The 270,020-nt window shown below is 50.6% G+C and overlaps 1 protein-coding gene and 1 long non-coding RNA gene across 8 annotated transcripts; both read right to left on the reverse strand.

The window, feature by feature from the left end:
* Positions 1-23,460: 23,460 nt before the first annotated feature.
* On the reverse strand, positions 23,461-29,344 carry LOC148183034 (uncharacterized). Its single transcript, XR_015773982.1, has 3 exons — positions 29,275-29,344; positions 25,205-25,373; positions 23,461-24,764 (listed from the first exon to the last, which is right to left on the reverse strand). It is a non-coding gene; the product is annotated as an uncharacterized LOC148183034 (long non-coding RNA).
* A 60,870-nt stretch (positions 29,345-90,214) lies between these two features.
* On the reverse strand, positions 90,215-243,291 carry LINGO1 (leucine rich repeat and Ig domain containing 1). 7 transcript variants are annotated; one of them, XM_088063347.1, is made up of 6 exons: positions 243,148-243,291; positions 228,095-228,257; positions 191,800-191,842; positions 153,764-153,906; positions 149,321-149,406; positions 90,215-92,350 (listed from the first exon to the last, which is right to left on the reverse strand). In XM_088063347.1, exon 6 carries the CDS (start codon positions 92,336-92,338, stop codon positions 90,497-90,499), a length of 1,842 nt encoding a protein of 613 aa, XP_087919473.1. In that variant the 5' UTR covers positions 92,339-92,350; positions 149,321-149,406; positions 153,764-153,906; positions 191,800-191,842; positions 228,095-228,257; positions 243,148-243,291; the 3' UTR covers positions 90,215-90,496. The 7 variants fall into 7 exon arrangements, with proteins under 7 accessions (XP_087919473.1, XP_087919475.1, XP_087919474.1 ...); XM_088063349.1 differs by lacking the exon at positions 153,764-153,906; XM_088063348.1 differs by lacking the exons at positions 228,095-228,257; positions 243,148-243,291 and adding an exon at positions 215,673-215,688.
* Positions 243,292-270,020: the final 26,729 nt, after the last annotated feature.

Raw genomic sequence — 270,020 nt, forward strand, 5'->3', positions numbered from 1 at the left:
TAGTGAAGTAAGCTGTGTGAAACAAGAAAATCTCCTTCAAATTCCCCTGGAAGTTGCTAGGAATAAACTTCAGCTATCTGCAGCAAGAGTTGGTCACTGTAACAGAGCATCTGCTCAGCATCCTTGTGGGATCTGGGTCATCTCTCTAAATGACCAGCAGCAAAATTTCTTCCTAGGATTCTCAGCAGAGGAGATGTTGCCTCTGTGGTCCCAAGGTAGATGCTCCCACTATGCTGCCTGCTGCAAGTTGTCCCTTCTCTTTATCCCAGTACTGAAGGAGGATCAGTGGGTCACAGAGGTGCTGTGTGTCACAGTTCCCTGCCTGTCCTGTCTGCACTGGAGAGGAAAGCTGCTTTTGTGGCATGGCAGTGCTGGCTGGGGATCTCAGTGGGGCCTGGAGGAAGGGACATGTGTGACTGTGTTCCCTGTGAGCAGCAAGGATTTCCTGCTTCTGTCGAATGATTATAACTTGTCCTCTGCCTTCTCTGTCTCTTAGTTTTCCCTTTTCTTCCCTTCTCTCATCTTCCTTTCCTCCTTCAGAGTCTGCTATCTCTTGCAGCTTCCTCATCATCTTCAGCTCAATATTCTTTGACAGCAGCTCAGGAAGGAAGGAACAAGTTCAAGCAGCCCTGTTCCCTTCAGAAAACTCTTCCTGAGGAACAGGGCAGCAGAGCTGTGCCCTAGAACAGCCCTACAACAGTGTTTCCCTGTCAGGGCAGTGTGCTCTAACAGGCTTTAATTGCCCTGATCACCCTCCCCTGGGCCCTCCATCCACCTCTCCATCCATCAGCCCTGGAGCACCATTTGAGGCCTGGGCCTCAGCCCTTTCCTGAGTTGCAGTGTATCTGCTTCCAGCCCTTTCCTGAACTGAGGGTTGTTTGGATTTCCTGGACTGACCTCAGACTTAGTTTGTTATCTTACTTTTGCCTGATGTTTTATTAATAGACCTGTTTTTAACTGTCTGATTCAAGTGCTCTGGGACTATATCCTGTTGGGGAGGTTGTTGTCCACACTTCTGCTTCCAGGTTTGTCTGCATTTATGGAAGAGCAGGACCTTGCTGTTTCCTGACACTCCTTTGAGAGCTAAACTTGGGGTAGTTCTGTCACTCGAGTTAGATATGGATAAAAAAAGCTGTAAAGCTTAGTCTTGCTCATGGTCCTGGGGCCTGTTTTTTACTTTTCTGTTGGTGTCTTGATGTCTGTGCTGTGTGTTCTGCCCCTGAGCAAGCAACTGTGAACTGGCATTCACTGCCTGTACTCGCAGGCTGCAGTGCTGGGGGTGATCCCAAGCAGGACTAAATTCCATTTTGCTTATATCTACAAAAGCTGATGCAATCAAACAAACCTGTTCTGACAGCAGCATTTAATAGCCTTGCTGTCTGCAAAACCCTGGGTTCCTGTGCTCACTGGCAATGAACGTGTGTTTTCAGCAAGCTGAATTTATTGTCTTGGAACTGGATTTACGCTCAGCGTCTGCTGAGTACCTGTACACACAGAGTGCTATAAAAGACAGGGAAGGGGAGACAGGAGGGGGAGGTATTCCATGCTCAAACAGACCCACAGGAAAGAAGGCAGCAGCTTTTGTGCAACTTTGTCACCTGAAGTCAACATACAGGTGACTCCTCCATGCTGAGCTGAGGAGGGAGGCAATGAAAGGAGTGCAAGCCAAGCCAGTAGCAGGCAGACATCTCTCCTCCCACAGTGCTCTTGTTTTCTGGAGTGTGGGAGGGATGTGTGTGGGGAGGGATGCTACAAGTTGCAGTGTGTGGAGCAATGGCTCGTGCCAAGTCCAAGAGGCTCTTCGTCTTCCTGGTGCTTTGCTCTGTCCTTACAACATCCTCAACCCCTGCCACACTTAGACCAGAGAGGAAGATGCGAATGGTTGGTAATGAGGATGTCTTCAAGATGGAATGTGAGCTTCTGAGGTGCCTTTAGCCCTTAGAGTTACTAACGAGGGTCACTGTGCATCAAGGCCAGAGGCAGGGCTAATAACAAGAGTTTATGGTTTCTCTCTTGGTTTCTCTCCTCTGATCTTAGGAAAGTTGTGGCAGAAGAAATTTTGGTGCTCTCTGATTTGTTTCACTTCTGTCTCCTGTTGTGGCTGGTACAGTCATGCTTGTTTGTGCCTTTATGGATTAGGTGCTGTCACTGCACACAGTTGCATCCCACCCTGGGGGTGGCTGCATTTTGGTGATTCATACTAGCCCAGAGGACTGCCTTCTTATTCCATCAATTTGATGGAAAGAGGCAGTTGAACTTGTTGTTTACATGATTACTAGAATGCCTGCATTCTAGAAAGCTGTATTTGTAATTAATATCTGTACCAATGGCCTAACAGTTAGTCATCTTTCATTACTGTATGGGCATTCTTTCTTTCCTTGATGTTGTGGCTAACAGCCAGTGAGGGCAGTCAGCTGTTCAGAGCTTTTGGGCTCAAGCAGAAGTGTGCTGCATGACAAAGAAGGCATTGCAGCACTCCTTGCTTTGTATCTAAATGGAACTTTCAATGAATGCCTCGGGGAATATTAGAGATCTGCTCTGGCTAGCCAGCTAAGGCAGAGGGTTTGTTCTGGTGCTTTTCCTAGGAGTATCTCCTATCCCCTTGGTGGGCAGTTGGTATGGTGGAGACACAAACACCTCTCCAGGCCACAATGTTCTCTCAGGACCAGGGTTTCCTGGCCCATTCCAGGAGGCAAAGTTAGTGGGTGGTAACTCATTCTTATTTTAATATCAAGGAAAAGGGACTGATTTAGGGATCATTTCCCCAAGGACTTCACCAGGCTCTTGCTTTTCTCCTGCTGGATCCTTTGCCCTGCACTGAGGTGCACTGCTTGACTCCTCTGTTCCTCCTGCAAGTCCATGTTGTCTCTTTCTCCTGCCTCTGCTCTCCCTTCTGTTCTACTTTCTGTTTTTTTCCTCAGAGCTGTTTGTATTCAGGGCTCTCCTGCTGTGCCAGGCTGCTGGCTTATCCCTACACGAGTTTCCTACAGCTCTCCTAAGTGTTTGTGTGCCAGCACATCCACAAATCATATGGCTGTGTGGGTGAGAGCTAGGGATGGAGCAGCCACTGGCTCCCATGGCATCACAGGCTCTCAGAGCTAGCAGAGGGAAGGCAGGGCCTTTCTCCAGGGGCTTCACAGCCTAGGAAAGGGGAAAAGCTCCCTGGGTGCTGGAAGCAGCCTGTCAGCTAGGCAGGGAAAAGGGAGGGCAGAAGCATGTTGGGAAGGACAGCCAGGGTGGGGCTGGGGAACAGACTGGCAGCGTCAGGGGCAATGAGGGATAGGGTATGAATGAGAAAATGCCTCCCTTTGAGGGTGGGAGTCTTGTCGCATGGAGCCCTCAGCCATTTTCCATCTCAGACATGCTTCTCCTATGTGTGACTAACTGCTGCCCACGCCTTGGCAGTGTTCTTCTCTCAAGGAATCCTCTCCACAAGGTCAGAAATGTGATGCTCTCCTCGCTTGACTTCAGACCCAGTGAGCTTTGTGTCACCCCTTCCCCCTTCAGCACTCGCTTCTGCCTTCTCAGCTGGCTCTTCCTTTGCATCCCTTTTCCCAACCACTCCTGTGGCTGCCACAGAAATCATGTTCACCCCTTACCCTGGGCTTTGACTTAAGGAAGCACTTTCTGTGGGCCCCCAAAAACATTTTGGTCCTGGATGTTGTTCTGCTGGAATTTCAGGGGTGCTGAATGGTGAGATGTTGAGTGAAGGAGCTAGAGGGGACATGGGAAATACTTTACATGGGGGAGCAGTGGAGGGGATCCTGGTCTTATATGGATTTCTGGGGCAAATTCATCATTGCAACAGCCTTGGGTGAAACAAAGCAAGCACAGCTGGGTAGGGCCGGGTTTGTAACAGGTCTGCCAGAAGCTTCACTTGCTGGTCTCAGATGTGCTGCCATTCTCACCTATCCCCTTGTATGTGTTTTCCCATCTCTCCCTCTTCTCCAGAGTGAGTGCTTTGAAACAGCAGCCTCATCTGCCAGTGTGTTTTGTAAACACTTGGTACACACTTGGTGCTGAGTAAATTGCTGCCATTGTTGCTATTATTGCATCAATAGCTCAGGGCTTCTTAGCACAAATGAAACCAGATCACCACAGCATTTGTTTATAGCACATGGTGTAACCATTGAGGGCTCTCCAGCAAAGCCCTGGGCTTGCTGTGCCAGGGGCTGGGCCAGGCAGGAGGGGTCTGGGCCAAGGTGGGTTGGGTTGCAGTGTGTCCTCCTGCCTCTTTGACTGCTGTGTGGCAGCTCACATGCCAACCAGTGTCATCAAGTCCTTTGATACTTGGACCTTGATTTCCCCCTCTTCTCCCTGCTGGCTCACCTGACAAGTGAATGCATTGTTTGGCCTAGGGGTCGGTGTGACTCCTCCAAGACAACACCGTAGTCGGGAGTAAACCCAGGGACGTTTGCTATCCAGTTGTGTGTTTTAACTGCTCCTCTTGCTCCCCAGGACACTTGGATCCTGTTGGAAGCACAGCAGATGGAGCCAGGCAGCAGGTCCAGCTCCAGCTGCCTGGCAGGGAAAGGGCAAAGCAGGAGCACCAGTGACCTTGTTGATTTATTCATTAGACAGTGCTTAGAAGAGGGGGAGGATTGATTTGTCTGTCAAATACAACATGAAACCATGTGGCCTGCAAGGGGAGGACTAATTGTGCTGCTGACACACAGGCCAGAACTGACTCACACAGCCAAGCACCTTTTTATTATCTTTTCCTGCTAGTCAGCTCTTCTTTTCATCTATCCTATTATCTCAGGCAATTTATTGATGCAAAGTCAAATTTAAGTGGTTGTTTTGCCTGTGAAAGTGAGGGGGAAAAAGTCTGAACTAAATACTGTGAGGTGTTGGATCAATCTCTGTGTTATGGAACCAGTTTGAAGCCATCCAGCTGTAGGATCTATGGTAACAAAATGCCTTTAAGGGTCCAAGTCCCTTGTTCAAAAGAGCTTTGTGGGCTCTTAGTAAGTGTCCTATAACAGTCAGGTTCTTGATTCTTGAATCCAAGGGATTCTTGAAAGCACCACCCTACTTGCATGTCTTTGAAATCAGTGCCAGAGCTGCTTTAAAGATTAAAAAAAAAGAAAAAGAACTTTTTGTATGTACGGTGTGATTGCTCTGAGGCTGCTGTTCTTGAAAACAGGTAAGGGCCAAATTTAAATTGGCTGTTTCACATGCAAGTAGTGGCACTGCTGCAGGAGCTCTCCTAGGCAGCACAAGTGGGCTCTGCCTGTTGTGTGGGCAGCTCAGGCATTGCTGAGCCTACATTAGCACCATGCTGGGATGATGTGTGCCTGGCTGGGTGGGAGCATGGGACACACGTGAGCTGTGCCTTGTGTCGTGCCGTGCCAGCCTCCGCTGCCACTCCCTGACCTGTCGAGGAAGCTGCTTTCCATCTTTGCACAAAAGATGTGGCACTGTCCTTCCTAATGACCAGTCATGCTGTCACAGAGGTCAGCCTGCTTTTTCCTGTTTCCTGTCTTGATCAGCAACTTTGCCTGCACTCCAGCAGAAGGCTTTGGCCCGTTCCCCACAGAGCTGAAGAGATTCCTGTCCGTGTGGGATACCTTCAGAGACTCCAGGTTTGGTTGGGCCCTGGACAGCTCCTGCTAATGATTCCTAGCCCAGGCCTTGCTGGCAGGCTTTGAGGGTCAGTGCAGTCATTTGGAAGATTTCCAATAGCTGCAGTGGGTGCTGAGTTGAGCCTGCACCGAGCACACAGGGAAGAATTCATTGTCTTTACTAATTTGGTTTTGATTCTCCCCCACTGCTCTGCTAAATGGACCTCAACCCTGATCTTGAAGCAAGTACTTTGCCAAAATTTGCACCCCTACAGGACTTGAATAGCCCCTCCTCTCACTTCCAGCCTCTCCTTTCCTTAAAATTTCTGTTTCTCCTTCACAATTTTTTGAAGGCTGTTTATCCTCTAGTTGCAAAATGTGCCTTTCTCCTCTGCTTTAGCTTCTTGCTGCCCACAGGATGTGAAACAGGATTCTATCCTGTGTTGCAAAACTAATCACTTTTTAATTATGTAGAGGAAAGGACATTGTAAAAGCCCTTCCAAAGCCCAGAGTCCTCCTGCAAAGCAGAGGCAATGGGAGCCTGGCACTTGTTGGTATTGATAATGAGTTGTTCCTTTAAGCCACATATTATACCTTCCACCAGTATTTAGTTATGGACAAAAATGCCAACTGAGAGATTCCTGGGCTTTTTTGAAAGTAAAGGGGGATTCATTTGAACAAGAACTGGATTCCTTTCTCTTGGCTCCTCTCATCCCCATGGAGCTAAATTAGGGATACTCTCAGCATGAAGGCAACACAGCTGGAAAGCCAACTGTTCTGCAGAGGGATTTCAGGAAATCTTGTGGATTTGGCAGGGAGGACATCAGAAAAAATGGCCAACTACCTCCCAAAGGGTAAAACTCCTCTGGATCAGGGAAAAGCTGCTTGCAGTTTGTATTGGTGCTTTCTGTCTCGCTATGGGGCTTTTAGGACTTTAGAGGGAGTAATGAATCCAGGGACTGAACTTACTCTTAAGACTTCCTTCTTGCTGTGATGCTCATGTGAAAAAGTAATAGCAAAGGCCTGTAAGAGCTCCATTAATGTCTCTTATTCATAGTGCCTTGTTTATGGGTAGTCACTAAATTGTATGCTTGCTAATAGATGCCATCTTGTGCTTATCTTATAGCTGTGTCCTGCAGCTTCTCCCTTTTTAGTTCCTGTCCAAATCATCTATAAGAGAGCAATATTCTGCATTCATGTAGCACCTGGCAGTCAGTCGCAGATAGGCTTAGGCAGCAGCAGTGGAGTCTGCCATGGGACCCTGACCCTTTTCTGCATCCCAGATCAGTGTTCCACTGGGCTGAATTATTGAGTCATTACATTTTTTTCCTCACCCTCCTAAAGAAAAAAAAAAAAGGGGGAGTTTACAGAGCAGTTGCAAGCATTTCTTACAGGTAAATACACCTTTTTACCTGAGCCATTCAGATAATTCAAGGGCAGATAGAGAAACAGGTCTGGGATCTCCAGTTGCTGGGTCATGTGTGTCATAGTAGATCACTCTCTGTGGTGAGGTTGAGAAGAAGCAGCTCCAGGCTTGGATACTTACCTGGATTTCTGTGAGTGGCTGTTCAGAGGGAAAATCCTGTGTGACCACATGTGCTGTTTATTCTCGGCACATGAGCTGTGACAAAGGTGAAAAAGCTACGGAAGTACAACTTTCCTACCAGCATCCTGGGGAGGCTGGGGTGAAAGCCCAGGAATGGGTAAGCCTGAAGGACAGACAGGCTTGGGAAAAAACAACAAGCTGACTTCAGCTACTGGCATGAAGGTTTGGGGGAAAGGTGAAAGGGGAGCTAAGATGGTGAGGGACAAGAAGGAGGAATCTGAAGATTTCTGTCCCAGCTCTGTACCTACCTAGAAAGACAAATTGGGATTGGCGTGTTCAGCCTGCCTTACCTCTTGTTTCCTGTTTTGACACATGGTGAGTGATTCTCAGCTGTCATATGGGTGCAGCTCTGCCTGGGGGGACTGGTATCTGCTGAGTGTTGTGATCCTTGCTGTGAAAGAAGGGCAAAGTCCCCTTTTTTGACACTATATTTGTACCACCAGTCAGCAAACAGCTGTGTTCAATTTCAGAAGTCTTTCTGCCCCAAGAGGCCCACAATTAAATCCTCATGCACTATCCTGAGGACAAGAGGGCTCTGGAGCTGAGGCAGTATCTTTCTCTGGCCAGGCTGTGTGCTGCAGGCCTGTGTTAGCAGTTCATTTACGTGTTAGCCAGGGCTGCAGGCCTCGCTGCAAGCCTGGGAGTCAGCCAGAGCAGTGATGCATTCAGCCGGCAGGCTGGGCTTCAAATCCTCTACAAGGCAGTTCATCTCTTGATCTCAAAAAGACAAAAGTAATGAACCTCTTGAAAGAAGGTTGATGTTTTTCCTGTTGTACTACCACAATGTTTGGACACCGGTTAGAGGAGGCTGGAGTCAAAGCAAGAAACTGTTGAATGAATAAATCGGCTTAGAGGGCTTTGTAGCGATTTATTCCGCTCTTTGGTCCTTTGGGCTTGTGTGCAGCTCATAAACGAGCTTATTATTCTATCATGATTCATAGCTCTGTGGCAGAAGCAGAGGGTGGATGTGCTGCCAGGGAAGACAGAGGGGGTAGGGATGGAGCATTTGAAGTGGAGATCAGGCAGAGGTCACCTGGAACATGGGGGGAGAGGGAGAGGCTGTGGCTGCAGCCAGCCCGTGAACGACAGGGCTGATGGATCACTGTGTATGCAATGCAGGTGGTGGGGGGAGACAACCATCCCTGATCAAGATTTAATTTTGTGGCTGCTCTTTGGCATTCATTTTAGAGATAGCCAAGATCTCCCAGTGACAGGAAAGTACTTTGTACATCTACTGGTAGGAAGCTTAGCGATGGGTTACATACAGTCTGTCTTCAGGGGAACTTCAACCTTCCCATCTGTATCCTGGGACTTCTCTCTTCTATTCACTGCTCACAACACCCATTTCAGCCTTTCCTCATTTCAGTGGCAGAGTTTCTTATTGGGATGTTCTGCTCTAGCATGCAACAAGGCACCTCAGAAGTCCCTCGTGCTCCCCTTAGCATGTATGACATGATGTCCTACTTACAGTGGTGCACAGCTGCTTTCTGCATGTTGGGGGCCCCTCTGTCACTGGAGATTAATGCTGCAAACAGGAATTAGCTTGAGATGGGGCTTCAAGATGTCCCAGCCCATTATCTGTGTGTCTGATCTAATCTGTCAGTCAGTCTCCCTGGCAAGGGAGCGACAGCATGTGCCAGGCTGCTTAGCCAGATGCTGTAGTATATTTGGTGTTTCAGAGCTGTCAAGGAAAAAAGGAAAAGCCCTGGCCTTTAGGACCTCCCTTTGTTTTTCCAGCATGAGGCTGAATTGCATCTGAAGGGCTGATGTACAGCTCTGCATTTAGAGAATGAGCAGGTGGGCTTTATTGTCTGTGCCCAGGTCACAGGAACCTGAAACATGCTGTCTACACCTAGTCCCTGTGCTCAGTGATGTCCTTTGTGTCCCAGAAACCTCCTGAGCAAAGGCATCTTGGCAGAGCCTGACAGCTGCTGGTGTGACTGTGCATGTGGTTTCTCAGCCATGACCTTGGGAGGTGTTCTTTGCACATCCTTCTCCCTAGAATCACAGTGGGACTCTGATGTTGTTTGCTTTTCCTTTGGCCAAATGCAGGGGTTATTCTGATCAGGAACTTGCCTGTTGTGGCCCAAGACACAGGAGTTTGAGAACAGCCCTTCTCAGGGTGTTCACAGAGATGCTGTCCTGTAATTCTTCAAAAACAATTTTGATGGAAGACTGAGCCTCCAGCAGTGCATTACTTCATCATACAGGGCAATGAGGTGCATGTTCTGTTCTCTGTGTATATTGTTGAAGTTGGGATTCATCCCATCAAAGCTGAGGAATGCAGATAAACTGAGTGCAGCCCTGTGTGGCTGCTGGTATCACAGTCACTGCTCTCAGGGAGAGAGAGAAATCAGCCCATCTGAGGCCACTTGCCTTCTGGCCATGCTCTCCAACTTGCTGGTTGTAAAATGAGCTTGGGATGACTATTCTCTGGTACTCCTTGGGTGTTGAAGGCAATATGTCTCTGACCCTAGACAGGAGCTCTCTCTGAAGTGTGTTGAGAATCAAACACTCATCATGACACTGTGATTCTTTGTTGTAGCTCTTGGTGCAATGTGGTGATGGTGGGCAGACTTGTGAAAGTTTGTGCAGGTAGTTCAGGTGTATTTGAGGGTGCTTTGCTTGCCTTAGCCTAAATAAGAGCATCCATCAGTCAAGTGTCCCTTCTCCTGCAGCAGTAAATAGTGGATGCCTGAGGATGAATGTAGGAACAGGATAAGCATGTAGTGATACCTCTTAATGTATTCTAGCCATCTCCAGACATTTGACATTCTTAGCCAAATGTCATTTCCTACAATCAGTAGCTCTAGATGGGGTTTTCTCCCTTGAATTTGTTCTGTTCCTCTTTCAGCTTACAAGAATTTATAGCATCCAGCCCCCTGAAACAAGGAGTTCCACTGCTCAAATCCTGTTGGTGTCCAAAACATAAGATTTTGTGTTGGCTTCTCTAGTAAAGCAAACCTAATAACTCAAAGAGCTGGAGGTCCCTGGGCAGATATCATTGATGCTTCTGGAAACTGAATGGCTTTGTGTGGAAGTGTGAGTCAGCAGAGTGTTGCTTGTAGCTTAGAAATACTTTCAAGGCTTCTGGCACAAATATATCTTCTGAAAACCAGGCTCTGGTTTGGATCTGTGTGGGCTTGGGAACGCTGGGAGTTCCCAGAAGATGAATCTGCAGACAGGCGTTTCTTCAGGCAGCTGGGAACCAGGCTAGAAAGGAGAGTCAGTTCATTTCCTCTTCCCATCGGCTCACGGTTACTGCAGCAGTGCAGTCCCAGGTGCCCTCTGCCAGGTGCTGCTGTAGGTGTGAGGAACGCTGCCTGTTTAGCGCTGCAGCAATGCTGCTGCAGAGAAGTCAGATATTCATTGTATTGACAGATATTCATTGTGTGGGTGACACCTCTGCCGAAGCTGAAGGGAGCACCGAAGCCTTTTGGATGGGAAGGGACTCAAATAGGAGCGCCTGGTAATGGGACAACACGGGAGATCAGAGAGTGAGTGACTTGGTTGTGAGAAATGTAAATGAAGGCTCTGCTGATACTACAGGAGCTCTCAGCAGGCTCATCAATCCCTCTGACCCAACACCCAAGCTGAAAGGAGTGCATTTACATTTCAAAGAGAGGAAGAAGGTGTGCAGAATGAAGCAGATTCTTCATTTGGTGATCCTTGGGTAGGTTAAAGAGGCTCCTTTCCTATGCTTCAATCACATGTGCAAACCATGCGGCTGTGCTTTCAGAAATGCTTGGGATCAAGAGGTCTCCATCAGGAAGACAACTCCAATTCAGGGTGCACACAGATTGATGTCACTTTGTCAGAGCTGCACCTGCTTGTGCCAGCTCTGAGGGTGGCTGAGGGCCAGGCAGCACTTGGGTAATCAGATGGGAAATAAGGAAGTGACTTTGATTAAAGCTGAGAGACAACATGTGGGGGAACAGTGGGAGGACCCACTCTGAGCCACTGGAAGGGAAATCTACTGGAAAAAAAATGATGGGGAAGGATTTCTGGTGTTTGAATGGGTGAAATAATAAGAAAAGAAAGGCTCAGAGAAGGCTGCAAGTGTTTTGGAGATATGATTGTTTGGGACAGTAGCAGGAAAACAGCCAAATTCTCCTGTCATCATGTTTCAGACCCACTGTGGGTGAGTTGCATGGCAGTTTTGGGAAGAAATGACTGAAAACTAAACCCCAAAGATTTTTCCTAGTGGAAGGCCCCTCTCCCTGGGAATAAATGAGGGGTCTGATCCTGGGAAGTGCCAACCATTGTTGGATGTCTGAGGTCCTCCTCAGCCCAGAGCTCAGGGTTTGGCCCTGTGCTGTGGAAAGCTTATGCTGGGTTATTGGTGGAGCCTCTGCTCCCTCTGGGGAGCTGGGGACTCAGGGGGACACTGGCATGGCTGGAGTGGTGGAGGCAGAGCTACCTGGGAATGCTTCTGTGACATTGGTAAGCAGGTCAGGCTCTGGGGCCATGAAAGCTCCAAACCTGCAAATTTGTTCTTCAGAATAACTTCTTAGCTATAAAGTTGGCTTGCCCCAAGCTGTTTGTTGTTTTAGTGAACCTCTGGTAGCCAAAATGTGTATAAGATGGCAGGTGGGTGCAGTGGGTGCAGGAGGAAGCTCTGGCTGAGCAGACAGAACAGTCACCAAACCTTCCTCTAACCACACCTAACAAAACTTGTTAGAGCCATTTGGTTTAGATGGGAGGAGAGATGGGGGGTGTGGGGCTCTTGGGGGGGACACAATCTGCATTAAAGCCTTGAACAAACCATTTGAGACCCTGTTTGATTGAGTCACTCTGAAGGGAGGTAGTCTGTCACACATACCCACTGTAATGAGCATGAACAAACCCAGAACAGCTGGCTGGAGCATATGGAGCATCCAGAAGGGAAAAAAGCTGAAATAATTCCCTTTTCTCTGCTCTTTGCTTACCCTGGCCCAGATTCAGGAGCACACTGGGGACTGTGCTCATCTTTAGTCCTGCACTTTAGATCCCAATGATTTCCCTTTCAGTTTTACTATCAACTTAATGAGTTCTCTGGGCAGATAAGCACCTGCCTGAGTGCAGTTGGGGTACAGCACCTTTAATCCCAGATTCCACGAGGAATCTGGCTCCCCCATAACCAACTGGCTCCTCTGTGGAGTCAGGTGGGAGTCCAGCCTACACCCTTGCTTCTGGATAGGAATTGAGTCTGTAGATGGGCCTTGGTAAAGAACTCAAGGAAGAAACACAGGAGTGAAGTCATCTTGTCACTCCCAGTTAGCTAATGGTCCATTTTCTGGGCTCTGATCTTTTCACTTCTCCTTAGAGTTTATCAGGTTTTTTGACTTTGGAAACAAATAGTTTCCTTCATCTGTACAGTGCACATGTGGGAACAACTGCTCCAGGAAGCTCAGAGGTTGCAGATTTTCTTGAGAGAGTTTGGTAAGTCTTTTTCACTCTTTTCAATGGTTTTTCCATCTCCATCAGGAGGGACAGAAGGGCACAAGCAGGTAATTTTTCCCCATTGCCAGTATTTCTGTAGCAGAGCATTGACAGAAGGACTCAATTGTGCCATAACCCACATATATGTGTGTATGAAAAATGAGAATGTGGCATAAATGATCTCACCCGTCATTTCTGGCTTTGATGCAAATTATAGGATAATTATCAGCTGCTCTTGCACAGAATGCACTGGTGAAATCAGGGAGAGTCTGTCAGAAACCAGTAAGAGGAGCAGAGGAATTCACAGGAAAGTTGCTTTCTCCCTGTTGAAACTCCCTGTGTGTATGTGCACATAAGCACGTGTGTATCGGTTTTGCACTTGCCTCAGCATCTTTGGGTGGGCTATGAAGCAAATTTCCTAAGCAGTCTGCACCTCCTGCTAAGCAAAAGCTGGCCTGAACATTTGTTATGTTAGTAAAATGCATCTTTGTGGTACCCTTTAAGCAACTGCCTCATTTTAGATAAAATCTGTTTGTGATTTTTTTAGGGCTCTTGCAATTTATTGGTTCCTCTGATATCTTAAACCTATTAGCTCTCTACCCATCCACAAAATCTTCCAGAGAAACAGAATTGACAAGACCTGAATGTCTAATAAAAAAAAAAACAGAGCAGGAAGGAAAACAACTAAATAAAGTTAAAAAATCAACAAAGTAAAAGCTGGCCTAAGGGTTTCAGGCTCTACTTTGTACAGCATAAGAAGGGGGTATAAAAATAGAGCTGTTTTTACCTCTGCACCTCCCTTTTATTTGGAGCATCTCTGAGCACTCAAGCTCCCAGTGGATGGACTGGGATTGTAACGTGGAAGCAGCTTGTGAGTGCTTGGGGCAGCATTCACAGCCTGAAGTGAGTCAGAGCAGCTGCATCTTTGGTCATTCTTACCACAAACTGCTGCAGTTTGGCATCCCATAGCCCCCAGCTCTCCTTTGGCTGCTGTTGAGCAAAGGCCAAAGGAGACAAGACAACCCAGAGAACCTGGAACAGAAAAGATTCTTTTCAACAACAACCAGCATTGACATTACAACACATTTCTCAGCTCACAGGCAGAAGCAAAGCCTTGCTATTACCTGCTATTCTCAAAGGTGCATTTCATCTCTATTCAAATAGTCATTCAACACTAGATTTTTAAATACAGTCTACAGAAGGCTTTAATGTTAACATTAAAAAGATAATGAAAACAGGCAAACAGACAAATCATGATGCCCAGTGCTCTGCTTCTTCATTGATAAAACATGAGAGCAGCTCCCCCCCCGCAAAGATTTTGCCTTTCCAGACTGCTACTCATTTATGGTTTTATTTATGAAAAGAAGAAAAAATGAGTTTCCATCATAGCCCCTAAGCATAATAGAAAGGAAAAGCTTTCATGCATTCTGCATGGGGCTGTGCTGTCAGGCTGTGCAAGTGCATAATAACATGATTTCTTTCGTTACAGCCCAAAACCTGCCTTCCAGTTCGATCATAGAGCTCAAAAATATGTTTGCATTTGATGATATCCCTGTTCTGCTCATGCACAACTTCCTGCTTTGTACTTGTTTCCCTTTGCAGCGTTTCTGGGGTACTGCATCCCTGTCCAAGGCACTGCTGCATGCATTGTTGCTGTTAACTACTGTAAGGCAGATAATTATCCTGAGGCCCCAACTGTTCCAGGCTCAGTGCATGTAAGAGACAGTCTCTGTCTGAGGAGCTTAAGGCCTAAATAATCAAGGCAGATAGAAGTGTTATCAGTCTTTTTTTTACTGAGAGCTTAAATGACCTGCCAGAGGTCACACAGGGAGCCTGTGGTGGAATCACACCTGGCATACCAATTTCCCATGGTTTATTTAAGCACCTAACCCAGGCCCTTCGTTAAGGAAGGCAGCTGTGAGAATGCTGCCTGTGTGTGTGAGCTGGGGTGCAGTTCTGGGCTGGATTTCCATATGACCTCCTGGTCCAAGCACGTCTGCGAGGAGCTCTGGGTGCTGGAATAAAGGTACAGCGAGCAAACAGCAGCTCCACGGTGCAGCTCACCTGGATTGCAGAGCTCTGAGCAGCTCAAGGACAGAGCCTTCAACAAGGTGGCAGAGGTTGGTAGTGCTCATACTTCAGCTTTCACTGGTCTTGACTGTTACACAAACCTGAACAGTGCTTGCGAAATAGAAAGGACGGTGATTGCTCTGATTTTAGGTTGATGAAGGGCACAGTCTGGTGGGTAGTGTGCTTTGTTGTGTGGGCCTTGATGTTCAGAAGCAGCTAAGAGCCTCCAATTTTTCATCAAAGCTAATGTTTAAAGTGTTGTTGCTACACATTGAAATGTTATGACAAAATACATGTTTTAAAAACACTCTGAGGTGAACAGCTCCATGTGCAATGGGAACCAGCCATGATGAGTGCTGGAAGTAGAGTCCACCTAGAAAAGTAACTGTCCTGCAGAGGGAATTTTGTCCTGGCAAAAGAGAATCAAATGTCATTGTGAGGCGCTACAGTAATTAAAAATCTATTTTCAGCAATCCCATACATTGGTCAAACACTAGTAGAACAGGCATGAGGCAGCTTCTCAGTAGACAACCCAACACTAACCCGATTCTTTGCCCTCCACTTCCTCCTACCCTTCGTCATTGCAGGACTTACGTTAGTCCATCTCACCTTCCTCCACGAAACAGGATCTAATAACCCCCTAGGAATCCCTTCAGACTGTGACAAAATCCCATTCCACCCATACTACTCTACAAAAGACATCCTAGGGTTCACACTAATACTTATTCTCCTCGTTATCCTAGCCCTATTCTCCCCCAACCTCCTAGGAGACCCAGAAAACTTCACTCCAGCAAGCCCCCTATCCACCCCCGCACACATCACTTCCAATTTGCCTACACCATCCTCTGATCCATCATGAACACACCAGGAGGAGTCCTAGCCCTAGCCGCCTCCATCCTAATCCTATTCCTAATCCCACTACTTCATACATCCAAACAACCTTCAATAACCTTCTGCCCCTATCCCAAATCTTCTTCTGGACCCTGGTCGCCAACCTCCTCATCCTAACCTGAGCAGGGAGCCAACCAGTTGAACACCCACTTATTATCATTGGCCAACTAGCCTCCCTATCCTACTTCACAATCATTCTAATTCTATTCCCCCTTGCAGCCGTCCTAGAAAACAGATAGAAAACCTAGATACTTTAACTAACTCTAATAGTTTATAAAAATATTGGTCCTGTAAGCCAAATTCCCTTTTGCCAGGTCAGGAAAGTTCCCTGGGCTGTGTCTCTGCTGTGTCTGAGGGTGTGGAAATGGCTTCTCTGGAGCTGAAAGCCTGTGAGGTGTAGAGAACCTCTGCTCTGTTTGGCTGTGGAAATGCTGGAAAATAGTTTTGTCTGTCATTGATTGGAAACCAGACACGGTTGGGGCCCTAATATTACAGAATTAGCACAACTACCTTGCTTAGCTAATTGTTTTAAATGACATTTTAAAGAACAATTTTCCTTAACGTTTCTAGTCTGCTTTTCCGTTGTCTGCAAGTACAAAATTCAATTTTCCTAAGTGTCAATTTTTATCTAAAATAAAATACTTATTAGCATTCCCAATGCATTTCAATGTAACTTTGTTTTTTGAAATGATTTCACAAAACTCTTTACATGTATAATTGAAATTGACTTTAATTTGAAGTTCTGCCTTAACAGAGTCACTATTTCTGCAATCTGCCCTAGCTAATTTCTCAAGGAAAATGTTATTTCTGTTGCTGCAAAGGGAGGGACATGAGGTGCATTGCTAGAGCTGGAGACCCAGAGTTTCAGGAGCTTGGGCCAGCTGTGACTGTAGGATTTCTGAAGCCTGTGCTCGTGTTTTCAGCTTGCTCTCAGCATGTGCTGAGGTCAGGGTACAGCTCCACAGAGCTTTTTGTGAAATTTTGGCCTTGGAGGAGTAATGCTCATGGCTTCCTGAGAAGTAAGCAGTTTTTAACAGTGGCTGAATTGGATTAAGGCACTAGAATTAATTGAAATGTGAAGGCAGATATTTGAGAGCTAATGCATAATGCTGAATGCAATTCCTTTCCTTTCTTTTGGATACAATGTGTTCTGAGATTAAAGTTGCTGTTATGGTCAAATAATTTCTCTTCCACTCCCTTTTGTAACTTAGCTTTAACGTGTTTTGCCATTGTTTTAATTTTAAAAACTCTGTCATTAAAAAGCTTTTAGCGTGCTGTGAAAGGACCCTTAGTGTGGAATACTGGAAGTGCTTTCTGGTGTTGGACAGCCTGAAAGAACTTAAAAATTGCTGCTGAACAATCTGATCCTCTTCCCCTACCAAAGTTGCTTCCAGCAGCTTCAGAACATTTTAAAAAACCCCTTTTCAAATGTAGTATACACAAGGGCCCTGTAGGAAAGCTGAATCACTTTGGGAGATGAGTTTAAAAAGATTTAAAACTTTGCAATGCAGCCTCCTTGATCAAAGGACGATATATCCATGGGATACTTGCTATATGATATATTCCTCTGTTCCATTGGCCTTGGGAATTAGAACTCCAGGTACAAATGAACATTACCAGTTACAAGTGGCGACACTTTGCCAATATTGAAATAATTGCATTACAGTAAACCTTTAACTTTTAAAAATATTCCAGATGAAGTTTCAGTGCTGTTTTCAAAGTCATCATGAAGACAATGGGTTACTTCCTATTCAGCTTTGGAGTTATAAATGATTATTGAAAATATTTTTGTATTTCCAAAGGTTGTAGTGCAAAGACAGCAAATAAAATTGTCCTTTTCTAGAATGTCTTTATTTCCTGTACTGAAAAAGAAGTTAATATGTTTTTGTCAATAAACAAAGATTTTGCCTTATGAAGATGCAGCATTTTAGCTTTGAGTTAATCTTGTAGAAACAACGTTATTTAATTTGCTACTGATTCAAGAGATCTCTGCAAACAACTAAATAGTGGTGTTGTGTGCCTTTGTGGTTTCACAGAAACCGTTTTGTTACTCTGTATTTGCAGGCAATAATCCATTTCAGGAATGTTCTGTACTAACCTTTACAGGGTTTTGTTTGTGGACTGTCTCTCATCTTAGCCCACAAGCAACAGACAAACTTCTGCAAGGCCTATCATGAGTCTTGTGACAATTATAGGTACCTTCAATGATTCATGCAAAATAATTTCTCTATTCAGTTTAGAAAACACCAAATCTTCAGGAGACCTGTCTTGAGTGATTGCTGTAATGCTGCTGGCAGTGCCATTGAGGTTGTTACCCGAGCAAGATAAGGTGAAGTAAATAATTCTCAGATTAATTTTTTATTATAGATCTCTAATTTTTTGTTCAGAGTCATTCCAGATAGTGGGACTTTGGATTCAGGTCATGGTACATATACTAGGAAAAATACTACTTAGAGATCAACAGGCTCAGAAAATGTGATAATATGGGTGAATTTAACTTTTAAAAATTTTGCTGTGATAGTTGAGGAGATTTCTGTATGAAATCTCAAGACTGTTAGGGTCCATTGGTCTTGAGGATATTGTACAAATATGAACTACTGTTGGAGATCACTTACCCAACCCTTGATGTCAAACAACAAGGAAGTCTGGGGAAATGAAGCAGGCTTTGCCAGGCAGCCTGAGTCACTGCACACAGTCTCTGGAGGAGTGAGCATTTGAAGTACCTTTCTCAGTCAGTTCCACTCCTTCAACTTGTACTCATTGATTCTCTCCATTCACCAGCTCTAACCTCTCTGCAGGATTGGAGGGAGGGCCTGTGCTGGCTTTTGAGGAAATCTTCCTCCCTTTTGTCCCCAAAAACTCCTGTCCGTTTCTCATCCTGAGCTATGAGAGAGTTCATTATTTCTGCTGTGCTGTCAGCAGCTCTCCTGCTGTGTCAGGAACAAGCAGGAATTCTGGGAACAGGCAGGAATTCCCAGCACAGGGATGGAGCTTCCCTCCACACAGAGACAGCTGAGACTGGGCAAATATTGTCACAGGGCTCTGAAGCAGCCTTCATTTAAAAAGTCTGAGGGCCCTCAAACCCATTTTGCACATGACAGCATTAAATCCGTGCAAGAAAATGAAATAACACTTGCTGTGGCAGTTGTTTGCTTTTCATATTTTCTTAGTAAACTCCTGCAGAATTGTTCTTCCTCGCCCTTAGCGGGGTTACAAAGCCAAGGGCACAGCTCTTGGGTAGCATTGAGCAAAACAGCCTTCATGGTTCTCATCTCTGGTCTCTGGTGCAGGCTTCATACAATGATTAAAAAGCTTTGTTTTTCTCTCCATGGAAATGCGTAGATTAACTTTGCTAAAATTTTAGATCTGTTCAGGTTGAACTCTCGACTGAGACAAGGTTTAATCAGCAGTTACACTGCTTAGTGGGGGTTTTTTTTGCAGTTTTTTACTTTGTTTCAATATTCTCCTTTCTATACTGATAAATGAATTAAAAATGGATATTTTCTAAAAGAAGTGATGCTGGGCTACTCTTTGCATTGAGATTAGCTGGAGGGAGTGAAAATGTACCCTGTGGTTTCTGTCCATTTCTACTGTATTGGGAAAATTGATCAAATGTGCACCTGATTTCAAAGTGTTCTGTAATCCAGGCAAAATATCTATATATCCAAATGTGTAATTTTAAAAAAAATACAAACAAAACCCCCAAGCAAAAAAACAACCCACAAAATAATGGGAGATGTAGGCTGAGAGCTTAGACTTTGGATTTCTCCTAAAGAAAACGATCTAATCCCCCCAGGTTTGGGGAAGTCTAGAGTGAACTAAGTATACTGGTAAAATTCAGAATTTGTTATCATTGAATCACTTAAAGCTAAAACAATATTCTGAGAAAGAATTGCTCACTCAAACATGCCCGAGTATGAAATATTGTCTCTGTGTGCACCAGTCCTTCAGCTGGCCATGTCATAAGCTGGATTCCTTGAGGGGTTTTGTTCATTTGTTTTGTGGAGGTGCTGGAAACCTGTAGCTTCTACTGAATTTGGCAGGTCTCCAGTGAGGTCCCTGGTGAGCTGACAAAAGAGGACAAGGATAGTTGAAACGTTTTTCCGTCTCAGGCTTGCCTAAGGCACTGGATCTGGAGTGTGGAGGTGCCAGTCAGATTTTCTGTCTTAGTGGTGGTGTTAAAATGGGGACCCAGGCTTGGACTAGCAAGTCAGGAGTCGGAAGAGGAGAGATTCATTGCCAAAGCTGCCTTTTGCCTGGCTCTGGTCCTCACAAGTATTAAAAGTTAACCAAAAATTTTTGACAAGAGAAAGATGGAAACCGGCTGAGCCCTTCCCTGAATTGCGGGTGGCTGCAATGGAAGGAGACGTGCAAACCCCTCCCAGAGCCAGGGACTGCCGGTGGTACCCACTGGAACATTAAGAGGGAGAGAAAGGACAATTTTCCTGCTGATGAAATGCTGCTTTGCTCAAGGGACCACATTATTACTGTTATTTATGCGCTGCCAAAGGTGTGCACACTGCTTTATGGTGCAATAAAGCAATGACTGGTGTCCAGTCCCTCGGGGTGCTGCGCCACTGCTGAAGGATGGCAGAGGGGCAAGACGAAGGCTTGACTGTCCCTCTGCGATGATGCAGAGCTTTGTTATTGTCATGGTGTGTCCTCTTTGGCCTGGCTGGGGACGTTCCTGTGCCTGTGTCACTGTTTTGCACAGTTGCCTGTGATGATGATTCAAAGGGCACGTACCCTGTTTGATATGCACTCGGAGTCTGGTGGCACTGGGAATGAGTGAACAATACCTGGGGCTGTGACAGCGGCACTTTTAAATATATTTTTTTTTTTTTAAGTTTTACAGATTCCCAGCCATCTGCTGCCTTGCCAGCTGCTCACAGTGCAATGCAAAACTTATCTCCATTCAGGAACTCATCCCCTTGAGGAGACCATCAAGGGCAGTGGGTGCACAGCGGACCTCCTGTGTTCTGTCTGCAGGACAGGCCCAGACCCAGTGCCAAACTCCGGATGGGAATAAATGCAAGGAAAAGGTAGAAGAGCAAACATATGGCTGCATGAACTCTTGTTCATCCCTTCCCAAATCCTGGCCATAAGATACATTGGCCTGGAGAACTGTGGGAGTGAGTCTGGGGAGTGAGAAGACCATAGGAGGTGGCCCAGTCCCAGATTTTACACCCCTTTAGCCATTATTAGGTAGCCAGGAAAGAGGAAAAGATGTTCCCTGAGGGCATGGAGAGGTTCTGATTCTGATTCTGATTCTGGTTCTGGCTGTTGTGCTGCAGTTGCCGTGGGGTTTCTTTTGCTTGGGAAGGGAGCTGAGGCCTGTGGCAGTGTAACTGGAGGCGGTGGGGAGAAAGCAGCAAGTTCTGCCCCAGAGAAGCTCAGCAGCCACCAGCACGTGTAGGGGACTAGAGAAAGCTACTGGAGATTTGTGGGGCCAGAGGGTTCAAGGAATCCTCCTGCCAAGCAAGTGGCATGCATTATTACTCCTTGTCTTTGAGGCACCTAGGTGAGAATTTCCTAATTTCATTAAATCTTATTTTTATAATCCCCTTGGGATCAAGGTGGCCAACCTGGATGCTCTTTAATCCTACTCCCCAGTCTCTCCTGTGCCTGCTCCCCAGAAATGGGGTTGATGCTGGAATAGGTGAAGGAAGAAAAGGCAGGTTGGCCACAGGAGCCGGGAGGGAGTGACCAGGTTTCCATTTCTAGAGGGCTCCTGTGCTTTGCGTGTGCCACTTCAGACCACTCAGAGCACCCTCCTCCCTCCTCATGCTTTTATGCATTTTCCAATTAAATTTCCTCCACGAGGAGAGAGGCACTCTGAATCCATTAGCATTAGTAATTATGCAAATGCTTCAGGGAGTTGACTGCCCATCATTACATATAATTAATGTTTCTGGTTATGAATGAAGGGTTTGTTACTTTTCTTCACACACCCCCCCTTTTTTTTTTTTTATGCTGGAATGGGGTGGGGTAGAAGCGCGGGGGGAAGATGGTGGTGTGTGTATTGGTGGTGATGATGTTGCTGTATTTAATTTGCATAATCAGGAGGCCTGATTGGGTATGCATGAGGGTAGGGGCGGGAGGACCTTCTCCAACGTGCACTCAATTAAGCTGGTGGCAAATCTCAGGAGGGACAAGCGGCATGTGAAAGGCGGGTGAGTGCAGCACAGTAGCTGCAGCCAGCTTGGATTTAGAGAGCAGCACCAAGCAGGAAAAGAGGTGCCCTTGAACTGGCAGGGTTCTCTGCACAGGTGTTCTGTGCCTGGAAATGCTCCTCCTGCCCTTTTGCTTTGCTTGCCTGCAAAGGATTCTGCAGAGGATTCTGCAGAAAGGTGCTATTCTGGCTCTTTTCTTGCGCAGCACGTGTGCACTGTGTATTGCAGAGCTGCATCATCCATACTTGAGCCAGCGCCGGGGGAATGGGCTTGGCGCTGGCAGCAAGATTTGGCACAGCCTCATCTTGTGTCCCATCTCCCAAAGCTGTGTGCAGAGATCTGAGTGTGTGACTGGGCATTCTCAGGGGGCTGTGGATGCTCTGTACCTCTGGAAGGTGGGGGCTTAGAGGTGAAGTGTATTGGGATAGACTGAGCTGTCTATGTAATAGTGGTCAGGACAGACAGGGAAGTGGTAAAATTCTAGCTCAGAGCTGTGCCTCTGTCAGATTTTACCTCCCACATCAAACATTACAAAAGTTGGGGGTGGAAATTTCCTCTGTTCTAGTTGCAACAAATGCCCAGGAAACCTCCCTGGAGATCTCCCTGCTTCCCAGTCCGCATGAAACAAATGCTTTCTGTCCATGTAAAACATCTTCCTCATGTTCTTCTTATTCCCTATCACATTCTTCCTATTCACTGCCTTTTCACTTTTTGTCTCTTCTATTCCTCTTCTATGTTTCCTTCCCCAAGCAGCCTGACCTTGGTCTCCAGCTCAAGACTATCTTGTGTCCATTTACCACAATCCCTGGATGCAGGCAGCCCATCGCTGACCTCTCCAGACTCCCTTGGTTATTGTCAACTGCTGCACTCCCTCACTCCTCCATGGAAAGAATATAAAAAAAATATAAAAAAAAACCCCTTGGTTTTGGCTGATCAAATATGTATAAAAATAGATATTCAGTGAAGGGGATCTGGAGTGGGGGAACAAAAAATTCTGGAAGCAATATATACTCAATGGGATATAATGTCCTTGGGAGGGCACTGAAAGGATCCAAGCCAAGGAGAACACAGATCCTCGAAACAGAGGGAGATCAACCTAAGAGTACCATGGAGATGAGAAAAGCAGGCCTGCAGCAGAGACTAGATTGGCCAGAGAGTCTCAGTGAAAAACCAAAAAGGGCCAGCAATTGCTTAGATGGAGTCTGGGGAATTGTGAACTCCTACTCTGTAACTATCATTATTTTCTGTCTTGATTATAATCTATTGTTTTCAGTACTGACACTGGAAATTGGATAGATCTCTTCTGGCATCTCCCTCTTTGGTCACTGTGGGCAAGGTGTGAGCTTTTCCCAGCCATGCAGGAATTTGCAGTGTCTCAGCAAAGGTTCCCAGAGCAGGCAAGCAGGGAGAAGATCAGTTTTATTTCCTGCCATGCTATCCCCAGCTTATAGAAATGTGAGATAGAATTCCAACAAGAATGCCACTATTACTTAGAAGAGGTGAGGAATGGGACACACATTAAAGAAAGAAAAGATGCTGAAAAAATTAATGTGTTCCTGTGTATGTGTTTTTAGGTGTGTTTGTTCTAAAAGCAGAAGGAAATTCTGTGTGTGTGTGTTTGTGTATAAGCTTTTAAAGGAGGAGAAAAGTGGGGAAAACGTGAAACATTAAACTTCCAAAAATCCCTCAGACTCTTGATAGATGGCATTATGAACTGATACCAGTTTTCCTCTAAAGATTGGCTTTTGATACAAGAAACTTGAGGCAGTGGTGGATTCTGTTGTTGTCAAGGTTTTATTTTCTCTGACTTGAAGCTGCTTTGGAGATTTGTAGTTCTGAGGTTTGTGTTGCTCAGTATTTTGTAAAGCATTTGTGCACTTGGCCTGTTGCTACAGAAAACCACTGGGGATGACAGGTAGAAGCACCTGTAAAATCTTCAGTGTACGCAAAACCAAGAGCTCTGAATGACTCAGACAAAGAACTTCTCTTAAGGATGACAAAGGAACCAGCACTGATGGGAAAGGTGATCCCTGAAGGATTGGGTGAAATCCCAGAAGGCACTTGCCAGGAGTAGAGTGGAGGTCTTTGGGAATTATGTGATGAATAGCTGCTCGTAGCAGCTGCTCATAGCAGCAAGTGATGGTGCTTCCTTATGTGATAGAGCGGGAGATTTTCTCCTGTGGAATGGGAAGATGTCAGCAGTTCTGCTCTGGTCTTGCTTTTTGTGACATTCATCCCACAACAGAATGTGTGACCAAGGCATGAGGACAGTAGTGACCCATGGAAACAAGGTGGGCCCAGGCTCTTGAGGTGGCCCATTGGCCCAAGCCTGGGTTTGTGTTTCCTGAGGTCAAAACTGCTGATTGTACTGTGTCCTCAAAGAAGACACAAGGTGAAGACCTCACTGTCCCCCAGAGCCAGACTGAGGTCAGCTGGACCTAGAGAAAGGATGAGGGAAACGATTTCCAAAGCAGAAGAGAGACCGTGATGAGAACAGAGGTGACCTGGAGCACAGCCAAGGGAAGGAAGGGAAAGGACAGCAAGTAGCATGATAGCACCACAGCCCCAGATGGTGTCCCATCACCCAGAGGGGAGTGTAGCCATGGCCCAAGGACTGTGACCTGCAGGAACAGGGCTCCCAGGACACACCTGACCTTGTGCAGGATGTCAGCCCTGTCACAGGCTGTTCTGTATGCACTGACGTTAACAGATGAAGTGCTTGATGATGTCACTGTGGGGGAAGGCAAAGAACAAGGTCCCCTCCGAGCTGTGCTCAGCAGTGACTCCACGTGGGTCACATCACTCTTCTGTGTGCTCGTGGCATTTGCTGTTTCCCCTTGACATTTTATTTATTTTTGTTGCCCACACGGGTGGGTCAGGCTGTGTCTGGGCACAAGGGCACACGAAAACACACCATGGGCACACACTGGCACAGAGAATGATGCACAGACTCTGGAGATTGCTAAAGGCAGAAGTTAAATCCCACATCAAAGCACAGAGCTCTCGGAGCAGCACTGTTCAAAGGCACCAGCTTCCTTCCTGGGAAAGACAGATTGTCACTTTGATTAAGAGATTTTAACAAGAGAGAAAAAAGAAGGACTGAAAGAATGGAGGAGAGAAAAGAGGGAATTTTCATTTATACCTTTTTTCCCCTTTGGCTATCCAAATAAGGTTTTAGTTTGATCAAAAAAGGACCCCAATTTAAAATAAGTTTAATGTAACAATGAATTATTTAAAGGAGAAAAAAATATAAGCTGCTGCTTAAAAAAAAAATAGCAAAAGCTATTATTGAAATGTCAGAACAAATACCCAGCTTGATCTGCATTAATATGATAAATACTAATATATTCATTTCCCCTGGTACTTCTGGGCTTGCAGAGGTACATCTGCAGCACGTTGCTTATGGTAATCAGGTCACAACTTCAAAGGGAGACACGAAAGGTATTCTGGGGGATGTTGTGCAGGCAGCAGTTAGAGACCTTGTGGATCATTGTGTAGACTTGAGGTGTTCTCATCAAGGCTCTTCTGGAAGTTCTCTGATTGCTGAAGGAAATTGAAAATCTCATCACGTTCTCGTGGCCCACCAGTTGTGGGACAGCGCTGGTGTCTGGCTGTCAACTTCAAAGTTGCCATTTTCCTGCAGACAGCCTATCAAGAGAGAAAAACATACTGAGATGGAGAAAGCAAATGAGCTTCCCACCTTCTATCCCCACAACCTAATTCCCAGCCCCTCTGTGACTGGGAAAGCTGTTGAACATAGCTGTGAATAAACCATCTCAGTCTGTGCATCCAGAGTTGAAGTTTTTTTGGAACAATTCAGTGGAGCTGACAGCTTCAGCCTTGACGAAGCTTTATAGAAGCATCTTTGTGTTTTTAGAATCTAACGAGCTGGGAAGGATGTTTTGGATAGGGATATGTACTATCTTTTACTAGGCAGCATCTCTGCCTACCCTCCCCTTCTGATCTGCTGGGCAAGAGGTTCTGTAGTAAGGTGCATTAGGCTTACTGCTATCAGCACCACCTATAACCCTGAAAGAGTAACCTGGAGATCAGAGCCCTTTAGGGAGGTCTTTTCTATAGCCAAAGACTAGATTTTAGACCAGAGTGATGCAACCACGTACCAACAGAAGCCAATAGTTCAGACTTAGGAGAGCTTATTTAGGAGCGATGTGGTGTGAAAGGTGTTGAAGTGTTGTTTCCTAACATTACTGCTGACAGTTGAGTGACAGATTGAGAGTGTGGCTAAATTGGGATGCAAATGAGTTAAACTGGTCTTCTGGTTGGTAGAATAACGACAAAATGTTGGAGAGAAACAAGGAAGGCACAATTTTACATGAGAAGATTGAAACAGAGAGAAGCTCAGAGGCAGGGAGTAGAGGAGAGGTGTGTTTAGAAAATCATATTGATACCTAATGTGAACCTATCATAGAATGGTTTGGATGGGAGGGACTTTAGAGATCGTCCAGTCCAACCCCCATTCCTCTAGACCAGGTTGCTCCAAGCCCTGTCCAGCTTGACCTTGGACACTTCCAGGAATGGAGCACACAGCCTCTCTGGGCAGCCTGTCAACGTGGCAAGGCGAGTTAGGGTAAAACCATGAGACATTCAGTTAGGTTTTGACCTTCTTCGTCAGGATGACTCGTTAAGCATCGTTTCAATTGAGATAGTTCAAACATAATTGATATATTGCTAATCCACTGCCACACTGAAGCTGTTATCTCACGAGACATTGAGCCCTTCCTCGCAGTGGACACGTAGGCCCAAGGCTGCAGCACGGTGCTGTGAGCTGGCCATGTGCCCACCTCGAGGAAGGAGTGGTTGCATCCAGGGGAATTTGGCTGGTGCTGGAGCCTGGAGTTCTCAGGTAGACAGAAGTGTGCCCAGAGCCCAGACAGGGCTGGTTAGAGATCTGCAGGAACCGTGCCTGAGAGTGTGTTGTGATAATCTGGGCTCACTTGAGAAGCCCCTCTTCTGCGTGTGTGTGTTTCTTCATGAAATGCTCTGGTTTCCAAGGAGCTCTAATGTGCTTTTCCGGTAGATTTTATTCACAAATGCAGAGAGTCTTAGTCCGTCTGCTTCTGTCCCTCTTTCCCTCCATTGCCTGCATTTGAATGTATAATACTGGCTTTTGGGCATGAGTGTGCTGTGCCCAATCTACGACCAGTTCCTCAATTAAAAAATGCATAAGCTTTATTATTTATGCCATTATTTTTCTAATTATTTTATTTTCCTGGAGATGCCCCACAGGGTCTACAGTTTGCTGGAAACTCCAGCAAGAGTTCCTGGCTTTTGACTTCAGAAGGTTAACTCTCCCAGTGGCCATTTTTGATCCATTCCCTGGGAAAATGTGATTACTTCTTATTTACTGATGTTAAGTATTCCTGCTTGTAGCGACTGTGGTATTAAAGTAAAACGTTCAGCATTTAACACGATGAATGCGGAGACATGAGGCTAAATGCACCGCATAAAATCTTTATGGGGCTGTAAACAGACGCCCAGAATATTTCCAGCTGTTTTGTTGTGAGTCAGGCTGGGGTCTCCTCTCTGCCAGGCAGCCTGCCCCAGGTCCCCTGGGAATCAGCCAAAATGTGTCAACACAGCCTTGGCTTCCAGAGGAGAAGGGGCCTGGGGGACAGAAAATGAACAGGATTGCTTCTGGCGGGTGTTCTGGGGTCTTGCCAAGACTGGCCTTGGCCACACTTGGTGGCTGTCGCTGCATCAGTGCAGATCTAGGGGGTAAATATAGGCTGTGATTGCTTCAGAGCTGCTTTCTTCAGTCTTGGTCTTGGAAAAATAGAGCTCAAGAGAAAATCAGTTCAGAGTGAGTTTTGTCAGCTTCAAAAAGAGATTCATTCCTGGTGTTGTCAGTCACGGGAGACTGATGGCTGAGATTACTGAGGAAAGCAAAGCCTGTGGGCATTAAAGTAGATACTGTTACTGGAACTCGGGGCTTAAAGATGAGATTTAATCTGGCCCGTGGATTTGTACAACATCCCTTCCAGCTTCTCACTCAGAAGGTCTGGTTTCCATGAGCACACTCAGCTTCCAGTGCTCCTTTTGCACTCATCAGCTATCTGGCCAGCACCAAAATCTGCTCCTGTCCTCCTGTGTGCACTGAACACCAAGAGCAAGGGTAAACTGAGAGCTGGGCTCTTGCCTGACCTTGTTCTCTGTTGGAGTGTGGTGTTTGGGCTGTGTTCTCACCCAGGGATAGAAGCTGGGAACTTCTCAGCAAAATAGGCACCTCATGTTCTTGGGGAGAGCAGCTGGGCTCCCAGGGAGCTTGTGCTGGACTTCCCACAGCTCAGCATCTCTTCTATGCTGAAACCCCTCCAAATCCTCATGGTATTGCAGCACAAGGAAAACCACCCAAAGCACTGCCTGCCAACTTTTACTTGGGCTAATCTGTGCCACTCTTGAGCATCTCGGCAAATTCCAGGTATGGTTCATGTTAAGTGAGGAGGCAGAGCAGAGTCACAAGCTCTGAGTAATTTTATTGCTTTAATAAAAGGCTGTGGAAGGTATTTTAAATAGCCTCCTGAGAAGCATTGAAAGAGCAAAGTCAAAGGCCGCAATTCCATATTTAATGATACGGAATAAAATTGGTTGTGTTTGTGCTGCAGGGAGGTTCACACAGCACTGACCTTCCAGAATTCCTTTCTGCCATGTGTGAGGCTCAGTGACAAACCTGAGATTTTCTCCCAGGGGCTGATTTATTTTTGATTGTTTCAAAACTGCATCCTGAAATTTGGAGTGGCATCTCCCTGGAAAGTTAACATTTTGCAAGCTTTACTCTTGGTTAAAAGTCTAATGTGCCTATTGGGAATGGCTCTGCCTATCTGCAGTGGAGAGATTTGGACAATTTTACACCTTTGCCCTCCCCAATTGCTTTGGATGCTTCACACTGGGGTTCCCAGCACAGGAAGGACATCAATTTGTTGGAGTGACTCCAGAGGAGGCCTTTACATGATCAGAGGGATGAAGCACCTCTTCTATGTGAAAAAGCTGACAGAATTGGGATTGTTCAGCCTGGAGAAGAGAAGGCTTAGTGGTGACCTAATTGTGGCCTTCCAGTACCTGAAGGAGCTCCAAGAAACTCAGACAGGGACTTTGTTACAAGAGCCTGCAGTGACAGGACAAGGGGGAATGGATTAAAACTAGAAGAGAGAGTAGGTTTAGATTAGATATTAGGAAAAAATTCTTCCCTGTGAGGATGGTGAGGAACAGGCTCCCCAGAGAAGTTGTGGATGCCCCATCCCTTGAAGCATCCAAGGCTAGGCTGGATGAAGCTCTATGCAAACTGATCTAGTGGAAAGTGTCCCTGACCATGGCAGGGGGGTGGAATTGGATGATCTTTAAGATCCCTTCCAACCCAAACTATTCTGCGATTCTACAATTCCTTGCTACAAAGGTTTGTGTCCCACATCCATCCTGCCTCCCTCTTCCCCACTGCCTCCCCCTTCACACAGTGTGTCTTGCCTCTAACCTACGGTCAGAGCATATTCTCAGCCATGCTGACACTTCTGCTTCACTCCAGCAGCCACAGTACCTGTCGGTGTCGTTTAACTCCACCGTTTGCAGTCAGTCACAGACGAGAAGTAATTACGGTGGCCCTAATTGGCCGACTGCAGACCTAAATACTGCGTGCTTAGGGCCAGGGGAGGGATCACTGCCAGGGTCTCTCCTGCTCTTCTTCCAGCAGGCCGAACGCCGCTCATTTAGGAAGCTAACAAGGATGTCAGCCTCGAGGATCTGACCCTTTTACAAAAGCAGTGCTGGTCAGCTGAAGTCCGGGAGGTCTCTCCTGAAATTCTTTCAAGGGATCCTGGCAGGGCAGGCTCTTGGCAGCCCTAGTGCTGCCTGCCTCTGCCAGGGTTCCCCACTTCCCCCTTATCCCGCCAGGCTTGAGCATGTTTTTTTCATTAGCAGTGATGCAGGCAGAGTGGGGCCAATTACTCACTGCTTTATGCTTGCTGGAAAACCCACCCAGGACTGGTAATAGCCATTAAGTGAGGGTGCAGCTTTAACTATGTGCCATTACATTAAGTTTCAAGTTGATATATGGCCAGAGCAAATTGAATTCCTGCTGCTATCCCGTCTGACATTTGTTACATTACAATGCCTGCTCTTTTGTTTTTGAGTCAATAGCTGCTGCTTTCGAGAAATATGGATTATTAGAATTTATAGCCCGTCCAAAGCGTCCTTTCAAACACTCATATCCTTTTATCATTTCGTTTTGTTGTTATTCTGCCCAGCACAGTTTGTATTTCTTCAGGTTTTAGCACCTGGGACTCTTGATACTTGTGCTAAATCAATACCCTTTGTCCTCATTGCTTTAATATATACAACCATTTGTGTGATGCATGAATTGCAGTGGGTTTTCTGCCTGCGACAGTCATTCACTCCTCCTGCTCAAGCATTCCTTCCCCTGTCTGCGTACAGGTTGTGTTTTGCAGTAAATATCACACATCTACATTTAAATTCCTTTATATGACAATTTCTAGGTACCTGGCTGCACACGGGAAAGTGAATTTTCTGGCTCCTTATCAGTAGGGGAACACAGGTTTGACAGTATTCCAGGGCCTCCTGGAAGGTGCTGGTGTGCTGAGTTCATAAAAATCCACCTTTTTCTCTTATAGTGGATTCACACCTTCAAAATCTTTGATTTAATGCAGTTACATCTTTCCATAAAGCAGATGTGAATACTCTCAAGATCAATAAGAGGGTAAAAAAGGGCTTTTGGACTTTTGTTCAGATGTCCTCAGGCCAGTAGCAATTGAAGCTTCACTCAGCAGTTGGCAGTTCTGGAGACTTGTGGGAGAGGAATCGCTCTGATTACTGTCCCACAGCCAGGTGAACTGGAATGGAGAACCTCAGCCTTGTGACTTGGAGCCACCCCTGCAGCTCAAAGCGGATTTACAACAAGAGCAGTACACAGCCAGTGGGGTCACTGCATCTGCTCTGCCCTTCTGTGCTGATGGAGACATTCCCAAGGCTGTTCATCTCACCCTTTTTATGTGTGTGGGACACTGGAGCAGGCCACTAAGGTACATTTGTGTCTTTGGGTATCACTCATCTGCTGATCCTTATGGTCTGTTCTGCTTTTCCTCTGCTGGCTGTGGGAATCCAGGATGCGCAAGAGCAGCAAAGCTGCATATTCCCTCTGAATTTTGAATTTGCTCCTTCTGTCTATTAGGAAAGGCAGGAAAGAAACAGGAAAGGTGGAGGCATACAAGATGAGATCAGAGAGAGAGATGGCTTAGCTTGACCAGTCTGCATTTCCCACACAAGAAGGAAAACCTTGCCCTCTGGCCATTACCCGTTTCCAGATGTTTCTCGTTTCCTCTGCTCAATATACTGGCGGCCACACACCCACCCCTTCATCCCCCAGCTCCCTGCCAGCCCCATGAGCTGCCTGTACTTCAAGTCCTTGACTCAAGCTGCTCAACTTTGTGTTTCAAGGCCTTGGGCTGCTGCTCCCAACTGCTGCCAGCCCAGCCCTGCCATGTCCCTGCAGCCCCATTCTCTTACCAGGCTGAGCAGCTCCCAGCTGTGCCTTCCTGCTTGAGAGGTGACAATTTAACTAAGAGTCATTTCTGAGAGTGATGAGTGTGATTTTGAATGTCTCATTGAAACGCAGGGCAAATCCTTCATCCCCAAAGGGAGATGTGTTAAACACTGCTTCAGAATTAATCTGTGGAGTGTGAATCTCCCTTGCAGCAGCAGGGAGAGGCACCACGGTGTCCTCCTTTGTCTCCGTGTTCATGGCAGTCTCCTGGTTTATCTCTGCCACTTCTGCTCTTCGGGGCTCTCCCTCCCCGTCCTGCCCATGAAAAATGAGATGCCAGCTCCCTTCAGGGTATGGGTATTCCTGATAACATGTTTTCCATGTAAATAAATGGCAGCAATTTGCCTATCACATTAATTGTAGTAGAAACCAGGAGAAGCAGAAGGGGTGACCGGATCCTCTGATGGACTGACCTCCCCCACTGCTGCACCCTGCTCCCAGGAGACTGCAATTTGGGCAGAGCTGTGATCTTCTGCACAGAGCATCAGAGCTGCTGTCCTGCGGATTTGTAGCAACATCACTTGAAGTGGAACCTAACTCCCCTGGCTCTGAGATGAGGTGAACCAGCCCAGCATATGACCTTGATGGATGGGTTTTCCATGATCTTCAAGTCCTCCCCCAAGTCCCTTGATATTTCCAGCTCAGTCTTTTCCTTCATATGTGGTTTCAGACCTTCAGATGAAGCATCCATGTCACAGACCCAGGAGGCAGAGCCCAGCAGGGCTGTCAGAAGGTCCTTCAAAAATCTGTTGGCACAGGTGGCACGTGCCTGCATGTTCCATGAAACATAAATGCTCCTGACTATAAAGATTATTTACATTCCCAAACAAAGCTGCCAAACACTTTTAAAATGCACTAACAGTGCCTCTCTCTTTCCACTGCACTTGCTGATAAAGGGCCATAAACAAGCTTGACACATTTATAATAACCTTTCTCCTCTCCCTCTACCTTGTCCTCTCCTCTTCCTCTCTTGCCTCTCTCGCAGCCTGCATTGGGTAAATTTTTATTCTACAGCCATTAGCTGGGATATATTGTTTGATGGGGGAAATAAAATATCGAATCTCATTTTATTTTTATTTTTATTTTCTTGTTCTAGTAGCAGATGCTTCAAATGCCAACAGCGGATGTTTGGTTTTAAAATTTTGTTTCCCCCAGCATTTTTTCCTTTTCTCTGTTCATTTTCTTCCTCTTCCCTGTATCTCCCTTCTAAAAGGTCATCTCAAATGATGCAAGGATACATGCTTTTGCAGGTTGTTTTTATCACTTATCAGCCTGTTCCAAAGGCCATTTAGTCTTCTAGGCAAAGGTTGTAGCTTTCAGCCTCCACTTCCCATTTACAAAGGAAAAATGGATGCTCCATTTCTAGGTATATAAATTAGGTATAGATATAGATATAAACCAAAATGCTAACCCATCGAAAAGATCCTTGTAATTTCTTTGTCTCCAGTCTGAAGAGGTCTCAGGTTCACCTTTTTTCATGTCACCTGTTCCTCTCAGAGATATTGATGGAACTGCTGCATCTAACGATTCCTCCTCCATCCTGTATTGATGGTGCTGTAGAAAGGCCTGTGCGCTGGAGATGAAAGGCAGGGTACAAACTGTTCCTTTGGGGCTGCTCAGGAGGCTTTTTTGCTCAGTAACTCGTGGCTGTGAGGGAGGGTTTGTGGGCAGGGGGACACAGGGGACTGTGCTGGGGGCCCGTGGAGTTGAAAGTCTGTGTTTCTGGAGCCATCCTGGCTTTTCAGTTTTGTACCCATAACAATAAAGCACTTATTTGTTTCATCTTCCCTTGAAGCCCTGGCCAGAGGGAGAGAAATGGATGTGGTAGACCTGGCCTGGAATTGCTCATCCTCTGGCAGCAAATGAAGCCGTGGTGAGCTGCACTCAGCTGCTGACATTGGGAAAGCCTGGCTTGGGGGAGGTGTTGATTCCAGGAAATCTGGCAAAGATGCAGCAACTAAGCTATTGTGCAAGAAAACATTACCCAAGATTTGGTTAGATAAGGTGAAAATGTCCCTCACCTCTCTCCACTTTGTCTTGCTTATATAATATGTATATAGTATGTATGTATATGGTACTGGCAGGGCAATTAGTCATGGTATGCTGACCTTAGCTGGAATCCCTTTCAGGGCTGGAGACTTTCAGATGAGAGTTGAGGAAATAATTTTTTATGTTTAATACATTAAAACTGCTGCTTTTCCTCTTCACTTGGTATATTTTGTTGTACGTGATCAATAAATTTGCAGAGATATGTCTGTGGTTATGGAAATCACACAATGGAATAATTAAATGGCCTAATTGTAAAGTATATTATCTTCAGCATTGCACTCACCAGCTATTCTGCCACACCTCATAGAGGAGGGCAGTAATTATGAAAATGTGACACAGACTTGCACTCAGCAGGTGAATCCAGCTGAATCCAAATTTGATTAAGTGATCTCACCACCTGTGGGGATGGATCCCACTCCTCCCTCATGGTGGTTTTAGACATGGTCAGTGATTGAAGACATTGAGGAAGGGGATGATAATATAGAAGGGATAAATCATGAAGCATCTGCAGCACAGAGAAGGCGGGGACCATTTTAATTTTGGTATCACTTTGGACTTCTAAACCTGTTCTGTGGGTCTCAGGTCTGTGTTGTGTCCAAGCATTTCATCCTCTGTGGTCCTGGCTGGATTTCTGTGAAAACATGCCTGTGGTAGATATCCTGGGGCTCCTGTCAGCACTAAGGGCTGATGCTGTCTAAAAAATGAGGAAGGGATGAAGTGTCCTCTCTAATATGACACAAAACCCTCATCACCCAAGCCATTTTCTAGCGTATTAATATTAATTTTGCACTAATGCAGGATGAATACATTTCAGTGTTTGGCCAGAGCATATTTGTCATTTTTATGTCATACTCACAGAATGCATCAGTATGATATATTGTGTATTTTACCATAATAGTAGACAATATACCTCAGTATTTCATTTGAACAAGTAGCAAGTATGAGACAAGGAGACAGTCACTGCTGGACCAGGGCTGAGCGCAGGAAAACAGAAATAAATTAAAACATATTAATCTGGAATAAAAGGTAATTTCTCCAGTAAATTAAAAGCAGAAGCCTTCACCTCTTGTTGAGCTGCCCTATTAGGCTGCCTTAGCAAGGTTTGGCCAAGGAGCTTCTTCTGGATGTGACTTCCAGCAGTGTGAGTTTGGAGACAGGTGGCAAAAGGCAAAACCTGAGAGTGACAGTGCCTGGGGAAAGTGCAGAACTGGAGAATCTGAGCTGGAGCCAGGTGGGCTCAGCACCTACTGCCAGGTGTGCCATAGGAGGCACCACCCTGCCTGCCCCCAGAGCACAGCAGGAGCAGGGTGAGGTGCCTCTGGCTGCTGGGAGAGAAGGAGGATCCCTAGGGTGCCCACACAGAGGAGGCTGAGGGGCAGCAAAGGAGGGAGAATGCCAAAAGCACCAAGGAAGTCACAGTTACTGAATAGACTTTTCCCTGCTGCTTTATTTGTTCCCATGTTTTGCCCTGGGCACTGATGTTTAGTAATTTAGACCAAAGGGATCTAAAGCGTTGCCGTAAAGGGTAGTTCAAAAATCAATGGATGTTAGAAAGGGTCAAATGATGCCATAAAGAGATTAACAGCAGCATGGAGAGATAATATTCCCCTGACTGCAGAGCTGGCCCTGAGAGCTTTATGACAGGGAAAGAGCAGAGGCAGCCCCAGCACCTCTTTCCCTGCTTGACTTCTCTCTCTCCTCACAGCTCAGGGCTGTTTGGGGAGAAAGAGGGTGGGACTGCTGGGGGCATCGAGCAGGGAATGGCCATGGAGATGGGAATGAGAGCAGACAGGCAGGTGGGCCATGCTGCTGCCTGATGAATTCTTCTTCTAATCCAGACAAACTGCAGCTCTGTGGACAGTCCCTGCTAAATCACCCAGGAGGAATAACTTACTCAGCAATCAGTCACAGGTTTATAGCACGAAGGTCAGATTTTATGAGGGTCCCCTGGAAATGCATGGGGGAAGCACAGCATGGCTGTGTGTCACTCCCCTGGCATGGGACCTAAAGCCAGGGCAGGCAGTGTGCTGGGCAGGGGACAGAGCCAGCCAGAGCAGCCTTCCCCTGTCACCTCCTCCCCACACCCCCCTGTACAGCCTCCTCACCAAGCTAGGGAATAAAATCAGGAGCCCAAGGGACCTGAGGGCTGAGGCAGAGGTGACATTTGGTGATCAACGAAACATCCTTGTCAAGAGAAGGAAAGCTGCTCTCTTGGGATTTGTTTTTTGCTTTGTTTTTAGCTGTTCTTTGGTTCCATAGGATGTTCTCAGCACTGACAATGCTCCCATGTAGGAGTACATTGGAATAAGCAGCTCCGTTTTCCCCTGTCACTCTTCTGGGGCACTGCCTCTCTGTGGGGACAGGCAGAAGGAAACACTGGCATTTTTTGCTTAGAAAACAGTCTCAGTGCACAAAGATCTGTTCAGGACATGTGGAGGGGCCGCTGCTCCTCACGCTTACAGTTGACTGGGCTCATGGAAGAGCCCTGAAGGAAGTGAAGAGGCTGAAACCCATGTTTGCCTGGGAAGTCTCAGCTGACCCTTCCAGGAAGGTTTTCCCCTTGGAGAGAAGCCAGAGGCAGCATCCCCACAGTCCACCTGATGCTTGGGAAGCCTGGGAAGAAGCCAGCGATCTGCATACAGGAATCTTCCTTCAAAGTATGAGCAGTCTTTGTACACACACCTCCCTAAGCCTTCCCATGGTGACAGTTTATGGCAGGATAAAGCCAAGGCAGATAGTAACTTGTTTTCCTGGTATTGCACTGCAGATCTCAGTATTGTAGGAAATTAAAAATCATACCCAGAGGTACCTGATGTTTCCTGGATAGAGGGTCCTTTCTCCTGGGTGCTGCAGGTTGCAGGCCTGGCTGGTGCCCAGAGGGTGGGGGCTCTTCATGAGGACAGGCACCTTTGGGGTCTGCTAGGGACTCCCCAAGGTGGGAAGAACACATGAAGAATGGGATTGCTTTTGGTGTTGCACTTAAACAAATCAATGTGTGAATCAATGTGACTGGAAGAGATGCGTTGAAGAGCCAGCTGACTGAGGTACCATATTAGCAAATCTGAAGGGAAGGGAAAGAGATGGCTAAACCTCGGGAGAAGATGACCTTGATCCACTGCCCTTTAAAGCCACAAAGGCATCTGTTTACTGGAAGAGACAGCTGCCATTTTATGTGGGAGCACTTGAGTCACCCTGTGCTAAGAGGTGACATTCTGAGCTCTTCCTGCTGATATGATCGGGTGGCTTTAGGCCAGCTCAAAGCCCATTTTCCCCAGGAGGAACCTGCTGTGATTCTCTCGCCCTTGCCCAGAGGGACATTCTTCTCTCCCACTTCCTTGCTGAATGCAGTGGATCCTGGTGGCCATCAGGATGCCTGGTCCATCTCCAGGGAGTGTTGGTCCTGCTGGGGGCATAGCAGGGCATCCATTCCTATACCCTGGGACAGAGCAGGCAGGAGCCATGGGCAGGGCTTCCAGACTCTGGCATGGAGCAGTGGTTTCACCTATGGTCCACCTCCAAGGAAAGCAGCATTTTACTGATAGGCTTTAAAGTGATATCTGCTCTATCATCTCTCCCCTCTCTCACTCTGTTCCTTGATGCCAGTGTGCTGTTTCAGCTTGCTCCGTCTCTTTGCATTTCCCCTCCTTCTATAGCTTTGTTTCTGATTCTCTTCTGCTTCCCATTTTTTTCCCTTTTCCACTGTTGACCTCAATCCTGCTCACCTGCCAGCCAGCCCCACTGGGACTAACTCTTGGGCCCCCCTCTGTAAAGATTTGTTTTCTTGCCTCAATGCCCAAGTAACAGCAGATGAGAGAGCAGGGTGCTACCACGAGATTTCCATGCTTGCTTCCATCAGTGCTTCCTGCAGAGTCTGGGTGATTATTATCTCTGTAAATGACTGAAAGAAGTATAGTGATAAAGGGATTAAGTGAGATGTATTTTATTTTGTTTCATTTATTTATATCTTGCTGCTCCTCCTCCCATCCCCCTTGACAAGCTGTGGAGCATATTGTGCTGCAGCTGTTCCAGGGAGGAACAGTGACATGGAGACCAGGGCATGGTGCACAGTGGTCTGGGAGCAGGCAGAGAGCACAGATGGGGGTTTGGCCAGGAGGTGCCAGGTGCTGGAGCAGGAGGGCAACAGACCCCACTGTGAAGGGGCTGGGGATGCAGTGAGACAGCTTGTCTGCTTTTTTGTCTCCTAGTCCTTCTTTTCAAGACAGGAGTAAAGACCCCATGAGAATGCAATTGGAGCTGGACCTGGAGCTGCTCAAAGTGAGAGTTTCAGTGAGTTATGAACCAGGAGGGCTGACAAAGTGTCTCTGGACAGGAATTGTTGTGCAGAAATCCCACAAATTGCTGCTTTCCTGGGGCCTCCGAGTGCACAACGCAGTGGCACAGCACTGGTCCCATGAGCAGCGCTTGCCAAGCTGTTCCTGCAGCAGATCCCTGCAGATGATACTGGAAGCAGCCTATTCCCAGCTGAAGTTTATTTCAGGTCTCCATGTGTGTCTGCTAAATAGCTGCCAACCTACAGACTCATAGGGACAACTCAGTCTTGTCTGGCAACAGAGCCCTGCCTGTGTCTGTGGCCTCTAATGGCCTTTATAAGGGTTCCCATGGTGGGAAGTCCAGGTGACTTCCAGCCGTGCCAGTGACATTAGAGTTGGATGGGGCTTAAACCAAGACAGAGACTCAGAATAAAGCAGTTTAGCTCAAATGTTCAGGTTTTGGTATTGCACCCTCCCTCCCAGCTCCTTGGCACAGAGGGAACAGTACATGATTGCAAACTCTCCTTGGATTGAGCCCTAGAGGAACAAAACTGGAGATCATATTCCTGGCAAAGAATCCTCTCTAAAACTCATTTGTAACAAGGCTGTATCTATTCTAGTAAACGTAACGAGCCAGGATCCAGTCTGGTCCTGAGGGGGTGTGATGTGGTTTGTGCTGATACAACGAAACTCTGGCCTCTCCTATGCTGTTCGCTGGTGACAGTCCCTGGCTCATGCCATCCTCTGAACTGTGTCCAGGATCCTCTGGGATGGTGCTGGCTGGAATGGGATAGGGAAGCATGGCTAGATGGCTGTGATAGTGTCTGAAGCCTGGGCTCTGGCCCTGGCTTAGTTACCAATATAGATCTCTCCTGACACAGTTTCACAGGGTAGAAGGAGTTTCATGGACCTACTGGTTGGAGCCAGGAATGAGGGCTTTGTCTGGAGTGCTGCTCACTGGCCACACAGGGTTGCCACATGTGGAGCAGGAGCAAGGGTGGGGTTGGAAGGGAGCGGGGGAATTTGGATGGGAAGAGCGATTTGTGGCACGCTGAGAAGCCTCAGCAAACAGCAGTGGAGGCAAGAGGACCCTCTCAGTCTTTTCCCTGTAGTCTCAGTGCTGGCATGATCACACTGCCTGTATCAGCAGGAAGAACTTGGCAGCTGCCATCTCACTGAGTGCTGCGTGGAGACAAATCAGCTGCTGTGTTGGTGTGACTAAAGAGACCCAGGAGCACCATCAGTCAGGAAGTGAAACAAAAGGATGGCAGCATTCAGGCCAGTACCTTCAGCAGTCCTCAGGATATGGGAGCTCTGCAGGCAGGTGAAGGAGCAGCTAGAACTATGTGTAATGAGTGAATGTTCCCCTGAACCCCTGGGATCACGAAATGGCCCTAAAGGGGCAACAGCTGCACCATGATATTCCCTTGAGAAGTCCACTCCCTGAGGTGGCATTGCAGATATTTGCCTGGTAGGCGTGTGGAGGCAGCAGCACCCCTCAATTAGCTCCTGCCATTTGTTCTGTCTTGTGCTGCAGCTGCAAAGCAGCTGATGTTCATTGGGCTCTTGGTGCCTCTGGGTCTTGGTCTCCATCTCTGTGCCCAGAGTTAAAGGCCCTCTCTGGGATTCTGGTCAGAAACAGAGGCTGTAGGTGGGACATGTCCCACCAGCTGTCACTCTGAGACGCAGCCCAGGGGCTCATGGGCAGGGTCAGTTTGCTGCCTCTGCTGCCTACGGCCCCACCCACAGGTCTAAGCAGGAGAAACGATTTTGCATCTTCAAGCAAGGCCTGTGGGAGATGAAGCCACATCAGAAGGGTCTTCTATGGATTCCTGTCCACTCTTAGAGAATACAAGGCAGGTGAGATGGGCAGCCATCAGTGGAAGGTCACCTGAGGAATGGACATCTCACAGCCTTACACAACTCTGCCCAAAGTCAGTGATTCCTCTGGGCTGACTCTTGCTATGGTGGCTTCTCCTCACAAATCCCTTCTGGCATTTGCTTTTCCCTACTTTCTCTGCTCTGCCATCTCTACCTTCCCTTCCACCACTGCCCACAATGAGCAGAGCGAGCAATCCAGCATGGCCCAGTTTAATATTCCACAGATCCTCACACACTGATAAATGAGAACAAGAGAGGGAAGGGGGGGGATGAGAGCCTGGTGCATGGGGGGGATATAAAGCCCTGAGCCAGTATTCAGAGCAGCAGAGATAACAATAAGCGAGAATAATAGTCTAACAAGTCGGAAATGTCACACGCGATCGGGTGCCATTAACACAACATGGATCTGAAATATCACATAATTAGTTTTGTGCCTGTTGTTCTGATTTGGAGAGAAAAAAATATTAAAGGGAAGAGATTTTGGGGGGGCAGAGAGGAAAGTGCCAGCAAAGTGAACTCATAAAAGGGTGAAGCCTACAGCATCTAATGTTTTTGGAATGGTATAATAAAGCTCTATCTCCTTACCCATGTTTGAGGCAGAGATTTTTATCTGGCAGTATGGGATAAAAAGAAATGAGAACTTGAAAAGGGTAGATAAAATTGCGATTGATCTCTCTAGGGCTGCCTTGCCTCCTTTCAGGGAAGCTTGTGGGCCTCGTGAATTGCTCCGCCACTGAGACACATGATCCCCACCCCTTCCCATGCCACCTCACTAAAAGATGAAAAAAACCAATGTTTTCAAGACTTCTTTCCCCATCATTTTATAAGCCAGCGCACAAAGACCGTGTTTGAAGGCTGTGCAGTGACTCAGGAGCTGTTTGTCCCCTGAGAGCAGGCTAATGCATGGGTGTTTGGGGGACCCCCACTGCTCTGAGGCGTGTGAGTGCCTGTGCCTGCAGACAGGCTTGGAATCTCAGGGGCTGGTGTCTGCCACCAGCTGCTGGGAGCAAAGCTCCTGCCTCTGCTGCAGAGCCCACTTTGTGCTGGGGGCATTTTGTCTTTCTGAGGGATACAGGCACTATCAAAAGAGACAGAAACGCTCAGGTCTCCGTAGGCACTGCTTGGGGATGGTTGTATAAGGATTGGAACGTGACTCTTCTCTGAGATGTTAGGAAAAGGGAAAATTGCAAATATCACTGGAGACAAACACTGTCAGTCCTTTCCTGCCCTGCAGCCTGTTGGGGTGTGAGGAAAGTGGTGTACATGCCAAGCTCTTGTGAATCAACTGTGGTTGTTATTAGGTGTCTATATTAGGTGATCAATTAGACTATGAGGTGACTGTACACCCCTCTTTTTCTGGAAGGAGCTGTCCCTTTCTGCAGGGCCCACACTTCAAACACACTTCTTTGAGGCAGGAGCCCTTGAAAGAGGGGGTGAGGATTGCACACTAACCCACCCCTGTATCCTGGAACAACTTCAAGGTCAAGTTGGAGTGAGCTTGGAGCAACCTGGTCAAGTAGAAGGTGTCCCTGCCCATGGCAGGGGAGTGGAACTGGATGATCTTTAAGGTCCCTTCCAACCCAAACAATTTGATGATTCTATTAACTTAGCATTTTCATCATCAACAAGATCATCATAGGCATGGGGATGGATTTCATATCCATGCTTCATTTTAAGCATTCTACATGCCTTTTCCAAAAAGCCCTTTAACTCTGGTGCTCACTGGGACATGAACAGCACACTCGTTACCTCTTCTCTGGTGAGAAAGCTGGAGCTGCTTGTACAGAATCAGGCATAGATTTTGTTATCTCCTCTGGCAGAGGCATCCCCTTCTCCTTCCCCTGCCTGTGGGAGGTTGGTGGGTGCCTCCTGCTTCGGTAGGCAGGGACTAACCCACTGGTTCTTTTCCAGGCTGAAGAACCTTGTGGTACACAGCAGCCAGAGCTGGTTTTGCCAGTGTATTCCAGGGACTGTATTTTGGAGGGGAGATAGGAAGGACACGTGCTCCTGCTGCTTGCTCTTGCCCTGTCACTGCAGAGCAGCTTCAAACCCATCCAGGCCTTTGTGTCCCCATTCCCTGGTCTGTGTGAAAAGAGAGATGTGCTAACCCCAGATTTGAATTACAATGCATAACCAAGCTGTCAGTTACTTGTTTACCTGCCAGTTGCTAATCACTTTTAAACATATTCTGGGAAAGAGGTGCTTTCAAACAAAAGCAGCGCTCCTGTGCCCAAGGCATGGGTAGTTGTGTCCAGCTCCTGTCTCTGGAGGATGCCTGTAGGATTGGGATTCAATTAATTCAGCCCCAGCAGATCCATCGCTTTGCCAAGGGCCAGGCACTGACAGCAGTGTGACAGCAATGCTGATCTATTGCTGCTGCTCTGGCCAGTCGTGACAGGGGGCTGCTGTCACCTCCAGAGCCACAGCCTTTCTATGGAATGAGCGATTCACGGAGGGCTGAAGTGCAGCCGCCTCTGGCTGAACATGGCAGCTCTGTAACAGAGCTCCCCTCATTCACACAATGAAAAGTATTTCTGCATTTTGTTAGCACTGAGCAGAAATGATAAATATTAGGACTAGCGAAAAAGTGAGTTTTCCTTTTGACAGGAAAGTCTGTGGCATCAGTTTTTCTCTTGACTCCGAAATGAATGTTAAAAATTCTGATGAAGCATATGTTCTTCCAAAATTAAACATTTCATTTCTATTTCAGCCTTTCCAGCTTGCCAGTATTTTTAAAATACAAACCAAATGATTTTGTTTGGAAAAATAATTTTGAACAAGGCATTTTAGACTTTTCAAAATGCTTTGTTTCATTTTTTAAATGGAAAAGCAATTGAGCAGACTGTGTGATATTAGTATTTTCTGACATGTGTTGATTTAAATTAATACAATTGATTATTTTATTTTGGTCGTAAGCAATTGTTGACAAAAAATTTCTGATCTGCTCTTGAAAGATGGACAAGGCCTGTATTATATATTGGTCTCTATCTAGAGAATGAGACAGCTATTGCAAGAAGCCAGAGGAAGCTTTTGTGGCCATTACTATCAAAAATTCCCTAAACACCCTCCTCTGCATCGTATGTCAATGTAAAATACTACATTTCTTCTAGCAGTTTACAGGGAATTTTATCAGAACGATGCAAGAAGGAAATAGGCTGCAAGGTGAGCTTGGCAGTGCTAGTTCTCCCATCTATTTCAGTCTGCTTGAGTTCTCAGCAGATCAGCCTGGACTTGTATAGACCCCTAACACTGTCTTGGTTTGAAAGACAGGTGTCTGCCAAGGGAAGCGGGAGCCTCCCTTGGAATGGAGAATATCACCTCTTCCCTCCCAATGATTATAACTTGGAAATTAAGGGGTTTTCGGGCAAAGCTGTGGGGAAAGGAAGGGCAGTTGTTTCGCGGTGTGTGCACGTAGCGGACAGACGGGCAGGCACAGCGGTGCCGGCCCCGCACAAGGACACAAAGCCCAGCGAGTCCGGCCCGCCCTGCCCGCGCCCCCCCCTCGCTGCAGCCCCCGCCCCAGCCGCCAGGGGGCGCCGTCGCCGCGGGCCCGCCCGCCAGGGGGCGCCGTCGCCGCGGGCCCGGCCGCGTCTCCCTCACGCGGTGATGGCGCGGGAAGCTCGGAGCGGCGGCTGGAACGGCAGGGCGGGCTCGGCCGGGCGGCCGGCAAGAGGCAGCACAAACTGGCCAGTTGTGCCAGGAGCCGCGGGCTGTCCCGGCAGGCAGGCAGCGTGCGGCTACAGTGTAGCAAAAACCCGGAGCAGTGGCAGCGAGACGGCGGGCCCGGGCAGCGGCGGCCTGGCTCCCGAACACGGCCGGGAGAGACTCCCCTGGAGGAGGAAAGGGCCCGGGATCCAGGGCTTTCCCTTGAGACAGCCGAGCGGACGGTGAAGGGTCCTTTTTAGCTGAGGTCGGGTGTTGGTAAGGCTCCAGTGCAACAGCCGCTCCCTCAAGCACAGCTTCGCTCCGGGGAGGAGAAGGCAGCAGGAGACGGAGCCTCGCAGCGCTGGCGAACTCTCCCCACAGTGACCGCAGCCGGCTTCCCCTCCGACACCGAGAGAGCGAGAGCGGGGAGCTGCACCCAATCCACTTCCCCCAGCCAAATCTCGGCTATGTCTGCCCCTCAGATAAGATAAGTGCAGCCAGGTACACTCCTCCTCCTTGATAGGTGCACCTTTTCTCTCTCCTAAGTACTGGTCGTTACGGTTTCTTAGCAACAAATGGGACAAAATTCCGTGAGAGAAAGAAACAAAGGAAAATTCCTAACCCCTAACAAATACTGTCTCAATCCGCTCCCGGGGGACCCCTCTGTGCTACCCCCCGTGGTGAGAGTCCTGCTCTTCACGGGCGGGGGAGAGGTCCTGGAGTGGATATAACACGGACTAAATGTATCTAGACACAGGAGGCCCAAACTTGCTTGGAATAAGCCCGGGTTTATTGCATGTCGTCCATCCGGGGCAAGAAAGAGACCGAAATGCCCTGGGTCTTATCTCTTATACTAAGGGGCGGGGGTGATCGGGGGATACAGGGAAGTTACGGCCAATGGGACAGGGGAAAAGGAAAATGTTCTCAGGTAGGAACTAACATTACACAGACCGAAGGTGACTTTTACCCTTGGGATATACCATGATTTTTTGATGCGCTACAACAAAACCAAGGCAAATGTCTGGGTAAAGTACAGGCCCCAGGAAACTGGGCTACAAGGTTGAAATCCAGTCAGTATTTCAAGAGACTTGGAAAGGAGTGGGCAGCTGAGATGTGTTAGGGCCCAAGTTTGAGGTGGTAGCAAGGCCATGGTGCGGGAAGCCCCCCTGTAATGTCCCTGACTCATCCCTGGTAATTGCAAACAGGTGACACCAATAGGGACTTTCAGCAGGTGAGCATTGCAGCACCTGGAACTCGTAAGGAGGTAAGGACGAGGCTGACTAGAAGCAAGGAGGAAGTGGGGAAACGGTTCTGATGTGTTGCTTCAGAGGAGAGAAACCTCTGCAAAAGCCTCAGAAGAAGTATGGATGTTTGATCATTTGAACAAGAACGGCTCAGGAACTGAAGGTACACTTTGCTGGGTGTGTTTTGGTGGTGGTTGTGGTTGGAGAAGGGGCTCTCCTAGCTCTCCTTGTTCCTCCCCTCTCTCTTGAGTTGGATTGTGGTGATGGATGGAGCAATAGCAACCCTGTGTGGGCTGGGGGCTGCAGGTTCTGGCTGGTGCCTGGGGACAGAGGTTCCCTGGCCTTGGGGGGCTCTGCCTATGCTGTGGGTTCAGAGGACAAAGAGAGCTTCACTGCCCAGGGCAGTGGGCTCTGGGGCTGGCTACTTCCTCGGCTCAGAGCAAACATGCAGTTTTTTTCCATGTTTATGGAAGTTATATTACCACTTCTTCCCTGGGAAATAGCCTGCAAATTCAAAGAATAAAGAGAAAAAAACAAACTTGTTCGATCTGGTTTGCAGTCCTTTAAGGGCCACTCTTTCCCCCTGCAGCCATGAGGGTTAGAAGCATCCTGTCCCCCCCCTTAAAGTGAGGTTAAGTGCAGTGCCGAAGACTCCAGGACCCAAGGATATGCAATTCCCTGAACTCATAAAATCATGACTTAGCAAAACTGTGCTGCTGCAGAGCTGTTCATGCTCTTAACCTGTACGTTCCCTAAGCCAATTAGGCTGAGTTTCTGGAGAGGGCAATAATGGCTGGGCACACTCCTTTGAACCAATAATGAAGGTGGCTGGAAAGGATGAGTGGCCTGCTAATGAGGGAGTGCTGCCTGTTTGCCGTGCATAGCTAATGACCCTGGCTCCAGCAGTCCACGGCCAAGCAGAACAAAAAATCTATTTCCACCAAGTCCTTTATTACTATCCAGCCGCACTCAAGTGAATAGCTCGGTCTGGTGGGGAGAGGGGACAACAGCATGGCTCTTTTGGGGAGAGGTACTGTGGTTTTTCCTGTGCCACCCTGGGTCAACCTCAATTCCTTTTTAGGCGTTGCTGTTCTTTCCCCTCCCTGCTCTTGCAGTGATGTTGCTTCAGGGATGGTGTTGGGAGCGAAGTGAATTGTGATACATGCTGCAGGGTTTGGTGGAGAGGACGAATGCCAAAGATGGGATGCAGGCAAGCCTCCCCAAAAAAAAGCTTTTTAGTACTTGTGAAACACAGATTTCTCCAGGATTGGTCCTTGTCTGTTGAAATCAGCTCCAAGGCTACAGGCAGGCCTGGGCTCTGTCCACTGCATCTCTGCACCGGGAGAAGCACCCACCTCAGGAGTTGGGATGATTTGGTGTGGTGCAGGGGCAGGCACTGGTACCTGTGTGCCAAAGCCCAGGTGTGCAGGAGGCTGTGTCAGCCTCCTTGGAAGGACTGGACTTGCTATGTGTGAGTTTCCTGATGTGTGGTGGCAGGGAGGGTGGTAGGTGGGCAGGGTACAAAATCTGCTGAAAAAAATTCTTCCTTTCACCAGATTAAACTCTTCTTGCAGAGCTCCTGCGTGTCTTCCCTCCTACTTGAAATTATAAATATGTTTTTTCAGTGAGTTAGTGAAAAATTCAAGCTTTCTACTGTAAAGACCCCATCTTCAAACCAAACCCTGAGAGATGTACATGTGGCAGTTGACTAAGCTTCATTGGGCTCCTGTGGTTGGTAAAAATGTATTGAGATGCTTACAAGATGCTAAAGAAATATAAATTATTTCTGTTGGGCTAATTTATTACTATTTAGCAGAGAACAAATACATTTTTAAAGGGGTAATGGCAAATTAAAGTTCCTATTGAGCAAATTTGCTTACCTAGTACTTAGTAAAAAGTTGGGCTTAGATTCTACAGTCTCTTAAATGCACGCACAACCTTACGCAAGTGTGTAGGCCAAAGAAATCTTAAATCTCTGTAGGATCAAGACCATGGATATTAAAAGTGAAATAATTAAACATAGAAAGCCCCCACCAAATTAGTCTTTTGCTCTTAGCACTGCTAGTCTGCTCCTTACTCACTGCCTTTGCTTGGAAAATGACAAACGATGAGGTCAGTTTTACTTCTGTTTCTAGTCCGTGTCAAAGTGTTGCCCTCAACACTGGTTTTGGCAGGAGTGTGGTATTGATCCCAGCTCTGATCTGCAAAGCATCAGATCACCTCTGATCTTTGGGCATCAGCAGGCAGAAGGACACAGGCAGTGCCTGTATGCTGGGTGAGGTGGGCTGTGTTCTCCCTTGGAGGTGCTCTGGGGATCCGCAGGATGTGATGCTGTGCTCTCAGTTACAAGAGGAAGGATTTGGGGAGCTGGCTGCTGCCATCCAGCACAGGTGAGCTGTGCAGCCCAAAGCAGGACTTACTAATGAAAGGTTATCCTGAAAACTCTTTTCTTGGGATGCTGGATGAACACAGTAAGCTGCTTCATATGCTTCTTGACTTACCTGTCGCAACTGTGCAGCAGCTACAGCTCCTGCACTTTGTAATTCCCACATCCCTGCTGAATGAACTAAAAGGGAGAGAATTTTGGTGAGGCCATGGCACAGGTGCCCAGAGAAGATGTGGCTGCCCCATCCCTGGAAGTGCTTAAGGCTGGGTTATATGGGGCTTGGAGCAACCTGAGGAGGGTGTCCATGCCTGTGGTAGGATGCGTGGAATGATAGGATCTTGAAGGTCTCTTCTAACCCAAACCAGTCTGGGATTCTATGATTCTAATTAGTAGAAATTGGTCTTGCTTTCCTTCAAGTTCTAGTTTGTACTGAAAATCAAACCAATTATCTTACTGTACTCCTGAATTGGAGACTGGCATTTATTTATTTTGTTAGCTACAGTTTTTCATGTGTTCTGGTGCAGATAATGGAACTGATATGGTTTTCAGTTCAGCTGTGAGCAGGCTGCTTCTTGGGATGGGATGTCACAAAGGTGGCCCTGCAAGGTTACCTGGCTGAGGTGTGTTGTGGCAGAGACCCCAGAAGTCAGTAGAGGTCTGTGCAGATATGAGCAGTGCAAAGCTGGAATACTGCTGGGATTGGTAATCCTGAACCAGGGGGCACATACAGAAATGTTTGAGCAGGGATGTGTGCCTGTGGTGGCTTGTTGTGAAGGCAGCTCAGGAAGGTCCTACATGATTCCCTTGGGTCCACTGAAAGCCAGTAGCTGCACCAGCACAGATAGCTGCACATGAGGGCAGGAATGAGCTTCTGGAGGGGTGGGATTGAACAGGGACGTTGTGGGGGGAATTTCAGCGGGCTTTGCATGGCCAAAAGTGGCATGGTCTGGACCTTTGCCCTGGGATTTGTAGCCTGTGGCTGACAAGAGCGGACATCTGCTGAGACCTTTTAGGTTGATATCTGGCCTAAAACCCAAATGTGTATAGCAGTCCTTATTTCCGTTGATTGGAATATGAAATTGTAGGGGCAGTGTGAATAAATACCTAAGCCATTTATCTGTGCTCTTGTTATGGTCACTAGCAGATTGCTGCTCTCCACATGAGCCTCATCCCTTGGTGCTTGCTGGAGTCTTCCCTCTCCTGTCCCATTGTGCCTGTCACGTCAGGTGACAGTCTGAGGCAAGGTCTGCCCTGCCCACGCTGCCTGTGGGGGCTGCTCCCCTAAGATGGGTGCTTACAAGCTCTTCATTAGCAGTTTACTTGATGAGGAAGGCCTGGGGGGAGCTGGAGGCGATTCTCGCCCCAGGCACCCACGTTTTTGTGCCTGCTCTGACCATATCTCAGATTTGAGATGGGTAGTGCATGTTCTGGTTGGAAATGACATGTGCTATAATTCCTGTAGCAAAAAATATACTTGTGAATGTGTTCCTCAGAAAAAGTGGTGAGTTCAGATGACGACAGCTTTCAAAAATCCTTCCTTGCTATTTGTACAATAACTTCTATTTATGTGAAGGTACAGCTTCTGTGAAGACCCTAAATTCAAGAGGAGTTTGGTAAAAGGTTTTTTTCAGCCAAGAGATGAATTTCTGTTAGTCAAAACACTTTGTTTCAGATCAGTGAAGAAGTTCTAAATTACTTTTTTGTCCAGGTTTCCCTGGAACTACTTCTTTCTCTTGGATATGACATAGTTTGGGAAAATACTTGGATGCTTTGATACACAAGTGTTTTTTGGTTGGGAACAGCCTGAGGTGTTTTTGGGAAGGGAAGCATACTCATTCAGCAGTCAAAGATTAATATAGCTCTGCCTGCATCCCTCTTCTGTGCCAACCAGTCATTGCCTTCCAATTCCACAGCAGTGGTCATCCAGGCAAGGGAAAAAAAACCAAACATGTGAAGTGACCCGCTGCAGAGAGTACGTACTGAAAGCCAAGGCCCCATCCTCCCCAGTGTGATTTTTATCTGGCTGCAGAGATGCTGGGTGGCCCCTCATGGTCCTAGTTGGTCCAAGTGTGCCTTAAATTTCAATGCACTGTAATTGAATGTGATAAAAGTCAAACCAAGAGATTTTTTGATGCACAAGTAACACCTTCCTATGAAAAGGAGTCCCTCTTTCTATTTTTAGCATGCAACACTTGGTTTGCAGGACAGCAGAGAGGAGTCTTGCGGGGAGAGCAGAGAGCACTCTGTGTCCTTGCCAGGCTGGTGGGGTGGGTTGTTTTCCGGGATGTGGGAGTGGGGTAGGTGTGAGTCATGCTTTGCCCTTGTCATTCCCTTGTTTCCTGAGCCATGCTCGCTCATCTTTCTGAGCACAGGATGTGGTTGGCTTTATTTGGAATGTTACAAGCATCTCCATCTGAGTTAATTGACCAAGACAAATTTTGTTAAAAAAACCTTGCCAATAATAATGAGAAATAAGAGCTGGGAGGTAAAACGCACACTCTCTAGACAAGCATTAGCTGTAACCCCACCCTTCCAGACTCCTCCTGAGGTACTATGGCAGAGAGCTTAGGTCAGTTAGTTTTAAAATTAACTTCTAGTCCTCAAGGCAGCCTTTAAATAGAGTATTTGAGCTGTGACTATTGCTAGTCTTTTTAGGCTATATAAGGGAGAGGTGGAAGAGTGTAAACCCAGAGAAATCCATAACTGCTGGCGACTGGTCTAATGACTGATCCTGGGCAGACCCTTCATCTCAAACCCCCAGGCCCTGCAAACTGAGCTGAGATGTGGTGCACTAGTTAGCAGCAGGAGTGGGAATACTCCTCTCTTCCAAGGGAGAGTGTCTGGATGCTGTTAGGCTGCCCTTTGCAGCAGATCCATCAAGGCCTTGCTGTGATAATGCAATCCAAGTGGATGTTGTTTCTGCTTCTCTCACCCTAGGCAGGGGTGTGCTGATGTAGTTGTGTAGAAGGCTTGGCCATGCATGTGTGTGGAGGGACCAACTGATACTTCTTTGGGTGCTGAACATGCACTGAGAAGCTGCATCAGTCCATCTGAGAGGTGCAGAGTTGTTCCCTTCTCTTGGAACAGTGAGCTAAGCCCAGGAGATACAAAGGTTCCTTGCTGAGATAATTTTAAGGTGTAAAAATTCCTCAGGTATAAAGGGAAAATAACAAAGTACCAGATACTCTGAATGTCAGGGAAACAAGGTGAGGCTCTTAAAAAAACACCTGTTTCTTGGCTGGGCCAGTGATGGGGCAGTCTGTGCTGCAGGGACTCAATGTGTACTGTATCAAAGCATGGCAGCATTCATCTGCCTCTTCACCTTCCCTTCCCTGTCCATGGGGAGGAGTCTCCAACAGGACTGCTGATCATTCATCTCTCCAAGGAAGCAAAGCTATCCCTGTTCCAGCTTCCAGACCCAGATAGGAATTTGTTCTGAAAAGATACTCTGAGGCTATCAGGACAGCAGCATAAGGAAGATATTAATTTGCTTCTGAAAGCAGGCAGAAGCTCAGTGCTTGGGATGGCTCCAGCCCGTAGTCCCGGCGCTGTCCTGGCTCCTCTTGGGACGCTGTGCTCCCTTGCCCTCCCCCGGTGGAGTGGCCTTGCAGGCGATCCATCAGCCGGCGTCTGTGCCGGCGTGGCAGGGCTGCAGCCGCACATCTGATCGATACCGCCCAACCTTGACACGGAATCAGTCACTCGTGGCCAGCTCATTACTGCTGCCGAGCCGCTCGCCTGCAGCAGCCCCTTAATAGCCCTGCTCGGCTGTTGCCGAGGCACAGCAAAAGTGTTTGGCTGTCTTATTTACATGCAGCATTTCACCAGTCCCTCCTTCCCTTGCTCGCAGCTTGCCATCTGCTCCAGAGCCTCGGAGGAGACGGAGGTTGCTGAGTGGGGACAAGAGCAATCGTGCCTGTGCTTTGTCTCTATGGTGACTGAGTGCTCTCCCTTGCGGAGGCTGGGGGGGCCGGTCCCAGGCCTGCCCATTTTAGGCCTTCTCTGCTAAAAACCTTACTTCGTCTGGAAGATTTTGGTGGTGTGCTTGGCTTTTATTCTGGCTTTGAAGCTGATTTTAGTTACAGCTGTTTTAATCTGCCGTGTGTTTCTTGTCACTGTGTTTGCAGTCTCCAAGGGGTGGCAAAAGCTTAGGATACTCTTCCTCGACAGCAGCTTTAAAATGGCAATTTATTATTTATAAATTAGGGAATGGATGAGGTCTGGGAGTCAAGTTCCTGGGAGTCTATTAGCTGGGCAGGTTGTGCCCTGTGTCACTGCAAAGATGCTTTTCTCTATATCAGCCACAAAGTCTTAGACTTGACTCCTGACCTTGGTCATGAGCCATTAATGATCTGTGAAGGAAGAAATGCACTGACACATGCACTTTGGGGGATATTTGGTACATCTGCTAGCATGCCACCATTGATTTCCATGAGCAAACTCTCGAGGACAGGTTTCTTTTTAAATAGCTTTTACTTAAACTGGAGTCTGATTCTTGAACAGGAGGTCCTCTGATTTCCATAAGAAACTATTTTCTGCCCTGGGGAACAAGGATGTGGAAGGTGACAAGAAATGATGTGTGTGTGCAGCAGCAGGGCAGGAGAAGCAGCTGGACCTGTTGGTTGTGGGGCACTGTCAGGGACCTCTTCTTTTCCTTCTCACACAGTCTCTTACAAGGCAATGTCACAGGCCAAGGCAGCTGCAGCAGAAAACCCAGACAGAGCAGTATGGGTGTGTTTGCTGCTTTGCTGGCTGTTGTGGTAGTTGTGATGCTCGTTTGTGGTGTAGAAACCCCAATCTCCAGCCCTGCAGTGGCATAGAACTGAGGTGCAGCCCTGCCCTCAAACTCCCACCATGAGCATTGTGGGTTAGACCAATGTATGTGCCATGGCTGCCAGATAAAGTTGAGGTTTTCATGACTCTTAACTAGTTCACTAAACAACTTCAAGTGATTATCCTTTTTCTTTCCTGATTAGGGAAAAATCTTTAAATACACAGAGCATAAGACTATTCTTAGATGTTTGGGGAAGAACCAACAGTGCTGTAGAGTGAGTTGTGTTAAAGGTATCTTCTGGAATGAAGACAGAGAAGCTTATGGGCAAGGAATGTTTTCTAATCTTGTGTTTAGAACCACTGTCTTAGGGCCTCTGTTTATTTTCTGCTTGTCTTGTACAAAGACCAGTCTTGTGCAGCTGTGGAGGCCAAGCTTGCCCAGCTCTTGCCACAGACCCTTGGAGCTGTGAGTGCTTCTGCCAAGGGAGAGGCTGCAGTGGGAAGCTGTACTGTGTTAGCTTACAGGGTTACAGAGAAGATTATGGAGAGGAGACTGTGAATGCTGAAATCACAGGAGCACTTCAGTCAGCATTTGTGCTTCCTGCCAGGGCAGTCATTGAGGAATGAGGTGGTCTCAGGAGAAGCGTCTAAACATGGTGCCCTGAACCTGCCTTGATGCTCTTCTCTTACCTGTCTGCCCTGCCCTGAAGGACTCTCTCCCACATCACAGTTGCTAATGAAGGAGAGTTTTGTGTTTCAGAGTAAGATTTGTAGGCCTCTGTTTCCCCTCTTGATTTTTAGAGCAGGATATATGGTTTCACAGGCAAGGACTTTGTGCTGGCTTCTTTTGTACAAATGTAGCTCCAGAGACTTGGAGGACAAAGGCAGCCTGCAGTGGCTTTGCAGACCAACTTCTGTGCAAGCAGAGACTGTCTGCAGTGCAACCAACGCTATTTATTATGTTTCTTTCCAAAATGTTTCTCCTATCCAAGTTTGAATTAGACAGCAGCTTACTTTCCTTTTACATGAGAAAAGCTGGAGCTTTTCTGTGGGGTGAAGTAGAAATACATCATTTTGGCTTGTTGCATCTTGCATAATTTCCTGAAATTTGTTCCCCTTGGAAGGGTTGTTGAGAAAATAAAACACCCCTCCTTGGCTGGCTGAAAGGCATGAAGATGGCATGAAGGGCTGGGCTGTGTGGAGAGAAGGCCAAGCTAACAAATCCCCTTGCTTCTCTGGAGACCAGCTGAAGGTTGGCATGTTCTGGGAATGCCAGCAACCTCGTCAGTTACTAAAATATATATATTTTACATTTTTATTCCAAAGTCAGAAATTAAACAACCAGGTTATTAGGCTTCTAATCTTCATGGTGCCAACAGCTGGATTGGTACATTCTTACCTGCAGGCTGGGCACTCTGGATCAAGTGGGGCTGCACCAGCACAGGTAACACAGCATTGGGATATAGTGCTCTGTTGTAGTCAGCAACCTCAGGATCTCGTCCAGAGAAGCCGCAGGGTTCTGGGGACCAGCATGGAACACCAACGAGACGGGCTCCCGTTCATGAAACCATTTATTCAGCAAGGGAACAAACTCAGATCCAGAACAGAGAGCCCCGAACAGAGGCCGAGCAGGGGTTTTTGAGGGACAGAACTCTTGAGGGTCTCCACCCTTAAGGGTGGAGTTCAGGGTCAGGGACCACTAGAAACACAACAAGGGAGAAACTCCCCAGGGACTCAAACCCAATCAGAACTCCTGGGCCACCCTTCACAAGGGGTTTGGGGTGGGACAATGCTTATCTGAAAAGTAACTCTTTGCCTCCCTGAGGCACTTCACAACAGTGCTCTTCCTCTGACTGAGGCTGGGGAGGTGTGTGCAGTCCAGGGAGTGCAGGGTGATCCATGACATCAAGGTCTGAGCAGCTGCCTTGTCCATCTCCTCCTCAGCCAGACCTCAGCTCCCTCCACTGCAGTAATCCAGATGCAATCAATCTGGCACTTTCAAATATTTATGAATCATTGATGGATTTTTTTGAAGTTTGAAGTTGTAGCTTTCATGGAATTTGGTTTGATTAGCTGGAAAGTCAATATTTTCACTGTGTTGAGCAGCATTAATTCCAGCCCAGGCAGCAGCAATAACAGCACCGCAGTGCTAATGGCTCTCTGCCTGCCCTGGCTGGTGTTTAGGTAGTCTGGGATGAGCTTGGAGCATGTGGAGGAGCCTTAGAGAGGTGATAATAAAGCAGTACAGCTCATGGTGAAAATTGGCAGAGGCAGGTAAAGAAAAGGTCTATAGCAATGTTTGGGAGTCTGCAGGGTGAGGTATTGAGGCTGCCTTTCTTCATAAGTCATCTGTTCCAACACATCCAAACAAGGTGGATTGCTTTCTACCATAGCTCCCATTAACTTGTCGTAAAAGGATAAGGCACCTTCAGCAGAGTGAATCAGAACCTCGTGGGACCAGACCTTTCTTCTTTTTAGCTGATGCAAATAGGAGTTTGATAGGTGAGCCAAGTTTTCCTTGTCTTTACAGATGAGGGAGTGAAGCCATAAGGGAATTGTTTGAGCTCAGCAGAGGCACAAACACCATATCTTTCTGTCACTTCATGCCATGACAGTCATTGCTGGCACTGGAGAGCCCACCTCTCCCTTCCATGTCTCTGATGCCTGTCCTGTTCCAAACAACCTGTCCCAGTCCTGTTCCAAAGGAGCCCAACAACTCCCATGCTAATTTGATATGGCTGACAGAGAATTTATAAGCTCTTCCCTATTAGTGTGGGCTGCAGGCAGAGCTTCCTCTGCTCTGAGGATGTCTAAGATATTTGAGTTGTGTATGACAGTGAACGTGTCTGCATCTGTCAGGGTCTGGATATTTCAGTGTCATCCAAAGGGTTAAGTGCCTGCAGTGGAAAGTCATGTTCTAGGATATTTCCCTTAAATCCATGTCATGGTGCATTTCTGTCACACCAGGTAGCACAAAGAAACCCAGTGGTTTGCAGCAGGAAATGTCTGATAACCTGTGCTCCCTGGGCAGCAACAGCTCAGCAGGAGCTGAGGAGGTTCTGCTGCATATGGATAGGATAAGCCCTTGGGATCCTGTGGCACTCTGTGGTGTTCCATGCTGACTCCATCCTGGGAAGCAGCCTTGCCTCTGCTGCTAAGGCCACAGGGACATGAGGGCCAAGGCCTTGGGTCAGATTTCTCCTGGATCTCTGGATCACGACCTGGGAGGGAGCTGACCAGCCCGCTGTGGAAATGGGATTACATAACACTCAGAGTGCAGAGCATATTTCGGATAGAGCTCCTTACACACTGCAGGGCTGTCACATTGCTGTGGTCTTACTGAGAGGTGGCAAAAGGCATGAATAGCTGTGGCTGCGCCGCTGTTCTCAGGCAGGAATGAGCTGACAGGCTGGTGTTAATAGTGTGGATCACAGGTGCTCTGACGTGGAGCTTAATGGCAGCAAGGGATGTGAGGAAGCCAAGAACTGGACTGACTGTGCCAGTGGCATGCTAACCCTGCCTTCCAGTGCTCAGGGCCGTTTTTGAGGTGAATTTCCACAGCCTGTACCTTCCATTCTGTTCCCAGCTGATCGTGTGTGAATTCTGGGGCACCCTTGTGGTGTTGGCATCTGTAAGAATGACAGAAGCGATGACAGAATCCTACTTTAAACTTCACAGGCTTTTTGGCAACTCTAATGATGCCCAGTCTCTTCTGAAGGAGAAAATGCAATGGCAGGCTGTGGAGCCTCACAAGCCTGTGCCAAAGTTGTCAGTGCTGTGAGTCTTCAGTTTGAAGGAGAGTGTACAGGTGTGTACATGCATAGCTCATCCTTCATGGACTACATCCATAAGTAACAGTGGGAGAGATGGCAGATCCTCACAGATTGATGCTTATCATAGAGGTGCTAATGTCTTGCTTTTACAGCTTGATCTTGTTGCTGTCTTTTGTGGTGGGCAATAAATATAAGCCACTTCATCCACTTTGTCTCTTCTCTAGACCTTTCTTTAAATTTGGTCAAGTTGCTGATGCATGGATTGTCTTGACCCTCACCATGAAAAGACCTGCCCTGGGATGACCCTGAATCTCACTATAATTTCTGCTGCAATGCTTTATTTCAGACTTCATTTTGGAGGGATAAGACTGCATTCAGTCATGCTCCACAGGGTGCTAAAAGCCCATGATCTGGGTGATGCTCCAGTGGAGAGGGTTTTGCCAGCTGACTGGGTACTTCTGAACCTGAAGTACCTTCCTTGACCTGGTTCTCCTGCTTTCATTTCAAGTGTTTGCTTCCCATTCTGGGTTCTTAGAGTGCATGGCAAAATGTATCCCTGGGTGATGTACGTTTGGGGAGCATGGTACAAGGATTCCCTTTGTTACATGTGAGGGAAGTGTCTCTGTACCAAGGCAGCTGTGGGGGGCAATGCCATTGAGTCTTCTGCCATAGCTGTGGGATTGTGTTCCCATTAGTCACCTCCACAGGGGCCAGATCAATTCCCTGCTACTCTGCATTCTTCCCTGCAATTGCTGCCAAAGGAAAAGAAATGTCACTTATTTGGAAACTCTGCTTTCTTATTCTGGCAGTGAATGAATGTACCTGGAATATCAGAGTTCCCAGGGCTGCGAGGCCCACTTCCCCACCAGCTCACACTGAGATAAACCAAATGTGCAGTCAAAGGGAAAGCCCAAGGATCATGTGGAGAACGGCTGCAAGTGTCTCTCCCCTTCAGACTAAAAATGTAGCTCATTGCAGTGGCTTGGCCATGGTTTTCCATAAAAAGACCACATCTGGAAATGCTGGCTCATTATCCTTGTGGGGCAGTTGTGCTTTGCTTGTTTCCAGTGGCAACCCCAACTGGAGATGGTAAGTTCTTGACTTGCAGAGTCTGTGGGTTAAAATGGTGTGAATTGTCACAAGGAAAGTGGAAGGACAATTGCCAGCAGAATTGGGTGCAGCTGGTTATGGGGAGGGCTCGAGCAGGCAGTTGGGACAACTTTATGAAGCATGTATGGCGTGAGCAGCGATTGGATGCAGCGTGTGCTTGGCTGTCGTGATTAGCATGATGTGTTGCTGGCACATCAATGCCTTCCTTGCTGAAAGCAGCTCTTGCAAGAGGCACTCAGTGTGCCAGTTGCAACGAGGTGACAGTGATGCAGGAGATAAAGAGCAGTATGGGAGTGGGAACTCATGTTTTCTGGTCCTGTTCTGGGCCTTTGAGCTTGATACCGATTCTGTTTTGCAAGCTGCTAGGGAACGGGAATCCCTGATGCCTGTGTAGTGCAACATGCCTTGAACCCTACCTGGTACTGTCATAGGGTTAAGAGCAAGAGGCCTCAGTTTCTTACAGTATCAGTAACCCTTGATATGCAAGAGTAGTGAAGCAAGACCCTGAAAACTTGTTCTTTCTGTTTAGACACTTGTTTTTGGACAGCTGGTTATTCCTGCTGGAGAGTAAAAGTTGGCCCTTGTATCTGTCCTGGGAAAAAGAGGATGATTTCTTGAGATACCAACATTTCCTAATCCTGTCTTCTAAAAGAGCCTGCATTTCTTCCTGCCTCCATGCTACCTGTGAATTTAATGAGTTTCCTTTTTGCTCCTTAATCCAGCTCAGTAGTAAAAGCTCTGAAGAAGGCAGGTGTGTGACAGGTTTCTACAAAATCCTGTTTGTCAATGTGCTCTGCCTTTGTAGCAGAGGAGAGGGCTGATATCTGCTCTTTACACATGGCTTTCTGAGCAGTTTTGTGCCTGCCCTGTCACTGTTTCTCTTAAGACCACATTCCCCTGGCTGATGGGAGTGGCAGCCTGGGCACTGTCAGAAGCCTTACTGTAGTGGAGGTGTTTGACAGGGAGTCCCCAAAGCCTGTTAGGCTCTTGGAGGAGGGAGAGTGATGGGAGTGATGTGATTTGCTCTTGACAAATCCATATTGGCTGCAACTCATCTCCTTGTTACTGCATTGATTTTTGGAGGGCTTGGAATTGGGTCCTTGAGGAAACAGTGCAGTGTGTATTAAGGTACAAGAGCTTCCTATCGGTTGTGGTTGTGTTGTGGTTGTGTTGTTGGCCACTGCTCTTGAAGTGTCTCTCCTGTACCCCAGATGACTTTTTGCTCCTTTTACCCCTGAGTACCTGTCTGTGTCTCCCCTGGTGGTGTTTTGTCACACCTCAGTGGCTTGATGACACAGTGGCCATGGATGTGGCCCTGCAACAGGCTTCAGGGGACTTGCTTTTCTTTCTTCCTTTGGAAGAGTGGTCTGGGATTCAGTCCCATCTTGCTCACAGCATACCAAGCAGGTTGTCTGCTTGGGAGCACCAACAATGCTCAACCCCCAGATCATCCCACCTATGACATCTCTTGGGGTGCTGACAGCTGTGCCAAGTGGAAGGTGAGATTGTTTGTGCTGCTGTAGCAGCAGTTGCTTTCTCCTGTGTTAAAGATACTGCTTTTCCCCCTCCCTCATGAAGAGGCTTGGCTATGGAAAGGCAAGGTGAGGCCCGAGATCATTTCCTTCATCCCTTTTGTCTGAGTTGCCATCAAAGCCATTACAGTGCCAGAAAGTGACTTCTGACAATGTCAGCAAAAATGGCAGCACAAATTCCTGTCTATTTGGAGGAAAGTCTAGCTAAGGCAGGTTATTTACTTACTCCTCTGTGGTTGCTATGATATCATATGCGTGGTGCTGGGTGAGATTCCCATGGAAGAAATCTGCTGAAGGCTTGAGGGGCTGAACCTAAAGCCTGTTGCTGTCTCAGGACTGTTGTAGGGAGGGGATGAGGCCACTTGTAGATGATACAGCGGATGGGTGGGACCTGGTGGTGGCTGTGCTTTACCAATCCTGGCCTTTCCAGGTCACAAAGCAGCAGAGGGATGTACAAAGCTAGCTTTGTTATGAGGGTGTTGATAGCATGAGAGGTGCTGGCAGGCAGTGGGGCCCATCTCTGAGAGCTGGAAGTGACTAGATCCAGGGGCATGTGGGCAGCAGGGCAGAGGAGAAGGTAATTTCTGTTCTTTAGAGTCTCAGAAATGTAGTTGTATCTGGGCCAAAACATCTGGGCTGTGCTTTTCTACCTATATCTTCCTTACCTATATCTCTGATCAGAAGCAAATTGTGCATTTGAGTAGATAATGTCTTCATATATCTTCTTCATATAGTCTTCATATAGGCCCAAGATATGTCTTCACACAGTGAAGTGGCTCAGATTCCTCCAGAGATGGCTGAGGTGACCCGGTGGACTTGCCCTGCAGTGGTGCTCAAAAGAAATGTCAGCTGTCTCAGGGTCACTGAAGCTTCCTGCTGTCCCTTGTGGGGTCAGTTTGTGGGCTTGGTCACTGGGTTTGCTTGGCTGACACACTCTTGGTTTCCCTCTCCTCCTTAGCCAGTGGAGAACAAGCAGAAGTTCTGCAGCTACCAGCCACCAGGGAAGGAAAGCACTGGAATACTTAAAAAGCAATTAATGTTTGCCACCACAAATCTAGCAGTGCATTGCTCTTTCCAGTCGCATTCCCTGCCTCTGGCCCCCTCACCACCTGCTGCTTTTTGTGGGTTTTGTTTTATCAGTTGCTTTTCATTTTCACTTGAGCTGTCAGTGAGAGCTGAAGTTCAGATTAAGTTGCAGCTGAGATGTGCTTTGCTGGGGATTATGGAACTGGCTGTGTCTGTAGCTGCCAGGTAGGGCATGAAAAACAAAGCTTTTTAGCAGGCTCTGAGCAGACAGAAGCCTCTGCTTTCCAAGGCTGAAAATGGTGCTCCCAGGCTCCAATCTGCACTATCTGCACTGGTGAAACCAGTACCACTTCCTTTATGGAACTGGTTGATTGTCTGAATAGGGCAACTGGTCTGACCTCCTTGGTGAACTGGAGCCTCTGGGCCAGGCCAGAGAGCTGCAAACACTGGTGGAGGCTCAGGCAGCACCTGGAGAAGAGCAAAGTCTGCCCCCACTGATGCATTTTGGTCTGATGCAGGTTCTTGGTGTAGTAGAGAGAAAAATTGAGGCTTTGATATATATCTCAGGCTTTTGGGGTTTTTTATTTGTTTGTTTTGTGGAGTTTTTTTATTTTGTTTGGTGAGTTCAATTTCTGTAATTGCTTCCTCCAGGAAGCTCCCTGGCTGTGTCTGTTGAGAAGATGAGGCATCACCTGAGGCATAAAATGCGACTTGCCGTAATCTGGGTGGGCCAGAACGGGCCAGAGAAATCCATGGAGAGAGGGATGGCTTGGACACCAGCAAATGGACCTGTAGGGCTGGTCTGAATTCATGGACTGTACTGAGTTAAAATAACCAACACTGAGTGGCTGTGTTTTTCAAAATGTTAAAAATATCCCAGATTCTTCGTAAATCCAAGGAATGCAACCACAGTTGCCTAGCACAAGTGTGGATGACTGTCCTCCCTCAGAACTGTGGTGGGAGCTGCAATACTTGTGCTGAGCTGATATTTTAAGGACCCTTAGAGAGAAAATTGCTTTGAGTCTTTAGTTTGGCAGCTGGGCTGACCTAGGGGTGAGATGCAGAGCACTGGTTCAGGGTGCCCTGCTCCTGCTGGTGACGGGGGTGAAGTGACCTCATTCATTGCTCTCTTAGGGCAGAAAGTCCACTCCATGAACTTGCATGTGGCTGGTACTACATATTTGGAGACGACTGCCATGTTTCCCAAAGAGTCCTACATTGCTGTGAGAGTTTTGCCATCCCAGAGTGGCAGGCCCAGCTCTCAGGTTGCTGAAGGCATCCCACTTTGCCCATCTCTGAGGCTCACTGGGCTGTAGTGTTGTCATGCCACAGCCCTGGGGTTTATGTTGCTGTTGTATGACAGGAGCACAGTGATGTATTTAGCCTTAGGTCTGCCCCTCATTTCTGTTGTGTCATTGCAGCCTGTTGCCAGGTGCCACTGGCATCCCCTCCCTCTGAGTCCTGAATGATGGAAGCCTGATTTCCATCCTGCTACCTCCAGGCCTTTCTTTCCTTGTCACTCTCATTTCCCCGAGTCTTTCCAGGAGAAATTCACCAAGGAAGCCTGCTGGAAGGACTGCCATTTTCAGATCTGTAATCACCCACCTGCCCTGTTGAGCTCCCAGTGTCACAGACATAGCCTTGCTTGCTGGGATGCACTTGGCAGGAATGCTGCACATCTTAGCAGTGGCCAAGGTGATCTCTCAAAGCATCTGTGTGTTGTTAAGATAGCACTTATCTGTTGGGAGAGAGAGAAAGAGTCAGCAGGCCTGACCTCCGAAGCACAAATGAGACTAAAACGTCATACCTGAATCTCTCAGATGATATCTCAGATCTCCTTCCACCTACAGAAACATGCAAAAAATCAGTAAATATGATAGCCAGCTGCTAAAAGATGCTTGGTAGAAAGATGATTGTGCTAATGGGGAGCAGAGTGAGGTAGTGTGGTGCTTGCAGCCACAAAGGATGCTATAAATTGGGTCCTGTGTGATGATGAGCCACTGTCACAACATATGGCAGCCAGTGTGGGCTGTAAATTCTAAGCCCCTCGGCGGGTGCCTGCTACCACCCAAAATGGCTCACAGCCATCTGCTGGGACTGCTCCCACCTCCTGCTGGAGGCATGGCCTGAGCCTGTGTTTCCTGCTTGAAGCCTTTGCAGAGCAGCTGCATCCTTTCCTTGGAAGGGTTTGGAAAGCTGGAGGCCCAAATGTTTCATGTAAACCTTCATGTCAACAGCATGTCCACATATCCATGTGCTGGAGATGTAGCAGATGCTTCCTGCCTTCCTCAGCTGTGTGCTCCCTCCTGGAAGCGGCTGGGATGCTGCAAGTCCTGAGGGTTTATGTCCAGTCTGAAATTCCTCAAACAAGGCACAACAGTGGAAGTTTGTTTAAAATTCCCTACCATCTAATCTCCCCAGATGCTGGTGAGATAACAACATTTTTTTGCGGTGTTACTCAGCAACGAAAAAATATTTGGGTCAAGTTGAGCTGTTTACATTCGTCTTGGTTTATCCATCTTGTAGGGAATGAAACAAGTTTCTTGTTAAGTTTTTCCCTCTTCATTTTATTTTTATCTTGGTGCTTTGTATAAAAAGTAATCCATATGAATCATGGATATTATGATTCCAGTCATGATGAAGGCCTTGTGACATCTCTGTGCTGTGATGGTGGTACACGAGGGATGAGTAAGCTGTGCTCTGTGCAGTGAGACCCAGCCTGGTGTGCATCTCCTGCATTTCCTTGGCCTTCTGGAGAAGCCTTAGATCATGAAGCTGTGTTGGAAATAGGAGTACATTTATCTCCTGTCTTCTAATGAGGTGCCCAGCACCCCAGGGTTTCACACGTGGCTCTCCAGTCTGTCTGTGGAAATGCTCTTGAGGGACCAGACCAGTTCTTTACACACATACTAAATTTTCATGCGTTCTTTACTTTCTGATTCAAAGTGAAGGTTCAAATAACAAAATGTCTTCCAGAAGTCAGTTTCTGATTTTTGTGTGATCACAAAGCGCTGAAAAAGAGACTTACCAAAGGATTGCTTGTGCTGGGCCTGATCTTATGGAAGGCTTAGTTATCTCTGGGGATCCTAAAAACCATAATTTGACTGAAGATTGTCCCATAGCTTTAGAAGAAATATCCTATGCCTGTTCCAATGTATTGGCCTCTCTGATTTGTGGTCTGTGTCCTGGGGCTCTGTTGGTCTCATTGAATTAAATCATTAAAGTGATGTAGGCTGTAAAACTAGAAATGAAACCATCACTGAAGGAGCTTATCCTGTCTGTGAGCCCTCTGAACTTACCAGCCCAAGAAGCTGTCCCTCCCTTTGGACCTCTTTGGAAGTGTTGCCATTGAAAAGGATGGAGAAAAAGCCCCCAAGAACCAGGCTGGAGACAGATGATGCTGCACCAACTCCAAGGAAGTGCCAGACCTAGCTGAATAATCTGAGACCATTATGTGTCATTTAGGTCAAGGGTGTTATCCTGACACCCTTGCCACATGCACAGAGCTCTAGGTGTCACCACAGGGTTCTGGGTAAGGGGTGGATTGGATGGCTGCTTCCAGGAATACCTGGGACTGCCATGGGAGGTGTCACATGCACATAAATAGGGAGTAGGTCTTTGTGTGGGCATTAATATGTTTGTGTGACTGAGGGAATGAAAAAAAATAATAAACCCTACCAAAACTGTGTTTTATCCTTTTCTTCCCAATGTGTGCTGTGAAGGGAAGAAGGGGTCTTCAGGGACAGCAGGACTGATCCTTCTCTGAATCAATTCTTTGTAGCTCTGTTGATTTAGTTGGCATTTCACTGATTAATACCAGTTGAGAATCCAGGCTGGAGTGTTTTGTATGCTTGTAAATAATTGAACGCCGTGTGAGTACAATGATGTAAAGGAGGATGGAAATAAAGCAGAGACACTGAGAAATTTCAGATTTTTTGCAACAAGGCTTTTATGTGGAAACACATTGGCATCTTGGCTGTGAGGCACTATGGTCGAGTGTGAGGGTTTTTCCATCATAATTATAAGGACTAGAGCTGGAGAGCTGTTGAAAATGTGAAAAATGGCAAGCACATGTCAGATGGGGAGAGGGAGGCTGCTGCCAGCTGTTTCCCCCTCCCTCTGCCTGACTAGGTTTGATAAATATGCATTTTTTTTTAATACTAAAAATGAGTCCTAGTTCTGGAAAGGTGCTAAGTTGAGAAACCTGGAGATTAAAGTCCTCATTATCTGGGGTGAAACAGCAACAGCACAAGCCTCCCATGTGTGCTGAGGGACCGAGTTAATGCACATCTGCTTTGGAGGAGGCCAAGAGATGCTACTTGTGGTGATGGTGTTTTGTGGTGCAGGCTACAGGCTCCTTTTACACACTGGCTGCCAAATCCCTACCCATAAAAAATGTCTTTTAACAGCTGTGGTTGGTGGGAGCTGATGTTGACCTGTCCCTCCTCACTGGTCTGGGAGCAGTTCCCAAATTCATGCCTCTCCTGTTTGCCCTGCATAACATGGCTTTGACAGCTCCAGCCCCTGCTCCCAGGGAGATGTGAGGTTAGGAAATCAATTGATGTGTTTATATCCATCTGCATGTGTGATTTAGGGACAAGACACGAGCCAAGGCAGTGGCCTGGGAGCCGGTGGCTGCCCTTGGCTGTGATGCAGGCACTCCAGGGAGCCTGGATGGAGGCTGCTGATATGCGGATGTGTGCTTCAAAACCTGGAGGTTTCCCAGGAGCTCCCACGGGAGGAGGTGAAGCTGTGAGGACTGGAAGAGGGCCTGCGGCTCATGTATGAGATTCCTAAAGCTGTGGCTTCTGCATGATCTGGTCACCCAGCAAAGAGGGGCAGTGTCTGCCCTATATCTCCTCACAAACCAGGAAGAAGAAAATATGAGTGTTTGGAGAGAGTTATTCTTCTTTCTAAAGATTAATGACTGAATTCCAGAAAGACTCAGGTTTGGTGAGAGCCTGTGTGCTTGTCTTTTTGCAGAGTAGAAATTAATGTCCCCGATTTCCCCTTCCCTCCTGGGTACAGGAGGGGCAGCTGGGGCAGCTGTGCAGCAGTACGAGGCAGGAGCTGCAGGACCTGCTGTTATCATTTCATGTCTTGCCCTGCCAGGGCTGTTGGTGAATTTCTGTGCTTACTCTTTTGAGGAGCCATTATATTCTTTTGTCACTGTCTGGAACTTGAAATACAAGTCAGTTGGGAGCAGGTGAGGGGTTTGTGCTGGGAGTGAGGCAACATAAGAGTGGTGATACATGCCCTCCATTTCTTGGATGATGGGCACAGTTCAATGCCATAAGCTATTTTTATCCAGAGCTTGGAATTTTCTTGATGTAGTATTTATCAGTTAGCTATTCACTATATTGCAAATCCCTTTCTGCTGCAAGATGTTTGCTCTGCTGGTCTTTGGGTTGGGACAGCCTGCACAGACTGGGTGGCCCCCCGTGCTACCTCCAGCCCTTGCTCAGGAGGCACTCAGTCCCACTCCGCTGGGACTGGAGTAGCATAGAGTGGTGAAGTCAGGATTAAGATGTGCAGATAGACACTGAAATCCCACAGATGGTTGCCCTTGGGATAGTGATGCAGAAGGGCTGGTGCTCTGAGGGCAGACTGCAGAGCCCAGGTGAAATCCCAACTGAGAAATCACAGGTATGATGCACAGTAGTGCTGGGGTTAGGAGCTTTGCCTGTGTTCTGAGAGAAGGTGACAATTTGTAGTGTCTACAGCTCTACACTGTGTAGAACCAGCAGTGCTGTCCCAAGCAGACAGGTAGCAGGAGGGCAGGATTTAGGGGCTGCAGAGGTAGTCAGACCTGGAGCCTGTCAGAACATTCACTGCAGGGGTAAAACCAGAGCCTGTGGAGAAATGTCAAGCAGCAATTATTAGAGAATATGGTGCTAGGAAAGAATTCAGGCCTAGCCCCGCAGACTCATTCCAAAACATTGGAATTAAGTATTAAGCATTAAGAGTTATCCAGACAACCTTAATACCTTCAGCAGTGGGACCCTGAGAATCACTTGGAGAGCAGGGGACTTGCATACAGTCTCAGCTGCTGGCCACTAGCAGTACCCACAGAGTAACATGCTGTATCTCTCACCTTGACTTCACTCTGTTGCTGTCATCTGAGACTAAACTGGCACCAGGTTCAGCTCAGAGAATTCCTGCTGCTCGGGGGGTTCTGGTGAGCCATTTATGCAATATTGAAATATTTATTTCATAAGAATCCACCAGGAAAACTAAATTTCCAAACAAGCCAGCCCTGTGGGAGAACTCTTGAAAGGACACCGAAGAAAATGTTAAGCTCCCTGAAAAGCAATTTTTATTTTTATTTTTTTAAAATGGTATGGGGACCTAGGGTGCAAAGATACCTTTGGCAGGAGTGCCTACCTTTCTCTGAAAGACAACAGTGAGTACATGGGCCAAGGGGTTCCTACCTAATTTAAATACATGAAAATGAAACTGGGTAACTAAACCATCCTCATGACATTCCTCATACAGCAAATACCTGATTTCTTTCTAGATTTCACTTTTTAGAGTGAAACACCAGTGCTAGGGCATTGCCTTGGCAAGGAAGGAAAACAGCAGTAAAATGCTAAAATGGCAATACAAGCACTGCTTTCAAACCCTCCTTTGTAACTGGTGTTTCATTTGTCTCAGGCTTCCCAGGGTCTGCTCTGCTCTGTGAGCTCCCTGGGGTACATCAGGATCATTCACTGGCCAAGGCTGGGGCCAAGAGCCTGATGTGTGTTGTGTCTGTGAATTCATCAATGAGAATCTCTTATGAGTCCCTGGGACCGACCCCACACCATTGTCCCCATAGGGGAGGGCCAGTGGGGTGCCTCCACATAGCTTGCTTACATTAAAGCATCAAGTCAAAGCAGCAGTCAAACTAGAGGGGATGCTCTGGGCTGATTGATGGAAGGGCTGTGAATATCCAGGAGGGTCTGTCTTTGTGGTCCTGCCCGTTTCCCAGGTACTGGCAACCACTTAACCACAGCTTGCTTACTGCTGAGAGGTGGTGGAAAGGGTTAGAAGCTGGAGGAAGGCAAAGCTTTTTTACTGAAATAGGTCAAAAATGCTTAAGTGGTGACGTTTTCGTGCCTGCATGTTGCAGGGGCACTTGTAAGAGCACTATTTAAAAAAAAAAGAAAAGTGAGATTTTTAATCTATTATTCATTTAGGAAACATCATTTCAGTGTAAAATAAAATATTTTCCTTTTCTGCCTCATTCTTAATATACTCTCTTCTCTCTTTCTCTCTGGCCTGCTTCCCTCCACCCTGCAGTGCTCCAGGGAACAGTGTGTATAAAATTATTTTGTAAAATCCAATAAAAATTTTAATCAGGTCAACATCATTACAGGAAAGGAAATTGATGGAGCTTTCCTGATCCATAAAGAAAAGCAACGTAAACATGCAGTTGTAGAAAAAGGAGCACAGAGCTTTACACCTGGACACCACACAGTGTCTTTTCCTCCTCCTGTCTCCATGGAGCACAGTCTCACGTTCAGCCAAATGCATGCACATATCTCTCATCCCCTTGCACATACACTAAATATACTCCAAAATATGGAATCAAGGAATATTGAGTTGGAAAATCCAGCTCCTGCCCCTGCACAGACAACCCAGCAATTGCACCCTGTGCCTCAGAGCATTGTCCAAATTCTCCTGGAGCTCTGGCAGCCTTGGGGCTATGCCCATTCCCTGGGGAGCCTGGTCAGTGTGTCACCACCCTCTGGGGGAAGAACCTTTTCCTGAACCTTTTCCAGCCTAACCCACCCCTGACACATCTTCAGCCTCTCCCTGAGGTTCTGTCAGTGGTCACAGAGAGCAGAGATCAATGCGTGCCCTGTGTGAGAATGCTGCAGACCCCAGTGAGGTCTCCCCTCACTTTTCTCTAGGCTGAGCAAACCAAGTGACCTCAGTCACTCCATTCATGGACAGATGACCCTAGACCCTTCTCCACCTTTGTAGCTCTCCTTCAGACACTTTCTAATTGCCTTATGCAGGCAAAAGTCTTTGGCCAGTGCCCTTTAGGAGAACACCCACCTCAACCTGCTGGTCTTTACAGACCCTGTGGCCTGTATGTCCCAATATTATCTATAAACCATGGTAAAGCAGAGGGACCAGCCAGTTCTGTGGCAACTCCTCTTTTTAATCCCTGTCTCTCCAATTACCATGGAGGGGAATAAAAGCCCTGGTAGCTCTGAGGATTTGCATAGTGTATTAAGGCTTGCTAAGATCTCCTTATCCTGACATTTACAGAAACTGCAGCTGCTGAGGCTCCTTTCCATCTTCCCTCTTTTTCAGATTAAATCTGAATTTCTAAATCTGCCAGGAGGGAGCAGAGGGAGGGATTGGGAATATAACTGCCTCGCCCCAACCTGGGTTTGTTACCACCATCCGAAATGTGGAGCTGGGCCAAGCGATAGGAGTGATGGATATCTGTGCAGGTCAGAAGCCCTGAGGGAGAGGAGAGACATACCAAGCCCTAAAAGTAATACACTGTTGACTTCAAGGGATTTGCAAAAGCCTCCAGGAATGAGTGCTTGGAATAATGTATTTTTGCGATAGGATTTCTTGAGAGAGTGCAGGAGATGCTGACTACCTCTGACACCCTTCCCACTGAGGTCAAAGTGGTGGTTGTGGATGAGAATGGAGCTCTGGAGATGAGCACCATCCTCTGAGGATCCCACCTATGAAGGGGAAAATGTGATTCCTAAGATCAACACAGCTCATGGTAGAGGTACCCATCTCTGCACTGCTGGGATTTCTCCCATGGAGTGTGGCTTTCCTCAGGGACAATGAAATAACCATGGACCCTTGTGCTTTTCTGATTCTGCTGGGACATAGGATTGTCCTGGAGGACAAGGGCTGATTTTTGCAGTTCAGAGAAGCAGAGATGGGAGTTTTAGCTCTTGGGAATGAGGGTGCCTGGTGTTTTCAAGCTGGAGACAGTTGAGGTTGAGTGGTGGTTGAGTTTCCTGGGCAGGTGACATCAGCAGGAGCAGTGCAGAGACTGGTGGGACCATGAGATGCCCTACAGAAGGTGGATGAATTCCACCATGGGGTAGGAGGTGTCTGTGGGGGATATTCCCAGTAAGAGTAAATCACTGAGGTTTGTCTGGTGCCACCACTGACTGGCATCAGGCTTGGAGCATGGAAGTGTCCAGGGCTAGGCTGGACAGGTCTTGGAGCCACCTGCACTACTGGAAGGTGTCCCTGCCCATGGCAGGGGCTTAGAATGAGATGGTGCTTTAAGGTCCTTTCCAACCCAAACTGGTCTGTGATTTTGTATTATTTCATCACTTCAGCTGTCCCCTCTGTGCAATGGTGTCCCCCTGCATGGTGGTGTCCCACGTGCCTTGTGGGGACATGTGGTTGAGCCCACAGGCTGGAGCTCCGCTCTCTGCTGGCAGATGGGCTAAAATAGGAGTCAAAACATTCAGCGCTTTGGAAAGAAAAATAAACTCCCAGGCAAGTGCCAACTGCAGCAGCCATTTTGGCAGAGCCACCGTGGTGCAGGGGGATGGGGTGACAGCCTCAGGGTTCTTGGGAACATCCCTAAGGGGAAACAGCCCAGCTCAGGCTGTGTGCCCAAAGCCCACCCGGCAGCGCCCGGCTGTGCGGGCGGAGGCAGGAGAAGGCACCCTGCCCACGGCACATGGGCTGGCACCTTGCCTCCTCCCCAGGAGGGTTCTTTGCCACCCTCTGAGTACACACACACACACATCATACAGCTCTGACGTTATTCTCCTTGGGTTCTTGCGAAGGACTCAAAAATGTCCATTTTAGGTTTTTTATATTTTGGGAGCCAGACTGAAAAATTTTTTCATGGTCAGTAACAAGCAGCTTATGGGAAACAGATGAACAATACTCCCAGGAATTTCTCTTATTGCTGCCTGTGTTTAAAATATGAAGTTAGAGAGGGAAGGGAGGGAAAAAATAAAATTTTTTAGGCTGAATTCCAGTCAAGTGCTACAAGATGTTCCCTGCAGTTCTCCCTGTAAGGATGTGGATCTCAGATGATGGAAGCGGGCATGGAAATCTTGCCTGGGTACACATCTGATTTGGAGTGAGGCCCTGCTTGGCTGCTGGGAAATTTGCTGGTCTTCTCAAAGTGTTTGGTCTTTCCTGGAGCCCAGAAACAAAAGGCAGGTGCACCCTGAGGCCACTGGCCATGACAGTCTCTTCATGGTAACAGCAGCCAGGCCTGGTGGCTCTTTCCAGAGGAGACCACACCCCTCTGATCTTCTCACTGTGGAGAACAGATTCACTTCCAGGGGGGCTGGTGGTGATGGAGGACTTGGTGAGCACCCTCAGCCACCACTGGTACCTGCAGCAGGGATGGACTACTTGGGTTTTGTGACAGCTATAGCTGCACAGATAATTTGGCCTTAACAGACACTTAACCAGCTAGCTTGTTAGCTCGTTAGAGAAACAGAAGTAAACAAGCCCCTGGACATGACAGTGATAGGTTCAGACCCAAGCAGGGGACCCCAGCCAATCCCTTTGAAGCTCAGATGCACCCATATCGTTGGCCAGTGAGCTGGGCAGAGTTGATTGAGACCCTTGGCCAATCCTGTCTGTAAGTGCAAGAAATTTGAAAGCCCTATAAAAGGGGCTGCCCAACAATAAACTTCAGCTGTTGCTACTTGAGCTTTGGCATGTTTATGTCACATCTCTGTCTCCGACATCAGAGACAGGTTTTCACCTTTCCCGGTGTTGTAGATGTGGCTCTGTAGGTTCTACAGGATCAGTGCCTATACCTGTCTGGTCCTGGCAGCTGGATCTGATTTCTAAGCCCTGTGCTGCTGCCTGCAGGGCTGTGCTGGCTGTGTCCATAGTCTGCAGCTCCCTGTAATAGATGGCCAAAGGGACGGATAGCCCAAGGGGTACATAAATCTTGTGGGCTGGGTGATATAACAAAGCACTTGACCTTTGCCCTGGTGGTTTATTTTGTAATCGGTGCCTGGCGATTGATTTATGGGATAATCAATCTTTGCCTCTCTCCCTTCTTCTGGCCTTGGCGTTGCCTGCACCATGGTCCTTGCTTTTGAGTGATGACTCCAGGCTACAAAGAGCGCCGAGGGACGAGGCTGCCCACCCCTGCCTCCTTTCCCCCGTGCCCAGATGTGCTGTTTGCAGCCCCACCTGCCCAGAGAGCGTTCATTAGGTAGTTCGCATCCCTTTGGCAGGGGCAATCCTCTCCGCCTTGCCAGTCTGCAGCACTCCTGGCCTGACAACTGGCTTCCTGGGATCTCTGTTTATAACTCCTGCAACAAATTGTCCTCAGTGAAAGGCTTTCATGCCTTGTGATGGATTTCCCTCACATAAATTGAGGCTGTGAGCATCCTTGCTCTTCCTAGGGCTGCATTCCACTGGGAAGCTACAGTTGCAGCAGTGAGGCCTGTGCAGGGGTAGAATTCATGCCCAGGAGATGCTCGTCCCTGGTGTGTGTTCAAAACATGGCTTCAGTCACAGTGCAAAACCAAAACCTGCTCAGTGGCAGGTAAGTAACTTCCTCCCTGGCTATAATACCAAATTTTTTATCTTTGTACTGTTATTCTCCTTTATTTTGTACTGACTTCTGTTTTTTCCGCTCAGCACCATGCTGCCTGGTAGCTGCATGAAGCTGTCCTGGGGAGAAGAATGACTGTGGTGTCCTGTGGGGATGGGGCTTGCAAAGGTGTGTACATCCTTCACTGCTACCCAGTAAATCTGTCCTTCCTGGGCCCTGGCTCCCCTTTGCTCCCTGCCTGGGAGGCTGACTCGCTGCTCTGATAGCTGCTGTGTGCCCAGGGCTGCCCAAGCGATTGATAGGGACCATGGTGTGATCTCATAAATATGGGGTTGGGAGGAAAGAACAAGTGAGGGAGCTCAGCTTGTAGCAGCTGTGTGACGGGGAGCAGGTTCACCCAGTCAGCAATAGCCTGAGGAAGGTGTCCAAGTGTCAATTCCAGCAGCAGGGCAGCTGTGATAAGCCACGGAGATCTGAGCAGAGGAGGAAAGCTCTGAATCTCAGCAGGCATTACTGGAACAGAGGTAACAGGGCCAAGGCCCTAAGTTCATGAAAAGCTCTGGGAAATGCTTCCCAATTTGCATAGCTTTAAATTTAGGCTCCCATTTCTATCAGAGGCCCATCCTGGCAATGTGTGCTGACTGAGACCTGCCCATGTCCCACCTGTCCTGAGGACAGGATGTCAAGTACCCTGCTTTGAGCAGCCATGGTGACATGGTGGCACCAGGAGAGCTGCTGATGCTGCTAGGCTCCTGTGGGACAGACTAAGGGGAGTATAGGTAGATATAAAGTGCTTCAAGCAGGAGGTTGCTGGAAAAAGAGAGCCTCAGCCCCTTGGCATGTAGGGCCAGCTTTGTATGTATTACTACCTCCATAATCCTGAGGTGATGCAATGTGGGATGTGGGGCTGGGCTGGCTATGATCGTTCTAGTGATGGCATCTTTCCTCTAAGGTGTTTTTTTAAACATCTCCTTCTTCCTTATAGAAAGTCTTTCCTTATAATCTATTCTTGTCCTTCTCTTATTTAAGTTCATTCCTTCTTATAATGCATCATCCTTGGTCAGCCTTAAAGGTTGGAAAAGCCTGAGGGAAGAGAGGAAAGAGTTATAATGTCTGAGGGACTAAAGGTTTGATTTGGATGCAACCACATTTATTCAGCAGCAAATTACATCTTCAATCAAACCAATGCAAATCAGGCTCCCAGTTCAGTCTATTTGTTTGGACTGAGTGAGTGCAGGGGGATTCATTATTTCTTGTGCTTCCCCCCATCCCTTTAAGTTCCTATGCGCGTATCCAGACCTGTGCATGCTTGCCTGTAAAACCCTCTTCCCCCAGGGTGATGTGCTGTTGGGAGTAGGTATATGATGATCTCTGGGTTTGGATAGAGCCTGTATCCCTTGGGAAAGCAGTAGAAAAACAGCAGTTTGCGCCCAGTGTGGTGCTGTACCAGGGAAGAGAAGGGTACCTCGGAGCTGCAATTAGAGCTCTCTGAATAATTCAGTTTTTCAGTGTGGTGTCTGAAGTAGAACAGTTAAAAGAATGTCTCTGGGAGACTGACAGTGATCTCTTTCTCCTCACACACACCCTGAGGAAGAAACAAACCATGAAAATCCATTTCATTTGTTTGGGGTCATTTCATTTTCCTTCTTGTTTGTGCATGCCAGCTCACTTCCTCAGTGAAAAGTGCTCTATTTTAGAAACATCCAGGAAAAATAAGTCAGGGCTGAAATTTTCATTTTCACTTATTTTTTCTGAAGTTTGTCTCCAAATTTGACCTGTATGTCTTTGGATTTGAAACCTGCATTTTAAGGTGAAGAGGTGAGAAAAGGTAAATCCATCATTTTTATGAACAATTTCCCTTGCCTTCATCCCAATCTGCCCTGGACATCTGTGTGTCTGTCTCTGCCCGAGCCTGCTGTGAAAACCCTGTAAGTCCTTCTTGTGTACCTCTTGCCCTACAAGAGGCTGGGGATTTGTCCAAGCCCTGAGTGGGACTATGGGCAAGCCATCCATCCCATCCTGGGGCCATGCTGACTGGGGAGACACCAGCTCCCAGCACGTGGGTAGGACACAGCCCAAACATGAAAGCAGTGATCTGATTTCTCCTGGCTTCCCTTGTAATTGTCCTTTGTTTCTGGAATAGCCATGACAGTGTTTTCAGAGAAGAACCCATTTGTGGGTTTGTGTTAGATCTGCCCCAGCACACCAGGGGGAGGTGAGTTGTGTGCCTGCTGTGTCCTGCAGTGCTCCCCAGCTCCTGGGTGTACGTTTTCCTCCCCAAGGTCCTGATCCTGCACTGGCCCACACTGCCAGATTCAATAAAACTTGACCCGGAAAGCTCAGGTGAAGGTTGCAAGGTCTGGACTGAAAGTGGTAAATCCTTTGAGGCTGGAGGCGTCTCTATGCTGTATGTGTGTCGTGAGGGATTTTTGTTCCTGCTTGCAGCCTCCTGTTATCCTTGCCTACCAAGTCCAATCTGGATTCACTGCACAGAACGTTTTGAGCTGAAAACAGCTCAAAGCACCTCCTGGAAAAGCTAGGGAAAATTTCCATACTGAGGATAATGAGCGGTGAGTGCAGAGGAGGGACACAGCGGGAATTCCTTACTCCTAGAAAGCTGCTCTGAGCCTGAATTTCAGTGCCACAGAAACCTTGGAGGATTTAATACATGGGTCTGGGTTTGTTGTTTTTGTTCACTCCTGAAATGGGTCAAAAAGCTTTGCATTTTTTCATGGATCCAAAATCATGCACTATATTGTCTCAGAAACACTTGCAGCTGCTGTGTGGCTGGTGCTTTCCCAGCTGCCAGGGCTGCTCGCGCTTTGAGACCGGTTCCTTGGGTTGGTGTCGTCTGGCAACAATGTGTTTCTCAAAGATATGTTCAGATAGTGCCAGGGTGGCTGGAGGCAGGGACACTCCTAACAAGTACAGCACACATGAGGCTGAGATGTTTCCCCTCTCTTTCAGCTGAAACCTGAAGGAGATCATGTAGTACAGACAGGGTGGTGGGTTGACCAAGCCTGGCTTTCATGGGTGAGCACAGACCTCCAGCTGCTGGAGCCTGGTTACTCCATCATCCCCACGTTGTCTCCTGGCAGAAGTAGAGCTGAGCTGACCCCTTGACTGTCAGCAAAGCCCACTGTGAACATCAGGTCCTGTATGCAACCAGCTCTGAGCTGGCCTGTGGCAGCAGAAAAAACATCTCAAAAGCACCAAATGAGCGCCTGTGCTTTCAGAGGGGCACGTGGTTCCCAGTGTCAGCTGGTTGCCCAAGTCCCTGGATCCATCCCTCTTTTCCAGGGACCTTGCTTATGTTGGACAAGAGAGGCTTTCCAAACTCCTTGTCTCTGTCCCAAGCAGCCTAGAAGTTTATCTTTTGTAGATTCTCTGCCCTGTAAATATTTGTATGTAAAGTCAGAGTTATAGACCATGTTATTTATTAGGAGGAAATGGATATTTAAGGCTGTTCCTCTGTTACTGCCCACATTATTTGTAGGATGCCAGACCCCTTTTTATAGGGGAGCTTCTGCTGTGCTTAGCAGTTCAGAGCTGGCTGGTTTAGGGCTTTAGTTCCTGATGCCTCTCACCTGGTGCCTGTGGGAGGCCTGGCTGAGCTTGAAGAGGGGGTACAGTGACTTTTTCTGTTCATTGGAATTCCCTACTTCTTTTCCCATTGATCTTCCCTTCCCAGACAGGCTTGGGGTTTTTTCCCTTTTACCTTACACCCTATCAGCTCTCACACACCCCTTTCTTCCCCTCAGTTCCTGTAGGTTTTTGGATGTGCTGTCAGTGACTGCTGGCCATTTTTAGTCCTCTGGCTCCAGCACAGGGCTGGCCCTGTGCCCTGTTTTCCCTGGTACTGATAAGCTCTCCTTGGCAACAGCTCCACACTGGCAAAACGTTTCCCTCATCCTGCAGACCTCTTGAAGACCTGCCCTCCCTTGGCAACCCAGATCATCTTTCCTGGTTTTCTGTGTTACCTCTTCATTTGCCTTGCCTATCTGAAGACCTTTATAATGCCAGTAAGATGATTTAGTTCAGGGATGGCTCCCCAGAGCCCATCTTCTGCCTGGACTGAGATCTCAGCATGCATGTGCAAGCACCCCATGGGTACCTGAGGGTTACCCCTCTCCCAAGGGCCGCACAGTGTTGCCTGTGGAGGGGGCTGTGCAGGCCTGCCTCATTCCCTCACCTCAGGTTGCCAGGGTACAGGTAAAACTCTCATCCAGAGTGTCATCATCTCACGGCTCAATTCCTTCAACATCCTTTTCTCTGGCCTTGACAAATGCAATCTTCTCCCTCTCCTGCCTGTTCAGAGCTCTGCTGCAAGGATCATTTTCTGCACCTGTCATTTTGCTCGTGTCACCCATGCTTTACTTGCTTTTGCTGATTCCTGCTGGCAAACAGCAGTTACCTGTCTCTGCTCTCCAGCCCTTTCACAGCCTACTTTGCTGTTAACCTTGTAGTCCCTTTCCACACGTGGTTTCTCACTGTCACTCACCCTCAGGTGACAGCCTCTGCCAGCACTCACCATTGTCTCCCAGCTCTCTGCTTTCTGCTCTGGTGCTCTGGTGCCTCTGGGAGCTCCTCTTCGAGCAAGGAGAGCCCCTCATTTGCCAGCTCCTGTCCCAAATTGGTGACAATGGCTCGGGCACAAGTGTGGGAACCACCTGTCTATCAGGCAGTGACCCTGTTTTCTTTTGCTGTTCTTCCATCACCTGCTTAGGCTAAAGACCTTTGGAGCAGGACCTTTTTTTAGCAGTGTTTGCCTGAAGAAATGCAAGCTCGCAAGACCATCCTGGCTTTGTGCCTGTGTGATCTGTCCTGCTGCTGTGCTTTGTGGAAGCAGTGGTGAATTCAAGCTGAATTTGGCAGGCTGGGTGGAGATGCTATGTCCTTCCAGGTTTAGTGAGAAGCAGTGTCCAGATATTGGAGAGGGACCCTCTCTGGCAGCCAGGGTGTGGAAGCTGGGTCTGTGCTGGCTTTGTACAGCTTGGTGCTGACGAAGAGCAGGCTGAGCTCCTGCTCTATTTTGCTTGATGCCTGCTCCACTGTGCTTGGTGGTGGCCCAGGGGAGCTTTCCTGGTCCTGAACCTTGCTGGTGAACCTCCCTGAAAACCTCAGGGCAGCATTTGCTGTTGCAGACCAAGTCTGGCCCCAGACACAACCTACCTGGACTAATCTGGAGCAGGGGTGATCCTGAGCACCACATAGAGCCTCGCTCTGTACCGCAAGTGCAGGAGGGAGATAAAAATGCATCAACGCCTTCATCTGCCCTTATGGATTTTTCCACCATATTTTATAAGCGTTCATTTTTATTTATGTGAGGTTAAAGTCAGTCCAATTTGGAAATCAACTTGTCTAAGGAGCTCCCCTCAGATCCTATTAGCTTCATGTTGTATTCCTATTCATTTTTGCTAATGCCATTCACCAGGCTGGCTGCGGCGGCGGCTGCAGGAGCTAATAACTCTCTCTTTGCCAGGCTGCTGGGGCCATGAGCTGGTGGCTGTGGGGACAGCAGGATCTGGCCACGCAGTGAAGGGCTGGAGCTCCCAGTTTTCCAGCTTATAATAGCATGGGGGGATCAGTTTCTGACCTCTGCTCCCACATATCCCCCTTGCTGCACCCAGCATCACCAGGATTCTACCCATCACTGCAGGCATGGAGGGCACTTCTACCTGGAAATCAGTGGCTGGTTTGGACAGAGAACAGTTAAGAAGTGCTCGGGGTTATCCTTGTACTTAGAGAAATTCCTGGATAAAAATAAAAATAAATCCATTGAGGGCTTTTAAAAGGAGAGCTAGGATGCCTAACTCAGGAAGTCCGTCAGCCGCAGATTGCCGGCGGCTGGAGGAGCGTCCTGGGGAGGTATCAGTGCATGCTTGGCCAGCTTTCACACCCATCCCCTGGCATTCACTGCTGGCCCCTGCCTGGGAGGGATTGGCAGGATGGATCTCTGCACTGGAGCTGGATAAACACCATGTCCTTTCCAGAGGCAATGTTTTGATAACCCCAAATCAGCTGCCAGGATTGCAGCATTGAGGTGGGGGGTCAGCACAAAGGAGGAGCAAGGGTGGCTGCCAAGATGGGATGCATCCTTTCTTTCCATTCCTACCTCTCCATGCAGGTAGCACAGCCCACCTCTCCTGAAGCATCTTGGCTGCCCTGTCTCCCCCTGCCTTTAATTAATTATTGAAGTGGTCTGATACCGGGTGACTGTAATTAAAAGAAGAATACACACAATAAAATGATTTCTAAAATGGCAACACACTGGATGCAGTGAAGCAAGCAATGTATTAAATATTTATAGCCACTGGTCTGCTGGGGGGGAAAATTAAAATTATTTAGCCTGAGAAAAACATTTTAATTATTTAATTTGAGGGGAAACCTCCCCCACAGCCCTCCTTAGTAGTAAGCCCCAGACAAATGACAGCATAATGTAAGGTTTGATTAAAATCTGAGTGGTATGAGGGCCTGGAGATTGGAACAAGGAGATAGGGAGCCACGTGGTTGTCACACGAGGCAGAGGTCCCCTTGCTGTGCTGTGGCAGGTCTGTATGTGTGATCCTGCACACATTCTTCCTCTCCAGGTATGGTTCATGCTTGGCTGCAGTTAGCCAGGGGTTTACTCTGTATGTGGGAGCCTGGGAGCTGGACAGGAGGGCAGTGACAGGGTGAACCCCTCATGAGGACACGGAAGTGAACTACCATGACCCACCCCCTGCAGGGGGAACTCTGTGCCCCTGGGTTGCTCTGAAATGCTTTGCTGGGACAGTAGCTCTGGTGTGTCTGTCCCAGCAGTCCAGCTGCACTAGGCAGGTTCTGCTGGGCTCACCCCATACCAGGCATGTGACACAGGGCTGCCTGAACCCCCAGGTCTCGTGGCATTTATGCACTGTGTGTGTGCAGCTCTTCCTGGGAGCCTCCATGCCCCTCTGCAGCAATGGTGCTGGGGCAGATGTCCCATTGGCCCCTCCACTCGAGGCTGGAGCGAAGGATCTCCCAGCTGCATATCAAAGATTGAGAAGAGCAAAGCGTGGGGTCTGGCAGAGGCTGATTGTTTGCTGAGAGAGGAGGGGCTGCAATCTTTTCCCTTGTGCCTCCAGACTGACAGTCTCTCATTATTAGCCCCCTGGAAACAGGCACTTTGACTGAAAGAGCCATCCCAGCCTTCACTGTAACAATCAAAGCGGCTCAAGAATAAACATGGCTTGGCAAGAATAAACACAAATTGCAGTGCTTGCTGTGAACAGCGATATCCAAGGGAGCAAACATCAAATGAAGGATTATCCCTGTTTGCAAGGAAGCTCTTTGAGAAAGAGATTGAATAAGGACCATCTGCAGCCCAGAGCAAGGGGCTACCAGGAGAACCTGCTTGTGCCATCAGGAGCTCTCCCCTTTGAAGCCCACATGGTCTCCTTTAGGCGCTGTCTGCTTTAACTTCATATGCTCTGTCAGCTGCAGGAGCCCTGAGCTCTTGCAGCTACCTCCAGCTTGCAGACAGTATGGGCAAGCCCAGAAAGCACAAGGAGGGGAGTTAAGACGGTCAGAGAAGACAAAGAGAACTTCCCTGATGTGGGCTGATACTGGACCTGATGGAGGCAGCCTGTGGGAAAAATGCAGAGCACCTGTAGGAGCTGCAGGAAGATCACATCAACCAAATCCTGCGGGAAGCTCTGCTCTCTGCCCCTGACATTAATGCTGCCAGTCTTAGAGTAGGAGCCCTAAAGACAGCTTTTAAGCAGTGACTGTCCCCTCACTGCCCATGGGAAGTGAGCACGAGCAAGCCCTGCTCCCCAAACCCTTGCCAACAGGCAGCCTGCATGGCATAAATCAAATTTGGAGGCACAGAGGTTCCATAAACAAGCTTATTTTCTGAAGCCGGGTCCCATTATGTTATCTGTCACTTTATTGGGGTTTCTGAGCCGTTTATTTTTATGTGTATACATCAGAGCTGGTGAGCTGGTGTTGGCCTCAGAGTATAAAGCTGACAAGACACAGTAGCAGCGTGTGAAACCTGTCAGCGGAGCAGCCGCCTGTGAAATGAACACGGGAGCCGATGCCGATGATTTTATTTATGGGGAATCTTGGGTAGCGTGTGCCGGAGCAGTGGTGCTGTCCCTGGCCCTCTGAGAGGGACCAGTACCAGACCCATTGCAGGCAGTGATAATGGCTCCAGGCAGCTGGAAATTAGATTTTCTTCTTAAGGACTGTCTTAAGCTGCTGAAATACTTTGGTAGCCCAGAATCTGTATAAAAGGACAAATTTTCTTGGGATGGAAGGTTGTGATGGAAGTTTCTACAACACTTTGCTTTCTGGTGTTGTTCATCTTGGTAATTGTTCTCGTAATGTTTCGTTTGTTTCTTTGTATTTAAGATAAACTCTGATTCAGGGTAAAGATTGTTCTGAAATAGAAAAACTGGAGTTTCTTTATTTAAAAAAAAAAAAGAAAAAGTAGAGTTTTGAAATGCTTTTGAAACTTTTTTTTTCCCTTTTTTTTTGCACCTGGAGCAACATTTTGCCAAACTCAATAGTCTTTACAAAAGCCTAAATGAGTAATTGTTTCTGTCATGTTCCAGGAAAAAAGTATTTAGGTCAGCAATTTTTCCTCTCAGTTGGAGCAAACATTTTGGGTGTGAGATAGTTTTATGGGTCATCGAGAACCCTAGAGAATTCTCTGGATTGTTATCAGGGTGAGGTCCCTGATAAAAACACAGACCCTGCTCTTAGGCTGTTGTGACCTTGCTCTGAGTCCTCTGGTTTAGCACAAAGAAGGTGTTGCTGTCATGTTCTGGTCCTTCCACAGGCAAGAAGGGCTCAGTGCACTTGGAAAAGCAGCCAGAGGTTGTCAGCGCTGTGTTGCAGATGGAAATTGGTGCTCCCTGCCTACTCTTGCCAAATTTTCAGCCTGGATGAATAACTTGGGCTTGCACTGTGCCACATGCCAGCCCCGCTGCCCAGGGAGAGCAGGGACCCTGCAGGGTTGGTCCTGCCTGAGCGTGTCTCAAGAGTATAAAACCTGAATACATTCCATTTGGCAGGAATAATAGTTAAAATCTTAATCTAGACTCCAGTCTGTCTTCATGGTTCACAAGCAGTAGCAATGCTACTAGAGCAACTCCTAGAGCTGTCCAGGGAAACACCTCTGGATTGGCTGTGTCCCAGGGCTGCCTTTGGAGAAGGCATGGGTTGGATGGTGGCACGTTTCATCCCCAAAGCTGCAAGCCCTGACTCAGCAGTAGGAAATTTCTGGTACTGCTATATTGCCTACTGAAAAACAGGTGGTGTTATTTTAATCCTCAGCTCTCTGGTTTGTGTGAGGAGCACATTTTCTTCCCTGATTCCACTCACAGCCTGTTCCACCAGCACATCTTGTTCTGGTCAGATGCAGGAAAGGCCTCTTCACCCTTTTCCATGAGTGAGACGGGCAGCTCTGCCTGATTGATCTGCTGCCTTCCAGCCCGGATCATTCCTCTGCAGGTCTGTCTCTTACCTGCCTGGGCACTGCTAAATCTTCCCTGGAAGGAAGAACTATTTGTCAAGTGAAATAGGAAGGTTTGAGTCTCACGTTCCCCAAGGCCACTTAACAGGGCTCTGGCTGTTCTCTGGACACTCTTTTTGCCGTGCTGGTGTGGTGTGAGCAGGAATGAAGGCCACGAGGTTTTTCTGCCTGCTGTCTGCACTGCTTCTGTGAGCCCTCCTGGCAAGCACTGTGTGTGTGTCTTGTCTTCGCCAGGCTGCGAAGGTGCAGCATGCCTCGGCTTTGCCCACTGTGGAGCAACGTCTGTGGTCTGCACGTCATCCTTTGTGCTTCTCTGCACCAGCTCACTTATTGACTAGGAGTGTAATTGTGCTGCATCATGTCTAATTGGTTTGCTCTGTCGGTCTCCATTTGCTTTCCCTGTGTGCCCCCCCGCTCCCCTCCATCAGCACAGCGAGCTGTAAGCGTGAGCAGGGCACAAGGCCACGCTCCTGATTGCTGCAGGAAAACAAGGCGCCCAACTTCCTCCTTTCTTCTCCTAAATTCAAATGACAAGAAACAGAGGCAAACAATTTTGCCAACCCTTGGCAGAGGGCCAGCGCTGATAAAGAGCCGTAATTAATCTGCCCAGCTTTATTAGAATATCATTACAATTAACTCGGCAATCTTCTGTTGATCAAAGCCATTGTTCCCTGCAGAGCAGAAGAAGCCAGCGTGAGCCTGGATTGTGCTGTGCTTAAAAGCACCTAGAGCTGGATCATTCCTGCCAGCCCAACAGCAGCTCCATGCCTCTGGCTGGCAGCACAAGGGCCAGCAGTGCTGTGGGCACAGACCTCTGTCCTCAGCTGGCCTCTTGAGCCTCTTGCAGCTTTGATTTATTTTTTTTAGCTTCTCTTCTTTGTTGAGCTATTATAGCCCAGATCCTTTACAGGCACCTGTGAGTCCCTCATTCCCTGTGTAGATGCTTTTGGGTCCAGCCTTCTAAGCACCAGGTTGATTCCTTTGTCTGTGTTCATACAGCTCTTAGTGTGCCTGCTTCTTAGGCTCAGCTGGAGATACAGTGACTGCTGCAATGATTCGCCTAACAGAGGCAGAGCGGGCAAAGAAACCAGGGGAAACATTTGTAGAAGCCACATCTGAAAGAAAGGAGAGCTGTCAGAATGAAGCTCCATAAGCTCTACAGTTAAATAGCCCAAGATGTGTGCTGTAGAAAAGCAGGGAAAATGAGCACCATTAAACTACCCCTTTCCTCCCTTTCAAACTCTTCTTTTAATATCGGGTATTTATCTGTAATTTAAGCCTGTGATTAGTTTTATCAAAAAGATAGTTCTGAGGCAGAGATCTTAAAAATGATTAGGTGTGTGTTTGAAAGACAAGAACAGCTCCGCTTGCACTGCAGGATAAAGATGTCTGTCTGTTTGCTGCCTTGAGCATCCATCTGTGAGGGCCCTGTGCCAGAAGAAACCTCCGGTTCCACACAGATCCCAACCTATCTCAGACTTTTAGGGCACTTCTCATCCTCCTTAAAAGATGCCAGAGCAGGATCCTTCTGTCACTGGGCAAGATTGTGTGAGGTGATTTTATGTCTCTTCTTCCTCATCACACTTCTGCTTTTGAAGAATGCTTTCAGCTTTGGTGCTGTTCCTGGGGTCCTTTCAGCACAACTTTGCTGAATGCTCTGTCACCTGTACCTGGAGCCACCAGGAATGTGGAGACACTGACTGGCATTTTGGCTTCAAGAGCATCCTGTCAGAGGATTACTAGAGAGGGGGCTGGAGGGCCTGCAGCCCATTCCCCATCTACTCCTGCACCTTTCTGCCTAGTGGCAGCCCTCTGCCAGGCTGGAGCAATGCCCAGGGACTCCTCTAACGCAGAACCAAGGGGATTTCCTCCAGGGCAAAGAGCATGGCCTTCCTCTGTTCTCAGCTTGATTTAAGATGGCAGAGGTGGAAGTTTTATCACAAAATTGACTCTGCCACAGAGGATTTACCTGATGTGAGCAGACTCAGTGGGTGTGAAAACATGCTATTCAGGTACACAGAGAGAGAAGCAGGGGAATTAGAAAAGCTCTGGCTGTCTTTCCCTGTGGTTTGTGGAGCAGGTTGCAGTGGGCCAGTGAGCTGTTGTGGAGCAGGCAATGCTGAGCTGCCTTGCCAGCCAGCCTGGGAAGGGTTCTTAGATGAAGGTGTTTGAATCTCTCTTGCTTTTTGCCCTGAATTCTCATCCATTTGAATAGTCAACCCTTGTGAGCCCTGGGAAAAAGAAAAGAGAAAGAAAAGGCAGGTCCAGGGTGGGGTCTAATTGACCCTTTGAGCAGCCACCCAGGAGAAGGGAGCAGCTGATCCAGTCCATTTCAGGGTGCAGATACAGCATGTCCAACCCTGCCTGCACTGCCTGGCCTCATCTGCTCTCTGCAAATCCTTAACCCTTCAGGGCTGGATCAGAGGGAGCTGTATTTGCAGTGTAATTTTATATGAATAGTGCTGGGTGTGCTGAGTAAATGCACCTCGCTGGTGACAGCAAGCAGGATCTGGTGGTGGCACCCAGTGCCACAATTCATGCTGCAGGCAAGGGCATGAGTACATTAGAGAATGCAATCAGATGAGGGTTGGTTTGATGTAGGCTGCTGTTAGGACCCTCTCCCCTGCCCCTTCTGTGGCTGGGGATCTGAGGCACTAGAAAACCCTAAGAAGAACAAACTAAACCCACAAGGCCATAAGGCCTCTGATGGAAGGGGTTGTGGCTCTGTGTGAAGTGCCAGAGTATCCTTTGGTGGTTGGACCCTAAGGAGAAAACTTATCCTTTTGGCCACCAGCATTCCTCATCAACAGGTGAGGGCAGGAGGGGCTGCTCAGCCTGCATTGAGCAGGTTCAAAGGGAGCAGGAGCTGGAGAGACTCTTCCAAAGGGCTTAAAGCAAGGCTTGTCTCCCCATGCCCTGCTGCACCTTCCCATGCACCTCCACAAATAGCTGAGGACATTACTGTCTGCCTCAGGTCTCTGGGTGAGGTGCAGGGGCTGAGTGTCAGGTTGTTATTAAATATCATTAGTAAGTGCCAAAACTGCTCCTCAGGCACAAACAATGACTGGAGGAGGGATGGTTCACGGTACCGTGAGATGAGTGAACGCTGAAGGTCAGGGACACCTCAGTCTGGGCTGCCTCCAGCTCTCATTACCTGCTCATTACCAGGTGGAGGCAGGAGGGAGGGGGTTTCCTTGGAGGGTGTGTGCCACCAGGTACTTCCGTGTGCTCACATGGGGAGTCCCCAGCATGGTCTGTGTGTGAGGAAGAAGGACCTGTGCACCCCCCAATCCTTCTCTTGTATCGCCCTGGTCCGTAGGGGCTCCAGCGTGGGGCTGGGAAGGCTCCTGCCCATCACAGTGGAGCAACCCAGGGGAATGATTGTTTTAGCCTCTCTTCTACCCAGCAGAGGCAACTAAAAAAGAAATTTTGCAAATGTTTTTCTTGCTATTTTCCATGCTTGGCTCTAGCCTTCCCCCAGAGAGAGATGGAGCACTGTTGAGGAGGCAGCACCAGCATCTCCAGGAATGCTGCCTGCTTACTTTAGTGCCTGGCTAGCTGTGGAGATTTGGGGAGGAGCTGGCTTTAGGTGCAGGGACATGGGCCAAAAAACCCAGGAAGCACCTGCCTAAAGGGTGAGATGGAGGCAGAGGCACCTCTGGTGAACACGCCTGGAGTGGGAGCCAGGGGACGGTGAGTCGAGTAATCATTTGCCTGAAGCAATTGCGGCCGTCAGCAGAGCACAGAGACGCTCGCTCGCGTTTATTTAAGGCGAGATGCCCTAGTTTTGTGCTTTCAGTGGAGTCCCTAATTATTCCTCAGTCTTTGTAGTGAGCTAATTAGTATCGCAGCACTCAAGGCTGGGGAACACTGATAGGCTTGGGAAGCACAAGCTGAAGGGATGATGAGGAGAAGAGAGCTGGTGGGAAATGGCTGACTGGTAGATGGGAATGGCTGAGAGCAGGGCAGGGTTTGCGGAGCTGATGGATGATGGTCTGGGAGGATGATGGAGGAGGGAAGAGCCATAATCTCTTCAGGCAGGGTGCTGGGGTGTGACAATATGGGAAACAGTGATGAAGCAGCAGGCGGTAATTGAAGTTGGGGCTGGAGGTGGGGAAGGGAGCTAGAGGGATGGCCCTGGGCAGAGCAGCCACAAAGCCCAGGGCAGGGTGCAGGGGTGGGATCCTGCATGGAGGGAAGCACAGCACTGGGCAGGGCAGCAGTTGCCCCCTTATGTGGGTGCTTCCATGGGCAGCTGCCTTTCCCAGGGTGCTGCCTGCAGGACCAGCAGCCCTTCCTGACTGTCCCATCATTTTGCTAACTTGGTGACACCAAAGAGTTTTCCTGGGAGAGGCCATCCTGGTCTCCAAACTGGATGCTCACTGTCCTGCCTGGTCAGAGCCACTTCTTTCAGAGAGAGCCACCACAGATAAGGTAGCCTGCACTGATACCACAATGTTCCTATGTAGGTGTTCTCCTCTGGCTGGTCTGTGTGCATGGGTGCCTCATTGCACTGACACAGGGCTGTGCTCCAGAGCCCACGCTCTCTACATCTGCACTGTGAGCCCCAGGAGCACAAAGGTCTCATTCCAGTTCTCACTGTCATTGGGAAGTTCCAGTGGCCACCGAGTGCAGTGTGTGACAACTCTGAAGTGCCCAGGTGGCCATGGATTTATTAGGGTATTATTTTATTAGTGCTGCAAATGGTGTCATCTGTCTTCTAAACTTTGCACTTTATTTCAGGGAGAGAATTTAGTATATCCAGGCAATATGCTGTAGCTATAGCATATGATAAAGCCCTGCTGGGAAGTGTAGTTTAATTGATTTTGTTATTAAAGTGCCACTGGAATAAATTTGCTCATTTGAATGAAATGTCTTATTACCTGGATCATAACAGGCACATGGTGAAATCTCTAGAGGGGCTGGAGCTACCCACTGCCTGGCGATAGAAGCTGACATGGAGCAGCTGACAGGGACCCACAGCTGCCACCCTGTTCACTGCAGGCTGATCACCCTGAGACCCTCAGCACCCACCCAAATCTGTAGGGAAACTCTGCTTGGAAACCTCAGGATGGGAACAAACCACAGTGGCAGGGCACACTGTGTTTTAGTCACAGTTTATGTTGTTCCTCTAATCCTTTTCTCAGGTACGGACATTGTTTTAAAGGGAATTGAGGAAAAATCTCTTTCACAGGACAGTATTTCTTTAGTACCAGTAGTAATGGGGGTGGATTGGGAAATTAATCGTTCCCATTACACTGGGACTAACAGCACAACCCATGCTTTCCAGTTAAAATTTGATTGCCTTGAATCTTGAGGATCATGGAAAATAAGAAAAAGGCCTAGTAAAATTTATGAGTTTTAATTATAAACTGATAGAATCACAGCAAATCTATCATTAAGCATGCAGATACAGATCCAGAAAAAGGAGAGCAATAGGCTTTTTCTTGGAGGAGCTATGTGTACCTCATCAGGGCCAGGGAGAGGGGAAGCAGGGCTGCTCCCCCAGCCATCTCCTCTGGGGCGTCGAGCCCCTGCACCTCAAATACCTTTTCTGCTGTGTCCTGCAAAAGCCTGGAAGCAGGGATTGCACTGCAAAATCCCTGCTCCGTCTCATGGCAAACCAGCTGGGCAGGGCCGGAGAGCCCATGTGGAGATAGAAAAAGAGGGACAAGGCAGGAGATGGGGTCGGAGAGCTCTCTGTGTGCTGCTTGCTGTGGTGGAAGCAGGATGAGACCCTGCCAGGGGAGGAGGGAGGTGGAAATGTGGGGGAGAAACTCGTGTTCGGAGGGGACTGCAAGAAGCACAGCCGTAGTGGAGAGAGGAGAGCTCTTGACAGAGAGAAATGGCAGGAGAGGGAGGGAGCAGCATAGAAGGCAGAAAGTATTTAAAAAAAAAAAAAAAAAAAGCGCGATAAGGAAGAAAAAAGGGAGAGAGTAAAATATTGGCTCTGAAGCTGAGATAAGAGAGGGAGGGCAGTTAGTGAGAGAAGGAGTAAAATTAAGTGTGATAAGGGCTGATAGAAGCAGGGGAAGGCAGCAAGCCCAGGCACAGAGCCGGGGGCCTGCGGGCAGAGAGCAGAGGGGCTGAGGAGAGAGATCAGAGGGGCTGAGGGGAGAGAGCAGAGGGGCTGAGGGGAGAGATCAGAGGGGCTGAGGGGAGAGAGCAGAGGGGCTGAGGGGAGAGAGCAGAGGGGCTGAGGAGAGAGCAGAGGGGCTGAGGGCAGAGCAGAGGGGCTGAGGGGAGAGAGCAGAGGGGCTGAGGGGAGAGAGCAGAGGGGCTGAGGAGAGAGAGCAGAGGGGCTGAGGAGAGAGAGAAGAGGGGGGGAGGGGAGAACAGAGGGGCTGAGGAGAGAGCAGAGGGGCTGAGGGCAGAGCAGAGGGGCTGAGGGGAGAGAGCAGAGGGGCTGAGGGCAGAGCAGAGAGGCTGAGGGGAGAGCAGAGAGGCTGAGGGGAGAGCAGAGAGAGGCTGAGGGGAGAGCAGAGGGGCTGAGGGAGAGAGCAGAGGGGCTGAGGGGAGAGCAGAGAGAGGCTGAGGGGAGAGAGCAGAGGGGCTGAGGGGAGAGAGCAGAGGGGCTGAGGGGAGATCAGAGGGGCTGAGGAGAGAGCAGAGGGGCTGAGGGCAGAGCAGAGGGGCTGAGGGGAGAGCAGAGGGACTGAGGGGAGAGCAGAGGGGCTGAGGAGAGAGCAGAGGGGCGGAGGGGAGAGATCAGAGGGACTGAGGGGAGAGCAGAGAGAGGCTGAGGGGAGAGCAGAGGGGCTGAGGGGAGAGCAGAGGGGCTGAGGGGAGAGCAGAGAGAGGCTGAGGGGAGAGCAGAGGGGCTGAGGGGAGAGCAGAGGGGCTGAGGGGAGAGCAGAGAGAGGCTGAGGGGAGAGCAGAGGGGCTGAGGGGAGAGCAGAGGGGCTGAGGGGAGAGCAGAGGGGCTGAGGGGAGAGATCAGAGGGACTGAGGGGAGAGCAGAGGGGCTGAGGGGAGAGAGCAGAGGGGCTGAGGGGAGAGATCAGAGGGGCTGAGGGGAGAGATCAGAGGGACTGAGGAGAGAGCAGAGGGACTGAGGGGAGAGCAGAGGGGCTGAGGGGAGAGCAGAGGGGCTGAGGGGAGAGCAGAGGGGCTGCAGGGAGAACAGAGGGGCTGCAGGCAGAGCTGGGGGACTACGGTACAGGAAGGTGAAGGGCCAGCCTGACCCCCTCTTCTCTGGTCACCCTCACCCCTCTACATGCTCTGCGTTCCTCTGGTGATCCATGGAGAGGAGCTGAGTGGGAACAGGGATTGATGGGGAGGGTCAGCCATGGGCCCTGGCAGTAGGGGAATACATGGAGCTGGTGGGGAGGGAAGGGCCTGGGGCAGGTGATATTCCCGGGCTGGAAGTGCTGTTTAACCACTCATCCTCCTCTCTGCTGTGTCCCTTCACGCTGCCTGTCATGGAGATCCCCATGGGACTCCCAGTCTAGGAAGCAGAGGAGGTAAGGCACATTTGTGCTCTCAGCACAACTCCCTGGTTTTTTTGCTACCTCTTTTAAACTGTTTTATAAAGTGCTTTGTATTTATTGTGATTCAAAAGAAACAAGTGGAAACTGCTGTCTGGCTCTGACACATGGGCCACGGTTCCCTGAAGAGAAGTGCTGGAACCCAGCCTCTGCTTTCTCACCCCTGATTAAACTGCAATAGAAACAGACTGTAAATCTCAGCAAAGGAGAGAAAGAGTCTATTCTTTGGATTTGGTTTTTTTCCTCATTTTTACCAGCTATGAAAATGGCTGAGCTTAGTTGCTGGCCACTCTGAGATGCTTTTCTTCTGCTCCATCCATCTGCTTCACTCACACTGTGACTGAAAAAAAAATAAATTATCCAGTTCACAAAGCATTGAAGATTAAAAAATCAGTGTGGGTAACAAAGTGTGTGGAAGGCAGCAGTGCCAGAGAGCATTGGGCATGTTCACTAATGAGAGATTTGAGCTGCAGCTTGGGATTTAGGGCAGCAGTGTGGCCTTCCCTAAGAGGGTTTTGGGCAGCAGAGGCTGTGGGGCTGGGGATAGGTGTGACGCTACGTGACAGGGCCGGGCTGGGAAAATTCCTGAGATGTTCTATGGAAAAGAAATAATTTGCACTCTTATTTTTTTTATTTTTAACCTTTTTTTGACAGTGAAAGACTTGGTTCCCCCACTTTGATTGCTGGGGCTCTGTAATGTGTTGCAAATTCCTCACTGGACTTGGTTCTTAGTATTTTAAAATCTCTGTGTGTTGAATTAACTCTTCTTTACAGCATTAAAAGGGATAACTGGAGCCAATTAAGCAGCTCTTTTGGATGGCCAGTGCCTGTAGCTGTCCAAGGTCATGGAGCCCCCCCCATCACCTCTCTGCTGAGCCACAGGTTGAGTTTGTGTCAGTCCTGGCAACCAGCCTCAGCCTCCTGTGCCTAAAGTTCTTTCTTGCTTGACTCCACTTGGCTTAGCATCATCCTCCGAGGGCTGAGGCCCCTGTGCATCCGTGCCTGTCTCAGGGGAGTGGTGCTCTGAGCCCCTGGAGCAGGATCTGCAGTCTCTGGAGCCTGCCTCCAGCTTCACCCCTAGGTTTGTGTGTTGCTGTTGGCAGTATTGTGTTTAGCTCACTGGAAATATTGGTTAAACACTGGTGGGAGGGGAAGCTCAAGAGCATTTTGCTTTGACTCTTTCAAAAAGCAAAACAAAAGCCAAAGGCTTTTAAAAAATGCATTGGTTTCAAAGTTAAAAAGGAAAGATGTGCTAGAGATGAGGAAAGAACAAATCAAAGCTTCTGAAACTTGCTGTGGAGAAAGAAACATAAGATGTTTTGTTTGAAGATGAACAGAAAGCTGCAATCAGCAAAAACTCCCCCTCCCTACAGCACAGATGCTTCAGGTTGGTTCTTCTAGGTTGGCACACTGCTGAAAGAAAAGCAAATCCATTCTTTCCCCTCTTGGGGCTCCAGGTTCCTGGCACTTACATTTTACCATCTTGTAGTGATTTTGATCCCTAGAGACTCTTTAGGTGTCTTACAAATCAAGAATGCAAATCTGGGCTCATCTGCCTCAGAGGTGTCACTGAGGCTGGGTGGGCCAGGGGGAGGGTCAGTGTGGTGCCACCCTCTTGGTGGCAGCTGGGTGGGTTGGGAAGCACCTGCTGATTCAGTAAGGATTATAAAACCTGTAGTGCCCATATTGACACCATTTGCAGGGATGTTTTGTGCTTCCAACCCTGGAAGCCTTATGGCCAATTTAACCCCCATTTCTCTCCTCTTCTTGCAGAGATGAGATGGTCCTTAAGGTCTCTTTCAACCCAACCTATTCCATGGTTCTGTAAGGGAAAACAGACCTTCTGGACCTGATCCAAGTCCCAGAGCACTGAGCAAAGGCAGGATGTTGCTGTGACCAGACCCCATGGTGATGGGCAAACTGGTGCTAGGCAAGAGCAGACAGTGTGTCACAGCCTGTGCCTGTATTTATAGACCTATGGAATTTTCAGACAAGATCTCCTGTGAGGCTGGAAGCTGAATTCCCTTGGATGTGCCTGAGAGTGCTTGAGACTCTAGCTGCCAGTGATCAGAGGTCCTGGCAGGTGGGGAGCAGTGCTGGAGCTGCTCTAGCACCCCAAGAGGGTGCTGCCAATGGATGTGTCACATCCCTGCCCATGGGGACAGCTGTGCAGAGCACAGGGGCCAGCTTGTCCCCTATAGGAGAGGAGACACCCTGGTACTGCTGCAAAGGCTGGCAGAGATCATCTCCCAGCCCTGCCTAGGGGCTCTGCATCCTCCTCCCACACAGAGGGCAGGAAAGCACAGCCCTGCTCCACAGGCTTATGGACATCAGTGTCACAGCCCTGCTCCACAGGCTTTGGGGATCGGCAGGGGAGCTGACTATAAAACCAGGAAAAATAGTCAGACTCCTCCACTGCAGGAGGTACCTTTGGTGTCAGCTGGAGACTTGCCCTGGCCTGGGGCTGCTCTTGGCAAGGCATCTGGGAAGTGCCTCTGAGGCAAGAAAGCAAGCACTTGCCAGGTATAGAACTGGATAGATCAAGAAGTCAAGATTTTGCATTCCAACTATCTATAGGAAATAGGGTTTTTTTATTATTTCAAGTTTTCATAAAAATCCATAATTATTGAAATCAAAGTTACAGAAGAAAGTTTGTAACTTTTTTATTGATTTTATTTCTTTTTTCTTTCTTTTTCCCACCCCCGCCCCCCCATTGTTTTTCCCCTCTCAGAGTTATATCTGACACCAGAGTCCATCAGACAAAGTCCTTACAAACACAGGAGTCCTGAAGACATCGGCTGAATGTTTTCCTGGTATAAAGAAGAAGAGGAGGAGGAGGTGGTGACAGTGCAGGCGCAGTGGGTTTGGACAGGGGCAGAGGGCACGGTGGAAGGAGAGAGGTCGGTATGTTTGTAGCAATGTTTGTTAATTATTTTTTATTTGTTCATTTGTTCTTTTTTTTTTAAAAAAACAAAACACCACCATTATTATTTGCAAATTGTTGCCTGGTTAAATCATTTTCATATTGAACTTGCGCGGCGCGTCAGCAGAGCTGATGCCCGCGTCAGACTTCCGTGGCACGTACTCGATTTCAATATTGTGCTTGGTGTTGCCTTTCCCACGGCTCCACAGGAAGAGGAGCACCAGACAGAAGAGCACGACGCCCAGGAAGGAGATGAAGCCCATGGTGGTGGCGATGATGAGAGTCTTGATGTCAAAGGGGAAAGGCACGGTGGCGCGCGTGCTGTTGGCATCGCTCTCGTTGGGCTGGTTGGAGATGAACGCGAAGGTCTTGTTGGGCTGGTGGGGCCAGTCTGGGGAGTAGCTGCGCACGTGCAGGTGGGCCAGCATGGTGTCGTTGCCACCCGCGTTGCTGGCGATGCATAGGTAGGTGCCATTGTCCTGGATCTGGGCGTAGCGCACCTCCAGCGTGCCGTCAGGGAAGACAGTGAGCCGCCCGTTGGTTTTGGTAGAGATGAGGTGCTTCCGGGGAGACAGCCACATGATGGTGGGTGGCGGGTCCCCATCTGCCCGGCAGACAAAATGCACCGTGTGGCCTTCGTCCACAAAGATCTGCTGAGGTTTGCGGTCCCGTATTCGTGCTCGGCGGCAGGTGAAGTAGTTGGGCAGGAGGACATCAGGGAAGTCCTTGAACTCCTTGCCCTGGACAAACTCGGGAGTGGAGCAGGTGGGCTGCTGCTTGTTGAAGTTCAACCTCCATCGCCGCCGGAAAACCCAGAGCAGCCGACAGTCGCAGGCTAAGGGGTTGTTGTCGAGGATGAGCGTCTCCAGGTTGCCCACCGAGTGGAAAGCTGACTCCTCCAGGGTGGTCAGCAGGTTCCCTGACACGTTCAGGATGCGCAGGTAATTGAGGCCGCGGAAGGCAAAGGGCTCGACCGTGGTGAGCTGCCCTCCCACCAGCTGGATCTCCTGGAGCCTGAGCAGGTCATGAAGCATTGAGCCCTCGATGGTGACAATGGGGTTGTAGGACAGGTTCAGGAACCGGAGGTAAACCAAGTGCCTCACTGACACATACGGGATGGATGTCAGATTGCAGTGGGTGATGGACAAAGAGGTCAGGTTCAACCCATAGAGGCAGTTGGATGTCATAGTATCCAGGTAGGGCCAGTGTGAGATCTCAAGGACCTTGAGCCGGTACAGCCTCTTGAATGAGTAATCCCGGATGGTGTTGATGTTCAGGTGGCGCAGCCGCAGCACGATCAAGCCGTGAAGGTGAGACAGGGCCTCCGTGGGGATGGAGGTCAGGTTGCATTTCTCCAGGGTCAGCTGCTCCAGGCTGTTGAGGCCACTGAAGGCCCGGTGGGAGATGTAGACAAGGTCATTGTCCCCCACCTCCAAAGACTTCAGGTTGTACAGGTCCTGGAACATGTAGTCTAAGAGGATCACAATTTTGTTCTCACTAATGTCTAGCTTGGTAAGGTTGCTGAGTCCAGTAAACACCCCCAAAGGGATCAGCTTGAGTCTGTTACTCCTGAGCCCCAGCGTCCTGAGGTTGAAGAGGTTGTTGAAAGCCCCAGGTTCAATGGCACTGATAATGTTCTCATTTAGCTCCAGCTCCTCCAGGTGAGGGTAGTTGGCAAATTCATCCTGGTTGAGCGTCTTGATGCGGTTCTTGCCCAAGTCCAGCAGCCTGGTCTCGGTAGGGATCCCTTCTGGCACGATCATGAAACGCTTGCGGTGGCACAGCACGGCGCGCTCCTGGGCTGAGCACTCACAGCGTGGCGGGCAGCCTGTGGCAGAGCCGGACAGGATGGATCCCAGCATCAGGAGGAGAATCGGCTGCCAGCAGGCCAGGATTGGGCTGCGCATACTCGCCTCCCCAGCTACCATCCTATCTCTCACCTGCAGGTAACAGCGGGAGAAAGAGAGCAAAGGGCACGTGAGCAAACAACAGGCATGGCCAAGGCAAAAGGTTTGGTGTCCTGGCAGAGGTGATGGTAAGGCAAAAGGCACCACTGATGCACAGCAGGTCTCATTTTCCAGCTGAAATCCAGCCCTTTGGCTTCAAGACCCTCTCTCCTCCCCACTCCCTGACTTTCCACTTGATGATTGAACGTGCACAGACTTTTGAGTGGAAGACCTTGAGGAATCTGTGTCAGACAGCTTCCTCTGCTTCTTAAAAAAATAATTTAATACGAAACACATCTATCTACATCCTATTTTAAGCTCTTGAAATTATTCTGTTCCTTGTAGATGGAGCCTGAATATAAAGGCTGCTTTGCAAACAGAGGAGCTTAGCACAGGATGGAGCATCTGGGGGAACCCCACTTGGAGTGAGCAATACTGACAGCTCAGTGGGAGCCAGCTCCCTCCCTCTGTGCACCTCCATGCCCCAGATGCTCGCAGTCTGTCCCCAGGGCCAGTTCCTTGCCTCCCACCATGCCAGCCTGCAAGGGCAGACCCAAACCATTCCCCCCCGAGAAAAAGCAACTGGGCAGACACTGCCTACAGAACAAGCTGTAGTCTCAAGTCAGGTCCAGGGGGACTCTGGGATAATGAGGGGGCTGCTTGGAGTCTGCTGGGAAAGACCCTGCCTCCTGCTGATGTCCCTGGGGAGGGCTGGGAGGCCTCCCTGGGGGCTCATGGTCTGGCTTGTGCCCCAGCCCAGAGCCGTCCCAGCCCAGCAGAAGCGGATGCTCCCTGTCACACTGCCTTTGTTGCATTTATTTCCTTGTTCAGGCTGTTATGAGGAATCAAATCATATCAATATTGCAAATTAGATCTCCGGCTACTCTAGCCCGTGTTTATATCTATTGTTATGTTACTCTCTGCACTGCTCCCACTAATGCTATTTATGGCTATTGCTGAACACACCCAATCCATTACTTCCATTGGCTCTGTTTGTATCCATCATTGTATATCCTGTCCATTACTTTCCCTGCTCTAGCACTATTTATGGGGCTGGTACACGTTCTGCACATTCCTACCCATTGCTTCTGCTCATATTCATCATTTCATACAGATATACGACCCAAGGATCACTTTTGTTCCCAAAAAAATTATTCAAAATTTCTTTGTAAGATACAAGGATGGGAGATGATGGACTGGCCATAAAAATGTCCACCAGCACCATCTTGGAAACTACCAGCCTTGGCACAGCCATTGACGGGCTGTGAGAGCCTGGAATGTCCCCACAGGAACCCTCTGTGGTTTCCTCCCATTTCACTGTCCTCTTCCACCCCCCCTTTCCCTGCTCCCTCTGCAGTGGGGCTGCTCAGTGGGGATCACACTGAACACATCACTCAAAGTGAAGGGGTGCAGGGATGGAGCTCCTCTCGCAGTGATGCTGAGCTCCCTCCTGCTGGTCCTGGGCCAGCATGTCCCAGTCCAGTGGAAACATTTCCAGTGGGAGTGCCTGGGCCCCGGCCAGACTGCCAAGAGCCATTTGCTGGGTATTTACAATCCATCATCTCCCATGTCATCACCTCCCTGGTGCTGGGCAGCAGTACAGATACAAGCGATGCTGCTGCTGCCGCCACTGCCATGCTGCTGGAGTGGGGTTGGGACTGGGGCCTGTGCTCTAGAGCCAGGATGGCCCCGGGGTTGGCATGGCTCAGGTTGCATACAGATTTGTTCCCCAGGCTCATGCTGCAGCCCTGACTGGGGCTGGGCTGCCAGTGGGTGCCCATGCCACCCCTCCCCATGGCCAGGAGCCCCTTGGGCACTGCTCTCCCACCACATGCTTGTTACTGAGTGCTGGCTCGCCTACAGCCTTTTTTCTCAGAAACCAATTCCTGTGCTCCTCACAGCCGTGCTGAGAAAGCCATCAAAGACAGCAAAACACTGCATGCAAAACAAAATACAGTCTGAGGAGCTTAATTATAGCAGGACTGAAAACACTCAGCTCATTAAGAGTGCCAGGCACCAGCCGTGTTTGTGTGCTGGGCCAAAAGCTCCACTCTGCCTGCATGTGCTGCTCTGTTCTGGTCCCTGCTGGGCACGGGGAGGGGGCAGAGCTGAATCCTGCAGACCGACTTCCCCCAGGCTCAATCCTGCCTCTCCACCAGCAGGATTGCACCTCCAACACCTTTGGTCCAGTGCTGTCATCCCCACTGCAGCCTCAGTGGAGCCACAACTGTGTGGAATCAATGAGTAAAATATCGGCAAAGAGGCAATAGACGAATGGAGCAGAATCTGTGTGGCGTTGCTGATGAGCACAACCTAGAATTGAAGTCTAGACACACCTCACATGTTATTAGTTCTCAGATAAATTTAAATCCATGATAAATACAATCCCTGACAAAAACATCCGTAATCTTAATAGCCAGAGTCACAGAAGAGCTTTGGGAGAAAGACAATAAATAAGCTGGAAAATTCTGAGCTAAGATGAGCTTTAAATCACTTCTAGCTCCCATTTACCTCTGCCTGATTCGGAGAGAAATAGTTGTGCCTCAAGGTGATATGGATATTAAGAGATGCCCTTCTAAAAACGACTCAAACTGTGATTTCTTTGTGAGCTGTGGGCCAGCAATGCATGCATAGCCTTACAGCCCCTGCACGACTGTTACCTGCAGGAAGGGCTTTCTACAAAGCCATCCCGGATCTACTCTGAGGAAGACCCTGAAACGCGCCCAAGCCCCCCTCCAGAGTGCTGGCCATGGCCCAGCAGGAGCTGCCAGGCAGGAGCAGGGGATTGGGCCATGGCCGTGATGCATAGCCCAGCCCGTGAGAGCCGCAGCCCTTGGCATGAGCGTGGTTCTCCTTCCTCAATCACAAAAAAAAAGAATTGACAAAAAAAGCAGCAGCTGCCAGACTCGCTGCCTTTAGGCGACAAGCAAACCCAGTGCAAGCCAAAGCAAAACTCATGCTCAGAGCCATGGCAGCCACTGACCCCTGTCCTCACCACCTGCTGCCCAGGGCTGAGGGCTCCGAAGTACAGTCCCTTCCCGCGGGAAGGTCCCGGCCTTGGCCCAAGAGGCGCAGATGGATGCACCGGAGCGCTGCTTTGCTGCTAAATACAGCAGGACCTGCCCAGTGTCTCTGCCTGGGCTCAGTGCTGGGAGGAAAGATGCCATTCTGGGCCTGTGCCTGGAAATGCAGCCTGGGGCCAGACTGAAGTGCTGATGTGCGTGGGGTTTGCTCCAGTGTGACAGGCACAGGCTGCCCTGGTGTGGGAGGAACAGCCCCAGGAAAGCCAAACTTGGGTAATGATCCAAAAGGGAGCCCAGGCTCTGCCCCTAAGTGTGCTCCTGAGGATGCCCCAAGGGGTGGGCAGCTGCCTGGCAATGCCCACTACTGTCACTGCTGTCCCTGGGCTGTCCCCTGCTCCCCACCCCACAGAGCAGGGAGCGATCTGATGTGCCGATGAGCAAGCGAGCGAGCGAGCAAGAGGCAAAAACCCCTGAGTCAGCTCTAAGCCCACCTGGCAGCCATAAATTACAGGGCAGGAGATGTTCACCCTTGAACCAGATGCTTCTGAGAGCACTGAGCAACAACAGGCAATTTAGGACAAAGCAAGCCATATCCCAGCAAGGACGGGGGGGCACAGTGCTCTGGGGGCTCAGTATCCCCACCCTGTCCCTGCAGGAGCCAACCTGGTGCTCCCAGCTGGGCACAGGAGTGAGTTGGACTCAGCAGTGCTGGACGTCCTCACTGAGTTGCCTTGTAGGGGTGAGTTCAGCCATGGGCTCACCCCATCTCTGCCCTGCTGGCTTCATATGAAGCCAACAAGACACAGCTCCCCGTGTCCATGCTCCTGTCTCCTCTAAGCTGCTCCAGCTAAATCAAATTTTATTGAACTTGACTACGTTTTAGAGACAAAGACTCCAGGTTTACAAAGAAATATTTAACAACCTTTCCTGCTCCTGGAGGAGTTTTTTACCCAGACCCCAGGCTCTTCGCTGTTTCTATAGCCATCTGCAAAGCAGCAAAAACAAAGGGAGCAGCTTTAATTTGCCAAACACGTTTGTGTCCATTTCCTCCTCTCATCATTTCCCCTGTGTCCAGTGTGCATTTGTGGGCCCTTTTGCTTTGTCTCTCCCTCCTCTCTACCCTTATCTGCTTCCTCCTCCTCCTCTTTTTCCACCCAGTCCCAGAGTGGAGGCGTTGGCACTAACTGCCCTTCTCCCTCCTGCTCAAGGATGGGCAGCAATGTGTGGGAGCATCAGGCAGAGGAAGTGCTTTCCCTTCTGGAATCACTGTTCTTCACATGGGAAAGAAGAAATCAAAGAGGGAGAGCATAAAGTGATCCTGAGTGCTGCCAAAGCTTGCTGGTGGGCACAGCCAGGGTGGCACAGCACTGGCCTGGGCAATGGAGACCTGCCACCACACTCCTCTGGGCCTTCATTAATGGATGGGCTGCTAACAAAGGGTTAGAGGGCTGTCCTGTGTCCTGGCCTGGCCCCAAATCGTCCAGAAGCAGCACAGGAGGGTGAAAGAACTGGGGAGAAACTGGCAGAAGATGAGAAGGACCCGTCAGAATGGTGGAGACACACGAGCAAGTTACACAAGGCAGTGAGCCAGGGCAGGTCAGCCAGCGGAGTGCCCACCCCCAGCCCTACCATCCAGCAGCTGCCGGGGTCACTGCTCCCCTTCCCACAGGAAGGAACAGCTCCAGCTGGGAGCTCTTGCTCAGCCTCCTGGAGTATCTGCTTTCAGCAGCTCCGAGGTGGGAGCCTGGAATAGGTGTGATGCAACCTGATCTGCTCTGGCAGCTGCTCTGAAGCTGTAAAAGAGCATGAAGAAGCATTGAGGATGCAAATCCCCTTCCGGCACTGACACCGCCCAGCTGGCACCACATTTCGGCCGTGGCTGGCCCATGGGAGTGCCCTGCAAAGGCATTTCCTCATGGAAACAGGCTCTGCCACCCAAAATGTGGTGTCACCAGCACCACAGTCAATGAGGAAAGCACCAAGCCAGCGTGCAAGAAGAGCAGAAAAACCAGGGAGATGCCCAGGGGAGAAGAGCTCCAACATGGGCTGAGGGGCTAGAATGCTGTTAAGGGGAGGCTTTGGCCCAGCTGTCTACTAGTTTAAATCTGGGCTGTGGATCTACCTGACCCCATGCAGGGACAGCTATGTACAGTGGAGGGACAGCCAGCAGTGGCTCCGAGCCAGCCCAGAGAGTGGTTTTCAGGCAGGTTATTGGAGTAGGACAATGGGAAGGAGATCCTGGTTGTCACTGCAGGATGCTGAAGCTCAGAGCAGTTTTTGCTGAAGCTGTTTCTTGCTGCGATCACATCTGTGCAAGAGCTCCTCACGCTCCTCATACCTTTGCTCCTTCGTTTTGAGCATCTTTTCTCTCTTTGGCTGCACATGCCTCAGTGCCCCATCAGCAGAGAAAACATCCTGACAAGGGATCAATAAGTAATTGCAAAGGCAGCTGAGGATGTCAGGGGGTGTAAAGCCCTGAGCCAGCACAAGATAAACAAGGGGGGTGAGGGTGTAGTGCAGAGTGGAGCTGGGGCTTAGGGCCAGCCATTGTCCCCCACTCATGGGCAGAGGTGGCCAGGACATGGACCAGTCACTGCTGCCACAGCCACTGCCTGAACTGGTGGTTCAGTGCTTCCCAGGTCAGGTGAGCCAGGAGAATGCTCATTTTTTTATTACCTGTTACAGCCAAAAAGCAGGGGAGTTGTGCTTGCCAAGGGAATAGCTCCTGAAGGTTTTGGTTGGAGGACTTCGAGGGCTGGATCAGGAAGAGATGGCTGGAGGCTTGTGGGCGCTGGGAAGGACATGCACCATTTTAATGGGGATTCTCCTTCTTCCTTTATTTTGGCAAAAATTTCCTTGGGATTGCTGTCTCTGTGGATATGGGCTGGCTCACCAGGATGTTTTAAGTGCTCACTGAAGGCACCCAGCTCACCTACTCTGATAAGTGAGCACTGGGTACAGGAGGCTCCAGTGTAGCATGAGGGTCTCCCTAGATGGTTCTTCCTCCCTGTCTGTAGCTTGGAAAGGGGGATGGAAAAACCCCAGGCTCCTCTCAGGGCAATGGAAAGGCACTTGCCCTGAAGAGGTGAAAGAAAGTCCAAGGAGTGTGTCTGCTGGGAGAGCCGCCAGGGTCACAGTGACATTGTGAAGGCATCCCCTGCAGTGCGCCCGTGGTCCAAATGCCTTCTGAGCTCCCTTGAACTGCTCCAGGAGCCCTGCCTAGGGTGACAGTGCTGGGGCTGGAGGATGGGCACAGCCCAGACAGGCTCCGGTGCTGCCGGGGTGGCCCTGCATGGCTCAGCACATGGCCCCAGTGCTGCTGAATCAGCCAGAGCCCAGCTGCACGGAGCCTGAGCTGGACCCTGTGTGCAGGGCAGGACAGCACCTGACGTGGCATAAAAGCGGCTGGAACAAAGTCACCCCACTGCCAGAGCGCCTCCCCTCCCAGCCAGGAGCAGATGGCATTGCTGTTTGAGCTTGCCTTGAGGGCTGGGCTGGTGACAGGGGCTTTCTGCTCCCCCAAAGCCGGGCTCCAGCCTGTGCTGTGGCCAGTGTCCCAGCAGTGAGGAGGACACAGCTCTGCCAGGCTGAGACACTGCTCCTGGCCACCCACAAACCACACCTGGGGGCACAGGGAAAGATGAGCTGCTCCCTCCTATTGCTCTCTGCCTTGGGAACACTCAATCCCCTCCAGCTACCAAAAGGCACCCATGGCTCTACAGCTCCCCAGAGCTCTGCTCAGTGCCCAGAGAAGGGCTGGGGCACCAGCAGCTCCAGCAGCAGAAACCCAGGGCTAACAGGCAGAGCTGGGGGAGTCCCAGTGCCTCCTGCCCTCATTTACCCAAGGCTGCCTCAGCAGGACAGCGCTGAGGCTTTGGGATGTGACGCCCTCTAAATGCCACAACTCCAAACCACTGCGTCCTGTCCTGGGTTGATTATGATGTTAAATTGTATCCCCATTTGTCCACCTAGCCCAGACACAGGTTTTGTATTCTCAAAACTTCATCTAAGAGTAAAAGTGAGTGGAAAAGAAGCACCGAGTCTGTTATCAGAGACTGTACTTGCTCCCCCCTGATCCTGGATGAGGTTTTGACTACAGCACAGACAGACAACAAGACACAGATCGCCTTGGCTTTCCGACTAGCCGGAGCAGAGAGGTCTTCCTGGACTGTTTTCTTTCCTTTTTCCTTGGAACGAATCGAACCTGCTCTGGACTGGGGACTCGGGGGAGCACCGGGAGCTTGCACCCGTGGACTACCGGGAGCCCAGCCTGGGCAGCGGCATTTTCCAACGCCAGAGGGACTGATAACAGAGCGAACACCCACAGGAAAGAGACCCTCTGAAGTTTGTCATCTCTTCAAAGCGGTGAGAGGTTTTGTAATTTGATATTGTTCATTCTTGTGCTGGGTAGTGCTGTGCCTGTGAAATAAACAGGTTTTTTCCACTTTTCTCAGAGAAATCTCTTGTGGGTTTGCTTCCTGGGCTGGGGGGGGGGGGGGGGGCGGGGAGGGCATTGGAGGTTTTCTCCCAAATTTGCCCTAAACCAGGACAGTCCCTACTGCATCCCTGCCACTGCTCAAAGGTTGAAACCCCAGATCAAAGTCCCAAAGGCTGGGGAACAGCAGGCCCAGGGATCAGTCACGTTCCTTACATTTAATTTAAGCTTAGACTGTACTTACAGCATCACTTCTGTTCCCAGGGCACATCCCTTGAATCCCCCTACAACCAGCACAGGATACCAAGAAAAGTACAAGGGCTGCTCTGGAGCACTGCGTTTTCCCCTGGAAACCTTTGGGATAGCGGCGAGAGAACTTCAAAGGACACAGGACATAAAGCTGTCAGCTTTGCTGACCTCAGGGAAACCTGCTGATTTACCCCGCTTTAGGACTAGCCCTGATATTTTTATACTGCTGCCTAAAATAAGTGGCCTCAGAAGCCTTTGGGAGAAGCCAAGTGCAGCCCAGCCTGGCAGAGCTGGCTCTGGGATCACCCACTGGTAGGACAAGTGGCAAGGGTCGAGGGACTGTGTGTGCCATGCTGCCAGGGCTCCCACGAGCACCGGTGGCATCAGGAGATCTGTCCTTGCTCCACACCCCACAGGGACATGGGGCAGAGCACAGCTCTGCTTCAAGACACTGAGAGAGATGGAAGCCCCAGTTCGCTCCATCCACCTCATTTCCCGACTCCTTCCCGCAACACAGATCTCTCTCTCTCTCTCTCCCCCTCCCAGTTATTATTAAGTTTTGTTCACATAATCACAAATTTGGTGCCGCAGGAATTTTCAGAGAGAGAAATGGAGAAAAGGGAGGCACACAAAGCATGAGCAATAGCAAGTGCAGAGGGAAGATTCTTCTTCCCAGCCTGGTTTTCTCTGGGCTGGTTTTACATGTATAATTCCTTTTTCTTTCCCCCTTTCTCACTTGTTTGATTTTTGCATTATTTATGGCTTGTCTTCAGGGCCTGTATTTGCTGTTATTGTTTCATTCAACAATAAAATGGATTAGATAAAAACAAACTGCGCCGAGGCACGGCTGAACCCGCCTGTCCTGCATCCAGCTGAACCCACACAGCCGGGCAGAGCGGGTGAGGGGCTGCCAGCCCTTCCCAGCCCAAATCCTGCAGGCAGGGAGGTGCTGCAGGATGTGTCCTGGACAGGGTTTGGGCTGATAGAAATCCTTGGCAGGTATGAGGCTGTGCAAGGCAGTCGTTTTAATGCCCACGACAAGGGGTGTCAGCATCAGCACAGGGGCAGACTCAGCCGTGCCATTCCTCAGCCTTTCCAGGACATGCTGAGCCCGTGGGCATGGTAAAAAGAGAGAGATCCACCATGGGGATGGAGTGGCTCCCCACTGCCCTCAAAAGAAGGCACCTATGGGGTGGGTTTGCTGCGTTTTGCTTGAGCCGAAAGCAACGCTTTCTGCCCTTTCCTCCTCTCCCAGCACTGTGGATAATGACACGGAGCCTGCGCTCTGGACTGTACGTGAGGACAAAAGTAATCACGGGGAAATACAGTGCATCGGAAATGCAAGGCCAGGGTTTCCATTTCGCTGCCGCTTCGGTGCCGTTTCCCATTGAAACGGATAAACAGGCTGAGCACAAATCAGTTTAATGGCAGCACCTAATGGCAGCGCAATTCTGCGCTTCCCAGAGCAAGCCGTAGCTCAGGCCCAACGTGGCAGGGAGATGCCGGCTCGGTGGGATGGCCACCCCACGGCACAGCCCCAGACAAGCAGTGGGGGCCCTGGGCAGCAGCACTGAGATAGCCCAGACCACCATGGCACAAAGAGACTGGTGTCTCTCTCCAGCCCTGGGGATGTCCATGGACTGTCGTGTGCCCAATTCCCAGCAGAAAAGAGGTGTCCCTGTGGGTCTGTCTCACATCCCTGAAGTCTTTGGACTCTCAGGGAGCCTGTGGAGTGCCGTGCCTTGCTCTGTGCTACAGCACGCAAAGCACTGGCCAGCAGAACAAGCCACCAGGCCAGAGCTTACGGTGATGCCTCCCTGGCTCCTCAGACTCGCACTTTGGGTAGACCAGATGGATCTGGCTCCCTGTGACTATTCCCAATCCAAAGGAGGGGTGGGGAATGGCTGGGTTTGGGTATGGGAGGGAGAGGTTTGGCTGCTGGAGGGTGAGAAGTGCCTCTGGAATACTCAGGCTTTGCTCACCACCCCCAGGTTGCCTCTGAGGTCTAAATCAGTTGTTTCCCATTTCACACTCGACATCTCAAATCCAAACAAAGAGCTGAAAGAATAGATCATGTCAAAATATTTCTGCTTCTCCCTCCTACGAGAATTCCCCATCAGAGACCAATCCAATTAAGGTGCAGGTTATGAAATTAACCATAATTACCAGAGTGATATTTAATGTTTTGCATTCTGATGAAGAAACTGAATGGAATTAACAAAAAAAAAATAAAAATAGTGTGCCCTACTGATATAACTAAGAGCAGTATAGGGTGGGGAGGGGAAGGGCTGCCAGGGAAATGAGGGCTGTGTGGGGTGGCAGGGTGCATCAGGAACCTTACAGCCCCAAGGGCAGGGCTGGGTGCTCAGGGGCACATTCCCCAGAGAACCACGGCCAGCCTGTCCCCCAGAGCACAGCTCTGCCCAGTCTGATGGCAACCACAGGCATTTTGCCATTTGAGCATCCCTTGGACAATGCTGGCCACAGGAATCATGTCCTGGGAGGCACAGGCCAATTCTGCACCTCCTCACTCTGTCCCTGCTCCCTGTGGGGACCCTCCAGCTCACCCAAGGACTGTCCCCACCTCCAGACAATGACCCCAGCCCTGAGACAAAGGACACAAGTGCTTCAGTGGGGAAAGCTTTTGGTCTCTGCGAGGATACTCCTGTGGAGCCCAGGAGAGGAATGCTTCTTGTACACATGTCCATTGCAGGATGCCAAGGCACTGACCAGCTTGCAGAGATGTGAATAAAATGATGGAAAAAACCATGCAGGATGGTTAAAGAGAACCACTTCTGTGCTTAACCATGGGAATGAGCAAAACGAAGCCAAGTTCCCCAGCCACTGTGACAGGGACACTGAGCTGCTGCCCTGCCTGATCCTTACTCAGGTAGGAGATGCTGTCTGGATGGGGTACAGGCCTGGGGAGGGCAAGAGATGGTGGCCAAGATGTTGGTGAGGCCAGAGGGAGGACAGAGCCACTGGTGGGGCTCATGGCAGGGCTCCCCCAACACAGCCATGCTGCACCAATATTCTCCATGCATCCCGCGCAGGCCCAGACAGGTCCCATTGGCCATTCCTGATTGCGGTTCCTGAAAGGTGGGAATCACCCAGCAATCACCCCAGAACAATGGCTGGGGTCTCTACTCAAGGCTGGGCACTCCCCCTGCTGTCCCCTCTTCTTGAGCCAGACTGGTGTGGCCTCCTGCCCTGCCTGGGCTGAAGGGGAGATGATGATGTCACTCTCGGTGACATTTATCAGCATTTATTCAATTTCCTGGGTCAAACTGACAACGCTGCTCAGACACAGCCACCTCTGTACGACCCAGCTTTCTCCTGGTGACAAGGGGACAGAGGCTACACCATGCTGCTGACAGTGCCTGGGGGCTGGGGAAGCACTGGGAAGGGGGGACTCTGGCTGGTGTTTGTCCCCCAAGTAAGCCCCATCTCCAGACACCCCTCTCCCCCTCAGTATCACACATGCCCTGGCACTGCCCAACAGGCAGCAGGTTCAAACAGCCACCAGCAATGGATGTGAGTAAGGCACATCCCCAGGCACGGTCACAGGGTGCTGGGACACAGCAGAGGCAGAGAGATCTCCAGCCATTCCCTGCCAAAAGCTCCCATTTTTACTCTCCTGGATAGAAAGAAAGTGGAAAAAATTGACAAAAAAGAAAATTGAGGTCATGGCCTTCCACTTCTTTCTCCCTTTGTTTTTCTTGGATTGTTTGATTTAAGCATTTAGAGCCCTATTCTCTCTCATCCCAGACTTCCCTGCTACCTGAAAAGCTCTTCTGGCTTTTTTCCCACCAAAAGCCATGGTAGGATGAGCCCTGCCTGAGGTTCAGCAGAGAACAGAGGAGAGCTGCTGACTCAGTGCACTGGCTGTGTTGGAGAGACCAAACACCCACCCTGACCAAGCTGTGAGTTGTGTTTTCCACCTGAATGTTCACAGAGATGTGCCCATTGCCAGCTCTGCCTCCAAGGACAGGGTCCCGCCAAATAGCAGCAACCAGTGGTCATCCAACTTACCTCATCAAGCTCCAACAGGTTGTGTTGTGTTATATAATTCAGCAACTGTAATTACACTATAATTGTGGTGTTATTATAAAGTCATTTATCAACCCCTGAATTAAAGCCTCAAGTTAGAGGATTTTATACTTGTCACTTACATGGAGCAGTACTAACTTCAGCAGTGCTACTGTGGCTACGTGAAGCAGGATACTAAAGAAAACAGAAGTCCTTCAGTGATGCTGTTAACCTTCCAGGAAACAGTGGTAATTAGAGGTATCACACAGTAATTACATTACAGGTGTAGAATAACTGCAGCACAGTACGCTGTTACAGTGGTACAGCCATTTGTTTAGTAATTAATCCGTCCACAAGAAGGCCTGGAAAACCTGACTCTTCCCCAGGAGCTGTAAAAGCAGCGTCACTGTCTCCTCCAGTCACCTCCCGCCCATCCCACGAGACCCAGCGAGAGCTGGGGCTGCGTGAACACAGGAGCAGGCAGGTGCTATGGGGAAAACTCTCTGTGGGAAGACATGGAAGCTTTAGCTGAGGGCGCATTTCCTTCTTGGCCCTGCTCATCATCTGAGAGCTCCAGAGGCCCCCTCTCCTCCATGGCATTCAGCAGCCGTGCCAACGGGATCCAGGAAAGAGCCAGGAGCAGCATGTGAGAAGGCACAGCCAACCTAGACATGTCCTCCTACCGCACCCCAGCCACTCTGCTGGATGGGCAGAGGGCTGAGTGGGGCTTTGGCACCGGGAGAGGGAGCTGCCCCTCTGCTCCTGGCACCGGCACAGCTGTTCTGGCCATCTGTCTCTGCAAGAGGTCCAGGACAGAGACAAAGCGTGCTCTTGGAACCAGGGGAACGGACAGGGAAGAAGCAGGGGAAGAAAGGTTTGGGCAATGATGCTGGCTGGGATAGCTGGTGTTGAGGTGGGGAAGGGCTGTGAGAGGTGCTGATAGCAGCTGTAAGGTGGGAACGGGCTAGGGCAGCTGTCATTGGGGATAGGCTGGGATAGCTGCTGTGAGATAGGGATGGGCTGGGATAGCTGCCTTTGGGTGAGGATGGGCTGGGATAGCTGCCTTTGGGTGGGGATGGGCTGGGATAGCTGTCTTTGGGTGGGGATGGGCTGGGATAGGGGCTGGGATAGCTGCCTTTGGGTGAGGATGGGCTGGGATAGCTGTCTTTGGGTGGGGATGGGCTGGGATAGCTGTCTTTGGGTGGGGATGGGCTGGGATAGCTGTCTTTGGGTGAGGATGGGCTGGGATAGCTGCCTTTGGGTGAGGATGGGCTGGGATAGCTGCCTTTGGGTGAGGATGGGCTGGGATAGAGGCTGGGATAGCTGTCTTTGGGTGGGGATGGGCTGGGATAGAGGCTGGGATAGCTGTCTTTGGGTGGGGATGGGCTGGGATAGAGGCTGGGATAGCTGTCTTTGGGTGGGGATGGGCTGGGCAGTCCTGTACGGTCTGTGCAGGCCCTGTGCTGGAAGACATGGCCAGAGGCACGGCCACACTGCTGCTCCACAGCCATCTCCAGCGTGAAGGTCAGGTCAGGGCTGCTACAAGGTGCAGAGCAGTGAGGAGATGGTTGAGGCTGGCAGGAGGGCTGGGATGGGGCTGTGGAAGGGATATCACTGCAGAGCCACAGCCGGGCTCTGGGAGGTGGTGCGGAGAAAGGGGAGATGGAGGGAGACCCACGGAGTGGGGCTCTTCCTGGGAATGCATGAACTTCCCTCCGTGAGTTGAGACCCCAGAGAGCGGCAGGGCAGTCACAGCGATCCCCTGCTGCCGGCCAGCGGCGACAGCCGTTTGCTGGAAAGGGCGTTCGCCGGGAAGAATCGCGGATGGCGATTGCTGGGGCGGCAGCTGGGGCAGGGACAGGCAGGGAGAGGCAGCGGAGCCTCGGCGACGCCAACCAGCCCGAGCAAACCCGATCCCACCAGTGCCCACGCTCACCCGCTGTCCCTCCCTCCTCGTGCAAATCACTTTCGCGGCACCAACACTCCCGTTCCTCCTCGGAGGTGGCATCTCCAGCACCCGGATCGAGTCGTGCCTCTACCCGTCACACGGGGCTATTTATACATCCAAGGCGCAAGGTGAAAAACCCAATAACCTACACACAATAACGGAGAGCAACAAGCGCCGGCACCTCCCGGGAGGGCTCCCAGAGCCCTTCTCCCAAACAGGCTCCTGGACATCCTCGCAATCCCCCGCTGCCCTGTGGAGCTCCTTTAACATGAACCACTTCTTTTTTCTGCCAGACACAAACCGAGGGCAGAGCCCGCGCCGGCAGCCTGACCCTGGCCCAGCATCTCTGGGTTTGCTCCTGGCTCCAGAGTGTGGGGCTCAGCCCAGACAGGGCTTCAGAGCCCCCAGAGCCCTCTCGGAGTCTGAGGAATCGCCCCACTCGGCATTAACTCCCCACGTCCCCGACTCACCTATCTCCAGGCTGGGGGGGCTGGTGATAGAGAGGTGAACCCCTACCCTGGAAAATACCCCCTCCCCATGACTCCTGCCTCCAGTCTGGTCGCTCAGGGCTGGAGAGCTCTCCCTGCCCGTCTTTAACCCTTAATGCCTCTGCTTTGGGGATGGGCAGAGGAACAATTCCTCCTCTTGAGTTAACCCTTGCTGGGCAGGATATGGGCACAGCCAGCTTAAGGCTGATCCCTGCTCTCCTGCCAGTCCCGGAGGGTAGCGCTGTCCAGACTATCCGTTCCCTACCTGAACAAGGCATCTGCTCCAGGCCGGCCAATTCACCCGGGAACTACCGGGAGAAGAGGATACTCCCTATCAGGATACAGCCTCAGTCCCGCCGAGCCCCAGCTCTCTCGCTGGGGCCCCGGCTCCGCCCGGTCCGTAGCTCCCGCAGGGGCTGCGCCGAGGCTGCGGGAACGGTGCGGGGGTGCGGCGAGGAGATGGCCAGAGGGGAGCGCCCGGGCAGAGCGGGGCGGGAAGGCGGCAGCATCCGCACCGGCAGGGCTGGAGGGCGGCAGCTCCCGGAGCACACGGCTCCCCCGCACCCTGGGGCACGCACCGAGTTCCCAGCCCCGCTCCCTCCGCGCAGGGTCCGGCCCCGGGGGGGCGCGGCGGCGCCGTCCCGGGGCCACGGAGCCCCGCTCCCCGCCTCGCCGGTCCCGCCATCCCCGTGGCTCGCTCCGGTTCCCCGTCCCGCTTACCCGCATCTCATCCTCGCCCGCGATCTCCTTCGGTCAGAAATGGCATCTCCCCCGGCCCCCCCGCCAAACCCCCACCTGCAGAAGCGCAGCCCCCCCTCCCCGCAGCGACAGCACGACCGGCGGCGGCGGCGCCCCCGGGGCCGGCCCGCCCCCCAGTCCCGCGCCCGGGGGAGGGAGGGCCGGGCCGGGCCGGGCACGGGGCCCCGCCGGGGCCACCCTAGGGCCGTACGGCCGGCGGCTCCCTGCCCTCCGCGCCCGGGCGGCCGGCGGCGCTTCGGGGCGGCGGCATCGCCCCCGCGGGCGGGCGGGCGGCTGGCTCGGCCCGGGCTCCGCACGCCCGCTCGGCCGGCCGGGTCTGCCGCGGCGGGGCCGGGCTGGGTGCCGCCGGCCCCCGCCTCCCCTCCGGGAGGAGCCGGCGGCGGGCGCGGGGCGGTGCGCGGAGCGGCGGGCACGGCAGCGGCGGCCGCGGCCGGTCCCTCCTCCCGCCTCCGCCCCCGCTCCGCGCGGGGGGTGCGGGTCCCCGGGGCTGCGGGGCGGGGGGAGCGGGGATGATCCCCCCGCGACCCGGGGCCGCCCGATGGGGGGGGGACCCCGCAGCCCCCGCCCCGCCGCCGCCGGTGCAGCCTCGCTGCCCGCAGAGGACGGACCGACGGAGCTCTGTCCGTCACCGTCGTGTCGGTGCCCAGCCCTGCCCCTGTCCGCCGAGGGACGGTGCCGGTCTACCCCGGGGATTCCAGACGGTCTATCCTACAGCAGCTACCTCAGCACAGCGTTTTGCTCCTCTTTACAGTGCCACCCCCCCACCCCAGCACGTAAGAGGGAAAGGGCTGCAAGCGGAGAGGGGATGCCTTCGAGGACAGGTCTGGGACCTGGTGATCCCGAAGGCCCCGTCGAAGGATCCGGCACAAGCCAAGCTGGTGGCCTTTCATTCAGGACTAAGTGCACGACTTCCCGAACACTGCCTACCGCTTCCCCCCTTCCATAATGGACACTCTTTATCGAGCAGCATTAGATTTGCCCAGCGCTGGCTCTCACAGCTGAGGCTGATTTCTCCAGCAGTAATGGACACAAACTTTCCTTGTGATGTGCACTTTCCCCTCCTGCTTCCTCTCGGCTGGGCTCTCCTGGGGTGTTTCCTGCTCTGTCCTGCTTCTACCCAGCTGTCCCTGGCTGCCGGCCAAGGCGGACCGAAGGCAGGGGCACCAGGGCCCTCTGCAGTAGCACGGGCTGGGGCCACGAGTCTTTTCACTGGGTCCCATGAGCCTTCCCTTGAACGGCTCCTTGAGCAAGTGGGAGCTTTTGAGCTGGCCCCAGGCCTCTCCTGTGCGATGGCCTACCACCAGCCTGCCATGGAGCGCAGGAGAGGCCATCCCAAGCTCGTGTCCCTGCAGTAGGCTACGAGCAAGCCCCGGGAAGCTCGATCCCCTCCTGGCACTCAGGCAGAGGCTGCTGCCTTCCCGGAGCCCCGTTATCCTCCTGCTTGGCACAGGTGAGCTTCTGAGCAGGGGAGGAATAAACAAAGGGTGGGCACGGTGAATTCGCCAGCTGAGGGCTGAATCACTCCGGCTCTCTGTTCCCACTCCTGCCTACTCCTCGGCTCCCCCAGATCCCGGCTCGGCTGGAAGGGTGGGTACCCATCAGGTGTGTGCCCTGCATGCGCTTGGGCACCCTCATGGCAAGAAACACAGTGGGGTGACAACGCGTGTGTGGCTGCACGAGCTCTCCTGCCATCAAGGAAACTCAGCCTGGCCCCTCTCAGTGGTCCTCAGACCTTTACTCAGTGCGGATCGATGCCTCTTATTGTTATGGCTATGGCAGCGATGCCATCGATGTTAATAGCACTTCACAAACACAGACAAAGCCGGCAATCTGAATGCGGCCAGGAAAAAAACCAAAAACAAACAGAGGACAAAAGACAGGCTAAGAGCTCTGAATGCCGTTTCTAATGCTTCCGCTCCCCTTCCCCCCCTCCCACCCCCCCCCTGTTAAAGCCCCACTAAAGTGCAGGGCACCGCGTATTCAACGGTAAAACTCTGGAAAATTCCTGGAATTGTTGGTGTGTGAGGGAGGAAATTTCACCTCAGCCCTTCCACAAAGACACGGCAAGTACGCCATGCACGCAGCGCTGGTGGCGTGTGAGAGTGATGCTATGCACTGCCTGGAAGCAGGGGGCCTTCCAAGACCGTCTTTCCCACCTCGGCTCCGACGGCCATCCCCACCCTGGGAGCGAGGCAGAGGATGGGGGACTGCCCGTGCAGGAGCAGGGATGAGCTTTTGGGCTAAGATGGCATCCGTGCAATCACTGCTATAGAACAGTTCTCTGCAAACCCTGCCTTTTGTGTACTCTCAGCGTGTGATTCCCTTCCCTGGAAGTGTCCAAGGCCAGCTTATATGGGGTCCTGAGCAACCTGGTCTAAGTGTTTGGAATTAGAGGATCTTTGAGACCTCTTCCAAAGCAAACCATTCTATGGCTCTATGATTTTAGAGCTGGGTGGAGGGACCAGGGGCAGCAGGAAAGGTGAGGGTAGCACGGGTGCCCCAAGAATGGCAGTGGGGCACAGCCCTGGTTTGCTCTGACAGCTACACTGTGCATTTTGGCCAGCAGTGGGGAGAGGCAACTGGAAGGATGGAGAGTACAGGAAGAAAAAAACATCACTGAAAAGCTGCTCTCTCAGCTGGAGCCCCAAGGCCCTTGCCCACAGTGCCAGAGTGTAAGAGGAGCCAGTACAAGCAATTTGCCATTTGGGTTTTTCTCTCTTTAACTCTCAGCCCACCTCATGGGCAACACCTCCTCACCCCAATAGCCTCAAGGACACTTTGGACAAAGGCAGATCCTGGCAGCAACGAACCCTGCTGATCTCTGCCGCAGGAACTGCATTGGCCCCTGCTTGGAAGCCCCAAAGGCTCCCATGTTTCTGCATTTATTGACCCATCATGACTGGTGAGTTTATTGTTCATGTCCCTGAGGTGTTGTAGCATGGGTGACAGTGTGCTGGGGGACCACACAGCCAAGCCTCACTGGAAGCACCATCCCCTTCTGTCCCCACTATGTAGCCATGTGCAGCTGACAGCCTTGCAGATAACACGCCTCTTTTCCCTCTCCCATCACCTTTACTGGCTTCTCCCCCATGTTGTAGAGACCAACTCCAGCTGTTGTGGATCAGCCCCTCAACTGGGTCAACCTCCTTTTCGCAGCATGGAGTGACCCAAAGTGCCCCAGCTTTCCAGGTGCCACTATCCTGTGCTGACCTGTGTGCAGCCCCTGGACGCTGCCAAGCAGCTCGGCTCACACACCCTCACTGAACATGTTCATCTTTAAAACCTGCAGGGAACAGCAAGAACATTTGGGTGTCCATCTGCGGGGGCTCGTCCCTCAGACAGATGCTCCAGCTCTTTGCCACTGCCATCCTCAGATGATAACAGGCTGTGGCAGATGGTTCCCTTCTGTTGGCAGGAGGCAGGAGTTTATCCCCGCTCTCAGCTCCCTCCTGGAGAGGTGGCACCTGCACACTGCATGAGGGACCTGGGCAGTGGGGAACAGACCTGCCCCTCGGGGGAGACACTTGGGACACGCTCATCTCCCTTGCTTTCAGTGCATGTGTCCAGGAACGCCGCAATAAGTCTGGAAAGGGCCAAGCTGGCAGGAGGGAGGTGGATTTTAATTACTCCCATTATTATTATCATTCCTTTTCTTTCAGATTTTCACACTTTTGTCGTAACAAGCTGAGCTGAGAAAATACATGCAAATGCCAGGCAGAGATAAGATGTACCACACCTTGAAGTACTGCCAGCGCTGGCTCTGGGAACGCCAGATCGGCTGTCTGCCCCTCCAGCCTCCTCCCTTTGGCAGCAGGAACGGGGGAGCTTCTGTCCCTGCTCTGCCCCTGCACATCCAGAGAGGAGGGTACCTCATGTGTCCCCTGGGCTCGACCAGGAACCAGCTCCTTGATCCTGCCCAGTCCTAACCAGTCCCTTGAGAAGGCACCAAAAACTCCTAGCTGCTTGGGACAGGGAGGAAAGGTCACCCTGATGTCTCGTGTGTAATACAGACCTCCCCTGCCCTCCTCAGCACTGTGGGCAGCAGGACCTGTTCCTGAGGAACTCTTGTTCCTGAGGAACCCTTGTTCCTGAGGATGGCTGTTCCACTGGGCCCCTGCAGATGCAGTCAGGGAGAAACATGGTCCCAGATCACGTTCTCCCTTGGAGGTGGTGACATTTCAGGGTGTGTGGGGGGAGTGGGACGAAGAGGCAAGGCAGGATATTCCTGCTCCCCCAGCTCCACGGCCATCTGGATGTGTGCTGATGCCTCCTCACAGCAGGCTGAGTCAGTTCAGGGGCTTCTCATTATCAGCTGGAGGGAGTCCAAATTCCGCACTGTATGGCTGCTCCTCAGTGAAACTGAGGATCCTTATCAAGTATTATCATAATGCTTTCTCTCTGTACTGTCTTGTACTGCTCCCTGCTCTGGTCAGCTTATTGATTTGGAGAAGAATGATCCAAAAATTCTTTGACCACCAGCCATTCACTTGGGACAGCTGTGGCAGGAGCCACAAAATGCCCCCCTGGACATGGGTTGGGGCTGGGAGGCCTTGGAGGGGATCCCTCCACTGTCCCCAGGACAGCCTCGCTTGCTGGAGGCTGCAGGCGCATGGCTGGACCCATCTCCAGCTCCCCGTCCAAATGAAAGCAAGGTGAGAGGTAGGAGATGCCGTGCTCATGCCTTGCACATCTCAAACCATGACATGATCTCCATGAAGCTCTGGAGAACAGGGATAAAGAGAAGAAAAAAGCCTTTCTGTAGGCCCCCACAAGCGAGTGCTACTCAAGATCGGGATAAGCTGCTGATACACAGGGTCTGCCCCAGCTCAGCTCATCCACATCTCTGCCAGGGCACTGTCACCACCCCAACACATTGGAATTCTGGGTGTGGAAATTAGGCCTTTCTATGCAATGTTCTGGAATGGAGAGAGGCCACGTGTCCTCATGTCAGCCTGAGTCAAACACTGATAGCTTGACTGCTCTGTCAAGCAGCCCAAACACGCGATGTGAAGGGCTGAGGGAAAAGGCTCCATTAAGTTCTTAAGCCCATTGACACATATATAGAAGGCATTAATAATATCAAGCACCTCAGTGCCTATTGTAGCCCACGTTCAGGAGATGAAAGATAATTTCTGGGACAAGGAATTTATGATAGTGACAGCTTTTTAACAGCTTGGTGTAAGAATAGGAGCTGCACAACAGGACAAAGAGCAATGATTAAAGAATTTGGCACGAAGGAGAGAGGGCTTGGAGAGCTGTGGGTAAGGAGAACAGGAGTCAATTGCCCACACTGGAAAAAAAAAAGGCTGTGCTGGGCATGGAGGATGGGGAGGTGATGTGGGAGCCATCCTGCTGGGGCTGACTCACAAATACTTGACAGCTAAGAGAAAGGGGTCAGGATGCCTGGAGGGGATGAAATGTGCTCCTCACCTTAATGTTTAAAAGGTTTGGCCTCTGCCTGATGTGGCAGGCCATGATGGGCATGGCTCAGCTGGGGCTGCAGCCACACCAGCAAGCGACATGGGGAGAGGCTCAGCTGGGGAGCAGCGAGGGAGCTGAGCTGCACAGCTGGGCACAGGCCAGGGAGCAAACACATCAGTCAGGGAAGCAGGGGTCTGCCATGGGGCAGGCTAAGGAGGGAGCTCTGCTCCCTGAAGGCCAGAGCTGGAGAAGCAGAAGTAGCAGACCCAACAGCAGGACACACTTAGGGTGTAATTATTACTAATATCCTCAGTGTTCCTTTACACACATACGTGCTCCCCTAATGTACACTGCACATGTAAACAGCCTCCTAGTGACATTTGCATGCCCAATTACATCTGCATATAATTGATTTGCATGCACAGTTGGAGGGTGTTTAAAACACTGAAGTGCTTTGCACTTTCCCACAGCCACCTCCCCAAATCCACAAACCCATGCCAAAGGAAAAGCACCTCATGCTGGAGCCAAACCCCACCCCAGCCCCACAGGGCTGTTTGGTGTCTCTCCCTGCGGGGGTGTGCCACGTGCCGAGCAGGATGGGCTCACAGCCATGCCCTTTCCTGCATCTTCATCATCTGCAGCGACCCCAAACCCAACCCCAAACCCAGCCGTAATGTTTGCTGTTTGCTTAGCTCCTGTTAAAAGTGACTGGCACCATTCCAAAAAGGATTAAAAGCAGGGAGTGAGAAACATAAAAGCTCATGTAATTACGTGCAAAAAAGCCCTTTAATAATTTATAGAGGGAGAGGGTAAATATCTTCGTGTGTTATTCAAGTGTAGCTCATTGTCCCGTCTGGCTAATACCCAGCGTACACGCATCACAGGCTTTATCCGGGAGGCTGTTTTGCTTTTAATACCTTCCATAAATTATTGAATTTATAAAGAGGAAAGCAGGTGTCATGTCACTCCTATAAACAGCTCGTTAGTTAAAGCTAACGAACTTGGGGAGCAACGGTTTCCTCGTGGCTTGTCTACCTCCCACCTCGCTGTCTTGTGCTGTCACCTGTGATGCTGCACAGACACTGAGCTGGGGCAGGAGAGTAGTATTTGCCTAAAAAAAAATCTGGCAGCAGGTAGATGGCCTGTGGCACCCCTACCCTCTGGCTTTCTGAGCTCTGCTTGTGCCCTCATGGAGGTGTGAGGATGAAAAGGATCCTTTTTTCCATTCCCAGCTTGCCTGCTGCAGCATCACCACTTCCACGTCACCCGTGGTCTTCTGGGTGCAGCAATGGCCCATCAGCTCCTGGGGGTACCTGAGGATGCTCTGGGCACTGCTCCTGGCAGGAGCTCCGCATGAGGGTGAACTCTGAGGGCCAGGACAGGCCAGGAGGCAGAGATCTCTGTTGCAGGAGGGCTGAGCACAGACCCATGTCACCCTAAAACCCACGCCTGTCCCATTTCCAGCAGCCGAGGGCCAGGTGGAGCAGCCCGAGAGCTGCTCCTGAGCACAGGGGATGTGTTTTCAGGCTGGCTGGGGGAAGCACAGCATCTCCCTGGTTTCTGCTGAACGAGGCAGGGTGTTAGAAGGCCACCTCTAAAAACAGCAGAGGTGTGACTGAGTCAGCAGCACGTGTCTGGGCGAGGGAGTCAGTCCAAGCTCAGGAAAAGCAGCGTGCGAGCGTGGCCACGCAGCCCCCGCCGGGCAGCCGAGCCCCCCTGGGCTGTGCCCCCCACCCCTGCGCTGCAGGACGGAGCTGCTCAGGGAGCAGCTGCTTCGGAGGCTCTGCTTTTGCTTTCACACCCAGGAGAGAGTCACCAAACCCCCACACGCAGCCTCTCCAAATAGAATACATATGCACTGAAGAACAGCCATGGAAAGGGGAGCCATCAGAAGTATTTCAGACAGTTTCAAGTGAGTGCCAAATCTGGGTGAATAAGCTGAACGCAAAGGACCCACGCGGAAAACGCTGCCGGCAGTGCCAGCATCACGACGGGCACAGCACGGAGATGGGGACGCGTGGAGCAACCCAAACTGCGACTGCCAGCAGTGAGGCACGTCCCAGCCTCGTGATGAATGCTGGCCCCTGAAGAACACCCAGTAGGGCCTTGTGGGCATGAGGAGAGGGAACTCAAACTATTGATAATCAATTAACTCCTTCAATTACAGCAGCCTAATGAGGTAGCGCCAAGTCAGCTCTAATGAACATCAGTTTAATAGAGGCAGTTCCTCAGGCGCTGGTTTTTGACTCAATCTTTACAAGGTAGGGAACACCGCAAAAGTATCGAGCAATTAATGTCACTAAATGAACATCCGCTCCCAGCTCTCTGCAGAGCCCGCAGCTCGTGGGGGGCTGTTGTAGCACGGGGTGTCCCTGACCCCTGGGGAGGTCCTGCCTGTGCCCAGCTGGTCCCCAGCAGGGGGATGGGGTGGGAGGTCGCTCTGCTGGCAGCACGGAGCTCTTTTATCCTGGCAGAGAGCGCACGGTTCCTGGGGATGCTGCCGGATGGGTTAGCTGCTGTGAGATGAAGCGAATGTCACTGGGCCCAGCTCTCCCCTAGAGGCAGCTATCTTTTAGGGTTTTTTGGTGACGACAGCGTAAGTGACAAAACAAATGTCACCGCCCGCTGGCCCCAGTGCCTCCCTGGAAACCTGCCGGGCCCCATGTAGCGCAGGGGGAGAAGGGGGGAGTGGAGGAGGGAGGCAAAGCACCATCCCTAACACGTGCCTGTCACGGGGGCTGTGCCAGCACCCCACTGCATCACAGCTTGCAAGCAGGGCCTGGGGAAGCCCCTGCCCAGCAGGACATTGCTGAGCAGGAGCTGGGGTGGGGATCCCCAGGAAAGCCAGGATCCTGAAGGTGCCATCCCTTCGGAAGCATGTGCTGCACCGACCGTGCTGGGGAGGGATTTACATACTAAGGAGCCTTCAGCAGAGTAAAGACAACCTGACATCTATTTTGGGTCTCAAAGCCAAAGGCTGTATTTCAAATCCACCGATCAGGTGAGAATACAGCAAACCCATGCAGAGCAGAGCTGGGAAGGAGGGGGAGCCTCTGGCTCCTGGCAGCATTGCCCACTCTACAGCAAGGGCCCCATGGCAGTGGTCCCCAGCACCCCATCGGCACCCACCAAACTGGGCTTCCAGGGGAAGGGACCCCTCGTTCCCATGGGGGATGATCCCCAAACTCCTGCTGCACTGGGTCTGTACAGAGGGGCCCTTTCAGCATCTAAACCTCCATGGACAGAGACTGCCAGGACCCTGCCTTCACCCAAGGCTGTCCAAAGCTGAACTGAGCTGCTGGAGGGGCACTGGTGGCGCAGCCCCAGTCCCCAGAGACGGAGCAGATGGAGGGCACAGGCCGGCTCCCCGAGCCCAGGTGTGTGGTGCAGGGGCTGCCTGTGCCTCCGGATGCTGTGGCAGATGGAGGTGGATGTAAACTGCCTGTGCTGCCTGCTGGGACCACACAGGGGCTTGGCCACAGCCTCCCTTCCCTGCTGATGGGCTTGGGAGCAGGCTGGGGGAACGGTGGATGGCTGGAAGGGCTCAAATGATAGCAGAGGCACATGTCAGGTAATTCACCCATGTGGATGTGTTTGTGAAAGCTTCTGGGTCTGAGCACTGCTCCCAGGGGTGCAATGTATGGGTAGATAACCTCTGGTCCAGCTTGGGGAGGGTAAAGGGAGAAGAAGACATTCCTGCTCTCTCTGCTACTCCTGGGCAGAGCTGGGCCACACTTGCATGGGAAGGACACGGGAGACCCAGGATCACTGGTTCACGCCACGATAAGCCAGAAAGGCAAGTGCAAGGCAGAGGATCGGAGGGAGATGGAGAGACATGAAGAGATACACAGGGAAGGTAAGAGCCCTGCATGCCTGGTAGACCCACACAAAAAACTGAATTTGGCCATCTCCAGTTCCCATGAACAACTTATCTGAGACCAGTGTAACCAGCAACAGCCCCCAGCTCTTACCAGTCCGACAGTACTGACTACAAATGCCAACCTTGGGGGTATTGGACCCTGTTCCCAAAAGGATCTGCACAGATTCCCCTGGTTCTGTCCAGCCTCTGGATGAGCAGGGAGTGCTTCCAGTCCTCCCAGCGCCCATTCACCCTGCAGTGTGGAGGGGACACAGGGTGCTGGCTGTGTCTGGTCTCCCCCAGACCACTTTGTCACCATTCATAAGGGCCAGAAAAGCTGCTGAGAGTGTCTTTGGAGTGTGAAACACCAGGGGTGATGGGTGCAGGCTGCTGCACTGAGGATGCTCACAGAGCTGCTTTAATGAAACAGCCATGCAGCTCCAGGCACCAGAGATTATTCTCATCTCTTTTCTTGTTTGGTCGACTTATTCAAAGACTGTTAGTGGATTAACTAAAATTCTTACGATGCTGGAGCAGCATCTTTGCAGGAGTTTATGGAGGTGGAAGGGACAGTTTTCACAGGCAGCTTTCATCTTACCCCGCAGCAAGTCTGCAGCTGGGTGGGCTTGCCAGGGGAACAAGATGAAGCTCAGAGTCCTGGCAGCAGCCGCTCTCTTCTCCAAGCTGGCAGTGCTGTAGAGGAATTGTCTGGAGGGCAGCAGTGGCTGGCAAGCCCTGTGGTCCCTCCTGTTCTCTCATGTTTCTCTTGCAGCTTCTGGGCTCCATTTCACAGGGAGGGCTTGGGGACATGGGGGACTGAACCCAGGGATGGGGGAAATCTCTCCACACCTTCTGTTGCTACATCCTCCTTCCCACAGGTAACACCTCCACTGGGGCTGATGCTCTTACAAGCTCTGTTTCCTTGAACAGAAGGTCCCAGGGCTGTGCCCTGGTATCCCCACAGCCGACAGACAAACAACCTCACAGCATCCCTTGTTTTCCCAGGCTGCATTGGTGCGTGTGGCAGAGTCTTCCCCCTTCCCACCCCCTCCTCATCAACTGGCACAGCCCCAGCGGTTTCCCCCAGAGAGCACGCGGTGAGACACAGCATGAAACAACTGCACATAATTAGAGGATTGAATGGGGTATGGGAGCAGAGCAGGGAGCTTGCAACATCCATAAATAGCTCGTCTTGCCGAGCTGCTTAACTCCTTGCTTGTTCTTGCCAAAGTGCAGACCCCAAAGGGATGGTGCCTATGCATGAATAGGGGTGGAAAGTTCAGAAGTGTATTTTTAAACCATTCAAGCCGTACTCGAGCTGAGTGATACGTTATTGTCTCTGTGTGTCACTTGAAATGTCTTATGAATGCAAGAAATAAAAAAAAGCCACCATTTTGCCTCTCTACACTCCCACCCCTCTGCTTCTACCCAAATAATGTCAGGCTAGAGCTGACAGGCGAAAGGAAAGCACCACAGGCTAAGGCTGCCTAAAAGCAGCATGAAAAGCTCTTCTCTGCAAGGAAGAGCCCTGGATTGTGGGGCCAGAGGGCAGCGGAATCAGCAGCAGGAGCAGGCATCCACAGACAGCAGTGCCAGAGCCTGCCAGGAAAATACTGGGGTCCCCAAAGAGTCCCCAGCAAGGACAGCAGGGCTGTGTGCCTAGCAGCAGGGGGTCAGGTGGATATTAGGAAGAAGTCCCTCACCCAGAGGGTGGCTGGGCGCTGGTACAGGCTCCCCAGGGAGGTGGTCACAGCACCAAGCCTGAAAGAGCTCAGGAAGTGTTTGGACAATGCTCTCAGGCATCTGGTGTCACTCTGGGGGATGGTCCTGTGCAGGGCCAGGCGTTGGATTAGATTCTTGTGGGTCCCTCCCAACTCAGCATATTTTGTGATTCTGTGACTGCATCAACTAATTTTGTCTTTTGTCCCATGAGAACAAGGGACTTACCCCTGCTACCCCACCTGGGGTCAGTGTAGGACAGCATCACCTCGGTTCTGCCCATCCCGAGCTCTGGGGCCCCTCTGGGTGGCTGGCACTTGGTGACAGTGAGAGTCCTCAGCTCCTGGGGCTGGCAGCCAGCCTCAAGCTGTGGTTGGAGATAGAGATCCCAAAGAGTTTGACAAACAGCTGGAGCCATGGTGAGATACAGTGGGACAGAGGGAAAACAAACCAGAAACTCACTGGGAAATCATTTTTCTCCTAAATGGGGCAGATATAATTAAGCAGCACGGGCTTTATGAATGATAGCAGCTCTGCCTTGAAACACATCATTACCTCTCTCTGTTAGAGCAGTGTTTTTAAATACATATTTCCTCTTCCAGTGCTAGAGGAGAAGGCTCTGTGGCTGGGATGCTGGAATATTTTGCTAATTACCTCTTACTTCACCTAGTGGCACTAGTGCTGATCTCTGGCTTTCCTGTGCACACACCTCTGCTCCAAACCACTGCTGGCCACTCTCCCCTTCCTCTCCCTCTCTGCCACCCCGGATACCAGAGGGGAAGACGGCATTGAACCTGGATCCTCCAGCCCCAGAGGGTTTGAGTCTCTCTGTGCCAAAGCTGCCTGAGATCCCAGTGCCAGAGGTCACCCCAAACCCCTCTACCCAAGCTATGTGAGCCCCTCACCATATTGTTTTCCTTGTTTTACAGAACCTGGGGCTGAAGGGGAGGAGATATTTCACTGAGTTGACCCAAGCTGGTCTCCCCCATTTGGCACCCTTTACACCCAGCAGGGTCTGGGTGCTCCTCTCAGTTTGGTACAATTTAGGCCCTTCTGTTCCCGGACAAGTCCCCCAGCCTATGCCATGTCTGCCATGAATACTCACTGCAATGGATTAGAGAGACCCGAGCAAGAACGAAGGGCTTTTGTACTAGAAATTGAAAGTTGATGGAGTGTGTCATAGGAAAATGACAACAACCTACTGTACCTCGAAAGACAATTATTTTTCCCTCATTGGAAGTGATTGAATTTCTCCATCAGTGACACTACCAACATCGTTGACACCAACAGGTCTAATGGAAAGGCTTTTCCCCAGCTGCACACCTGAATTTTCTTACACCTGCTCTCTCCTCCCTTACCTGCTCTGCTTCCTACACTTTGGCAGGACATGCTCAGGACATGCCCATACAGAGACCACCCTCAGCTGGGTGTGCTCTCCCTCCCCATCCCCACACTCCTGCAGACCCTTGCTTCCCTCAGTTCTGCTCCTCTGGACTAATTCTGAATATTCTGTGACTCTGTGAATATGCCAGGGCTGGAAATCACACTATTAAATCATGTTGCTTCACTGTGACCAGCTGTGCTAGCAGGACCTGCACCACAGTACTGGGGCCATGCTCAGTGTCTGATGTAGGTACTCACACTGGCAATAAAAAAGAGCTGGGAGACATGGTGACCTTTCTAGAGATGGGGAAAAGGGTCAGGCAGCACCTCAATCTGCTGTGGGACTGGAGGGTTGGATAGCACCCTGGAGAGCTGGCTCTCCCTGCAGACCTGGAGCACCATGTCCTGGGCATTTGTGTGGATGCTGGCCTGGGGACACCCAGGGTGAAAGGCACAGCCAAAAGCCCCTTCTTGGAGTGGTTTTGGCCCAGAATCTGGAGTAGCACAAGCCCCAAGAGCTTTGGGATAGGTTCCTGTGTGTCCCTGGGGCACAGCTGTGCTTTCCATGGGCTCCTTCCCATTCCCAAGGTGCTTCCTCTGCAACCCAGCCTGAGTTACTCCCTGCTGGCAGAGGGCCAACCTGGTTTATTAAGACACACGAACTAATGAAGGAGCCACAGTGAAGCACAGGAGCCTGCTACATCCACCTGCACTGGGAGCTGTGCAAGGCTCCCCACAAGCCTCATCCTTCTCCCAGCAAAGACCAAACCCTGAAAGCCTGGGGAGCACAGGAGGGTGCCACCACCCCACATGCCTCTTGGGGGGACAGTGGTGACAGCAGGACCACGTCCACACTGTGCAGGGTGAAAATCCCAGCGGGAAGGATCGGGAGGGCAATGGCAGGCTGGGATGAGTGGTGAGGCTGGCACAGGCAGGACGTCACCTCGCCCGCTCCGTGGGTGCCACGCGAGTCGGGACCGAGGAACACGCACGCTCCGGTGGCATTCAGAGCCCCATATGTTGTGTGGGCTGGGAGCACATATGTTAGATACACACACATCTACGTGTGCCTGCGTATATATATACACAGACATACATGAGAGAGACTATTATAGATACAGATTTACATATACAGTCAACACCAGCAATTACTGCAGGATTTTGAAGACAGCAGAATCAGCCCCAGATACCAGAAAATGCCTATCTTTATCCCTGCCCTCTGAGCCTGTGCCTTTGGTTGGGCTGGCGAATGCCACGTGCCACAGCCCCAGCTGGGGAGGGTGCTGGGGGGAAGCAGGGCTGCCCATCTCCCACACCTGCACTCTGCACAGTGCCCCAGGAAGGAGCAAAACACCTTCCCTGGCCATGGACAAATCCTCTGCCCAGCACCCAGCAGGGATCCAGGAGGATACATCTGCCCAAACACAGCCTGCATCCATGGACAAGCTGGATGAACTGCTGTATCGCTAACGGAGAGAAAAGACCTCTCAGGGGCAGGATTAATCTCATTCTAAGGTGGCTGCCTGAGAAAGGTCAGATGAATTTTGCCTGGACATGCCTTTTTTCTCCCCACTGACTATAAATGTCATCCACCCAGTGGGCTCCAAGGCAGGTACCTACAGAGAGGCCACATGCAGACACGTAACGGGGATTCAAGTCCATAGTTGCTGCCCTGGATCAACCCTGGTGCTGCATACATCCACAGGCAGGACAGGGAGACAAACCCAGCTTGGGATTTGAGACCCTGAGATTTCTTCCAGACACACAGCTCAGCTGGTAAAAAGTTCATCTTGGTAACTGAAACTTCCATTCATTGTCTGCTGTAGCCCCAAGCAGCATCACCCAGCTGTAAAGTACTTCAGAGTTGACTCAATGTCACATTTAAGTGCTGGATGCATCAGAATTCAGGATGCTTCAGAAAGGTTATGTAAACCATTACATCAAATCCTGGGAGAGTTATTAAGGTGAGCGGCAGAGCATGGGAGAATGGGTGATTATCTCACAGCAGTGCTGTGTAACCACACCAGCAATGGGGCCAACAGAAGGATGTAATTCATTCTTCTTACAAGCCCAGTTTTGTTTCCCCCTAATGTGTCTTAAAAAAAAATAAAAAAATCTGTCCACCAAAGAATTCTCAACTCTGGAATATAATCATTCAACAGTCTCCAATTAAGCAACTAAGGCACTGGGGAGATAAGAAGGTATGAAAGAGGGAAAGTTTCCAACTATTGGGCAAGTCTTCTATTCCCCCTCCCCCTTTTAGAAACGCCATATTTCAAATTCAGTGTGGTCTATTAACTCCAAATTTATTTTATTCATCTGAACTTGTGCCTTTGAGGACTTGGGGGAGGCCTGCATGGTTAATTTTGGAGTTATTTTCTACGGACTCTTGAACCTCTCAGAAGCGTGTGGGTTCTCCAGGGAGGCTCTCCAATTGGCAGAACTTGTCCTCAAGGACATGAAAACATCTGCAGGGGCCTGCAATTTTTCAGAGTTTGGAACAGATCCAGGTAGATTGAAAGACATTTAGAAATCTTCAGGATCAGCAAATGTATTTTGTAAAGCACAGAGCTGACCTGTTTGGGTTAAATAATGGTAAGAATTTTGTGGGGGCAACACATCTGGGAATTGCAGGCCCAAAGCAGCCAGCTGAAGGACTAACATTAAGTCAGGAGTTATCACGCTGAAAACCTTTGGTGCTGGTGGGGTAGAGTAGCCAAGAAATGCTAATTATAACAATATCCCTGATGGACATCCTGCAGCATCCTGCCCAGAGTGCTCTCTCACACGGCAGTGCTGCCTCCTCCTCAGAAAAGCCACAGAAACCACAGGGAGACAGCCAGAAGAGTCTTGTAGAACCCCTAATCCCATGGGATTTATCACACAGGATTTACACACCTCATCTCCATGCCAGCAGCCTGCATCCACCTCCAGGTGAGCCACTGGGATGTTGCTGATGTGTGCCCTGCCATCAGGATGAAACGAGGAGCAGATCCCATAGCAGAACGATCCATCCCCAGCACACAGCCCCAGTCCATAAGCTTTCATATTGGAGTCTGGGAATGCAGGGAAGTCCATACTGGAGGCTGCACACACGAATGGGGATGGGGTGTGTGCTGGCAGTCACAGCAGTCCTGGCAGCATCTCCTGCACAGGACACGTGGGCTCTGCCTTCCCAGCCCCTCAGGCAGAGGAAAATGAGGCATTGCTGAGTAACTGGGTGAATTCCTGGGATAAACAGGCAGCAGAGGACACTGGGGGTGCCATATTAAGGTTCAGCCCTACGGCTGTGCTGCTGTCACCCCCTCTGGTGGGTCACAACTGCAGCACATGCCACTGGCTTCCCCTCTCAGTGTGCTCAGCCGTGCGTAGCCGGTGTCAGACAAGGGGGCAGTGACTCGCAGTGGCTCTGGCAGCACATGGGCAGCGTCCTAGCGAGCTGTGCCTTTCAATGCCACTGCAATACCCCTCAAATCCTGAAAATGCTGCTACTGAAGAACCCCTGGACATGAGCTTGGCCCAGTCATGCCCATCGTGAGCTCTTTGGAGGGTGTGAGGGATTCCCAGTCACGTTGTGACTTTCTCAAGTGCTGTTGCAAGCAGGTCACCCACACCCTTGAAGAGGGACATCTTGTGCCCAGAGGTGGCAGGGGACCTGTGCCCATGGGACACATGAAGGAGCATCTAGGCTGGCCTTAACCTGCTCTATGCACAAAAGGAACCCTGACTCTTGGGCTACCAGCCAGCACCTTTCACTGATGCTAACATTCATTTAAGAAAAATTACAAATACCCGCAACATAGGCTAATTAGCTAACGACATTTTTTTGGCCTGATGTGCCATATAATTAAACAACTAATAAACGGCAAGAGTCCTGTGTTGCTGAGGCTCCTGAGTCAATACCATGCTATTACCACGGTGTAATTGAGTTTACAGAGAACCTCAGCACAGACATCCCAGAGCCCATGCAGGAATGGTATTGAAACAGCCACCAGAGACCCACCTGCTGGATAAAAGAGAAAGACAAATCTTTTAATCTACAATACAGCCTGGAGTCACACACAGAGAAGACAAGTCTGTGCTTCACACTGTGGTAAATGCATTTGCTAGAGGAGGGTACATGCCTCCCAAGAGGGGCTACCTGTGCAAGAGCTGCTCTGGCAGCACAGGAGGCTTCCAGAGCTCCAGGGAGGGTGAGATGAAATGTGGCTTGTCCTTACTTCCACAGAAGTGAGGACTTCCAGAAGCCTATTCCCATTTCTCCATTAAAAAAGTGCCTTTTGGGATGCATTTCTGATGACAGAACCAAAGGGTGCTCTGGGGCTACTGAGAGGTCTCAGAAATGGCTCAAAGCTTCCTTCTGCAGCCCTGACCTTTGTAGACCAAATGCCCCAACCTAATACTCTGCTGGCAGGCTGCAAATGGGCCAGGAGCTGGATTTAGGGCTGCAAAACCCTCTTTGGGATTTTTTAGCACTAGTAGGAAAGAAGGAGAAGAGTAGGTTGGCAACCAAGCTCTCATTTGAGTCATGAAGCATCTACGGATATGTCTCAGTATTATTTGCCATCCCTGGGGTGGGGAGGGTGATTTTGAGGTGCTCAGAGGTGACTTTGCTATATGGACAATGATTCAGGCAGTGAACACCTGACCTTTGTGCACACACATCCTCCCCTGAGTCCAGGCTCCTCTCCCACATGCTCCCTGCAGCCCTGCTGTCAAGCTCGTATCCCCAGATGCACCCATGCTCCAGCTCGTCCTCCTCCTTCTCCTCACCTCCCTTCCCTGGCAATTCCAGGCAAGAGCTCTTTCTGCTCCTGACCACTCTCAGGCAGAAAGAGCCTGGAAGCTCTGCTGGGGCACAGCAGCATCTGTCATCCACAGGCAGAGGCACAAGGCTCTCGCCCCGTGCCACTGTCAGGTCCCTGCATGGCAGCAGTGGGCAGAGCCGAGTCCTGCTGGCAGGCTGAGGGCTCGCTGGCCCCGTGCTGAGATCTCCTAGAGCAACAGGAGGACAGGGCACTACAGGGGATGGATAGGAGCCACGACAGGGCTGGGGACCTGCACTCGTCACGTGGGGTGGGACGGTGGCTGCAGCCCAGTAGGTCCAGCTCACATCTAGCACCTGCATCCCACACTGGATGAACTAAATGCAGCCCAAAGGAACAGGAGCCTGGGCAGGCAGCCCCGTCCCAGGGGATGCAGCCACAGTCAGTGCAGCCTCAGTGTTCCTGGAGAGTTTCTGGGAGTGTGAGCAGGACTGACAGGCCACAGTTGGTGGCTCTGAGCAGGGCTCTGGCTCTGCTGTCACCTACATCCCACCATGGACCTGCTCCAGTAGCTCATCCCTATCCCACAGAGCTCCTCAAGAAAAGAAGGCTGGAGACAGAGAGATGAGAGCCCAGAGGGACCACTCTCAGCCAATACTCCCAGCTCTTGCTTAGCGCAAACTACACCATCCCCAAGGAGTTCTGCAGCAAATCCATAAGGGTTCCTCACTTCACCTGCTGTCAGTATATGAAGCAGACTAAGCTTTGATCCTGGTGCATGAGGTTACGAGGATATCTGCCCAGGACAGTGGGAGAGGGATGATGGCACGGGATGGTGAGCAACAGGGCTACAACTAAAGAGGGGCAAAACCTAAGCTTGCAGGAGGGCAGGGAGTGGGTGCCTGGCAGTACCATAGCTGCAGGCAGCCACGCGAGAGGTGCCAGGAGCAGAGGCTGGTGGAGCCGCCGGCAACTCTGGGGAAGAGGTGGGTGTGCAAAGGCACAGCGACGGCAGAGCTGCTGCTGACAGTGAGAGGCAGCTCCTGTCATGAGTGTGAGCCAGGCTCTGCCAACACAAATACCCAGGTTGCTGAAAACAAGATGTGTGGCCATGCATCTCGGCTGTCAATCAGCAGCACGCAGGGAGCGCACTGCGGCCCGATCCGGGAAGGATCGTGCTTTTCCTGAAATGCCTCCGTGGAGGTCACGGGCGGCCCCACCAGGCTCTGGCCAGGAGATGACGACTATGGCCGGGTGGCAGGAATGGTCTCCATCCTCCTCACTGGTCAGGGAAATCCTCCCAGCTCCCTGGCTGCAGCTCAGCTGCTTTCCTCCTGTGTCCACAGCTCAGGGAGGGACCGAGGAGGAACAGCGAACACCTGCTGCTGCTTTGGAGAAGTGCTTGTGTGGAGAGGGATTCTTGCAATCAAGAATTACTCACAGAGCACTCAAGAGCCACGCCAAGGGCAGGCAGAGCTCACCTGCACAGACATGAGCCCACCACTGTGGGGCCACTGCCTGCCTGCCACTCCCAGTGGCTGCAGCCACAGCCTTGTCCTGACAGAGCAAAGAGGCTCAGAGCACCAGGGCTGCTTCCTCTCGTGCTAGAGCAACACCAGGTGAATGGAGACCTCCCCCAGTGCTGGGGTGGACACCTGGTGTGACCCCAGGGACCCATTTGTGCCAAACACCAGGAGCTCAGCTCACAGTGGGAGAAGACACCCAGACTCCAACCTGCTGGGATAGATCCTGCAAAAAACAGCTGGAGAACAGCAGGCGGTTTGCACACCAGTGCTGGCTGGAAGTCACCACTGGAAGTGCACCCATCACAGACAGCATCCAGACCCCTAAGGCACCACCAACCCCCCCAAAATGGCCTGCCCATGGCTGAGCTCCAGTTCCTTCCTTCTGAGCCACGCCGCTCTGCTTTGCCATGAATGCAAAGTTTAAACATCCCTTGTGTCTTCCCTTTTGTCTTTCATTTCTATGCTGACATTTTGAAGGAAATTTGTTCTCCTCCTTGAAGTACGGAAATCCGTGTCCAAGAGTGCCTGGGCCCAAAAAGCTGGGAAGATAAACATATTTGGACGTGTGATTTCACAGTGGCTACATTGATAGCTTTTAGAGGTCGGGTCCTGTCCATCAATTACCCACAATGTGCATCCAGACGTGATATGGGAGAACAAAAACTGACTCATTAGAGGGGAAGAGAGGTAAGTGAACACCAACGCTGGTTAAAGAGAGCAGCTCATATTTCAAGGAGGAAAGGGAGAGACTTTTCTCCTGCTCTTTTCCCCCACTCCAACAGAAAGCTACAACAAGTGGGAGACACAGCACAGCCTTGCCCCACAAACCATTGCCATGTGGCACCAGCATGACACAGAAGGCATGGGGAGAGCTGACTTTTGGGCATGAGATGTGGCATGGAACAGAATTTGCAGAAGAGACTTTGAAGTGGAAACATTTAGAATGGGATTTTTAAAGATATTCAAAAGATGCCCCTCTTCTCTCTTCCCTCTGGCCTGCAGGTACTTAGGAACGCTTTGCACATAAAGAATTATTTGTCTAATATATCACGTTAGAATGCAAGATGACATATCCAGGACAGACTTTTGTACTAAGCAGAGTTTTAAAAGCTGAATTTTAGCAGTCCCAGGTGGGCCCAGGGCATATACAGCATGCAGTGGGACGAGCAATGATTTCTCTTTAGCCCAGGCAAGGATTTTTGCTATAATTCTCTGTCCCTAGGAAAGACAATTATCACTGGCACCTCTGAGCCCAGTGCAGCCCCAGAAGGAGGTTGCAGAGAGCTGTGGCAGGTGATGGGATGGTCCCAGGGGGTCGCAGCAAGGTGGGGGGAACTGGATGTTCATTTCAACACTTTACAGACGGGAGCAATGGGCAGGGAGTGATGGAAGCTGGCTCTGGTCCTCCAAGCCACTTGCCTCCCCTTTGGCTTCCAAGTTTCAAACACTAACTTGACAGTAGGATTAAACAAAAAGAATAATCACGGTCTCAAGCACATCACTTTTCCCTGGGGATGTGACAGGTGATGCAGGACAGACCACCCTGTGCAAAAGGGTCCCACAGAGTGTGGGTGGGGCTGCCTGGTTTGGGGACTTCCCAGGCAGGGATGGACTCCAACACCATCCCCCTCTGCCATGGGGGATGGAACCTTCCCCTCCCCTCTGTGCCTTGGCATCCCAAACCTGGGGCCAGCACGGCCTCAGTAGACCCCCTTTGCAGGTGTCTCCTCCTGCCTTGCTACCTCCTTCTCCTCTCCCACAAGTATTTCTCAGGGTGTTATTTCCTTTCTAGTATGCTAATCCCTCTCCTGAGTACAAACTGCTGCAGCCTTTAGAGGAACAGGGAAATATTTCTGTTCTGCATACTCCAGAGATCCTCCTCTGCATGGAAATGGACACTATCATTATCGGGATTTCTCTTTTCAACATCTCAGCTAAGGAAACTCTTTCTCCTACTGAGCCTTTGCTAAGCAGAAATGAGGGAGAAGAGGTGTAAACCAGCCAGGCTCCTGCAGTGAATCTCTCTTTCCTGCCACTCCGTAGGGAGTCTCCACTGCTTTCAAGGTGGAATTCCATATTAGAGGTGGCATGTGACATGCCCAAAGGCCCTGTGAGAGTGGACAGTGTGGACAGAGGACATGAATGTGTCAGGGCAGGTGGTCTCCAGGGCCCTACCATGCTCCCACCTCCTCAGGGAGAGAATTGGAGGCTGGGATCTTGCTTGAGGACCCTCAGCACAATGGGGTCCTGACTGAATGGCACCTGGGGTTAAGATATTTCAAAGGCCAGTCCTGGTGGAGATAATGCTACATGAAGGAATACAGCACTACCCTTCCAGGTAAATGGGAAGACAATCCACATAAATATATATATATATGTATGTATATATGTAGAACTGAGCATTCAGACCAACACAAGCCCACAGGAGCCCTCCCCTCATGCCAATAGCCCCCCAGAGTGAGGGCAAAGGCTGCCCTGCTTTAACAACCAAGGCACCAACCTAGATTAAAACTAATTCATCAGAAAATGGATTAATTGGTTGAGGAGGAATTTAAATGAAACAATCACAAACACCCAGGCTCAAGTGCCCCAGGGTCAGGCAGTGCTGAATGGTTCTGCCCATTCTGGACCTGCATGGATTACCCTGGCCAGTGTGGGGATGGAAGAACACTCAGATCCCCACCTGGCAGGGAGCGTTTTGCAGGGATGGCAGTGCCTGCAGGTAGGCAGGTGGCTGGTTTGAAGTTTTGAGCTTCTCAGGTAGAGGATCATATTACTCTGGAAACGGAGGATCAAATTATTCCATTATTCCCCAGAGAGGGGATTAAATTACCCTGGAATTAGAGGATTAAATTACTCACCAAGGGAGAGGATTGAATTACTTTGTGAGTTGTGGGATTAAAACACTCCGCAGGTGGCAAGCTCAAAATAGACCTTCACACAGAAGGCAGGATTAAATTATTCTATGGCTGGTCAGGGAAAAAAACCCTAAACCACCATACTCTGGAGGAAGCCATATTAAATTATTTGTGGAGATTAAATTGCTCCACAGGCTTGCTGGATCCCGGTGCTGTGGAGCAGACCATCTGCTTGGGAAGGTGTGTGGATACCCAAGCATGAACAGCCATATGATGGGGTCCCGCTGGTGGTACCCAAGTGCCTCCTGGCACCGCAGCACCCGGCGCCTGACAGTTTTGACTATATTTATTTGCACGTCAAGGTTGGGAGCCTGGCAGGGCTGGGCTCTGCTCCCCCGCACCATCCGGGAAATCCGGGGGGATCCCAGGTCACCTGGGAGCACGAGGCAGACCCGGGGAATTGAGCCAAATCTTAATTCGGTTTCTTAAGGGAGGTTTTATCTTCTTTTCCTTTTTGCATTGATGACTGTCTCGAGCAATGGCACCACTGTGTATGTAGGGCAGCGGATCAAAGACCTCCTTGCTACCAACCAGGACCAGCTCTCCTCATTTCCACCCATCACCTCTTCTCCCCTTTCATCCGTGGGCTCAGCTCTCCACCTGGCATCTCCCACGGGTCAGCAGTGGCTGGAGCGTGCTGGCGCTGTCAGCCCTGACTCACTCTGCTGTGTCTCCTTCCCTGGTGCCTGTCACTGCCTGTTCCTAGTGATGGTGACAAACTGGCATTTGAAACTTGTATTGGTATTTTTTATGCTGATTTCTTTCTGAGGCTCCACTGCTGAGATTTCGAGAGAGAGAAAGAGAATGAGCATTTTAGGATAATCTTAAAAGCAGAAAAATTATTACATGTCAAACACCGAATGGGGAGTTTAAAAGGCTCCCAGGTGGGCTGCAGAATTAAATGTTTGGAGGCTTTTTTTTCCCCCAGTGAGGTAAGAAATGGCAATGTCACCATAGCAACTGCAGGGCACATTCTGGGCAGCAGCTCTGGCGTTTCCAGGAGCTGGGGCTGCCCCAGCCCCTCTGCACAGCCTGTGGGGTGCAAGGGGTTGGGATGGCTCCAACCCTCACACGTCTGAGCCCTGTAGCCAAGGCAGGGAGCAGCCTTGGGAGCCAGCAGATTGACTGGAATGAGATACACCATGGTCACAGGCTCCCAGAGACCCAGGGGATGGGGTCTGTGTTCCTGCTGAAGGACCTTCCTGATCACCTCAACCTCTCCTGGCTTCTCCATCCCACCTGCTCCACTCCCTTGCACCAGGACTGGATGCTCCCTGCATCTATCTGCCTGAGTTCTTCCAGGGATGGAGAGGTGGCTGGGACCTGACACTCCTGACTCAAAGAGGGGCTCCAAGGTGCCCCAAACCACCAGGGAAAAGTAGCTGAAGAGCTCAGTTGTGTGGCCTGGGATCCCTTGGTTCTGTGGCTCCTGAGCCACACAGGAAAGTTGTCACCTCCCCAGCTGCACAAGAGGCTCATCTGCCTCCTGCCTGCCACTGTTTCCTTGTTGACTTCTGAGACTGCTGTGAACAGGGGAAATCATCACGAGCAACCAGGGGTTAATTGAGTGTTAGTTAACTCCTGGTGCTCTCACCGGCCTACCACGTTGCGGTAATTAGCACAACATAAGCTGGCTCATTAATGAGCTTTGCAGGAGAGTCACAGGTAGCAGGGGGGTTAAATCGGCTTGATTACTTCTCCTCTCCATTAGTACCAGCCACTGAGACAGGATTTGTGGGAGGGAAACTGGTTTCTCTCCGGATGAAGCAGGATATACCCTGGGAACAGGGCTGATCCCATGAGAAGGGACAGGGACAGCAAAGCTTTGCCCATGGAAGGTGAGGAGGGCTCAAAAGCAGCTCAGCTCAGGGCTGAAAATTGCTGTGATCCCTGACAGAGCTGCAGTTTAGCTGCAAATGATGATGATAAAGGGAAACAGTTACGAAGGGCCGTCATTTTCCAGGGGCTCCAATTCAATTTCTGATCTACACGCAGGAGCTCGCATGCCAACAGCAGCCTTGGATGGCTCTGACCACAGCAGTCCATCAGACAGAGGAATCACAGCCAGAGACCATCCTGACATCCAGCTGGTGGCCACCACCTGAGGAGGGTGGCCCAGCGCTCCACAGCTCCTCCATCATCACCTTCCTTCTTCCTCCATAACACATGGCTTCACTGGCTCCCTGGGAAGCTGGATTCCAGCTCCTCCTCTGCCTGCCTTGGAGCCACATCTCCTCGGAGATTACCCTGAACATCGGGTCCTGTGGGGCACTCAGAGCCCTGCTGGATATCCCAAACTCACTAGATCCATCTCAGCTCCTCTATTCTCCTGCCTTGCTGCTGCAGTTCAGTGACCCCAGAAGGAACCTCAACAAGTAGCACAGGGCGTGTGGCAGAGCTGGGAGCCAGCAAGGCCAGCTGCAAACCCAAATAGTGCCCGGCAGCGGCAGGGAGTGATTAAAGACCCGTCCCTTGAGGGTGGCTGGGCTGGCCAAGGCGAGCAGGATGGATGCTGCTGTCTAGAGGCAGCAGGGAAGGTTTCCCTCAGCACCAGATTTATGGTGAGGCTGTGTATCAATTATCAGCAGCCTCTGACCTTGAAAGCAGAAGCACAGAGGGCTGTAGAGCGTCTCCCTCCTTTTCCTGGGCAGGAAGCGCCCATTTGGGAGGAGATAATCTGTGGGAGGCCTGCAATCGGGAGCACCACAATTCCTGGAGAGGATGCACACACAGAAGAGGTTTCCTCACATACCACACACACACTTCTCCTTCTGGCACCACTGTACCCTTGTTTTCCTCCTCACTCATGTACCCAAGTACACAGACTGGCCCCACATCCCAGGCAGGGGAAGGAACCCAGCTCCTGAGACTGTTGCAAAGCAACTGACTGACTGATGTGGCACACGAGGAGATGAGGGAGCAGGCAGAGAGAACCCAGCTTGGTTCTACCTTCCCTGAACCTGCCGTAGATGCCAAAGAAACCTGATTTTTGGAAGGGGGTAGAGTTCCAGGAAGTCCAGGGATACCCCTGATGAAAAGGGGACAATCCGATTTTGCAAAGACTCATCCTAGGCTGAAACAGTATAATTTGTTTCAGAAAGCAAGCACTAGCCTTCATGCCAGCAATGGGCAGCTCCTGCTTCCAAGAGCATGGTGGAATCATAGAGGTGGTCTTGTATGGATGGTGGGAATGCCATCCATTCTCCGAGCTGCAGCAAGGAATATGGCACCCAGCTCTCCCCTACTCCACCTTCTCAAACACTGAGGCCTCAGCTCAGAGGGCTTTTTTTTCTTTTCCTCATGGGCAAACAAAGTGGAAAATGAATTCCTTCAGATAGCAAATGAGTTTAATAGAAATGGTGATGGAGTTACGCTGTGCCAGGAATGTTAATCCCATACTTGATGTGGCCGGACTCTCAAGCAAGGCAGTGTGGGAGGAGGAAGGTTGCAATTAAGAGCAGAAACATCAGGTCTGTGTCCAGAGAGTATCCCCAGCTGCTGGCCACACCTTGGCAAGTTTGGGGGACACCAAACAGGATGACACCCAGCTCTCCAGCCACTCCTCCTCCACCAAGACTCAATACACTGAGACAAGGGGCGACAGCTCGTTGGTCCTTGCCTGTAATCAGTCACTTTTGTATGGAAGGGTCCAGAAGAGAAGTGAGACCCAGTGCAGCAGAAGGGACATGGAGCAGGCTAGGAACTGGTCCTGGCAAAGCCTTTGCTTCCAAAGCCTGAAGCTCTTGGGTCAGCAGGGAGAGGACTTGTTTGCAAAGTGGGAAAACCCACTGTGTGGAGCACAGCAGCTCTGCCAGCACACAGACAGCTCTGGAGAGCATCCAGATCCACCCCAGGGCAGCGGAGATTTCAACTGAGGTCTCCGTAAATAGAGTTACACAAAAACAGGATGTGAATGTCCCTACTTCTACTCTCATTGAGAGGTGACCCGAGGCCAAGCACAGCCCCAGGGCTGTGGAGCTGGCCACAGAACTCCAGATCCCCTGGATTTCCCTTTGGGAGCAGCAGGTTAAACGGAGCATGGGACACACAAGCTGCTGGGGACACTTGCTGGGCCTGCAGCTGCCCTTCCCTCTTAGGCAGACACTGCCACCTCTGCAAACTTCACCTGAGAGCAGCCTCTAGCCTAACCTCTGTCCTGGCACCAGCAGATTACCTGAACCCTCTGCTCCTCCTGCAACAGCCCTGTCCTGCTCCAGCCCCAGCCCAGGAGTGGGGACACAAATGAGGACACCAGGGAGTGCTTCCCTTTCCCCTGCAGCTTCTGCTGCCAAGGTGCCACGTGTCTGAGTTCAATAAAGCCTTTCAAAGGTGGGCTGCCATTTCTCTGCACATGTTTTTTTTTTCACTCATCCTTTTCATCTGGATAATTTCTTCCCCCTTTCCCCAACACAGTTTTAATTGAGTTCACAGCAGGATCTCAGCTCTGGAGCAAAGAACCAAACACCACCAGCTTCCCCAGGCAGGGACCCCACAGAGAGCTACCGAGCAAGTGCTGTGCCTGGCCACATCCTGGCTCCTTGTGTGCTACTGGGCATCTCCTGCCTCTCTTGGCAGCCCCCCAGGCAGGGCAGGAGCTACTCGAGCCTCCAGGGCAGCAAAGTTTGGCACAACCTGTGGCTGGTGACACACAGACCTGGTGAGCCCCAGCTCCCCCCATGTCCTGCTGCACTGCTCAGGATCAGGCCAAGCACAGCCACGCACATCACCCCTTTTCCAAACAGCCCTCCAGGGAGCAGGAGCCTAGGGCAGGACACCCCCATGCACCAGAGCATGGAAGAGAAGGAGCTGCTGCTGCGTTCCTCTCTGCTCAGAGTCACCAGGAAAAGCCCACGCTTCGCTGCCAGAGCATATTTGATTCTTCTGCTAACCTGACCTTATTTAGTTCATTATAAGCCCCCAGGACATTGCAACTGTAACTTAAAAAGAAAAAGGAAAAAAATAGCCTAACAAAAACACAAACCTTTTCTCTGATCAATAGTGCAGGCAACTGGAAAAGGTATAATTCAATTTGTCAGCACACAGTTATTAGTTACTGTGATGGAGCCCTTCCTCCCAGCCCCGCTTCCCTTGACGCTCCCAACACCGCTGTCTCCAGGGCAGGGGAGCAGCCCATGACGTGACATGGAACCCGAGGAGGGCTGAGACCCAGCACAGTCACACAGGAGCTAATGGAGCTGTGACCTGTGAGTTGAGGCTTCACTGTGTCTGGGAAAAGGCAAGGAGACAGAGGCTCCTGTGTTAAAGACAGTGCTGACTGTTCTTGTTCTTCCGGCAGCTTAGCAAACTCCCCTCCTGGAGCACACACAGTGTTACGAGGTTCCCACACATCCACCATACCCTTTAAATGCTACTGCTCTTCTCAAGTCCTCCCTTGCTTCATTCCCCTTTGTGCTGCTAATAAAGCCACATCATCCTCAGCAAGAACCAGGCAGGAGTCTGGTCCTGTGCAAGTGCTCTAAAGCTCCCCCCTTCCTTTTTCCAAGGGGTGGCAGGAGCCAAAAGAGGGGACAGAGCCAGTATCCCCACACAGCTCTGCTGTGGACCAGCTTGTGACCAGTGAGAGACCAGCAGGAAGGGAAACAGGCCAGGGCATGCATGGCCTCCGAGGAAATCAATTACCATAGGAAACAAGGGGCCAGAGGCCTTGGGGAGCCTTATCACACACTTTCCACAGCTCTCCATCAGCAGCCTAGCCTGAAATTACCTCCCCTTGCTCTCAAGAGCAGTGAAAGGGGAGGGCAAAGACGCAGAGCCATAGGTAGCTGTGAATACCAATGGCTTCTGTGAGTGCTGACCCTCCTTGTCCATCCCTTGGCCTCCTGAGCCACCGGTCCCGAGAGCCCACCATGGAGCTGAGCGTGGCCACCGGTCCTCACTGAACCCCTGAGAAAGCGGCACTTCCAGCAACACTCAGCTCAGCTCCCTCCCTGCTCTCCTCCCCCAACTCCTTCACCAGGGAAACCTCCAGATATGCATCCAGAGATGTCTCTTTCCATTTGTTGATGTCGACAGGCATATCACACACACATTCATTATTTAATCTACCTTTGAATTGGGCTAAATAGTTCTAACGATAATTACAGAGCATTTGTATTTATAGAAAACCATCGTGCACGATCCGCATCCACACGAATAATGCCGCTGTGATCTATAAATACGTAAGGGATGGTGTGGGAAGGCAGACGACGCTTCCAGTCGCCATGAAATGCAAAATGCACGGATGGCCCCTCTACACAGGGAGCTATTATGGTTCCTCTCCTTCGGATCATGCTGCAAACAGAGCCGAGGTGCAGCTGAGCAGCAACACAGCATGGAAGGGACAAGGAAGGGGGCAGGAGCACACTGCCATGGGGCATAGTGAGGCCAGAGCAGCAGATCAGCCACAGGGATGCAGGATAGGGAGGGGATCAAAGGCAGCAGAAACAGAGGGAAATGGGATGCACTCAATGCTCCCTGGCACAAAGGCTCAGAGCCCTGGAGGGTGAGCAGAGCCAGAGTTGGGGAGCAGCATGGAAAGAGAGAAGGGAGAGAGGGAGGGTTTGCTGTTCCTCTTCCCACAGCAATAAAAGTTTTACAGCAGCGTAGCCAGCACTTACGATTTTATTGCCAGCATTACAGAGGTAGAGCTTCTTCAAGCCCCAGCCCCTGGAGTCAAGTTAAGAGACAGGAAGCTTGGCTTTCATAAGAAACCGACAGAAAAGGAGAGAGGCCAGCGCTCCCACCTGCATAGGAACACTGGGGAATGTGTGAACACCCAGCTCCAACTCCAGGCAGCAAATAAAAGGAAGCCATTATTTTTAAACTTACTTGTTTTTAAACAAATGTTATACCTCTGGAGGGAAGGCATGCAGGGAGCAGTGGGCTGGACAGTCCTGTGATTTGGGAGGACAGGCAGCATTAGCACTACCTTGGTGAGAGTCTCTGCACATTCCTGTGGTCCCTGTCCACTCACCCACCCTCAAAATCTTTGGGCATTTCTCAGGCTTTAATTCTCCACTAGCACAGAGCCCCAGCTCAGGTATGATGCAGAAACACCCCAAATGAGCCATGAAGACATTTCACAGGTGAGCTCCAGAAGGGCAGGACCATAGGGAATGCTGCTCAGCACCAGATCAGGTACACTGCCTGTGCCCACACAGGCACACACACAAATTACGAGTACTTCTATTGCATTAGTGCCTGGAAATTTCATTCCAGTCATATCCCATTCAGTGAGATCCTGCACAGATACAAGACCAAGCAGCATTTTTTTTACCTAGAGAGAAAAGCTGTTTTTCTCTGCATATTGGTTTAAAGCAAACACAGCCAGAGGCTGCACATGCCTGAGTAATAGCCCGTGACTTCGCCAGTGAGGAGGGGAGAGATGACAGTGCCGTGCCTGGGATTGTTGGCTTTGAGATCTCCTCGTGCTGCCCCCCACAATGGATCCACCCAGCCCTGCTCTGCAGAGACCATCCTGCACAGGAGGAAGAGTCCAATCCAAGCCCTGGGTTTCTTCAATTTAGGGCTTTGCATCGCCTGTTTCCCATTGCTAATTCATAAGCAAATATTTGGCCATCTGGCAGCCCTGTCCAGCAGGCAGCAGAGCGAACCGCTCGGCTTTGCTGCGGGAAGGGTGAAGCTGACATTAAACTTCTTTCCCCGAATGCCGGGCACCCCCTTCCGACACGGCTTCCACCATTTGGCAAACCGCTCCTCTGCCATCTGCCTGGAGAGCTCTCCAAAGGGCATGGAGCCTGCTAAATATAGCCAAGAAGCTCAGCAAACATTTGCAGCCAGTCTGAGAAGACTTCTCTCAAAGTTACATCTCCCCCGGCCCATCTCCCTTGCCTGTGACGTCTCAGATATCCTTAAACCACCTCTGCGTTTTTTAGTCCCATTTCCTCTTTGGAGCCTTTCCCTTCCCTTCTCACTACCACTCTTCACCTCTACTTTTACAGTTGATTTCTCCTAACACTTTCCTTCACACTTGGAGGAGGGCTCTAGATGATGCCAATGCTCCTTTCCCAGCCCACGGATCCTTAGATGCAGTGGGAGATTGCAAAGCCCGTGGGCTGACTCTGCATTTACTTTTCCAGGACCATCTTCTTGCACACAACACCCCAACTTTCCCTGACAGCCCCATACGACTGACATAGGGTGCACACCGTGTCAGGATGAGCACTCCTCTCTCTGGTGGCCCAGCTAGCAGCAGGCTAATTTTCCCACCTTCTGTCTGACATGAAGTGCCACAAGCCTTGACCTTCACGTCCATCCACAGCTTAGCAGGCCCTTACTCCTTTTTTTCCAGGAAAGCACAAACCCAGCTGTCTTTTCTCTGGCCCAGTTTTCCCTTTCCCACCAAGAACAGGGACCAGGAGCAGTATTGTTCATGGCACCTCACTGACCTGCTGAGAATGAGGATAACTATTGTAGTGTTGGGCTGAATCACACTTACAGACTTCAGACAGCTTGAGCCCATCGTATCTGTTCCCTGGAAAAGCAAGAGCTGCCTACTTGTGTTTTATCATGGCAAACAAACTAAGCACAGAGGAAAAAAACAAGCACCCATCATCACAGGCATGGACAAACTCAGCATGAAGACAGCCTTTGCTGTTGTATGGAGCTGTTAACAGTGAAGCACCTGGAGTTTCCTCCTTGGGGAAGCAGAGAAAGGGAAAAAACCCACAAGAAAACAAACCCCCTTTAACAATGAACTCTCATGTTCAGTCATACGTGAAAGACAGGAGAAGCGGGGCAGGAGAGAGAGCGAAAGGGAAGGAGGAGAGACAACAGAAGACTGAGTACTATTTCTTCTTCAAATATTTATTTTCAGGTCTGTCTTGGAGTGCTGCTTATTGAGATACACAGCCTTGCTGTGCTGCAGCTTGTAAGCTCCTGCTGCACATGTTCATGGCACTGCTTTAACTGGGGCTGGAACCACTGGGAATTCCCATCACCCTGTGCCAGAGCCCACAGCCGGCAGCTCTCCTTTGGGTCCTAATCACCCCCAGGCATCCGACCGTGCTCTTCAGCTCTCCATCCTGAGCCCAGCACCTCCGTGCATCTTCACCTCTCCTAGCACTGTGCTTGACTCTAATCTGGGACCCCAGAACACAAAGCTCTGCTCCAATCCTCAGTTTCTGGCCAAGGCACAAGGCTTGGAGCTGGGGCCTTGAACTGGCACTCCTCAGTCTCTTGAACTCCTTCAATACTCACCACTGCCCTCAGGGGCAGCAGAGGTGGCCTGCACAGAGATGAGAGACTCTCCAGCCAGTTATTCAGGTGAGCTGAAAATAGTGACCAAAGCAAGGTGGCACTGAGCACCAGCCTGCTGGAAGCGACAGATCTTGGAGGAGAGCCAGAGCTGACATCCTGATCACAGACAGCAATTAAGAAATTAAGCTATCAGAGAGGCTTTTTGGGAGGGGTGAGTGTCTGTGGTTTGGTCAGATGCCAGAGCAGGTCAATAACATTTGTCCTTCCCACTGTAGATGGAGATCCTACTCTAGCCCTGATCCCAACACCTCGGCACAGCTCCCTCCTCCCACCACACACCATGGAGGAGCAGAGAGGAAGAACACCAGAACTCTGCAAAGCAGTGACTGAGGGGAGAGAGGCTGGACAGAAACCACCTGGAGAACTCAGACCTGGCAAAACCAGTTTCACCTGCCCCTGAACTACAACCCCAGCTGTAGGTGCCTTCAGCAGGGAAGGATGGGAATCTTCAGCAGTGCTCCCAGAGCAGACACCAGGGGCCATGCCCCACACAGCCTATGTCCTCTGGGCAAGAGAAACACCATGGACAAGGACAGCCATGCCCAGGATATGCTACCATAGGTCACAGAGTGCTGCATGCATCCAGATCAGTCCTTGGGCTGGACAGCAAAAGCACCCCATCCATTCACTATCTCGACCACTTCCATGCTCCAAATGATGGGGCCTGTGGGTCATTGGGAAAGTCCTTCACTCTGTTAGAATCCCTGGTTATTCCTATCTCCTGCACAGCTCAGCTCCATGCACCAGGTACCAGAAACCAGGATGTGCAGAATGCACCTGCTCTGCAATAAGCTCACAGCCTCTCTCTCACTGGCCACTAAATTACTCCTCTTGAAACAGGAAAAAAACTGTGTTTCCTTGTCTAAAAGACTGTGCTGGGAACGCCGTGGAGGGAACCCCAGCTGTGTCACACACCTGAATAAGAGGGATTCACCCCCACACCTCTCCTGGAACAGCACACACAGCACTGGCACTGCAAACATCATGTCCTTCTCCCCATCCTGAGTCTCAGCTCTGCCACCCTCCCAACCCCAGCCTCATGTGTGTGCACATCTGCATTTGCACGCCTGCAGCCACACACAGACAGTTTCCTCTCTGTGCTGGGCACAAGAAATATTGATTTCTTTCCCCCTGCAATATTTCGCTTGGCTGAGCAGATTTAGAATTGAAGAGTCAGACTCTGCCTAGAGACTAGAACCATATTTAATTCCACGGTTTAAGAAGCCCTGGAGCAGGTTATTCTTATTTTAAACTACTAGTGCATTTTAAAGCAAGTGACATTTCAGAGGGATGGGGTGGGAGATGGCTGGTGGCCTCTGCCTCAGTCCAGCCAGTGCTGGGAAGAGTTTTGCAGCTCCGCTGCATCCCCGCAGCCCCATCAGCTGCTCTGGCTGTGCCAATGACAGGCAAGGGGTGGTGGTGAGCCACCCAGCAAAGCCTGGGAGACCTAACTGAGGAGAAATGAGGGGGAAAAGAGAGAAGAGAAAGGCAAGGTGTAAAAACCTCTGATGAAAATTGCTCAGTGCATTGAGGTTTCAGGATTCATATTGCCTGCTCCTGTACCAGGCTCTGCTCATGGAGCCCTCAGTAAGGAGAATTTTGCAGACAGAGAACAAAGACATGGTGCCTTGGCCAGAGGATGATCCCTCATGGGTCCTGATCACCGAGCAGGGCTGCTGGAGGGCAGAGCCATCCCCATCCACCTCCTAGACAAACACAGCCTCCCAGCTGCTGCAGTCAGCACAGCCACTACTCTCCACAAGCACACAGCACAGACCTCCAGAGGAGGGACTTTTTAAGGGAGAACAGGGAAGAATACAATAGCCAAGGCTTGCCCAAAGCATCTGTGGGCCTCTGCCAAGTCCAGGCAGGGGGGCACATACATTACTCCCTCTGAGCCATACAGAGCATGTCTGCTACCCAACATAGTGGCAGAAAAAAGCCAAGTGCCCAGGATGAAGGGTCCAGCTCAACAGGAAGGGTCCAGGTGAGACAAACCCTGCCAAGGAATATATGAGAGTATACCGGAAAAGAGGAAGGGAAGCAGAGATCCCTACACACTGCTCATCTCCCCACATCACATCTCCAAGGACTCGTAGCACAGGTTCAGCTACACAGTTATCACCCTGCCCTGGCTACGGTAGTCTGAGCACACAAGCATTCACTGTGCCCTCTGCCTAAGGCACCATTTCCTAGTCCCTGCCAGTTCCAGCCAGCCAGCCATCCCCCAGTGGTCCCACAACGTGCCCACGTAGCAACAGGTTGAGATTGAGATGCTCTTCACAGCCTCTAAATAATGGAGATGAAGACACCAGGTGCCAGACACCTCAAGGGCGCTCTGGTACGCGTGTGCCCATGTGCACACACGTGGCACTGAGCAGAAAGAGATCCCTGATGTGACAGCGCTGCTCCAAGGGCCCCTGCAGCAGAGGCTCAGCTGTGAGCTCCCAGGGTGGCTCCTGCTCATGCTGCGAAGGCAGAGCACCAGAGAGCCGCTCCCCAGGCTGGGAGCGGAGCCCGGCAGGGCTGTGGTTGGCAGCCTGGGAGCTCCAGTTCCGTGGGAACTGTGATTCACAGCAGGGTGAGCTGTGGGCTCCGGGGGTTGTGGCGGGGCCGGGACAGCTGCGGTCGGGGAGATGGAGCGCCCGCCGCAGCAGCCATGCATTAGCTCGCTGCGGTCAGCCCTGACACTGCACCCTCTTAGCTGGAGCACTATTTTGACTGAAGCAGACAAGCAGGGGAATGAAAATGGATCCTTTTATATAAGCTCCCCACACACACTGTAACAGCTCTTGACATCTTTGCCCAGCTGTGTTCCTTGCTGGTGCTCACGTACTGGCCGAGCTAGGATTGTACAGGGATTGCAAAGTGCTCCTAGCACTGAAAGCATCTATTTGGGTACTGGGCTAACAACCCACAGGGACACAGGTAGAGTGTGCCTCGCTCAGGAATGGGACAAGAAGCCTGGTTTGGATCTGGTGCTCAGCTGGCCGGTGCCAAAGGCTGCAGGTATTGATGCCATGGGGCTCCCAGCACAAAAGTGTGTCCTATGGCACCTCCTGGAAGCAGGTCCAGCTTAAACTCAAGCTCATCTGCCTGGATAATACCAGGCACAGGCAGCTCCAGCAAAACTTGGTGAGTTCATACACAACAGGGCCAGGCCTGCTGCAAGTTTGGATGCAAGGAGGTCACATACGGGGGGCTGTGTAGGGATTCTCTGTGCCTGGGGAAACGTCCGAGTGAGAAGGAGACAGGAGGAATGGATGAGCACAATTAGCTGTGGTAAAAGCCAAGGCTGTGAAAGCCCATTACCATTAGTGTAATTATTGCAATTATTATCTTTTCATATTTTTGACAATTCAGTAAGAATTAACCAAAGAAAACATTTTCTGCTAGGTGCTGGTGAGTCTAAAACAGAGAAGTAAAATGACATCTCACTTTACAGCTGGATATTTCTAAGGATTTACCCAGTTCTCTAAAATAAAAGTCAAGGAACTTCCCAATGATATTTTTCTTACTAAAGGAAAGTAGTAATTAATTCATAGAGAAAACAGCACAAGGAAACCCTAGGACATTATCCACTTTCTGCCCCAAAACAAAGGCAGGTCTCTGAGGATATGGTTTAGCAGTGGGCTTGGAAGTGGTGGGTTAGTGGTTGGACTCAATGATCTTAAGAGGTATTTTCCAGCCTAAACAATTCTGTCATTAACATAAACAATTTTGTCCTGATCTGCTGAGACAGGCTGGTGTCACTAGAGCTAATGACGGCTTTGGCACGTGGGTGCAGCTGGGGCACCCCTCCTCCTTCCCCCATCCACCCAGAGAACCAGCACAGGCAATAAACACCCATAATGAAATAGCTTTAAAGAACAAAGTTTGTATAAGGACAAAGCGGGAATGAATGAAAAATAAGTATATAAAATACAAAAAGAAAAAAAAAGAAAAAAGCACTGCAATTAGCTAAACTGTTAAATGAATAAAAAGGTATTAAACAAAATTTCCTGAATGTCAAGTTGACACAGTTTTTACGTTCAAGCCAGGAAATTAGTCCCTTGAGCAAATCTCCCTGCTCCAGGGCTGGGCACTAAAGGCCTTCTGGTGGATGTCACTGGCTGAGGTGTCTTTGATCTGGGCTGTTGGATGCAGTTCACATCTCCCAGCCAAGGTATCCCTGAACAGAACCCCTTCTCCCACATCCACAGCCCAGGGACACCAGGGCTCCATGGGAACAGGGGAGCTGAGCCTCTCCAATGCAATCCAAATGCCTCCAGAGGGTCTTTTCATCAGGGTGCCTTTACATCCAGCTTTGCCATCTCTCCTCCAAGCAGGACAGAGCAGCAGGGCTGCTCTGTGTCACACCTCCACTTTCACCTCTCCTGCAGGCACCAGCAGCAATTTTCCCTCCCTGGGCAAAGCAGCTTTCTTTAGTAGCACGTTACCTGTCAAAGGCTCTTCCCTCAGTGCCTCCTGAAGCACGCAAAACCTTTCTTTTTGGGAACGAGGGGAATGCTCCCTCCTGTGGCAAACACAGCGCCAGCCCCGCTCCCTAGCGTGAGGAGCCCCAAAAGGGGCCTGGCTCCCTCACTCCCTGGACCTACAGAACAAACATCCAGCTGCACCACGCAGGCTGGTGACATTATTTCCTGCCTGCAAGGTCATTCATGGGAGATAACTATGGATTCAGAGATGCGTATACATATGTATGTATTTCTGTAATTCTCCTGTGCTTTGTATATAATAATAAATATATAACCCAGGAACTTAACCAGTGAGGTACCAACAAAGCCATCAAACGAAGCAATTTGTCTCAGACAATTGCCTGAGCTGCCTCTGATGTCGCTGTCTCGCCACTGACAATAAGAGGCTCTTAAGTGTCCTGAAATTGTACTTTGAGCTCCCCAATGCTCTCACCGCCGCCTTCCTTCCTCTCCCTCGAGCTCCTTCCGTGTTTCTCCAGCAAAACACTTTCTTACGCAAATAAACATGCAGGGAGGCACAAAAGGCATTTTGTCTAGGATTTCAACACAACCACGTTTCTCATTCAAATATTCAGCTGTATCCTTCAGAGATCAAAAGCACAGCACTGAAACGAGGCAAAGCACAACTATCCCAAGCCAATAGCTCAAGCTTCCCTTTCATTCCTGTTCTGGCTGAGGAAGCAAATGAGAATTCCATCACTGTGGTGGCTCCCAGGTGTCAGAGGCCAAGGACTCCTGGGCACACAGGTACAGCTCTCTCACACCACCCATCTCTGCAGAGCCCTGTGCTGCCAGTGGTTATTTTAATGGCCATTAAAGCCCTTATGAGCACTGCCTGTACAACCAGCAGTGACCCATGTGCTGGGAGATCTCCAGGGAGGTGCAAGGTGGGTCCAGCACAGCCTGCACCAACTGGAGAAAGCTCACTGCTCCCAGATACCTGGAGTGGGGTCTGCTCCAGGGAAGGGCTGCCCTGTGCTGCACCAGCACCCAGGGAAGCCACAACTCCCTGCACAGCATCCTCCAGCACAACCAGTACTGAGCCATCCCTGCCACCTTCACACAGGGTAGCTATACCAGGAGGAATGGATAAAGTAGTGTAACCCTGACCCAAACCTCAAGCCCCTCCTGCACCCCTGCCTTTCAGCCAGAGATCACACCTGTACTGCACCACAGGCTCAGGTTTATTAACAGGGACCAGCTTCCCTGCACAACCACCTCTGTGACCGCAGCCCATCTCCCATCCCTAACAGCCTTTCCCCATGGGAACATGTTGGGACGACAGGGCTGAGCCCCAGCAGCTGCCCACTGCTCTCCCCACCTTGGTGAGGATGGTGCTCAGCAGGAGCCATGGGCTTGGGCATGTTTACTGTGTAATATATGAACTCATACCAGTTTTATAAGCCCCTCCTGGCTCAAATCACATTGTAATTCTGAACAGTCTTAAACTCATTTAAATCCTAATAAAAACACCGCCCTGCATTTGCATTCGCTGCTTGCAGGTCCCTGCGGCTGCTGTGACAGCGGTTCCTGTGCAATTGGTAATGTTTGGAGGCTGCACACCAGAAACCATCCCTCCCAGGAGGGGTCAGGATGCACACTTAACAGGACAATTAAAAACACAGATGCAATAAATGGACCTCCAGACTGACCCAGATGATTGACAGAGCAGTTGTGTGTTAAAGCTTTCACAGTAACACAGGAAAGCAGCAGCACCAACATGGAAAAATCAGTGTCCCACCTCCTCTGGAATCCCAGAGGAGATTCAGGACACCTATGTGGACACACAGGCACAAGGCACCTGCAGACAGCACCGTAAGTGGCTTTAAAAGAGAACTGGTAATGACTAATGAAGGACCAGCAAACAAACAAGGCTGCAGGTGCTGCAGGAAGTGTGTGCGTGAACCACACAGGTGCCCTGGGCACGTGGGGACAGACCCACCAGGAATATGCCCTGCACAGGATATTCCTCACATATCCCAGTGTGCTGGAGACATGGGGGGTTGCTGCCATAGTTTGGGGGCACATCACACCCTGGGCAGTGGCACTGGGGCTGCATCTCAGCAGATCCTCCACCTGGAGCACATCCTCCACCCCAGCACCACTGGCACAAAGTGCCAGTCTTGCCTTTCCCTCCCAAACAGAGAACAGCTGTGCTCCAGCTGGCCAGAGGATGCAGCGAGGGGCTGGCTGATGCCCCATGAGGCCCAGCTCCCCTCACCAAGCCCACACAGCTATCCCACCCCACCACAGGCACAGCAGTGCTGACTCAGGCCCTCCCTATTTTGTCCTTCCCCAGCGCTGCTGCCCCACTGTTCCCTGCTGCACAGCCTCTCACCTCTCCTCCAGGTTCAGCCCTGCTCCCTTCCCATCCCTCCTTGGCACTTGTCCAGTGCTTTATGCCTGCCTGGTTTTGGCAGTGACATTAATAGGCTCCCCTGAAACAGTGAGATTATGAGCTATACCCATCCAGCTACAGAAATACTAATTATTAGTAACTGTATGAGATAAATGGAAATATCAATGATGAAAGTCAATATTATTGCCTTCTTTGTTCCTGTTTGTTTTATTTGTAGATGAAAGGACCACTCAGGCCGTCTCCCCAGGATGTGGCCGGGAGCTGGAACAGCTCCTCTTGGCAAGCTCATCCAGAGCTGTGCTCCGATAAGAAATCATACTGCACACATGCTTGCAAAGGGCTCTCTAAATCAGCAGCCCTCAAAAGCAGGCATTGTCTTTGATTGATTCATAAAACTGGAGCTGCTTCCATTGCCTGCTCCAGAACCAGGCAAGGGAGGATTTAAGGAAGGGAGAAGGTGTAGTGTGGGTGGAAGTGATTAATTGCAGAACATGGCACGGCACTGGGAATGCTCCGTGCTTTGGCTGGGTTTGATGCTCACACCTTCATCCTCCTCCCATGGTGGTTTAGGCACCAAGATGGGAACCAAGGACCCCTTCCAGGCTTTGACAGAGATTCTCAGGCAAGTCCCAGGGCCCTGCTGTGGCCGGGTGAGCACTTAAAACATCAACATGGCCTTACTCAGCAAGTCTGCTCCCTCTGCATGTTCTGAGTCAGAGCTGCTGATTTGGTGACAAGGGACTTTTTTATTTTTTTTAAGCCCTATTAGCCTTGCAGAGCTAACACAGCTAAGAGCAAGTGAATGGGATACTAATTTTGGATCACACCTCACAGCACTGGGAGAGCACTTCCTAGAGCAGCCTGTCTCCACAGGCAAGCCACGTGCTCCCCACAGCCACGGGAGGCAGGACACAGCCAGGAGGGAGCCATGGGGTGCACCAGGGGCTTTATTCTTGTTTCTAGAACACCCTCATACGTCACTAAACTGCCTCCATTCCCTTCCAAGCCCTCAGTCCATCACCAGCAAATATTCACAGGAACAAACAAGCTCTCTGACTCCCAACTCGCCCATCTCCAAGGGTCAATGCAGTGATCACCTCCTGCAAACTATTATTAAAAAATTATTCCTGTGAATAGAAACCATCCCAGTCCGTCAGTGCCAACCAGGACAAACACTCCTGCTGCCTCTCTCCATGTGCAATGAGATCAGGAGAAGTGAAAGCCTTGCAGGAGTAATTAGAACACTCTTTAAAAAGCAGTCAAGCCTATACTAAATATTTCATGGAAGGTAATTTTATTTTCAAAAAGCTGCTTTAAAACCCCTCCTTGCCCCTTGGTGCATGTCAGGGTGCAATTAAGCAGAAAGTATCAACGCATAAACCCAAAGAAACAAACTGCCACGCACCCCCACCTCCGCTCTCGCTTCTTCCCTGTAGTTAACATTGATGTGACATCCCAAAGCTGTGTGTGCACACGATATAATCTCCCACCCCAAGACAAGAGAGAGCTGCCTCAACTGCTAGAAAACCTCAGAAGCCTCCCAGTCTCACCAACACAGTGCCCAGATTCCTGCCACAAAATGCTCCTGGTGGTCCCCACCAAAGCTCACAGGTACTGGAAAGCCCCTGAGCATCAGGCACTCTGCATAAAATCCCACCAGCAGGCTCTGCAGAGCTGCTGGACCATGATGGTGGCATCCACCAAATGCACTCATGGTGCCACCCTTGGGCAGGGCAGCCTGGCTCCCTGCCTGGCTTGGTAGATTTTGTCAGTATTAATAATTATTTTTATCAACAGAAAAATATCTTAATAGCTTTGTCTGCCCTTGGAGAGGTTTGAGAAGAAAACTGTTTTAAGCCAGAGAGCCAGGTGGGAACCAGATAAGGCACAGAAAGGAATTCAGGGCTTCCCTTGGCCCTACTGTACCGCCTACTTGGTGAAGTAGCCAACCTTCCAAAAGAGACCACAGACACCTCTCCCCCTGTGACATTCCTTCCTCCAGCCCAGTTCTCTCTCTCAGCTCTCCCAGTCACAATGTTCAACCACAGCATTTGGGCCAGCTGAAGACAAGAATGGCCCTGGTGTCCCCACTGTTCCTGGAGAAAGCCCCAACACTGCTGCCACTCCTGCATGTCCTCTCCATCGTGAGGACACCAGGCTTTTGATGTAACCTTGGTGCCAAAAACTTGCTTTTCAATAGTGAAAATCCAAGACATTCCACAGGGGCTTAGTGGAAGCCCTGCTGCAAGTCTGTGGCCACATCACCAGAGCTAGAAACACCACAGAGGACATGGAGAATTTTTTGGGAGCATTTATGGCACATGCAGTCAGAGAGGAAGAGAAACATCCCTCAGAAACCACAGCAGTTCAAAGATCTACTCAGTTTAAACACTAAAAATTAATGCATTAAAAATCTACTCAGGCTCAGAACTAAATAAAGCCTCTGACCACATCATCCAGCCCAAGGTTTGCAGACTCCTTGGGGAGAGGTCTTATGTGCCTACTGGATGCTCAGGCTGGGATCCCTGCTCCCAGCACCACCATCCTGCTTCCCTCCAAGCTTTTGGGCAGGGTGAGAGTCTGTGGGGTGTTTGGGACCCCTGAAAACTGACCACACCCCCCCCCCCGCCTCCATTAGCCCAAATTCCCTAGGAAATAACTTCTTTTCTCAAAGGAAGAAGCAGAAGAAAAACCAAAACCACCTAATTTTCTAAATACTGTTCTTAGAAAAAACCTTCAGTTTTTGCCAAGAGCACTGAAAGAAAATACCCAAATCCAAACACAGAGCAAATGGTTCTTGGTGCTTACATTTTCAGGAGGACTTTAACCAGCAGGATCATTTCCCAGCAGAATTTTGTTTTAAGAGACAATCACTAAAAATAAATGCACTTCAGAGCTTGCTGTTGAAAAGGTTTTTTCACAGAAAACTGCTATTTCCATGGTCCCTGTACTTGCTTTGTCAGCCCTGACACGGTGGGAGCTCCTTCTCGGAGCATCCTTCACACACAGCTTCTCCCAAGGTCCAATCCACCCAGAGCACTTGTGGGAGCAGGGAAGGACGTCTGGGCTCATTCCTGATTACCATAAAACAGGAAACAGCAACAAGAAGCTACAAATACATCTCTGCAAAGCTGGAAATGCCTCTCCACAGGCTCCTGTCACACAGGAATGCGAGGCAAGGTAAAGACAGGTCCCTTTTTTGCATGCACTGGGTTTAGCCTATGCAGCCTGCTCTTTGCTTTGAGCAAAGAACAACATAAGGGAGAAATTACATATCTGAGTGTGAAAGAGTTCTGCCTCACTGTTTTGGTTCTCTTTTCCCTGAACCAGGCATGGAACACTGCCCCTGGGCAATCCCAAGTGAGCCCCTGTGCTCTACCCCAGGTAGAAGTGCCCCTCCCAGTGCCATCACTCCTGTTGAACAGAAATCCCAGCACAATTCTCCATCTCCTACTACCTTGGACAACATCCAGTTTCAACAAACCCTCCCCACAGCTGTGACAGATGAAAGATGCTTGAATCATCCTAATTTTTTTTTTTTTTCATTAAGAAACCAAACCCTGCTCTTCACAGAGAGATCCTTTTTATTCTCTCTCGAGGACTGACATCCTGGGAAATTGCCTCAACCCAGTCAGCTCTGATGTTTGCTGTCTCACGCATCTCCTGCATCAGGCTGACAGCTCACAGACTTCAGCTGAGGATGGGGATGAGCAGAACAAGCCAAAACCTGCTCCTGCCTCTTTTAACTGTCCCAGCCAGAGCACAGGGAGGAGGCTGAGCCGGGGAGAGCGTGCAGAAGCTGTGCAACGAGAATAGAGACATCACGAAAACCATTGCTTGTGAGGACCCTCTCGCCCGCCCTCTCCTGGAAGATGAAACCACTCCTGCCCAGCATTCCCAGGCTGCAGTGTCTGGCTGTCCACGCTGAATCCCCCCATGTGGGCAGCGTTTGTCCCTTCCTGATGGTAACATGAGCTGGAGCAAACCCTCCAAAGCAGAGCTACACAGTCCCATCACAAAGGCGTTTCTCCAAAGTACCACCATCCAAATATTCACCTTAGAGCCCCCCCCCACCCCATAAAATGCTCCCCCTGTGCAGGCACGATGGACTGACTGAACACTTCCTACCTGGCCCCAGATCCTAGCTGGAAGTCACATTGCCTCAGTCACACCAAGAGGGCTGGGAAGCCACCCGAGACTAAGGGGGAAGGAAAAGGCATTTTTACCATGCTTTTGGCAATGGAAACCAGTCCAGCCCTGGACTCAACACAACAAACACATGTGATCATCACATACACCAATGCTCCGAGCTCGGATGTGCCTACCTGGGTCAGATGAAGGCAGGGTGCTGGGGGATCAGATGCCAGGTGTGCACTGGGCTTTGGCCTCTCCTCTGCTTTCCACTCATGCACTGTGAGCAAAAGGAAACCAAAATTAGGGCTGTAAACCTGGCATTTGAGAGGCGAGCAGGAGAGAAATTAAAAAGCTGTGAATGCTTTTCCCTCTCTTCCTCCCAAAACTGAGCTCAGGCAAGCTCAATCTTCATCCAAGCTGATATTTAAAAGTTATAAATCAGGCTGTTACAGACAGAAAAACACAACTACCAAAATTTAGTGGCCCTGCTGCTGGAAGGCCCAAAATGAACTGCTTAAGAGAACCATTTTCCCACGGAAATAGAGCAGGTCTGTACTTAGTAAAGCATTGATCTGCTGACAGCTACCAGGACAGATCTGGGCCAGAGCACTTGGGAATCATTTGCAGTGATCTCTGAAGAAGCACATGCATGCAAAACCCCTTGGAAAAACACTGTTGTAAGGCACTGCTGCAGCTGATTACGAGCCTAGATTTCACTCACTGGTCAGCACAGGCTTACACCTTCTCTGTAAGCCTCCCCAGGCAGCTCAGTCCCTGGCTGCATTCGTGTATCCCAGCCAAATGCTTCACAGAGGACAGGAATCACAAAACACCACCAAAGCACTGAGCTGCAAAAGCCTCTCATGGCTCAGGACCCCAGCAATGAGGCACGAGGCTCAAACTGGGGACATTGCACTCCATGGACCCAGGGGGCTCGAGGGCTCTCCCATAGATGTACTGGGCTTTGGAGATGCTGTGTTACAGCCAGGGTCAGCCCAGAACACTGCCACAAGTCCTGGGCATAGGACTGCCCCGGGCTGAGCCCTTAGAGATGCCAGGAGCTCAGTACAGCTGAGGGATGCACAGGCTCCCCCACCAATTTACCCAACCTGAGGTTCCCTCCCTCTGCCACCACAGCCCAGGCATGTGCTAGAGATAGAAGCACTCAGCTGCAACCCTCCTGCAGGTGTGGAAAGAAGTGCCCCACATTCACCATTTCCCATCAAAAATTTTGCTGTTTCTGGAGGCAAGGTCAAAGCAGGGGGATGTATTCCTCCTTTGTTGCCATAAAAAGCCATTCCTCTGAATCCTGAGCCACGCCACAAACAAGGGGCAGAGAGGAGCCTCAAGGAGGTATAAACACTGCTGGAGGGGCTCCAGTCCCACAGTGGACTCCATCTGTCTTCCCAGCACATGGACACAGTGTTGGGCTGGCCAGGAGCCTCTCCCTTTCCCACCAGCCTTCCTGAAGCAGTTATCACCCAAGGTAACCCAAGAAAACCTAAAGCATCTGATTTCCAGAGGTGTTGAGTGCTCTTGGCTCTCACTGGCTTCAAACCCAGGTGTTGCTGCCCCAGCCCTTGGGTAATTCTCACCATCACAGGGCCCCCCAGCAGCAGATGACTTGGCAGACAGGTGGGCAGGGAGGGCACAGATGAGGGGGATGTGGTGCTTGCTCACCTGCCCAGCCCCCTTATGCACACAGCTCCTGCACATACAGGATCTGTACCACCAATTAATGGTTCCTTGATATTTTGGGGAGTTATTCCTGTTACTGTCTACTCTTCCTTAGGAACTCATACATGAGCAGATCTCACAACAATCCCCAAAGCTACCAAAAAAAGTCTGTGTCAAAACTGGGAGCACAAATGCCTCTACTTTAGGGGAACAGAACCTGCCCAATCATGCTTCAGAGGACATCTGAGGTCCTAATATTGCTCAAGATCCTGCAGAAGGCATTAGAAAAATGGGAAATTACTTATTTGGTTTATTTTTTGCTTTCACACATCACTTATTTTAAAAGACTAAAAACATGTTTTTGAGTTTAACATATTTAAATGGCTCAAAATCTGTTCAGCAAGGATGGAAAACAACTCTCCCACCCCAAACTTCTTGTGGGCTGGGACCTGCTTTTCAATCTTCCACCCACAGCAAATATTTCAAATCCATTTTTAAACTGAAAGGCTGGGGACACATCGGGGAGAGGACCTGTGTGGGGGGACACTGCCACTGCTCTCCTCATCATCACCCCAAGCACCCCTTACCTAGAGTCACTCAGGGACACCTGGCCAAGGGATCAGCTGGGAACAGGGGACAATACAGGCATCCATGTGTGGGGAAGACCATCCAGAGAAGATAAAATGAAAAGCTTTCCTTCCTCCTCCTCCTCCATCAGCAGCTTTCCACAAGGAGGATCAATGCAGCCCACTGTAACTGCACCGTTGTTCCATTTTTAATTAATGAAAGAAAAAACTAATCATTGAATTAAACTTCTCATTACTCCAGCTGAATACCCTCTAAGTAAATTTAATTACTGTACGAATCGGGTTTCTCCCTGCCTGTTTCATTAGCTACTGATAAAGATGGAGGGAGGGGGGAAAAGAGGGAGAAATGAAAACAGAAAGAGAACAGAAGGTAGGAACACTAAATGCAAACCCAGAACCACATGATTCAGGAGGTTTCGGGAACTTCCAGTAAGGGCCTGGGGAAAGACTCTCCCAAAGCAGGGTGGAAGGATTCCCTGTGGGGGGGGGGTAAACCCACAGGGACAAGGTTCTACCACCCTCTCTGCAGCATTGCCACTCACACCCTGGGCTCATGGTCACCTGTAAAACAGCCAACAGAGCTGTGGGCACAACCAGCTCCCCTCCAAACAAGGGCAGACACAGATTTCAGACCTGCAGCAACCCTGATCCCTTCTGATCTCACGTACCTCTGAACAGCCAGTTTTTTTCCTCTGCAACAAAGGCAGCAACCCTACAACATTCAGCAGGGAGCCAGTGCTGACAGAAGCATGGGAGCACATGTGAACAGATCTCAAACACCTGATGTCCCACCACGCTCCCAGACACCTGCCTAGAATGCTGTGTTTGAAGCCTTCCTGCTGGAGTGGGAGTCCTGCACACCCAGGCTGTGGGGAGCCAGGATGTGCCAGCAGCACACTCCTCCCAGGAAATCAACCCAGGATGCCTTCCCCCACTCCCTCCGTGTTGCTGCACAGATTTTGTTTATGGCATGATTTTGGAGCTCTCCTATTCTCCTTCTATAATTCAGCCCTCCATTCCTCCTTCCTAACAAAGGGCATGAGCCAGCACAGCCCTATTCCAAGGAGTCCAGCAGCCCCCACCAAGCACAGCCCCCTTCCAACACTTGCCTCCACATCAGCAGTTCTATGTGACTGGATAGGGTCACATTTGGAATAGACTGGGGGTGGAGAGGGTGTGGTAAATGAAAATCACAGCTGTTTTCTCCGACTGGGTAATTTCAGTTGAGCTGGGTGGTGGAAGTGCTACCCAGGTGCCAGCCACAACGGGATTTGGGACATATGAGTCAGATCACCTCCTCCTTGCCATTAGGAGGCCAAGAGGAGCCTATGCAGCTTCTCCTGCAGCCCCACAGGGAAGGTCTTTTTCTCCCCCCCCAGTCCCTTCCTTCTCTCCTCCATCCCCAGAGTGGTTTCTCCTGTTCAAAGAGAGCTACAGAAAAGGTTCTGGGCAGACCAGAAGGTCCCTTCTGCACCACATTTATCTGCCCAAACTGGGCTTTCCCAAACACCAGATGGGGAAAACAGATAACAGGCACAGATGCTGCTCTGCAGAGAGGGAATGGCACTGGGCGAGACCCAGCACACACCTCTGGCACCCAGCACAGGTCTGGGCACTGGGGCCACCCCCACAGCCTGGGAGGATGCTGACTCCAGGTGGGCTCAGCACAGCACGCTCTCCTCTCGAGCACAAGCTTTCTGCCGTAGCTAAAACTGGCTCCCACAGGCTCCTGCCATCACCAAAGTCATTGGTACAACATGTTCTGCCACCACAGGCTCTTCCCAAACTCCCACTCAAAAACCCCCAACGCTGCGTGCTATGGGCCCCACAGCTCCCACTCCTTCACACACTCGTCTTTTGTCCTGGTGATTAAACAGAGAAAAGAAAGTAATTCAGGATGACCAAAGTAATTTTTTTTATTTGCCAAATTTTAAAGCTCCAGTAATAATCTGGGGCTGAATGAAACATTTTGTTTGGGCTGAAGTGAAGCTTTCATTTTGTTTGTAGGTGGCTTCCCCCCACACTGGAAAGAAAAAAAAACCTAGAAAAAATTCAAAATGAAATGTCATCTTGAAACAGATGGCTGAAAGGTTTCATTTTGAAAATGTCAAAATCAAACTTTTCAGTGTTTCACTTTTTTTTTTTCCCCCAGCCAAAGCCTCTTGCTAAATACAACCTGAATTCGTGAGCTGAGTTTGTTGACTGAAACCTGAATTTTTTTGGTGCATAAGCTGTTCCCTCAGAGCATGTTTTTGCAGGCTGGCACACGCACTCCACACTGTGACCCTGCTGCAGCCGGGGGACACACATGGAGCACATCCCTCCACAGGAAAGCGTCCTGGGAAAGGAAAGCGCAAGGCCAGGACTTACCGTGGCAGCAGCTCTGTGCAGCTCCGCTCTGGGGGCAGAGCCGGCTGCTGCGGCCCCGGGCGCGAGGGACAGGGTGGTCCTGCCTGTCTCATGGGACCCAGCGTGGAGCAGGGGGCACCTGGCTCAGCCCCAGACACACAGCCCTGCAAGACAGGAGGCAGGGGACAATGTGAGGAGGTGCCGAGGGATCTGCCCTCTCCACAAGGGACCGCTCGCCCGCACCACCGGCCCGCGCTCCCTGCAGGAGCCCACCCCACAGCAGAATGGGCTTTGCTCACCTTGCTCCAGGAGGGACAATGTCCACCCCAAAACTGGTCAAAACCAGATCCCAGGGATGAGATCAAACAAGCAGGCTGGTGCTGATCAGATCTTACCAACAGCAAATCTCCCAGCCTCCCATGCCCTGGGTGCCAGTCCCCACAACTGCCTTGTGCCAGCAGCACTGCCGGGTGACTCCATCCCCTCACGCAGATGTCTGGGTGACAATGTGATAATGGAGGGCAACCACACACAAGGCTCCCACTCTCAGCAAGCAGGAATCAGGTTTTGATTGCCAAGTTCAACAGTCCAAGAGTTTTCAAGCACATTGCAGCACCTCTAAATTCTGCCTTGAATTTTGGGCCTCAACACACAGAAGGAAAATGGAAATACTTTAAATCTGCTTTACATTCTCTACCGATTCCCAAAGAGTGACAAGATTCCCATGGTACACTGGCACGAGCACAACAGGCAGATTCACGAGGGTGCTCTCAAAAAAACCACCCCAAAGCTTTAATAAGATACATAATCAGTTATAAAAATCTGATTCATGCTCCACAAGAAGCTGGATAAGGAAATCACATGCCACAAAAGGCTATGAAAGTGGGAATAGACACCTAAACCCAAAATCCACCAGTGTTTGGGATAGAAACTTGTAGGTTTTTGGTTTTTTTTCCCTTTCACCTCTGGTTCAGCTCAGGAGCAGCAGCAGAAATGCAGCAGGACCATCACCCTTCCAGCATGATCACAAACCACAAAATGCTGAGGCTGGTGTCGGAAAACCTGCTTGTAGGAGATCACCAGCCCGATAGCTCCCTGAAAGAGGATTAGATGGAGCTTAGACTAAGCATCTCAACAGTATCAACCCATAAGAAGATGCTCAGCCGTTGCCACTGCTAAGGTAACATGGAGGCGGATTTATCCTCTGAGAGAGAAAATCTTGCTTCTGAGAGCCTCTCTCATCACAGAGAGGGGAATTTGCTGGGTCCTTGGCTCCGTGTTGACAGGGGCAGGGCAGGCAGGAGCCTGCTGGATGGACTCATGTAGAACAAGAGGCAGACTGGCTCCAAACTCAAGCCTCCTCCCAAGTTCAGGGGGCGGCAGTCGGAAATTAAGCCCATCTGTTCCTAAAACATTGCACTAGTGGAGAGGTAAGGAGACTGAGAATCTGAGCTCCAAATTAAAAGCACAGAGAGACAGAGCTGCCTGTGAGGGGAGGAATGCTGTTTTGGGCTCACCACTGCAATGAGCTTGAAGATCTCAGCTAAATCTCTGTGGAGCAAGGAAGGTGCTGCCAGCACCATGTGGGTCCCCTGCATCAGCCCACCCTGGTAAAGAGAGAGATGAGGCAGCTGAAGTGCCCCAAACATCATGGGAAAACTACAAACAAGGGAAGAAGAGATTACGTATTAGGAAGGAATCCTTCCCTCCTGCCTCCTGCCAGAAGGCTCTGGCACAGGTTGCCCAGAGAAGCTGTGGCTGCCCCATCCCTGGAAGTGTCCAAGGCCAGGCTGCACAGGGCTTGGAGTGACCTGGGATAGTGGAAGGTGTCCCTGCCCATGACAGGGGGTTGAGACAAGGTGTCCTTGGAGGTCCCTTCCAACCCAAAACATTCTGTGATTCTATGAAGGGAAACTGAGGCAGGCACCAGGGGTACAAGGAGCTACCACAGCCAAACCAACAACAATTCTGGCCTAGAAAACTGACTTTGTCATATGAAATGGTTTCATAAAGAGTATCAAGGAACCCTTCAGCCAGGTTTCAGGTGCTTGAAAGGAGACACTGCCTTTTTTCCCCCTCCCTCTGAGCCCACTTTCAAGTCTCCTCATTTCTTTTCTACCCCAATCTAAACCAACTCTGCTGTCAAGTCCTTGCATTTCTGCCACATGCACTCAATTTCAAACCAAACCTCCACATTTTCCTCTTCTCCCTTGAAATAATGATGCTAAACCAGGAAATATTTTTTTGCCCTGCTAAAAGCCAGGACAGCAGGGTGTTGGCTGGGAGCAGAGGCATGGGAAGTAGCAGCCAGGTGGGATTCGGAAGTGTTGTCTCCAACGCATCTCTTGGTTCCAGGATGTTCAAAAAGTAATTTTTTTTGCAGATCCTTTTATCCTTGAGAGATGGAAATAACAAAGGAACAGAACTGGATCAGGCATAGGAAGACAGAGGGATATTTAATATCCGATCCTGAGCATCACTCAGGTTACCCAGGGTCAGGGCAGTGCAGGAGACTGATTCCTCCAAGCATCAGAACAGGGCAGGAGTACCTGGTCTCTTCATGCTTCAAGTAGTAAAAACTCAGATTTAGCAAAGAGTATTTATGAGTATTGAGGGGCGGGGGGTGGGGGGGAAATCCATGCCACAGGGAATAACAAGGCTTTCTTGTGGCTGGCAGCTGAACAGAATAAATCTACCCACTGGGTATAAATTGTTTAAGCAAAAAATCCTGCTCAACTGGAATATTTTGCAAGAAAAATAGCAACAAAAAAAGAAAGAGAACTCTGAACCCTCATCATTTCCCTCCTCAAGGTCAGAGCTGTTATCCTCTTTTGTGAAGGAGAAAAAAACACCTTCCACCAGGAAGTTTAGCCAAAATAATTGAAACATTTAGGATGTGAGTGCATTACTGCCTGGACTGACCTGCCCAGCTGGACTAGACTAAACCTCTCTATTTTACAGGGAGTTATCTTTCAAAAGAAAGTGGTGGGGAGGCTGAGGCACCCAGGGTAAAGGAGACATCAGCCCCTGGGACTACAGCAGTCAAGGAAAGCGCTGTGTGTCAGAGCTCAGGATCTAGAGCCTCTCTGGTTATTATGCAGAGGCTGTGCTAAGGTTGCTGCTTTAGTGCACTGCAGGCACTAAATTAAGGGGACATTTACAACCCACAATGCAGAGAAGCAGCTGCTGAAGGTGGCCATGGTGAGTGACTTCACCTCTGGGTGAAAGGCTGTTCAAAAGAAGTCTCAGCCACAAGGAATCGAGATGGGAAAACAAGTCCTTCCATCTGCTCACCGCCCTGCCCAGCAATGCCAGGACATCTCTGGGCACCTGCGGCAAGTGGGGCCCAGGAGCAGCCTGCTCTGCTCAGTGCCAGCCAGGGTCTGAGCATCCCTGTTTGGAGGGGATGCAAAGCACACAAAATACTGAAACTTGACCCAATTAGCAAAGTTCTCGTGCGACAAACTGCACCATCACCACCTGGGCAGCACTCCAAGGGATCTGCTCCCCAAATAAACTCCCAGATCAATCCCTGCCCAGACTCTGCATAACACAGACCAAGAAGGCAGCTGCCTACAGCGTCAAGCAGTTTCTGGTGGTAAAACAAGTCCTGGTGCCTGCTCAGCCCTTTAACTGCACTTGATGGCCAAGCAGGCTGGGGCTGCCAAAAGGGGGGTGACACACGGTGACAAGCTCCTGTGGCTGCTCCTCGAGGTAGTCAGCACTGCTCCTTCCCTCCTCCCACACCCATGCCAAGCCCAGCTCACCAGGGCTTTCCACCCAGCACCGCTCCTTCCTCCTCCTCCATGCTTGGAACAGCCAATTTCAGCACAGGCCAAACCCCAGTGTGCTGGCAGAGATGAGCCAGCCCTGCCCTGTGCTTTCCCTCTTCCACGGTCCTGTGGATGAAGCCAGCTTGTTTCCTGATGGAAGTCACCGGGAGCTTTTCCTTGCAGGTCCAGGGATGTACTGTACTGAGCTCATGCAGGGAAGGGGATGGCTCTTGGTGGGAGCTGGCACAGGCCTGTTCCTGCCTAAGGCACAGGGCCCAGAGGCAGCCACCTTCTGCAAGTGGCCAAGGAAAGGGGGAGCAGAGATGGTCTGACAGACATGCAAGCAAGATGAGGAGAAAAGGATTCACTGGGAGTGGATCTTAAGGTCACAGCACACACCTTGGCTTCTGTTGAGAATTCCAAGTGCTGCATTGAGAGCTCAGCTTAGAGGGGCTGCAACAGGGAGCACTTGTGACCAAGCAGAGGGACAAGCAGCAAAGGGTGGGAGCCCACCCCTGAACACAAGCAGGGTGCTGGGCCCCAGGGAGACTGGCCCACTGGAAAGCACAACTGGCATCATGCTGACAACCCTGCAGCTCACAGATGCTTTTGAGAAAGTTAACTGAATGAATTTACACCTAAATCCCTCCAAACGTTGGGTGTTTCCTGCCTGTAGGGATTTACAGGCACTATAACCACCTCCTGTTTGCTTGGAGGTACCATGTGTCAGAGAGATTTGAACTTTCAGTCCCCAGGACCAGCCCAGGCAGTGACACCCAATGCAGGCCCAGGCACTCAAGGAGCACCTCTTACTCAAAGGGATAACTCCTAACACCCCAGCTAGGAACAGATGGGAGCTCGTGGAGACCTCTGCTGCCTGCCAGCAGAGCCAAGACCCTGCAGCTCCCGTGTCTTTGGGAACCACATGCCTGAGTGCACCCAGAGTTGCTACACTTGACAAAGGAATCAGCCAGGGACAAGTTCTGGCTTCCGTTCCAGAGCAGGTCAGACCACAGTCATAAATCTACTCCTCTGGCCTTTAAATGTGCAACAGGTAGAATTCAGAGGTCTTGAACTACGCTGATAGATGAGCCCTGAGCCTGGAGGGCTGCCCAGAGCAAGGGATCCTGCCATCTCAACCCAAAGCCTCCAGGTGAGCACGTTGCAGGGTGCGCATCCGATGAGCCACGGGGAAGCCAAAGTCACAGCCAAGGCCAGTTAGAGGAATAGAATTGGCTCAGACTGAGCAAATGTAGCTTTCCATCACTTTGCAATCAGCCATCCATCCTGGAGGCCAGCTGGCTGCCATGTCAGAGCACCTCCCATCCATTTCAACTGCCCTGAGAATGCCGATGCTTCACAAGACTAGCTCAAGAAGACTTGGGAGAGTTATTATCCAAAGCCAGGTGGCTGGACTTGACCCAAATCTTGGCAAGTGATTAGAATGATTGGCATTTTTTTGGAAAGCAAACTGCTGTGCTGTACCTGCCATCCATCTTCAGAAAACTATTAACTGCACAATCACCAAACCAAGCACACCTGTAAGGCTATAAAAGTGCCTGCAGACTGATGAGGCTTATCCTCACATGCAGCTCTGGGACCAGCCACCCCTGTATGCTCCAAAAACGGGGTGCTTTGGCCAAGATGCTCTCCTTGAGCATCACGGTACCACGCCCAGACAGGATGGGATACTGAGTCATGGGGATGAGTGTTGAATTGCTGGACTGGGATGACTTTCACCCTGTGGGTGATGTGATGAGTCTATTCTAGCTGGGAACAGATTGTCACAAAATTGCCTTTGCTGAAGATCTGGAATCAGGTCTTATCCGGGCCCCTCTGCTGCAATGGGACACTGCAACACCAGCAGTCAGCAAGCTATTGTTCTCCCCTTTGACTACATATGTCAAAAATAGTGTATTTTCTTTCAGAGCAAAGGACACTAAAAGCAGCAACATTTCCAGATGAGTAGAGCACAAGAGCAGCTACTGAATGACACCAGCCAGCTCCCAGCCTCTATCCAGGGCAGCCCCCAACCCCACCAGCTCTCACATCACCTGCTGTCTCCACTCTAGGGCAAGGTCAGGAGCAGGGAATGCTGCTCCCAGGCACACTGGGATCTCAGCCCAGCTTTCCTGAATGCCAGGGCAGCGGAACTACCCACTAGCTTCTGGTTCAACACCAGAACCCCAAACTCAGCTATTTCAGGTTTGAAACCTGAACCCAATTCCAAAATTACAGATTAAGGGAATAAAGAGAACAACAAGCCCTATTCAATGAATCAGCACAAATCCAGCACCCCACATCTATTTGTTTCAGTTTGAACCACATCACCCAAAGGATGAGCAACCCAGGATTTACAGACTGGGGACATTGTGTGGACTCAGGATTATTTTGCATGTCCTTGTCCCTGGAGAGTCCATTAACCAGGAACCCTTGAGAAACTAAGGGAGGTCATACAGTTTTATGTTCTGTGCATCACCAACCCATGCCAAATGCTCAGCTGGGGCACCAGCACAGGAGCTGCCAAACTTGCTGCACCAAGAAGTTGAACTGTGCTTAGATGGGGAACCCAAACAGGGTAAAATCAGCATTTAATACCTATTATCCTAACATCTCCCCATCTGTCCACATCCCTCACATGCCTGTAACTGCAGCGTGCCACGGCTGCCTCATGTCAATGGCACTTTAATTTCATCATTCCCAACTTATTTAGAGCAATTAGGAGGCAATGAGCACACGCCAGGGGCCAGGATGCACTTGAATAGCATCCAAGGGTTACCACAGTATCACAGGAGACTTTCAGATGGAATTATCACCCTGAAAAAAAAAAAACTTGAAGAGGAAAGCAGTCCCCAGAGGGAGGATAAGGTTCTTCTTGCTCCAATAGGTCCCTTTTTAATTTGAAATCAACTGACAATTATAAAGAGGTGATATTCCTCATTTAATTAGTGAAGAGACAGCATCTCAGGTTGGAAGACAGAGATAGATGCTTTGCCTGGGCAACTGGCTGAAGAACGGATCAGGGGAGCAAGGCAGGGATTCCTGCAAGGGCAATTGCCTAATCCCACTTCAGGCAAGCAGGTTTTGCTGTTTGACTTTTCTGGGAGAAAAGGTAAAAACCTGAGCCATTTTGGAAACTCTGGTGAGAAAGGCGAGGCCCAAAGTGAGCTGTTTCTCCCTAGTGATTTCTGCTGGATGCTGGGAGCAATGCACAAAGCCAATGCCACCAAGCAAGCTACCAGAAAAAGCTAGGCAGTCTGCAGCCCAGCTTTCCAGTGGCCCCATTTCATGGAAGGCAGGTGAGGTGCCAAAGGAGGGGACAGCTCCTCACTTCTGATTTAGCCACATGCCCACACTCCTCCCGCACAGGCTCTTTAAATGCCTGCCTGCGTGAGGAAAGCAATGGCCTATTTTTTTCTGAGCAGCTCAGTGCAGCCTCCACCTCTGAGCACAGTGCGCACAGGTCTTATTTAGGATGCTTCAGACACATCCAGAGGGACTCTGGGAACAGTCTGTGGAAAGACAAGACTGAGTGGGCAACCTGAGTCACTTCATTGCTTACAGAAGTGTACACAAGCATCTTCCATTTGAGCAAAGCCCAGCACAGCTCCGTTGGCTCTGGGGACCAGAGGGAAGTGCATCTTCTCCAGCACACTCCACCGATGCAGAATGGCTGCTCACCACCTTTCTCATCCAGGCTTACAGAAAGAGGAATCATCCCCCACAGCTACAATCCAGACCTCTGATCCTGGCAATTCCTCTGCAGCACTGGAGAAGCTGCTCTAATCTGCTCTGATAGTGAGGTCTGCAGAGGAGATTAGCTTCCTCCCAAGGAGGAGGAAGCAGCACAAGGCATGTGAGGGGAGAGGAGCAGTGCACATGCCCTGGAAAGTTATTTTTACAGCTGGCTGCAAAACTCAGCTCTGAGTCCCTTGCCAAAGAGCCTGACTTATGCAGACAAATCAACTCAGCACCATCTACTGCACATGGGGAGAAGATAAGCACAGGAGTAACTGGAGACCCCAGTCCACAGACAAAACACACACAGCCTTTACCCCGAGTCCTGTCCTCAAGGAAGTCACTAAGCTGTCAAACAAGGGCCTCTGGAGACGCCCCATAAGCTGAAGCTGAGAAGGATTGTGCTGAGGCAAAGCCATGCCCTACTATGGGGGGGCCCTCACATTACTTCTCATCAGTGCAGTAAATGGTGTTGTTTGGGCCCTGAATGCTCAAAGCCTCTGCTCATCCACGCAGAGGCACAGCCCAGCTCACACAGATGTGCTCAGCATCATTCCAGTGAGCCTCTACCTTTATCCAGGAGAGCCACCATGGGCTCCCCTCCCTACCTCACTTTTCTCTACAGGCTGGTTCACAACAGCACCACACAATGTCAGCCTGCTTGGACACCCTGAGCCAGCTCAGAAGAAATCCCTTCTCATCACTGCTGCAAGATGCCAGAGGCTCCTGCTTCTGCCCTGCAGTGACCAACAGCACTCCAACCTCTCTTCATTCATTTCCCATGGGACAAAAGCCACAAAGTGACATCCAGCAGAGGCAATATTATCTCACAGGACTACTGATGCTGTCAGCAACCACATGCACAGCAGCTTCCTGGGGCAGCAGGGGAAGGAGCTCGTGGGAATCCATGGTAAGTGCCAAAATATGAACTGCTAATAAGATGTATTTTCAAATATCACCACATTATGATCTATTGATCTCACATGAGAAACTTGACTTTTTCTATGTAACATTAATTTATGTCACTTGCACATTCACATTCTGGGAACAGCAGATTAAACTAGTGCCATTACACTAAAATTAGATATTGCAGTTATTAAGTGCCAGGGGCCCAAACTGTTGAGGTGCCAATCCAAAATACCAGCACCTCTACAACCTGCAGGGAGCATCCATCCACATGGGAGTCCCAGCCCCCATGTGCTGTGCTGTGGGACAGGGGCACAAGGCTCACCACAGGACAGGCTTTGCTCTAGGGTAGCAGCCTTCCCAGGAACAGCCTACAAGACAGGTAGGAACAAGAGCCAATTCCTGCCCTGAAGCAGGGGAATGCCAGGCAAGGCAGTGTTTCCAACCCCATCCAACACACAGCTAAAGCCTGATGACACCTCCTAGGCTGGCTCAAGCCCTATAGAGCACGTGCAGCTCCTCACAGAAGTGATCTGAAACCCAAGAGCCCAGTTCTGGTAGGAACTCTAGAAACAAGTTGTCTAGCAGAAGGTTTTCACAAAAGCTGAAAATGCTCCAATGGGACTTTGGCCAAATATTTTGCTCCCTTTTAAAACAGGGCCAATCCACAGTCATTTTTAATGAGCCCACTGCCTGCTTTTCAGAGTGCTCACAGAGACAAGTTGTCACCTTTAGACCACTATATCATGGCTGAGAGCATCAAGTGGGGAAGATGATGGGCTTGGAGAGGAAGAACATCCTTCCTTTGCTCCACTTGAGCTGCTGATGGGTGTGCCAGAGCTCTCTAAATAGCATTACATTAGTGCTGCATAAAAGCAATAAAGCCCTAAAACACCCCATTACATATTTACTGAACTACACATCACACAGACTGTCCCCAGGACACCACACGAACACTCAGAATAACAAAGCCAAGGACTGTAAAAAGCACCAGGCTGGGCAGACATCCACAGTGCCCACAGCTGGGGTCAGGGCACATATAGGAGCTGGGCACACAGCAACACAGCTGTGGGGAACCCACAGGATAATCCAACCATCACATCTAACCAAAGAAAGCAGCACAAAGCACTGTCTCCTCTGCTAGGAACTTGCCCAAGTCACAACTTCTGAGCACAGAGTCTGCAGAAGAATCAGCATCCAGGGTGAGACCTGCTGCTGTGCCAGTGCACAGTCCTGGCTGCTGCCTGCCTGGCACCAACATGCACTTTTCCCCCTGCTGCTCTGGTTTCACTCCCAGAACTTAAATTTTTACTGCTAAGCTCAATGAATTGTCATCTCCAAATGCCTCCTGCTTACAGGAAAGGGGGCTGTGCTGTGCTGTTTGGTATTTCCCAATAATCAACACTGGGGTACAGGGCTGTCACAAAGCCTTCAGCGTTGCATTGTCATGACAATTTTGGTAAGGTAAAATGATGTGAAGGGTTTTAGAAGACCTTTTTCACCCTCCACTCCCAACACCTGGCATATGGCAAGATCACTGGCCCTGCTCTGCTACCACAAAGGCCATCAGATGCACCTTGGCTGGAGAGGTGAGGTCTCCAGCAGCCTGTGGCAGAGGACAAGCTGACAGATGTGCTGGGACAGAGCTGAGGACTAGAAGGGGTCAGAGACAAGAAAGGGGACACTCCTCTTTGTGCTAACACTGGAGAAATGGAGTCAGTTTGGGAACTTTTGGATGCATGTTCCCCACGCCCCCCCCCCCCCCCAAAGGCACAGATTTGCTAAATCAGCACAGCTTTGCATGAGAGCTTTGCCCTTGTTAGCAAGTAGGAGGGGCACAGGAAAGCCACAGCTGACTCGGAATGCACTCTCAGCTGCTGGCAATTAGGGATGCACCCTCAGCACGAGCAAGTACTCTCCAGAAGGTCTGTGCTCCCTACCTGTGACACCTGGGGTACAGATCCAGAGTGCAACACTGAAACAACCTCAAACAGACCCCTGTCCACCCGGCTCCCTGCTGTTGGAAACATGGCAGGAACCTGCCAGCAATGACAGAGAACATCCTGACCACAGGCTCACCTTTTCCCTCCAGAGATGCAAGCAAAGCCCAAGTTCTAAGGGCTCCTTCTGAGCAAGGGTTTCTCCAAGCCTTCTTGCAGAGGTGTGGCCAACGTGCCAACCCACAGAGGTCTTGGCACACCTGGAAAGCTCAGCCCTGCCCCAAGAGCATATCCAGCCACCCCCCAGCTGCAAGCCCACAGTCCCTGCACTCAGTCACACACCCAGGGGCTGGCAGCCACAGATGCAATGCCCGAGAAGTTTTGTGAGTTATTGTGTCCCCCACCAAATAGCTCTGACCTTTTCAATATTCCATATTTTTATTGGCTGCCCATTTCCCCCCAATCCCCACAGGCTCATTAGACAGCGAACAGCTCCGAAAGCAGTTCCACAGCCAATGCTATTGCACGACACTGAAAAGGTCAGAGACATCGAGGCTGAACAGGGCCCTCTCCAGAGGGTGGTTAGGGCAGGACAAGAACACTCCTCAGCCAGCACAAGCTGCAGACCAGGACCTGCTGCCCAGGGACCCTCCGGAGGCAGAGCTCCTGCTGCGGGCTACCAGGGGCAGCAGGGTCCTGCACCACACCCATCCTTGCTCCCAAACACACCAGGCTGGTGCTGCCCACCCTGATACAGACCCTCCAATAAAAACCTCGTAGCGCAGGAAAGCACAATCCAGGGCTGTGCTCCTACAGCACAGAGGCCAGAGCAGCAGGAAGGCTGAAGAACTGGCGCTGGCTGCTGCCACAGAAAGCCCTGAGGCTGCTGCTTAGGTAGGGGGAAGCACGGAGATGATTTCCCAGAGCCTCTGGCACACACACACACAGGGGATAGAAAAGGCAACCATCCAAGGTGATTATCAGCCATCTTTAGTAGATGGAAGAGGAGACTGTGAGTCCAGGCCTCCCTCAAGGCATTCAGGGGAATGAAAGGAAAAACCAGCCCTGGAAGCAGGCAGCAGAGCAAGCACAGCATGCAGCAGCAGGGACAGCATAGCTGCTTCCCTCACAACCTTTTCTTCAACTCCTGTCCAGCAAAGCCGTCTTACACAAAATAAAGTATGACTTCCCCTCTGTATAACACTGACACTCCCTCTACCAGCTCCACAGGCAATGGGGAGCCCCAGGAATTAACCTTTCTCATAGACAGAGGCTTCGATAGCAGGAGCTCCCCTACTGTGGGGTCAAAACTCACCGGCTGGATTCAGGAACGTGTTCCCAGAGCACAAGGATGGCTGGCCGGCCTTTCAGAGAAGGCAGCCCAGGAGCAGAGGGTGCCCTCCACGGTGGGGAACATACCCCTGGTTCCAAAAACAGCAGCAGGAGGTGGGAGCTGCAGCCTGGTCCCCCAACAGCAACAAATGAGGCTCCAAAATCCACAGGCTGGAGCCCAAGAAAACACATCCTCCAATGCTGAAGCTGTGGAAAAGCGTGAGGGGACCGTTCCTGAGGGAGTGGGGGGGGCAGCCCCAGGTGCAGGTGATTGGGGCAATTAGGGCAATAAGGCTGTGAATAATTAGCTTAACTCGTGCCAGCTGAGCTTTCAGGGTCCTGAGCTGCTTTGTCAATAGCAAAACACGCCCACAAAAAAGACGCCGTCCCAGGGGTACAAATAATAAAAGACAGAAATAAAGAAGCAACAGCCAGAAACACCCCAGGAGGGAACAGGAGAAGGAGGCAGAGCTGCCCAGTGGGGCAAACCCTGGGGATGAACACCAGGGGTTAACACTGCAACAGCTCCTTCTAGAAAAAGGGAACATATCACTGCTCTGGCAACATGGACTCAAGATTTTTCTAAAAGTATGTTAGATTTTTATTTTTTCTTTATAAAAAATGGATCTGGGCAAAGGAGTGCCTTGACATTAGTGACAGATGGGATGAAAAAAATTTTGTTTGGAAAAAAAAATATCTTCATTTGAGTCACACATAAGCAAAAAAGAAAAAAAATATTAACCCCTCCAGGCCATCCTCTGGGATGAGCTGTATCATGTCAGCAAAAAACCAAATCCTGAGTCTTCAGGGACACACCCCTGCCCTTCAGATCACTAGAGACCACAGCTGGAAGGAGCAGAGATGGGTCTGCCCTACAAAAAAGGTGTTTTTCTTCCTCGCTGGAAGATGGTGAAGACAAAGAGGCATTCAGCCCTCCCTGTCACACCAGATGGCTTTGCTTGGGAAAGTTGTCATCCCTCAGCTGTGACAGTGGCATGTCCCAGGAGCCACATCATCACCTTCTTGGCTCCACTTGCCCTCAGTGGCCACAGTGGCCCTCTGAGAGCATCCACCACGAGTCAGGGCTGAGAGCTTTGCTCACGCTGCAGACACCAGGAGCTTCAGAGCCAAGTCCTGGGGAAGATGGGCTTTACCTGGGGAGGCAGAGCAGAATGAACAGCAGCTGTGTTTGCCCAGGGAAGGTGTTGAGAAAGGAGGAGTGAGGGGCAGGGGTGGGCCGGGATAAGGAGCTCGCAGGGGAGGGAATTACAAAGCGTTTGCCCTTGTGGTGAAACCGGCTGGAGATGATCTCCCACTGCTCCTGTTTTGACAGCCCAAACGCACTTGCTCGCACAATATCTCAGTCTCGTTAAAGGTAATTACAGTTCTTCCTGTGTAATGAGATGGTTTTTAAAGGCCATTCAAAAGAAATTTTCTATAATGAGGTTAAGGGTTTTATGGTGTTATACATCAAGGGAGCTGGTAATTGGTCGGATCCAGGCAGCATCCTGAAGCAGGGAGATAGGAGGTTCTGTTAATAATAGGCTAGCACGGAGTGCAGAATCTCCAAAATGTTTTGATTCTGCAGAGGAGGGAGAATAAAAATGAAAGAAGGAGGAAAGAAAAGAGAGAAAGGAAAAGGCAGAGAGTTGGATGCATCTGGCTCCTTTTGGACTACAATGGCTTCTTCCATCTTGCTCTGGGTGTGTTTGGATGAGCTCCGTGAGTGAAGAAGTGCAGCGTGTGTGTGTCCTGGCTGGGAAATACTGCTCTGCTGGTCGGTACAGGGTGGCAGCCGGCTCGGTGCTGGGCAGGCAGTGGGACAGGGCAGGCAGGGCCTGCCTGCACCACACGGCACAGCTGTGAGATCTGGCGGATGCAAATGTGCAGCCACCTCCACCCACTCCATCTGGAGGGAGGGAGAGCAGAAGGCTGTGACCAGGTAGGGATGTCCCTGCTGCACACAGAACATGGCTGAGTTGGGCACAATACCATGTGGGTGGGGTGTAGCTCCCGCTTCTCTCTTCCCCCCAACAAATCCCTGGTCCCTCCCTCAACCTGTGCAGGAAAAATCCCCTGCAGACAGCAGACCTGTCTCCCAGCACTCAGATCAAAGCCTTTCCCTGCTGGATTGCTCCTCGGTTATTATTGCTGTTGCTGCTGCTTCCGCTGCCTCCTGTCTCCTCTGTTCTTCCAGGGCCTCCCAGCAGCAGGATCATTATTCCAGGGCGTTTAGCAGCATCTCCCCAGTGTAGCTGCTGAAGGCCTGCAGCATTTCTCCATATTTAGAAGCAGCTGATGGTGGCTCAGACACTGCTGTGGGTGAACAACAGGGAGCTGAGCTGGAAGAGTAGCTATTTTGGTGCCACCCCCAGCCCAAGAGCCCCAGGCAATAGCAACTCCATAGCAAAGCTTCTTTCCCTTGGGATCTTCAGCCCACTTGATCACACTGGAGTGGCATCAGAGAGACAAGGACCTGAACTCTGGGCAGCTTGAGTGCTCCTCTGATTGAAAAATCGGCCTGTAGACATGTAGAGGTTCACCCACCACTTGTGCTGGTGACATTGGAGTGGTCGTACAAGTGTGCTGGAGATGGCAGGGCAGGATGCTCTTTGCATCGCTACCTTTGCTGGGAGGACTGCTGGTTAGGGGATCGTGACAACCCCAGCTTCCCCTAAAACCTAAATGTGCTGTTTCTGCACAGCTGAGCCTCCACTGAACATCAAAAGGTCTTTGAGTAGGGCTTTGTTTGTTTTAGTTTTCCCAAAGGTTACTTGCCCATGCACTACTGCAGAGTTCATAACTTGTCCATAGCCAGGCCAAAGCTCTTGACTGTGATCTCGTGTCACAGCGGGGCAGTGGAATCGATTTCCCAAGGCATGGACTGACTCCAGGACATGTGGTGCTAGAGCTGAAGTCCTCTGAAAACCTGGAACAGCTGGAGGTGGGAATTTGCACGCAAATCCTGCAACATTCTGAGCAGATGCAACTTTGCAGTGCTGCACTGCACCTTGGGACTCAGACACCTAATCTGGCTCTGTGGCTTTATTCCAGGCTGAACTTCCCGGTGCTTTTTGCCCCTATCTACTACTGTAAATGGCACAAAAACTGCTGGTCCTTAGAAAACAGTTTTTAATGGCTGAAACTCCCACCTCCTGCTTGGCTGAGGCCAGCAGCAGAGGTTGGAGCAGGAGAACCTCTGGTGACCTCGCCAGCAGACATGGTGGAGGGTGTGTAAGCAATCCCACATCCCATTTGCAAAGTGAAAGTCCCATGTTTGAGCACCTCCAAACTCCATCTGGGAAACAAGAGCAGGAAACATCTCCCAAGCCCTTGGTTTCAAGCCACACTAAAAGTGCATTTTGCAGATGCCACCAGTCATGGCTAACATTCATTACTTGCCTTACTCTGCCTGAGGAGTTGCATTTAATATCCTGCCTATTTATCTTTTTTAAAGACCAATTAAATATTAAAGGCATTTATCAAGGTTTAACGCTGCAGTGAGTCCAGCAGCACAGATGCTAGTGATGCCAGTGCTTGTGGTTTCTGTGGGGAGCTGCAAGCAGAGTCATGTAGCTGTTCTGCTCCATGGCAGGGACACGGGTGGCCCAGGGGGACTCGGGAGGGGACACTGACACCCTTCTCAGCTCGAGGTCTCTGCATAAAGAGCTGCAATAATCCAAGAAGTGCCCATTCTCAGAATGCATCCCCACCCAGGGTCTGAAGTTCCTTGTCATGTACCTAAACATTCCTCCACTCTGCTCTGGAAACCTGAAATAACGGTAGCTGGTTTGGGAATTTGTCAACTCACTGTGTTTTCAGCAGTAAATACCAGTTTGTTGAAATTCAAAGCCTCTCAAAAAAAGATCAATTGTGACAAATTACCCACTTCATAAAAATCCTGGAAAAAGGCTCAAAAAGTCAAAATGTCCCATTTTTGACACATTTGAAATAAGAGAGAATCCATTTTTAGGTTAATAAATCTAAGGTAATTTATAGTTTGCAAAAAAGAACTAGAAACGAAAAGCAACTATCAAAATGTTTTGAAAGCATATAAAAAACCCTTATTCAGTGGAATCAAAAGGGGAGTTTTCAAGATTTTTTTTTTTTTTTTTTTTACTGGTATTAGAATTTTTCACCTGTGCTGCTGGTGGGAACTCACTTCTTTTCTATCTCAGGAATTGCAGGGATGGAGAGATGCTTCCTGAGCTAGTTCTGGCCTCGCTCACATGGCCTTAGTTGGATTTATGGCTATTACTGCCTTTACCAGATGCCAGAGGGCTCTGGGGACTCCGGGTGAGCTTGTGTGCAGACATCCAGCCCTCTCCCACTCAGAGTGCTAGCCCTGGCACAGCAGGGGAGGGAGGGAGAGCCACCAGATCAGCTGTCACTGTCACAACCTGCTGAAGGCAGGGCAGAGTGCTGGGTACAGCCCACGTGCAGCTCCCACGGAGCCCTGGCTGTCCCCATGCTCCCCTCAGTAGGCAGAGGGACAGGCAGAGAGCCCCTGGAAGCAGAGCAGATGATGATGCTGAGTAGGGAGCAGATAAGGGGAATGCTTTTATTGCCCTCCCCATCCCCCTCAGCCTGGTTGTCCCCCTGGATCTGCAGCATCAGACCCCATGTTGGAAAGCAAGACCAAACTCCTAGGCAGCAGAAAACCTGCAGGCCTAGAGAAAGGGTATGCTGGTCACCACCTCTCTGTCACATTTGGCTCCCTCATGGCTGTCCCACCAAGGGCCCTGTGCCACCACTGGTGTCACCATGCTTTGGGGTGAGCTGTGCCAGGGCTGTTTGGGGCTGGGGGGGCAGACTGCAGGTGGGCTTTGCAATAGGTATCTATGCAGAGATAAAGGCAGCAGAAAGGGAAAAGAAGCTGATAGAAATAAAGGAGGCTGAGATTATGAAGCAATAGCCCATATTTCCTGTGATGAGTAAGAGGAACCCTGTTAGGGGCGCAGTGAGAGAGGGAGACAGCCAGTCCATCCCTCTCCCTGCACACTTCTTCCCCCTCTGCCCCCCTCCTCTCTTGCCCTGTTCCCCCTGAATTTATCTTTTATCCAGAATAACGTTTCTCTTCATAAGGAGAGAAAGAATTAAATATTTCACAAGACTGCAGTCAATCTTGCAGGGCCCTTCTGTTGACATTTCAAACATATATTTGACATTGCTTCCTCATTCCCTCCTGGTGGAGCAGTGAGCTCTGCAGAAAACCCTCTGCAGGGAGGGATACTGTGGGCTGTTCCAGCCACCCTCATGGGAAATGAGATGGAGGAAGCAACCCTTTGCCCTTTTATCTCCCTTCCCTTTCCTTCTCTCTCCATCTTCCTCCCCAGCTCCCCCAGACCACAGCCAGCCCCTGTCCTCTGCTTTGTCCCTTCCTTCCAGCAGAAGCTGAGTTTGTCCTAGCTATGGCTAAAACAGGACCTAAAAGCCACCAGTTCAACTGAGGCTTTGATAAAGCTCCATCCTGTGAGAATCTCAGCCCCTCTGCTGTATGGTACCTGTAAGAGCCCTTCCCTGTGAGCACAAGGCAGAAGCTACATGAGGAAGAGGATATGGGCTGGGGTTCCACTCTGCTGCCACCCACTACATGTCAGGTGGACACTGCAATCTGTAGAGAGGTTGATAAGAAACCTTCTCCCCCAAATCTATGTCCTCTGCCATCAGAGAGAAGGAGGCTTGGGAAGCATGAAGCCAGTGTTAAGCAGCAGCAGCAGCTACAGAGTCTGCTCCATGAGACAAGTCAAGGTCGCCTTGCCAGCCTGCTGGGGAAGGCTGGGAAACTGCCAGGAAAACCCTGGAGCTGTGCCATTCCCCAGACTCCTTGTGCAGAGAGGCTCCCTCACAGCTGGAGCACCAAAGGGTGGGGAACCCTCACCTCCAGGCAAGAAATAAGGGAGAGGAATGGTGAAGGGACATCCCTGTTCCAGCAGCAGCACATCCAAGTGCTTCTCAAGCATGTAAACCATCTTCAAGAGCTTCCCAGGTGCCAGAAACCCCAGCTGCTCTCTGGGCTGCTTCCAAAACCTCCAGTGTTCCTGTCACATCCCAGGAGGCATAGGGCTGGACAGGATGGGAGCACGTTCCCACTCACAGGGTGCCACGTCCACCCTGTCAGTGCTTCTCTGGAAACAACCCCCAACCCCTGCAGCACCTCACTGTCCTTTCCCAGCCTGCTATTGAGAGAAGGGGAAATGGCAAAACCATCCCAGTGGCCCTTCAAAACAAGGAGGTGAGGAAAAGAAGCCACTTTGCAGCAGAGACACAAAGTGATGTTTCCAGAGAAGAAGGAAGATCACCCTCAAAGTCAAACTGACCTGAGGCACTGCTCTCTCCATTCCTTCCACTAACTTGAGCCTCATGGTGCATCTCAGGAAACTGGGAGAAACAGAACTGCTTATGAGGAGGGACCCTGACTGCTTTTATATCCCACATCACATCTCCAGGGTGTCAGGATGCAGCTGCAGGCTGGTTACTGCTCTGTGCACACAGCAGTAAATCGCTGCAGGCAAGAGGGAGAAGGAAAGTTCAAAGTTCTTCAGGAAAACTGGACGGATTTGCAGAACATTCTCCTATTTAATGAGGTTTTACAAATTGTTTCTAAGGTTCCTACAACTCCTCTGATGTGTCAATTGAACAAATTCCTTTCTTCTTTTTAAGTTCTGTATTTTAAGATACATTTAATCTTCCTGTTAAAATATTTCCCATTTCCTAGTAAAATTACAGAACTAAGATTTTTCATCTAGCTCTGCCGCTCTAACTCAAACTCTTGCTGTAATCTTCTTCAGATCACCAGAGGTTGATGCCTGCAGATCAAAAGGAAATATTTATGATCACTGGTGTTTCCTTTAGAAACACCCACGACCTTCACAAGCTCACAGAACGAGATCCAATGACTCCAAGTCAAAGCCTGGCAATTCCAGGTGGGAAGAAGATACCAGTGCTTAAGAGTAAAGGAAACAGAGTATCAGAGCTGTTGACTGAAGAGCACGATCTTCTGCCCTGCAGGACCTCTCGGTCCAAGGCAGCATTTCCAGAAGTGAAGCTGTCCTTGAGGATGCCACGGGGACCCTCGGAAGGGCAGCAGCAGTGTGACCTCCCCACCCCCAGCACATGTTCCACAGACCCACACGGGTCCAGCACAGCCACCACGGGGAGCTCAAAGCCTGGCTGAAGCCCTGCAGTGAGCATCAGGCAGGAGGGTGAGCTGAAATCTCACATTGATTTCTGCTGGCATTAAAGCTCCAGGAAGAAAAAAATACCTTACGCTGCAAGGAAGCATTCTGCAGTGAGGCGGTTATGTGCCAGTTCCCTTCCCTGCTAATTTTTGCTTTGTCAAAGCCACTGGAAAGTATTTCTTATGACTGACAAAGCAGTGGGATTTATGAATAGGCAAATTAAGAATAAAGAGGGAAGAAATAAGTCTGTTGGTAAAAAAGCTGAATAATTCAGTTGAGGATCAGTTACTTGAGTCGATTCCCCCAGAATTTGAATGAAATAATTTTTACTTAAAGTAAGTTTGTCTTTTGGTTTGAAACCCTGTGAGCCGGAAAGCAACATATTTGCATTTTGCTTTCCAATACATAAACGGAGACTTCATTTTGTAGGCTTTCTTGCTGAATAATCTGCTCTAATTTAATTGGAATTTGAATCCTATAAAAAGCATTTTCTACTTAGTTTTCTACTGATCTTGGGTATTGAGATTTTGTGATCTGAAAAAGCAATACTTCTACGTGTGCTGATTACCATCGTCAGAGGAGCTTCATTGTTTTCATGTTTTCTGCTGAATAATCTGTTGAATCTAAAATGCAGTTTTGACTTAGCTCCTTATTGATATTTTTATTTTAAAATGCTATGATATGAAGAGCAATTTGTTTGTATTTTCTGCTGGGAAGTGTTTTCTCTTGAGGAATAGGAGAGCTGATTCTGTCAATGTTTACAGGAATAACTAAGTCAACAGAATTACTCACATAATTAGCTTTACTTGGTCCTAATGGCCAGATATTGAGACATTTAAAATGCAGGTCAGTGTCTATGGGGCAAGTGAGGTGGGCATAGCCACCTCATCTTCCTCAGCTTTTCTCTCCATCTTTAACTGAGTAACTAAGTACCTAAAATCACTGGACTCAATACCCGGAGGTCCTTTCCAACTCAGGATACTCTGTGATGTTATATGATACCTTTATAATTCCAGCCCAAAGTTCCTCATTCCATGAAAAATGGGAGAAATAAGCAACAGTAAAGTTTGGTTTTGTTTCTGGATGCCCAGGAAAAGACAATTGCTCTTGTCTGGCTTGGAGCAGACAATCCCAGGGCATGGGGACATCCCTGTGTTGAGCTCAACACCAGCACTCAGACACACCAGAACTGAAACCGAGGAACTGTAGGCATTGAAATCCCTCTGCAGGTCTGGGACAAAGCCCTGTGTGGGAAAACCAGTCCTGTCTCATCTATCAGCCTCACTGAGCCAGGCCCTGAACATTATCTGTGCCATGGCTTGTAGTGCCTAATCGCTGTCAGGCTACGAACAACCTGGCACATCCTTTAATCACAGCAGCAATCATAAGAAATTAAAATAAATTTATATATGTAATAATCACTCAGCCCTGGGTTATCAATAATACACGAGCAGCTTGTGAGAGAGCAGGCGGGATGAATGAATCCCCCAGCCCTGCTCTGCCACAGCCCATCAGAATTCCCAGCAGCAGGCAAGCACCACGGCCCGAGCTGCTGCTTGGAAACAAAACGGACAGCAGGAGGGCTGGGGGGAATATAGCATTTCATTCCGTGCATCAACTGAAATGGATTAATATAAGACAGAGATCCTCTGAGCAATGGCTGGGTAAAATATCACCATGAGGACAGGAAAGCTACATTGACCGTGAAATAATTCCAAAGGGCAGTATCATAATTTTGGTATCCCTTCTATCCCCTGGGTGTTATTTCACCACTCCTGTCATCAAAACAATGCTACAGACCAAATTCACAGCATTGGAGACTTGCAGAGTCTCCCAGCCAGGCTGTGGCGCTCACAAGCGTGTGGGGGTCCCTGCTGCTGCCCTGTGTGAGCTGGGGTACCAGGGAGGAGCCAGTGTGGCCTCGGTGGGCACTGGAGATGGGCAGGTGTGCATGTGGGTGAAGGGCACCAGCTGGATTAGCCAGATGCTGAGGGCATCGTGGCACAACCTTCAGTAGGGGAAGAAAATACAGATTTGGCTCTTTTACAGGCAGCCACAAATCCCCCTGAGCTCGGCGGCGGCAGGGCAGCCGTTCTGCAGGGCACAGTTTGATTTCCAGAGTTTAGGAGTTCAATGCCAGCTATTCAGACATGCATAATCCCCCACTTAACTACAGGCGGCCACGTGCTGGTGTGGCCCAGAGGCCTTGGTGGGAGGAGGCTGGGATGCACCCGGCTCTCATCGGATACAGATCTATGGCAGGACTGTGCTGAGCCCTCTGATGTGCCCCTTGGTGCTGTGGCAGCGAAATCCCCCTCCAAAGCCATCCCGAGAGCCCCTGAGATCATGGGGCTGCTTGTTTGCCCCACGTTTGCTTTCCTATGTGCTCTGAGAACCAGATCCTCCTGCTGCACCCCCAGAGCCTGCCATCTCCAGCCACCATTCATCCTGGTGTAACCCAACAACACCCCAAGGTCTCTCCAAGCCTGAACAACCAGCCCCTGGGCATAAGGACACACGCTGGCAGCACACATTCATTGTGCATCCCTGGCACACGTGTGCACACCCAGCCCTGCAAGACATGGTAGCAGAAAGCCCGTGCTCCAGACTTCAGTCAATAAGCAGATGGCTCCCCAGCACTCTCATTTTACAACATTACAGTTTCTGCTCTGCTCATGCAGTAAACATTTTCTGGCTTACTGCATGAAAAAACTCGGCTACCATGGCTTTGCAAAATTCTACATTTTATACATTATCTTTTTATCAAATGTTTTCAGGGTGGAGGGAGGGAAGAGCATTTTTATTTTCAATTTACATCCTGCAGGACACAGCGTTTTCCCTGGATCCCAGTGGGTTTTTGCTTCTTGTTTGCCTCCTTCCTGATTGTCATAGCTCTGTCACTGTTTGTGGGGAACCAGGAGATGGAAAGCTGTTATGCAGACATCAAGGGGTTGCAATTGCATGCTGGTAAACATGAGATCAAGGAGTATTTCTTATGGTATTAGAAACCACAAGGTACCTGCAGATGTAAGTGGTCCTGGAGGCAGCGGGTCTAGCTGTTAGCAGAGCAATTAGACCCGGTGTTATTCCCAGCCCTGTGAGTCACTGCAGAGGAGGGGACAGTGCCTTCATCCCCACCCACCTGGTGGCAGCTCCATGGCACATGTGGGTCCCTGTATCCCCCCTTCCAGCCAAGTCACTGCTCACTTCCACCTAGGCCTTACAAGCTGGGGGAAGGGGGAAGGAAATGATCTGGAGGTATCGGTGGTGCCTTGCTTTACATGTACAGCAATTACCATTCTGGCATTTTCCCTGTGTTCAGAATAAAAATGTCAATAAGGAACAAGTTATTACACCAGAAAGAGGGTGGAAATGGCAAGAGCTCATGCAGGCTTGAGGGTCTGGGCATTATTGCAAACGCTACCCATTCCTGCTGTGTTCCCTGAGCTCTGGGATCAGGCCTATCCCTCCCTTCAGCACCATGAGACCGACCCAGTTGGTGCTCCCCAGTTGAGCAATGCACTGGAATAAACTGGGATGGTCGGGGACTGGAGTACACAGTGTACAAGAAGTTGGGTTGTCAGCCTCTAAGCAGACCTTACTGCCTTCCTCCGCAATCCTGAGGCTGCCCCGTTAAATAAAAACGTATTTTTCTCTTTTAATGAGACTTTTCTGTCCTTTTCCTTTCCTTTCTTTGGTGCCCTGCTGAGCCTTCTGCCTCCACCAGCCCCTCCAGAGCCCTCATCAAGGAATGATGTTTCCAAAGGAATCAATGCAATTCCATACTGAACTTCAGGGTCCCTGCATCCAACACGGCTCTTGGCAAAGGGCACCCCCAGAACTGTGAATACCAGAGGAGACCCAACCATGACACAGGATGAAGGAGGAGGGTGACAAGGGGAGAGGGATGCTCACAGCCAAAGGAGGGTATGTTTGCTCACACAGAGCCTGGCAGGCTCTTTGAGAGCTGAAGCTGAAGGGCAGGAATCTGGGTGCCCATAGCTCCAGCAGCAACTACAGCCCAGCCCAAGGAGCAAGGGCAGGGCACCCACAGCACCCTCCTGACCATGAATGATGAATTGATTGTGACTGCAGCTCTGCTATCCTGCACCTACACTGCCTTCCTCTCCCCCGTTTTCAATTATGAAAGCAAAACAACACACACCAAAAAAACAAAACCAAAAACACTCAAAACAAACAACATTAAAAAGAAAAAAGAAAAAAAAAAAGAAAAAAAGAGCCCTCCAGGAATTAATTAATGATTCATGTTGGAGCCTTGGCAAACCTCATTCTGCAGAAGTTCAAAGCAGGAACAATAAGTATTTGGCAAAGAAGGGGCATTGGGCTCGTGCTTGGTGGCGTGTGGTGTGGCGTGCTGGCAGCATGGCTCCCTCACAGAACCGACACCTCAGGGACCACAGGGAAGCTCTGCCAGGCTGCTCCGAGCCAAGTGTCACATCCAGCCCCAGGGATCAGCCACAACCCAGCTGTGAATAACTGGGAACAGAAACTTGAGAGGAACGTGCCAGTGCTGCCAGCGGTGGCTGTGCCTGCCCTGCCTGCCTTGAATGAGATACATCCTACATCCCATGTGCCCACACATGTGTGCCCCCCAGAAAACCTGGGCATGAGCCACTCCAGCCCAGCATCCTGGAGATTTAGGATAATGAGAGATCTTTAATGCAATTAATAGATGTCATGGGACATGGTCTTGTGAGTTTAGAGCAAATGAGGCTTGGATAATTGGTGCTGAAACACATATATCAGGGAGATATCAGTTTTTCCCCCCTGCCAGAGCTGGAGGCTGGAACACGCTGTCGACTGATCCTGTACAAATGTGTTTGGCTATTCGCTGGCGGCAGCTTCCAAAGTTCTAGTGTGGAGCCTCTGCCAGGCAGGCCTGCAATCCTAGCAGCAAACAAGCTGTCATTTGGTTGTTAAAAGAACTGCCTGGAAAGTTGTTTTATCCCCACATGCATTCACAAACACCTGCACACGTGCTCATGTGCACGGAAACAGCCAACAGGCATTGGCGGCAGCAGCTTTTCTGGTCTCCTTGAGCTCTGCCTACAGCTCCACTTCCCTCAGGGGGGTCACTGGGGGTGCAAAGGAGGCTTTAATCTGTGGCATTCCCATGCTGTTCTGGTCTCAGCAAGAGCAGAGTGGTCCATCTGCCACACAGCAGGGGAGAGGGATGTACCCACCACAGGGATGTGCCACCTCCCAGCACCATCCCCAGCAACGGTCCCACAACAGCACAGGGCACGGTGCTCCCCAGACATCACCATCCCCTGGTGGTCTGGTCAAAGCCATAAATAAATCTACCTCTGCATTGCCTCAGCAGCACCTCCAAATGCCAGACAAGGACACGTGCTGCTTCCCCAGATCTTCAAACCTGCTCCAGGGTATTTCCAAGGCACAAGTAAACAAATAGCCATGAATTTTCAGAAACTGCCTAAAAGAAACCAATATCTGGTTTGTGCAAAGTTCCTGAATGAGTTTTGTTTTGCACTGAACTCAGGGAATCAAAATCACCTGCAGGACAGGACTCAGGAAAAACCCAAGCTCTGGCATTTCACTGGGAAATATTCAGGAATTTTGCTGCAGTAAGGGAAAAAGTATTTAATTTCTCAAGCACGAACCATAATAAAATGTTAAATACAACCTGGATATTAAATTAAAACATAAAAGTCAAAACACATCAAATCAAAGAGACACATTTGAATTTCCTGGACACTGTCAACAGACAGAAGCCAGAATGATTTGCTTCAATATTCTCCCACCTGAATGTTGGCTCCATGGCTACATGCAGATTCTGATTATGTAGTTTGATAAAAAAATACATTTTCCAATGGAAAATTTTACCCCTGATACCCTCTGCCTCCATTTCCAGAGTGTCTGATGGATGATGCAGGGGACATAGGTGGTATCACTCCAGGGCAGGTCCCCAGCAGAGAGGGGACCAGCCTTGCAATGCTGTCCCATGCTTGGCTTGCACAGGATCAGGGGAAATGGACCCAGCCTGTGCCCCTTAACGAATGGGAAAGCATTCCCATGGGTTATTAAGCATTTGTGTATGGGTTTGGAAACCATAGCTGTGTCACCACAATGTAATTATGGATAAACACAAGGTAGGCCATCAGAGAGCAACCGAGCACAAGGCTGGAAGAAGGGCTCTGTTCCCTTCCCCACCCTTTCCCAGCACTCACTGTGAACAAAGGAGATGGCACTGGGCAGCCTGAGCCATCAGCTGTGTACCAGAGCAGGTCTGCCAACCAGCCCTGGGCACTTTGGCTTGCCAAAACCATGTCCTGGCTTGGGGAGAAGTCCAAACCTCCTGGCTGGGGACCAGGCTGTGCCAAGGCAAGGATTGTGAGAGCTCCCTAGGGACAAATCACTTCTGACCACAAAAGAGGGAGTCAAACCGTGGCTGAGCCCACTCCTGGTTGTTGCTGGGCACCTGGAGTGCAGCCCCAGCCCCCAGAAGCAAACCCACAGCATCACAGGGACAAAAAACAAAGATGGGAATAGCATGGCCTTGGTTTCCTGCTATGCAGCCTTGTGATTCTGTGGTAGAGGAAACGTACCAGGAGATGTGCCTGGCTCACAGAGCATTTAAGGAAGGTCCAGCACTACATTAGACAGCCATGGAGCCCTGTGAAGCCTACTTCCACTCTGGATCAGCAGTGCCAAGGGCACCCAGCTGGTGCCAGGGCGTGGAGAGACCAGAGGGCCTCCAGCACCTCTGGTCAGGGACCAGGACATGGGGATGCCAAGCCCTCCTGCCTGTCAGGGCTCACCACAGGACACTGGTGTGTCCAGCCCCATGTGCTGCTGGCCCAGGGGACCCTCCTGCCTGTTCTGCCTGCACCCCTGCCCACTGTACAGCAGTACTGTACCACAGCCCCCTGAGGGGAGCAGAGCCTAGGGATGGCTGCTTTCTGCAAGGCCAGGGCTTCCCCAGGGCCCTGGGCACCCCACATTAGCACAGCCCCTGGGCACAGCTGGCTCCAGATGCAGAGCAGATGAGGCTAATGCATGCAACACCTTGAAGTCAGAAGTTAAAGAGCAGCTGAGGCAGCTCTGTGGCCATCTGCCAGGTGATACAAGCAGCGCTTTCATAATTCAACAGGCAGTGAAGTATTAGAGCAAGGTAAGGCCAGCAGCCTGTCCCAGGGAAGGTATCTTGAGAGCAGGGCTAGCACCTGAATCCTCAAGTCTGCAGGTGTAGACATGCAAGGGGAAACACAGGTGCCCTGCAAGCGTCCTGCAGACCTCGCTGCAGGATCAGGTAAAAGCAGGTGCTTCTTTAAACAGTTAGATGTTATTGAGATGAATGAGAACAGGAAATAGAGTCGGATTAATGAGGGCAGCAGTGTGGAAAGTCCTCAGCCCTTGGGGGCTAGGCTGAATAGCTGGAAAGAAGATTTACCTAAGATCTGCCACTTTCTGTTAGACTCATAGTGCAGAGCACGTTCTCCTGCGCTGGGGATTCATCAGCTCCAGCTGCCAGTGAAAGGGAGATGGGATGCCTTCCTGAGGTGTTCCTCCAGTTCTGCCACAAGTTGTCAGCAGAGCGAGAGTTCCCTGTGCAAGCAGCAAGGAAGTGGCTTTCTCTGGATGTCATCCCTGCAGAGCACAGTTAGAGGTCCTGGATTTTGTGGCCTCACAAAGCCACAAAGATGGCACTGGGCTGTCCCATCATGAAGAGCTTTGGAACAGCCTGGGTCTCACTGCGTGACTTGCCAGACCCACCCACCATGCTACCCACTTTCTACCAGCTGCCTTCCTCATCTCCAGCTCTGCTGACCCAGTGAGGTGTTGGGACCAGTGGTGACAGAAAGGGGAAAGAAGGTGGCAGCTACAAACCATGACTTAAGATAAAGCCAGAAACCACCACTTAAGATACAGCCCAGCGCGGGAATCCCAAAGGCCTGACAGTGCCCAGCAAGAGGATGTTCATAGCTGGCATAGGCAACTCTCCTGCCCAGGGAGATGGAAAACACCAGGAGAGCCTTGGAGGCACAAGGAGGGTTAACTCACAGTCATGGGAGCAGAAAATGAGGTTCCAGTTATTAGTTGATTTATTGGTCTGTCCTCAGTTGGCACTCAGGACTCAGAAGAAAATGTTCCACTCCAAAGCATTAAGCATCTTCAAAGAGCAGAAGCATTAAAAATTGAAATCATAAAATAGACATGTAAATATAGCAGAGGTAAACGGGGCAGCGAGGAGAGGAGTGGAGCAGAGCCAGCCCCAGCCGAGCCTGCAGGGCAAGGAAAGGGCTGTGCCAGGGGGCTGGAGCCATGCTGGGGTGGCTGCAGCCCCCCAAGTTGGGGGGATAACCTGCAGGGAAGCTCTGGATAGCTTCCCTGAATGACTGCACTGCTCACCAAGAACTGTGGGTTGCAAACACACCAAAGGGCAAAACTGCCTCCCTGGATGTGTGCAGAAACCTCACCCCACAGCCCCTCACCACCCTCCCCTGGCCTACACTCAATACGCTAAAGCCTATCGGGGTTTTTACTCCCCTTCTCCCACACCAAGCCTTCCCAAAATACTTCAAACATGGCAAGAGCGGGGAACTGGGGCTGCCTGCCAACTGTTCACCAGGTCAAGCAAACCCAATGAAGTCAACCAGCTCTACATCAGGAGTCACAGCTCAATGGCAAACTAATGCTTCAGGCAAGGGCTGTTGGTCACATGCAGCATTACACAGAGTCAGGGACAAGCACTCACTTTCCTCCTCTCCTGGAGGAGCAGAGCAGACCCAAACTCCTCTGGCCAGCTACCTGCAGGGCAGAAGGATGGTGTCACCCTTCCCAAAACACCTGCCAAAGCATAGGGCTCAGCAGCACACCATGAACCTGAGGAGGGGCTGCTGGAGGTGCTGGTCCCTTCCTGGGCATAGAGGAAGGGAAGGGACCAATGTAAGTCACTGCCCTGTGTAAGAGTCCCTTGCTGGGCCTGGGAAATGGGAGCTAAGAACGGTTTCACGTGTTGCTCCAGCTTCTGGCCCAGCAGGGGTAGCAAGCCAGGGGAAAGGTGTGATGAAAGGAAAAGGAAGGGTGGGGAGGACACAAAGCCTCCTTGCCACAGTGGAATCATTCATCTGGCTGGGGACTGGCATTTGCAGACAAGTGTGTGTGGCAAACCCATCCTCCTTATCAACACCAAGTGGTGCCTCCTTATGAACACCAGGCTGCCTGTTGATTATATTTTCAGAGCTATCTGCATACCTGTATTCTATACCAAGCCCCCCCCAATTTTTGCCACTGCTTCTCAGGAGAGTGGTGGATGCTCAGCCCCTCTCCAAACCCACACCAGACTGTGCTCGGAGGCCTTGAACCTCCACTCACAGGAAGTAAACCCCTTCAAGGATCAGCAAACCAGCAAAGGATGAAACACGAGGCAGCCACACCAGTGGTCACATGAGTTCCTAAGCTTTCAAACCTCCAGAAGCACAACTGTCATCTTGGGAAAGGTCTCTGGTGAGGAACTGGAAAATCACCACATCCTGCAGAGTGCTGGAGTCCCCAAAGGACCCCATCCCGTGTGGTCAGCAAGAGGGACCACCACCAGTGCCCCTCACCACGCTCTGGCACAAACCCAGCTCTCTTGGCACCCATACCTGCTCTTCCTCTACACACAATTTTTTCTTAATTGGGAGCTTGTTAATTATCGCAACACTTTGCAGAGGAAATAAACAGCAATTAGAGAAATAAGTGGTATTTTTATTCTCTGGCACTCTCGCAGAGCTCTCTGACGCCTCCCATCCCTAGCTCCCACACGGGCACATGTTGCTGCCTGCTCCAGCATCGCTGCCCGAGTGCTCTGCTCCGTCTGTTCCCTGTGAGCAGGGCACTGTGCTGGTGGGCTGCCTTGCTCTCCCCCCGGGGAGGAAGCGTTACTGTGTGAAAGCAGCAGGCTGTCCCACTCTAATCTGTTTTAAAAGTCATAAATTGCTGAGAAAAGCCAGTTTTCCTGCACAACAGAAGGTTAGCGTGTTTAAAGAGAGCACTGGAACTGTTTTTATTAATCAGAACTGCCATAAAGAAAGCATTTTAATTAACATAATTATCCTGTTTGAGAGAAGCAACCCATACCTCACAGATACTTTTCAAACTAAAGATGCGGGCTGTCACAGTCAGTCATAATTAAGCAAAATGAGCTGGTTTTCCTTGCCCTGTATCTGCCTCCTTCCAGCCACATGCTTCCCCTTTCCTGTTACACTCAGTACAAGGCGAGCAGAGACGACATCATGGGGGTGGCAGGGCAGGTCTCCATCCCTGCATCTCAGTCTCCAGCATGGAGCAGCTGGGGTTAATCTCCATCCAAGGCAGTGGTGTCAACTCCAGGCACTGACCAAGCTGCAAACCATCAACCTGGAAGATGGAGGTGGCTATAAAAAAACCCACAAGATCTGTATGACTCTGTTTGCAGCACAGTCTCACAGTCAACAGATAAAAGATTTATTCTCATTGAAAAAGACAAAAAGAAAACCATAAAAAGCCTGGCACTGGGCTGCCCGCCAGCACCGAGAGAGAGGAGCGGGTAAAGAGAATAAAAGCTGGCACGGGCAGGAAACTGTGTGGGTCTGGGTTTCTCTGAGCGTCCCAGACACAAAGCTGGACCCTGGAGGGCAGTGATTTCACCAGGAACTGCAGCCTTCAGCAGCAGCCTTTGTCCTTCTCCTCCTGCCTGCTTCTGCCTGCAGCATGAGGCTCCACTACAAGCCTTAGGCAGCATCTTCCATTCCTCCCAACACAGTAAGAGGCTCAGGAGCTCCCTCGGCACAACCCTGCCTGCCCTTTGCTCCTGATGCTGATGTCCCCCTTCCAAAGGGCAAGATGGGGCATACAAAGCAATCAGGCATCACATCCAAACCCAATGTTGGCTGCTTCAGCTGAGACCTCCTGCGCCACCAAGGTGGCCTGGAGCAGGACACAGAGGTTGGGCTGAAGGTAGCACCCTCAGCAACCAGCCAAAATCCCTTAATGGCTTCACCATTCAGTATTTTAACAGGTACTTTAAAGAATGCTCTGCTATTCAGCAGAATGTGCAATGTAATAGACTTAACAATTTGTGGTTTTAATTAAAATCGCCTTTATTTATAAAAGACTATTCTGAGTTGATGGGTTTGCCCTGAAATAGCACAGCACTGCAGGAGATGCTCGTGTCACATCCTTCGTTCACACCCGGTGTCATCTCAAAGGGACCAAAGTCACCATGCTGGGTTCTCAGCCCCGTGTCCCCCAAGGACTGCAGGGACAAGAACACCCATCCTGCCCACACAGCACCCAGTGCTGGACACCACCCTAAGGCAGCCAACATTCCCTTACTTCCAGTCAAGAGCTGTCTGCAGGTAGAACAAGGCAAAAAAATTTGAAAAGCAGTATTTTTAGATATTTTTTCTTTTTTCTTTTGTTGGCGTGGTTTCCTTAAGAAAACAAGCCTTGTGCCATCACGTGCTCCACGTGTTGTCTGTCTACCCTAATTACTCTCAGACTCAGCAGTCAAACTCAACAGCTTGTGAGTGACAGCTGAAAATCTCAAAGTTATTAATTTCCTGGAGGTTTCATGGAAATAGCCAGGCAGGCAGAGTGGAGAGGTCTTCCTCGGCTCAGCTGAGCCAGGCTGCAGCAGGAGCCTGGGTCTTGCAAGGCAACAGAGGATCCACATCGGAGAAAAGAAAAGCACAAAAGCCCCAATGATGCAGGAAAAAGGCTGAATCAGAGGATGTAGTGTGCTAGATATTGAAATCAGTCAATCTTAAAGTATTAGCCCCTGGAAAAGCAGCCTTCTGTAGTGCTGAGTGGCGTGTTAACAACCTGTTTTCAAACAGGAAACACAATTTCCATGGGAGAATCAGGTTTTCTGGATGGAAGAATTAAAATATTCAGGAAAAAAAATCATCAAACACACTTTTCTTCTTTGGTTCAACACAGACTGACACATTACAGGTGACTAAAAAGACATCCGGGACCCACCACATAAAGTCTAGAAGCATCTTCTGCATCAAATTTTGCTGGGCAGGGATCAGAACTCCTGTCAGCGTGCTCTAGGTGCCCCCAGGAGAGCTGGCCAGGGACATGGAGCAAAAGGAGAGCACAGGGTGGCAGCAGCAGGGCAGAGCCACGGGCTGGCTGCTGTGAAGGGTTTTGTGTGGTGCATGGGAGGCTTTTATTTCTACACAGACTATGAAGCACCCACTTAGAAATGTCTCAAGACCTACTTGTAAGACCAAATAAAAATATCTCTCCTGGTTCTCGATTGTGAGATCTGGGAAGGAGGCTTCCAAAATTGGGCTCTCTCCCTGCCTGCGCAGAGAATGAGGTTGTGACACCACAGAGAAGCTGTTTGTAGGTCTCCATTCGCAGGCAACCAGGCAAGCGGCCTCACCCTCCCTCAACCAGGGCATCTGCCTTCCGCAGCTCCCAGTCCCGGGCAGAAATAGCGCTCCTTGCTGGGATCATTGCAGGGCATTGCAGCGGTGCATTGTTGCAGGGCATTGCAGCGGTGCATTGTTGCAGGGCATTGCAGCGGCTCTCCGAGCCACCGGCCCCGTCCGGACAGAGCCCCCCCTGCACCGCCCGCCCGCTCCCCTCAGCACAAACCAAAGCTGCGGCGAGATGAGGCGACGCTTCTAAACTCCTTAGCAGGGAAATGTTAATGAGCACAGAGCGGAGGGCCAGAAAAGCCCTTAATCGCATTAGCTCCGCTGCCAGAGCTGATGAACGTCCCCCAAGCGGAGCTCCCCGTCCAGACACGCGGCACGGGAGCGGCCGCGGGGAGCCGGACCTCGAACTGCCGCCCCCCGCTCGGGGCAGGGAGGGAAAGCAGTCCTTAAAGCCACACCGATCCCCTGCTTATCCTTAAAAAAACACCTCCTGCAAGCTGATGGTGCCTACGCCGTGGAGCTCCGGGATCCCACCCTGCCGGGATGGGATGCTGTACATGAGCCGGAGGCCGTGCCTTGTGTGCCCGCACCCGCTTCCGCTGCATAAAGAAGTCACGCTCCAGGTTTTATACTGGGAACTCGGTTTTGAGCTTGTGTAACTAACTCTCCGGTGTTTTTCTTTTTTTTCCTTTTTTTTTTTTTCCTTTTTTTTTTCTTCCGCGGCCAGGAAATTGCCATATAAAGTGTAAGTATAAAAATAACGATTTTCCTCAGCTAACCAGCCACGTGAGTGGCTCCACTTGCCTCTCCGTGTCTGCACACACATGTGTGCTGCTCCGTGACACACCGGGACATTTGTTACGGTGACAGCCTGCCGCTCCCCTTGGGGGAAGATGTGCTTTAATTTTTAGTATAACCTTAAAAAAGGAGACTAGCAAAGCAGCTCTCCCATAAATTTTGTAAGTGACATTTATTTCTTGGTGCATTATCGCTAGTGATGGACAAATCTGGAATTTAGGGGAGCAGCCATCTTCTCCTGCCAGCTCCAGTGTGACGAGGCAGTTATCCTTACTCTCAGCTCAGGCATTGCCTGGAAAATCTCCGGATGCTGAGCCCTCTTCTCCCTTCAAGACCTCAGCACAAAATGTAGCCCCTGTGTGCTTTAGGGGGCTCTGAGTACTTCTTTTGGTGTCTGGAGACCCCAGTCTCTAAGGAAGCTCCTATGGGCTGGACACCAGCAGTAACACAGCAAAGTTTCCCACCCAGTCTCAGCAGCTCAGCCCATGAAAGCATCCCTGGCATGCTCAGATCCCTGTACGTCCTCTCTGAGGTATGATGGAGTTTGCATTAAGAGCTCAACAGATCTTTCTGGTCACTGAGGTGAGCTTCTCTGCTACCTAAGCCTGCCAAGTCTCAATTTGAATACATATAAAAGATCTCAACAGCTGGGTGTTTAATGACAGGGACTAGAAACCAGGCTCTGCAAAGTCACACGAGGTTATTTCAGCTCCCTGGAGCTGGCCTTGGAGTGTGCCAGGGAGGCTGGTGCTTCCAGCTCTGTCCAAAAGCATGGTGGTTCAAGGAAACCCAAACCATGCCAAACCCCCCCACAAACCATGCTCAACCCCTCTCAAACCATGCCCAACCCCCAAAGGCTGAGCTCAGAGGAGCACAGGCGGGGATTCACAGCACAGCTCTCTCCAAAATGTGGTTGCAGGGGTTTTGCACCGCTGGATGCCGGGGTGAAATACCATTATTTGTGCCTCGACACAGGAAAATGCAAGATGCCACTAAATCCACTACATCCATATGGATTCTACAAGAGACAGAGGGACAAGAGATGTCCAATTTACTACCCTGGGGCTGGGCTAGACCCAAAGAAACATTTCCAGTTCCTTCACACTGACAAAAGATCAAAGGAGTAGATTGTTAATGGATAGCAAAGTCTGATGTAATTTGTGGCACAGTTATTTGCACCTAGGAAAAAGCAGGCTGGTGTCAGCCCTGCCATGACAAATCCTTGAGTGTTGTCCTGCCTTCTGGTACACAGGGATCTGCAGAGCCAGTTAATTCGAATTTCTAGGGAATAGGTCCTTTTGGAAACTGTACTCTGAGTCCTAAAAGACTTGGGCATCTCCAACCACAAATTGCTTCAAAATAGCCACAACAGTCTCTCTCCCCATGCTCTAACAGAGTCTGGAAAAGCCTTTTCTTTGGGCAGACAAGCATTTCCCTCTGCTGAGGTGGCTCAGCCTCCCTGGAGCATCCTGGGGATGCCTCTCTCTGCAGTTCCTGGAGTAGTGTTTGGGTTCCCTCCCAGCCCAGGGGATGGTAAATGCTGAGCAGAGCCAGCAGTGGCTGCCCAGGCCTGACTCTGGCAGGAGGCCCTGCCCTGTCCCAGCACCAGCAGCAGCCCAGCCACCTCTGTGAGACCTGGGACTGACCCTCAGCACTTCTCCTCACACAGCCCAAGCAAAGGTTTCTCTTGGAGTCTCCCAGCATCTACATCCTCTGCTGCCAGGCTCCTTCCACCCTCTCAACACACTCTCTTGAAACCTGAGCTGTTATTTCCTAGGCAGTGTGACCAATTCTTTTTCTGGTGTGACCACACATCTCCAGTTCCCCACATCACATCTCAGCTGCTTCCTGGCTCCTACCTGGCCTCTCCACTCAACAGCAGGCACAAGCCAGTCATGTTTTGGCAAAGGGGTGACTACAAAACCTCAGCTGTAGCCCTGAGTTAAAAACATAAGAGCATAGGAAAAAAATAAGGCAGCCTCAACAAGGCTGAGCAATGCTGACCACCAGGACCCATCACCATGCCACCAGGGTTAGGGGTGGCACCCATGGGAGCCCTTGTCTTGGCAGCAGCTCATTCTGAACATGCAGCTGAGCCAAGAGAACTGTAATTCTTCCTCTGTGCTGACTGAAGGCTGCATCATCATCCCCCAAAGGCCCTGAGGGAGTTGAAATAAGGATGAGCATCAGGTCAGATATGTCTCCTGCTCACAGCCAGGCACACATCTGCCACTCCAAAGAGCTTGGAAACAGAGTCACAAGCACAGCCCAGCCCCAAAATCCACTCTGGAGCATTCAGAGTGAGGAGAGAGGAGAGCTCCTGGGTCAGCCCAGCAGGCTGCAGGGTCTGAGGAGGAGGATCAGAGATGCTCAGACTGAACTTTCCACTGTCTCTTGCTCAGCTGCCCGTGACTGCTGGTGCCCAGTGGCCCTCAGATGCACAGGAGACCAAAACACTCCTTTTTCCTCCTCAAAAGACTGTGTTTATCTGAACACCAGCTTATGGCTGATCTAAGGGAGTCCATGCCCTTCTAAGTTAAGATTTAAAGTTTAAAAAAAAAAACATTTGCTGTTTAGTCTGGGCAAGCTGCTGGGAGCACCAGCAGCTCAATTTTATTGCTAAAAGCCTCTTTTCTCGAGAAACATGGGACCAGTTCTCCCCATGACAGCAAAGTGTGAACAACACAGAGCTTCAGACTGCACAGGACAACAGTTTTCCAGCATTTATGCCAGGCTATGAAGAAAAAACCCACATCTGACAGCATCTGCAAAGAGAGTTGGTGTGAAACCCTGAGAGACCAGTGGGCAGAGCAGGTTTCCAGCCTCTTCCAGCCTCTTCCAGCAGCTGGGAGCACAGTGAAGGATGCCACCAGTCACTGTACAGGGCATCTGTGTGTTGCTTTGCTTTGCTGTCCATTATTATGCATCCCCAAGGAAGCACCTGCTGTGTTGTCAGCAGCCCCCTGCTAGTTGCAGGAGAGCAGCCCCAGTGGATCTCTTCCAAGGTGCTCCCATCGACTATGGGGGGACAAAGCAATCAGGAAGCAGAAAAGGAACACCTGACTTTCCCATCGTGGAGGGACTGCTGGGATTTGCTGGAAGGCATCCAATTAGTTAACGAGCACTCCAGAGCTGAGTCTGGTCTGGAATTACTAATTAATTACCACAAGACAAGCAAGAGTGAATGTATTGGAGAAATCCGCATCTGTCCTAGGGATGGACTTAGGAGAAGAGAGTTTGCCCAGCAAATCCACACTGAAACGGAGAGGAGCAGCTGGCAGCCAACAAGCAAGCAGGATGATGTGGATCCCAGAAAGATGCACAATACCAGGAGTGAACATCACAACTGGCTCCCATCCTTGTTGTCCTGTACCAGGAACTGGCCCAGCTGGAAGCTCTTGGCCCTGGAGCTGGTTCTCCATACTGATCCCAGCCCATCACAGGCAGCACGGGCACAGCTGGTGAGCACTTTGCTTCCGATGAGCAAAACTGGAGCAATGAAGTAAACACATCAGCCTGGCTGGGTGCCTCCTGCTTCCACCATCCACAGAAACCATGGCTTTGGAAATCCTGGAATAATTCCCTGATATTATTTTCCCTCATTAGTCTTCTGTTCTAGGTTCTTGAGCATGCTCCAGTGCAGGAGGACACATCAGCTTCCAGGTCTGAGGTGGCTCGGAGGAGCCGGGCTGTAACCAGCAGCATCAGCCCTCCTGGGCACAGGCAATCCCCCAATAGGTTCTCCTGGTTGAAAATCAGTGGCTGAGCTCTGGGGAGGAGGAGAATGTGTCCTCTCAAGCATTTGCTCCCAGGCCTCACAGCTCTTCGTCACCATCTGCCTCTCCGGAGCATGTCCCCATGCGGCAGGAGCTGTGGAGCAGCTCTGCATCCAGCCCCCGTGATAAATTAGCCAGGGATTCAGGCATTTCGACACAGCTGCCTCATCCTCTGCCAGCATGACAATGTGATTAATTTTGGGTGCAGATGAAGCTCATTTATCAGAGGCACGTGATGGCTGTGCAGGCTGCAGGGGTGTGCGGGCAGCCCCAGGGTGCAGGGCAGAGAGGGAGCGGAGGCAAAAGGCAGGAGGCAGGGAGGGAGAGCGAAGAGCCAAGCCCGGGGTTTTTCTCAGGAAGGCTGTTTGCCACGTTGGCTCATGATTAAGCATGGTGGGGGAGAAGAGCCCGTGTGGGAAGAGAGCTTTTATCTCTGCTAACACACATGGCCACGTCTGGGGAGAGATGTGCAATGGGAGGGGTGTAAGAGGATTGGGGAGAAGAAGCCATGAGCTGATTATATTGTGTCAGGAGAGGCAATTCTACCACCATGGCCACATCTCCCCCACTGAGCCCTGCTCCAGGCTATTTTCCACTTTCTCCCCTTCTCAGGGGGACCAATGGGTCCTGTCTTGCCTGTCCCCACTCTGCAGCTACAGACACTTGCTTTTTGCTGCTGGAGGGAGTGTGGCCAGAGCTGCTCCTGCAGAAATTGTCTGGGAAGACAGAGCTGTGTGTTCACTTTCCAATGTAACACAGCCCTGACACTGAAAAATCTCTTGATTGGTTCATCCACCTATTGGCTGGAGTTTCTCCATGTGCTGGAGTATGGACTGCTGCTTCCTCAAGACAGCACAGCTCTCCCAAGGAGTTCCCCCAGCTGAGGCTGCCAAGGTCATGAGCAAAGCATCACAGATCACAAGTCTCTGCAGTTTTGGAGTGAGTAATAGCTTTTGGGGTAAGCTCACACCATGCCCAATGCCCTTTTGGTGAGATGGATGCACAAGGAGAGGACATCAGGGCAGTTCCCTAAGCACCAGGACCCACAGCCCTCATTTTCCCCCTGCCATGGTTAGAGACTCCCCAGACAGTGGTGTCCCTGTCACAGAACAGCTCTGTCTCAGAGCAAGGTCATGCCAGAAGCACCCCAAAATCCCGAGATCACCATAACAATCCTCCCTTCAATAATTTTAGGCCCCAGGCAGTGAACCATTTGCAGCTGAAGAAAAGAAAACCCCTCAAGTTCAACAGGGCCATGCAACCTGGGACATCGGTGGCAAATCCTTGAGCACATGGCTGATGTCAGTCCCTTCCACGGGACTTAATTATCAAACCAACAGATAGCATCAAACAAAGAGGCTGCTTTTTTTGATAAATGTGTACTTTTTAAAGAGAACACGTCAAGAGGGCAAAGGTGAAGATGACATGATACATGGTAGCCATGCTGATTGCCAGACACTCCTGCTAATTTACCTCAGCACAGAACCAGGACCCTTTCTAATTGGGTTAAGGGTAAGGTTAGAAAACTCATAGGGACTTTAGAAGTGTGAAAACATCACACACTGAATGGCACAGGGACCTGAGCCTGAGAAAGCCCAGAAATGTTATCCCTCTGCCCCCTGGTCCCCCAGAGAGTCAGCTGGGTGGCTTGTGGCAGAGAGGGTGGCCTGAGAGTAGCACATTCTTGCAAAGGTTACAGGTGACAACACTAGCTTGCAGCCAGGGCTGCAGCTTCTGCCATTCACATTTCTTCCAGGTCCTAAATGCTCCTCTAAGACTGGCTTCTAGGCAAAAATCCCCAGGCAGGTTGTGCTCTCCTTCCCCCCATCAGTTCACCTTCTTATTATTCCAAAGGTCCCCTGAATCCCACCCAGTGGAAACACCTCCCAGCTTTCATTACAGTCATCATGACAATCACCAAAGTTTTCAGTTCCCATCCAACAAAGTTTAACCAAGAAGGATTAATGATGCCCACACTGTTTCCCTTCATGGATTATAGGAGGGCACTGATAGACATATCTCAGCATATTTTCACACACAGAGGAAATAATTCTGGGATGAAGTGCAGGATCTGGCTCCTTAACAGGAGCACAGTCAGGCTCTTCCACCTGCCTGGGGAGCAGTGGTGGTGCCCAGCCCCAGTGCCCCTCCAACTCCACACAACACTTTTGCAGCAGATGTGGTCACAGTGAGGAGAAAAAACAGATGCACTTACCAGAGCTGAAATCCTACAAGGACCTGCTGGTGAGGCAAGGAACCTGGAAAGGAGGAGAAAAAGAGATCTGATTCAATGGGTTGGCTGTGGACAACAGCAGGGGAGTGTTGGTGTGGCCCAGCCCCGCAGGGGTGGATGGGGCAGCACGTTCAGACAGGGCTGTGGCAGGTGACCTACCCTTGCATTGCATCAGGACAATCTAAATTGATCAGGGCCACCTAAATCCACCCAGCCTCACTTGTCAGCCTCTCCAGGTGTTCAGCTGGTGCTGGCAGAGCTGGCACACACAAGAGGAATTCACCAAGGGATTAAGAAACCATTTCCATCATTACCATCCTGGTATGAACACTGGGCTGCCCCATCAATGTTCCCCTCTCATCAGCTCCTGGAGCATGCCATGCAAATCTGCACTAAGGAGTCAAAACAGCGCACCTGGGAAACCATAAATATCTGTGAAAAAACTCCCCATAAATCCACAGGAAGGGGAATTTACGGCGCTTTCTTTGGAGATTTCTCCGGGTGTTCCCTATTAAGCCATTGTGCTCGTTTGCATAAGTATTCCTCAGACAGTAAAGTCTTCTCTGCCATCAGTTACCGGCTCTGCAAACAGGAGCAGCACCAGACGTGGGACGTACAAACACCCAGCTGTAAAGATGAGGGACTGTCTCCTCACCTTGTGAAGAAATAAAGGGTATTAATTGCTTAGTGCAACTACAGCACACTCCCAGCAAGAACAGGGTGAACTGGCAGCCCTGACATGTACAGAACAACAGAGAAAAGGGAAACAAGCCAAAAAACTCTCAGTATGCTTTCAGGGTATGCCACACAATGGCAAAGCTATGGAAAGAACGAGGATTTTTCACATCATTGGGGAAAAAAGTACCAAGTGGAAAAGAAATATACAAGTGCTGGAATGAGCCCCAGGTTCCCAGAGAAATTGCTGTAATACATTGTCCAGCCACATACCAAGGCCACTACAGAAATTAGGGAAGGAAGTGCCTTGGCTGATGTAGCAGCAATGAATACACTTGTTAGTGATAATACATCAGTTACCAGGCTGGGTAGAAGCCTTTCCAACAAGAAGAGTTGACACAGGGCTTTAGAAGAACTAAAGAATTAAAGAAGGTAATACCCAGATAAGACACATACTGGTCTCATCTGATGAATGATTGACACAATACATCATATATATGCAGGAGGGGCTTGAAAATAACAGAATATGCTCAATGGTATCAGTCCACACCTCTGGAAATACAGGTCCTTGATATAAAACCTGGAGATGACATTTTAATTAGCATGTTCTCATGAAAATACAAACTGGAACCCAAGTGGGAAGCACCATACACCATCTCTCTATGTTTGTGTGTTAAAAGTTTAGGAAAGGAAAAATGGATACACCATTCTCCCATCAGGCAGGTGGGAACTAGCCAGCCAGCTGACAAATGACTGACTCCTGGAAAACCTCTCACATCAGCTAAGAATGAATGGGACATCTCACCACTCTTGGTATTATTGACTCTGTTACTGCTACAGCATAGCTAAGGATAAATACGATGGGTGATCCGGATTAGTGGAAAGTTAACAAATCCAAAGGGAAGATAGTTTTCCTAGATTATATAGGAACAAGGTTCCTAATTCCTGAAACACCTGACAGGAAGGCTTTTGCTATCTGGTGTTCATCAGATAAGGTTTATAATTTACCCTGGGTAGAGGTAAGCAGCAGGACAGGTCTCATTGCCTTGATAATACCAGCTGCTCTTCAAGACTTAATACCAGTTGTTGTGTGATGACAGATAATAGTTTAAGAAGTAATAGTATACAATTAACATCACTTGTGAAGTGTTGACCCAGGAGTTACCCTTTCCCTGCTCATCCCCCTTCAGAGCAAACAAAGAGGGATGCAACTGGTATTACAGGGACAGGATTGGGAGTTCCTAAATAGTATAGATGTTGAAGTGCTCCTAAATAAACTAAGTGCAACAACAAGTGATTTAAGCAAATTAGAACACGCACTGCAATCCTCTCTATTAACACTGGGAACTAATCAATGGCTCTTATCTGATATATTGCCTCTGTGGGAGAAAATTAGTGAGAGAGACCACTGGCTGATTGCAGAGGCACTTGGAATGGTCCAGGGCAATCTTTCACCGCCTCTTAGATGTATCCACACTCAACTGTGGATGAACTCCACAGTGGCAGCAATTACAAGCTTGCAGAGCACACAGCACCTTACCCACAGAGGTTTGAAAAGTAGCTTGGGGCAGTAAAACTGGAAGAGAATTTCACTCCTGGTGGTATTTGGCCAATTATAACCCCATTAACAATAAGGTCACAGTTTGTGTCTTGATAATACAATGCTTCAGTGTACAGCACGTAACCAATTGTTGCACTAAGTCACAATACAGTCATCCTCTTTCCCATAGACATAAAGTATGGATACCACAAAGTGGATACAGGTGGCAAAGAGTATATGGGAACAACAAGGATTCAACTGTAAACATAACACCATTAAACCCCAAGACATGTCTTGACAGTGAGCAAAATGTTTGTCATTTTGAAGCACATGCTGATGAAATCCCTGCACCTGCACTTATGTATATTAGAAAAGGATATGTTTTCTTAAGGACCCTTTGTGGGTTTCTATTAGTAGGTGATATTATTGTAGATACAAGTAATCCTTTTAATATTTGCATTCGTAACTTTAGTGGAATTATAGGGTATGATTTTAATTATAGAGCTCCTGTTATGTCCTGCCAGTTGTCATAGTCTAATTATACACTAGTTAAAGACTTGTTACCTACTTCAAGTGGAATTAATGCTGGTAAGGAAATTATCACAACATGATGACTTACATCAAGTATTAAAACATATATGAATTGATAGGAAAAAAACTATAATCACTGTCCACCATAATGGGGATGAAATGCAATGTGTGTTCAAAAGAGGAAAAAGAGATGGAGAACACCACTGATGGGAAACTCTCCTGGGGTGGTCACCTACAGCCACAGGAATTTATAACCTCCTGCTCCACCCAGTGGTAATCATACTAGCTCTGAGTCTATTAGGTCTGGTGCTTGTGATCATTCTGTATATAAGATTATGGAAGCTGATCATGCTTTTTGAAAGGCTTTGCAAGCTTTGCTAAATGTATTAGCAGGGATGCTTAATAAAAACAAAGGGAGGGTTGTAAAGAAGTAAAGGATATTAATTGCTTAGTATAACTTGCTTAGCATTAGTAGCTAAGATGTGCTGAAGCTTTAGGCCCCACTTTGAGCAGATTTCACCCTGCACAGCTTCTTCAAAGCTGCCTGGGTTAATTGCCAGGAGAACAGGTTGTATTTCAGCTATGACATTTCTCTGCATGTTTAACATATTCCTATCATGGCTCCAACGTACTTCTGCATAGATGGGTGGGAGACAGGGGAAAATGAATAATAAGTTTTCTTCCAGCATGAAATTGTGAGAGTGTCCTCCACAGAGTGCCATTACTGTGTATATGACTTCTGTAGTCTGGCTAATACTGCTAAGTATACTGGAGATTAAGGGATTTGGGGCTGTAAAATCCATTTCATCCATGCAGGCCTGAGCAAGGCACGGAGAGCAGGAAAAAAGTCTTGCACAAACTGCTGGATCAAGCAGGGCCTGGCCTGCAGGTGACCATCCCACCACATCCCCTCGCTGCCCTCAGACCTCTCCCAGGCAGCTCTGAGCTCTGTGGGGGACATGAAGGAAGGCAAATGCAGATGCTGGGGCCAAAACAACTGCAGACACATCCCCAGGGCTGACCCCTCTCCAGTGGCTCCCAAGCCTGGTGCACCCCATCAAGGATGCACCTGAGCCTATGCCAAGCACTGCTGCAACTCCTGGACTGCTGAGCCCTTCCCAGAGTGGCCCTCCCCAGGGTGGCGTGTCAAGGACATGGGACGGAGGGAAGGACTTAAGCAGTTAGTGTGCTGCTTCTGAGAGTGCTCTGGAGGCACAGGAGAAGAGCTGTTATCCCTGAACCAGAGACCTGATAACATCACAGGAGCATTTCTGCTTTGGCCGAGGCGATGGCCTCTCTCTGCCCCATGGGAAGCTGCAGTGCTTCCCACAGGGCTGGACTGTACTGCCAGTTCCCAGCCCTGCTGCACCTTGACTCCTCATTCAGAGACTTACCCTGGGGGTGCAGGCTGAGCTAAGTGGGGGGAAATTACCCTGCCCCAGTGCTAGAAAAAAGGAAGCCTCAAAAATAACTCTCCTATGGAGCCAGCATCCTGCCCAGTTCAGAGCAGGTAGAGGCCGAGCCCCGCTGCCACCCCTGCCCGGTGGGGAAGCCATGGCAATCCCCCTCCAGCTCTTCCAAGCCAATGGAATATGAAGCAGAGCAAATACTGGGTTGTTGTGAGGGCATTGAAGAGTGAAGCAGAGCAAGGAGATAGTTCTGAGTAGTAAAAGCTGCCCTTATGTTATGAGCTCAGACACGGCCTTATGCATCCCCAAGCAGCAGGGGAGCCATCTCCACTTTGATCTGAGTTTGATTTAAAATGGAGCATCTCCCTCAGCATCACCCATGGGGCAGCAGTGAAGCAACCTCATTTTCCTTTGCTTTATCCCTTTTGCCACCTGCTGTGTGCCCAAGGTCCCAGGGCCACAAACTCCGGCTCCCTGCACTCCCTGGCCATGATGTTCTGGGGCATAGCCCTCAGCTGTGGGTGCATCCTACTCCCTCCCTGCTCTGGGCTGGGGAAGAGCCAGCACAGAGCCAGGGAAATGAGAACTTGCTGGGGCATAATGCCAATTCAACGCCCATTAACTTCCCACAAATCTTCCGCTCCATGGCCTTATCTTCCTCTGCCACATTCCCTTGCTCCCCCCTTCACCTCCTCCTCCCAGGCTAATGGTCTTTTTGGACGTGCAGACAAGCTGTGTAGGTACCCTTGGCTGTGCTTGGGAGCCCTTCAATGGCAGTATCTGCAGGATGGTCTGACAGGAGACATCCCACACACCCCTTGGTGACACCCCTGACACCCCAGGCACCCACAGGCCATGGGATTGCCCCACACAGCACAGCTCACGTTAACTTTTATAGCATAATATATCCCACACCAACCCACATTGCCAGGAGATACCCCAAAGCCATCACCACATGTGGATGCAAATGATTGTTTAAACACCCCACATAGCCCTGTGCATACTGAATAGATTAACTGTCACTTCTTGTAAAAATAGGAAGGGATGAAACCAAACAGCTGAGCAGCAATGTCTGCTGGGCAGGGGGGGAGCAGCACCAGCAGAGCTCAAGGGCTTTGGATAGAAAGGGAACTCCAGAATTAACACCAGCACAGCTCACCATGAGGCATCTTTGCTTTTAGCTCCTGCCCAGAGTGGATTTGTCCTGGGAGCCCCCCTGACCCATAGCAGCCTGGCAGAGCTGGTTTGAATCAGCACTTTCTGCAAGCAGCCACGTTTCAGTGGTCCTTCACTGCAGGGCAGGAGAGACAGAAGGGGCAGGCAGCTTTCCTGGGAGGTCCAGTGAAATTCCTCGGATCAACAACAGATGAAAAGCACCGACAGTGGAGCTCAGCCTGGCTGCCCTCGCTGCCAAGGCTCTCACTGCACTGCTGGCCGTGCAGGAATTCAGTGCCAACACAGAGCCAACAGCAACCCTGCCACTGCCCAGGAAGAGCTTCAGATCCCTCTGTGCCCCTTCATTCCCCTTGACCCGAGCTGTCTGCTCCCCACATTGCTCCCCTGGGAGCTACATCCATGGGCTAACAGCACTGGCTTTGCAGAGGAGAAAATTCACCTTTTCAGCAAAGAGCCCATATTTTACACAAGAAATTGAATTCAAGCCTTAATATTCCACCAGAAACTGCACAGGAAGTTTGTGTCCAGTCAGTTCCATCAAGAGGCACAGCTTCCAACACGAGGAAGGGCTTTGGAAAACAGACCGTTTCTCAAGGCAGCAGATAAATGCTGGACCAGAGTTCATGGCTGGAGGCTGGAATCTAGGCAAACTTGCACTGAAACAAGGCCCAGCTGCTGGACAGTCACAAGGAATATTGCAGCAGCCAAGTTAAGAGCAAGAGGAATACTCAGCCTTCAGCTACGTCAAGGGAAAGTGAGGCTGTTTCTCCAAAGGAAGTGCTACAAGCAAAATCCAAGAGTTACAAGTGGAATACAACTGTGGAGGGGCTGGTTTCCACCAGGGCTACAGAGCTGTGACACGGTGCTTGGGGATGGCACAGCCACCATGGTCTCAGGTTTGGCACCAGCCTTTGCTCCAGCCAGCAGGTCACATCCCTCTCCAGCCATGCTGAGGCTGTGGGACAGGATGGGAGAGGAAATGCATTCCCAAGCCCATCTAACCTGCCTGAGAGCTCGTAGCATCCTTACATCAGTAATCACAACTCCTGCAGGATCTCCCAGCCCTTCCAATGAAGGGGAAGGAAAATTCTCCTTCATTGCGGCTCCCATCTTTTATCTTTAAAAGCCACAACAGGAAAGGTTAAAAAAAAAAAGACAAATAATCCAAGGAAAAGAATACAACAGCCTTTGAAACTCCATCCTAGTTGAAAGGGAGGGATGTAGGCAAGGCAAGAAAGCCAGTGTAAAACCTCATTACCATCAGAAATCCTCTCTCCCTGCCCTTACCTCCTCGCTCATTTCCATATCACAGGGGACACAATACCTTTCTTCTCTTGAAAAACATCCCATTTTTGCAGAGACCGGCTGTCCCCACCCCCAGCACTGGCTTATGGAGCTGGGGAACAAAAGCTGGGCTCACACCTACCCTGGCAGGCGATGCTGGTGTGTGAATATCCAGGCCCTTATCGGCCTCTCAGGCGCAGTTTTTACCATTATTATTATTAGTCTACTTTATCTTTTTTTTACCTTAACTTCAAGATCCTTTAGTCAGTCAAATTACACTCAGAGTAGCAGAAGTGGCAGAAAATAAAGCAGTGTAAGGGGTTCAGGAAGTTATTTTCATCTCAAGGAGCACGTAAGAAAGGTTGACAAGTCTTTATTCTGCTCTTATGGGATAATCTGTAGGTTCCCAGCTGATATGGGGGAAAAAATTAAAAGCATCAGAAGAAATTGCAGGAAGAAGTAAAATTGAGGCCTCTGCATAAATTGAAGTAATGTGCAGCTTGGCTGACAGCTGAAAGCACTGGAGGGTGAAATGTCAGCACCAGGAAGGAAAGGGGCGGTCACAGGGTCTGGGCAGGGCTGGACAGAGGGTGCTGGGTGCAGGGCAGGAGGGTCACTCAGCCCCCTCCAGATGGTCTTCCCTCCTGCTAAGTGGACCTGTCACATCTTTCCAGTCCAGAGCATCACTAACAGAGCAGACAGAGAAGGGAGGGGAAGCAAAGCAGCTCAGACATCAGTCGGCATCCCTCAGACTGCCCCGGATCGCTGGATTTGTCCTGCTCCTGTCTGGCTGCTCCGATAAAAGCTACAAGCATCAAGTCAGGCACGGCAAAATTTTTTTGCCCAGATTTCAGGCTCTCACATTTATGCACAGTGCAGGGCCCTGCAAGCTCCCAGCATCCATCCAGCAAGCACTGAATGCCAAGCTGGGAGCGAAGCCTTCATTGCCAAGGAAGGGGCCAGGGTGACAGGGAGATGCACAGAGGGGAGAGAAGAGTTGAGACCATCAACTCCTCTCTAAGCCATTGGCCCGTGGGGATTAGAGATGGATGCAGGCAGTCCTGGATGGCCAAGAGAAGCAGGGACAGGCTGCAGGCCGACACAAGGTAGTGGGTTTCTGAAGAGCACAGAAAAGGTGCACAAATGTATTTGTGGTGTGAGACAGCCTTTCCTCCCGTGAAATGGAATAGAATAGAATCCCTCTCCTCACAGGCAGGGCGTGGGGTCTGAGGCAGCCCCCTCCCAGGGTGGCAGGGCAGCCAGCACGATGCCTCTCCGGCTGTTCCGCGGCTGAGCCACGCGGTGCCGAGGCGGTGCTGTCACCAGTGATTGATGGCACGGTTCAGGAGGAAATAAATTCCCAGGCTTTTGCAGGAGGTGAACTGGGGGGTGTATCCATCTTAAAGATGCTTAATGAATGTGCCACAGCCCGCGGAGTGGCAGCAGATACATCTCTGCAGCCAGCATTCCCCACGCTGTTCCTTGAGAGGTTCAGGCACAATTTAACAGCTTCTTATTGATTTTATTTATGTTTTCCAGGCCCTGGCAGTGTCTAGATTGCCCCAGTCCAGCAAGAACCTCATAGTCACAGCAGGGACTTCCACCTGATTTTCCCATCCCACTCCTCAATCCTGGGGACAAAACCTGGTGTTTGGCCAGAAAAGATGGAATTTTAGGTTCCCATGGGCTTCAGCTCCAAGAAAGAGGATGATGCAGGACAACTGGGGCGATGGTGACCATAGACACAGCACTGGGGCAAACGCTGCTGCCACCTACCCATATCGCCCCACCACCAGGCTCTGGGTTGCACCTTTGGAACTCAAAGCAAAATAAGGACCTTTGCACCTTTGTACCTTTGTGAGATGGACTTTGGAAAATCCTAGCCTTTATGTAGCTTAGCTCACCTTAATTTTCAAGGCAAGAAAAATGGCAGTCAGCAGTTCTGGCATGTGACTTGGCTTTGTTTTTCCCTCTTCCCCTTAGGGGAAAAAAATAGGAAGAAGAAAGAAAAGCAGCAAAGAACAGCAGAGACCCAGCTGACCTTTCCAGCTAAGAGACCTTGTCTGAATCACTGGATGGTAACAATGAATGAAATGCCAGTGCTCTGCCTTATAAATACCAGCTTCCTCTTGGGGTGAAATGCCATCTTCCGAACATGGAACAACTGCAAAGAAAATGTCACCCTCACCAAGGTGTGAAATGCCAGCCTGCTCCAAGATCGCCAGGCTCAGCCACAGGGAGATGGGCAGCCTAATGCCTGCTGCTGGATCTCCCAAATTCCTCCTGTCCAGGGCCTTCTCCAAAGCTCCATAGCATGAAGGGGACAGAAGTTCCATGTGGGACAGCCAGAGCATCAGTCCTCTAGCATCTCAGCAGTGAACTGCTCAGAAAAGCTTCCTTGAGGATTTGGGTTATTTCCCCTTTTTCTAGTGGCTGTGAGTCAGAGGGCCACTAAGACAAACAAATCACGTTTCGAGAATGGTTGGACAAGCCAAAATAGTTATTTCTAGTTTTACCAGTGAGACAAAAAACCAATTGAGCATAAGGAGATTTTGCCATCTAAAAAGTTTATCACAACCCAAACTCCTAGTTCCCAGCAAAAACTGTTGTTGCTGGGTTTAACCCTATTTATTAAACACAGGAAATCATCCAACACACTGTCCTTGTGTGAAAAAATGCTTCCTGTGAAGCTGGTGATATTTGCAACATCTCCCCTACTCTTCCCAGGGCCAGGTTTGGCTTAATCAAAGCCACACTTTCCAGAAGCTCATCCTCCCTTTTCCCCTCATTTGGCATCCTCCTACCCCAGTTTCCCAGTACCAAAACCCCAGTACCAATCCTGTGCCAGGTCAGGTCAACACAGCACGAGGGACAACTTGGACCATCTCTGGGAACTGCAGGGCTGCAGAAATGTAACCAAACCTTCCTACCTGATAAAACTACACGGGGAAATGAATGAAGTTGCTTTTTGTCTTCAGGGAACTGGAGCTGTTCTCTTTCCCCACACCCACACTTTCTTTTTTTTTTTTTTTTCCCATAAATGTGTGAAATAATTTTACCACCCTTTTTTTTTTTCTTTCAGTTACTCCTCCTCCCCTCAGATCTCGCCCTTCCTGGCATTTGAAAATAGCTCATGAAAAGGAGGAGGAAGGACGGGAATGAAAGGAAGTGTGTGGGGATGCAAGATGGAAGGGAAGAGAAGGGAAAAATACATGAAGACTGAAAATATGTTTTTCAAAGCAAATCAGAATGGCTGATTGCTTCAACTCCAGAACCCATTCTGGAAAAGGGCTGATAATCTGGCAAGTTTTCTAAGGCTCTCTGCATCCTCTCAGTTGTTAGGCAACACCTAGGAAGAAAGTGGCACGGCACACCTGCCTGCACCTGCCTGTACCTCATGTGCAGGCAGCCGTCCCAGCTGCGCGTCGGAGCGCAGCAAAGGAACACGACCTTCCAGGGACCCAGATACCATCTGTGGTCAGAGCTGTCCGGGATCGCTCTAAATGGATTTGTTTTTGACTTGTGTGACACTTGAGGCTGGAACAGAAATGGCTGGAAAAACCTCCTCAGGTTTGCTAACCTGCCGGTGGAGCGGCAGCTTGGCCCCACAGGACCCAGGGGCACGGTGAGAGGGAGGGTCTCAGCCACCTCTGGCCTCAGAGGGGCTGCAGGCTGAGGACTGGAGGGTTTTTTTCTCCTGTCAGCACCAGGCTAATGACCAGGATGCCCCTGACCTGCTGGGGAAGCCATTAGTGCTGGAGCAGTTCCGGGGACAGTTTTGTGCCCGACCCCTCCCCACCTGCCTTGTGGAAGATCTCCACGGGAAGTGGTTTTAATGCATCAGCATCCATGTGCATCGTATCCGAAGCTTTTCCCCCAAGTGCTTCTCTGTAATGGATTTAATCCTTGACCTGGAGTGATACTGCTTTCACAGGTCCCCAGGGAATCAGAACTCCGGTTGCTCCACAGCTTTTCTGCCAGGGAGAGGTATTGGGGCAGCAGCATCACACCCCTAATGCAAATCTCCTCTCTTTGGCAGTGGTGGGGCTGCCGGCACAGGGGGAGGGATGCTCACTGCTACAGGAGGCAGCCAGGGCAGTCTTTCCCTCCCACACCCCTCGCCTCCATTTGATATCTCTTCTCTCCCTGCACAGCACCTTCCCCCTTCTTCCTGCTCCTGTTCTTTGGGCAGCAGTTCTGGGGCCAAAGGCATGCTTTCCAGCTTTTTTTCTTTAAAAAGCCTCTAAAACCTAATTCATTGCAAAGCAACCACTGCATGTCTGTGTCTGACACAGAAGGGACTCGGGGATTTATGTTAGTGGTGGCACCAAGGGGAATCTGCAGCTGGATCAGCAGCAGCAGCAGGAAGGCTGGCAGCCAGCACGGCTGCTGTTGGAGCCCTGGGGAGCCACCCCATGAGCAGCACAGCTCTGCAGGGATGCACGGATACAGTGCCAAGTCCAAAGGATGCTTCCCATCCCAATCAGGAGCATGACAAGCACTTCTCGCCTTGACAGCATCAGAAGCCAAGAAGGGAACTACACCTCATTCTATGCCACACCAGCACCAGGAGAGCCAAGTTGGGCTGAGCCTGGGGGAAGTAGCAGCACACTGAGGAGAGCCTGGCTGCTCTGGACAGCTTCAGGCCAAGGAAGAGCACCCCCACAACCCCCAGGAGTGAAGATGGGGGGCTCTGCCATTGTGTGCAGCATTCCTCCCTTGGAGGGAATGAGTTGACCAAACCAAACAGGCCGTGCTGCCCCAACCCAACAGTCTGCAGGAGCCCAACAGGATCACCTTGAGATGGCAGTGGGACACTGATCATTGCTCCAGCTCAACTCCCAAACCCAGCAATCCACTTCTTTCCTCAGGAGATGCCACCCTGCAATGCTCTCTCTTCCCACCCTCCTACAAGGACACTAATTTTTTCCAGCTGAGTTGAGGAACAAATCATCACCCACTCCAAGTAGGTGGGTTGGCCCCGGCCAAGGAGAAGATGCTTTGTGTTTGGCAATGGTCCACAGAGCTAAGTCAGCAAAGCCAGATGATAGGCAGTGAAGCCACCCTTTCCAATAATAGCTGTGACATGCAGACCACTCCTGCTCCAGAGGTCTCCAAGGGTTTAGTGTGAACTTTACAACACCCCTGTTTCCAGCACACAGGAATGCTGCTTGCAAAGCTAATCATCTTCTAGGGTGTCTTCATTAGCTGGAAAGCACTCTGCTTCAGGTCTTCTGAAGCACTCATCTCCTCATCCCCACTGGAGGCCCTGGGCCACATTCTGCTCTCAAGTACCACCATGTAAATGTGTGTATCCACACCTGGAATCACATTACAGATGTTTCACTGATGTCCAAACATGCTCTTGGAGGCTCAGAAGAGCACCTCTCCTTTCACTTCTAAGGTGACAAGCCCATAAAACCCCCAGCCCACCCTGTGGATGTAACCAGGGCCTGACACAGTTCCTCCTCCACAACCCCACCTTTTACCTCCAACAATCTGCAGAAATCCTTCCTCTCCTGAGCTCAACATGAGGCATTTCGACTACTGAGCTTCAAAATCAGACAGCACCTTTTACCCACACATCCCTGCATGCCACAGACCAAGAGGCAAACACTGAAATACACCTTAATCCTCACTCACAGAAGTGCCTCTTTCCAGAGCAGCAAATTATTTTATTATAGGAAAAGTCCAACCAGGGACCACAATGAAAGCCCTCACAAGCCATGTGCAAATAACCACACATTAACAGCCAGGCACGCACTGGAGCAGGGCAGAGCAATGTGGGCTTCATGTGAAAACAACAGCTCTGCCCAAGGTATGGCTGCCACTGGGTTTTCCATGTGTAATCCTGAGTCCCCCGCCCTCCTTCCTGCACCCCAGCACCTTCCAGTGGGGTCCCTCTATATTTTACTCTGCTCTGGGGCCGCTCACAGGGATGTTCATGGGGGCAGCTCTCTCTAGCCCTGAGAGTCCACACTCCTCTGCACCAATATGGGAGCATCAAAAGCCTCCACAGGTTTCAACACAGAGTCCCACAAGTGTTTTGGCTTGGCCAAACCAGATTCTTCCCAGGAAATAAAGTTTATTGATGGACATTTTCCAGCTAGCTAGAAAGGCACAGAGTGCCTGCCAGCACTTGCACTGCTTGGGTGCTCCCCAAGGGTCTGGACCAGACCTGGAATGAGCATAACGCAGCATCTACCCTGGCTGGGAGGAGACTGGCTGCAAACCTGGCAGCTCAGCCTTACAAAGCTAGGCCAGACATGGGGTTTCTGTACTGCATAGCTCCCAGCCCTGCCACATTCCTCACTCAGGATTTAAGATGGCAGGGAGGCACAACAGACCTGGATGAACCCAGATCTCCCACCACCACTGGGCTTGGATGTGGGGCTGATTAGAAGGATTAAAAACCAGTTCAGCAGTGGGCAGCAGGAGACTTGTGCTGGCAAGGCCCAGGCTCGCCAGCCTGTGGGATGCCATGGGAGATTTTGAGAGGAAAGAAAGATCTGAGTGGGCATCGCTGCCCTGCTCCCTCTTTAACAAGGGACAGAACAACCTGCAGTTCACAAAGAGCTCTCAGATGAAAGCAGCTCCATCCCCAGGATCTTGTTATTATTTCACAGATGTTTCTCACATACCTTTTCTTTATTGTTATTTTTCTAAAGTCGCTCATTGCTCTAGATAAATGGGGCCTCTGTGGCCACAAGCAGTGGGTGGCAGGAAAGGCAAAGCAGCTCCCAGGGGTTGTCCATGGCACTGGCAGAGCCAGACACAGCCGAAACACACCAACGCCACCGCCAGGGATGTTAAGATGTACCATCAGCAGGTATTTGGCAGCAAATACCCTGCACAGGACCTCAGCCCACCTCCCCAGCCCCTTCTGCTCCTCGCTGGCAGAATGGGCTTTGCAATGGCTGTTTTTTTGGGAATCACTAAGAAATCCCAGCATGAAAAGCATTAGCAAAGAGCAAACTGTTGTGACCCAGCCTTTACCTCTGCCTCTGGGCAGGATTGCCATAAGACAATCTGAAATCTAGGCTGAGGAGATCCTGTCTGGTCTGCCCCAAAACTGGCAGTAAAAACAAAATCCCCCCCTCTCCCTGAAAAGCTAGAGCTACTAAATGACAGCCAGGCAAAGCTCTGTCTGTCTTTGCAAAGCAGCCCTGACCAGGACAGCCTCATCCAGGGTTACTGGGCAGAGGGACCATGCAGGGATGGGCTGTCCTCCTGCTCTAAGCTGGCCATGTAACCTGGCCCTTGGCCTCTCCCAAACCCTTACTGAGTTTTTGCAGGGTTAGCATGATGGCTGACAAGAGAACACTGAAAAGGGGAAAGGGAAAGGATTAAAAATAGATTCCAGTTTTGTTTCAAATATTGTAAAATAAAAGGTCCTGCAGCAACTATTGCAGAACCAAAAAGCACGCCTGCATTTTGGGCTGCGAGGCAGCTCAACAGCAGATGTATTTTTCATTAAAAGACTATTTAATATTGCAGGTTTCTGCTGAAGACCTGCTTTCTTGGTTCTGGCTGATCTTCTTCCCCCTCCCTTGCCAGGAGGAGCAGGGATTTGCTCCCACAGCCCCGAGCAGCCCCTTTTGCATGTCTCCCTGCCTTGACATCCCCAAGGATGAGATAGGAGCATTTCTATCCCCTGTCAGCATCCCCAAGCACACACCCAGCACTAGCAAGAGAGCCCCATATCCAGCATACAACCCATGTATCTTACCATCAACCTGGCAAGCAAAGGTAAATAAGAAAAAAATTATCAGGCATTTCAAAAAAAGCAAAATGAAGGGCAGGGGTGATCCCAACTGCACAAGCCCAAGGACTGGTGGTAAAAGGAACCCCTTTCCTCCTAATGAGAGATAACTACACTTTATTTACTCAGACTTTCTCATTTATCACCTTTGCACTGCCTCTGTCTGCCTCATGGCTGTCAGGCCATGATAATCTATGAAAAACAGTCATTTATCCCTCAACACTTCACTCAGTACAGACACACTGTGCTGTAGGAATGGATTTACCCCACGCCCAGTTCAGCTCCCAGCACAATAAGGCTAATTTAGATGTTTCGCCAAATCCTCCTTTCTCCCCTGTCCTCCTTTTATTTTATTTTAAAGCCAGCAGGTGCTGGGCTCAGCAATTGGAAGCGACAAGCAACTGCAGGCAGAACATTGAGTGAAAGCTTCTCCTCTCCTGCCTGCTTGTCTGCCTGTGATGTTCCCCTTGGGTACCCACCCTGGGTGCTGGCACCCTGGGGGGCTGCACTGGAGCACCTGGTCCTGCTTGTGGAATTTTCTGGGCTCTGAAAAGCAGCACAGGAGCCACCAACACACGGGGGCTTCTTAGCAGTGGAGGCTGAACCCAGGCAGTGACCTCTCTCGGTCCTCCTCGAGTTGGCTTTGGTGTCCCCATGTTTCCCAAACACGCTGTATTTGGTTGGAATTGTATGCAGAGTGCTGGCTCTGCCTCCCACGCAGCTGTTGATTGTGCAGCAGGGCTCTGTTTGTTCGAGATTTGCAAGAGGGGAGGAAGGAGCAGCAGGCAGTTCTGCAAAGTGGGTACGTGGCTAGATCCAGCCATTTTTAAAAATTAAAGAAATTGCCATTAATTAATTCTTAATTAATTAACAGAGGCTTCAACACTGAGAGATGCAGAATGCAGAGGAGAAGAAAAAAGGCAAAACTCCCTGGCTGCTGGACACATTTCTTCTGGTAGAAAAGCTTTTTAGGAGATTAAAAAATTCATGTTCAGAGATTTTGGAGGAGGCATACAGAGCTGGTTGGAGCCCCGATGGTGCCATCCCCATGGGTGCTGCCATGGGTGCAGCCCCTATCCTGTCAGCTCCTGGTCCTCCAGCCCAGCCCTCTCACGGGGACACTGCCTGCCATCAAAGGAGCCGCCCACAAAAATCCCCAGGGCTTGCTGACTTGCGGGGAGAGGAAATATCAAACCTGTCTGGAAATCAAACAGCACAGTCAGAACAGAGGGAAGAAAAGAAAAAGAGAAAAAAAACCATAGGAAACGAAACCTAAACTGACACCCTTTGTAACTGAAAACACCCAATGTGGAGAATCATCGCTTGGGGGACAACACGCTTTCTGCAGAGGAAATCCAAAGTGACTCCGAGCCCGGAGCAGCTTCCGAGGACACCGCGGGCCATCAGAGAGGGCCTGGGATGAGGACTGGCACTGCTCTCCGCTGCAGGATTCTGGTGACAAGCTCTGTGCATGCAGATGCCGCTGTGTGTGTGATTAAAATCCTGTGAGGCTCATGCCAGGAGGAGTGGAGCAGGCAGCCCATGGGCTCTCCCACCACCAGCAGTGGCAAGGCGAACACCTCCCTGGGGATAAAGAGCCTGGCCACTGGAAGAAATCTTCCGCAGGGCTACCAAAAAAGCTCTGATGGAGCCCAAACCTCGGGTTTCAGCCTTAAGATGCTGTCCTCTCTGCCACCCAGCTAGCAGTAATGAACAAGACAGAGAACCCTGTGGCTAGCCCAGAGGTTCCAGCAAACCAGAGAGGAAAACCAGCCAAAAACCACTGAGGATGCAGATTCCATGGCTCACTAATACCTCATTTGAAGGTGTTATATTATCCTGAACTTTAATAAAAGCCATGTAAAATATAATAGTAATAATAATAATAATAATAGTAGTAGTAGTAGTAGTAACAGGTGTTCAAATTGGAAATGGGATGGCATTTCCAATTTGGGGCTGATTAGAAGGATTAAAAACCAGTTTTTAAAAACACAGCTCATTGCTGCTGTGATCTCTTGCTGCTCTCCAAGTGGAAGCCATACTTTGAAAATATTAATGCGTGCCAGGGACGCTGGAAGAAAGACCTCTGGCAATTTGCCATAAAAACCCATACAGGAACTAGAAATCACAGGCAACAGAATGCATTTGCAGTCCTACTGGGAAGACCAAGGCAGGTAGAAACAGAAAGTGAGGAAGGAGCGGACAAGACAGATGCTGGATGCACACGTTCCCTACCCCAGTCTGAGCAGTCAGGGGCAGGCACCTCCAGAGCAGAGCCGTGTGGCATCCCTGGAGTGCACGGGGCACCAACACTTCAGAAAGGCTTCTCATGCTCACAGAGGGAAAGCATGGGAGCTTTCACACGTGACAGGAGACTTTCCACCCTGGCCTGCTCACAGCAGGCAACTGGAGGGTTTGCTGCCAGGCTGGACCCAAGCACAAGGAGATGGCTGCAAACGGAGGATTCACAGCCACTGTCCCCAAACCACCCTTGCTGCCCCCATGGCTCCATCCCAATCTCCCAGAGCCACCACCAGGGCATAGGCAAGGATGGGAGATGCTCTGCAGGCGGGCAGCCATGGGAGCTGGCACTCATCCTCCCTACCCAGCTCCGTCCCAAGCAAGACAGTGGAATTAAGCGCAAGTTATAATTAAGACTGGATGTTTGAAGAGAAACATAATCTCCGTTCCGTGGGATTCGCCGGCACAACAGTAATTAACGTCTCATTAACATTCGCCTAATTAAGCAGTTTATGAAAGTGGATAGATTTGCATACTGCTCCACTTCAGCTTCACTGCATCCAGTTATATCCAGGCACCAGAATTAACCCTTCCAGGGCACTTCCAACCAAGTTCCCAACCCTGCAAAGCTTCCCAGCCTCTCCCTGTGAGGACACAAGCTGCTGTTGCTGCACATCTCACTGCACAGTGCTACCCAAAACCTGGTAAAACATCTCTCCATCACCTATTTTCTAGCCAAACACCTCCTCTCTATTACCTCTTTTCCAGACAAACCCATCCTAAACCTCTCCAACTTTCTCCATTGGTTATCTGTTATGAAATCCTTCAGCTGGTTTCAAAGCTTTTCCCTAAGTCCTCAACACATTCATTGTGTCCTCAACACAAGGAGGCAAAGAAGATCTGTAGGAATTTCTGAAGATAGGGAGAAGTGTCTCCTAAAACATTTCATGCTATACTCATTCCCAAATGTTCTTTAATGTTTAAAAACAATTACTTCAAGATTAAAGAGAAACTCCAAATTCTGAACACCAGTTTAAAAGCAGGATGCAACAGGAGCTTCCAAAATGGTTTTGCCATAGGGAATATGTTCACTCTCTTTGAGAGTCCTCCTGTCATTGAGAGGAAAGGCAAACCAGCAAAATCAGTGACAACACTGAGAGGATGCCCTGTCCCTCTTGGGGACATCAGGACACCATTCCCAGATGGCCTGTGGAGCAGCTCATCAAATAAGACGCATCACAAGTGCATCCCCTTGGCAATAAGTCACTTGAACTGCTGGACAGAACATTTTCCACTGCTAATACTGGCTTTCTCTTCTGGTGTTAGATTAGTAAATCTGCTGCATCCATCACACGCTTAAAAAGACCATGTGCAAACCTGCCTCCCCCCAGGGCATCTCCTGGGGGGCGAAAAATGAGCTCTCTAGTTAGTGGTTAATGCTTGGAGACGAGATGCAACTTTCCAGCAAATACAGTGGGAAAGAAAAATTCATGACACAGCCTTTCATTGAAAATCAATAAAACCTAGACCTGCCTGTGATGTACACACTCAATTTATTCCTCGCTCAGCTCACTGCGTCTTCACCACCAGCCCTCTCAGATCAGCCAGGTCCTTGCTGGAGGACACAGTGTCCCTGCCCACCTCTGGGTCATGGCACTGGTGTCACCAGAGCCACATTAGCGTGGGGCTGTCACCTCCCTGAGCCTGGCAGTCCCAGGTGCCTGGCAGCAGCAAGCCGTGCTCCTGTGGCTGTGATCTAGCCCCACAGCACCCCTCCTCACAAAATGCCAAGGAGCGACAGCCCAGCTGTGTCCAGTGGAAAAGGCAATTCCAAAGTTTCCTTCCATCTCACAATGGGTTCCTACAGCTACAGCACAGTCCTGTGCCAGAGAGACACTCTGGATTTGCACTTGGAACACCTCCATCTTGAAAACACATCTTAATTTTCCCCTCTCCCCAGCAGCCAAAAAACCTTCCTGGAAGTGATGATGGAACAAGCCATCCTCCTAAGCCAAGCTAGGACATCCTCCAGTCCTCCCTGAGCTCTATCTGCAGGAACCCCATCATTTGTGCTGTCCTGCTCCCCCTTCTCCTCTGAGGAAACTTTGAAATCCATGTGAGACACCCGAAATCCCTAGAGATTTAGGTGGAAGCTTCTGTCTTTAACACTTTTTTCTTCCTCCCCACATCTCCCTGACAACGCAGAAAACAGTCGGGGGGGGGGGGCGTGTCCCTGAGCTTTGCCCACCCCCAGCTAGTGGGAGACCCCAAAATTCTGGGGAGATGGAGAAACAGCTGCTCCTTTCTGATGCTGGGGTTGCATCCTACATCTCTCCTGCAGTCAAATCCTCACTGGACACAGGAGACCAGCTGAGGGATGCAGGCAGGGGAGATGCAGCACAGCCTCCCCTCCCTCCCGCTGTGCTCGCTCTTGCACAGAGCCCACACTGGCACCCTGGCCCAGAGCCACCACAGCAGGACCAAAGAGCCACCCAGACACCGGGGTGAGGGGCTGATGCCAAGGCAGCCCCACAGAGGCTGCCTTTGGTGCAGGGCTGGCTGTGCCTGGCTGTGAGCAGAGAGCTGAGGGGGATCTGGGGAGAGGTGGGTGTCCCGCTGTGCTGGGAGCTCATGCCGGGTTCTGCAGCACAGCCTGACCTACTTTCTCGGGCGGTACAGTCACACCAGCCGCAGCGGCAGCACGGGCTTGCTTTTCTCCTCTACCACGTACAGATGTCTTCTTACAAACTGGCAGTAGGAATCACAGCGGGGTCCCCTCTGTGCCACCACCTCGAAGCATTGGCTGTCCCCTCCCTCACCTCCAGCCAGTGTTGCTGCCTTTGCTTGCCCTCCTTTCCCTACCCTTTCCCAAAAAATTCACGGCACATCTCAGCCAAGAGGAGGATTTATTGATCATTTTATCTGTGTCTAATCCCAGCCGGAGCGCTGCGATAAACGAAGCCAGCTATATAAAATGCCTTCCTACAAGGTCTCTGTGTCGAGAGCAGCTGGCTGCTGGCGGGGGGCAAAGTGGGGAGCAGCCCCCAGGGTCCCCAGACCCACCTGTGCAGTGAAGAGCAGCCCATGATGGCAAAGGCCTTGAAAGAAGGAGTAAGGTGCTGTGAACACCCATCCAAAGAGGAGGACTGGGGTGGGGCACAAACCAAACCCCAACTACTCCGTCTAATCGATGGTAAGCAGTTTAAATGCTCTTTCACTGCAGTTCAGGGAGTCCTAATTCCAGGCATGACCTGAATCTCTTTAAAAAGAGAAGGGAGGGGAAGCTGGCAGGCAAGGAGTGGGGAAAGCCAGAAATGCCAGGGATGCTAATTTGTCCCTGTTTCCTCTCTGCAGAACAGCATCTGGGAGAAAAAGCACCTGCTAAAGAGAAGGGAACCCCGCGGAGCAGAGATCTGGAGGCGCGCGCTCGCAGCAATCCCTATTACCCAGCCTGGACTGGAAACGCTTGACGCAAGAGCAGGATGACGGATGCTTCTGTCTTTGTGAGAGCAACCCAGGGTGCCGACGAGCACTGACAAACCAGCCCACCCCAGCACAAAGAGGAAGCAGGGGAGCTCAGCCCAATGCGGTGTGGCCGTATCCAGGTCAGCTGGTGAGCCTGCTGGGAAGCACAGGCTATAAAAAGCGCAGGTGAGATGCTGGGATCATCCCAGACAGTGAGGAAGAGGTGAGGATGGCCCTGCCCTCTAAGTCAGGAGTGCCAGGGTGGTGATGGGCCGCAGAGGATGGCACCAGCCACACAGGACCATAGGCAAGCACCCTTGTCCCTGGGATTTACGAAGTAATGGTCTGTGAGACAGCACTGACTAAGAGTTACTGCTGGTTTTCCAGAGGGAGATGGGGTGGAGGAAGGGGGACTGAGTTACCAACAAGGCAGGGCTGGCAGATGGAGAGATGCGGTTTGGCCCCCCCCAGCTCTTACTGAGGAGGTGGAATTGCCCTCCCCTGCACCCTTCTGTGCTTGGTACAAAGTGGTTGTACTCCTTCAGCAGGGAGATGCCATGGGGAGCATCAGCCTGGGACCCCATTCTGTATGGAAGCAGACATTCTGGGTGCACTGGAATGGGGACAAATCCACTGACCAGACAAGCCTGTTGTCTCAGACAGTCCCAGGACAAGGCACATGCATGTGGCCAAGAGCTTTCCTCTAGCTCAGCCTGGCCCCAAATCCCCTACAGACAGTGGACAGAAACAGGGCTGGCTATACTGGGTTTTCAGCTCAAGCTGTTCCCACCCTGCTGTTCTCCTGCCACCCAGTGTTATGCCATGACATTCCCTCTCCCAAGGAGAATCACAAATCTGCCTGCAATCCCTCTTGGAGGCCTGAGCTTTGCCAGACCCTCTGCCAAGCACCACAGACCAAATGGGTGATTTGGGGGAAAGGTTGCAATGCCTGTTCCCCGCTCCCCACCCCATGTCCCCTGCAATGGACCTGTATGGGCAGCAGCCACTGCAGCCCTGCACCCCAGCCCCAATTTCGGTAGAGCCTGGCAGGGCACACAGGGAGCTGTCAGGCCCTATCATGACTCACACAATCATTTCTCCCTTCAAGCCAGGAAAAAAAAAGACATTAAAAAAAAAAAAATAAAATCAGGCAAACATCTGAAAAACTGGAGATAAACAGAGGAGAGAGGAGATGGAGGTGGCTAATGAGGTCCCTGGCCCCGACAAGAGGTGCAAGGAGAGCACAGATGCTTCTTGGCCGGCAGCGATCCTATCATCGGGCACAAAGAGCACACAAGGGACAGCACTTCCCGCACAGCCCTGGCACTGCTGGCAGGGACCCGCGGGCAGCTCTGGGGAGCCGTCCCCAGGGCAGTGAAGCAGCAGGTCCTGGGGCCAGGACCCCCGGCAGCCCTCGGGCAGTGTCTGCACAGACACACAGCACAGGGATGGCAGGATACCCTGGCCCAGTGGAAACCTCACCGAGCTGCAATGAGCAGACTGGGGACACTCCCAGATTTATTCTTCTCCCCCTGCTCTATGAAACACCCATAAGCTTATAAATGCTTGGTCAGGAGCAAGCCCGAACCCCAAGCCTGTTCCCATGCAGATCCCCAGCTTCCCTATGACTTAGCCAACTCCTGCCCTAGGGACTGAGAAAGGAGAAAAGCCAAAAAATCTTGATTTTTATAGCTAAAACCAAATGTGTCACCTCAGTAATGAATTGGCCTGCCCGGCAGAAACTGCTTCATTAAAATATATATCCATATTATTCTTTTTGAGTTGCCTTTCCCAAACCTGTTCAAGAATGGGGAAGTTTTCAAGTCCCCGTGGACAGCAATTCTTTCTGCTCCCTTCCCAGCACCTAGCAAGGTAATTATCTGCCGGGAGCCCCGGGCTGTGCCACGGTTGGTTACACTGCTAATTAGCAGAAACAAGCCAGTCCCCCGGGGCACCCTAGGTCCATTCCCATCCCTCTTTGCCTTCCTCCTCCTCCTCCTCGCCCTGCGGGGCATAGCAAAGCATCTTGTGTTTAGCACCGGGAGGGCCTTGTACTCCTCCTCTGGGTGCCAGAGATGCAAAGGTACTCCTGCCCACCCAAGGGACAAGAGACAGAAGGACCCCAGAAACACCCATTTCCAAGAGGATGCTCACTCCTTGCCATGAGGCTACCAGGCAGATGGAGACGCCGTGGAGAGCACTGCTTCTGCTGGTACCAAGAGACTTACAAAGTGTGTAACTTAGAATCTGTTTCAGCCTCTTCTGGAGGGATACTTAGGAAGTGGAAGCTTCCCAAGAAGTCTTCTCTTCCCAAAATGAAAGGAAAAAAGCTCTGATCTTGCAGGCACTTAAATCTTCCCCCTTGGACTTCTCTAGTTTTCACTCCTCAAAAGTTTCCATGTCTCCTCACCAGGCAAAAGCCACATTTAAATAAGCCATCAGCTTTGCCAGCCAAAGGGCAAAGCACGAGCTGCGTGCTGCCAGAGTGTCTGCTGAGCGGCACGGGAGGCAGGAGCGGCTCAAGAGGCAGCCACGGGAGGCAGGAGCGGCTCAAGAGACAGCCACGGGAGGCAGGAGCGGCTCAAGAGGCAGCCACGGGAGACAGGAGTGGCTCAAGAGGCAGCCACGGGAGGCAGGAGCGGCTCAAGAGACAGCCACGGGAAGCAGGACCAGCACAGGAGGCAGCCACAGGGAGCGCTGGGAAGATGCCCCTCATGCACGTGATGCATCGGGAGGAGCATCCCCCAGTGCCTGGCCCAGCTAGATGGGAGGGAGCTGTCAGAGCCCAGCCACCCTACCAGGATGGCTTCAGGCTGCCAGGATGCCACACCATCATCCTTCTCGCCAGCGGCACCAACGGGAGCTCAATGGAACATGCGGATGGGCGCGCTCCCCACCCTTGGATCACAGAGCGCACACTGGATCGGTGATCTGAGGAACGCAGACGGCAGCTTGGGCTCTCCAGATTTACACCCATCCCTTTCTGATGCTTCAGTGCAAGACATCTGAGGCCCCACGCCATCAGGAGCAGGGACCTTGGATCCCAAGGGAGCAGCAACTGCAAGAACTAGGGCTGTTCTCAGCTTGTAAGCTGGTCACCCAGGACTGAAACCTCCCAACGTTCACAGCTGAAGCTACTTATCCAAAACTATACCAGGACTCAGAAAGGAACTCCAGATCATCACTCCAGGGGATCAAGACTCTGCAGGACTATACACACAGGTTCTTCTCCATCCCCTAGAAGTTCCCTGCTCAGGCTAGATATCCCACCCTGCCCCAGGGAGCCCCGGGCAGGGCTGAAATAGCCCTCAGCCAGCCGGTACAAGCCCAGAGCTTGTATGTTCCCAACATCAATCCCTGCCCACTGCCTGCTTGTTTCAGCTTCCCCAGGAGATGCAGAAGAGGATGAGGCTGGTCCTGCATACTAGGGCTGCCCCACAGAAAGAAATCAGTGGGGCATCTCCTGCTACTAATGGGCAGGATCCCAGGCAGCCCCTGGAAACACCAGAAGTGGGATGAGCACAGGACTCATTCCCATCACCATAAGGAAGACAGGACTACCCCCCCCCCACTAGCCCCCCTCTTACTGCAAGGCTCTGGGGCCCCCAAATGTGTGGAGCTCCTCAAAGGCTGCACCACCCCAGATGGACGGGAGGAAGAGGCACTCACCCGGGCGCCGTTCCTGGGTAACTCAAGCTCCTCTTCCCATTCCCCCCACTCAACCAAGAGCGAGACCAGTTTGCAAGCCAAGTGCCCGCTGCTCCACGCTCACCTGTGCTCTGCCCCTCCAGAGAGCGGCTTGGAGCTGCTCAGCCTTTGCAACAAACTCCCTTCCGCAGCAAGACATCAGCCTTTGGGTGCTGCCTGCCCCTTCCACGCGCTGGCTGCTCTGCCTGCCTTGGGGATTTTTTTCCTTTTTTCCCTTCCACCCCGTAGCGTTTTGAACGTGCAGATGCCCCAGCTTCTTAAAATTCAGCCTGGGGGCGTGGGAAGTGTTTTGGAACATGCCCAAGCTGTCTGCTCCGTGCGTGCGCGCTGCTAAAAACGATCCACCTACTGCCCCCATCTCCTGCACCGCTTGTCAGCGCCGCCGCGCCTTTCCAAAGATAAGCAAGCTTACACACACAGCCCCAGGAGCAATCCCATCGGGGCAGGGGGGGAACTCCTCTGCTCAGGCACCAGGCAAGCTTTCCATGTAACAGTGGACAATGCCAGGTCTAGTGGAAGGTGTCCCTGCCCATGCTAGGGGTGATCTTTAAGGTCCCTTCCAACACAAACCATTCCATGATTCTACGATGGACAGCCCTGTGAATAATGCCCTTTAGCCAGCACTACCTCCATCCCCTCCGCATCACAGTGAGGATGGAGCACCACTGTTGGCACAGGGAGAACACATGAAAAAAAAACAATTTACTTGCTCTTGAAGGAGACCAGCAGGGGAACACAGCCACCCTCATTACCATGGGGGTAATGCCATGGGCTGCACTATGAACATGTTTAGGACACCCAGCTCAGCAGCCCTGCCCAACAGCTGAGCATCCGTGTGGTAGCACGGTCCAAGGGAGCGTAACACATCTCCTCCCCAGCAATTCTCAAGGGCTCCACCAACAAATAATCGAGCTACAGAGATTTGACAAATTAACCTGTAAAACATTGCTGGCAAAGCCCAGCTTGTCTGAGACACCAGCAGGCAGCTCACAGCGGGGCACCCAACCAAGGTAACGGAGCAAGGCCAACACACACCAATTCAGAGCCAGGCTCCAGCCACCAGCACGTTATAAAAAAGAAGGGTATATAAACCCCTGAGGCTGGGATTTGGTCAGGAGAGATGGGCTGAGCCCTCCTGCCACATGCACAGTGTTCGATGAAGGCTCTAGGTCCCCAAGGGAAAAGGACAGCAGGGCCTGCTCCAGCCCAACAGCCTGGCTCTGGATTCAAACACAAGCTGCTCAAAATCAGTGACAAGGTTGCTTTTTCTTTTGCTTTTGAATCCCTCTGGCAATCTGGCCTTCAAGTGCTCATCAATCCGTTCAGGGCCGTCTCCCCCCCACCACATCACTTCTCTGCAAATTTGAGTAAAATTGATATTTTCCTATCAGAAACATGAAATTTCAAACACACAGAACATTGGATTTGAAAGCTGACTTTTGTTGGGAAGGTGCCTGTCTCTTTGTTCACAAAAGGACTCATTTTTCCTGGAAAAGGGCCCAGATTTTGAGTGAAAGATCAATAACATGCAGAAAATGTGTCCTTTTATTTAATTTTGCCATGATACCAGAAAGAAAAGAAAGAATCCAATGCTGAGACTGAATGACTTCAAAATATTTTGCATTTGTTTACCCCAGTGCAATGCTGGAGCATCTATTCAGAGGAACTCAATGGGAAGGATGCAGCCTTTGGGGCTCCCCTGGAGCATCCCTTCAGCACCTGCTGGTGCCCCGCTGGGGACAGCATCCCAGGCACTGCTCCAGTCCAACCCCAGTCCATTTCTGGGGGTATTATTAGAGATTTAATTGCTGTTTCCTCTGCTCTGCCTTGTCCAAGGAGCTCTTTCACCACGACATTCAAGGGTGACCTTCTGCCTACACTAATTATGAGGAAGGGTGAATCAAACTTTAATTGCATTTACAGCTAGGGTGGGAGGATTAAAGGGAAAAAAAAAAACCACCACAAAGACACAGCATTCAAGATGCCATGCAACAGTCATGACATGCTGCATCCTCCCCATCCATATGGGGGAAAACTAACACTTTGGCAAATTTATGAGGATGTGTGAAAGTGATTATATTCCTGAAAATATCTCAAGTGGAACGGCCTACCTGGCATATTTTGTTAGTCATGAAACACGCTCCCTCCACCGACTGTAGTTTGTGGCTTTCCATCTGCTTAAATACTTTAAATACCGAAACTTTCTTCTTTTTTTTTCTTTTCCCAAGCTGAAATAGCATGCCAGCAGCAGAGTGCTGACTCAGGGGCACGGGATGAGGACATGCTCACCACCAGCAAAGGGATGCAGAAGATGCCATGCCACAAGGGCAGGAGAGAAGAGGATTCACCATGTGGGTGGTAAGTCCTGCCCCTGGCCAAGAAATGTAAGAGGTCAGCTTGTGTTAATTAATTAACTGAATTAATTGAATTAGTGCCCAGCAAGGGAGCACCAAGTGCAAATCAAAATAATATTATTTTGGGTCAAGTGTGGACATTGACAGGGAAAAGGTTAAAGGAAAGAAATCGCACTGGTTGGCCATTTTCATTTCATTTGGTCAGGAAAAAATAGGCAACAGTTTTAAAGGTTACAGGTTGTTGCTGCCAAGGCCAGATTTTAGCAAGACGGAGGTTTCTGGGCATTTGTTCCAGGGCAGTCAGCACCCTGATCCCCCTGGTTCCTGCTTTCATGGGGAGTGATGCCCCTTTTGTCCTGGCAGAGCTAGGGAAGAAGCTCCAAGGCATCAAGGAGATCCAGGGCTGCTTCTCTCCTGCCCTCTCCTGCTCTTTAGTTAAGAGTTTCTATTTTACAGCCCTGGCTGGAGTTTCTCTGGCCACAGTGTCTGGAAATGGGATGGGCCTGCACAGGCATGGAGACAGAGCTCAGCACTGGTGCAGAGAAAACCCAGCCAAGACTCCCAATGTCAAAGGAGATGGCCAAGGGGCAGCCACAGCAGCAGAGAAACATCCTCCAAAACATTTAGATGCAAGCCCATTCCCACCAGGGAAGTGCTGTTAGATGTGCTTGAGGATAGTGAAGCCCTGGCACAGGGTGCCCAGAGCAGCTGTGGCTGCCCCAGCCCTGGCAGTGTCCAAGGCCCGGTTGGACATTGGGGCTTGGAGCACCCTGGGACAGTGGAAGGTGTCCCTGCCCATGGCAGGGGGTGGCACTGGATGGGTTTTGAGGTTCCTTCCAACCCAAAGTGATTTTATTATTCTATTATTGTGTACCCTGGGAAAACTTGGAATATCAACCTTATGATTTATCCACAAAGAGATCATTTTGAGTCATTGAAGCAGTTATCTACTTGTTGCATGAGGCAATGGCAATTGTACCCCTCAAAACAACAGTGAATGGCACTCATGGTGTAACTACAGTGCAACTACTCTTTGCCTGATTATGGAGAATGATCAAAATATGGGAACATCTCAGCCAAATCACCTCCTCCCTGGGGTGTGCCGGCTGTGCAAGAGAAACCCCAGCTACAGATACACATAAAATGGAGCACAGACCAGTGGAATATGATGAACATTTTCCCGAATGGCAGTGCAAAGCTGAATATTAGGTGATTTGTGGCAGATTTCCTCCAAGAGAAAATCTCTCCTACCATGGTGGTGAGGTTTTTCACAGCTCATTTGGCTTTTCATCTGCTGAACGGCTTTGTGCTGTCCTCCCTTGCAGGACAAGACCTCATCATCTGTATTTTCTAACAGTTTAGGGGTTTTTTCACCTAGGAGAAAACCATCTCTCCTCTTGCTCTCCATGAGCCTAATTCTGCATCTCCAGCTGAGGTTCAAGGGCTTTGGAGTTACTCTAATTTTCAGGGGGTAAGTCACCTTGGAGGGCAGGGGGTTTTTTTCAAGGTCCAATACCTGGAGAAGGAATTTCTCCTTCCAAACGCAGATAGTCCCTGAGAGAAATAATCCCATGGGAAATAATCCAGTACAAAGAGGCTTTATTGCCTCTTTTCACAGACTCTTTCTCACTGACAATTGATGAGTTCATAGCTACCAATATCCATTAGAGGGTTTATTTTATTTCTTGTTAGAAAATAAAAAGGCAGAGCCTGAGAAGAGTAAAACCAGCCACAGAGACTGAAGACTGACAGGAGCTGCCTGGCAGACAGTGAGTGAAAATGCTCTGACAAGATGAAATGTTTTTTCTTTCATTGAAATCACTCCCTTTCCGAATGACTAATACACAGCTATCGCACCATGGATATTTCCAGAGTGATGAGATGTTTTTAAAATATCTCACTGTGCCTCAAAATATCTCACTCTGGCTCAATAGATCATCCAAAACACCACCCACGGAAATCATAAATAAATAGATACTATAGTGCTGTAAAAGAGCAGACTGGCCAGGGCCAGGGCAGCATCCTTCATCGGTGAGCTCAATGAGGCCACTGAACCCCTCCCCTTGGCACGTGGCTCCTGCAGCCAGGCTTTGTGGAGATGGAGACACCGAGCCCTTGCAAATGGAGCTGGGCACCTCCTACTCTCCCAGCACCTTCACAAAGCTGTCCTGTACAGTTTCTTGATGACACAGATATCTCCTTGAATGAGCAAACCAGATGTATGAGGTACAGTGGACTCCATGGTCCACTCAACCGCTCGCACTCAATAGACAGCGGCTGCCAAAAAGGCAGGTGACATTCTCCGGGCCACCCCTGGAAATCCACGTGCCCTCTTGGGGACCCCCACTGCCTACACAACAGCTTCAAACCTCAAGCTGCAGCAACCAGAAACACTCTGTCCTACCCCCTGCCCCGAAACACATCGCTCCAGCTGGAAAAGGGACACCCACACCCCGGGAACAGCTGGCACTGGGCGATGGGGAGGGGGTGACTGCCAGCCCAGCAGCCTCCACACGCCCTCGCCCCAGGCAGCAGGGACCAGCCCAGCACAGAACCCACTGCGGAGCCAGGAAGCTCCCGTTCTCCTGACAAAGAGGAGACTGACAAAGAGGGATTGCAAGGATTGAACGGTTGCAAAGCTGCCCCCATGCACCTGATCTTTTACACATTTGGATGCACTTGCTCCAGATTTGGAGAGGAAAAAAAAGCAGCAAAATGGCCAGAAGAAATCATGAAGAAGGGCTGGCTTGCCTTGCACGTGCTCCAACCATTCTGTGCGCAGAGAGAACTTGTGCAGACCCCTGTGCCATTGTCCTCCCTGAAGGGAAGAGACCAGAGTCCCATCCCAGGCTTGGATCTCGGTACAAGGACAACTCTGCTTCGTAGCTGCCCAGCCACCCTAGGACAGTAGCTCAAGCAAAACTCTCAGAGAGCTGGAGTGCAGACATATTTTTGAAAACTCCCTGGATCCTGGTGCACACAGCTTAGATCCAGCCCAAGGAGAGCTGTGACTCCCAAAAGCTCAGCTCAACCTAGTCCCAGTTCACTCTGCAGGAGCTGAGTGTGCTTGTTCTCTTCCCTAGGAATCAGGCAACACTCTTTGTTTTGCTGACTGAAAGGAAAGAGAGCAAATCGTTTTGAGGAACTGAAAATGGGCTCCTTTGGCTTTTCTCAGCAAGATAAAAAAAAAAATGCTTCAGATAACCCAGGCTGTGCTGTTTCTAAGTTGTTTCCTCTTTAGTGGCACTTACTGTAGTACATTTTGAAACTTTGGGAGATGAAGCAGCTTTTTAGAACAGGAATCAGAATATACCCATTGGAAACCACAGACAGTCTGATACTTGTAGTCTTCTTTTGAAAAGGGCTGAAGCTACTTGTCCAGCCCCACAGGAACTGGTGGATTTGCTGGGCTCAAGGAAGGAAAACACATTGCCACAGAAATTCAGTTCTACTACTGAGGTACACAGGAGCATGGGAACCCAGCAGCAACGCAACCTTCACAGAGCTCTGCCAGCCCCTGTCCTTCCTGTCGACTTCTGCTTGATTTTTCCCTAAATTTCCCCTTCTTCCCTCTGGGAATAGGCAGCACTGAGAGGCTGCAGAGATATGACAGAGATGCTGCAAAGGCAGGAGGGAGAAAGACAAGGCCCTGCATTTCCAATGAAGATAGCTCCAACATCTGTCCTCAGCCACAAATGTATTCACCCGCACAGACACACTCATCAGATGAGGCTCTAAAATATTTACTGCCCAAATATCAATCCTCATAAAGAGAGGCAGCCATTTGGGCTCAGGGAGGGGGAAGGAGACAGGGTGGGTTGTCAATAATGTCATAACCACGGGCAATTTTATGTATCTCTGGAAATGGCCAAGGAACACGCAGCTTGACAGATGTGCAAACGGGTAATGCAGGCTCCCTAGTTATGAGCATGAGGATGTCAAGAGGAATAGATGAGCAGTAATTCAAAGTATATTGGGCTTAGAGAAGTACATGGGCACTGTAATGAATGTGGGATGGGCACTGCGGTGGAGGGAAGGCTGAAGGAGGATGAGGAGGGAGTGGGACGCTGGCTGGAGAATGCACCCCTGTGGTGTTTGAGAGTGACTGAAGGGACAGGCAACCAGCATAGGCATTTGGTGGGCAGAGTCACGCTGCCATGGGGTGCTACTGCACCGAGGGATGTGTCAGCCTGTCTGTCAGAGGCTGAACCAACCTCCAGGCTCCTTCTTCCTCCACAGCTGCATCTCTACACAAACCTCTCCCACCATTGTGCCACCTTTCCTTTCCCTGGCTCTGAAACTCAAAGTTTTAGCCAAATACCTATATTTTTCACCAAGAGCCAAAAAAAACCTCACCAGGGAACCAAATTATGTTTCACGTTTAGTCTCAGCAGAACTACAGCTTTTTTTGCCTTCATCTCCAAAGCACAAAACAAACCCGACGCCGCAGCGAGGGCTGCCGCCGCCCCCAGCACGGCCTGCGAGGCGCAGGCACTGCTTACACCTCTGACTGTGCCTCGCCCGGCATTTCCCCATCCCACCTCGGCGAGCTTTAAAAAGCAGCATCACACAGACGCACACTACACCCCCGGCCACACGCTCCTGCCCCAGAGCCACGAATCCTAGCGGCACGACGGCCACGGAGGCTGGCCAGCTTCCAGCATGAGGGGCTGGAAAAAACAGAAGACAAATTTAACTAGGGATGGCATGCTGGGACACTCTTCTGCTCAGGTGTTTGGTTTGCTGGAGGAGTGGGGCAGCATGGTGCAAAGAGGACTGTTAGCTGGTCCCAACTGACCTCATTTGGCTAGCACACATGGACATCTCAATTCCACTCGTTTTTCCATAAGATTCGCCTCCTTCAGCACTTCTGGCAGTGAAATTCCCCCTCTCCCACGTCCTCCGATGCTCTTTGAAGGGATGCAGTCATTGGCTGCAGCGGTGGAGCCACGCACACCCTTCCTCCCTCTCAGCTCCTGCAGAGAAGTTCATCAGTTTTCCACACCCTTGTGCTTTCAGAGCTGGGGGGAATTACTCATGAAGGCAAACAGGCACCCCACACACCAACAATCACCATAAAAGTGGTTTTTCCTGTGGAAAAATCCATGAATCACTGTAAAAGTCACTCAGGCTCTAACCAAGCCACACTACTCACCATTGTTTATTAAAAAGAATTAATCACCCATCTTTTTCCTGGCCGATCTTATGAAATATGACTTATCCCAACCATTCACTACTAAGTTGTTACAGCATCCAGCTGCAAACATCAGCTGTGTGTGCTCTGGTAGCCTTCCCCAGCCTGCCCTGCTCACACAGTGGCACACAGTTCTGTTAGGTCAAATGACCAATGACTGAAAAAGCTTGAATCTTGAAGGAATATTTCCTTACAAGTCTCAGACTGCAGATTTTCACTCCAGAGATACACTTCTGCCACTGGCTGTTCCTGCAAATGCATTGCTCCGTGGAAAATGCTGCTGGAGCTGAGGAGCCCTAGGGTGCTGCAGCTCTGGGCAAGGGGTGACACCATGAGGAGGCCAGGGCACAGGCAGAGAAGGAGCTCACACACACAAAAAACACTCTCTGCCACTATCCCAACCAAGCCACATGCAGGCAAGTACCAGGAAGGGGAGACAGTGGCTGGCATCACTCTGCATGGGCACAGCAGCTCTGACCCAGTGAGACAACTAAGCAGTAACAGATCCTTACTGAAAAATATCTCTTTTTCTTTCCAAAAAATGTCCTCGTTATAATTTCTCTCTCCTGGTGGCACCCTCCTGTGTGGAAGAGCTTGGCCATGACATGGTGTAAGAGCAGGAAATTTCAATGCCCACAGTTGCGAGAGCAGAAAGGAGAGATAATTGCACTTCTTACAGCAGCTTTAACTTATCTTGGGGAAACTTTCCATGCTAATGAGGCCATTCTGTTCAGACATTCAGCAAGAGTTGAGAGGGCTGGTGCTGCTGCCAGCCCACGGTGGGTGCAGGCAGAGGGCAGGCAGGGGTGGGAAAAGCAGCCCAGGAAACCACCACCACCACAGTTCCAACCTCATCACTTTGCAGCTTACCGGGGCTCAGTTTTCCTGAGCTGGCTTTAATTTATTTCTCTTCAAGAACAAAAAATCCAACTACAGCAGCTATCGTCTGCTCCCTCCTCTTGCCTCTGGCAACATGCTAGTTTCAAGGCATCTCCTGGTAAAGCTGCACCTGCCATCTAATCCTAGGCCTCTGCAAAGGATTTTCTTTCTGCATTGGTGCCCACACCCATACAGGTCCCAGGCAGCCTGTGGCTGACACTGCCAGGGGCAGTTGGGGACAAGCCTCTGTGTTGATGAGTCCCAGCTGCTGAGCAGGATGCCTGGGCTGTGGCAGCTGGAGGCAGAGGTAGCAATTTGTGTACTCACCTGGAAAGGCAGACGTCCTCTCATCCCTTGCAGAGCTGCTGAGAAACCAGCTCCTGGCTCTTTTCCTAGGAATTTAACATCACCATACTCCAGCTACTAGGAGCAGATGCAAAATCCCCTCTCCCTTGGGTCCAGACAACCCCATATCAGGGGCAGAGGTAAGACAGTTCTTCAGGAGAGCCAGCTTCCAGGAAAAATGCTTGGAAGGTGGCAGTTGCAGCCAGATGGGATTGCATCTCTTGCTTTGAAGGGAACCATGGGACAGTGCCTGCAGTGATGCTCTGCTTTGGCACATCCCAGGCTGAGCTGCCAGCACCAGCCTCGCTCCTCATTGGCATGCCAAGCACATGCATCCCAGTGGCATGGGGCTGCTCTTCCTGCAATCTGTGAACCCAAGCAGCAGCACCAGGAAGGCTTGGAGAAGTAGAGTAAGAGTGGAGAACAGGAGGGAAGGGGGCCAAAAGCCACAGCTGAGCACAGCACCGCAGCTTAGGCTGCAGAGCCAAGGCTGGCAGTGTTGCTCCAGTTGCCTACACGACCTTGAGAGCCCTGAACAAGCTGCAGGCAGAAAGAGGAAAGCCTCCAGTGGCAGCTCCATGTGCTAACAGGGACAGGGGAAGTCAGGCAGGGGGCAGAGGGGTGGGTGCCATTTGGGATGTGCAACAGAGCACACCAGATGGACCAGGCTGCTTTTATCTCTGTCTCAGTCCCAAAAAGGCAGCTTACAACCCACACCTTCTTTGGACAGCATTTTGTGGGTCTTGAGTTTGTTCCCACAGGAGCACATGTGTAGGAAGAGGTGAACACCTCATGTCACTCCTCTGGGACCCAGCACAGGGCAGCAGGAGGGGGAGTAGGCTCTGCCTGTGCTCCCCAGAGGGAAGGGCAGCCAGCCCTGCTCTGCCAGGCAGGAGATGCTACCAACACACAGGCAGGCCCCCGAGATCACAACATGTGTACCTTGAGAGCTCAGAATAAATATTTAAAGGTGGAGGGAAAAAAAACTTGCTCGTCTCTGTGAGCAAGTTCTCTGTCTTTGCTCTGGGATTTGAGACAGAGACAGAAAAATGACAAAGACACAGGTTTCAGCAAATCATGGGCACATCAGAAGCGACGGCAAAGACGCTGGCTTTGCTGCAAGACAAATTCTCTCCCAGCCAGATGCCTGACAACCCCGACAGCCCTCAGGGACTGCAGGTCTGCGTTCCCTCAGACACACAGGGCTGCAATGAGCCCACCTTCTTACGCCTTACATCCAGCCAGGGATGGGAGCCAGGCTATTCCCCAAATCCCTTTCCAAACCAGTAAGAGCTGGTCCTGACCAGGGGGGACATGTGACCCCTCCTTGCCCTGTCCTGCGAGGATGTACAAGGTGATGGGCTCTGCATCAGTGTCGGACAAACGTTTCCAAATCCCTGTCCCCACAGCAGAGCTCTGCCCGAGGAGCAAACCCTCAGCTCTCTCAGTGCCTCACATGAGCAATGGCTGTGGGGAAGGATGGGAGGTGACAGCTCTGCTCAGCTCCCAACAGCCCCGTGCTGGGCCATCGCTCAGAGGCAGTGGCCAGAGCAGCCACAGAGAACGGGATGTTCTGTATCACAAGGCTGTCCTTAGGATGCTTTTATTTCCAGAGAGAGCTCATTAGCTCTGGTTGTGCAGGAGTTCATGGTTTTTTCTCCCTGTTACCAAGAGCTGGAAAACTCCACTGAATAACATTTCTGAGCATGGGTGGAACAAAGACAGGGCATGGTGGGGAGAGGAGCAACTAAACCAGAGATAATCAAAGCTATTGCTGCAGCCTCACATCACTTACAATCTCCGTCTCCTTTGGATTTCCCAGCTGGACTGGTCTCTGCTTGCTCAGCCCCACTCACCATTGCACCAGGGCTTGGCTCTGCTCGGCTCCAAGGGGGAAGAAGATGCCCAGGAGAGTTTGAGATGTCAGGGAACTGAGCTCAAGGCAGCCCACTGTATCAGATGGGATGCCAGGAGCTAAAGGGACTTGCAAATACACTAGGCAAGGAGGAAGGCTCTGTCTCTGGCACTGTCACAGGAAGGGTTTAATACAGGCACATCCTACCCAGGGATGCTCCAGCTGTGATGCCTTCCTGGGATCAGTCTGGAGCAGCCACCTCCTTACCAAGCCCTGGTGCTCCTCTCCCATCACCACATGGTTCAGCACATGCTGCGGGAGATGCAGCCGAGAAATCACCTACCAACAGCAGGAGATAAGCCACCTTCCCAGATATGATCACAAAGCCCCATTATCTCTTTAAACCTTATGCATTCACTTATCCATGCCAGATCTATTCCTCCTTATCTAAATTCTCCTCCTGTTCTTTCCCATCTCTCACCATGGTCTTAGAGCATCGCAGCCTCTCCTTGCTCAGAAGCAACGGAGACAGTGGGAGAGCCTGATGCCCCAGGCAGCCACTCACCACAGCTAATGGGATAGGCTCTGATTGACTGGCCTCAGTGATTGAAAGTTAATAAAATGTTAAAAGCAGCCCTATAAATCACCCATGCAGGAAGTGACCGGGACAGGAGGCCTAACGAGTTAGCAGAGGTTTTATTTAAAAGCCATTTGTCTGAGAAGTGCAACACAAAAAGTCAAATAGCTCTTAGGAAAACAGCAGTGATGGAGTTACTGGGAGGATTAGAGCTGGCTGGATATTTACAGCCTGAGGATGTCAGTCTTCCCAGTGCTAACTGGCCTCTGCATCCCAACAGATCCCAGCTCCAGGTAGGGAGCTCCCAAAGTGAACCAGGACAAGGCAGATCACAGCTCTGACTTGTACTTTTAGCTCTCTGGGTCCACTCTGACTTTCTCACAGACCTCTCAAAACAAGTCTCGTGCCCACATCCATCCTGTGACAAGCTGGTAGCATCGTTATCTTCCTCCAGGCCCAGGTCCCCTGCCCTGGGAATCACACATGGAGAAGCTGCTATTCTCATATGCTACAGTACACAGCTGACATCTCTGTTTGCATGGAGAAGCTTGAAAACAAGAGGCCCCAAAAATCTCAAACTCCAAAACCACCCAAGAAATCAAGTTTTTGGTTTCTAATCCTGATTTCCACTCTTCAGCCATGAATACTGATTTTGCACCCATCAGGAAGGCAGCTGGACCACATCAGCCCTTGCTCACTCCCTACAAGCTGAGCTCTACTTTTTTAACTTTAAAAAAACCCTACTGCCAAGTGCAAGGAGCTGATGAGGGTGTTTCCCTGGGACAAGGACTTGACCCCCTCCCACATGCCCTCCCCCAGCCATTCCTTACTCTCCCATCGCAGGAAGCCCCCAGTACCCCAAAGGCCTTTTACAGTCGGAAGGAAAGGCAGCTCATGCTTGGGAAGCCTCCAGAGCTTCCTCATTAAGAGGAAAATTATAGACAATTATCCTCAGAAGTACATCAGGGAAGCAGAGGCAGTCACAAGGCACCAGTCCCACCCAAGCCTGGCTCCTTGCAGCCCAGAGTAGTTTCTAAAACTATGAGCAAATTCCAATGGGATACAGTCTGCAAGCAACAGGTTTCACCAGCAGCTACCCCACCTTCAAAATCACCTTTTAATTGCAAGAGAAGTTCTCATCCCCAAGCCAGCACCTTTCCTCCCAGCAAGATGAGGGGGAAAGGAGTAGGTAGGAGATGCAATGACACAAGCAACAACCTAATTTCACTTGAATTTACCAAGTGAAATTTGATTGCCTTTGCTTTTTCACAGAAATCCTTACCTTGGGAGGAATGCAGGAGGCTGGGTGCAGGCGCAGTCGGTTCTCCTTGCCAGCTATGAGCACCTTCCAGGGGAGCAGGGAAACCTAAGAGTGCTGGGGGGCTGTGGCTGGGAGGCTGCTCCGGCAGCTCTGCGGGCGGCTCATGGCTCCCAGGCACAGGAGGCTGTGGGTGGGAAGGCACAGAAGGTGTCAGTCTTGGAAATGTGGCCTCAAGCACACACCAAGTGAACCCAACCCCACAGAAAAGCTGGCTTGAAAGTTAGCTTAATATATTTAATAAAGCTTAAAAACTTAATATATTGATATTTTTCTGTATTGCTCTTATTTCCCCTCCTTCCCATCATCAAGGAGAGGAAACTAGATCTGGATACTAAGCAGATGTGGGTACCTGAAGAAGTCCAGCATCTCCGCGAGGAGCTCCTGCCAGGCACAGAGTGATTCTTGGGAGCAGTTTCCCAGAGGGTGCTTCTAGCATCACTAGTGGGGAAGGAGAGAAGGCACAAGCTCACCTGGGCAAGCAGCCCCTGGCCCGGGCTGATGCACACAACCATGAATATGCAAGGAAAGCACCTCACAGCTCAATAGGCCCAGCCAAGGGTCTCACAAGACAAGGAGAGCTCTCTCCATTGCTCACAAGTCAAGGGATTCCACTGGCAACTAGGAAATACTAAGAGAAAGTAGGTCCTTGACCCACTGATCTGATGTTATCAATGATGAGTGATAACTCCTCCCAAATTCCAAACTGAAAGGGAAGCAAGACCCTTTGCTGATGGAGGTGGTACATCCACCCATCCTCTCACCAGCTTCACCTTCACATGCAGCACTCTCCTCTCCAGCAAAAATTTGATTTAATACATTTATTTAGTCGTGAGGTCCCCAAGGCAGAACTCATATCCTCTTTTTGCGTCTCAAACAGTTTTGAGCAGTCAGTGTTTAACAAATTAATAATAATGTGATGGCACCTTGAAAAATAGAGTGTCCTGTCCTCAAAAAAGGGGCTACATTTCCCAATTACTCCAAAGGGCACTGCTTCAGACCTCGCTGAGCAAGTGGCATTTAGGCGCAGGCACCTTTTAATGGCAGTGATGTGATCCTGCTACGGCTGCAGTCACAGAATTGTTAGAGTTGAAAGGGACCTCTGGAGGTCATCTAGTCCAGGCCTCCTAATTAAAACAGACCCTTAAAAATTATTAAAAGCACCATTACACATTTCTCAAATGACAGTATTACTGAAAATACAATAAAATAATCCCCACCCCACCACGATGAAGGTAAACAACGCCGGGGCAGGGGTCAGGCACAACAGAGCGGAGCCCCCCGAGCCCGCAGGCCACGCCATCCCCACAGTGCCTGGGGCCCATGGGCAGCCAGGCCCAAACTTCGGGCAGTGGGGACCAAACCCATCCCCTCCATCTCCCACCCACCCACCGGCGACAGCAAAGGCCACCGCAGCCCCGGCGGAGCCTTCCCACCGGGAAGGGGAAGGGAGGGGAAAAGCGGCTGTGGGGGCGCTCGCCCATTCCCCCATCCCGCAGCCCACGGGAGCCACGCTGAGCTGTGGGCACGGTGTGGCGGTGTCCCTGTGCCACGCTGAGCTGTGGGCACGGTGTGGCGGTGTCCCTGTGCCACGCTGAGCTGTGGGCACGGTGTGGCGGTGTCCCTGTGCCACGCTGAGCTGTGGGCACGGTGTGGCGGTGTCCCTGTGCCACGCTGAGCTGTGGGCACGGTGTGGCGGTGTCCCTGTGCCACGCTGAGCTGTGGGCACGGTGTGGCGGTGTCCCTGTGCCACGCTGAGCTGTGGGCACGGTGTGGCGGTGTCCCTGTGCCCACGGGCTGGCCCTCACAGCCACCCGCACCATCCGCCATGGGGGGCAGCTGTGGCCCATCTCCACCTGGCTCCACACTGCACAGCATGAGGGCAGGGGACAGAAGGGGTGCAAGCAAGTTAAAAAAAATACCTCTTAGCTCAGGTATTTTTTAGCAGCCGTGCCCTACCCGAGATCTGCCATCCTACCCCAAGTTGCCAGCTAAGCTCAACATCTCTCTGTCATGAAAAGTATTCATGAGGTTTGCGTGGAGGCTGGCAAATATTTGCCAAGGATTCTTCCAAATCTCCAAGCCCACCATGAGCTCGCTGCAAATTTGTTTGCTGATCGTGGTCCTTGCACTAATTTGCAAATGGAGAGCAAAGAAAAAGGCAGTGTACAGTGTAAGGGAAGACGAGCAAGCAGGATCCTATTCCATGGGGAAGGCAACCCCAGCGGCCCTAATGAGGTCTCATTAATTAACACATGCAGCACTGGTGCAACACCCAGCTCCTGATGCTGACTGTGCCTAGGGAAGTGATCTCTCAGTGCAGGCAGCACCAGGGAGTGGGAGGATGCTGCTGGGAATGACAACAGCAGCACCTGCAGGGTGTAAGGCCAGTGGTAGCCCCAGTCTGACCTGTCTGTGTGGCAAGTTGCAAAGAGATGCTGGGAAAGCATCTTCTCCCCTTCCCTGCTCCCTCCCCAAAGTGGTTTTAATCAGAGTTTCTCCTGTGGCTTCTCCTCTGATTTTGGCACCTCACCAAGTTCCAGCCCAGGCCAAGCACATTGCTAATTAGCTGCACTAATTAATCACCGTTTCCATTGTTTATTCTTTTGTTCTCACACAAATGCCCATGCTGCCTGGTGTGGTGAGCTGCCATGGCATTCATGGAGCACCAGGACAGCTGGTGGAGCTGACCCCGGAGAATGTGGGTCATTAGCTGCTGGGCTCCCAGCTAGAGATCAGAACAGAACCCATCCCTGGTCCTACTGGGAAGTGAGTTAAAAGCCAAAGCCATCAATTCTGGCCTGAAACAGTACAAGATTCACAACCCCTCTCACTGTTCCAGCCTGGAATTGTTCATGCAATCCGCACAGCTCAGACCATATTTCTAAAACTTCCAGGAGGCCAGGAGCTGCTGGTGGGTCATTTAGTCCATTCCCCTTTTGGGAACTGGGATTTACTGTGCCTAAAGCATGCCCAGTCATCAAGCCTGGCCTCCAACATCTCCAGCAAAGCCAATTCTACAGCCTCCCTTGGCTTCCTGAGGGTGCTGCCACCACTGTTGGGGCACAGAGTGTGCTGCATATCACTTACCACCATCCTTGATCCCTCCTGCAGCCATCAGTGCCACAGCCTATTCTTCCTCTCTCCAGCTGTGGGGATGGCTGACTGGCTGTCACTCCATCAGATGCCCCCGGGGAGACACCCTACACTTGCTCCCACGAGTGGGCATGGCAGCTGGAGTTGGCACACAGCCCTAGCACAGAGGCAGCCATCCATCCACCTCTCCCCTGGCTAATCCAACCAAAATCCTGCCTTTGTGCGCATCACATCCACTGCCTAAGCATTAGGCACCCGCCGATCCCAAGCTAATCTCTGGAAAGCTCCCTCACCCAGGGGGGTTCCCCTTCCCTGGGCAGCCCTGGCACCCCAGAGGCATGGGGGGACAGGAGAACATGCCAGCTGTGACTCTTTGCCAGCACTGGCATGATGTGCTGGGAATGAACCAAACAACCACTCTGCTGGCTCCCTCTTGACAGGGATTTTTTTTTTTAACCAGGTATTTTTGGAGAAAAAAAAAAAAAGACACCAAGGGAAGAAAAAAGAGCTGTAAGTCCAAGGGATCCTGTGTTGTTAAATACAGAGAAATCCAAGTCTGAAACCCAACAGAGGCCAAGGTTTCCGGGCTTTGACACAGCTGACAAGCTAGAGCACAATGAGAAAATACGCACACAGAAATAGCCAGGCAGGATAAAGGATTTACTGCTCCTTTCACAGAAAACAAAAGAATAGGCTTAAACACTCCATTTAGGAGTGGTAAAAAAAAAAAAAAAAAAAGATAAAAAACAGATCTGCATGAAGAATATTTGAGTACAGGATTACCAGGAGGTGAAGGAAAACTAGATCCTGTCCTGTGTGCAGCAGGGCAGCAGAATCCCCAGGGACCCTCTCCCCTGGACCAGCAGCATTTTGCAGTGAGCACACACACAAAACACCAGGTCTCACCTCAGAGCCACCCAGTCAGTTCCCTTGTGCCCTGGGTCAGAGCATCCCACCACAGCCCACATCCCAGGACAGCCAGCTGTCATGCCAACATCTGCATGGTCTCACCTCTGGAGCATTTCTCCTGGGCTGATTCTGGCTGGAGGATTCCCTCTTCACTCAAATCCCTCTCCGGGGTCCACTTCACCAGTGCCAACCACCACTGCTAATAAGGCTGGGGCTCCCCGCATTTCAGACAGGCTTTTCCATGACAGGAAGGCTGCAGGCTCTTGGTTGCCCTCCTGTTCATTTGGAAGTCATCTCAGAATACCTCTTGAGACCTCAGCTGAGGAGGCCTGATGGAAAGAGAGCTAGGGCTGGCAGAGGCTTTGGAAACAGCTTCCTCCCATCATCTCTCCAGACCTGTCCTTATTGAAGAGGGAAGTTTTCAGTTCCCTCTAAGTTTCCTCTAACTTGTGATGAAAGAGAAACTCTTTGGAGAACAGACAGGAACCCAGTTTCCCTGATGAAAGTACCACAGTGAGATTTTTTGGGTTTCTTTTCTTTGGAGTAGCACCAGCCAGAACAGAGCTTTGCAAACAGGCAGGCAGGTCTTACCCTTTCCATGGCAGCAGATCAAGTCTCCCAGCTGGAAACCAGGACAGAACCCACCCCTGGTCCTACTGGGAAGTGAGTTAAAAGTCAAAGGCATCAATTCTGGCCTGAAACAGCATGAGATTCACAAACCCACTCACTCCATCAGCTTGGAATTGCTCATGCCAGAGTAGCTCAGACTGTCTGTGTGAAACTCCCAGGAGGCCAGGGGCTACTGGTGGGCTATTTAGTCCATTCTCCCTTTGGAAACTGGGATTTACTGTGCCTAAAGCATGCCCAATGGCTACGGTCAAGCCTGGCCTCCAACATCTCCAGCAAAGCCAATTCTACAACCTTCCTTGGCAGCTTACAAGCTGCTGAATTGCCCTGATAGTTATGCATTGAGGGTTTTTTTTGTAAAAAGCAGCTGATTTCTCAGCAGCAACAAATACTTGGGAAAGCTTTCTCTCTGGCAAACTCTTTCTATTGTTCATCTCTTTCACATAAAACGTTCCTAATGAAGAGGGAAAGCAGGATCTTGGCTTCTTTCAAAACAATCTGAAATATTATATTAAAAACATGCACTGAGTGTTGACATATTTAGTACATTGCTTTATAAAGTAAATTGCCCGAGCTCATTCAGCGCTTGACACCATTAAGACAACACAGAACTTCATGACTGGGAGGATACCACTGCAAGAAGTGCCACTCTGGGGAGCTGTGGAGCACCTCAGAGCAGCCAGATGGCCTTGACTCCATCCTAGTGAGAAGTGGAAGCCACCAGCATCATCTCCTAAGAGAGGGATGCACAAGCACCACTCAATATGCTTATGTGACAACTACAGTTTCAGACCTTGAATCCTCCCCACCCAAACCCTCAGCTCTTCATATAGGCATCTCCAAATATTCAAGGCTGGGAAGACATGGTATGTACCAGGCTCTCACAGCAATGGATCTGTGCTGTAGGAGCAAAGCTCAATTTCTCCCTCAACACATCAAGCCAAATCCCTTGGAAGTAGGAAACTGGCTGTGGTGGCTGGCCAGGTTTCTCTCCACACCTGGCATAGGCAGGGTCCTTACAGAGCCCACTCCTCTCCTGCAGTGTCTTTGAAGTGCTCCTCGCTCTGCTGCAATAGGATTTTTCAGACATTAAACTGATGCTCAGCAAACGAACAGACATAGAGAAAGCTTTCATTACAAGGCTGGTTCATGTCCAAGAGCAGCCCAGGGGCCGGCTAAGATAGGCAGCGATGCTTTAACAGCCTCTCGCCAGAGGCCAGTGTGAGCTATGGCTCCCTGTGGACTCCCAGTCCATGCCAGCTCCACACTCACTTTGCAGGAGCAGGGCAGGAGAAATGAGCAGGTTTTATGGCACACTGGCTCTCCTCCAGGGACCAAAAGCTTTGATGCTGACAAAGCCACTGCATCCTCTCCTGCTGTGAGGGGGCCCAGACAAGACATTTCTGGGTGCTTCTGGAGATGCTGCTGTCCTCACTAGGGACATCTCAGAGATGATGATGATCCCTACCTGCTGTGAGTGGTGGTCCTGGGGGGATCACATCTTCCCCTTCAAGCACCTTAGGAGATCAGCACCTTAGGGGGTGCGAGCACAGGTCAAGGAACACTGCAGCCATAGTGTGCATGGAGGATGTTCTGGTTCGTTTACCTGTGACCTAACTCCATCTGCAGTGTGGGCAGCTGACACAAGGGCCTGGTTCCCCAGGAGAGGTTGGTGCAGAACCAAAGACAACTGCTGCCCCATGCCAGAGTGACTCTAAAAGCCCTCAGGCAGGGCACAAACCCTTGGAAAACCTGGTATGCCTCAACCTCCTTTAATTTTGGATCCCAAACCCTCCAGGAGGGTCCAGCAACCCCTCATGACTTCTACCATCTCCAGCTCCCTTGAGCTTACCAGCAGCAGTGAGCGGACAGGCTCCCTGCAGCAAGATCCACTGAGCACAAGGCATCACAACAGATCAGAGAGACCTGGAGCTCCTCCTCATTTATATTCCCCTCCAGCCACAGCCTTCAACATGGCTAAGGAAGGCGAGGCAAGACAAGGCCTACAGAGAATGCCTAAAGATTATTTCTCTCGGATTCCAATTTATTTTCCATCATTAATGTGTTTGAAAGCCCAACACGTCCTGCGGACAGAAAGAGCATTTAAATGTGTGCGTGGTGGAGCTGCAAAACCGTGGTGAACACGTGCCTGGCACAGGTACCCATCCCACCGTGGAGATCAGCATGGCCAAGGGAAGGGCTTTGCTGCCAGTGAGCATCACCCTTGCTCAGCAGAAGCTGTGGTAGAAGCCATCTTTTCCCCCCAGAGAGGTCCCCACCATGCACCATTTGAGCCCAGAAAAGCGAGAGCTTCATTCGGGAAAGCGAAGTTTTTCCTCCACCAGCCCCAGTGCTGAGCACTGCACAGTGGCAGAGAAAAGGCAGGGCTGGGGGAGAGTGACTTGCATGAAGGATGAGAGGAGCTGGAGTCTTCCGTAATGGAGAGAAAATTGCTTTCGCCAACTATCTGCAGTTTTAAAGCAATTACATTTGGGGGGAAGCCGAGAGCATGTCTGAGCGCTACGCGCGTGGCCGGCATGTTTTGAAATACAAGAACCAAGTCAGGAAAAAATAGAAAAAGAAAATGCCATTTAAAAAAAAAATATTTGATGCAGTAGGCACTGAGAGGATAAAGTATTTATAACTCAGGGAGGGGACAGATACTGGAAGCAGCCAGACATCCCAGCAATGGGACAACTGAGAAGAGGTGGGGCAGTTTGCTCCTATCAGTGGCTGCCTTCCCCCTGAGAATGGGAAATCTTCCTTGGGAAGCTCTGAAAACACAGCAGCTGAGCACAGCCTGGTCCAGCAGAAATAAATAGAGTTTGTTCTAATTAAAACACTGATCACCCTCCGTTTCATCTGCTCCTGCAGTAGGGACAGTAACAAAAGTCACTGCAGTGACATCAGGGTCAGGTCTCCATGGGCTGCGAATGTGCTGCTCTCAGCCAAAACATGGAGCTGCCTTAATACTTCCCCTGACAGACCTGCAGGCTGACCCAAAACCCAGTAAGTACCCAGCAGCTACCGGTTAAAGCCTTTTCAGAACCAGATTCAGACCAGGAGGCAACAGCTTGATTTGGCCACAGATGAGAAGCTCCTTCAAGCTGTAAGAAATACTCCTGATCTTCCCGGCAAGCCGTCACCTTTCACCACCATCCTTCTCCTCTAATCTGCTGGAATTAGGAAGGATCCCAGGCCATAAGCACATCTCCTCTAATGACCAAGGTGGCAGGGCCCAAGCTGCCCTGATCCTCAGAGCTGCTGCACTGACTGCTGCTGGCACTGCTCAGATATCCAATTTATCAGGAGGATGTCCCTTTTGCTTTCTGGCCACGCGCCTTCCCCTTGTCTTTATCTGCTCTGGGGACAAGTGTGGGAAGCGGAGAAGTGGCATCCAGGGCTGCTGGTGACAGAGTCCCTTTTCAAAGGATGTTGTTCAGCTGTTATTACCAACTCTCACCAAGTGGAATTGAGACATGAAGTAGATTTGTGCCCAAGATAATGGCGTTTATTAGACAAGCTATTGAGGAGAAAACAAAAGCTAACAGTGGAGAGCCACTAAGAGCAATGCCTAAAGAGAATCCATCACGAATACAAAGAGAAGAAGTGCTAATAGTTAGTGCTTTCCATCAATGATTTGAAACCTCATGCAGTCTGTTAACTACTCCAGGAGAGGGAAAGTTAGTGTCACCCAGCAAGAGATGACAAACAGCACCAAGGCGTCCAAGCCCTCAAACAAAGCAGTATCTAACCCCTTCTGCTCTGGGCAGATGTGGCTGAGCATCTCTGCCTCAGGGTGGCAGCCCTTGGATCTCCCATCACCCTTCTCCTCACCTATATCAGCATCATGTAACACCTATGTTTTATGCTCCCAATGCACACAAGGATGCTCCAGAGCAAGGATCCCAGGATAACTGCACCCCACATCCTGACCTTGTCAAGATAGCAAGGAAGAAAAATTCCAGCTCTGCACCCCTCTGCAGCAACCAGGCCCCTTTTGGTAAAGCTCCGTGAGAGATGCCATGGGTCCGTCTAGAGACCATCCCCTTCCCTTCTTTCCTCACCAAAGGAGACATGCTCCTGCAAAACCTTCTAATAAAAAAAAAAATGCATTTTTAATGGGAATGAAAGTCTTCATAGGATCTTCACTGGAATGCTGGTTCACTGCCAGCCTACCCAAGCCCCTGGTGACATTAGCTGGAACCTGGCACAACGCTCACACCCTGAGGCACAGCTGAGATCTTTGGGAAAACACAACAGAGATCATGGCTGCTAAACAACAGCTTGTCTGGATCCTTGATGATTTCTGCTTTCCAATTTCCAGCCCAGACAAACAATATAGGAAGCCCCCAAATCCCCAGCTTTGAGGCCAGCTCAAAGAGATCACCAATTTCACACCCAGACTTCTTCATCCCGACCCTCCTCTCCTTTGCACAAGGGCCAGGCTGGGGCAGCAGCACAGGGTGATGTGGAGGAGGGTAAGCCAGGCAAAAGTATGAGGGCATCCATGCAGCCCAGAAGCTCCTGAGAAATTTATTGCTTGTGACACGCTGTCAAAGCGAGGCACGTCTCATTAGTCAGAACCAAAGCAAATGAGAGGGCTCCTTAGCCAATTAAAAATTAAATAAATAAGGAAGGGATGCTCCATGGGGCTCATCACCTCCCCTTTGGCCCTGCTAGCGAGTGGGAAACCCAAGGCAAGATGTAACACAAGTCTGATTCACAGCTTCTCCCCTTCTCAAGATGGTGAATTCCCCACTTCCAGTGAGCAGCAGCAGCTGGGAGCAGCCAACGACCAGGACAGCCTGGCTGGATCTGGCACAGCCAGATGGAAAACAACAAGCTTGAGGAGCCACACCTGACATTCAGGGAGCTGGAAAAGGAAAGACTTCCCTTCACAGCCCCTGGAGCATTTTGTTTCCCAGCTCTTGAAATGGAGTTCATTGACTCCTCTAAGTGTCATTCTCTGCTAAAAAATTCTATTTTTAACAGCTTTTCTTTTTAAAATGACATGGGTTTCCTTTGAGGGTTAAGCTGAGCAGGCACATGACTTTTTCTTGTTGTTTTTTCTTTGTTTTTTCCCTCCAAGATTTATCAGCCGTTGGAGCAGAGGGCATTACAACTCTTCTCCAGCTTGGCAGCAACAACAGCCCTCTGGAGTTTTACACTGTCGTCCACCATGCCCACATCCTTGCAGAACTGAGGAGCAGGAGAGCCCATCCCAGACCCCCAAACACAGATGAAGGGACCATTTTGAGCATGCACTTAGAGGCAAAGTTCAGTTTCCCCATCACAAGCCAGCTTGAAATTTTACAACAGCACAGAAGTGCCTATTAGCAGCAAACATCCCAGCTCACTACATTCCAAATGGGTGCTGGAGGAACCTGGAAGCTGCAGAGAGACCCATGGGTGTTGGATGGATTGGTGGGGGCACCTGAGCAAAAAGCAGGTCTCACCTCCCAGGGAAGGCACCCTGAGAAGAGCCCTCTCTCCTCCACCCATACACGACCCAGTGAGGGAGGGAGTGACCCCAGGGCCAAAGGATGCCATGCCCAGGAGAGACCCCTGCCCAGGCCACACAGGGGCACTCCCTCTTCCCACAATGATCCCAAAATGCGCCCCTTAAAAAACAGCACAGACCTGAAACATGAGCCCAGCAGCATTTCCCAAATCAAACAATAAACAAGGAGCTGTTCGTTGCAGGTTTCCCTTACGCTGCAGGTCCTGATTAATACCCACAGTAAACACAAAGAAAAAACCCACCCTAAGGGGAATGCTGTCTGTTTAAAGGCACAAATGGATGCTAAAAGTAGACAAAGAAGCTGAGCGGAAGCATGGCAGGTTTGGGAACAGGAGGGGAGTGGCGAGAAGCCCACGGGCTCTCGTGCAGGAGGGAAGAGCAATGGGAATTCTGCCAGCCATGCCCAGCAGCCCCTAACCCGTGGAGCCATCCTATAGTCCTTGCAGGGTCAGTCACCCTGGCAGGAGGGGGCATCCCGTCACCACTACCAAAACATCCCAGCCCAAACAAGCTCTTCCTTCCTAGTGGTCCCCGAGACTAGGCAAGTTGGTTTGGGCTCTCAGGACACAGTCAGCTCTGGGGGACCGGTCAAGCAGCAAAACAACACTTCCTCTTATGGAAAAGGGCCATGACCCTGGAACTAACCCCCAGTGCCCGGGAACTAACACTGCACAAGACTGGTTTAACGATAAATGGACATTTGAAGCTTAACAGCTCTTGCCAGCAGACTCCCCCTCTCTTCCCACTGATGCTGCTTCCTATACGGGGGCACACCCAGCTAATTAATTACAGAGCACAATCCAATCAGTCAGGCCATCCTACTGCAGTTAAAGGCATTTAAGAGATAATGCCATGAAACTCCAGATGGACTGGCCTGACCCCAGACTCTGACACCGCTGGGGTGCTCAGGCAATGCTGTCGCTCCAGCTGATGTCCCAGGTCCAAATACGCTGGGAAAAAGCCTTCAGCCTTGCAGTGCTCCCTGTGGGTTGGGTTTCTGAGTCCCTGCTGACTTTACCAAGACATGGGCTGTCCTGGTCCACTGGCCCTTTGCCCCAGGGCAACCTGGGCTCACTGCTGCCCGCGGAGCACACACCAGCCCAGCTCAACACAGGCACCAGTGAGGGAGATGCAACCTGCCCTACTTCTGGCTCTGAATTTGCTTTCAGTGTGGCAGGAAGACAGATCTGAAGGCCAGATGCCAGCCCATCATCTCCCCACTGCTGCTACACACACCACACACAGTCAGCTTCAGCAGTGGCTGCCTCAGGGTATCATGCTGATGCCGATGTGCCAGGACAGCCTGATCCCTTCACACCTCACCATACAACTCCACTTTACCTCCCCACCATGCCAAGTACAGAGAGAGGACTGCCCCTGCTCACCAGCAGCAGGGACTGGCCTCACTGGGGAGGGGCTTTGGTGGCAAGTGGATGTGGGGAGTGGCTAAAGTGATGGGATCCTGTACGACCAGCCCCTTTACTGTTATTACTGTTGGCACTGATGTGCTGATCTGCAGATAGGATGTTCTCAGCTTTGCAGGGATGGCCTAAATCTCCTCCCTGGGCTAAAAGTGTGGCTGTTCTCCCTTCTCAGCACTTCAGTTATTGGTTGAAGTTATCAGACCCCTTTGACAAAGGTGGGGGCTTGGATTAGCTCAGGCCATTTGGTCCTGAATGAGCCACTGCCCTTTGCAGAGCCCCAGCAAGAGGCTCATTCAGTGGGTGTCCTCCATACCACAAGCAGCTTTTGTTCCTTCATCACACCCATCTGAAGCCCAACCCCATCCACGTACAGCTGGGATCCCTGCTGATAGCCAAGCTGCTCAATGTAAAGGTATTAAAAGAAAACCCATGGTGCCAAATCCTCCCAGGGACTCAGTGTGGTTATGCTGCTCCGTGCTAGCTACGTCCCAGCCCTGATGTTTGATGATGAAAGTGGCTGATTCTGTGTTTACTGATCCTACCCTTGGTTAGTTTTGCCTACCCAGGGTGAGGATAAGCTCTTGGATTTGCAAACATTTTGAGGATTGTCGTTTTATTTTTTTTTTTCTCCTTATTGTGTGTGCAAGCATCAAAAGCTCTTACACCTTGATCCAAAGCCCAAAGTCAAGGCAACGGGATAGATATCTAGTCTAAATATATTCTGTCACAGGTGGCACCAAAAGATTGTTGGAACTGAAATGAGTGAGGGTTCTGCTCTAACTTGGTCCAGCCAATCTCCCAGATGCTTGACCTCCAAGGAGAAGTGAGGAGGAGCCTCCTCTCCTCAATCTCACCTCCAAAATGCCTTTGTCAGAGATTCAATCACAGTTAGCTATGACAAAGGACAGAAAGCCTCCTCTCAGAGCTGCCCTTCCTCAAACCACCACCAGCCAGATACCCAGCACTCCTGCATCAGGGCCAGCAGCAGGAATACCCATAAGGTTTTCACCCAAGCAACAACCAACAAGTTTCACTAATGCAGATTTGCAAAAGAGGGATGTGACTCTGGCAGGACTGGAGCATAGCAAATGGCAGCATTCACCAAGCACAAGAGTCAAGGGGATGATGCCAAAATGACATTTAATAACTAGGTCTTCCTGAAAACACCATCTCAGCACAACTACAAAACTCACTGTGTTTACTGAATGTCCTCTCATAGTGTTAGAAAAAGACACCAGCAATTAGCGAAGGGGGCTAGAACACGATTGCTGTAGATGAGACAGGACCAACCCCAGACCTCTAACACCAACTGCTGTTCCATGCTTGTAGGAACTGCACGAGGGATGGCTTGTTGCACCCAGCACTGAAATGATGTACAGATAAATCATTATGATGGACCCTAAAACAAGGAACCTAACTACAATAGCACAACATCGTGACTTCACCAGAAAATCAGTATACCATGTCCCCTCCAGGGAGCCAGAAGAGATGGGGGCACTGTTTCTTTACAACATCTGTCCCATGGTCCCCTGGGAATGAGCACAGAGGAGAGCTCAGCATATCTGGATAAAAAAAATTTTAAAATAAAATAAAATAAAATAAAATAAAATAAAATAAAATAAAATAAAATAAAATAAGACATCCTCCTTCCTCATGCTGAGGTGTCATACACCAGGCTGATTACAGGGTCTGGACAGAGAGGTCTCATTTTGTGGTAGCAATATGGCCATTGTGGGATGCCACAGCTGGAGGAGGTTCTGCTTTCTGATCCAAATCTGGCTCCAGGGGCCAACAACCATGGCATGGATTGGACAGGAGATGAGACAGATGCTCCATGCATCCAGCACTGCAGCCCAGGCAAGGTAGAGACATCCCCCTGGGAGTCAAACGCCCATGCCACAGCTGTTTGGTGAGGGAAGGGGCTTTTCTCCATGGATTCAGAGAACTGAAATTCTTCAAATGCTTGAGAGCTCCTGTAACCGTTTCAGGGATTTTGGCAGGAGGAGGGAGGAAAAGCTGTTCCATAAGCCCTGAGGCCATTGCACCTCACCTGCCTAGGTGACAGCTTCAGATTGCCCTGGTTCTGGAGTAATTCACTTATTCTCAGCTCTCCAATGCCCCATAAAACAGAGCACATCTCCCAGTGGTCCTGCAAGGACTCTCATGGGAACCGACTGAAAAGCAGAGAAACCAAGGGAGACTGAAAACACATCAGCACCTAGCAGGTCGCAGGACATCATGGACTTGAGGCTGTGTTACCAGCCCAGAGCACCTGCTGTGCTCGAACAATGACCCAGAGAAAGTTCTTAGCCTTCGGCACCCGTCTTCCCCTCCCACAGCTGCAGCACCAGGATCGCTGCCGGAGTCTGCACCGTCCCATTTTCTGTACCCTGATATGAACCCTTCCAATTAAACCACTGAACTGTTCCCAGCTCAGCCTCCCATGCATGAAAACGTCCTGTTATTTTGCACCTGCCAAGAGCAGTGTCCCAGCAGATCTATCTTGAACTGACACTTGAGGATAATTAAACCTCTCCTCCGTTAGCAGCGCAGCAGATAAAAGGAGAGCCCTGGGGCCCTTGCGTCGCTGTTGTGGTGGGTTGCTCCTGTACAAGTCGAGGAACATGAGATGAGACTCAGTTTTTCAATAGAGACATGGGCAAGGGAGCAGGGGGCCAGCTTGGCAATTTGCCCTAATTTAGGAGAGGAGCAAGATGTAAGAAAAGCACGCAGGAAGCATCTGTCCTCTATCCGGGCAGATCTTCTGATGAACAGAGAGCTGGAAACAAAGTGTCTGGGATCAAATCGAACCCCTGTTGTTGCTAAACCTGGGGTATCATCTGTCGCGGAGCCAGCAGTCCCTAGGGAGCCAGCTGTGATGTTCCAGGCACTCTTGTCATCTTCTCTAGCTTTAGTCCGAGCAAGGACTGGCTCCCACTGCCCCCACCAGCACCATTGGGGGCCAGGTGCCCCACGGTATCAGCCCAAAGTTGGCCGGTTTCGGGGAGCAGGTGGCAAGATGGGAACCTGTCACCTCACTCCACGCTCTGCCTATCTCCCGAGCCAGCTGCCTGAGGTTGCTGCACGCATTCAACCTCAAAGCCGAGCTTCGATCGGGGCGGTTTTGAGGTTGGCACTGAGCATCTGCCATGGCTCCGAGCTGGGCCTCCAGCCCCTCTGGGCATTGGGGGTCCCGCGACCCTATCTCTGCCTGCCCCACGGAGCTCTTCGCGCCGGGGGAGCCCTTCACTCCGCGGGGGGACCCTGCCTTCATCTCAACCCCGCTGCGAGGGGATCGAGTCCTGCTTGCCGAGTGATGCGCTGCAGAGCCGCAGGTCTCCAGGGACCACGGGTGTCCCCCCTGCCTCCGGGGGGATGGATATTCTCCCCCGACAGAACCCCATTCCGGCGCCCCCGATCCCCTCCGCCGCCGTTACCTGCGCGGGCTGGGGCGGCGGCCGGGCGGGACGCGCCGCGCTGCAGCTGGGCTCGACTCCCCGGGGCTCGGCGCATCCTCCGCCGCTCGGGAGGGCTCGGCCGGGCTCCCTCGCCCCGCTCCCCGCCGCTCTCCGCCTTCCTCCGCGTTCCTCTCCCGCTCACCCGCATACCCCGGGGCTGGCGGCTAATGCCGGGCTCCGCTCGCCGCCGCGGCGCCGGCCACCTCCCGCAGCAGCCGCCGCCGAACCGAGGCGCCGCGCCCCCCGCCCGCCCCCGCCTCCTCCCCGCTCTCGGCCCCGGGATTGCTTTAAAGGGAGAGCGCCTGCACACAGGGAGCGCTGTTTGATATCCCCTCCAAGATGCACCGCACTCCCCGTAGCTCTCCATCACTCCCTGGGCGGCTGGGTGTGCCATGACGATGAGTCCCAGCAGCTGGACTCAGTGATGGCCCTGGTCCCCCCTGCAGAGCCCGTTTTAGCCAGCGCGTTTGTCTGCTCATCCAGAAAATTCTTATCCCACTGGCTGAGTTTGCTTTATCCCTTCCGAGGGCTGCAGGGAGTGGAGCCGCCAAGGGCTTGGCACACCAGACCCTATCCAGGAGAAAGCTGCGAACCCTTTCCTAAAGCTGACACCCTGCCACACTTCTGCTTCAGATATCATCAGATGTTTTCATTTTCTCCTGCCAATATTATCTTCATCATTATTCAAGCAGGAGCCAAGGCTGACAGGTCTGTGGGTTTTACTCAAAACTGGAATTCTCTTCACACAGTCACTTATCTCTTTGTTGCCGGAATGAAACAAGGTGTTTGGTGCGGTGTTATTTAGAGCATCCCGCAGTGTGAGTGCATCCCTGCCCCGAGCAATGTACAGCCGCACAGTGAGGGCAGGAGCCGGGGGCAGGAGCAGGCAGAGGTGCTGGCAGCTGGCTCAGGTGTCTAGAGCTGGGATCAGGGCAGTGGATTTGGGCTCTGCAGCATCCTGCAGCCCTGATGCTCGCTGCTTTCCTGCTTGGTGTTTTTCATCAGTGAGCACCATCTGTACCAGAGCCGGCAATTGTTATGACCTTTAAGGCTCCATCCAGTGGCCACTTCCTTCAGATGCTTTTGTGTCTTACTACGATCCCAGGCATGCTGCCAAACTCTAAATGCACAGTGAAGGCAGGGAACGTCTTTCCTCCAGTTTCAGAAAGGAGAAACATCACCCAAAACAACCTGCTCAGATGCCAGGATTGGGTCTAGAATTATTCCTGTTCCATTAATACTAGAGATGAGTGAGATAAGAAAGTGCACCTGGTAGGAGGATTGTAAAATAATTAATGCATAATGTTAATAACGATCTTCTTATTCCAATTCTGCTTATTACCACAAGCTTTGCTTGAGTCCACCATGATGTGCTGCATAAAGCAGATACCTCCTGAACCTGATTTCCTGTTTGAAGATGATCTCTAGCTGAGAAATTACCTGCTCTCGAAACTGATTAGAGTCCTCATCAGCAGATTCTTCACCCATCCTTTAGGCAGGCCCTAGAATATACAGGGAATTGAGAATAATTCTATGCAGGAGGTAAAATCTGGAGCTAGGTGGCTCAGCTGTGTGCCATTCCCAGTGAAAATCCAGACCAAGCAGTGATGGCAGCAGATTCCCAGTCCTAATCCAGGTGCTCTGAGCTGTCCTGATCCGACCAGTTAATGTTTTGCTCCTGTGGCACCTTCCAAGCTGGCAGACACCACTGGCTGCCTCTGGTTTATTACCCCTTCCACCCTGAGCACTTTGGGGGGCTGGTGCCAGCCAAATGCCAGGTGCCTGCCAGCTGCTGAATAGAGGTAGACTGGTGTCAGCAGGCCCTGCCTGGAGGAACAGGGCTCCCTGCCTTGGGAAAGTGGGATCTCTGAAGTTTCCTGCTGTGCACCATGCAGCCAGTCACCCTGAAAGGAGCCTGGCATGGCAGAATCCTGCTGGCTTCCACCCCAGACCCCTGCAGTTGTAGTCAGCTGGCTTTCTGCTCCCTTCACATGGTGGTCCAGCTCCATTTGGAAAAGCAATGAGGTAGTTTTCCTCCTCTGTTTCCCATGGTTAAAAACTGTCTCCTAATTTCCAGCCTACATTAGCCAGTTTAAATCTATTTGTTCTTGTGCCAGAACAGTCTTTTAGCTTAAATGGTTCCTTTCTGTACCTGGTGTTTACTGGCTTGATATATTTATGAAGAGTAATCATATTCCTGTTTTGCCTTTCTTTCCTGGGCTAAACAAGCCAAGTGCTTTCAGCTTCATCTTACAAGACAGGCTCTCCATTCTGCTCTATGCTAATAGCCCTTCTCCCAGCATGAATTCATCTCACTGGAAGATGGGTCACCACGGCTGTATGCATCTCCCAGTGCTTGGCACAGCCATCAGTGCCCACCCTGCCTACACTGGTGCCACCCCAAAGCAGGCAGCCGCAGCTCCAGCCACGGTGGTGCTGCACATCTGCTCGCCTTCCTCCCAGCAGACTGTCACTGGATGAGGTGACATTGGCAGGAGATATTGCCTTCTCCCTCAGGCTGGCAGCAGAAAGGCCAGGTGTTCCTGCACACTGAGGAGAGCTGGTTTCTCCCCTCTCTGCCACACTGCATTGGTGCATGGGTGGAGCTCTCCCGCAGGGGGTTATAAACTTCCATAGCCTTAAATGAAACTCACAGAGGACGCACAGACTCATCCCACTAAACGCAAGAGGGAGATGGTATCACCATGCTCTGATGGTCACTAATAACTTTACCTCTCCTGTGCTATTCTCAGCAGAGATAAACTTCCAGTGTCTGATGAGCCAGAACAGAAATATCCAATGGCTTTCTGTTCTTTTCTATTTTTGCTGCAAGCTGGTTAACCCTGAAATCCAATTACTGCTCATTATTCAGTGGAACTTGCTTCTTATCAAATGGACACACTGCAGGGCTGCTATGCTGACTCCCAGTGCTAATGGAGCCACAAATTACTCCTGCCACGCTAGTGGACCCATAGGTGTGAGCCCGGGGGTACAGTTCTGGCACCCCACACACATGCAGAGCTCCAGGATGTTGACTTCCTGAATCCCCTCCTGTGGCAGGCAGCCTGTTGCTGCTGAGCACACTGGCCGTGGGATAACACAACCACACACTCCCCAGAGCTGCATTGGCTCCCAAGGCTGGTGAGGCATGGTCTTGCTGGAGTCACCCTGCCCAGCCACCCATGGGTGCCAAGGGTCAGTCCCACTCCCTGGCAGGGGCTGAGCCGGCAGGAGCAGCCTTTAAACCCCGGGGGTTACACACACAGTGTGAAATGCCAGAGGCTGATCCAGGCGCACCTCGGATTAGCCTGGGAGGCTCCGGGTGCGGGAGAGTCTGGCTCCCTGCACGAGCACAGGAAGCGGGCACACAGCCAAGCCCAAATGCCGCCTAATTCACATTCGGTGCTGAATTCAGCAGGTGGGGAAAGAAAAAAAAAGGCTTTGCAGTTTTCTTTGCTGATTAAAGTCATGGCACAGCAAGTTTCACCTACATTCATTAGCGAGAAGGGAGGGAAGGGGATGTTCCCAGCAGCAGCTGCTGTGATGCTCCCCATGCTCCCCCAGCACGGAAGAGGCAGCGGGCATAGATCAAACTTCTCACCTGTGACCCCATGCTCCCTGAGCTGGATGCAGCCCCAGGGCCCTGCATCCATCTTCCTCTCTCTGGCATGGCCTCAGGGACAGTTTCTCTGGTCAGCCTATCTTAAATAAGCTCCACAGTAGTCTCTTTTTCTTTCAAATGGTCGTCAGTCCTTCTAAAAGACAGTTTAGCTAATACCCTGTGGAAACAGATGATGGGAATGGCTGAGGATACTCCCACTGAGGCATCCTGATGCCACTGGATGTGCCTGCCGCACTTTCTGGCACTCACTGCTGCAGCATCACTGGGCTGCTGGTGAGCCCTGCCAAGCCCTGCCTGCTGCTCCCTCTCTCCCCACTTCTCCCTACCTGCAACATCCACCCTCAAGTTTCTCTTCAACCACACCAGTGAGCAGTATCCAGACCAGCCATGGGCAGTGGGTATCCAGAACAGCCATGGGCACAGAGCAGCATCACAGCCTCATTACAGTCACACAAAGCCCCAGACCAGTGTTCACTTGTTCATTCTCACCGCAAAGCTGCTGCTGTCGGCTCTTCCCTGCTTTCCCTGGCTGCAGCAGCCTTTTATTCATGGCACTGGCCTCCCGCGTCCTTCAGAAAGATGCTCATGGGAAGTGCCATCCACTCACACGCGAGGCTTTGTGGCTACTGCCAGGAGGATGGGAGCAGCGTGATGGATGCTTGGGCAGGATCATCCCCAACCAAATTTCAGCTCCTGCACCCAGTCCTCTGCTTCCATTTCCTGCTGCCTTGTCAGCTGCAATTGTCCTTATTACAGATGATTAATTCACTGTGCCACCCTCCCAGTTGGTTAAAGGAATTAACACCCTGGGAATGACACCAGGGATACCCAGCAGTGGTCTTCCCTCCATTGCAGGGAATTCATCCACACCTGCTGGGCATCCACAAGAACAAAAGCCTTCAAGGTGGCACTCTGTGCTCCTGTGGGACACAGCAGCTCCTCTTGGTGCAGATGTGGTCCCCACCCTCCAGCCCTGGCTTAGCTTCCTTCTGCTCCAGCCAAAGGCAGAGTATACCAGGGATCTGATGGAGGGGAAAGGAGACAAAGAAACCAATGCAACCCAGTAAGTGAAAGATTAAACATAATGCCAAGTAAATTAATACACAAGAAGGGAAGGCAGGTTTTAAATTAACTCATTATACAGCCTGGTTTTCCAACCCATTTATTTATCCCATAGGTCCTGGAGCTTCATATGGAAAATGGCTTCTGCTTGACTGCTATCAGAGCCCAAACGCAGCAGGATGTGGTTGTGCAGCGGCCGCCCGAGGCTGGCAGGCGACACCTGAGTGTGCCCACAGAGATGTGCGGGGCTGGGTAATTGCACATGCAAAACGTTCGGCTGTGACAGCAAACAGGACGATTGAGCAGAGAAATGGGAATCCATTTCCATGCACAATTACCTGGGGAGGGCTAAACCACAGCTCCGGGAAGCAACAGAGATAGGTCCCCACCTTCTCCCCCTCCCAGAGCGCTGGGTGTGCGGTGTGAGAGCCGCCTCCTCCCAGTGCCTGCCTGTTTCCCTGGGGAGCAGGGCATTTCCATCCTCCCAGGAACTGGGGGACGCTGTGCAGAGCTGGATGAGCCCAGTGCTTATTACTGGGTTAGTCTGATTATGGAGCAGGCAGCTTATTGAACAAGCTGTTCTTTGGGGTGGATTTTCTGGGAAAAGGGGCAGAGAAGGAAGTGAGTAGTCTGAGCCCTTGTTTGGGAAGTGGCTGCGATCAGGCAAGGCTTTTCTACAGCAACTCTCTTATTCAGGAATTGCTGTTCCCAGGTCTTACTGATGAGCTGGAGCTGTTTCTTAATAGAAGAGAATAAATAAAAGGGCAAGGGGAAAAAAGAAAAAGCCCAGATCTCATTCTCTTCCCAGTGACTCCTCTTGAGCTGGCAAACAAAAGCCAAGCTGCATGGTGGGATGCTCAGAGCTCTAGAGAGGTGGCTGGTGCTGGAGGCAGATGCAGGTTTCCTGGGGTCTCTGCATGCGGGGGGCAAGGTCTGGGGCTGGCTCTGCCAAGGGGAGCAGCACAGGCCAGGCCAGCAGCCAGCTGGCAGCCTGGCTTTGTCCCCACTCCTGCCTGATGCCTTTACTGAACAACAATTCCCAGCCAGCAGGAATTGTATGCCTTTGCCTTGGAAAGCAGCATCTGAGCAGGTCACGATAACGCACTTGGGGGGCAGCAGGCTCAGCACTGACTGATGGAGGTGGATGCAGGCAGTGACACAGCACCAGGAGTTTTTAAGGGCAGGAACAGGGCTTGGGGGCATGGTTCCTTCCCAGCAGCACTGCGGTGGGCAGGGCAGGGCTGAGGGCAGGGTGACAGGATCGCCCCTTGCACACTCCCGCCTCCTCCCAGGATGAGGGTAATGCTTTGTTTCACTCTCCAGCAAGCAGCATCTGCAGCTCTACTGCCTGTACAGGGAGAGGAGATGGTCCCAGATGGCCCAGAAAAAGCTTCTCCTGGTCCAATCTAGGGGACATGAACAAGGGGGCCACCTCTGTGTCCAGGCTGAAGCAAACCTCTCCAAGGACTCTGAGGGCTTTTGAGTCCTGGATTCACGTGGAAAATCCTGGAAGGAGGCAGCCCCCAAGCCCCCCCTGAACGTGCCTCTAATTATCACACCTTCAGCTCCAGGATCACCAGCCCTACTTTCCCCCATTCATAATTCAGCCTGACACAGCCCAGCAAAAATCAATTCACTCTTATAAGAATGTGCCAAGGCAAATTATTTCTCAAAGTCTTCGACAGAGCTTTCTTCTCTCCCAACAACTGTATCTTTGGTGTTGAGTCCTAAATTACAGATTAACCCTTTAAGCTCTTCCAGTTTGCCAGACAGGTGACTAATGATGCCCTTGGCAAGAGCACCTTGTTGGCCATCTATCAGAGGATGGGCCCATCTAGCTGTTAGTCCATCCATTTGTCCTTCCCTAATTCATCCCTCTAGACATGCTGTCAGCTGTACAACCCTTGCCATAACACCTTGGCAGGAAAGCAAGTGAAGCAAGGACTGTCTCAGTCCCTAGTGAGGCTGTTTAGGCACTTGGGTCTCTGGAGATCCCTGTCTGGCCTTCCCCAAGGCAGTTTGTGGCCATCTGAGGGTTTTTTCCCTTTTCACAGTGTCCTGGTAAAGTCACCATAAGGGCAAACCCAGCATGGCATCCCTGCTTCCTTGAAAGCCACATCCCAGTGGCAGGGTCCAGTCCTGCAACACCCCAGGTGACATCCCTGGGAGTATCCACCAGCTCCCAAGCAGACATGGCAGAAAAATACCAGAATGCTAAACAGCCTTCAAATCAGCTCAGTGAAAAGGCTTTCCCCAGCCTTGGGCCACAAAGGTTAGAAATCAGAGGGAGCCCATGAAAGAATAAATCTAATAAAGGGAGTTTTAATCAGAGCCAAGAGAAGGGGGTGAGAGAACAGATCAGAGCTGTAAACTGGCTGAAAATCAGTCCCTTCATTATCACAAACATATCATTGGAACTTAATAGTATTTGACATTTCATTAATTTAAACCAAGAGTCTTGAGAAGAGAGAGAGAAAAAGAAAGAACATTATTAATTTTAAAGACCTCCTCCTGTAACGGCTCACATTGAAAGAGAAAAGAAAAATGTCAGAGGAAAATTGTTTCTTTATGTTTTTCCTCAATTTCCTGCTCTTTTTTCCTATAGCTTGGAAGAGGTTGATGGGCATGAAAAACTCTGGTCAAGGCTTCCCATGTCTTCCCCAGCCCCAACGGGGGAACGTTCAAAGGCCACCCCAGCCCTGGGCTACCATGGAGTGGATGTGGGGGTGGGATACAGGATGCACATGGCATAGCCAGGTGTCCCTAGAGTCACCTGGCTATAAACCAGCAAGAGCCATGTGCTGGGAGTAATTCATGGACAGGCTCACACAGCCTCAGGATGCTGCCCAACAATGTCCATCTGTCCTGCATCCACCACTGGTAGAGGAGCTGAGGACCGAAATAGCCATCCCCAAATCCAACAGCATGCTCAGAGGCTGTGGTGAGGGGGATATCTGCTCCCTGCTTCCCTGCCAACGAGGAGCGGAAGGCAAAGCTGCCAAAAATAAAACGATTCAGGACACTGTCTCTATTGTAAGGGCAGATGGAAGGCACTGGGGCTGCACTTGAAAAGACAGATCTAAAAGGATGGAATTAAAGAGACTTTGGAGAAAGAGAGGCTTTTCTGCTAAAGCTGATGTGCTGCTCTGCAGATAAGGCTCCACTGGTAGAGTGGCAGGCACTTTTTGGATCTAATTGGGAAAGGGAAAAACCCACCTCAACTGTCCCCAGATGCCTTTGGCAGCAGGAAGGTGGCTTCCCTCACTCCTCCAGCTCCCACTGCCAACTTTTTAAAAAGCACTTCTGCATTTTGCCCTGGTATTTCAAGAGAATTCAATAATCTTAGGCAATTATTTCAAAGGATTTTTGAAATTGTCCTATTTTTCCCCTTTCAGTGTGGCTGCACATCACAATGCCCAAGAAGGCCCGGCTGCCTGCGGGGTGGCCAATTTAGCTCAATGGATTTTGACTGCTTTCTCAAGTCCCACTATTGATTTTCTGCTGGGTCCAACCGAGAATTCAGCTTATTATAAAAATCACAACTGGGGCAGAGCTATGTTGCCGGTGCTGCCTCTAGATGAGACTTCCACCTTCCCTGAGAGTGGGTCCTGCTGCCCTGCAGGTCCTGTGCTTGTAGGGCTGATGGGGTGATGTGACCTGTTAATAAAGGAGAGACATTTCCCTGGCTTCCCCAGCGATGCCCAGGGTTTGCTCTGTGCTGGCAAATACCCGTTTCCTGTCTCATGCCCTGTTTAACAGCATTCACCCTCACCTGTTTCCTGCACAGACAGCTTTAAGTCCTCAATTTCTCTCTTCAGCCAAGGATTTCATTTGCTGCCAACGAAGCTGGTGGTTTCAAGAGCTGGGCCAGGTGACTTGCCTTAAGGCAGATGTTCAGTGTTACTCAGCCAGATGAAAATGGGGAAATAATAGGAAAAACAATGACTTCCATGCTGAGCTGCTTGTACTGGCTCCAAACTTCACCATCCCATGCCCAGAGGACACCCCTGTGCCACCATCTCCCCCCAGCTAACTGAGTCTTACTCCTCATTGCTATACAACATGCCCTGGAAGGGGTAAGGAGACATTAGAAATGCTGAAGCCACCCCACAATGGCTTTGGCTTTTGTTCCCTGTTATTGCTGCCTCCTGACAGAGCAGGAACACAGGGGGGATATTTATGAGCCCTACCAGCAGTGGGGTTGGCTCTGGGCTGTGTTTAAAGCATCTCCGTGTTTTCCCAGCTTTAAGCACCTCCCAGATATTTACAGCATTTGACAGCTGGAGACAGAGTCAGGCTAAAGTGCTCATCTGCTTCCATGAACGACCTGCACCTCAGGGGGAAATTGTTAGGGGATACTGGAGGAGAGGGGAGGGGAGCTCCTGGATGAAAACATGAACATTTCACTACCACATCAGGTCCCCCTCCCCAAATTCCCCATGGCCAGGAGGAGCTGGGGAGGGGCATATTATACCAGTGTGAGGGACTTCCTGGTCCCTTGCTTCATGCACAGAGGCCAGGCTGGTTGGGATTTAGCAGATCCCCTCTTGCTTTCCCTCTGCTTCCCATCCCAGCTATAGATCTGCCTCATTTTTCTCTCTCACCCACACCCCCTTCATATGCTGGTTATTTTTCTTCACCACTTTTGCATCCTATTCATCTGCCTTTCTTTCCATCTCATCTCCCCCATCCTGAAAGGCTTGTCAGGAGAAGAAAGAGCAAGCCCAGCTTCTTCCAGCTCTATTTGCCAAATAAGGCCTGAAGTCAGGTTTTATTTAACAAAAGGAAAATGAACTGAATGCAAGTAGGCCAGAAGAAGCGCCTGTGGATAAAAAGGATGACGGCAAAGAGAAGGATGAACACGGCTGAGGAAGAGCATCCCCTTGGGGTTCTGGACACAAGCTCGTGTCCAGAGCGAGGTCCAGTGCTGGGGCAGCCATCAGCCACAGCCTCGGCTGTTGTGCTCGTTAGTGGTGCTAAAACAGCGTGACAAATACGGGAGTGTCACAGGAGGCTGGGGAGCCAGTCAGGTGGCTAATGAGCTGGGTTAGGGCGTCGTTATTTGAAGCCAAAGCAGTGTTTGTTTCCCCCCATTGGCTATAATGCAATTAGAGAGACAGCAGCTATTGGGAGCAGCAGCAGCAGAGCGAGGAGGGGGAGAAAAGCTGTGGAAACCCCTCCTGCTCCATGCCATGGTGTGGGAAGCACAGCCTAAGGAAGAGAAAGTTCCTTAAGGAAGGTCGAGCTAGAGCATGGTCTATCTCCTCAGGCCCTCGAGGACATGGAGCACCAAACCCCCCCAAGCAACCTGAGGACAAGTTTAGCTCAGCCCTGATCTGCACCACAGCTGCTCACTGTTCCTAAATCTCAGCTCTCCTGGTGCCTCCCTTCCCAGCCAGGGGTGTCTCTTGGTGCTGCGGATCCATCTGCCCTCAGTCAGCATTGGACACAGAGGGAGCTTTGCCTTGCCTGATGACAAACCCTCCTCCATGCCTTTTGGGTTGTAAGGCATCCCTCAGCTCCCTCCAGCCTTCCTCAGTGGTACTGAAAGAGGGCAATGACCCTATAGCACTCATGGGGCTCCTTCAAGTGATTCGGGGGGATATAAGACCAGCTCCTCTCAGTCTGCACCCCCTCCTTCAAGCCCAGGCTTTCAGAGTTCTTTCTTCACACAGTTCACTCAAGCAGGCTCAAGGCAGCTGAATCAAAAGCAACTCAAAATACATTTCTGCAGCCTTTCTGGAAAAATAGGCTTTAAAGAGGGGCCTGGCCCTGTGCCCAGGAAAGTTAACTTCAATTGACTCGGCTGCATTTTGCTCCAGGCTCTCTGATTTTTCTGGAGCGCCTTGTAATATCAAAATGCTACCGCGAGGAAATTAAATCCACTGCACTTAGCACCAGTGTAAGCTCTTTCCTCCATGCCGCACTCTTACACAGGCACCAGAGTATCTTTACCATCACCTACCTCAGCCTGCCTCACTGCAAACACACATCCCACAGCATCTGCAGGATCAGGTACACAGCTTTCCTCCCAGGAATTTGCTAGTTATTCACAGCCATGGCTGCACATCACTCGCCAGCCTTGCTCCCGAGATGGGCAGGAAAAGAGAACCACAGCAGTAACAGAAACACTACTGCACAGAGCTTGTTTTGGGGCTTTACGATTTTTCCTTGTGTTTCTTTCTATAATGGAATTTCGTCCCATCTGTCGCTAAGAAACCGTAACGACCAGTACTTAAGAGCGACAAAAGAAGTTGCCACGGGAAGGGTGAAGCTGGCTACTCTCTCATCTGAGGGCTCTCTCTCGGAGGGGCAGACATAGCCGAGATTTGGCTGGGGGAAGTGGATTGGGTGCAGCTCCCCGCTCTCGCTCTCTCGGTGTCGGAGGGGAAGCCGGCTGCGGTCACTGTGGGGAGAGTTCGCCAGCGCTGCGAGGCTCCGTCTCCTGCTGCCTTCTCCTCCCCGGAGCGAAGCTGTGCTTGAGGGAGCGGCTGTTGCACTGGAGCCTTACCAACACCCGACCTCAGCTAAAAAGGACCCTTCACCGTCCGCTCGGCTGTCTCAAGGGAAAGCCCTGGATCCCGGGCCCTTTCCTCCTCCAGGGGAGTCTCTCCCGGCCGTGTTCGGGAGCCAGGCCGCCGCTGCCCGGGCCCGCCGTCTCGCTGCCACTGCTCCGGGTTTTTGCTACACTGTAGCCGCACGCTGCCTGCCTGCCGGGACAGCCCGCGGCTCCTGGCACAACTGGCCAGTTTCTGCTGCCTCTTGCCGGCCGCCCGGCCGAGCCCGCCCTGCCGTTCCAGCCGCCGCTCCGAGCTTCCCGCGCCATCACCGCGTGAGGGAGACGCGGCCGGGCCCGCGGCGGCGGCGCCCCCTGGCGGGCGGGCCCGCGGCGACGGCGCCCCCTGGCGGCTGTGGCGGGAGCTGCAGCGAGGGGGAGGCGCGGGCAGAGCGGGCCGGACTCGCTGGGCTTTGTGTCCTTGTGCGGGGCCGGCACCGCTGTGCCTGCCCGTCTGTCCGCTACGTGCACACACCGCGAAACAACTGCCCTTCCTTTCCCCACAGCTTTGCCCGAAAACCCCTTAATTTCCAAGTTATAATCATTGGGGGGGAAGGGGTGATATTCTCCATTCCAAGGGAGGGTCCTACCCGTCTTTCAAACCAAAACACTTTTACATAATATATTCTATATTTACTCCCCATAGCTTCTCTCATCAATACACTCCAACGGGAGCCTTTGTGCTTCCTTTAAGTTAAACCCTAATTTACCCTAGTAAGTAGGACCTGGATACAGAGGCAGCTGAATCCCCGTGGCTCGTTCCCATTCCCACTCTTGTTTGCTGTTCCTGGCCATTGCCAACTAACTGGTGCCTTTGGCTTGGTTTTCCAGGGGAAAAGACAAGCCTAGACATCTCATAAGGAGACTGAGGTGTGATGCAGCTTTCAGACAGTTGGAGCAGTGGGGCTGGGGGATATCCCTGGCTGGGGATGCTCTTGGGGAGCGGATACTGACCCACTGGAGGTGCAGCCCCCAAAGCCTCACGTCAAGGAAGGGGCTGCATGGCCAGCAGCCTCTGCTCCCAGGGGTATCCGGCTTTTCCTTTTCCACAGCTGGAGAAGCTGCCTGGCCAACTCTCTGCCTTGTTTGAAATGTAGCACTTCTTAAAACAAAGGCATTTGGCCTTAAATCCCCTTTTACTCCTCCTCGTGACCAGCTTTGCTCTGGGAGCCGGGTGTGCTCAGCAGCAAACCCACGTACAAGGAAAGCACATCAGCTCCTGGTGGGAAAGTGAATTATTGAAGCCAAGGGAAGCTGTGACGAAGCAATCAGGGTGGACTGCCGTATGCTCCCAGTGAATTATTCAAAGCCTGGTTTTAAAGCAATTCCTGAAATAAAGATGACAGAGAAACAGGGGTGAAGAAAAAAACACTGTAAAGGGCCACTGTGATGCCTCCCTAGGTGTGGGGACCAGGCTGTCCCCTCCACAGGCTGCTGCTGCCTGGTAGAGATGGGCATACACACAAAAATACACCCTGGATGTATCTTTTAATGCTCTTTTATCCTATAGTTGGACAATTTATTCTGGATGGGCTGGTTTAACCCCACTGGCAGGAGAGCCAAGCAAAGAAAAAGTCCCTGCTTCAGAGGACATCCTGTGAATTTATTTGATTTCAACAGACCTGAAAGCAGCAGAGCTAGAAGACGTGCGGCACAGGGAATGGGGAAAACCAGGCTGAACTGCCTTGAAGGCTCCTAAAGAAAGCCAAACCACAAAGGAAAACAAGAAGGAAAGAGAAAATACTTTATTACATTTGTTTGAAGTGAGGAAGATACAGGTATGAGCAAACACTGAACTGTTTTGCTTCTGCTCACAAATGAACACACCGCTGAGCCTAATGGGATTTTAGATTAAAAGTTTTCACAAAAAATAACAACCACCTCCACAAATAGAGTTTTATAAGGTCAAATAATAGATGCAGGGGAATAAAAACCACTGCCAGTATTATACCTCCTTCTGCAGGGATCCTTCTCTTGGCCTGAGCCCATCTTCAGGTGTCCTCCTCTAATTCCTGTGTTTATTCTTGGTGGTTGTGTTTCCTGCTGAGGGTGGCTGGGGAATAATCCTCTGGCATCCTATTTTGGCTGCCTTTTCTAGGCAGGGCTTTACAAGTAGTTTGGCTCCCATGAGCCAAGGCCACCTTTGGGGAGCAGCAGGGCTGGGGACAGGGAGCAGAGATGGCCTGGGTGGCAATAGGATGCTCCACAGGGAAAGGCATTTTCCCACAGGGTTTCCCATCACTCTTGGGGTTTGTCCATTATTGTAGGGCTGCAGACTACCTTGGCACCACTCAGAGGATGGCTCCCCAATGCCCAGGAGGGTTCTGATACCCACTGACACCCCCCTTGCTAATAGGAAAACGTCCATTCTACACACAGACCTTTCCTTTACCTGTTGCTAAAGGACACAAAATGATTCACACTATTACCTTCAGTGTTAGAACAAAAACCCATGACTTTATTCTCTGACTCCAGTATTTATAGATTCTCAACAACGACCAGGGGTTGGATAATTAAGTTACCACCTTCCCAAGCACACTGGTCAAGCAAAACATCCATCAAAAGACATTTCTTAGAAGGAATGTGATAAACAACTTATATTTATAGAACTTTCATGGGAAAGTAACTAAAACGATGAAAACATTATCAGAAGGCTTAATTTTCAGGGCGACATTTCCCCACCTGTTTCTGCTGGGCATCGGATGCACGTGCCCCATGACTCATTTTTGGAGGTATCAGGTACTTTCAGCAACAATTGACTTCAAGGACATTGGGGGTTTGCAGCACTCTTGAAAAATTAGGCAACTTCTGCACGCCTAAATAGATGCTTAATGACAGACACTTGTGGGCGAGCTGTTGGCAGCAGCCCAGCGCCGTGGTGAATCAGACACCGCTGGGATGGGTGACGGCTTTTTCCCTTGAAGTTTTCCCTGCTGTATCCTGCTTGGGACAGGCCAGCGTGTCCCCTCCGCACCCCAGCATCCCGGATGGGCTCTTTCAGAGCGCATCCCACCCTCCCAAGAGCACGCAGCAGCCTCCTGCAGAGGGATGCTCAGGTGGCTGCTGCAGAGGATCCCAGCACGAGGTGCGTGTGTTGGCCGCCCCGCATGGGTCGTGCCGGGGAGCGGATCCTCTCCAGCAGCCGACCCGGACCACCGGGTGATTGAGAAGCATCGTTGGCCTCTCCAGCGCTCTCAGTCCCCCTTCTCCCCCGCTGATTGCAATCAACACCTCATTCATACGCCTCTGTTTACCAATTTTCCAGGAGGTATCATGCTAATGAAGGGAGCCAAGCAATCAAGCAGCCTCCCAGAAGCGGGGAAAAGAAGAGGGAAGGAAGAAAGGGCTGCTGCAGGGAAAAAGAGGGGAATGGGCGGGGCGAGGCTGGGAGAAGGGAGGGGAGAACCAAATTGGGGGGCTCATTCTGCCCCACTACCAGCCCTGCATCCCTTCCTGGTGCAGCTGTGAGGAGAGAGATGCTGCTACCTCTTGGGCAACATCTGCAGCATCCTCGACAATGCTGAGGTAGCTGGGTACCACTTTGAGGAAGATGAGGATGCTGGCCACAGCACTGCAAGAAAGGTTTACAGCTTCTGGGAGCGTTCAGCTCAACCTCAGGAGAGCACAGTGCTGAGCCCGGGTTCACAGGCTGTGCTCTGCAATAATATTTGCCCCAGGAATTATAAAAGTGCTGTACAAGCAAGGGCTCCATGCAAGTAACAGAGCTCAAATTGAGTGCCAGGTCCTTCAGGACACCCCCTTGGCTGCCTGGAGGTGGCATCACCACTACTTCTGGTGGGTTTATCACTTCTACTTACCTGGTACAGTGTTGAGATAGGTGTCACAGTTTGCTCCCTTCTCGCTAAGATGCAGAATAAGGGGTATGATCCTCTGCCCAAAATCCTGCTCTTGGCAGTGAGCCTGAAGCCCTCTTGGCCAAGGGGGGTGCCCAGGCTGCATCCCCGTCTAGCACAGAGGCTGGAGACCAGCAGATCCATGCAGGCAGAGCTGGAAGCAGCAGGGTGGTTTGGGGCTGGATAGAGAGGCCAGAGGAGTGACAGGCAGGGCTGTGTCCCCTCCATGTCCCCATGCCTTCAGCTGTCTGATTCACGCAGACCAGGAGTGACAGCCTTGCCAGACACGGCAGCTTCGAGCTGGCAGCACCTGGAGTCCTTTCCCAGCTCCCACTGTGCTCATCCATCAGGCAGCAGGGAGGACAAACAGGCAGGGCAGGACTGCCCACCCCAGAAACCCCCCAGAACCAGGGTGTCCCTGGCCCAAAAGGTTTGGTGTTGAGAGGAGCCGGGAGGTGTTGAGATTACCCTTAGGGCGTCTCTCCCTTAAGAACACAGCAGCCATAAAAGATTGCCCACCGGGGTTTGCAGACCCCAAACTGCCCATAACATGCTCTTTCCAGCCTGCTCATGTCCCTTCTGCAAGGCTGTGCTCTGCTGACTGCCCTGGGGCAGGGTCCAACCCTTGCCTCTCCACAGATGGGGACAGGCTCTCCATCACCTCCTGCTGCTTGCTGGAGCGAAGCTGCCACAGGACAGCTGCCCATTCCTGCTGGCTCCTTTCTGCCAGGACTACAGGCTTAGGGAGGATTTTTGAGGCAAGGTCCTGTTTTTCAGAGCAGAAAGCTCCTTGAGGCAGGATTTCCAGCACTAGTGGACTGGGATCCCACGTGGGGTAGAGGGACCTGAGGGCGGTGCTGAGGCCATGCAGCTGAGGACATCTCCTTGCCGGGAAGTCAAGCAGAAAGGACGGCTTACAGGTGGCAGTCGGGCAACAAATATCACAGTGGAAGACAGACGTGATTCCAGCCAGATGGAGAAACAGCAACAAACAATCTGTCTCCGGCAGAGGAGCCCCGACAGCCCCAGCCAGCACAGAGAGGGGAGCACGCTTGAGGCGAGGCGAGCACGGGCTCTGCCTGGCACCCAGCTGGGTTTGGAGCCCACCGGGACTCTGACACCTCCCCACCCCGCTCCAAGCCCGGGGTACCACCCCTTTTCCCGGCAGGAGCTGGATTTTGAGGCTTTGAGAGCTGCCTGTACTCCCACCTTGGCTGCTATGCACAGCTGATTGATGAATGGGCTCTCGACATGATTGATCTCATTGACAGTGTGAAACATGGTGATTACCTGGTGCTGGCAGATTTTCCTAAGTGTAGCTCACGCAGGCACAGGACGTTTGTGCCATTATCATTATTAACTCCATTGTTAACGACTAATCTATGCAAAGATTCGGCCTGGCCTCTTTGAAACACAGGAGGTGGCTGCTGTGTTCATGCTGGAGACGGACCCAGCAAGAGGAAAGGAGATTTTTATCCATTTAATACTATTTTTAATTTTTTTTTTTTCCTTTTCAGAGTCTATTTATGGAGGTGAGCATCCCCCCAGGCATTCCTGCTCGCTCCCTTGTCCCTTCAGCCCTGGGTGCTCAACATTTCTGGGTGGTAATGACAAGGTATTTCAGGAGCTCTGCCCCATCCACTCCCATTAAAATCCACCACAGGTCTCAGCTTTCCCTTAGAGAAAAAAAAGAGTCCAAACCTCTTTTTAAAATGTTTTCTCCCCAAATATCTGCCATTTGCCAAACCTAAATCTCAGCCCAGAAACTTAACCACAATAAATGAGCCTTTTGCTTGCAGACCTCCCTGGAGCACAGTCGGCATTTCCTCCTTTGAAAGCAGCAGTCAGCTGAGACCTAATCAATGTCTTTCCAAAGAGGGAAGAAAAAAAATATAAATAAACCCTGCACCAAGGCGTTGTAGCTGATGCTCAAGTCAGGGGATCATTTAGGGGATGATTTATTGAATAGCAAACAGGTAAAAGGGAGATTGGGCTAAGGGAGGACAGGCACGACAAAGCAGGAGGGATTTAGCAACAAGGTAAAAATAGCCTAAAAATATGGCAAATGAGGAAATAGCGACAGTTGCCATCCCCACAAGGATGAGTTAAAATCCTGGCTGGCATAACTCAGTGGAGAGCCCGGGAAGCCAATGGAGCTGCAGTAATTTACAATAACTGCTAGTTTGGCTCAATTTAAATAGCTCCGCTTTATGAATACCAGGAATACGTGTGTGAAAGAGGAGAGGAGAGTTGGGAAGGTTTTATTTACACTGCAGCTTAGAAGCTGCTTAAACTGATTTGGAAGCAGGTGAATAATTAATTGCATCTTTAAGGAATCGAGCTGTTAATAATACTCCCCACAGTGGCAGTTTATAAATGTTCCTGTCAGGGTGGAACATGGAGCATCGCAGAGGAAAGGTGGTGGGGGGAGGAAAAGCCTCGAGGAAACTCTTACCCCCACTCCCCTGCCTGCAAAATGAATTAAAGTTGCCATTTTTTCTGCCATCCAGCTGTTTCTGACACCTGGATGTCAAATCAATATTATAATGACAGCAGCACAGTAAAAAAAAAAAAAAAAATTAAAAAAGGAAATAAAAAAAAAGTGCTATTACTACATGGAAAATATTTGTACTGCCTCCCACTCTCCAGGGTACAGCCTGATAATTGGGCACAACGGCTAGGATCTGCCTGGAGCCTGCAGAACCCATTGGGGAAGCAGCTGGTAATGTTATGATGGAATTGGGTAAACAGATTCTGCGAGGGGAAGAGGGTCCTGAGCAGGACAGGGGTTGGTCCCTCCTGCTTCTGGACAGCCTGAGACCCCCTGTTGTATCCCTCCTTCCCTTCTGTTCATCCATCCATCCAGTCATCCAGCCCTGTCAGCAGGAGGTGCTTGCAGAAGGGGGATGGATGAGCAAACAGGTGCCTTCACACCACTTTCCCCAGTTAATCTCCCCCAGCCCAGAGAATCCAAAGCTGGACCAGCCAGCACAGCCAGGCCTGCAGGGATTAAACCAGCAAAAAAACCTCCAGGGCCAGGAGTTTTGGGAAAAATCTAAACACACACGCTTCAGCACAGGAATAAACCTGCAATAAGGAGTTGGGAAGGAAAAGCTGGGAGAAAAGCTGGTTCCTTCAGGGAATCTTTGGCTGGGAGAAGGATTTGGCCCTGGAAAATGGTACAAGCGGCCACAGCAGGGCAGGGGCTGGATGGGGACATCACCAAACACCCCCAGCCCCGGGGTGGCAGCAGCCCCTCCATTCCCACTCAGGATGGGGGTGAGAATATCCCAGGTTTTGCTCATGCTCTCTTTTGGTGTTTTGTTGCCTCTTTATTCCAGCTAGGGACAAACACATTGCTCACCCCTCCAATCGCTCAAGCCACATCCCAGGACCTTTGTGCAGGGTAGGGGATGGCAAGGGAGCTCCATGCTGATGCCCCCAGCCCACCTCTGAGGTGGAAAATCAGCACCTGCAAAGCCCTGCCTCGTTTTCCATGATTAATCAGTTTGCTTGAAAGCAGCAGGACTCCCACCCTCATCCATCCCCCCGACAGCCACGTGTGAAGGCTGACGTTAATCAGATAAATTCCTTTGCAGTAGCACCAACAATTTTTCTAAAGCACAGTCTCCCTGGAGCCACTAATAATTACTCCAGATCCAGACATTAAAGCACCACCAAAAAAAATGTTTTTAATTAAAAAATTAATTTTTCTGACAGACCCTCTGACGCTAAACTTGGAACAGCACAGCATCCGTCAGGAGGGAGAGGAGAGGGATGACAACGACCTGCTCACAAGCCTGTGCTGGGAAAGGGGAAGAGAGAAGGGTTGCATCCCTCGGGGCTTTGGAGAAGCTGTCCCATCTCCAAATGCCCTGCAATGTCCCTGCTCTGTACAACACATCTCAAATGGGGCAGAGTTAAGGTGATGCCCAGCTCAGTAATTGCAATCCCAGTTGCACCTTTCCCAAAAAACACCTCTGTGCTGCTGGCAGGAGGAACTGTATTTCCCTGTGTGGAATGACATCCCACTGGCAGGACACCCTCAGCCTCACCAGGTACAGGAAGAGCCCTACAGAGTCATCTCCTTTCCTGGAGGCACCTGAGCCAGGCTGGATTCATTATCCCTGGGCTGGGAGGGGAAAGGAGGGGAGAGAATGGAAATAAAATGTGTCATCAGTGGAAAAAAACATCCATTACCTCGAAGGGGTTTTGATGGGGAAAAGAAGGGGAGAAAAAGGTTCAGATTCTCTCAGGGCCAGTATGGGTAGCCAAACTGAGATGCAGCTACAGCAATACAGTGTCCAGTGCTAAAAAGCCCTGGTATGATGCTCTGGCAAGATCCATCCCAATTCCTGGGGTTACAGGAATGAAAAAGCCCCAACTTTTTCTGACTAACCATAGCAATGCTTGAGCTCTCCTTCCCTCCAGCTGCCTCTCATCCAGGGGGCTCAGGCTCAGAATATAATGAACCTCTTCCCTTGCCCTTCCCAGCACCAAGGTTTGTGGAAGAGGGTAATGAACATCCTTGTCTCGCAGGGTCTGGGGATATTTTACACAAGCCTGACGGAGGAACACGGCCGGCAGCACGCTGCTAACAAAAGATGCTTTATTGCAGGAAGATGAAAGGCAGGATGGATCGAGGCAGGGGCTGGATTAATTGGATATGGGAAAATACCTAAATATATACATGGAGGGAGAAGCAGCGAGGTGCTCCTGCAGGACTGAGTTCAGGAAAAGCCAAATTGATGTGCTTAGATAAAGACGCTGAGAGATGATTCCTCAGCTGCAAGTGGTGCTGTCAGCCTTCTGCAAAAGAGGTAAGGGCAAAAATGTCCCCAAAACTGCTTAAAATATCCCCTGTACCTTCCCAAAGGGCCCCAAGGCATCATGGCAGGGAAAGAATACTCAGCCTGGGGCTCAGGCAGGACCGTCCCTCCTCCTGGCCTAAGAACTCGCTGATGAATTCAATGAAGTCAGTCCACAAGATCTGGGAAACACAAAAGGTTGAATGAATTTGAGTTGCTTAACCCAGAGAAGAGGGTGTCAAGGGCAAAACCCAGTTTTGCAAATACAAGTGGTGATGGCTGCGAAGTGGGAGGGAGAAACGTGTTCCCTGCATCCAGTGTGAGAAGAAGGGACAAGTTAGATGTTAGCAATCCTCTTTCCAGCAGCACTGGGGAGGATCTGGGCAGCCCAGGTCCCATCAAAGGGTAGGTTTTTATTGAGGAAAGCTGCAATTTTTGCAGTTCCCAGGGCAGGTGGATTGCTGGTTTGTTGTGGGTAATTACACCAGTACATCTTCCCACAGCATCCCACACCCAACCAGGGCAGCTCGGCCGCTGTCAGAGCAGGGACTGGAGGAGGAATATGGCCTGATTTTCCATCAGCTCACCAAACAGGTGAGAAAATAACATGCAAATAACACTGTCCTTCACCTACAGAGAGCAGAGATTAACAGGGATTTATCTCAGCACTCCCCCTGAGAAGCAGCCCCTCTCTGGGCTGGAGAGATGCTGGGTGCAGGGAAAAAGGGAGGAAGGCAAACACCCGTGGGACCTTGAGAACCACAATTCACTGCTTTTCACCTCTCACTGAGGATAATTCAGTGGCTAGAGTTCTTCTGGAGATCCCAAACCCATCTCTGCCTTCCTATGTCTCACTTCTGCCTTATTACGGTGCATTTCCCTCTTCTTCCCTCAAAAAAGCAAAGAAAACCCAACCCAACCCTCCAGCTTTTCTGTGATGAGGCAAGAATGTTTCTGCTCACCTGAAAGCCTTCAAAATCAATATATAACTTACCTGTAATAATCCCACACTTCAGAAAATTGCTTCTAATCACATCTATTTGGGGGAGACAGTAATTTAGACTGCCTTCCCTCAGGAATTTCTCCTCTGTAGGTGCATGGCTCAGTCCTGGGAGCAGCAGGTTGATAGAGCAGGCACATAAATACCCTTAGGTAGAAGCCTGGCTGTGCCTCACCCACCTTGCAGCTGACCATGCCTCTCCTGGCTGCAGCCCCAGCTGATTTCCAGGCCTCCATCACTTCTTAACACATTTTTTTTTTTTTTTTTTCCCCTGGATTCTTGAAATTAAATGCTGCTAATTTATTTTGCAGAAAACTCTGCAACCTGCTGGTACGTCTCTGCCAGCTGTGACCTCATTCCCCAGTGATTGGATTTTGGAGTAAATTAATAGAACCAGTTCATTAATTAATTGCAACTAACTTGTGCGGTGAACTGGACCCATCTCTCATGTTCCCAGGCTGCCCAGGAACTGCTCCAGATTCCAGCTCAGGAAGCACTTTCTGTGTTTTAATTTCAGCTGAGTGGTTTGGATGATCACTCCCTGGTGCTCCAGCTGTTAGCAAACCTTAAATTACCCCCACTCAGCTCCTGCATCTGACCCCCAGAATAAAGGGGGAACCCTGAAAACAGCATCCCCAGGCATCAAAGCTTCTACAGCCAAGGATAATACTGAACATCTACATCCTGTTGTAGACAGGAGCTAGCAGCAAGTGAATGCTCCAGCAAAATCTCTAAACACTGCACATATATTTTGGGTTTATTTGCTGGGCTTACCACTAAATCTTATTTGCTGGGGTGGTTTGGGTTTTTATTTTTTATTTTTTTTCTTTCCTTCTTTCTCCCTGGGAGAACTTAATAAATCTTTGAAATCATCAAAAAGAAATGCAGCTTCAACACTTAGAGAGCACGGTTAAGTTACTTCCCGGCAATATAAACTAAGGCTGTAAAGTCAAACATTTCCATGCCATAACACAAGGCAGAAATGAGGGTTTGGGAACAAAAAGGAGCAGGAACAGCCCAACCTCAGCTCTGCTGTCCCCAATGCTGAACAAACCTGGAAAGCTCGTGGCCAGCTGGAGGTGGTGACAGAGATGTCGCTGTCCCCCCAAGCCTTGCCATGGTTCCCCTCCTGCCACATGCAGAATTTCAGCTGCTCTCATTTCGCTGGCCACCTCTGCACGACCCCACGATCCTCACCTGCACCGAGGCACGGGCACCAGCAGCTGCAGCAAGGGACTGGCAGAGACAGAGTGAATAACCCAGGGGTTCCCACCTCCTCCCTCTCTCTTCATCTCTTACTAATGTTTTGTCCAGTGGTCGCAGAGATGGGAGAACTCCTCTGGGGGAGGATCCTGGTGGCACTCACTGGCTGCAGGACCAGGGAGGGAGGCAGGGAGGACCAAGGGTGGAAGCAGGACACAGTCAGGACCGCGGCAGGATGGGGGCAGACAGGACTGGGGTTGGATGCAGGCAGCATTTCCATGGCAACAGAACAAAAAAGCAGCAGTGCCACAGCTCCAAGAGGAGAATGGGGTCAGGAGAAACTTTGTTGCCGTGGAGGGCACAGGGACACAAGCGCTCCAGCACCAAGGAGGAGCTGAGGTTCCCAGCCCAGGACTCGTCACCCACCAGCATCTCGGGGTGCTGTGGGGACCCCGGCTGCAGGTCCTGGTGCTGGGGTCCCTCACCCTTTCCCGGTGCCAGGGAGCTGTGGGTAATTGGGATGCAGAGAGCTGAGGCTGCATCGTGCCCTTGATTTACTCTCTCCAGCCTCCTGCTTTCTAAATCTCTCTTTATTAGTATCACCACACAGCAGAGTGCAATTAGCAGTATATTAGCAATAAAAAAGCAGCCAGAGCCAGAAGTACCGCAGGTTATGGCTTTAAATCCTGCATCTGACAGGGTGGCTGTGGACACACACCCTTCCAGTGACCCCAGCCTGGGCTGCCATGTCACCCATGCCCACAGAGGAGGGGAACCCCAGCACCCCTCCTGCAGCTCATCCCCCCTCTCCAGAGCTTTTACAGGTGCTGCAGCAGAGCTAACACTAGTCCTGGCCACATTTAACCATTGATATTGATTACCCTGTCAGCTCATTTGAATAATTAAAACCAGATGGAGTCCTTTTAAGCATTTAAAGGAACAGCACCGGGAGCATCCCCGGAGCTCTGTGGTTTCGGCAGATGGGTGCAGGGGAAGCTGGGCGGCTTTTACTGTCAAATCTTCCTCTTGGTGACATTTGCCACCCTGAGTGGCACCTCCCATGCTCCTGCTGTCAGGGATGGGGTGGTGGAATCAGCACAGTTCCCACCCCTGGGCAGATTGGTGGGAATAATTGCTCTTGTACAGCGCTACCGTTCCTTATGTAAACAGCATTAAAGCTGCCAGCCAGCCACAAGCCTGATTAACAGCAGCAAATAAATGAACCCAGTGCCAACAGCCCAACATCCCAGTGTGTGCAGAGAAGGAGGGGCCCAGCATCCAGCCCCACCTCGGCATCCCGACACCCAGCTCCTGTTCCAAATTTCACCCACCTGCAAAGCTCTTACAGCTCTTGCCAGGGCCCTCTGCTTCTTGAAATGGATGGGTGATACCAGCTCAACCCTGGGTACTTGTTATTCCATCATCTTTTCAAAGGGAGTAAAATATTCCTGGCGTGGTGCTGGTTATGCACTCCTGCCATCACGCAGGGATGAGTTATCTTTACAGAAAGAAGCATAGATTAATACGTCAAATGAAAATGAACTATCGGCAGAATAAGATGAAAATGCAATGGCCAGTGACAGGGAGAAAAAGAAGAGAAAAAAGGAAGCCATGCTTCTTGGGAGGACAGGAACATTAAAAACAGGAATTGATCAGGTTGGTGAGGTTGGATGGAGTTCGAACACCCTACATGGGCCAGGGACCTTTTTCTCCTGCCCAGACCAGACCTCCACAGCCTCACCGAGACTGGGGATTGTCCTTGAGACCTGGTCCCACCATCCCCACCTCTGCCCCGAGGTGAAGGAGATTTCCCAGGGGCAGGTGAGCAGCTGGGGCAAAGCTGGGGTGCTCAGAGCAGCTCTCCTCTTGCAGGACACCACCCCTGACCGTGGGTCTGCTCAAAACCTCCTGCTCCAGGCTGCTTTGAAGCTTCTGGAGCAGCTGCAGTGAGTGTCCACCCCACCATCTGACATGTGCTCCCCTTTCCCGTGCCTTGCTCCCCGCTCTTGGCTCCCTCTCAGCTCCATCCAGCCCTGCTGTGACTTCCCAACCCCAGAGCTCACCACCAGAGATAAATACTACTCCGAAATATTCCCCCAGGTAGGAACGGGTGTGCTCCAGCAGCGAGCCACAGACACCTCACAGTGTACAGGTGTTTATTGTCTGCGATGAGCAGTTGAGCCGAGCTGGTTTTCTTTAGACACACTTCCAGTACCTGGAAATAGATATTTATATGTCCCAGTGTTTTGACATGGTTAGGAGCCTGGATTTTGATGGATCAAACCTATGAGCAGCAGGCTGGCAGGTTTCTATTTCCTTTCCTCCCAGCAGATTCCTGTGCTCAGGCGTCAGGATGGGAACGGGGAGCCCCTCTGCTGGGCAGAGTCCAGCAGCCTCCCTTACTCTTCAGCTCCTCAGCGTGGAAAAGCCAAAAAAATCCCTCTTCCTGCCTGCTGCCTCTGTCAGAGATAAGAATTAATTAAATTCCCCTGCTTTTGTAACTGCCTGGGGAATTTTTCAGCTCCCTCCACCACAGGGTCCATCTGATTGAAGGGGGGAACAGGGATATACTCCATTACACGTGTGCTAATATTGCAGACGGGATATCACCCCTGAGCACTGAACACATTGCAACAGGAATATTTGCAGAGCTGCTTCTTCATTCCCCAATCCCCAGGGTGCCACAGCCCCCTCCAGCAGTGCTGGAGTGGGCACAGCCCAGCCTGACCATAAATGCCACAGGCCTCCACCGCCTCAGGCTCAAGGCCAGGCAGGAGCTTACACAGCAGAATAAGGGATGGCTCCCTCCAAAAAAGAAATCCATCAGTAATTTGGGTTCCCCTGCTCCCTGGGAGTTCAGAGCTGACGGGACCCTTCCAGAGCCACAGAGGTTGGGTCACCCACACCACAACACCAGGAAAAAGAAAGAGAGGCTGCTGTCAACCAGAGGAAGAGGACCTGACTGTCCCATCTTCATGGGACACCTGATGCCACTCAGAGCCACCCTGGTCAAGAGCTTCAGGCCGTGAAGAGCCGGTGTGCCTGGTCACAGCTGTCCCCCAGCTCAGCGCAGGCCACCCGTGCCCTCCACCCTGTCCTTGCCTGCCCAAGGGTGGCAGGGCTGTAAGTGCTTCTGGTGGAGGGACCTGCCATGAATCACTCTGAATTTACAGCTGAACCGCAGGAAAGGGAATTATATAACTCTCAGGAGACAGGCTGGTGTGGAACGAACATCCATCAAGCACAAATTCTGGATTATTTACCACTGCTGGATCTTGCTAAGAGAAACACCCCCTGCACCAGACAGCCTGTGAATGGACTCAGCCACGGGGGAATGTCCAGCAGACGGAAAGTTTCTGTCCTCCTTGTCAGAGGAAACTGGGATGTTTAGTCCCCTCCTCTGCCCACAGGATGAGCCCAGTGCCTGGCAGAGGATGGGTCTCAGCTCAGCATCTGGATCATGGATCCTGGAGCCAGAGGAGTCTGACAGCAGTGCCAAGCAACCCTTTTTATGAGCAGTACTTAATTATTCACCCTTTTGAAGCGTTTTGCATCATAAACCTGGAATGGAACAGAGGAAGGTGATTACTCTGTCACTCGTTCTGCTGGAGGCCAGGGGTGTGTGCTGGGCACAGTGGCCACAGCCTGGGGATCCCATCTAAGGCAGCAGCCAGCCCCAGTGACACCTGCAGCATCATTTTGCACTGAATTAAGACCCGTACAGGGAGATTTAGGGAGGTGAGCTGTACCTCAGATAAGTATCACAGGCAGCAGGATCCATCATCAAATCACTGTGTCCTCAACACCAACAGCCTTAAATGGAGGCAAGGTAAGGGGGCAGGAAGAACTCTCCAAAGCACAGCCTGGGTGGCCACGGGGGTCCCTGTGATATACAGGAGCCATCTCACAGACACAGGCTGGATTTTGTTCTCTCCAAGTCCATGCCAGGCTGTTGATCCCACCTTTTGGGAACGTGGCTTTTCTGCTTGGCTCTAGCAGCTGATTTAGGAGCAGACCAGTGGGATGGCCTAGGAGCTGAACTAAACCTTTGTTACATAAATAGCCCCCTAATTGTGCCCTGTTACATCCCTTTAATTTAAGGGAGGTATTTCCTCAGCTGGAGAAGGATTTGAGCTTTACTTTTAAGGTAGGACTTGCAAATCCCAGGGAACCTGAGCACCCTGGTCTAGTGGAAGGTGTCCCTGCAGGGGGATTGGAACTGGGTGATCTTTAAAGTCCCTTCCAACCCAAACCATTCTGGAGTTCTATGATCTGAGCCATCACAACGAGATTCCCAGTCTCCTCAGCCCTTGCAGAGAGAAAAACAGTTTCAATCTGCCCAAATGCTGGCTTTTAAGGAGGGATTTTGGATTCTCTCCCAACCTGGAAACTTTATATCACTTCTTTGCCATTTTCCTTAAATTGGCAGTAAAAATTGAGGGAGACTAAAAGTCTGTGATTTGTACTTTGCACATGGGGAGCGGAACAATCTTTTGTTCATTTACTGTGACAACTGCAGTTCAGATTTAATTATTTACGATAATGTTCCAAGGCGCATTAGGGAATGTTCTCTTAGTTCATAAAAAATAATGACGCCTTGGTGCTGAGTGGCACCTAGCTACAGGCTCTGCTACTGCACTGGGGGAGGCACGTGCAGCTCCAGGAACAGAGCAGAATCCATTTGTCACAGCTCATCTGTCCATCTTTGCCAAGCACAGCCCACCCCCCCAGCCATCCAAGCCATTCC

This window comes from Pseudopodoces humilis, chromosome 16 (genome assembly GCF_049639895.1).
Source record: "Pseudopodoces humilis isolate 2021_Gansu_Grassland_sample_001 chromosome 16, ASM4963989v1, whole genome shotgun sequence".
NCBI lineage: Eukaryota > Metazoa > Chordata > Aves > Passeriformes > Paridae > Pseudopodoces > Pseudopodoces humilis.